This window comes from Ovis aries, chromosome 8 (genome assembly GCF_016772045.2).
Source record: "Ovis aries strain OAR_USU_Benz2616 breed Rambouillet chromosome 8, ARS-UI_Ramb_v3.0, whole genome shotgun sequence".
Classification (NCBI taxonomy): Eukaryota; Metazoa; Chordata; class Mammalia; order Artiodactyla; family Bovidae; genus Ovis; species Ovis aries.
Genome location: NC_056061.1, coordinates 28,938,954 through 29,178,559, shown reverse-complemented (window position 1 = coordinate 29,178,559; position 239,606 = coordinate 28,938,954). Strand labels below are relative to the sequence as shown.

The following is a 239,606-nucleotide window of genomic DNA, read 5'->3' as shown; positions in this document are numbered from 1 at the left end:
GCCAGCCTATCCACCGTCTCGCTGTGAACCACTGAAAATGCCTTTCCAGATAACTTTGAATTAACGCCTCAAGTGATGATTTTTGACATCAATATGATATTTTGCCGTGCATGCGTCTGGCTTGGTAAATTGAAGGTGGTAGAGTGGTCAAAAAACTGTTTCATAAGATCATACCGTAAGGTCAACCCGTTTGGGGAGACTGATCCGTCCTCTAAAACAAGACAACATAATATGGGCTGAAACTTGCCTTAAATTTCTGATGGTCGAGTGATCTGCAGCTTTTCCCCTTCACTTCCCACACAGTTGCAGTAAATTTTAAAAAAAGGGGGGGGGGTAAACATATTGCTGCAGCATTTGAAATGGAATTCAGATAACCTTTATCAGAAACGAAAAACGACGAAACAAGTAGATCATAGTTAATCACCGACAAATGCAAACTTTGAGCATTGAGGTAAAAGGACAGATGTCTATCCCTGCCTCGGGAGTTCTCTCTCTTCAGGGTCTCGTAACCTTTTCTGCGTTTCTTTATATGTTGAGTTTCAGAAAACCCATTCACTAAATGATTTGTCCCTTAAACTGAAAAATTACCTGGATCTTTAGCAACGCTCAGAAAAGTTGTTATAAAAAATTGCTTAAGCACGATGTCAATCCTTTTCAGGAAAACTCAACATTCATTCATTAAGCAAGTATTTATTGAAGACCTGCTAGGTGTTTTCAACTCTAGATATTAGAGGTAAAAGGGTGAGGAAGACATTAAAATTCCCTGATCTCATCAGGTTGTTTTATATTAATATATGGTCTATCTTGGGTAGACAAATAATAAACCAATAAATAATACATCTACCAATATGATTAATGCTATAAAGAAGATAATACTGGGTAATGTGAATGAAAGTGACCCAACAAGCTCAATAAGTTGGTCAGAGAAGTTCTTTGAGTGTATCTCTCTAAGAGTGAGAGTAATATCAGAGTAAGTATGCCCAGACAGGACTCCCAGAATAAGGGCATACTTACTCTGTTGCAAGAGACCAAAGGGAAACTTGACGGGTATAATTTCAGCAGTGAGCTCAAGAATGTATTTAATGATTCTTTGAATTGAACTATGTGAGACCTGAGAGACCAAGAACCACTCTATTGTGTTGTCATCCATGACACTTGAACAAAGCAATTATGGAATATTTGCTTAGAAAGCTTCCGTCTCATTGGAGGCCATGGCAGAATACCTTTGGGCAGCAGCAACAATTGGCTGCAGTGAAGTAGCATCTACAGAAAATAGCACCACAGTCACACAGCTAAAGAGCTTCCCAGGATAAACATCTGGAAGAAAAATCATCTTTATTTTTCAAGGCGATACGATTGCATTCCTAGAAAAACCTATGAAGAGTAGGCTAGTAGAATTAGCAAGAGAATTTAGTGACTGAATGAAGGTATCAAACTTAATTTATTGTCTTCCTCTGACTAAGCAATGTCTAGTTAGACTGGAGATGGAAAAAATATCATATTCGTAACAGAGACCAAAGTAAAAAAGAAAACAAGAATGGAAGGCACAGGAGCTATAGGAAACAAAATTATGAAATTTTAATAAAAGATATAAGCCAAAACCTAAATAAAAAAGACTCCATGTTCTTGGATAGGAGGACTTAATATAAAACAAATCACCTAATCTACTATTAATAATGCAAATAGAATCAGAATCCCACTGCAGTTGGTTTTACCCTCCTCTTTGTCTTGGGTGCATAGGGTAGTTCAGTTCAGTCGCTCAGTCGTGTCCGATTCTTTGCGACCCCATGAATCACAGCATGCCAGGCCTTCCTGTCCTATCACCAACTCCCGGAGTTCACTCAGACTCACATCCATCGAGTCCGTGATGCCATCTGGCCATCCCCTTCTCCTCCTGCCCCCAATCCCTCCCAGAATCAGACTCTTTTCCAATGAGTCAACTCTTTGCATGAGGCAGCCAAAGTAGTGCATAGGGTAGTAGTGGACAAGAATTCTCTTTTTTAAGTTCATATGTTGGAGATTAACCAAGAAGACCATGAACATGAAAAGTAAAGTGTGATTTGCTTTACCAAATGTTAAAACTTACTATAAAGCTAACTAAGCAAGAGCATAGGGAATTCCCTGGCGGTCCAGTGGTTAGACTCTTCGTTTTCACTGCAAGGCCCCATTTGGATCCCTGGTGTGGGAACTAAGACCTCACAAGCTTCTCAGCACAGACCGAAAAAAAAAAAAAAGTCACAAGAGTATGGTTTTGGCTGTGTATAAGATAGAGTGCAGTACAGAGGGAGTGTTTCAAATCATTGGTGAAATATTTCTGGCACAATTGAATGTCTAGGGAATAGGAAGACCACATAGCTAATCCCCTGTATTATGTGTGTCCGACTCTTTGTGACCCGTGGATTGTAGCCTGCCAGGTTCCTCTGTCTGTGGGATTTTCCAAGCAAGAATACTGTAGTGGATTGCCATTCCCTTCTTCAGAGGATCTTCCTGACTCAGGAATTGAACCCATGTCTCTTGCATCGTCTGCATTTTCAGGCAGATTCTTTACCACTGAGCCACCTGGGAAGCCCACCCCTGCGTTATACCATATATGAAAAAATTCCAGATAGAACTTATTTATTTATTTATTGTTGATGGTGGGTTCTTCTTTTTGGCCACACCACATGGATTATGGGATCTTACTTCCCCAACCAGGGATTGAACCCAGGGCCTCAGCAATGAAAGCATGGAGTCCTAAACATTAGACCACCAGGGAATTCCAAGATACAATTCAAATATTAATATTTGTGTGTGTGTGTGTTTAGAGAAAATTCAGGAGAAAAATTGTATAACCTTGAGTAAAAAAGTGCTTCCTAAGCAATATGGGAAACAAACTATAAAGAAAAAGTAGTCATTTAAGTGCATAAATTTGTAGTAAAAATTACTTATTAAAAGGCATTATAATAAAAGAATTGAAGGAAATATATTTGTAACAAGTAAGATAGTAAAAGGCTAATATTCCTAATGTGAAAACAACAACTCATAAATTGATAAGAAAAAGAATCCCATAGAAAAATGGACAAAGAACGTGGATAGGTCCTATTTTATACTTTTTCAGATAATGAATTTATCAAATCCGCATAATAACCCTAAAGTGGGTACTATTATTGTCTGCATTTTTAAAATGGGAAAACTGAGGCACAAAGGCAAAATAACTTGAGTACAGAATGGCAAAACTAGCTCCAGTATTTACATATGTAACCACTATTTTTTGCTCTCTCTTAGGAAAAGAAATTCAAATGGACAATACATGAGAAAAATATGCTCAATCTCATTAATCAAAGAAATGTGCATATGTGCTAAGTTGCTTCAGTAATGGCTGACTGTTTGGGACCCCTTGAACTGTAGCCCATCAGGCTCCCCTGACAATGGGATTCTCCAGGCAAGAATGCTGGAGTTGGTTGCCATGCCCTCCTCCAGGGGATCTTTCCGACCCAGGAATCAAATCCTCACCTGAGCAAATATGAAATACTGTTTTCTGTCTAGTATATTGGCAAAAATAAAAAACAACACGGAAATAACAGGGAAACAGGGATTTCCCTGGTGGTCCAGTGGTTAAGACTCTGCGCTCCCAACACAGAGGGCCCTGGTTGGAACCCTGGTAGGGGAACTAGGTCCCACATGCTGCAACTAAGACTTCATAAGCTGAAACTAAGGATCCTGCAGGCCACAACTGAGATCTAGTGCAGCAAAATAAATAACTAAAATAAAAAACAAGAACAGAAACAGTGTTGTGGAGACTATAGGGAAATAGACAATTTGCTCATATTTATCAAAATTAAAGATATTTGGAAAAAAATATTTAGGGTACTTTGATCCCCAAATCCAACTTTTGCTGCAAGAGACTGTAGTACTTAAGAATGTAACCACAAGAATGTTTATTGCAGCTTTATTTGTACTGGCAAAAACTGAAAACAGCCTGAATTAGAAATGCTTGGATTATAGTATATTCAAACTATGGGAAAGTATATAATATTTTATGTAATTTACATGTAATATATAAATTAAATAATAGAGTAAATGAAATAGTTCTACTTTTATTTAAGATGTTAGAATATACCTATTTTTAGCTATTAGAGTTAGAAGAGGAGGGACTTCCCTGGTGGTTGGTCCAGTGGCTGAGACTTTGCACTCTCAATGCATGGGCACTGGGTTTGATCCCTGGTCAGGGATGCTGCAACTAAGACCCAGCACAGCCAGATAAATAAAAATTTTTAAATGAATTAGAGGAGGAATATCCATGATATTTTGGAAAGAGGATCGAAGAATAATATGTGCAGTATGATCTCATTTGGGTAAACAAATAAAAGCCTGTCAGTCTGCATATGAAAGGATATACACCAGACTGTTAACACTGTTAACTCAAGAAAGGATGGTAATTGAAGAGAGGAGTAGGGATGAAAAGACACAAACATAATCTAAGCATGGGCTAGATTACAGAAAACTATAACCAATTTTATGTTTTCCTAATGGTCCATTGGAGAAGACTCTTGAGAGTCCCTTGGACTGCAAGGAGATCCAACCAGTCCATTCTAAAGGAGATCAGTCCTGGGTGTTCTTTGGAAGGAATGATGCTAAAGCTGAAACTCCAGTACTTTGGCCTCCTCATGTGAAGAGCTGACTCATTGGAAAAGACTCTGATGCTGGGAGGGATTAGGGGCAGGAGGGAAAGGGGACAACAGAGGATGAGATGGCTGGATGGCATCACCAACTCTATGGATGTGAGTTTGAGTGAACTCCAGGAGTTGGTGATGGACAGGGAGGTCTGATGGACATGGAGTCACAAAGAGTCTCACACGACTGAGCAACTGAACTAAACTGAATGGTCCATTTTAGACAAGTTATGTCAATTTACCTGTATTACTGTGGGTACCTGGAAAGTTGTGTTCCTTGAGTAGTGTATTAGCTTATCATAGCTAGGTAGTCACTAACATCATCCATTCCTGTTTATTCAGAGATCACTGACCAGTCAGCTGATTGTAATTTCATTTTTGTGAGGACTTTCTTTTCTTAAATTTTTTTGAATTGAAATATAGTTGATTTAAAATGTGTTAGTTTCAGGTGTTCACAAAGTAATTGCATTATATATTATGTATATGTATATATGTGTGTTTATATATATTCTTTTTCAGATTCTTTTCCATTTAGATTATTACAAGATATTAAATATAGTTCCGTTATAAATATCTGTGTCTCTTTTGCTGTCTCACATACAGGGTTATCATTACCATCTTTCTAAATTCCATATATATGTGTTAGTATACTGTATTGGTGTTTTTCTTTCTGGCTTACTTCACTCTGTATAATAGGCTGCAGTTTCATCCACCTCATTAGAACTGATTCAAATGTATTCTTTTTAATGGCTGAGTAATACTCCATTGTGTATATGTACCACAGCTTTCTTATCCATTCATCTGCTGATGGACATCTAGGTTGTTTCCATGTCCTGGCTATTATAAACAGTGCTGCGATGAACACTGGGGTACACGTGTCTCTCTTAATTCTGGTTTCCTCGGTGTGTATGCCCAGCAGTGGTAATGCTGGGTCATAAGGCAGTTCTATTTGCAATTTTTTTAAGGAATCTCCACACTGTTCTCCATAGTGGCTGTACTAGTTTGCATTCCCATCAACAGTGTAAGAGGGTTCCCTTTTCTCCACACCCTCTCCAGCATTTATTGCTTGTAGACTTTTGGATCGCTGCCATTCTGATCAGTGTGAAATGGTACCTCATTGTGGTTTTGATTTGCATTTCTCTGATAATGAGTGATGTTGAGCATCTTTTCATGTGTTTGTTAGCCATCCGTATGTCTTCTTTGGAGAAATGTCTATTTAGTTCTTTGGCCCATTTTTTGATTGGGTCGTTTATTTTTCTGGAATTGAGGGGCATAAGTTGCTTATATATTTTTGAGATTAGTTGTTTGTCAGTTGCTTCATTTGCTATTATTTTCTCCCATTCAGAAGGCTGTCTTTTCACCTTGCGTATAGTTTCCTTTGTTGTGCAGAAGCTTTTAATTTTAATTAGATCCCATTTGTTTATTTTTGCTTTTATTTCCAGTATTCTGGGAGGTGCATCACAGAGGATACTGCTGTGATTTATGTTGGAGAGTGTTTTGCCTATGTTCTCCTCTAGGAGTTTTATAGTTTCTGGTCTTACGTTTAGATCTTTAATCCATTTTGAGTTTATTTTTGTGTATGGTGATTTGGGAGAATGGCATTGAAACATGTATACTATCATGTAAGAAACGAATCGCCAGTCTATCTATACAGGATACTGGATGCTTGGGGCTGGTGCATGGGGATGATCCAGAGAGATGATATGGAGTGGGAGGTGGGAGGGGGGTTCAGGATTGGGAACTCATGTACATCCGTGGCTGATTCATGTCAATGTATGGCAAAATCAATAAAGTATTGTAAAACAAAATAAAGTAAAAATTAAAAAAAAAGAAATTTAGGAATACTTATCAAGGCACCACCAAGATATGCAAATGTTATATAAGCAGAAAAAAAATCAGTTTAGACAGTTGAGGGTAATATATTTTATAAATGAGCATAAGGGTAATTTTCCTACATGTTCTACCTCTGATTAAAAAATAATAATAAATAAATAAATAAATATAGTTCCCTGTGCTACATAGTAAATCCTTGTTGTTTATCTATTTTATATATAGTAGTGTGTATCTGTTAATTTATCCCTCTCTCCCACCCTTTCCCTTTTGTTTTTCTGTATCTGTGAGTGTTTCTGTTTTATAAGTTCACTTGTATCATTTTTTTTAGATTCCACATATAAGTGATATCATGTGGTATTTGTCTTTCTCTGACTTACATATATGATAATCTCTGGGTCCATCCATATTGCTGCAAATGACAATATTTCATGCTTTTATGGTTGAGTAATATTCCATTTTATATACAAATCACATCTTCTTTATCCATCCATCTCTTGTTGGACACTTAGATTGCTTCCATATCTTGACTATCGTAAACAATGCTGCTATGAACATTGGAGTGCATGTATCTTTTAGAGTTTTCAGCTTTTCCTGATAAATACCCAGGAGTGGGATTACTAGATCATATGATAGCTCTGTTTTTAATTTTTTAAAGGACTTCTGTACTATTTTCTATAGTGGCTGCCCCAATTTATATTCTCACTAATAGTATAGAAAATTTCCCTTTTCTCCACACCCTTTCCAGAATTTATTATTTGTAGACTTTTTGATGATGGCCATTCTGACTGTGTGAGGTGATACTTCATTGTAGTTTTGACTTGCATTTCTTTAAGAATCAGCGATGATGAACATCTTCTCATGTGTTCATTGCCCATCTGTATGTCTTCTTTTGAGAAATGTCTATTTAAGTCTTCTGCCGAGTTTTTGATTGGGTTGTTTCCTTTTGATATTGAGTTGCATGAGCTTTTTGTATATATTGGAAATTAAGCGCTTATCCATTGCATTGTTTGCATATATTTTCCCCTATTCCATAGGTTTGTCCTTTTGTTTTATTAATAAATGGCAACCCACTCCAGTATTCTTGCCTGGAGAATCCCATGGACAGAGGAGCTTGGTGGGCTACAGTCCACGGGTTGCAAAGAGCTGGACACGACTGAGCGACTTCAATTTCAATTTTGCTGTGCAAAAGCTTGTAAATTTGATTAGGTCCTATTTGTTTACTTTTATTTCTTTTGTCTTAGGAGCTTGATCTTAGAAAGTATTGCTACAATTTACATCAGAGAATGTTTTGCCTGTGTTCTCTTCTAGGAGCTTTTTGGTGTTACGTCTTATATTTAAGTCTTTAAGTCATTTTGAGTTTATTTTTGTGTACGGTGTGAGGGCATGTTCCGCTACTGCTGCTGCTGCCGCTGCTAAGTCGCTTCAGTCATGTCCGACTCTTTGCGACCCCAGAGACGGCAGCCCACCAGGCTCCTCTGTCCTTGGGATTCTCCAGGCAAGAACACTGGAGTGGGTTGCCATTTCCTTCTACAATGCATGGAAGTGAAAAGTGAAAGTGAAGTCACTGAGTCCTGTCCGACTCTCAGCGACCCCGTGGACTGCAGCCTACCAGGCTCCTTCATCCATAGGATTTGCCAGGCAAGAGTACTGGAGTGGGTTACCATTGCCTTCTCCAGAGGGCATGTTCTAATGTCACTGATTTACATGGGACTGTCCAACTTTCCCAACACCACTTGCTGAAGAAACTGTCTTTTCTCCATTGTATATTTTTGCCTTTCTTGTCAAAGATTAATTGACCAGATGTGTTGGGCTTATTTCTGGACTCTATTATGTTCTGCTCATATTTTTGTCTGTTTTTGTGCCAATACTACTCTGTTTTGATTATTGTAGCTTTGAGATATTGTTTGATGTCTGAGAGGGTTATGCCTCCAGCTTTGTCCTTTTTTTCAGGATTGCTTTGGTAATTCTGGGTCTTTTGTGGTTCCATATACATTTTAGGATTATTTATTATGAGGACTTTCTTGCAGGCAAAAGGAAATTCTGCCTTGTGGGTGCAGCTAGTTTATATTTTCATTTTAAATTTGTAAACTAAGGTTCTGTCTTATCAACCAGCATCTTGTGAGCTTGACTTGCATCACTCCCCCAAGCCTGATTGCCTCTGAGGAAAATTATAAAACCGAGTAGCTGGTTTTATAACCAGAGTATCAGACTCTGAATTTGTGGCAAACCTAATAAAGTCCTGGAAACTTCTCAAGGGCCATCCTGGCCACTCTTTTGTCATTTTTCTAGTTCACACCCTGATCCACCTCCAAACGTCTGCTCCCAGCCTGCTGAGAATTCCTGAAGAAAATCCTAAGCTGACTGGCACCTTTGCAGATTTTTTTTTTTCACCTTTGCAGATTTATGGTTTCTAATCTCAGCTGACCCTTCAACCTGCCTCAGCAATCCCTTATTTTATTTGCTTCTCAGATAAAATATTTTGCAACCCTCTTCCTAAAACTCTCAGCATGTAACCTCACTTCATGCAGCACACGTAAAAGTAAAAGCCACAAATCTCAGTACTTCCTTCCTCCCCACTGAAGACTACTTACAACATGAGTCACCCTCAGAACTTCTGAGAGCATAAGGCATGCCCAGACCACTGCCAGCTTTTGAGAATGTGGGCATTTTCAGATTTAGTATTGAGGGAATTTATAGACACTATGATTTGTTTCTTCATTTTAAATAAAACGTTTACATGATTCAAAAGTCGAAGTGCAGTTAAGAGTATCCATTAAAACACCTGCCTCCAGTTCCTATCTGCAGCCATCTACTTCCCCTTTCTATTGACAGCCACATTATCAGTTTCTTGCTGCGTATCTTTGTGTCGTTCCAGAAATAGCCTATCATGTAAAATGTGTGTTTATATATATATATGTATTATAGAACAGAAATGGCATCATAGAATACACACACTTTTGCACCTTATTTTACTTAACAATATATCTTGGAGCTAGATCCACACTTAATATAGCAGTAAAGTATTTCATTACATGAGGTCCCATAATTTATTCAACTGGTCCCTGAAAGGGAGCAGAATGTGTGACCCCAAAATATGCCACTTCGGCATGTGGATTATCTTGAATGGAGGATAATCAAGATGCAACTGACTTCAGAAAAACTTGTACTTCTTTCCTCACTATCTAAAAGAAAGTAGATGGGGGCTTGGCCCAGAGAGAGCTATTACCAAAGATAGATTTTGTCTGAATGACCTATCTCTATGGCAAGGCAAACATCCCAATTTCCAGACATCTGCTTCTCTTACTGTCCCCTGACCCACTATCCCACTCCCTAGCTCAAGATGGCTCATAAGCTTTAACTGCCCAACTTGCTTCTATGGGACTCTGGTACATACAAAATTAAGTTTCTCTTGTGTTACTCTGTTTTATGTCCACTTGGTTATTATCTACTCTAGAAGCAAGTCCACAAATTTTTAGGTTTCCCAATGCATACAAATATGTTTACACTACACTGTAGTCTGTTTACAATGATATGTCTCTAGAAACAATGTACAAACCTTAATTAAAAAATAATGCTGTGGGAAAGATAGCACTGATAGACTTGCTCCACAATGAGTTGCCGCAAACCTTCAATTTGTAAAAAGTGCTGTATCCACAAAGCACAATAAAGCAAAGCACATTAAAACTTTCAGCCCCACCCCCTGACCCCTGGGAATGTGGCAGACAGGAGAGGGCAAGGAAGAGCCTTGCGCCCCGTCCCCCACACTTTGCCCCTCTTCCATTTGGCTATTCCTGAGCTGTAATCCTGTAAAATAAGCTTAAACATGAAGTACTTTTTCTTTTCTGAGTTCTGTGAGTCAAATTATCAAAACTTAGGGAGAAGAGGGTCATGAGAGTCCTCAAATTCGTAACCAATTAGGCACCTGGTGGCTGGCTCAGATGGCAAGGAATCCGCCCACATTGCGGGAGACCCAGGTTCAGTCCCTGGGTCGGGAAGATCCCCTGGAGAAGGAAATAGCAATCCACTTCACTATTCTTGCCTAGAAAATTCCACAGACAGAGGAGCCTAGTGGGCTATAGTCCATGGATTTGCAAAGAATCAGACATGACTGAGTGACTAACACTTTCACTTTTCAGGCAGAAGGCAGAAGCAAGTAGCTTAGGTACCCCATTTAAGGCTGGTGTCTGCAGTCTTGTGGGTCTAAGTCTTCAACCTGCAGGGTTTGTGTTAACTCTAGGTGGTGTCAGAATTGAATTGTTGCACACCCAGCTGGGGTTGGAGAATCAGAAGCCTTGGAGATGATGTTAAGCCCTTCTAGGAACATATCAGATAGTCGCTATCCTTCCCTTAAAGGTTAAGTTTTCTACTTCCATGATCAGGGAGGGGTTAGTGCAGGTTTGCTCCCTGGACTAAGAGTTAAGGGTCTTGGGGAGGCTAATACTTTAGTTGAACATATCTTCACACTGATCTTTTTGGTATATTTGTTCATGATTTCATTTAAAGGAGAGGCAAGTAACTTTCCTGACAGCTCAGTGGTTAAGACTCTGCACTTCCACTGCAAGAGGCATGGTTTGATCCACAATTGGGGAACTAAGATCACCCATGTGTGCCACGTGACCAAAAAAAAAAAAAAAAAAAGAAAGAAAGAAGAAGTGGCAAGACCTGGAGCAAGCCACTCAGCAAAATAAGCCTAGTAAATGTGACTCACAGAAGGTAGGTTAGTGAGCACCTGTTGATCTCTTGTGTTTTGGGCATACCCTTTGAGGGATATTACTCCCCACCCTGAGACACATATTTCTCCATTTGGTTACTTGTGTGTGTGTGTGATTTAGTGTCTCTTCCGTATTGGTAAACCAGGCAGTACCCAGATGGTTGTATCAACATCAGAACCCCTCTCTCTTGCTGTTTTCAAGTTCTTCTCCACCAATTAAGCCATTTCCCCTTTATCTTGTCTCTACCCTTTGTGTAGCCATAAGAATGTGCCTCTCAGATCTCTAGCCTCAGAAAACATAATTAACCTATGACCTCAGCTGCTGTGTACTGAAATTTCATTACTTCATTTGCTCTGAGCCCACATTTCCCATGGTTGCTGCCAGCCAAATGCCAAGTACACCAACCAATGGTTGAGGACTACTCAGACATCAGGACTATGAGACATTACTGGGTGAGGAGGGGACTCTCCTCTTATAGATGACTTTGGATCCAATGTCTGGAAGAGTCAAAAGCAGCCATGACAATGAGCGATTTCTGTCCCTGGTCAAGTGGTTGACTTCTGAAAAAAATAAAAAGGCACAGGATTCCTTTTGAAATTTAAAGCCTATGATTTCATAGAGGGTGACTGATTTCAACCATGTAAGGTCAGGCAAGGTTAGTGTAAACCTGAATTGGGGTGAAGATACGCAAGTCCTCAGCTGCAGGAACAGTGGGAACCAGGTATTTGTATTCCTTGACTCAAGAAAATGGATTATGAACTTTCTGAGTAAAGAGCCACCAATACTCAGAGCAGTGTTCCTCAGTCATTAATATGCCTACAGCTCACCTAGGGATTGGGTAGAACTACAGATTCTGATATAGGAGTTCTAGGATGAGGCCTGAGATTTTGCATTTCTGGCAAGTTCCAGAAAATGCCATTGCTGCTGGTCTCCAGACCATAGCAGATAGCAAGGATCTAGAGAATCTCAAGAATGCCATATATATTGATTTGATGGTGGGGCAGGGAGAGGGTCATTTCCAGAACCAATAGCATTATGTGGTCTCCTTAGCGGAACAGAAATGTCCCCCTTAGAACTCTTAAATCCTTCTAGCCATTCATGTGACAAATAGTTACTGAGCAAGTGCTGTAAACCAAGTGCTGTGTTAGGTGCTTGCGGGCGGAGAAGAGGGAAGGTGGTGAACAAGATACAGTTTTTACTTCCAGGATAGTTCAGTCTGGTCATAGGGACGTGCCAGTAGAGTGTGATGAGAGCTACATACCCCAGTCTCGAGGGGAGTAGGGAAAGAATTCCAGAAGGAAGCAACACTAAACATGGGACTTGAAGTTGGTGTTTGACACACAAAGCATCTGTGATTTGGGTGTGACTCTGTGTGGGAGGTACATCCCAGAGATAGAGGTAAACACATGCCGAACCCCAGAGGGAAACACTGCTGGGGAACTACAGGTAGTTAGTACTACTGGATGAAAGGGCAAAATGACAAGGACTAAGGCCAGAAGGCATTTCAGTCAATATTTACGGTTCTGGACATTATCTAAAGACATTCTAAAGGAAACTACTGAATGAGAGTGACTTGATTTTTAGTGTAGAAAGATCACTGGCAGAACTAAGATGGCAGCAGTGGGAATGCAGAGACGAGAAAGGACTTGAGAAACAGTTGCTCCTGTATGGATGTGAGAGTTGGACTATAAAGAAAGCTGAGTGCCGAAGAATTGATGCTTTTGAAATGTGGTGTTGGAGAAGACTCTTGAGAGTCCCTTGGACTGCAAGGAGATCCAACCAGTCTATCCTAAAGGAAATCAATCCTGAATATTCTTTGGAAGGACTGTTGCTGAATACTTTGGCCAATACTTTGGCCACCTGATGTGAAGAGCTGACTCATTGGAAAAGACCCTGATGCTGGGAAAGATTGAAAGCAGGAGGAGAAGGGGACAACAGAGGATGAGATGGCTGGATGGCATCACCAACTTAATGGACATGAGTTTGAGTAAACTCGGGGAGTTGATGATGGACAGGGAAGTCTAGCGTGCTGCAGTCCATGAGGTAGAAAAGAGTCAGACATGACTGAGCGACTGAATTGAACTGAACTGAATTGCCCTGCCCCTGTTTCTTTCGTTTGACCTAAAGAAGGTATTGCATTAAGCAATGGAGGACTGTCCAGACTGGATACCTGTGAGATATCTCAGGATGCAAGCAGCACCATAACTCCTATAGGGAGGAGAAAGGCCTGGCAAATCTATGTGAACCGGTGTCAGCATTCCAGTGAAAGGCCTTGCCACCAGAATATACACTCCAGGCATACTAGCTTTGGTTCCTAGTTGTGTTTGCAAAGGAAGTAAGCTCTTCTAACTACATTTAGGAATGCATCTTCATAGGAGGTGTATTCTGCCAGAACCTGTGGATTGGTTTTTCTTTTGTCAAGTTTTTGTTTGTTTCTTTGTTTTATTTATTTTGGTTGAGCTGGGTCTTTGTTGCTGCCCAGGCTTTTCTCTAGTGTGATGAGCGTGGTCTACTCTCTAGTTGTGTGCATGGGCTTCTCATGTCAGCGGCTTCTTTTGTTGTGGAGCACGAGCTCTAGGCCGCATGGGCTTTAGTAGCTGCAGAGCCTGGGCTCAGGAATTGCCCCTCCTGGGCTCTAGAGCACAGGTGCACAGACATGTCAGATCTTCACAGTCCAGGGATCAAACCCATGTCTCCTGCACTGGCAGGTGGATTCGTAACCACTAGGCCCGCAGGGAAGTCTTGTGGATTGGTTTTGATAGAGAGATTGAGCAGTCCTGCTGCAACAAGGCTTGACCCGCTCAGCTGTCTAATGCTCCCAGATCTATACTTACCTCAACCTAGAGTGAGGGCAGGTTACTACAGTGCTTGCCACCCCACCCCCACACACACTCACCCAGGCAACTAGGTGCTATTTCTGTTTGTTGTCCTATTGACTAAATCAAACTCTGACTGTCTAAGTCAGTCTCATCCCACCTATGCTTAAGCAATACCTCTGATATTTACATTCTTTCTGCTGCAAATCACTTGGGCTCATAACAGTGAGTCATCTTTTTTCTCTCCTTTCTCATCTACTCTTCACTCCCCTGCCCCCCACCATATTTTAGTTTGGTTAGACTGCAGAATTCTCCGTACTGCCTTACTTTCTCTAATCTCTTCTATCATTACGCAGAATACTAGCATGATTTACACATCACCATTCAGATATGTTTTTGTATTAGAGATATTTCTCATCTAGAAATTTATATTTTACATAAACGTGTCTGACTTGAAGACAGTACAAATAAGCAAATCATATTCTATTAAGTCAGGGTTTGGTAGAGGACATGAGCAAAATCCTTAGTAGATGAGCAACTCTAGAAAAGTTACTTTGCCTGCCTGTGCCTCTGTTTCTTCACGTATAAAATGGGGACAACAATAGTATCTACCTTACCAGGTGATTATGAGCATTGAGAATTAATATTTGTAAAGCACGAGAATAGAACCAGACATGTGGTAAGCCCTGAAATGCCTAGAACCTGTGAAGGAGATTAGAAATGACCTTATCTAGGAAGAACGAATGTGGTTGGAAGATCATAGGAACAAGACTTGAATCTATGATTAGAAGTGACTGGTGGTGTATGGCTAGGTCTGTGAACAGAAGATATTCAATCAATGTTGTAGCTAAATGAATCAAGTACTCAAAAGCTTGATCCTCTTGACCAGAAAGCTGAGCTTAAATCTACTGACAGAATGTTTCAAAGCCTTGATTTATTTACTGTCATTTTAGATTCAAAACATTAGGTTTTCATAGGCATTTCTGTCTAAGGTAATGTCAGTTAATTAGGTCCCAAGTAAAACATCTGCCATGGGAGATTTACATTACCATAGCCTGGATATGCGAAAGTCAAAAATTTCAAAATATCGTTAGTTCCAGAGTATATTTTTGATAAACCAGTCTGAATACTGCCTTGTGGATAACAAGGTTAAATAAAGGTTCTAATAAGACAAACAACGACAATTTAAATAAATCAGATGTTTTTGTCGAAGATTACTCTGTGATTTTCTCCAATTATTCATGACATTTCACCCATTCATATTGTGATCTGCTTTAATAGTGGAAGGAAAAAAAAACCTTGTCTCCTTGTTTATTCTTTGTTCTCAAGGAGATAAGCTGTTTATAAAGATACGTTATTTGTTATTTAAATCACTTTTACTGAAGTTGTTTATTTCCTTGTTTCAGTTTCTAAAAATATTGCAACAATTGTAATGCTTCTTAGAGATGTCTATTCAATTCAGAGTGATTTGTACTGAAATTCTTTGCTAAATGGGCACAGGTGCTATGTGTATAACACGCTAGAGCGAGTCAAAACTAATAAATGCTAAACAACAACAAAAAAAGACAACAGGACTATACTTGTATTAATTTTCAAAATCTGTGATTAAAAACATTTTAGACCTAACATCTCAGATATTTGTAAATGTCAAACTCTATACTTGCCATTTCATAACTATTTAATAATAGTAATAATATAATAATAACTTAGCACCAAAACTATAAGCAGAAAAATTGTGTAATTTAAGTCCAGAAATCTATTTCTTAGAAAATACCCTTTAATCATTTTTCAGACTTTCAAGATCACTATTATATAAAAGTAATTAAATAAAAAGATAATTTACCTGGTATTAAAGTATCAAATTAAAGCTGAAAAACAGTACCTATAAACAGAATTATATCTTTAAAAAATTGTTGAGTAGCAAACACAGGAAGTCATATCTCTTGTTTCTCTCTTTGCTATGTATAAAATCATTTCCAGGATAAATTTTAGTAATTTAATACTATAAAACTATGTAGTAGTATAGCATGCAATTCTAAAATACATGTCTTGCATATCAATCTATAAACTCAAACTATGGCTTGTCTTGAGTAATCAACAGGATTGATATGTGAAATAAAGCCAAGTGGATTTGATATTTTAAGGGACAGTTGATTATTTCCAAGAACAAACGCTTCAAAATCCAGCTGGGTTGATTTGGACTAAAGAATGAAGCCTGGTATCATGAATTATAGTATGTATTCCTGCTGAGTAAGCCCTGGATATGGCAAACTCAGATCTGTGGATGCACATCACTCCCTTTGAAGTTGATGAGAATTACTTGGCCTAAGTGAGATACACGCTGGGAAAATTGGGCCCTTATAATTGGTGTGTATAGACATTAGTGGTCTCATGATCCTTTCCTCATCTGGTGCCTTAGTTTTCTCTAGTCTTGGTTTTGGCAGAAGACATCCTTCCTGAGTTAGATATGTCCCATGACCGAAAGGTATTCAAGTTTTACCATCTAGAGAGTCTAGCTTGAGAACTTCTCTATTATCAGTAAAGTTTGGATAATTATTTATCCAAGTAATCTTCCCAAGATGTCCATTTGAAAATAAAACACCGGCTGACTCCTTTGAAGTCTAGGTCAAATCATGGCTAATTCTGAGTGTAGTCACCTGGTGTAAGAACTAACACTTATAAACAAATGAGTTCACGTAGCTTTATGATTGCATCTTTGAGTCTTGATGAATAGCTGCAATTTAATTTTAGTTCCTCTGAAAAAACAATCTATATCTATAGAACTGAAAAACATTGGGTCTATTTGATTGCCTGGATATGCATTGCATCAAATTTAACTAACCAGACAACAAAACTAGATTGATTATGACCGTCACTATGTGACAATCAAAATTCTTATAGCACAGTATTCTTTTTGCCTATATATAGGTCTCATTTAAAGACCATTTGAAGAACTATCTAATTAAATAAGTTTTCAGTCTCTTTTACTGTTCAGTTAATTTCAAGAAGGAGTGGTGCCTGTGTTATCTTGGGTAAATTATTCTCTCTTAGGATCATTGAGTCTCAATATGTAAAATTCAGTTCAGTTCAGTCACTCAGTAGTGTCTGACTCTTTGTGACCCCATGGACTGCAGCATGCCAGGTTTCCCTGTCCATCACCAACTCCCAGAGCTTACTCAAACTCATGTCCATATGTAAAATGGCTAGGTTAAAATCAGATCTTTAAGGTACCTTTAAGATTTAGAAGTTACCTGGCTTCCCTGGTGACTCAGATGGTAAAGATTCTGTCTGCAGTGCAGAAGACCCAGGTTCAGTCCCTGAATCAGGAAGATCCCTGGTGGGGGAAATGGCAACCCATTCCAGTACTCTTGCCTGGAGAATTCCATGGACGGGCTATAGGCGACATACAATCCACAGGGTTGCAAAGAGTTGGATATAACTGAGTAACTAACACACACACAAGATTTAAAAATAACTTTTCTCATAAGTTTGGATATCCATACACATGGCATTTTTTTTGTTTTTGTAATGATAAATAATGAATACATATGCAGTATTAAACCTGGAACATTCTTGGAGTTGCCCTGGAAATATTCAATTACTAGTTTTCATGATTCTTTTTTAAAAATTGAAGTATGGTTGAACAAATGTATTAGTTTTTGGTATACAGTAAAATGATTCAGTTACACACATATACATACATATTCTTTTCCATTATGGTTTATTACAGGATATTGAATATAGTTCTCTGTGCTACACAGTAGGACTTGTTTATATAATGTATATATAGTAGTTTGTATCTGCTAATCCTAGTAATTATTTTTTTCTAATTAAAAAAGTATCAGAACATACTTAGGAAATAAAGTTGGGGATAGGGAGTAGGAAGATGAGATCAGTTTTCCATGTTTTTTGGGAAAATAATATATATGGAGATTCTTGAAAACAAATGAGATACTTAAATCACAGGGCTTCATTCGTTCAATATGAGAAGATGGTAAGGTAGGTAGGAACCAGATCTTGATTTTTTAAAGATACAGAATAAATTATATTTCCTTCCATAGACTTTAGGGAGGCATTACAAGTTTAGAATCCATGATGGAATGTAGTCAGATAGGTCATATTTTGGGGTTTTTGTTTATTTTTAAAAAGTTATTATTTGGCTGAGCCAGGTCTTAGTTGCAGCATGTGGGATCTAGTTCTCTGAACAAGGATGGAACCTAGGCCTCTTGTATTGGGAGTGTGGAGTCTTAGCCACTGGAACACCCAGGAAGTCCCTGGGATTGATGTTTTAATAAAATAGTTTACAATGGCTACTTAATTAGTCTTCTATCATAATCAAGTCTCTTGAATACAAAAAATGTAATTTATTTCTAAGTTACCTTATATTTGTACACAATAAAGGTCATTTGCCATGTTTCCATCCACTTGTATAGTCATGTGAAAATTTCCTGTAAATCTTCCTAGAAGTTTGGCGTTAAACTATACGTGAGTGCTTATTTCACTTCCATAATTATTAAACTTGGAATCTTTAATAAGAGGTAATTTCATTGACTGAGAAAAGCAGTAGTTTTCCAAGAGCAAACAAAATAATACTCAGACACTCTCTGAAAGTCTTGAGTGTGATAAACGTGTAAGTCAAGGAAGAAATAATCCAATTTTTTTCAAAAGGTCTTTCACAAAGTGTCACACCAAAAATTAGTGATATTAAATGAAACAAACATGCAGGAATATTTTGTCCTTTCACACGTAATTAAAGATAGAAAAAAATAATTTGACAACATATTTTGGAAGACAATCAAAACAATTTTTCCATAAATGATTTGACAGTCAGTAGAGAAGTCTCTAAAATATTATACCCTGCTACATGCTCTCTTTTCCTGTTTCTTTGGAAGCTTCTATTGTAGAAGATTTTGTTAGAACTCTTCATCATGACTGGCCTCTCTTGGGTGGCCCTGCAGGGCCTGGCTCATGGCTGCATTGAGTTAGTCAAGTCCCTTGACAAGGCTGTAATGGGTGAGGAGATCTATTGTAGACCAACAACCTAACTTTCTGGAACTCTTTCTAGTGTAGTTTGAAACTTGGCTTTCTCCTTCCTGTAATCCATATTTTCTTTCCTGCCTTAACTCACTCTATTCCTTGTTCTTGGAAGGTCTTCATTTCCTGTTGAAAGTAAAGCTTCTAGAAGGCCTTCCTGATTTCCCAGCCAAAGTGTTCTTTCATTGATTCCACAAGTGGTTAAACCTTTTGTCGTTGTCTTTATCCTTCCTACCGGATTGACTGACTCTTCAGGTTAGCAGTTTGTATTCCCAATGTATTTAGCATAGTGACTCAAAACAGTTTTTGATTAATCAAAATAGGGCAAATCACTTAAAATTCTTCTTTAGATACACTGTCCCACGGCCACTCTGTCCACTCATTCATTTTGGGCCCTTGGCTTTCCCATGTTACATACATTTCCCCATGTTCTTTAAAAACATTTGCGTGTACGCCACATCAAAAATAATTTATGGTATTAAAATACAGAAAGCAAAAGTGGTAGGAGCACATTTCAGATACTCTGCTGAAGATGAGTTGGACGTTGGAGGCAAATAAATTGGGGCTACCATTTATGGAAGGTAACATCAATATTTCGTTAGAATATGAGCCTGCACTTTTGGTTTTGGAATCTCGGTCAGGTTCTCTAACCTAAAAGGCTCAGGGATGGCTGTTTGAATACAAGCTGTAATCACGTTCTAACTCCTTGAAAGTGTTTTGGAATCCTCTGCTGCAGCCTCTGGGTGGACAATTGTCCCTCTCACCAGGCTTGAGGAGCCCGCCCCGCCCTCGGTGCCGCCGCACTGCATGCTGGGAGTCGTAGTCCAGATTTGCTGTGTCAGGAAGGATCCAAAGGGCATCGGAGGCCAGCCCGCCCCGTCGCTACTAGAGGTCGAATTCTTCCGCTGCTCATTCTCTCGGGCGGAGCCTTCCGTGAACCCAGCTACGTTTGTCCGTGCTACCGTCTCTCTTCTGGGTTTCAATAAAGTTTTCCTCTTCCTCCCCTGGTACGGAGCTCAAGATGGCGGCCTCATGGTCACCCTTGGTTACCCTGCGCTTAACGCAGAGCCGGCTGAGAGGGAGATGTGTTGGGTGCAGGGCTTGGGCCGCTGCTCTCACCCCTTCGGCCATCGCCCCTGGAAACCCTCTTTGTAAAGGTTAGTGACTGTGTCTGGAGTAAGCCGAGCCCACTGCTATGACCCAGGAAGCCTCGGGGTAGTCAGCCCTCCTCGAGCTCCATATACTGACGCTTTGGTTCACAGTTTTCGAGACGTTTTCTCCGGAGGGATTTCACCTTCTCGTGCTCTCCTGTTATCGTCTGCTCCAGGAGGAGCACTAAGCATTGAGGGAGGTAGCCCAGAGTGACTTTTCATTTTGAGGGTCGGAGGTCGACTCAGGGTTTGTTATCCCCCGAACCCCGGCTGTTACAGTAGAGACTTTGTAAGCCCAGGTGTGGGAGTACCTGGCTTGAAGGTATTCAAGTTGGGGGTTGAGGTCTGGGAACGCTTCCGACCTGCGCAGTCGCAGTCCCAAGGTCTCCAGGCTGGTATCCCGGGACTGTAATGAAAAGCCAAGCCTCTGACACCTGCAGGCTCCGCGAGCTCTCTGGATTCCGGGAATGCAAGTGTACAAGCATTCTCAGATTGAGGGATCGAGTTCTCATGTACTTTTCAAGTTACTAGAGGCTTCAGCGAAGTGTATTTTGTCACCAAGGCTTGCACCATTCATTCATTTGAATTGTTACGTGTTCATGAATGAATGAACCTGTATTTTAAGTAAGCAAGCCCACCAGGAGTGCTAATTTTACTGCTCTGTTAATATACTTCCACTAAATTGCAGGTTACTCAAAGGCGAGGACCAGATGTCAGTTTCCTCAGCACTTAGCACAATGTTTGGCGCCTTATATGTGTGTGTGTGTGTGTGTTTGAGTGATGTTATTCTTATTGCTCCCTCATCCACATAACTTTCTTTAAAAAAAACTTCTCCAGGCCACTCTCCCATAGATCTCAATAATTGTTTGTAATTGTCTAATTTAGCTAAAACTCTTATCAGTCTTTGGTTATTATCAACAATAGAATTGAAATTAATACTGGAACTGTGATTAAGTCCCTTTAGATTTTATTGTAAAGTTTAGCATAATCCACCTCCTATACTGGAAATGGCAACCCACTCCAGGATCTTGCCTGGAGAATCCATCCCATGGATAGAGCAGCCTGGCAGACTACAGCCCATAGGGTGGCACAGAGTAGAACAAGACTGAAGTGGCTTAGCACACTTACTATATAATGGAATATTTTGGTAGCATGAGGTTTCTTCAATCATAATATAAACTTAGAATTTTTTTGTGTGGAATAGACACTAGAAGTAAACAATACAAAATTCAAAGGTACAAAAAGGAATTAGGTAAAATGTTGACTTTCTTCTACCCCTGTCCCACAGCCACTTAGTTTTTCTTCCCAGAAGAAACTACTGATACTTGTTTCTTATGTATTCTTCCAGAGACATTTTGTGTGTGTATATATATCTGTGTGTGTGTGTACATATATATACACACATATATATTTATAAATATCTGTGGTAAAGAAAAATAGAAGTGGTAATGTACTAGACACACTTTTCTGGCCTTATTTTTTTTTCATGTATTAATACTATATCTTGGCAGTCATTCCACATCAATACGTTTAGAACTGCCTCACATTTTAAATGGTTAAAATAGAATTCCATTCTATGCAGGTACCATAATTTATGAAAATTAGGATTTAAGGAACATCGTAATAACATGAGACTGAATGTTTGTTCGAGGTCATACAGTATGCTAAGTGCTTTTACATATTTTACCTTATGTAATTCTCATTATCCTTATTTTGGAGATGAGAAACCCAAGGTTGCAAAAGTTATATGGCTAGTTAAGTGGCAGAACTTGTGGGTTCAAGTAAAGGCTGTATCTGGACTTACATCTGAGCCTAAGGCCAATGCTATTAACCTGAACTCATACTATCTCCTATACTCAAGATTTAGCCAGTTTTGAATGTGGACATTTGATGAAAATGCAGTTAGGGTAGAAGTCAATTTAACTGTAACTAAAATTGCTCCCTCCCCTTCTTTAAGTAAAAGAAGAAATTTAAGTTAAATGTTACTTAGTATTTGGAGTCTTATTTAAGTTTGTTTTCTATCCTTTTCTAGATTTTTTTTTTTGGAGGGGTAGGGTTATTTACTGTTTACATTTATATTTTAAAAATTTATATTTTATATTGGAATATAGCTGATTAACAATATTGTGTTTCAAGTGTAAAGTGATTCAGTTGTACACACATATATATATTCATTCTTTTTCGGATTCTTTTCCCATATAAGTTATTACAGAATTTTGAGTAGAGTTTCCTGTGCTGTTTATGTAAAGTTGTTGTTGTCTCTATTTTGTAGATAAACAGTCTGACCACTCTAGTGGTATTTGAACCCAGGCATTTTTGCTCCAGAAGCACAAACTTAGCAACTATGTTCTACTAGCTCTTTAGCAAGATGATGAACATTAACACCAACATAATCTAGGCTCATCTGAAGTCTTATAGGACTGCACAAAAGAAAGCAGCTTTGCTTGGAAACGGAAGGGCTTTTAAGCAAAAGTGTAGAAGTAAGTTGTTACTGGCCCTTATTGGTGTACCTATAGTCTCTCAAGGGGAGTAGGTAGAGATGAAGCTTGGCAGGTGGCCAGATTCTGGCTAGAAGAGTCTTGTATAGTATGCAGACATGTAGGCTCAGGGTGATTTTGTTGAATATTTCTTGAGAAGTGATCAGGTCCACTTTAGTATAATTGTCCTTGGGGTCACCTGAAAAACAGATCAGGAATGCCTGGATGGGGGAATATTGGAAGCATGGTGATTATCTAGGAGAGTGACTTAGGGCCTGAATTACTGGTAAAAATGGAGAGCAGGGCAGCAAAGGAGGGAGTTCAGAGATACTGTTTTGGTAAAATCGACCCGCTCTGGGGGAGACAAGGAAAGAGCAGAGTTAAGGCCAATTTGGGGTCCTAGTTTGGACAGCTTAATGGCATCATATTCCATCTATCAAAGAAAACTAAACAAACAAAAAGTAAGGCCAGAGATGTTTTAGGAGAGGTTCCATTTTGGATATATTAAGTTTGAGATGTTGGTGATAATTCTAGGTAAATAAATCTAATTAGTTGTGGGAAATATGAGATATGCATCTAAGAAAGGAAATAGGAGGTGCTTAGAGACATGAGAATGGAAGAACTAGCTTGGTAATATTTGTAGAATGAAAAGGAGGAAAGACTAGGAATGACTTCTTAAGGAAAACTTATTTTATGAGCAAAAGAATGTGACTTTGTCAGGGAGCAGTTAGAGAGGTCATAGGAGTAATAAGAGAGAAACCAAGGAGGAGAATGCTTTTAATTTTTCTAGAACTTAAAATCAGCATGTCTGTTTTACTTAAGCTAGCCTTAGCAATTGTTTGTTTCATAGAGGTGAGAGAATATGAGAGTCCCATCTTGTGATTTCTTATTATTATAGTGTCCTGCATCTCAATGTCGTATTTTTAGATCTCTCTGTTAACTGATGATTCATGTTTACCTTTAGCTCACAATCTCTTTTTTAGTACATGCACATTGGAGATCCTGATCAGGTATTATTGTGAGTAGAACTCAACCATTTGAGTTGGTATTATTTATTGGTGGCATAGATTAGTGATTAAGAAAATGGACTTTGGACTTTTATTATCCAATTAGATGAATACCCTGTGTGAAACTTCATGTTTCTTGGATTTCCATTAACATTTATTATTGTATTAGAAAAGAATGTTCATGCTCCTCCTGAGACTGATTAATTCCATGATAATGGTTTCTTTGGGCTCCCTGGTGGCTCGGTGGTGAAGATTCCACCTGCCAGTGCGGGAGATGTGAGTTTGATCCCTGGGTGGGGAAGATCCTCTGGAGAAGGAAATGGCAACCCACTCCAGTATTCTTGCTTGGGAAATCCCATGGACAGAGGAGCCTGGCATGCTGCAGTCCATAGGGTCGCAAAAGAGTTGGATACGACTTAGCAAGTGACTAAACAACAACGGGTTTCTTTCAGTTAATTTTTTTAAAGCATAGTACAACTTACTACATGGCATAGCTAGTGTCTAAATGTAATTCTGGGGTGGAGGATTGGCAGATGAAATAGGATGGATTCAAGAGTGGAACTTTTGAACAGGGCTACCTGGATAGCTCAGTTGGTAAAGAATCCGCCTGCAATGCAGGAGAACCCAGTTTGATTCCTGCGTCGGGAAAACCCACTGGAAAAGGGATAGGCTACCCAACTCCAGTATTCTTGGGCTTCCCTTTGACTCAGCTGGTAAAGAATCTGCCTGCAATGCGGGAGACCTGTGTTTGATCCCTGGGTTGGGAAGATCCCCTGGAGAAAGGAAAGGCTACCCACTCCAGTATTCTGGCCTAGAGAATTCCATGTCCATGGGGTCTCAAAGAGTTGAACACGACTGAGCGACTTTCACTTACTTACTTACTTTAGAGTGGAACCCATTATAAAGGAACTTTAGAAGTCTAGAGACAGATTACTGATCTACCGTAGATTAGCACTGCTTTTTACCTCATGATCTTCATTCTCTTTAAGTGAATGGTGAATGTTTAAATGGATTTAACTATTTTGGACTTGTCTTTTCACAGAAGTGCTGCAGAAATAATAGTTGACAGTGGTCTTGAAATCGATAGCTCAGCTTGGCACCAGTGTGTTAATATGCTCTATAAATTGACAGAAGGTTATGTAGCCTCAGCTTGACTATCTCACGCTGTTTCCCTAGGCCTCTCATAATTTTCTCTGACTAGTGACTAAGATTTGTTCTAATTTCTCTCTTAAGAGCCTTTTGAATATGTCTGTTCTTCCTGCTGTGTTTTGTCTTCCTTGCCTAAAGTTGAGGTCTCATTTCTGTGTGTACCCTGCTGGAGGTAACTCAGACTTTAATCTTTGGAATCTTTTTCATAACCTTCTTTCACTGTCCTGCTTGTCCTTCTTATTTCTTCTCTCCACTCAGCTCATCCTCGAAGATACTTTTCAACATTATCTGTCCATGTTCTTGACTAGGTACACCTGTTTTCAGCAATTTTTAAAGCCTGAACATGTAGATCTTAGTTACTTCAAAGCTCCATAATGCAATTTATATCTTAAATATAACTCCTATAGATTCCATTTAAAAATTCGTTTATATATGTGTGTAAGAAATTTTAAATGAACATAACAAATAGATGTTATTTTTCTTTATTGTTTGAAAGAAAATAGATCCCTTAGATTTCATTATTAAGTAGTGTTTGGAAAGAGTGAATATTAAGGAGTTACTCAGTATGCTAGGCCATGCCTATAATTATTTCAGAATAGCTTTATTCAGATTTTTAGGCAGTATTTTACTGATTTGTTATGAAATTTAAAGTACTGTTTTTTTTCCTTTTGTAAAGTTACACGCATTGACAGATTGAAGATTAACTAGCTTCTAAAGGAAAAGAATGATAACTGGCAAGCATTTAGTTTCAATTTTCATAATTTTTCTATTTAAATCAAAAGCACCCTTTTAAAGCCCCTAAATCAGCCATTTATAAATAAAGTAAATCATCTTGTGATGCATTCCTTGATGATGGCTTATGTTGTTTTTCTAAAGAAAGAGTTTAATTAAGATTTGATTTTCTTCTATTCTGTACTTTGTTTATTCATCACTGAATCAAACATAGGTCTTTTAGTGTCACTGGTAAATCTGACTTTTTGGATCATTGATGACCATTGCAGTTTTCAGAAAGGCAGCTGAATATTTTTCTTTGGGTATGAATAGACCATAATAGAGCATAAGCGGGCTGCATATGACCTTAGTATGGGCATCTGTTATTGTAGGAGAACATTTCTGGTCAGTGGCCACTGTTTATAGTTTGTTAAAATCAATACAAATGTACAAAACACTCATGAATAATTGTGAACACAGTATTTGAATGGATGTTTAATAAATATGCATTAAAAATCTAATTACAGTAATGAAGTTTACAGCTGAAATTTTAATCCAACCCTTTCGAAATATTAAACGTGCTTTTCCTGATTGTGCATTTTTCTCACAGCAGTTGGGTAAACATTTTAAACTGGAAATCTAAATTCCTCATATAGTTTTGATTTCATTTAACTAAGCGTGTGTTCTTTTTGGCAACAATCTTTCTGTTTGTGAAAAAGTAAAGTTCCTTTTATCCCATAACTATTACTTAGAAGAATTCTGATCAGTTCTGTTTTAGGACTAATGACCATATGGGATACCTGATGAATAATAAAATGTAACCTGGGAAGACTAGATTGTGATTTTGGTTTCATCCTCTGGTACTGGATCAGTCATTTAATTTGATATTTCCTTTTTCTCATCTGTCAAATGGGATTAGTCATCCTAACTAACATGCCATCATGAGGCTCAAATAAGTTATTATATGAGAAAGTCCTTTGAAAACCATAAGAATTGTTATATAAGTGTGGGGCTATGCCAGGAGTAATTGAAATAGTAATATTGAAATGATAGAGGTGGTGGATTCCAGTCAGTAAAAAAGAATAGGACAAACTCAACTCTGTATATAATTACTAAAACCTTTTTGATTTGGGGGGAAGACTTATATTAACAATGGCAAAGGACTCAGTCTGATTTCAGTGCTTTGAATTCTAAAAAAATGCAATTTTGATTTTTCTAAGATTATGTGGAGGGCCTCTAGAGATAACCAGGATGGTTGTTGTTATCCTGGATTTAACTACTTTTTCTCTGGATATTCTAAATATATCTAGAGAGTCTTAGAAAATATAAGCTACTGCTTTCATCATGATGTTTCAAAGAAAGCTGTTGAAATTTGATTTATAGTATGCAGGTAAGTCACTTAGGTTAACATATCTTCATTTAGTAAGATACTGCTTATGGATACTGTTTTCAAAGTAACTCCAGTTAATTATTTGCTGTGCAGCAAGATATGACAATAACATTCATAGGATCATAGAATAATAGAGCTGAAGAGGATCTCTGGGTTATGTAGTCAAATGTCAGATGGGAATGTATTTTCTGCCTTTATTGTTTCTTTTTGAGGCATTCTTTTCATTTTTGGGTAGCCCTAATTGCTAGAAAATATTTTAATAGGCTGAGATGTGAGCTTTTCTGTAACTTCTCCTCATTCATCTTGACGCTTTCTCCAGGGATAGCTTATGTAACTCTAGTTCTCATTATTCTTATGGCAGTTTTCTAAGTATATCAAGACTGATGATATATATCTTATTAATTTATATAGTCATTTATTAATTTATCACATTTCCTTGTCCCAGTTCCATTTGACAGCCTTTAAAACATCAAAGACGTATATTTCTCCCATTCATATGTTCATTCATTCTGCAAATATTTCTTGGTGCCACCTGTATGCTAGACACAAAGAGCTGAGATGTTACTCTCTCCTCAGTGTCAACCATCTCGTCTTATCAGTCACATCTTGTGACATTCTTATGAAATCTTATGGTTTCTAGATCTTTGAAGTACTTCTCTTCTTGAGACTGCAGTATTGTTTCTGAATGTCACTCTGAAAACGTGGTCCACATATCAGTATATTCCTTTGGACATTTCTGGCCAGAACAGTACTTTAGGTTACCTTTTCTGTGTCCTGTTGCATTAACTTGGTGGCCAGGTCATATTCATGTCTCACCTTAAGACTGCTTGGGCTATTAAGACAGGTCTCCTTTGTTTATACTTGATGAGTTTTTTTTTTCTATTAAAAGTAAATTATTTTTATTATAAAAATATTACATGTGCATAGTAGAAAATACAGGAAAGATAATTACTGTGAACTTCATTTTTATTTTTTAAGTATACTTATTAAAGTATACGATTCATTAAAGAAAAGTACACAAGTGGTAATTGTAAAGCCTACTGAATTTTTATAAACAGATTTGTGTAAATACAACCCAAATCAAGAATAGAACATTTGTAGTACTCAAAGGCTCACATTGTGTACCCTTAAAGTCATTAGTTTTTTACTCAAAATGGCAGTCAACACCCTGGTTTATGTTACTGTTGATTTATCCTTTCATATGTTGATTTACACTTGTTTTCATTTGTTGGCTATTTAAATAATGCTGCAGTGGACAGAGGAGCCTGACAGGCTACAGTTCATAGTGTCGCAAAGAGTGGGACACGACTTAGTGACTGAGCATGCACGCACACAGTGGACATAGGGGTGCAGTTATTTTTTTGAGATAGTGATTTTGTTTCCTTCAGAGAAATACTCATAGGTGAAATTGTTGGATTCTATTTCTTAATGAATTATGTCAGATTATAGATTGCAAATGTTTTCTCCTTTTCTGTGGGTTGTATCATCACTTCCTTGGTAATATCCTTTAGTATACAAAAGTATTAATTTTGATGAAGTCCAATTTATTTTTTCTTTGGTCGCTTTTGCTTTTGGTCTCATAACTAAGAAATCATTGCCTAATCCAAGGTCATGAAGATTTACAAGGATGTTTTCTTCTAAACATTTTATAATTTTAGCTCTTATGGTTACGTTTTTGATCCATTACTGCAGGGATTTAATTGGGATTCATTAAATCTGAGTTTCACAGATGATTGTCATTGTCCAGACAGGATTGGCTTTAGAAGTTCTACACCTGTTAGGAGAGTAAGTCAGGGATTGGCAACCTTTTTCTGGAAAGGGTCAGGTAATACTTTTGTCCTTGCCTGCCATGGTCTCTGTTGCAGCTATAACTGACCATCCTTATTTTTGAGTTGAACATTTGCGGATGCAGAGGGCCAACTGTATTTATTGTACTGTACCATTTTATATCAGGGAGCATTTGTGGATTTTGGTATATGAAGTGGCTCCTTGAGCCAGTCTCCTGCAGATACTGAGGAACAACTGTACTCAATTCTGGTACTGTGAAATCAGCCAGAGACAATAGACTAATGAGCATAGCCATTTGGCCTGCTGGCCATAGTTTGCAGACCACTGGACTAGGAAGATATTCACCTGTACTTTATTTTTTTGGTTTGAAATTTTTAATGTATTTACATTTTAAAGGCATCTGGAAAGTGTTTTGGTATGTACTATGAGGGGATAATCTACATTAACTTTTCTATTGTGTTCCAGTTGTCTAGCTGTCATTTGTTGAATGATCTCTTGGCTCCCATTGCTTACTTCATTTATTCAACAAATATTTATTGTGTGCCTATCATATGCCAGGCATTGTAGGTGCAAGGTATACAGTAAATTAAACAGACATGATATCTTCTCTTTTGTCTCTCCTGCTGGTAAAGAATCCGCCTGCAGTACAGGAGACCTGGGTTCTATCTCTGGGTTGGGAAAATCCCCTGGAGAAGGGAAGGGCTACTCACTGAACTATTTTGGCCTGGAGAATTCCAAGGACTCTGTAGTCCATTGGGTCGTAAAGAGTCAGATGATCCTGAATGACTTTTACCTTCCTTCTTGTGACTTGTAGTCTAGTTGAGAGAGACAGACATAAAGTAAATAACAAAGAAATAATTTCAAGTTGGGTGATAAAAGAACAGTGATAAGATTTGGTATACCTTCCTTTTTTATTATCTATATTAAGTTATTTCATGAAAACTTGCTTTGGAATATCTATTCTTTTCATTGATCTTTGGATCACAGTGTTTTATAATTATTTTCTCATCTGGTAGATAAGATCCTTCTGATTACTTCACATCTTCATGATTTTCTAAAGATGTTGGATTTTGAATTTGCTGGAACTGTATTTAATCTGTAAATTAATTTGTGAAGAATTGACAGTGTTATGATGTTGTACCTTTCTTTTCCATAACATTGTGTCCAGTTTTCCAAATTTTCATTTATGCCTTTGAAAATTTAGTTCTCGTCACATAGATCTTACAGATTGATTGTTAATATGACTCTTCTTTACTTTAGACTTTCAAATCTTAATTGTAAGCGGGATCCTTTTTTTCACTATTGTATTTGCAACAGGTCATTGCTAATACGTCAGAAGGATAAAGCTGTTAAATTGTTTTCCAGTGTCCTTCTCCGTGCGCTTATCTGGTGGCTCAAACAGTAAAAGAATCCACCTGCAATATGGGAGACCTGGATTCGATCCCTGGGTTGGGAAGGTCCCCTGGAGGAGGGCATGGCAACCCACTCCAGTATTCTTGCCTGGAGAATCCCCACGGACAGAGGAGCCTGGCGGGCCACAGTTCGTGGGCTTGCAGGGAGTCGGCCACAACTGAACAACTACGCACAGCACGGCACAGCATCCTTCTCCTTTGCTTAAGAGGAGGTATAATTAAGCCACCAAGTTCTTTAAAACTCGTAAGTGGCTCCCTGGTATCTTCAGTATTAAATTAAAAAACTATTTGAATTTATCTTTAAATTTACCATTGTAAAGCCCTGTGTCACCTGGTTTCTTTTTATTTTTCTGGTATCTTAATTCTTGCCCTTGTGCCTTTTATAGTTTATCTCAGTACTGAATTTGTTTCATTTTCTTAGATGTTCCATCCTCTCATATTTCAGAGCCTTCTCTCAGCCTGATGCACCTCCTTCTCTTTTTTTCTATTTTCCCCTGGCTAACTCCTGTTTCTCTTTTTGCTCTCAATTGAAACATCATTTCCTGAGTAACCTTACTTAACCTCCTTAACCTAGGTTACTAGCTTTGGCTCTGTGATCTCATAGCATCCTTTTCTTCCCTTTACTTGGTATCACACTTTATTAAAGTCATAGATCTCTCCCAGTGCCCTGCTGGCATTTTGAGTGCAGTTACAGTGTCTGTCTAGATGGTTGTGTTTGAAGTTTTTAGTACAGAGCTTTATACTCTACGGCTATTTTATTTGTTGTTGCTTATTCAGTTCTTCTGCTACATAGGTCTTCAATTGATTCTTTTCAGTATAATTAACTTTTTGAACCTATTTACGTCTTGTGGTACTTTTATCCCGTTTTGTGGCATGTCAGTATAATTTTGAATCACAACTGTGATCCAGCATTGGTCTGTCTCCTAACTTTGTGTCATCTTTGTTTTTGAGAGCTAGGTCTTCATTTAGTGCCAAATATGTTAATATTTGGTTCTCAAAACTCAAAAAGGTGTGCATTAATCTTGTTAGTCAGAATCCTTAAGAGCCAGTTATGTGAAGTATAAGCTGCTGCTAAGTTGCTTCAGTCGTGTCCGACTCTGTGCGACCCCATAGATGGCAGCCCACCAGGCTCCCCCGTCCCTGGGATTCTCCAGGCAAGAGCGCTGGAGTGGGTTCCCATTTCCTCCTCCAATGCGTGAAAGTGAAAAGTGAAAGGGAAGTCGCTCAGTCGTGTCCGACTCTTCGCGACCCCATGGACTGCAGCCTACCAGGCTCTTCTGTCCATGGGATTTTCCAGGCAAGAGTAACTGGAGTAGGGTGCCATCGCCTTCTCCGATGTGAAGTATAAGAGCTTTTGTATCTGTATAGACAGAAATTTCTTTCCTCTAACATTTCAACTCTGGGCTTTGAGTAAAAAAGCTGCTGATTCATACACATAGGAAAAAAACTTATGGTTACCAAGGAGGAATGGAGGGAGCAGGGATAAATCAGTAGTAAACAACAAGGACCAACTATCTGGCACCAGTAACTATATTCAATATCTTATAATAGCCTGTAATGAAACAAAATCTGAAAAAAGCATATATATATATATATATATGTGTGTGTGTGTATGTACCTGAGTCACTTTGTTGTACAGCTGAAACTGACACAGCATTGTAAACCAACTATACTTCAGTGAAAAAAAAAAATCTGCTGCTGCTGCTGGGTTTTGGAAAAGTACCATTTATTAGCAGAGGGAGATTGACGCCATAGTGCAGGCAGGTCAGAGCTCTGGCTGGGCCTGAGTAGGGTGGAAACCCAGGAGTGGGCTGATGGTTGCTCTAGGAGGCTTGAATACTTCAAATTAGAGGGGCTGAGAGAAGTTTGTGTTTTGATTTTCTGTTGCCTGGCTGCGATAAATGGGAGCACAGTCTTCACTTGTCTATACTATAGTATCCTGGTGGTTTGGGGTCGTTTAGCTTGAGCTCCTGTCTTGCACATTCACTTAACATTTTCTAACTTTTTGTGGTGTTTTAGTTCCCTCATTTGTAAGGAATAGCAATGCCCACCTTAGATTTTTTTGGAGAAGTAATATATAGAACATGCTGTCTGTACGCTGGCTACACAGGAGGCACTCGTTAGTGTTTTCTTTACCTTTCAGGATTCTATTTCTCATAAGTTTTCAAATGAATCCAAGCTTTGCAAAGAAAATCTTAAGTTAAAATGAACATAAAGCATATGACTTTTCTGGGTTACATAAGCACCTCTTGTAACCTGTTGATTTTATACAACGTCTTCAATTCTAGTGAAGTAGACACATGCAATGTCTTGAAATAGACTCATCAAACATTTTATTGAATACTTTTGGACATATAGCTGTCTAGGAAGGAATAATGCAAAAAGATAATTTTCTTTACCTTGAAAACCCTTTAAATTTGTATGATCATTTTTTATCTTGCATATCTTCAGTTCTTTAATCACAGGATATTTCTGAGCTGAGAATTCTTCACTAGTATGTTTTTGAGCTGAACCACTTTACTGACAAGTTGTATATAAAATTTCTGCACATTAAATGACATCTCTACTGATTTTGAGAATAAAGTTGGACATGGGTTCTCAAAAATATTTAACACCAAGTGAAACCCTTAAGGGTGAGACAAACCTGTAAAATAACATTTTTGAAAGAAAAATGCTTACTTTCTGTTGAAATAGTCTGGTCCACCATTTTGCTTAAGTCTCTAAAGAATATCTGTAAGATTTTCTTAACTATCTACTTTGTGTAGAATTTGAAATTTCATCCCTATTTAGAGCCCCAAGGAGCACAGAGACCACATATCCCCTTTGCTATTATTACTCTAGCTCTATGGAAACACAGTTAAGCTTTATGACATATATTTTAGTCAAGGTTCTCCAGAGACAACCAATGGGATGTGTGTACGTTTAGAAAGAGATTTATTATAAGAAATCATCAGTCCGTGCAATTATGGAAGTTGACAAGTGCCAAGATCTACATCAGTATGCTGAGGACCTGGAGACCCAGGAGAGTTGGTGGTGTTAATTCCCATCTGAGTCCAAAGGCCTGAAAACCAGGAGTGTCAGTAGTGTCGTTCTAGTCCAAAGACTGGTAGGCTTAAGACCCAGGAAGAACTGACATTTCAGTTTGAGTCTAAAGGCAGGAGAAAATCAGTGTTACAGCTTAAAGGTATCCAGACTCAAGGAGTTCCCTCTTACTCAGGGGAAGATCAGTCTTCTGTTCAGGACTTCAACCAATTGGATGACACCCTCCCACATAATGGAGAGCAGTCTACTCAGTCTACTGCTCAAATGTCAGTCTTGTCAGAAATGCCCTCACAGATGTTTGACCAAATGTATTGGCACTCCATGGCCCAGTCAAGTTGACACATAAAATTAACTATCACACATATATCAAGATTATTGTTGTCCTCAGTGTGTCAGCTGCATTTCCTCTCATGTTCTGAAGGTACTTGCAGCAGTACAGGTATGTTGATTTCACAGATAAAAGTACAGAGGCAGGAAGAAATGAGTTTCTGTCCTAGTCATCTTTTGAAGAGCATCAGGAGACACGCTGGCAGAAGTTGACTTCCCCTTAGGCATCATTGGCTAGGACTGTGATTTTGTGACCAACTTGCTGTGATCCAGAGTCGAAATGGTGGAGTCAGGAGATAAATCTGGAGGGTATGACTCCAGAGCCCATGCCCCTTCCACCATAACATCTTGCCTCCCTGCTGGACCTGTAGGTACAAATGCTGGCTCTGCCACTACCTAGCTATGGGGACATGGACAAGCTACTTACTTAGTCCCTTTGTGCTTCAGTTTCTTTAAGTTAGGGATAATGTTAGTACCTACATCAAAAGGCAGTTGTGAAGATTAAATGATTTGAAGTGTGTAAAGTACTGAGAAAAGTACTTGGCACTTAGTGAGTACTCACTAAAAGGTTGGCAATTTTTGCTGCTTTCGTTATCTATATGATCTTGGTCAGTTCACTTAACCTGCAATGCTAAATGTCTGGTCCAAATCATAGATATCTCTGAACTGTACTGTTGTTAGAGTTTCCTAACTGGTCTCTCTGGCTTTTTTTTTTTTTTTTTAAAAAAAAGGAAAAGAAAAATTCTTCTCCTTGATCTTATCAAATCCATGCTGTTTACCATGGTTTGTAAGACCCTGCATGACCTGGTCCTTCCTCTCCTTTCCAGCTTCACCTTATAACATACTGCGCCTTGTAAACTTTCTCTTCCTTCCCTAAAAATGTGAAGCTTATTTCTGTTTTCACTTTAAGGTTTTGCCAGAGCTCTTTCCTCTTCCTGGGCAGTTCTCCCAGTTCTTCCTTAGGACCACTCCTTCGGATATTAGGTGTCAACTTATGTCACTTCCACAGGAAGGCTTTTCTTAATAATCTATAGGAGTCCTCAATCATTCCCTAGCATAGTGCTTCTCAGACTTCAGTGTGCATATGAACATCTATATATTTTGTTAAAAATGCAAATTTTGATTCAGACCCCTGGGGTGGTACCTAAAATTCTGTACTTTTGTTGAGCTCCCTGGGGAGGTCAGAGGTCCTAGGATATCACTCAGTTTTATTTTTACCAGTATACTGATCATTACATGATCTTTGTTGCTTCTTCATATAATTTTTTGTTTGTCTTCCCCTTGACTGGAGGGAAGTCTCCACAAGGAAAGGTATTTGTTTTTAAGTGTAGTCTCACTGGTGATAGGAATAGTGCCTGAGCTACATAGTTGGTTCTCAAGAAACGTGGATGAATGAATCGATGAACAGATTCATTTATGTGTGTTTTTAGTTATTTGTATAATGGGATTATTGTGTACAGTAAAGCAAGTAATTATGTGAAGTTACTTAACCTAGTCCCTAGTACACTGTAGGTGCTCACAATAAATGTGAGCCGCTCTTAGTAAAATTTTCTTTTAAACTCAAAATTTTGACAATTCTTTTTAAAACAGTGATTCTTAACCAGTTTTTGTTCACTTGTTTGAAATTCTGAAGGAATCTGTAGTATATTTAGAGATCTTACCTCAAAAAAAGTGCACAAACATACACACAGATACTTTTAATTTCAGAAAGCTCTCAGACACCCCCCTGCCCCTGCCCCGGCCCATTCACTGCTAGCCTGTCATGACCCTAAGTCAAGACCTTATTTAGAAGAATACAGAAAAACAACCCATGTATTCATAAAAATTCTTGTTAGGGCTGTTTGCGTCAGTTTGCCTTTTTCTAATTTCTTAGCAGTTGTGCTGTCGAACTGCCTCTTCCTTCTGCGTTGTAAGTTATTTTGTGCCATTAAGAAGAGTATCAGCGCTTGTGCGCTCAGTCGCTCAGTCGTGTCAGACTCTTTGTGACCCCATGGACTCTAGCCTGCCAGGCTCCTCTGTTCATGGGATTTTCTAGGCAAGAATACTAGAATGGGTTGCCATGCTCTCCTCCAGGGGATCTTTCGGACCCAGGGATTGAACCCATGCCTCTTGCTTCTCCTGCATTGGTGGATTTTTTACCATGGAGCCAGCTGGGAAGCCCCAAAAGAGTGTAATTGTGGTTTATACTGTTAATGCAATGAGATTATTTAAGTGGAACATGTTAGCATAGACTTTAAGAGTGCAGAACTTAAAATGTTTTTTGTTCTAAATCTCTGTTTTAAGATGAAATCTTAAATATTGGGAAACTCCCTTCTTTTCCCGCCAGTAGTGCCCCTGCAACAAACAGACGTGATTTGTGTTCTTAAAACTTGCTGGACTTCTATAAGAAGTGTGCCAAGCATTAAACCCACAAAGTGACACAGGGCAAGAAGGGCAAGGATTCTTTGAATGCCCAGGAAAAGTGGTCTTATGACAGGAAGCAGAGAGGCTATGATGGGCAGACTGAGCTGCTTTTCTGGAAAAAAAGCTAAAATTACAAAAAGTGATTGTGCTGAGGCTTGAATTCATTGAGCCTAGAAAGTGCTGCAAATTTAGAGAGTGCTGACTGTTAAGGCCTACAAGCATTTTGAACTGGGAGGATATAAAAGGGCTAAGTGGTCCAGTCCTAAACTTCATCTTTTATTTTTTTTATGAAGACAGTAAAATCTTAAGCTTATGTTCATTAAAAAAAATAGTCGGTGGAGGGGTGAAAGTGAAGTGAAAGTGAAGTCGCTCAGTCATGTCCGACTCTTTGCGACCCCATGGACTGTAGGCTACCAGGCTCCTCCGTCCGTGGGATTCTCCAGGCAAGAGTACTGGAGTGGGTTGGCGTTTCCTTCTGCATGGTGGAGGGGTAGCTGAAGTAATAACAAATAAACCTGTTAAAGTCTGGGGAAACTAATTTTTTTTTCCTTAGGGAGAAAAATAGATGTAATTGTTAGAATACTATCTAGAAAATTATAATAGATTGTTCAGACGTTAAATATCACGATATTGGCTAAATCTTATAGCAGGTGGGCTATGGAGTATAGTAGAATCTTCCTAAAACTTAGTTTAGGAGAGAGTAGTGAAATAAGGTAGAAAATTGAGGTATTAAAACAGTTTAGATTTTTTTTTTTTTCCCTCTAAAATCTCCCATTTATGTTTGTGGATTAGTGTGTGGATCTTCAGAATGGCATTTTCCCACTGTCCATTTGGAGTACAATAAGGCAAATTAATACAAATCAAAATAATATGGCAGCAGCATCACATAATTTGTGTACACTGATGTAGTAACAGATTTAATTTAGTACAGCTTTTGAGAAGTCTTTTGTGTTTCAATTTATACAGCTGCTATCCAGGCCTAAGCTGGCCAATCTTTCAGCCTTGAGCATCTTGCCTGACTGATTCTCTTTCTTTTTAAAAAGACTTTATTATTTTTTTAAGAGCAGTTTTAGGTTCACAGCAAAATTTAGAGAAAGGTACAGAGATTTGCCAAATACCCCCTGCCTCCCCCTCAGCATGTCCCCATTATCACTGTCCCATCCAGAGGGGTACATTTGTTACAGCTGATGAACCTCCATTTGACTCAGCATCATCATCCGAAGTCCATAGTTTACAGTAGGGTTCACTCTTGGTGTGGTACAGTCTACGAATATGGACAAATGTATAATGACATATATTCATCAGTATAGTATATTTTAAGGTATTTCCACTACCCTAAAAATCCTCTGTTTTGCCTATTCACATCTTCTTCCTATCTACTTGCTTCCTTTTTCTACTACTGATCTTTTTATTATCTTCACAGTTTTGCCTTTTCTAGAATGTCATTGTTGTATAATTAGGATATAGGACCTTATAGTATATAGCTTTTTCAAATTGATCTTTCACTTAGTTACGTGCTGTTAGGTTGTTTTTTTTTTTTTTAATGTGTTTTCATGGCTTGATAGACTCATTTCTTTTTAGTGCTGAGTAATATTCCATTTCCAGGGTGTGCCAGTTTATTTATCCATTCTCCTTCTGAAGGACATCTTGGTTGCTTCTAAGTTATGGCAATTATGAATAAAGATGCTATAAATATATGTGTGCAGGTTTTGTGGACGTAAGTTTCCAGCTTCTGTGGGTAAATACTATGGAGCATAATTGTTGGATTGTATGATAAGAGTATAGTTTTGTAACAAACCACCAAATTGTCTTTTAAAGTGGCTGTACCATTTTGCATGCTCATCAAGAAAGAGAGGTCCTGTTGCTCCACATCCTGGCCAGTGTTTGTCAGTGTTCTGGATTTTGGCCATTCTAATAGGCGTGTAGTGGTATCTAATTGTTCTTTAAATTTGCATTTCTGTGATGGCATATGATGTGGAGATCTTTTCATATGCTTCTTTGTCATATGTGTATCTTCTTTGGTGAGGTTTCTGTTAAAGTTTTTAGCCCAGTTTTTAATCAGATTGTTTTCTAGTGAGTTTTTAATCAGATTGTTTTCTAGTGAGTTTTTAGAGTTCTTTGTGTGTTTTGGAAAATAGTCTTTTATCAGATGGGTCTTTGGCAAATATTTTCTACCAGTCTGTGGCTTGTCTTCTTATGAGACCATGACATTGCCTTTTGCAGAATTGAAGTTTTTAATTAAGTCTTTAATTAAGTTTTTAATTAAGCAATGCCAAAGAATGCTCAAACTACTGCACAATTGCACTCATCTCACATGCTAGTAAAGTAATGCTCAAAATTCTCCAAGCCAGGCTTCAGCAATACGTGAACCGTGAACTTCCTGATGTTCAATCTGGATTTAGAAAAGGCAGAGGAACCAGAGATCAAATTGCCAACATCCGCTGAATCATGGAAAAGCAAGAGAGTTCCAGAAAAACATCTATTTCTGCTTTATTGACTATGCCAAAGCCTTTGACTGTGTGGATCACAATAAACTGGAAAATTCCTCAAGAGATGGGAATACAGACCACCTGACCTGCCTCTTGAGAAATCTGTATGCAGGTCAGGAAGCAACAGTTAAAACTGGACATGGAACAACAGACTGGTTCCAAATAGGAAAAGGAGGACATCAAGGCTGTCTATTGTCACCCTGCTTATTTAACTTCAGAGTGCAGTACAAAGACTCTATAGTGTACTGGACTGACAAGAAGAAAATATCTAAGAAGAGGTGGAGAAAATCAGATAAGCAAATATTGACTTAACAAATGAAACCTTTAATCAGTCTCCTGCAGGCAGGCTAGCCATCAGAGGGAAGTCTGAGCAAAAGCTTCATGACCTTGTCATGAGAAATGCTGGACTGGAAGAAACACAAGCTGGAATCAAGATTGCTGGGAGAAATATCGATAACCTCAGATATGCAGATGACACCACCCTTATGGCAGAAAGTGAAGAGGAACTCAAAAGCCTCTTGATGAAAGTGAAAGAGGAGAGTGAAAAAGTTGGCTTAAAGCTCAACATTCAGAAAACGAAGATCATGGCATCCGGTCCCATCACTTCATGGGAAATAGATGGGGAAACAGTGGAAACAGTGTCAGACTTTATTTTTGGGGGCTCCAAAATCACTGCAGATGGTGACTGCAGCCATGAAATTAAAAGATGCTTACTCCCTGGAAGAAAAGTTATGACCAACCTAGATATTATATTCAAAAGCAGAGACATTACTTTGCCGACTAAGGTCCGTCTAGTCAAGGCTATGGTTTTTCCTGTGGTCATGTATGGATGTGAGAGTTGGACTGTGAAGAAGGCTGAGAGCCGAAGCATTGATGCTTTTGAACTGTGGTGTTGGAGAAGACTCTTGAGAGTCCCTTGGATTGCAAGGAGATCCAACCAGTCCATTCTGAAGGAGATCAGCCCTGGGATTTCTGTGGAAGGAATGATGCTAAAGCTGAAACTCCAGTACTTTGGCCACCTCATGAGAAGAGTTGACTCATTGGAAAAGACTCTGATGCTGGGAGGGATTTGGGGCAAGAAGAGAAGGGAACGACAGAGGATGAGATGGCTGGATGGCATCAGTGACTCGATGGACGTGAGTCTGAGTGAACTCTGGGAGTTGGTGATGGACAGGGAGGCCTGGCGTGCTGCGATTCATGGGGTCGCAAAGAGTCGGGACACAACTGAGTGACTGAACTGAACTGAACTAAGTCTAGCTTACCAATGATTTCTCTCATGAATTGTACCTTTGGTATTGTATCTAAAAAGTTAAAACGGTACACAAGATCATCTAGGTTTTGCCTGTATTGCATGATATCTTCTAAGAATTTCATAGTTTGGTTTTTTATATTTAATCCTATGATACATTTAAAAAAAATATTTATTTGGCTGCACCTGGTCTTAGTTGTGGCATATGAACTCTTGATTGAGGCATGTGGTATCTAGTTCCCCGACTAGGGATTGAACCTGGGCCCCCCTGCATTGGGAGTGCAGTCTTAGGCACTGGACTGCCAAGGAAGACCCCCTATGAAGCAATTTGAGTTAATTTTTGTGAAGTGTAAGGTCTGTGTCTAGATTCACTTTTTTGCATGTGGATGTGCTGTTGTCCCAGCATCATTTATTGAAAAGATTATCTTTGCTCCACTGTATTACCTTTACTCCTCTGTCAAAATTAATTGAATATATGTATGTGGCTGCATTTCTGGACTCTCTGTTCTGTTTTATTGATCTGTTTGTCTATTCTTTTGGCAATATGGTGCTATAATGATTATTGTAGCTTTATAGTAGGTCTTGAAGTTGGGTAGTGTCCTCCAATTTTGTTCTCTGTTGGTATTGTGTTGGTTATTTTGGGTCTTTCTTGCTTCTTCATTTAAACTTTAGACTTATTTTGTCAGTATCCACAAAATAACTTGCCAGAATGTTAATTGAGAATCTGTAGATCAAGTTGGGAAGAACTGACATTTTGACAATATTTAGTCTATCCGTGAGCATACAATATTTCTCCATTTTTAAGTTCTTTGATTTTGTTCATCAGTGTTTTGTCATTTTCTGCATATAGATCTTTTACATATTTTGTTAGATTTACACCTTAGTATTTCATTTTTGGGAGTGCTAATGTAAGTAATATTTTTTAAAAAAATTATTAATTCAGCTATGCTGGTCTTAGTTGTGGCACACAAGATCTTTGATCTTACATTGCGGTGTGTAGGAATCTTTAGCTGTGCCATGGGGCATCACTAGTTCCATGACCAGGCATTGAACCTGGGCTCCCTTTATTGGGAGTGGAGAATCAGCCACTGGACCACCAGGGAAGTCCTTAAATGCTATTGTTTTTAATTTTACATTCCACTTTTCACTGCAGGCATATATGAAAGTGATTGTCTTTTGTATATTAACCTTGTCTCTTACAACCTTATTGGAATTGCTAGTTAGTCCTAGGAGTCTTATTTTGTTGTTTCTTTTTTATTTTCTATATAGACAATCATGTCATTTGGGAACAGACATTTTATTTCTTCCTTTTCAATCTGCATACCTTTTATTTCCTCTTCTTGTCTTATGGCATTATTTAATGCTGTGTTGATATGGAGTGAAGAGAGGGGACATCCTTTACTTGTTCTTGATCTTAGTGGGAAACTTCTAGGCTATTACTCTTAAGTATATTTTTAGCTATAGGGTTTTTGTAGATATTCTTTATCAAGATAAGGAAGTTCCCTCTATTCTTAGCTTACTGAGAGTTCTTATCATGAATGGGTGTTAGTTTTTGTCAAATGCTTTTTCTGTGCGTATTGATTCCTTGAACCTCAGAATGAGAACACCATGTGTGTTGGGGATCCCCTTAAGACTACCCTCTGGGGATTTACTAAAAGACTCAGAGGACTCAGCATATAGTTGTACTCAAGGCTACCATTTATTATAGTGAAAGGATACAAAGCACAATCAGCAAAGGGAAAAGGCATGTGGGGGAAAGTTTGGGAAAAAATTAGAAGCATATAAGCATCTTCTTTCAGTGGAGTCAAACAGAACATGCTTAATACCTCCAGCAACTTTGACAACGGGTGTGAAATGGTGGCTATTAGGAAGATTCATTAGAGACTCAAGGCCTAGGGTCGACTGGTGGTTGTGGACGCACCCTCTGCCTGTCCATGCGTGCATGTTTAGTTGCTTCAGTTATGTCTGACTCTGCAGCCCTATGGACTGTAGCCCACCAGGCTCCTCTTTCCATGGGCAAGTATACTGGAGTGGGTTGCCATGGTCTCTGTCAGGGGATCTTCCCTACCCAGGGATTAAACCTGCATCTCTTATACTGCCTGAATTGGCAGGTGGGTTCTTTACTGCTAGTGCCACCTGGGAAGCTCACCCTCTGCCTAGCCTGTGCCAAAATTCCAGACTTGTAGAAGGGAACTAGGTGTTCCGCATAAACCATATTGCTTATATATAATATAAGCATTTAGTCACAGTGAGTCACTCACTATTTCTGGGATTGATGGGAACCCTCTGGGAATTCAAGCTCCCAGTCAAGGTCCCACTTTTGCAAGCAGGCATTTCTAAGCTCTGCAGTCTGAGGCCTGCTGTGTTAACTCTTTTCTGTGCACTGTTCTCACTTAATGTGATCCTGTAAGGCGGGGAAGAGGCCTTAGGGGCTACTTTGGAAATGAAGGGATATGGATGTGAGAATGAGGGAGATGTGAAGAGGATGGGACTTTGTTACCCCTTTCTTCTTTTCTCTTAAGTAAATTTAGGATCCGATGGAAGGTTTTGTATATAAAAAAGGTGCTGCTGTTAAAATTACATTTGAAAATCACTTCTTTAAACAGTGAGATGAATTTTAAGCCAAATATTGGTAAAATCACATTTGGATTTTAGCAGGATCATTTCTGTTGTTGATGGAAGATATTTTTTTAAGAGATTGTGTTCAAGATAAATTTGAGGTTGGAGATGATCAGTGGCAGGGAGACCAAGACAGAGATAATTAAGAGCCTCGGCTGGAATGGTTATATGAAAAAGGAGGAGGGAGTGGATTAGAGAGACTTTAGGATGTAAAATTGTGTAGAGAGCTTCTCTGGTGGCTCAGACGGTAAAGAGTCTGCCTGCAATGTGAGAAACTTGGGTTTGATCCCTGGGTTGGGAAGATCCTCTGGAGAAGGAAATGGCAACCCACTCCAGTGGATTGCCACTGGAAAATCCCATGGACGGAGGAGCCTGGTGGGCTACAGTCCACAGAGTTGCAAAGAGTCAGACACAACTGAGCGACTAACATACACACAGAAAATTGGGTAGCATTGATGATTGATTGGCTGAGGATCTGGTTGCGGTCTGGGGAAGGGGTTTGGGGATGGAGAAGGAAATTAGCATTATCTTAGGTATTTTACTTAGTTGATTACAGGGAGTGGAAAAGAGCATTTTCCCTGGTTGTGAGGGTCTCAAATCGTCCAACACTACTGGGTATCCAGTAGTGGATACCGACACTATCTACCTGAAGGTAGTAGCATCAGCTCCCACATGTTAAAGGGCCAGTCCCATGAAAATGGTGCCACTTCAGAGGCCAGCTGCAACTGTGCTGCCCTGCTTCCCACCCTCCTGCGTGGCTGAATTCAAGTTCAGGGGGTTGATAATTAGCTAAGTTTGATAATTTTCTAGTAATGGTCAGAGAACTCAGAAACACTTTAACTATGTTTATCAGTTTGTATATAAAGGGTAAATGGAAGGCAAATGGAAGGGATGCACGGGGAAAGGGATGGGGCTTCCATGCTCTCTCTGGATACGTCACTTTCCCTTGAGGTGTTCACCATCCTGGCTGCTCTCCAAATCTTATTGTTCTAGAGTGTTTATAGAGTTTAATCTCCAGCCTTCCTTGCCCTCATAGGTTGGTGGATGGGACTGAAAGTTCCAACTTTCTAAACACTTGGTCTTTCTGGGAACCAGCCCTGTCCTGAGACTATTTTCAGGACCTTCCCTGAGTTCATTAGCATATGTGTGATAGAAAGAGGCTCATTATGAATAATAAAAGATGCTCTATCACTTAGGAAATTCCAAGGATTTTATGAGCTCTGTGCCAGGGACTGTGGACAAACTGCAAGTATGTTTCTTATACCACCCTGGTAAACGTCTCAAATCGCTGGAAACCTCTGCGGAACTCTCAACCTGTGCCTTCAGTTTCAGCATGAACCCAAACCTTGTCCTTGGTCCTATGAGGCCTAGGATCCCAGGAGACCCTTAGTTTGGTTCTCTATTGCAGGCTGTAAGCCCCATGTATTAGTTAGGGTACAATTTAGGCCTCTGTAACAAAGAGACCCCAAAATACACTGCTTGAAAAGCAAGATAGACGTTTATTTTACATAAAAATCCAGGCAGGTGGTCCAGAGCTGGTTTGGCAGCTCAGCATTGTTGGGGAACTTTGCTCTGCTTTGCTCAGCATTCTGTGTGCCTCTCCTTGCCAGGTTGGCTCTTCCAGCTGCAGCCATGGCACTTTCTTTCCAGACAGAGGGAGGGGAGGGAAAGAGAGGAGGGGAATTTGCCCTTTCCCTTTAAGTGCTCCGGAGCAGAGCGCACACATTTCAGCTTACATCCCATTAGTCACGTGGCCATCCTAGCTGCCAGAGAGACCAGGGTATGGAATATTTTACTGGGCTGACTTGTACCCAGCTAAAACCCCTGTTTAGAAAGGGAGAACAGTTATTAGGGGATAGCCCTGCCCTATCCTCAACAGTCACAGTATATTTAAGGATTTTTTTTTCCTTTCTTAGAAAAAGAGGAAAATAATGTTGTGACTTAATTTTTTTCCTAAATTAAGTAATTTTCATATTATTGAAACAAAGGAAACATGTTATTCAATGAAACAAGAGAAACTCTGGCAAAATATCCTTGCAAAATCTTTGCCTAAAAATGTGCCAGCTTGAACCTGGCCCAAATAAGGAATGGAGTTATAACTGGACCTTACCACAGATAATCAGTTTTCTGCTTTGAAACACTCTTCTTGTCTCTCATCTCTTTGTGTTCAACCTAAAGGTAATGGAAAAAGAGAAGGAATCTTGTAAGCAGAGAACTGAATTCAACATGGTAACGTCTGAATGCTGTGTTGTTTTGGATAGGGATTAAGAGGCAACAGAAAACCCTTTGCGACTAGTCTCTAAGTCTCTGCCTTGGTATTAAAGAACCAGATTTAGGCCTAATGCAAAGAAAGGCACCACGTCTGCTGTGGCGAAGGATGCAATGAACCTTGGTGGCATTCAATGGAGTGGAGGTAAAGCTGTCACTGTAGAGGGGGTTAGGCTTCTTAGAGGGCTTCCCTGGTGATTCAGACAGTAAAGAATCCACCTGCAATGTGGGAGACCTGGGTTCAATCCCTGTGTTGGGACGATCTCCTGCAGGAGGGCATGGCAACCCACTCCAGTATTCTTGCCTGGAGAATCCCATGGACAGAGGAGCCTACAGTCCCTGGGGTCACAAAGAGCAGAACATGACTGAGTGACTAAACACACGCACAAAGGCTTCCTAGAAGAGGGGTTGTAGTGATAGGTTCTGAGTTTGGGGTTTATTAAATTGAGTCAATCATTTATATATTTATTGTACAAAATGTGTATGTTTTAAAAATAATTATATATTTATTTGGCTGCTCTGAGTCTTAGTTGTAGCATGTGAGATCTAGTTCCCTAACCAGGGATCCAACCAGACCCCCTGCGTTGGGAACACAGAGTGTGAATCACTGGACCACCGGAGAAGTCCTCAAAATGTGTTTTATATTATGGTTTTCATCAAAATGATTTTTACAACAGCTGCTCAAATATGTACAGTTGTAATTGGTTAAAAGTTTTAAGAAAGAGTATCAAGCACTATGAAATACCTTCATTTCAGAAAGTCTTAAATCTTACATATATATATGTATTTGTTTATAGCCTATTCAGTTCAGCCCCCTGAGAGTATGTCTCCAACTGCTGCTACAGAGGCTTATTCAAAAGCTTTAGCTGTTTGCCATGGACCATTGGACCACTATGACTTTCTGATCAAAGCTCGTGAGCTAAAAGATGATGAACATCAAAGAAGAGTCATACAGTGTCTGCAGAAACTGCATGAGGACCTTAAAGGATACAGGATAGAGGAAGAAGGCCTTTTTTCTAAGGTAAGATTTGTGTCATGTTAAAGATGGAATAGTTAAAAGTGTGAGCATTTTAAAACTAGATTAAATGCAGTTGGGTACACTCATGAAAGAGCTTGAAAATTTCCTTCCAGTTCCTTTAAACCAGCTCTGTTGGATCCCCATTTCTGACCTCTTGATGTTCTATAGCTTTCTTTTACCTTCAAGGGGATTCAAATAGCTTCATACTGAGGTAGTAAAAAGAATACCTAAATACCAGTTACAGTGAAAACTTGTATGCAATTCAAAGCTTCCCCCTCGCTCTAGCTCAGGCCTGGCCTGGGATCAGTAGCAGAGAAGAAGGAGTGACTTGTTCTTTTTTCTCTCCCCTTCTCCTCTCTCTGCTAGCTTGGCTTCCCTAGGGTCAGAATGCAGGGGATAGACGATTAGAGTGAAACAGCAGAGTCTTGAGTGGCCAGTTAAGGGCCATTTGTGTGGTAGATGGCTGACGTGCTAGCTCTCTGTGAGGAGCATTGTGTGCGTTCTTCAGGACTCCCATGAGGACCTCCCCGCTGCGTCACTGTGACCAACCTCCTATGATTCTAAGGAGCAAACATCTCACAGCACGACCCTGTGGTGCGGGCATAGCCTTGCCCTTGCACTTAGCCTTCTTCAGTGGGGTCCTTTCAGGACAGCTCTAGCCAGGTCACCTTTGTGGTGTCTACTGAGACCACCCCCAAGTAACACACCTCCTTTCTCCAAACCCTCCTGCGTGGGCAGCTTCAGTCAGTCTCCTGCCCTTGGACTTCTGCAGATTTAAGAAGCAAACACCAATGTCTGTTCTGTGTGCCCCTGCGCTCCTGGGGACACATACATGTCAGGTTCTTCTGTGAACTCTTTCACACCCTACTTGGGTAGCTGTCTGCAGATTTTCTCAACATAAGTGAGCATCCAGCTGGGGAGAGGATGCCCATTTTGCCTTAATTCTAATCTGTTTGGATGTTTCTCTTGGGGACCCCTTGCACTTGACATGAGGTTGGTTCATCCAGGGAAAATGCCACAGAATTGTTTACCCAGCTAACAATTTTCTACCTTGATTACTTTGGTTGTGAGGCTGTTTTCTGACGACCCCCCTCTTTTTAAGGAATTCCTGCATATATACAGCTAGTGCCTCTCTGCAGTGTATAGGGAGACCTGTTTCTCTTGTCCTCAGCTTTGAGTTTTAGCTGAAATTCTGAAACAACAGGAGAAACTCTCATTCCTTGTCCTGCTATAGAAGCTCTGTTATCAGTGGTGTGATCCTTGAATTATGAGGGATATTATGGTTCAACCCAAGAAACTAGTTTTCCTTTAATCGACTGACCAAACTACTTACCCCCCCTTAACACAAATATCCTTTTATTATCAGGTCTTTATAAGAAAGGTACTGTATAACAATATAACAATAACAATATAACTATAACAATAGTACTTTATTTGTAAGTTCTGCTGGAAGTAATTTTACTTTTTAAAAAGCACTTGAGAATGTAACAAAATGGTTTTATTTTTATGTAAGGAGAAACACTGCATTGTATTAACATGTTTTGGTTAAAAACAATAAAGTATTATTTAGGCTTGAGAAAGAAATGGAGATGTAGAACAAGATTATAAAAGAAAATAGCAACAAAGGGCATCTCCATCACTCAGCCAGGCCTCATAGAGCCTGCACCAGCTTTTGGCACCATCGTCAGGTGGTGCAGTGGTAAAAAATCCACCTGCCAATGCCGAAGATGCAAGGGACATGGGTTCAGTCCCTGGGTTGGGAAGATTCCCTGGAGGAGGAAATGGCAACCCACTCCAATTTTCTTTCCTGGAGAATTCCTTGGATAGAGGAGCCTGGCAGGCAACAGTCCACGGGGTTGCAAAGAGTCAGACATGACTGAGCACCTGAGCACAGTGGCTCTGAAAGCTCTGATGACTTGTAGGAAGCGGTCCCTGTTGATTCTCCAGTGCCTTGCCATTCATAAAGAGTGATCTGTTTACTCTTTGCTCCTTTTCCCCCTTCTCTTTCCCACTCTGTTCATCCTACCAGCTTTTCATTTCTTTTCCTGTATCTGTGGTTTAAATTCCCGAGGAAGAATCTGAGAGGCCACCCAAATCTTTCATCCCTGTTTGGGCAGAAGTTTCACACCAGTTTCCCAGGGGCTGCTAGTCAACACAAAGCCTGGCTCTCTGTATAAGGTGCTACCCAGTGCTCCCGTGAGCAGGGCAGTTTCCCTCAGAAGTGCACTGTGAGGCTGGGCGCCAGGGTGTGTTGGCTAGTCCAGCACAATGGTTATGGGAAATAATGTTGAATTATCCCTTTTGATGGCCAACGTTTTCTCTTTCTCTTGTGTTCTCGAAAGTTTATGGGTGAATCAAGAAGTAGGAAGTTTGGAAAACATAGATTGCTTAAGTACTGCATATTTAATTATAGTTTGCATTACAGGAGGTCTTCCAAATAAATTAACAACTTTGTTATTTGTCCTAGCCAGGAGACAAGATGTTTTAACTACCAGATTTTTGTTATCTGAAAGTTAAAATTTCTCTCATGACTTTTTATCTTATTCCACCTTTGATATATGAATTGGCTATGCTGAATCTGCCTCTAAATAGACAGCTATTTAGCAGTAAATAAATGCAATACTTTACTATCTAGAGGCCCTTGTTTTATTGTGTAATTCTTATGTAAGGAGAAAATTGGACAAGTCAGGTAGTTTCTAATGTGTCTAGTGAAAGCTTATATTTGTTAATCCCAATGCATATGTGAATGAATATTTAGTAGATTGATCAACATCTTTTTTATTTGTCCTGTCATTTCTTAAGCCCACAAAATATTTAGCATTGCAGAAGACCCAAATAGCAAATTTAGTCTGAATAAAACATGTAAAACTTCAGTTTTGAAGATTATAAAGATGCCACAAGACTATTTCTTCTAAAAATACTGACATGCCAATTATCAGAGAAGTGAAAATGTAAACTGTTAGATTTTCCAGCAATAGAACTTTGTTAGTGGTGTAGAATCCCTTTTTTTGTTTTTTTAATAATGTTGTTTATGTCTGTGCTGGATCTTTGTTGCTGTGTGGGCTGTTCTCTCCTTACTGTGAGATGGGGCTCCTCTCTAGTTGCAGTGTGTGGGCTTCTCCTTGTGGTGGCTTCTCTTGTTGCAGAGCACAGGCTCTAGGGCGTGTGGGCTCCAGTAGTTACGGCACGTGGCCTCAGGGCTCAGTAGTTGCAGTTCCTGGGCTCTAGGACACAGGCTCAAGATTCATGGTGTACGGTCTTAGTTTCTCTGCAGCGTGTGGGATCTTTCTGGACCGGGATCAAACCCGTGTCTCCTGCATTGGCAATCTGATTCTTTACCACTCAGCCACCAGGGAAGCCCAGTATGTAGAATTTTTGATTTTCATAAATAGGGTTTACAGTTTCATGGACATTTGATTCTTCCCCCAGCTTTATTGAGATACTATTGACAGATAACATATCTAAGTTTAAATTGTGCAGTGTGATGATTCATACCTGAGTACATTGCTAAATGATTCGATAATAAAATTAGTTAACCCCTATATCCCCTGACATTGGAGAAGGCAGTGGCACCCCACCCCAGTACTTTTGCCTGGAAAATCCCATGGACGGAGGAGCCTGGTAGGCTGCAGTCCATGGGGTCACTAAGAGTTGGACATGACTGAGCAACTTTACTTTCACTTTTCACTTTCATAAATTGGAGAAGGAAATGGCAACCCACACTGGTGTTCTTGCCTGGAGAGTCCCAGGGACGGGGGATCCTGGTGGGCTGCCATCTGTGGGGTCACACAGAGTCGGACACGACTGAAGTGACTTAGCAGCAGCCACAGCGTATCCCCTGACATAATTACTATTTCTCTTTGTGGTGAAAACATTTAAGATCTACTCTTCTGACAACTTTCAAATATTAATATACTACTATATTATTAATAATAGTCACCATGCTGCACATTAGATCTTATAGTTGGGAGGTTGTACCCTTTGACCAATATTTCACCAATTCCCCTGCCCCACAGCTCTTGATAACCACCATCCTATGAGTTAGGCTCTTGTAAAATTATTCCTGTAAGTGAGAACATACAGGATGGTCTTTGTCTGACTGAATTTCAGTTAGCATATGTGCAGATTTGACTTTGTTTTTGGTACAGATGTTTAAATATTCACTCTGGTAGACTTAAATTGTACTCCTAAGAAACGTTCTGTAAAGGTAAGCCATAATGTTAGAATAAAATGCACATTCTTCGCAAAATGCTGGAGTTATTATCAGTGAGGAGAATTGGTGGCAGACTATTAGGCTGCTTTCACCTACCTATGTCGCAAATGTCTTCTCTAGTAAAAATTTGAAAAAGTTATGAGCAGATGACCATGCTATATGAGCAACAAACTAGGAAGAATGAGCATTTATGAACATTTTACTTTTGTTATCAAATAAAACTTACAGCCAGGTTAATCTGACACGTTTAATGTATGCATAATTGTTATTGTGCTGTGAGGTAATTAGGCATAAATGGTAAGTAGTTCATGTAAATCACTATAATTAGTATTACTTTTACACAGCCAAATCAAGCATTTCTAGAGTCATGGAGGGAAAGAATTAAACAGAGTGTGGAGCTGCTCTGAAAATTTCTGTTTCCATTAATCAGGGGTATATAGGCAGCCAGGTTTTTTCCATCTCTGGGGAGGAGACACCATAGCCAAAGAGACCTGGGAACTGGGAAGGGCAGCAGGGGTCAAAATTCCTTTTCCTTTTCTCCTGCTCACCACAGAATAATTTTGTTTTTCCCTAATGAGAAATTATTATTTCAGACTTCCTTTTACAACCTATTATAGTCTTTGATTTGGATAACTCTTCTCACTATCCTAAGAACAATGCATGTAGCAGGTAGAAATGACCTGCGCTGCCTTGAATTCAGCTGGTGTAAGGTCTTGGTGCTTTCTCTGATCTGGCTCCTTGCACCTGGCAGCCGTGAGCTAGATACCTGGAATGCTGTGCTGTGGACTTTTCTCTCGGGAGATGCAGGAGACCCATTGTCTGGCTCCCTTCAGTTATTTATCCAAGACTAGCAAGTTTGCTGGGTTTTCCTCAGTTCCTCCTTCTCTCCTCTAGCTAAGGAGGTGAGCCCTTACTCTCTCCGTTCCTTTTCTTAAAACTGACGTTTCCTATAGGTGAAGTAGGTTGAGCAGTGTGATTTAGGTAAAGCTTCCCTGTTCTCTGGTAATTTAGCCTTTAGAATATAATAAGCAGCATTGACTTTGGAATAGATATCTATCACTACAGCTTTATTAAAGACCAGAAATATTTTTAAATGTATATTTTTTTGTGTATCGAATTTTTTTGAAAGCCAAAGCAAAAGATTATATCCTAACCCAATGACAGCTTTATCTGTAAGGAAGCAAGTTTGGGAGTCAAACTGCATTGTTTTTTGGGAACTTAACACATGCCAAAGACTCATTTATGTCTGAAATTTGAGAAAGAGAATATAATGGGCCTGCTTCCATCTCCAGAATAATTAACAAATGTATTCAATTACATTTTAAATTTTGTCATGGTTCCAGAGGTAAAATTATGCTGTCAGTGTAGATGAGAATGTCTATTTTTGTTTTTTTCTTCCAGTTTTATTGAGATATATTTGATATATAGCACTGTATAACTGAGGTGTAGACCATACTGATTTGACTTACATGCATGTGTGGGTGCTAAATCACTTCAGTCGTGTCAGACTCTTTGCGGCCCTATGGACTGTAGCCTACCAGGCTCCTCTGTCAGTGGGATCCTCCAGACAAGGATACTGGAATGGGTTGCCATTTCCTCCTCCAGGGGATCTTCCCAACCTAGGAATCAAACCTGCATCTCTGTGTCTCCTGCATTGGCAGGTGGGTTCTTTACTGCTAGCACCACCTGACTTACATGCTTGGTGGAATGATTACCATTGAAGTCCAGTGAACATCCATCATCTCATGTAGATACAAAATAAAACAAAGAAAAAAAATTTTGTGTGTGTGATAATAACTCTCAGGATTCACTCTCCAAACAACTTTCACATATAACATGTATCAGTATTAATTATGTTAATCATGTTGTACATTATATCCCTGTTATTTATCTTATAACTAGAAGTTTGTACTTTGGGACTGCCTTCATCCATTTCTCCCCCACACCCCCTCACTAGATGAGAATATCTTTTATAAATTCCTTAGAGTAAATTGAAAGAAAAGGGGAATACCCTAATGTCTTAAGTAGGAATTTTATTGTCATTGTCAGCCAAAACTGACTACTTTGGTTATGGCAGCAGAATTATGTAGGCCATAAAGAGGCATTAGAGCCATGGGATCTATGCTGAGATTTTGGTCAGGTCTTTAGATCAGGGGCTGGTGAACATTTTCTGTAAAGGACCATGTAGGAAATCTTTCAGGTTTTAGGGGCCGTATGATCTCTGTCACAGCTCTTCAGTTCTGCCATTGTAGTCAGAGTAGCCACAGACAATACATAAATAAATGTATTTTGATAAACATTTATTTATAAAAACAGAGGTCAGACTGGATTTAGCCCACAGGCCATAACTTGCTGACCCCTGCAATAGATGGATGACTGCTTCCTGACTGGATTTGAGGGTGGTGGGAGACCAGTAATAGTATTCAAAGTTCTACCAGAAATGTACTTAGTCTAGGTTTCCAGTCTAATTTTCTGTTACTTTCCTGTATATATATCTGCCTCTAGTCAACAGAAATGTTCACTGATCACTTATTATATAGACATACAGACAAGTGGAACAAAATAGAATACATGGAGACCTGATATACCATTGAATTGGCACTGAAAATCAGTGGAAAAAGATGGTCTAGTCAGTAAACAGCGATGACACAATTGATTATCTTTGTGAAAAGTAAAATTAGATATCTACCTTTCTGAACATAAACATAAATTCCACAGAATCAGTGTCCTAAACTTAAAGGGAAACTTTAAAACTTCTTGAATAAAATATAGAGGATTTATTTTTGTGACCGTGGGGAAGGGAAGACCCACTTACACAAGATGTGAAAGCTTAAATTATAAAGGTAAGATGGATACATTTGACCCTACTAAAATTTAAAACTTACAGTCAACAAAAAGCACTCTAGAAAGGTTAAAAGGCAGACCACAGACTGGGAGAAAATATTTGCATCAAAAATAATTGACTTAGGGAGGTGGGAGCGAGGTTCCAAAGAAAGCTGACATATGTATACCTATGGCTTATTTGTGTTGACGTATGGCAAGAAACCAACACAATATTGTAAAGCAATTATCCTCCAATTAAAAATAAAAAAATTGACTGTAGATTGCTATCTAGAATATATAAAGAACTCCTACCAAAAAGAGAAAAAAAAAATCAAGCTGGTAGAAAAATGGTCAAAGAAGAGTCTGTTTTGGGGGGATAAGTAGTAGATGCCACAAAAAGATAAGTAAATCAAAACATATTTTTAAAATGAAATGTTCACTCTGAGGAAGAAGGGCACAAAACGGGGGGCATCAACTGTATCTAATTTTTTTTAAATTTTGGAATAAATATGTCAAAACATAAAGATTTGATAAAGCTGAAAGCTAAGTAACCAGGTGGTCAATATTTTCTCCAGTTTAGACTATTTATAATATTCCATAAGTGTACCTTTAAGTGTAATTGTGAGATATTTCAACAGGTTAGTTGATTTTTAAAAATAATTTTAAGGAAATTATAACTTTCCCTAATAATATAATACTAACTCAGCATTTGCTTCTTATAAATAGACTGAGGAAGGGGTATTATGAGCTCAGAAAATACTCAGCAAAGCATAGGAAATATCTTACTAAAAGGTTTTTGGCTGAGTGAAAACCTCTATTTGGAAATGAGAGAACTATAAAGAAAAAGCACTTCTAACCCATGCTATCATCTCCAGTAGAGATGTGCAGATATTAGGACCTGAACACTGAATGTACATTTCAGGCCAAAGTGCCACAGCCATGTGTAGCTTTCTCAGAAGCTTTCTCATAGTCCCTTCATGGCAATGAAAAGCACCACAGAGCTACCTTCAGTTATCTTTGCCCTGACGAACCACAAAAACTCCCCGTAAGTATTTCTCCCCAAATCACACTGCTACTTGGTCAGGGGTGGCTTGTCAGCAGAGCAGATACAGGTAGCGTTGCCTTTTCTTCCAGTTCCCTCCCATTCAGTTTCCTCTCATTATCCATGCTGTATCAATAATGATATTTATAACAGAATGTGAAGTCAAGTGGGCCTTAGAAAGCATCACTATGAACAAAGCTAGTGGAGGTGATGGAATTCCAGTAGAGCTATTTCAAATCCTGAAAGATGATGCTGTGAAAGTGCTGCACTCAATATGCCAGCAAATTTGGAAAACTCAGCAGTGGCCACAGGACTGGAAAAGGTCAGTTTTCATTCCAATCCCAAAGAAAGGCAATGCCAAAGAATGCTCAAACTACCGCACAATTGCACTCATCTCACATGCTAGTAAAGTAATGCTCAAAATTCTGCAAGCCAGGCTTCAGCAATACGTGAACTGTGAACTTGCTGATGTTCAAGCTGGTTTTAAAAAATGCAGAGGAACCAGAGATCAAATTGCCAACATCCGCTGGATCATGGAAAAAGCAAGAGAGTTCCAGAAAAACATCTATTTCTGCTTTATTGACTATGCCAAAGCCTTTGACTGTGTGGATCACAATAAACTGTGGAAAATTCTCAAAGAGATGGGAATACCAGACCACCTGACCTGCCTCTTGAGAAATCTGTATGTAGGTCAGGAAGCAACAGTTAGAACTGGACATGGAATACCAGACTGGCTCCAGATAGGAAAAGGTGTATGTCAAGGCTGTATATTGTCACCCTGCTTATTTAACTTACATGCAGAGTACATCATGAGAAATGCTGGACTGGAAGAAACACAAGCTGGAGTCAAGATTGCTGGGAGAAATATCGATAACCTCAGATATGCAGATGATACCACCCTTATGGCAGAAAGTGAAGAGGAACTAAAAAGCCTCTTGATGAAAGTGAAAGAGGAGAGTGAAAAAGTTGGCTTAAAGCTCAACATTCAGAAAACGAAGATCATGGCATCCAGTCCCATCACTTCATGGGAAATAGATGGGGAAACAGTGGAAACAGTGTCAGAATTAATTTTGGGGGCTCCAAAAATCACTGCAGATAGTGACTGCAGCCATGAAATTAAAAGATGCTTACTCCTTGGAATAAAAGTTATGACCAACCTACTAGATAGCATATTCAAAAGGAGAGACTTGACTTTGCCGACTAAGATCCATCTAGTCAAGGCTATGGTTTTTCCTGTGGTCATGTATGGATGTGAGAGTTGGACTGTGAAGAAGGCTGAGCACCGAAGAATTGATGCTTTTGAACTGTGGTGTTGGAGAAGACTCTTGAGAGTCCCTTGGATTGCAAGGAGATCCAACCAGTCCATTCTGAAGGAGATCAGCCCTGGGATTTCTTTGGAGGGAATGATGCTGAAGCTGAAACTCCAGTACTTTGGCCACCTCATGCGAAGAGTTGACTCATTGGAAAAGACTCTGATTTGGGGAGGGAGTGGGGGCAGGAGGAGAAGGGGATGACAGAGGATGAGATGGCTGGATGGCATCACGGACTCGATGGACGTGAGTCTGAGTGAACTCCGGGAGTTGGCGATGGACAGGGAGGCCTGGCGTGCTGCAATTCATGGGGTCGCAAAGAGTCGGACAGGACTGAGCGACTGAACTGAACTGAACCTGGTTGGGCCATTCTCCTGCTTAAGGCTTCCCAGTGCCCTCCAGATAAAGTACAAACTCATTAGCGTGTTCTACATAGTTCTTGAGAGCCTGCCTGGTCCCTGCCTCTTACCAGCCTCATCTGTCTTTGTTATCAGCTGTCCCCAGCTGTGACAAGCTACTTAAAGATTGTTAGACCAGAGAGGGACCTCCTCTTGCCTCTGAGTCTTTGTTGAGGCTGCCTGTCTCCCATCTCCCATGGCCTCCCTGGCGACCACACGTTCCTTTAGTACATGCCATGTCATGCTTTCTGGATTGCCTAGATCTGCAGAACTTAGTTCACTGCCTGATACAAAGTAGGTGCTCCATGTTCAATTCATGTCTCTGGAATAAATGAAAAAAAAAAAAAAGGAAGATTTGAATGAATAACAAAGCAATCACTGAAGATTCACAAAATACTTCTCTGCTGACTCTGAAGTCGGTTGCTCATGAGCCTATCCTTATGTCTGTGTCAGAGTATCAGTGTTTTTGTGAGTTTTACATTCACTTGCTTCTCTGTGGACATGTTTGTGTTCTCGTTTCCTCCATAGTGCAAGTTCTTTGAAAATCCAGGAGAAGCCTGGATGGCTATTTGAATCCCTCAAATTCAGAACCTCAACTGGGTTCAGACTGGAATATTTTCCACATCTTTCTTTTGATAAACTCCAGGTCAGTTTGAAAATTATACTTATGTCCTAGATGTCCCTCTGAACAAGTGGTGGGCTTGGAGTAGGTCACACCTAAGCTAGTCCAGAATTTGAATTCAGTTAGGAGTGAGTAAACTGGAAGGATTTGCTGAAGAAATTAGCTCATTTGTCTGACATGTATAGACACTTAGAAATGCTTGTTACTTGAATGCATGCAGCATTAAAAAGTCATTTGCATCTTGCAATTCTGTTGTAATCAGAAATTGAGCCATTTCTTAGGCTAGTTGTTTTAGAGATTTAAACTCACCCCCCCCACCCTCCTCCCGCTAGTTGTTTAGCTACTTAAAGGCTTAATTATACTAGTAAACTGAACAAATTGGTGTACTTTAGGTTACAAGGGTTCTTTTGCAAATCAGCTGAAGGCATTTAAAAAAAGATTTTCATTTAAAGAGAATTTATGGGTGCTAACATATAGTTCAGTTTTTTAGTTTTTAATGGTCTTCTTAGAAACCTGAAGTGATCTACTTTTATCAAACAGTGGTTTATGTTGAGAATGATATAATGCTTCTTTTTAAAAGATGTAATTATCTTCAGCATTCCAGCTGGAATCATTGTTTCTGATTCTGTCATTTTGGGAGATAATAATGGAATGGTGAGGGGTGTGTGGAGAAGCAGGAAAAGTAATATTCCTGCATTTTAAACAAATTGAAAACTCTTTATTTTAAAGCACCACCATTATTATCTTAATTGTCCTAATGGAAATTATGCTTGACTAGCAAGTGGACAGTAACCCAGAAAGGTGGAGGACATGCTATTTTAATTTACAGCTTTGATGAGAATCACCTTGAATTATTTTTAATGCTTGAATTTTAATATTATAAGGGACAAAGGATAAAGTTAGAATGATTAAATAAAAATATTTGGAATGATGGATGACAAATGTTTACTTTGCAGAAGTTAAAGGAATAGTTTTGAAAGCAATTGTCTAAAGTGCAAATATGTAGATGCTTTTGGAATAATTTAAGACTTAGTTCAAAAGTAAAAGTAATACAGTAATTAATCACTTTTACAAATTTTGTGTTTTGTTTTACCCAACTTTTTATTTTGAAAAATTTCAACAGTACCCTTAAAACCACTTAAAATGATCAATATTTTGCTGCATTAGGATTTTTTGCTCTCAGTATTTTCTCTTTAATCATCTGAAAATAAGTTGTAATATTGAAACACTTGACCTCCTTATGTATCTCCTAACAAGGACCTTTCCCTGCATAACTAGATTACTATTGTCACACCAAGAAACTTATTTTTTATTGGAATATAATTGCTTTATAATATTGTGTTAGTTTCTGCTGTATGAGGAGGTGAATAGGCTATATGTATACATACCTTCTCTCCCACTTGGGCCTCCCTTCCCCTCTACCTCCGTTCCCACCCATCTAGGTTCTCACAGAGCACAGAGCTGAACTGCCTATGCTATACAGCAGATTCTCACTCGCTGTCTATTTTATACATGGTAGTGTATATGTTAATCTTAATCTCCCAGTTCATCCCAGCCTCCCTTCCCCTACCTGTGTTCCACATGTCTGTTCGCTACATCTGTGTCTCTATTCCTGCCCTGGAAATAGTTTCACCTATACCATTTTTCTAGATTCCACATACATGCATTAATATACAACATTTATTTTTCTCTTTTTGACTTACTTCACTCTATATGACAGACTCTAGGTCCATCCACATCTCTACAAACAATCCAGTTTCATTCCTTTTTATGGCTGAGTAATTTTCCGCTGTATGTATGTACCATATCTTCTTTTTTAAGAAAATTAATTAATTTTATCTTTGGCTGGGCTGGCTTTCCCTAGTTGCTGGGAATGGGTCCTACTCTCAAGTGGCAGTGCTTGGGCTTCTCACTGTGGTGGCCTCTCTTGCGGAGCATGGGGTCCTGGGCGCTCAGGCTTCTGTAGTTGCAGCTCATGGGCTTAATTGCTCCCTGGCATGTGGGATCTTCCCAGACTGGGGATGGAACCTGTGTCCTTTGCATTGGCAGGCAGATTCTTAACCACTGGGCCACCAAGGAAGTCCCTGTACCATATCCTCTTTAGCCGTTTATCTGTTGCTAGACAGTTGACATTTAGGTTGTTTCCATGTCCTGGCTATTGTAAATAGTGCCGCAGTGAACATTGAGGTACGTGTGTCATTTTGAATTATGCCTGGATTTTCTCAGGGTATAGGCCCAGTAGTGGGATTGCTGGGTCATATGGTAGTTCTGTTTTTAGTTTTGTAAGGAACCTCCATACTATTCTCCACAGTGGCTATATCAATTTACATTCCTACCAACAATGCAAGAGAGTCCCCTTTCCTCAACACCCTCTCCAGTATTTATTGTTTGTAGACTTTTTGATGATGGCTATTCTGACGGGCAGTTAGAATGTGGTACCTCATTGTAGTTTTTTTTTAATACATATATTTGGTTGTGCCGGGTCCTAGTTGCCGCCCTCAGGATCTTTGATCCATCTTCCTTGTGGCATGCGGGATCTTTAGCTGCAACATGTAGGATCTAGTTCTTTGACCAGCAATTGAACCTAGGCCCTCTGCAGTGGGAGGGGAGGCTTAGCCACTGGACCACCAAGGAAGTCCCTCTCATTGTAGTTTTGATTTGAATTTCTCTAATAATGAGCAGTGTTGAGCATGTTTTCATGTATCTGTTGGCCATCTGTATATTTTCTTTGGAGAAATGTCTGTTTATATCTTCCACTATTTTTGATTAGATTGTTTTTTGTATTTTTTTTTTTTGACATTGAGCTCCATGAGTTATTTGTGTATTTTGGAGATTAATCCCTTCTTGCTTCATTTGCAAGTATTTTTTCTTAATGTTGATGTAGTGATATATAAAATAGGGTCACTCAATTTAGCAAATAAAAATAAAGTCCAGATAAACTTGAATTTCAGATAAATAATGGTTTTTTAGTGTATGTATGTCCCATGCAACATTATATGATGTCAGTGTGAAACTCAAATTTAACTGGGCATCCAGTATTTTATCTCATAAAGTAATTAATATGGGCTAAATATGAAACCCATATTTAAATTTCTTCAGTTGTCCCCCAAATGTTCTTTTAAATATGTGTGTGTATGTGAATCCAGTAATCATGTTTTATATTTGACTTTATCTAATAAAATTTTGATAGAATAATTATCAGGTATTTACTTTAAAAATATAAACTCATGTTCAAAAGATTCTTTGTATGAAAGTGGGCTTTCCATGTATATGAAATTAAAACCATAAATTTTTACTTAATTTAGTGGTTTGGAGTGTCATCACCAACATGTATAACAACTAGGACCCCAAACACTTGTGACATTAGCACATTTCCTTGTTGGACGACTGGCAATGCAGTCATATTGTTTAAAAAAATTTTAATAATGTTTATGACAGCTGCTTTTCTTGTTGTCCTCCCTTTTGGTTTAGTATTATTGTATTCTATCACTTATTATAGTAAGTCTCCTAAACTTGAGATGTTCCCTTGAGTCATCACCTGTGAGTTTAGTTGTTTTTTAGGTTCCACACATGAGTTCATATGTTTGTCTTTCTCTGTCTGATTTACTTCTCTTAGCATCATGCCTTCAGTGTCCATCGGTGGTGTCACAAATGTCAGAATTCCTTTCTTTTTTAATGGTTGAATAATTTCCATTATGTGTGTGTGTGTAACACTTCGGTTGTTTCCATTTTTTGGCTATTGTAAATAATGCTGCAATGAACAGGGAGTTGTAGCTCTCTCTTTGAGCTAGTGTTTTCATTTGGATAAGTATCCAGAAGTGGAATTGCTAAATCGTATGGTAGTGCTATTTTTAATTTTTTGAGGAACCTACCTACTGTTTTCCACCGTACCGTGGCTGTACCCGTGTACATTCTAGCAGTGCATGAGGTTCCCCTTCTCTGCATCCTCAGCAGCACTTGTTTCAAGCAGGGGCTCCTCTGGTTGCAGTGGGAGGGCTTCTCACTGCGGTGGCTTCTCTTATTATGGAGCACGATCTCTAAGCACATGGGCTTCAGGAGCTGTGGCTCCCGGGCTCTAGAGCACAGGCTCAGTAGTTGTCATGCATGGACTTAGTTGCTCCGAGGCACGTGGAATCTTCCCAGACAAGGGATCAAATCCATGTCTCCTATGTTGGCAGGTGGATTCTTTACCACTGAGCCACCAGGGAAGCCCTGGAGACCTGCTTTATCTTGCCCTCCTGATTATTTTGACTTAGTGTTCAGCTTGGCTTATATCAGAGTAGCAAACTAGCATCACATCTATGCAGCGTACTGCCCAGAAGACAAGAGCTCTTTCACCTAGAGATGAATAACAGAACTCTCCTTGGTTGAACTTAGTCATAAACTTAGCCCTGAAACCCTCATCTGGTTGTGTAGGGTAGAGCAGGGAGTAGGACCGTTCTCATCTAAAGGACGTGACGGCTGCACAGTTGTATAAGATTGTTGAGAAGAGTCTGAAAGCCCTGAGGAGTACCCCTCCATTTTGTCAACAAATCTATTTCACTGGTTAGTTTACTGTGCCTCTGAACAATTCTCTAGAGCCTTCTTAGCTCCCTTCGAGCTAAACTACGCTTCCCCCATCACTTTCAACAGATGTCTACGTCTTTATAAAGAGAAAACAGAAGGCATTGTGTTGGCCCTCCTTCAGCCTCCTATATGAAGTTGCAATCCCAGAAGTCTGGGTGAATGTGAAGGAATGTGAAAGAAAGTCAGTATCTAGTATGAGTTTTTTCTGTTTTTAGCTATCCTTCCATATTTATTTTTAATTTTATTCCATTAGGTAGGAGTACAGTGATTCTTTGAAATATATTGAGATTTCTTCTATTGCTTAGAATATGAACAGTATTTGAAAATGTGCTCCCTGTTCTTAAATGTATTCTTGATTTGTTTGGTAGAGTTTATATAGATTTGAAATAGCTTAAGTGTACATTAATGTTCAGATCTTTGAGAGGGGTGTGTCAAAGGGTGTGATGTTTCTTCTTTTGTGATCCATAGGTTTGGATAGAGGTGGGTATCAGTACATGAAGTTTGCAGTCTTCAGTGTGAGTGAGTGGGCCTTGTGATTAGACATGCAGAGGTGGGCAGTGGATGGGAACTCCCCTGTGCTGTGCCCTGAATCCAATAGATAAGGAAGCAGCAGGGTGTACGCTTGATGTGGCTTCAGTTCAATTCAGTTCAGTCACTCAGTCGTGTCCAACTCTTTGCGACCCCATGAATTGCAGCACGCCAGGCCTCCCTGTCCATCACCAACTCCCGGAGTTCACTCAGACTCATGTCCATCGAGTCAGTGATGCCATCCAGCCATCTCATCCTCTGTCGTCCCCTTCTCCTCCTGCCCCCAATCCGTCCCAGCATCAGAGTCTTTTCCAATGAATCAACTCTTCTAATGAGGTGGCCAAAGTACTGGAGTTTCAGCTTTAGCACCATTCCTTCCAGAGAAATCCCAGGGCTGATCTCCTTCAGAATGGACTGGTTGGATCTCCTTGCAGTCCAAGGGATTCTGATGTGGCTTACTTATCCAGAGTCATATAGCTAGTAAGTAGCAGAATCACAATTTGTACCAAGATCTTTTCAGTTCAGCTCTCCTACTCTTTCCTTGTGGAGGTAGGTGATAGTTTTCCACTATCTTCCAACATCATCCTTATGCTTACTATCTGCAGAGTCTATAATACAGTATCACTGTATCCCTATCAAAAACCCATTAGAGAAGGTGTCATGATCCTACTTCACAAATTCCCTAAGATATAGTTAATATGACAAATTTTACAGCTGGTCACTTGAGAAACTTACGTTCAGATTTCCAAGTTTTTGTCTAGTGTGAAGTGTGTATATTTTAGAGATTGGGCGTGTATCAGAGTTCTGGTAGGAAACTGTTCACAGCAGTTTCAAATAAAGACTGAATCAAGAAATGACTTAAGAGAGTCATGGGCAGGGCAGTCCTAACAGGAAACCAGGGCATGGAGGAGTGAAGGAGTAGCCTGCAGAGAGCTGGAGCTGTGGCATGAGGACCTCATGGCTCTGGAGGGAAGCCTCTCTGCCAGAGACAGCCTGGAAGCAGGGAGGCAGAGGGAGAGAATGACCAGGCTTTCTCTCCACCCCCTCCCTCCTGTCTCCTACAAGCAGTGCCTCCCAGAGGCTGAACCCAGCTAGCAGCCAGCTAGCAGCCAGCCAGCAAGGTTTCCCCCCTGGGTAGAGAGCAGGTCATCGGAGGCTTGTTGGGGGATGGGAGCATGTGGCGCATCCCAGCACCCAGCACCTAGGACCTAGGCCAGGGTGGCATGCTCTGAGACATAAGAACACGTTACAGGAAATTAAAACATTGAGAAAGGGAATTTAATGGACCTGAAAAATAGGGTAAATTGTGAGAAAATGTAAATTAGAAGCATATAAATGATGTGGGTTCCTGTGTAGTTATTTTGAAGAAACTGTGAACCTAACTCTCCCTGAATTCACTATGATGAATAAAGAACTTAGAAACTTCTTTAGGACCCATTTTACAGCCTTGTAAATAGTTTTACTGTTCTCCATTCAATCCTCTGACTTTCCCATTAAAATATAGATTTTTAATCCTTTGAAATAATTTCAGTAATTTTTGGAAGACTGAAATTTTATTAGGAGAAAATCAGCCTGCCTTTCCAAGTAAAAATACTTGGTGCATATAATACAGTTTAGATGGGTGATATCTAACATTTATCATTAGGAGAGTATCCATTGTGTTTATCAACTTCTTTGGAGTAAAATCTTTCTTTGGAGTAAAATCTGCATCTTAAATAGTATTTATGCTATACTAGATATCTGTGATTTCACATGTTTGAGAATCTTTTCCTTTGGTACTCTATAACCATCTGGTAGGTACCTCTTTATCATCTTCTAAATGTTGCCTTAAATATAATATAAATTATATATGTAATATATAATGTACTATGATGGTGGTGGTGGTGGTGGTTTAGTTGCTAAGTCGTGTCTGACTCTTGCAACCCCATGGACTATAGCCTGCCAGGCTACTCTGTTCATGGGATTCTCCAGGCAAGAATACTAGAGTGGGTTGCCATTTCCTTCTCCAATAATGCAGTATAATATTTGCCAAACTGCTTTTTCAAAAATACATTAAGTTTGGGTAAAACAGAAGAGAGGCCCAAGTGAGATATATATGTGTATATATATATACACACACATATATTTGTATTAACACATATATGCATATATATGTGGGGTTTTTTAGCAGCATTGAATTCTTGCCATGTCATCCTCCCCCCCTCCCCATCTTTGTTAAATTTTTGCCTTGAATTTCACTGATTAAGCACATGTTGATTATATTCTGACTAGACCCTGGACAATTTCTGCAAATTATGTTCAGTCCAGTTCAGTTCAGTTGCTCAGTCCTGTCCAACTCTTTGCGATGCCATGGACTGCAGCATGCCAGGCTTCGCTGTTCATCACTAACTCCCGAAGCTTGCTCAAACTCAGCGTCCATCAAGTCGTTGATGCCATCCAACCATTTTATCCTCTGACATCCCCTTCTTCTCCTGCCTTCGATCTTTCCCAGCATCAGGGTCTTTTCCAATAAGTCAGTTCTTTGCATCAGGTGGCCAGAGTATTAGAGTTTCAGCTTCAGCATCAGTCCTTCCAATGACTATTCAGGACTGATTTCCTTTAAGATTGACTGGTTTGATCTTGCAGTCCAAGGGACTCTCAAGAGAGTCTTCTCCAACACTACAGTTCAAAAGCATCAACTATTTGGTGCTCAGCTTTCTTTATAGTCCAACTCTCACATCCATACATGACTATTAGAGAAACCATAGCTTGGACTAGATGGACCTTTGTTGGCAAAGTAATGTCTCTGCTTTTTAATATGCTGTCTAGGTTGGTCATAGGTTTTCTTCCAAGGAGCAAGCGTCTTTTAATTTCATGGCTGCAGTCACCATCTGCAGTGATTTTGGAGCCCAAAAAACTAAAGTCTCTCACTGTTTCCATTGTTTTCCCATCTATTTGCCATGAACTGATGGGACCTGATGCCGTGATCTTCGTTTTCTAAATGTTGAGTTTTAAACCAACTTTTTCACTCTCCTCTTTCACTTTCATCAAGAGGCTTTTTAGTTCTTTACTTTCTACCATAAGGGTGGTGTCATCTGCGTATCTGAGGTTATTGATATTTCTCCCAGCAATCTTGATTCCAGCTTGTGCTTCTTCCAGCCCAGCGTTTCTCATGATGTACTCTGCATATAAGTTAAATAAGCAGGGTGACAGTATACAACCTTGACGTACTCCTTTTCCTATTTGGAATCAATCTGTTGTTCCATGTCCAGTTCTAACTGTTGCTTCCTGACCTGCATACAGATTTCTCAAGAGGCAGGTCAGGTGGTCTGTACTCCCATCTCTTTCAGAATTTTCCACAGTTTGTTGTGATCCACACAGTCAAAGGCTTTAACATAGTTAATAAAGCAGAAGCAGATGTTTCTCTGGAACTCTTGCCTTTTCAATGATCCAGCGGATGTTGGCACCTTGATCTCTGGTTCCTCTGCCTTTTCTAAATCCAGCTTGAACATCTGAAATTTCACAGTTCATGTACTGTTGAAGCCTGGCTTGGGGAATTTTGAGCATTACTTTGCTAGCGTGTGAGTTGAGTGCAATTGTGTGGTAGTTTGAACATTCTTTGGGATTGCCTTTCTTTGGAATGAAAACTGACCTTTTCCAGTTTTATGGCCACTGCTGAGTTTTCCAAATTTGCTGGCATTCTGAATGCAGCACTTTAACAGCGTCATCTTTTAGGATTTGAAATAGCTTAAGTGAAATTCCATCACTTCGACTAGTTTTGTTTGTAGTGATGCTTCCTAAGGCCCACTTGACTTCACATTCCAGGATGTCTGGCTCCAGGTGAGTGATCACACCATCGTGGTTATCTGGATCATGAAGATCTTTTTTTGTATTGTTCTTCTGTATATTCTTGCCACCTCTTAATATCTTCTACTTCTGTTAGGTCCATACCATTTCTGTCCATTATTATGCCCATCTTTGCATGAAATGTTCCCTTGGTGTCACTGATTTTCTTGAAGAGATCTCTAGTCTTTCCCATTCTGTTGTTTCCCTCTATTTCTTTGCATTGGTCACTGAGGAAGGCTTTCTTCTCCATCTTATTCTTTGAAACTCTATATTCAAATGGGTATATCTTTCCTTTTGTCCTTTGCTTTTAGCTTCTCTTCTTTTCTCAGCTATTTATAAGGCCTCCTCAGACAACCATTTTGCCTTTTTGCATTTCTTTTTTTGGGGATGGTCTTAATCTGCCTTCTGTACAGTGTCATGAAGCTCCATCCATAGTTCTTCAGGCACTCTGTCTGTCAGATCTAATCCCTTGAATCTGTTTGAATCACAGCAAAATATGTTGTGAGGAAGTAATCAATCTCTGTGATATTGCCAGTTACTTTATGCAAAAGTTGCTTTCAAAAGATTTCTAATATATAAAATGTACTTAGAGATTATTAGGTTGTATATAAGTTTTCTAATTTGAAGCTGTTTTAAAATTATTGAGGATCATATTGGCTTTTTTCTGGAAAGTTGAAAATAGAATAACCAGTGTATAAGAATGGTTCATGTAAGATATTAAAACAAGGCAAATTAAGGAGTTTTGGCAGGAGTAGTTTCTTCTTTCTGTTGAGATTTAAGAATAGATGGAGAGTTAATGTGCAGAAGAACACAGGGAAGGCATCCAGTTGGCAGAATCAAAGCAAAGCAGATTCTTTTGCCTAAACTGTGGTGAAGGGGCTGATGAAGTCAGGGCCTGGATTTATAGAGAAAGCTAAGAGACAAGAGAGCAAGAGAGGTTTCTGAGGCATACCGGAGTGAATCCACATATTAAAAAACAAAAGCGTTATAAAAGATCCTGAAATCTAGCTTTTGCAAATGTTCTCTGTCAAATTATCTACTGCTGTGGTTGATGCTAAATGGCATAACCTTTGCTTCCTTCTGCTTTTGTTGTTGTTTAGTCATTAAGTCATGTCCGACTCTTTGACACCGAATGGACTGTAGCCCACCAGCCTCCTTTGTCCGGGGGATTTCCCAGGCAAGAATACTGGAATGGGTTGCCATTTCCTTCCCTAGGGGATCTTCCAGGTATCAAACCTGCGTCTTCTGTTTTGGCAGGTGGTTTCTTTAGTACTGAGCCACCTGGGAAGCCCCCTGTCTGCTTTTATCCTCTCTGTACTCTCTTGGATCTGGTGCATCTCGGTTTTTACATAGGTGTCTAGGGAACTGTCATAGCGTTTGAAGGTTACTCTTCTAAGTGGAACAAAATTTAGAATGGTAATTTGTGTTGATAATAATGTTAGGCAAAGAGAAGTTCCATTTTGTATCTTTTTGAGGCCTTCATCCTCCTGTTTTGGTCGGTACTTGATTGCTTTCTTGTCCCGCTTGTGCCGCTGTGGTTCTAGAGCGACTCTGTATCTTATCAGGGTGTTCTTCACAGGGTCCCCTCTGTTTCATGGAGCCTAGGTGTTCATCCCATGGATGGAGGAGCCTGGTGGGCTGCGGTCCATGGGGTAGCTGAGAGTTGGACACAACTGAGTGACTTCACTTTCACTTTTTACTTTCATGCACTGGAAAAGGAAATGGCAACCCACTCCAGTGTTCTTGCCTGGAGAATCCCAGGGACGGGGGAGCCTGGTGGGCTTCTGTCTGTGGGGCACAGAGTTGGACACAACTGAAGCGACGTAGCAGCAGCAGCAGCAGCAGCAGCAGGTGTTCATATTTCTGTTGGGGAGGATTTTTTAAGACCTTGTAAATATGGAATGTCAATTTCCATTTTCACGCTTGATGGTTAGATTGGAAATCATTGTCTCTCAAATTTTATTCAAGTTTTATCAGTTTTTTATGACTTGTCTCTACCACCTCCCTCCTCCACTGCCTCTCCTTGGGTGTTTGTAAGAGTTTCTTTATTTTACTTGTGTCAGAAATTTCAGGATTATGACTTGGTGAGCGAGAGTAAGCTGAGTTGCTTCAGTCATGTCCAACTCTTTGTGACCTCATGGACTATAGCCCACCAGGCTCCTCTGTCCATGGGATTCTCCAGGCAAGAAAACTGGAGTGGGTTGCCAGGCCCACCTCCAGGGGATCTTCCCAACCCAGGGACTGAACTGGTGTCTCTTATGTCTCCTGCATTGGCAGGCAGGATCTTTGCCACCAGCGCCACCTGGGAAGCTCTTGTGACTTGGCATGGGTTCTCTCGTTGTGTTGGACGCTTACTCTGTCCTCCTCATCTTGAAATTTCATCCTTCAGATCTGAGAAAAATCTTAGATAATTTCCTTTTCTCTTTTTTATCTTTTCCCTTTCTGGAATTCCTTTTGGTTAGCTCTTGGACCTCCTGAATTAATCCCATAATTTTCTTATATTTTCCATCTCTTATTGTTACCATTTGTTTTATTTCTGGTACTGTATGTTAAATTTCAAAGTACTCTCTTTTGTTCTTAACATTTCTTTTAGGTGAGGGGTAAAAAATATTCCTTTTAAAAATCGCATTTTGTTCTTGCTTTACAGTTTCGGTAACTTATTTTCTTCAGCATCTTAATTATACTGGTTACAGTTTTATTTTGAAGTTCCCCTTTGCAGTTTGTGTAATCTCTGTTTCCTCTGTGTATTTACTGTGGTCTCCAACCTTCGTAATGAGAGTTTTTTTTCCTTCCAATTTCTATTGATTCTGAGCTGTCAAATCATTTTAGTGTCATTTCGGATACTAATGAGCTGATTGAAGGCTGCATCTTAAGAACTTTGTTGACTAGCATACTTTACTGTAAGGTGATCTGATAGGGATCCTGTTCTTTCTTTGGGAGAAACCAACACAGAAGTGCCTTTTTTTCTGGAAACCATTTAGTTTCTCCGTAAAAAGTCTTCCAATCTCTTGCTTGCTGGGAATGAACTAGACGTCGTTGTTTGGGAAGCCCATTTGCAAACGAATGGGACGATTACCTGGTTTGTAAATGGTGAAGGAGGTATAAACTTAAGTTGTGTGACTTCAGAGCTTTGCTCTGAGCTACTGATTCTTGCCTTCTATGTGAAAATCTAAGTGGGGCATCATAGCCTTTTATATCAAGTTTTTTGTACTTACTGTGTGCAGTAGCCTGTTTCACTCCTATATATAGCTTGGTTAGGAACACAATGTGTATGATGATATTCATGTATTTCCATATTGGAGATTTATAATTTTTTCTTAATTTGCAGCTTTTTTCAAGGAGCAAACCTCCAAGGGGCCTGTATGTTTATGGAGATGTGGGTAAGTGTGTAAAAATAAGTTTTAAGTGGTCTAAACAAAAAGTTTCCTAGCTTTCACTCAGAGATAACTTCCATTTCTATCTTTCAACCCACCACCAGCAGGAATAGGATGAGGTGAGGTAAAATAGGGAAGAGGACAGGATTGTAGATTTCTTAGTTTTTACTTTTATTTCTCATGGGCTGTGACTGCAGTTGAAGGCATGATTAGTTAGCATGTTAGGGTGCAAACATTATTTAATGCATAAAGTGAATCGATCTCAGTGACAGAAATCATCTCTAGATAGGTTATTTGATAAATCAGAATCTCATTGCTCAGTGCTGTTTGACTCAGCTTAATAACTTAAAACAATAAGTTGCTCGTTTTTACTTTTAATTCCCACTAATACTTCTACTCATAATCTGAACTCTTGCCCCTAATTTAGTTATCTTCAGTCTATTGAAGAGTGCACATTCTAAACAAAAAAGTGGTAACATTTCCTTCTTGCGCTTCCAGTCATTGGGCATGAAGACTCATTTTCTTGGAAACATTGTGAACTGTCAGTTTCTGTAATATGTGGGCGTGCTCAGTCATGTTCGATTCTTTGCAGCCCTGTGAACTGTAGCCCGACAGGCTTTTCTGTCCATGGAATTTTCCAGGCAGGAATACTGGAGTGGGTTGCTATTTCCTACTCCAGGAGATCTTCCTGACCCAGGGATTGAACCCACATCTCTTGCATCTCCTGCACTGGCGGGCAAATGCGCCACCTGGTAAGCCTTTCTGTAATAAATTTTCCTAATCAGTTGTCTTGCTTCTTCCTTGACTTAATTATTGATGAAGTTGTCTGTTTTCTAGTTTCGATTTTCCTTCAACCAAATCCTTTTGTTCTAGCCCTAAACCTTTCCCTAGTTATCCACCTTCACTGACGTCATGAAGGTGGCTCTTCTGTCATCTGGCCTTATGGCTTGCCAATCACTTCTTTATTTGGCATACTCAAAATATTTGATGTAATGAGATCAGTTTTCAGTTCAGTTCAGTCGCTCAATCGTGTCTGACTCTTGGCTACCCCATGGACTGCATCAGTTTTAGTCCTTGACTGATCAACAAGCTTCAGACTTCCCTGTAGCCATAACAAATTTTCACTGTGAGGAAGTGGTGGCGGAGGTTTATTATCTTAGTAAGAATTTTAGGATAATAGGTGTTGAATTGGAGAAGGAAATGGCAACCCACTCCAGTGTTCTTGCCTGGAGAATCCCAGGGATGGGGGGAGCCTGGTGGGCTGCCGTCTACGGGGTCGCACAGAGTTGGACACGACTGAAGCGACTTAGCAGCAGCAGCAGCAGAAGTTGAATAAGTAGTTACACTGCCTTAAAGGTCAAACTGTTCTTTTCTCAGTCCTCTCTCTTACTCTGATGTTTATTAATGCCTCTAAATGCCTGTTTTACATTTATAGATTTCAGTTCAGTTTAGTTCAGTTGCTCAGTCGTGTCTGACTCTTTGCGACCCCATGAATTGCAGCACGCCAGGCCTCCCTGTCCATCACCAACTCCCAGAGTTCACTCAGAGTCGCGTCCATCAAGTCAGTGATGCCATCCAGCCATCTCATTCTCGGTCGTCCCCTTCTCCTCCTGCCCCCAATCCCTCCCAGCATCAAAGTCTTCTCTCCAATGAGTCAACTCTTCACATGAGGTAGCCAAAGTACTGGAGTTTCAGCTTTAGTATCATTCCTTCCAAAGAAATCTGAGAGTTGATCTCCTTCAGAATGGACTGGTTGGATCTCTTTGCAATCCAAGAGACTCTCAAGAGTCTTCTCTAATACTGCAGTTCAAAAGCATCAATTCTTCGACGCTCAGCCTTCTTCACAGTCCAACTCTCACATCCATACATGACCACAGGAAAACCATAGCCTTGACTAGACGGACCTTAGTCGGCAAAGTAATGTCTCTGCTTTTGAGTATGCTATCTAGGTTGGTCATAACTTTTCTTCCAAGGAGTAAGTGTCTTTTAATTTCATGGCTGCAGTCACCATCTGCAGTGATTTTGGAGCCCCCCAAAATAAAGTCTGACACTGTTTCCACTGTTTCCCCATCTATTTTCCATGGAGTGATGGGACCGGATGCCATGATCTTCGTTTTCTGAATGTTGAGCTTTAAGCCAACTTTTTCACTCTCCTCTTTCACTTTCATGAAGAGGCTTTTAGTTCCTCTTCACTTTCTGCCATAAGGGTGGTGTCATCTGCATATCTGAGGTTATTGATATTTCTCCCAGGAATCTTGATTCCAGCTTGTGTTTCTTCCAGTCCTAGCAAATCTAATGAATGATTATTGTTCAGTTTTTAAAAAGGGAATGATAGAGATTCTTGAAGTTCTTTTATCTTTCTTCCTAAATTATTAAAAACATTTTTATTGTTGGTTAGCTGCTTTACAATGTCGTGTTAGTTTCTGCTCTATAGGAGAGTGAGTCAGCTATACATACATATATATCCCCTCTTTGTAACTGCAGAGCATTGAGTAGAGTTGCCTGTGCTGTGCAGTAGGTTCTCCTTAGTTTTCTGTTTTATACATAATAGTGTATATATGTCAGGCCCAATCTCCCAATTCATCCCATCCACCCTTTCCCCTCTTGGTGTCTATATGTTTGTTCTCTATGTCTTTGTCTCTATATCTGCTTTGCAGATGGATTCATTTGAGCCATTTTTCTAGATTCCACATATACGTGTAAATATATGATGTTTGTTTTTCTCTTTTAAGTTCTTGAAACTTGTACATTTTAAAAATGCGAAAGAAACTCAAACTATTCTTTTTCTTTGTTCATCAGCTAATTGGTATTTCTGAGACCACTGTATGCTTACTTAGCATCTAATTTATATCAGGTACTTGATCAGGTTTATGTGTCTGCACCTTTGGCTCTCGCTAGGAGATTTCATTCTGTAGTCATCTCTCATTTTTTTGCCTCTTTGGAGAACATTTACTTCCTATACCTTTACTTTCATGTTCAGTCATTGCTAAAATCAGAATCTTTGTTTCCCCTGTTTCTTTAACCACTTAACCATAAATGAAGATGGTTAGTAAAGCACAACAGTTTCCACTTCTGCAAAAGGACTTAAAAAAAAAGCACAAATATGGAGGTTGTTGGATTTAAGTTTTGAAAATACAACCATATTCTAACACATTGAAGGGAGGTACAATAAACATAATTCATCTGAATGTTTGAAAGAATTAGAAGAGATGTGATAACATGGTATATTCACATAGGCTGGATGTGTGGTAATCTTTGGCTATGCACATCTTCATAAAGTAGAGAGGGGAAGAGAAAGGAATTCTGAAACAGGAAGTGAGGTGAACATTTTGGTGGCTTTACTCTTTAGTTTAGAATTCTTACAAAATAGATAATAAAAGATAGGTCAAATTTTCATTTTTGTGGGGCTTGCTGGCTGGGAGAGTAGCCTTGGAATGTCTTCACAAGCTCTTATTCTTTGTTCTTTTTCTTTTTTAGACTTGGGAAACAAGTATTTGATTTTAAAGAGACTTGATGGAAAAGATGTCTGTTTTATAGCAATCCCTTTTCCTCTCCTTATTCCTGCCCTTGGCTTGGGCTCTGTTATACCCACTTCACTCTGCTCTTACCTTCATAGGCGTGTTGAGATAATTGATCAGATAGGCTAGGGAACCCCAGGAACATTGATATCATCATGGTTCGATCTTGAGATGTTTCATTAACAAAAAGCTTACTATATCTCATGCAAAAACCAAAAGCTGCAGTAGTAGTATTTTGTGGCTTCATTCTTATCCTACAGCTGGCTTTCTTACAGCAAGGTTTCAGCTCTAGCCTAACAGAATGTGTGATGACATGGTCAATGATTTCTGTCATATATTAGAAGATAATAAAGTCCCCTTTTTGCGGTCTCCTGGTTTAACCTCACTTGTTTCACACTGGTAATTTTACCAGTAGAAAGGTAGACTGGTTGTAAGGTTAGGAGTTGGAAAGTAAAATTCTGCTGAGTGGGAGGCAATGATGGAAGATACCACTTCCAGCTCCTTCTGTGGGGGAGTGGGGGGAGGAGGGTGTCAGCTGTGAAAAGGGTACCACTAGAGGAGGCTCTTGAGTAATCATTTTTGGCTTCCCAGTTATGGGTTTTAAAGTTAGAACTTCCTAGAGTTTACATAGCTTCCCAGGTGGCACTAGTGGTAAAGAGCCCTCCTGCTATTGCAGGAGATATGAGATGCAGCTTTGATCCCTGGGTTGGAATGATCCCCTGGAGAAGGGCATGGCAACCTTCTCCAGTATTCCTGCCTGGAGAGTTCCATGGACAGAGGAGCCTGGTGGGCTACAGTCCATAGGGTTGCAAAGTCGGGCATGATTGATGCGACTTATCACGCACAAGAGTTTTAGGTTTTATAAATGACTCCCCTAGTAAGATTGTCTTATCTTGAGAAAGTTACAGGGTTTTATTTAGGATTCTGTAGATGCCAAAGCAAAATTGTGAGGTAAGGGAAATTTAGTGTTGGTTTCTTCCCTACTTTTCCCCAACATTCTTCCAGTTACTTGACAAATAAGCACTTGCCTTGTGCCAGGTCGTCTGTTGTTTCTGGAAATGTAATGATGAATGAAAGCAGACACAGCCTTTGCTCACTCAAGGTTCACAAGCAGTGGCAATGGCTTTTTTGGACGTGGCTCCCAGTTAGTAGTTTACTTTACATCCTGAGGTAGTATATCCTTGGATGTGCACACACCACACACATATAAACTTCTTTATCCTGTAGGATTTCCTATAACCTGGACATTGCTGTTGCACACTGAAGTGTGATGTGAGTCTTCCAATTTTGTCATTTTCAAGATTATTTTGGCTATTCTGTCACCTTTGTGTTTCCATGTTCATTTTAAAATTAGTTTGTTCATTAAAAAAAATCCTGATCCTGAGATTTTGACTGGAAGTATGTTAAAGACATGTTTAAGATCAATGTCTGCAGAGAATTGATAACTTAAAATATTGAGCATTTTAATATATCACCATGGTATATTTATTAATTTTAAAATATTTTCTTTAATTTGTCTCAGTGGTATTCTTTAGTTCGTAGTACAGAGGTCTGCCATGTGTTTCAGTAAATTTATTCCAGTGTCCAGTGTATATTATGTTTTCTAATGCTATTGCAGGTGGCTTCCCTGGTGGCTTAGAGGTTAAAGCATGTACCTGGAATGCAGGAGACCCGGGTTCAATCCCTGTGTCGGGAAGATCTCCTGGAGAAGGAAAATGGCAACCCACTCCAGTACTCTTGCCTGGAGAATCCCATGGAGAGAGGAGCCTGGTAGGCTACGGTCCATGGGGTCGCAAAGAGTCAGATACAACTGAGCGACTTCACTGTCACTTTCACTTTCTTTTTCTTTTTTTTTTTTTTTTACTTTCAAAACTGTATTGGTTTTGCCATACATTGACATGAATCCACCACAGGTGTACATGATGTATACTATCATGTAAGAAACAAATTGCTAGTCTAGGTTTGATATAGGATACAGGATGCTTGGGGCTGGTGCACTGGGATGACCCAGAGAGATGATATGGGGAGGGTGGTGGGAGGGGCGTTCAGGGTTGGTAACACACTTTCACTTTCAATGCTATTGCAAATGGTTATTGTTGGTCCGACTTTTTGTAACCCCATGGACTACAGTACGCCAGGCTTCCCTGTCCTTCACCATCTTCCAGAGCGTGATCAAACTCATGTCCATTGAGTTGGTGATGCCACCATCCCACCATCTCATCCTCTGTCATCCCCTTCTCCTCCTGTCTTCAATCTTTTCCAGCATCAGAGTCTTTTCTAATGAGTCATGTCTTTGCATCAGATGGCCAAAGTATTAGAGCTTCAGCTTCAGCATCAGTCCTTCCAATGAATATTCAGGATTGATTTCATTTGGGATTGACTTGTTTGATCTCCTTACAGTCCAAGGGACTCTCAAGAATCTTCTCCAACACCGCAGTTCCAAAGCATCAATTCTTCAGTGCTCAGACTTCTTTGTGGTCTGACTCTCACATCTATGCATGACTGTTGGAAAAACCATAGCTTTGACTAGATGGACCTTTGTTGGCAAAGTAATGTTGCTGCTTTTTAATATGCTGTCTAGGTTTATCATAGCTTTCCTTCCAAGGAACAAGCATCTTTTAATTTCATGGCTGTAGTCACCATCCACAGTGATTTTGAAGCCTAAGAAAATAAAATCTGTCACTGTTTCCACTTTATCCCCCCTCATTTGCCATGAAGTGATGGGACTGGATGCCATGATCTTTGTTTTTTGAATGTTGAGTTTTAAGCCAGCTTTTTCACTCTCCTCTTTCACCTTCATCAGAAGGCTTTTTAGTTCTTCTTCACTTTCTGCCATAAGGGTGGTGTCATCTGCATATCTGAGGTGATTGATATTTCTCCAGCAATCTTGATTCCAGCTTGTGCTTCATCCAGCCCGGCATTTCATGTGATGTACTCTGCATAGAAGTTAAATAAGCAGGGTGACTATATACAGCCTTGACGTATTCCTTTCCCTATTTGGAACCAGTCTGTTGTTCCATGTCTGGTTCTAACTGTTGCTTTTTGACCTGCATACAGGTTTCTCAGGAGGCAGGTAAGGTAGTTTGGTATTCCCATCTCTTGAATTTTCCAGTTTGTTGTGATCCACACAGTCAAAAGCTTTAGCAAATGGTATTGTATGTTAACATTTAAATTTCCAGTTGATCACTGCTAATATGTAGAATCAATTGATTTTTTGATGACTTTGCTAAACTGAGTTATTAACTCTAGTGGTTATTTGGTAGCTTCAAAATTTTTTTGTGTATGCCATCATGTCTGTAAATAAAAGCAATTTACTTTTTTCCTTTACAATGTCTATGCCTTCTGTTCAGTAGTTCTTTTTCTTGCCTCATTTCATTAGTTAGGATGCTGTACAGTGTTGAATAGAAGTCATGAGAGTGGGTGTCCTTGTGTCAAATTTTAGGGAGAAATGTTCAGTCTCTTCTAGTAAGTATGATGTTGACTATAGGGTGTGTGTGTGTGTGTGTGTGTGTGTGTCTGTGTGTATGTTAATGTATTAGTTTTTTGTTGTTGTTGTGGCAGCATATATATATAATATAAAATTTACTATTTTAACCTTTTTAACTGTATGGTTCAAAGGCATTTTAAGTACATTGAAATTGTTGTGCAGACATCACCTCTATTTGTCTCCAAACATTTTCATCTTCCCAAACTGAAACTCTGTACCTATTGAACAATAATACCCCACTCTATAACCCATCCCTCCCAGTCCCTGGCAATCAACATTCTACTTCTGTCTCTAGGAAACTGACTACTTTCAGTTCAGTTGCTCAGTTGTGTCTGACTCCCTGTGGCCCCCATGGACTGCAGTATGCCAGGCCTCCCTGTCCATCACCATCTCCTGGAGCTTGTTCAAACCCATGTCTGTCGAGTCTGATGCCATCCAACTATCTCATCTTCTGTCATCCCCATGTCCTCCTGCGTTCAATCTTCCCAGCATCAGGGTCTTTTCCAGTAAGTCAGTTCTTTGCATCAGGTGGCCAAAGATTTGGAGTTTCAGCTTCAGCATCAGTTCTTCCAGTCAATATTTAGGACTGATTTCCTTTAGGATGGATGGATCTCCTTGTAGTCCAAGGGAGTCTCAAGAGTCTTCTCCAACACTTCAGTTCAAAAGCATCAATTCTTTGGCGCTCAGCCTTCTTTATGCTCCAATTCTCATATCCATATATGACTGCTGAAAAACCATAGCTTTGACTATATGGACCTTTGTTGGCAAAGTAATGTCCTCTGCCTTTTAATATGCTGTCTAGGTTGGTCATAGCTTCTCTTCTAAGGAGCAAGAGTCTTTAATTTCATGGCTGCAGTCACCATCTGCAGTGATCTTGGATCACTCACTGCTACTTTAGGCACCTTATATAAGTGGGATCGTATAATGCTTACTTATCCTTTTGTTCCCGAGTCATTTCATCTAGCATAGTGTCTTCAGGATTCATCCATGTTGTAGTGTGTGTCAGAATTTCATGCTTTTTTTTGAGGCTAAATAATATTCTATCATATTGTTTATATACCAATTTTCTTTCTTCATTCATCTACTGATGGATGTTTGGGTTGTTCCCATCTTTTGACTAGTGAATAATGCTGCTGTAAACATTGATGTACAAATATTGTTTGAATCCCAACTTTCAGTAGTTTTGTATATATCCAGAAGTGGAATTGCTAGATCACCTGATCATTCTATGTTTAATTTTTTGAGGAACTGCCATACTGTTTTCCATAGCAACAGCACCATTTTACATTCCCACTAGTAATGGACAAGTTTTCCCATTTTTCCACATCCTTATCAACCTGTTTTTGTTTGTTGTTTTCATAATATCTATCATAATGGATATGAAGTACTGTCTCATTGTAGTTTTAATTTACATTTTTAAAATGTTTTTGAGTATCTTTTCACTGTAGGTTTTTTGGTATTTGCCCTCTATGAGGTCAAGGAAGTTGCTGCTTTTTCTAGTTTGCTAAGAGTTTTTAGTGTGAATGTGTGTTGAATATCATATGATATTTGTCTTTCTGTTGTCTGACTTCATTCAGTGTGATAATCTCTAAGGCCCCCCCAACTTGCTGCAAAAGGCATTATTTTGTTCTTTTTCATTGTTGAATAACATTCCATTGTATATATGTTTCACATCTTCTTTATCTATTGATGGACATTTAGGTTGCTTCCTTGTCCTGGCTATTGTAAATAGTGCTGCAGTGAACATTGGGGAGCTTATATCTTTTTGAATTATTGTTTTCTTTGGGTATATGCCCAGTAGTGGGATTGTTGGGTCATATGGTAATTCTGTTTTTAGTTTCTTAAGGAACCTCCATACTGTTCTCCATAGTGGCTCTACTACTTTACATTCCCACCAACAGTATAGGAGGATTCCAGGATTATCTAATTTTTTTTTAATTGGCAAGTTTCAAACTTACAGCAATTAGTTTAGTTTCCATTCATCATCTCAGTTTGATATAAATATATATGGATATGAGAGTTGGACTATAAAGAAAGCTGAGCGCTGAAGAATTGATGCTTTTGAACTGTGGTGTTAGAGAAGACTCTTGAGAGTCCCTTGGACTACAAGGAGATCCAACCAGTCCATTCCAAAGGAGATCAGTCCTGAGTGTTCATTGGAACGACTGATGTTAAAGCTGAAACTCCAATACTTTGGCCACCTGATGTGAAGAGCTGACTCATTGGAAAAGACCCTGATGCTGGGAAAGATTGAAGGTAGGAGGAGAAGGGGATGACAGAGGATGAGATGGTTGGATGGCATGACCGACTCAGTGGACATGAGTTTGGGTAAACTCTGGGAGTTGGTGACGGACAGGGAGGCCTGAGGTGCTGCAGTCCATGGGGTCGCAAAATGTTGGACATGACTGAGCGACGGAACTGAACTAAACTGAATAGTATAGGAGGGTTCCAGGATTCGGAGAAGGCAATGGCACCCCACTCCAGTATTCTTGCCTGGAAAATCCCATGGACGGTGGAGCCTGGTGGGCTGCAGTCCATGGGGTCGCACAGAGTCGGACACGACTGAGCGACTTCACTTTCACTTTTCACTTTCATGCATTGGAGAAGGAAATGGCAACCCACTCCAGTGTTCTTACCTGGAGAATCCCAAGGACGAGGGAGCCTGGTAGCCTGCCGTCTATGGGGTCACACAGAGTTGGACATGAATGAAGTGACTTAGCAGTAGCAGTTCCAGGATTATCTAATTTTTATACGTTGAATTTTATTGTGACAGGTAGTTAAATAAGTTACTTGCATGCCAGCTTGATTTATTTGAAGTATTTTTTTTAATTGAAAACTTCATTGAGATAATTATAGATTCAGATGGAGTTATAAGAAGTAATGCAGAGAGATCTGTGTGCACTTTTCTCATTTCCCCGCTAAAGCAACATTTTGCAAAAATGTAGTATAAATATCAAAACCAGGATATTGACATTGATTCAATTCACTGATCCTATTCAGATTTCTCCAGTTTTAATTATATAGTCATCCCTAGGTATCCACAGGGTATTGGTTCCAGTAGTCCTCAAGGATCTAAGAATTTGGTAATATTCATGTCCCTTATATAAAATGGCATAGTGCAAGGAATGCACTTGGCCCTCTGTTTCTGGGAGTTCCACATCAGCTGTGCTGTACTCACTTAGGTGTGTATATTTATTTCTATACAGTTTATCACCTATGTAGGTTCATATATCCACTGCCTTAGTCAAGGTACTGAACAATTGTATTACCACAAGAATTCCTTGTATTGCCCATCATTTTATAACTATACCTATTCACCCTCCATTTCTACATCCTGGCAACCACTAATTTGTCCTCCATTTCTAAAATTCTGTCATTTCAAGAATGTTATATAGATAAGAAAGCTTGTAACTTTTTAAGATTGGCTTTCTGTTTTTCACTCACATAATTCAGTGGACCATCATTCAAGTCGTATGTATCACTGTCTCTGGAAATGGCTCGCCTCACAGCTTTCTTTGCCTTGCGTCATGAGGTATCACTTTACATGTGAACAGCTGTTATTCAGTGAAGGACTAAAGAGTGCCCATGTGTTGGTTTCTGGGGCTCTTTCATTGTAGAACTGCCTCCTCTCTGGCACTTTGCCTCACAAATTTCACCTGCATTTCTGGACTCCCGCAGTCCTGATCTCTTAGCCCAACTCAGTTAGACCTGGGTATTTTACTTGGATTTCCTCTTTCTGTGCAGCAATCTGAAAAGTGCCTGCAAGCTAAAATCTGGAGTGACATAGGACTCATCTTCTTAATCCAGTTGTCTGCTGATGGGCAATTGGGTTGCTTCCACATTTTGGCTGCTGTAAATAGTGCTGCTGTGAACACTGAGATGCATGCATCTTTTAAAGTCGGTGTTTTCATTCTTTCCAGATACATGCCCCAGAGTAGAATTGCTGGATCATATGGTAGTTCTATTTTTAGCTTTTAAAGCTATCTCCATACTGTTTTCCATAGCTATTGCACCAATTTACATTCCCACCAACAGTGTACAAGGGATGGAAGAAGCCATGAGGATGAGAGACAGGCCCAGCATTCCCTGGCCTGCCTGCTGGGGAATGCTGGGTGTGAAGTGAACTTGATCACTTTCAGTGTCCCCAAAGCTCTGGGCTTTCTGTGAGGGAATAGGCTTCCGGTGCATGCCTTGTTAAATGCTCAGGCTGTTGATTCTTCGATTACTAATGTGATCATAGTGCTTGAAAGTTTCAGAGTGTGTGTATTTATTTAACTTTAAAATTATTAAAGTTGGATAATTTAATTATAAAGGTTAACTGTATTTGAATTTAACTGTATCTGTATCTGAATTTCTTTCAAAAGCCTATATTCTCAGCTTTTTAAAAAAGCATTATAATTGTCAATTATCCAGCTCTAATCTACAGCTATTATTTATTTGCAGTTTTTATGTTAGATGCTAGTCTATATTTTCTTATTTTTTACTGGTGAATTTTCCATAGTGCCTAAGACGGTTCCACGGGCTTCCCTCGTGGCTCAGATGGTAAAGAATCTGCCTAGGATGCGGGAAACCCAGGTTTGATCCTTGGATCTGGAACTTACCCTGGAAAAGGGAATGGCTACCCACTCCAATATTCTTGCCTGGAGAATTCCATGGTCAGAGGAGCCTCGTGGGCTACAGTCCACAGGGTCAAAAAAAGTCAGACATGATTGAGTGACTGACACTTTTTTTCATGCTAAGGGCCATTACTTCTTTTATTTATTATTATTTTAAATAATAAAATAATTATTTTACTTATACTGGTGCCTTTCAGAAGAGAAACTGATAAATAATCTGTAAATCTTGCCAGTTATGAACATAGTTCTCTGGAGAAAATAGTCCCCAGAGTGCTAACTAGATGTTGTATTTCCTAAAAACAGGATTTTAACAGATAAGAATAATATCAACATTTTATTTTTAGGTAGTGTAACATAAGAAATAAACACTCCTTAAAAAAAAAAAAAGGAACATACTGTTAAGCTTTCCAGTAGCAGAGTGTGGGCTCATTATCCCAAAGCTAATGAACAATCGATAGAGCAATCAGTACATACTGTTTAATAGTATTTTTTTTTTTTTAAGGTACAGGGAAAACAATGGTGATGGACATGTTTTATGCTTACGTGGAAATGAAGAGGAAAAAACGTGTTCATTTTCATGGTTTCATGCTAGATGTTCACCAAAGTAAGTTGATGATGTGAAAGAAGTGATTTTTAAGTGGCCAAGCACTGCAAAGTAATTTCCCTCATTTTAAAGTTCCTAATCTAAAAAATTAGATTTTTGCTAAAAGTAAGATTTTATTTAGTTTCATTTATTTTGTGCTATATTGAAATAATTAGTAATGTGTCCAGAGTTGGTCCTAGAGACAAATTCATTCCTTCCAAATCAGAGAACAGAGGTTACTCTGTGAAGGCCAGACATTTCCTCTGTCTACTAAGGATCAATAAAAAATGTTGAAGCCTCATCTGTCTCACCAGGGTATTCTTGACTAGGCCCTTTCCTCCATGTCACCTTAGCGTGCAGGCATTCAGTTTGTTCTTGCATGTACGGTTTATTGCTTTGTCAGTAGTCTTACGTTATTTCGTCTTTGCATTATTTGTTAACAGCCGTACTGTAACCTCCTCAGGGCAGGAATATTGTACTTTTCTTCAAATACTTTCAGCATTTAGTAACGTATAGTGAATGAAGTGGGACTGGCTGGAAGTCAGGGAACATCCTGATTAGACGTGCCAGACATAGAGGGCAGAGTGACCTCCTGTGCCTGCATCCCTGAAGTCCTCAGGGCTAAGATCCATCTGTTGATCCATCAGCCACCATCTAATGATCTGTTCTGTCACTTTGTCATCTCCAAAGTGGCTGAAGAGTGGAGATGGAATGATCACAGAGTGTCCTTACAACCATGGGAATGTAGTAATATGCGAACAACTTATTTTGAGGTAGAGAAACTGCAACCAGCCTCAGTAATCATATTTGCTTATATGTGAAATTTAAACTTCATTTGTATATTCACACTGTTTCATCTAGAGGTTTAAAAAGTGTGTACTTAGTTGTCTAAAATGTACTTTTAGTACAATATTTGATTTGTGTTTAATTTCATCCATTTAAGGAATACACCGCCTTAAACAGAGTTTGCCAAAGAGGAAACCAGGATTCATGGCTAAATCATATGATCCAATAGCTCCTATAGCTGAAGAAATTAGTGAAGAAGCATGTCTCTTATGTTTTGATGAATTTCAGGTAAGGTAGAGGTGTTTCATAGATGTAGAATGGTATACTGAGTTAAGTGTGAGTATTTAAATTCTGTTCCTGATTTTATCCATTTTTATAAATTAATACTTCATCTCTTATGACTTTAATTTTATTATCTAGTCCTTGAGTCAGCACAGCATGACTTGCACGGGGCAAATTGACCCATCTACTTTTGTATGGCCAGTGAGAAAAGAAATATTTTTATATTTTTTTAAAAAAAGGAAAAGAGGGCTTTCCTGGTGGCTCACTGGTAAAGAATCCACCTGCCAGTGCAGGAGAGGCAAGTTCTGTCCCTGGCCTGGGGAGATCCCACATGCTGTGAAGCAACTAAGCCCACAGCTATTGAGCCTGTGCTGTGAGCCTGGAAACCTCGACTATCAGCTACTGAAGCCCACGCACCTAGAGCCTGTGCCCCTCAACAAGAGAAGCCACCGCAATGAGAAGTTTGCACGCTGTTACGAAGCATAGCCCCTGTTCACCAGAAATAGAGAAAGGCCTGCACAGCAGAAAAGACCCAGAACAGCCAAAAATAAATAAATAAATAAATGGAATTATTAAAAAAAAAAAAAAAAAAGCATCAGACAGCCTATATGCTGGCAAAGCCTAAAATGTTTACTCTTCTTCCTTTTGTAGGAAGCTTGCCTACCCTATATTCTAATCAATGGATTCACATTTCCCCTACATCATGATGTAGGGGAAATAATATTGTGATTACAAAATAATATCTTTAAAGATATTTGAAATTTTTTTTAAAGTGTTATATAAAAAATAAGGGATTCACACATCTCATTTAAGCCTCATCACTTATCTGTGATGAAGGAAGGGAATGGCTGAGTTGAAATTTTAAAGTTTGTTCTGGTTTTAGGATTTAAAATTGTGCATTTAAATTGGTACTATGTTATTCCCTGGTCTTTATTTCTTATGAGAGCAGTTATCATATCAAGGCAAATAACGTCTTACGCTTGTTCTGTGTCCTCTGTATCCTTCTGTATCCCAGTGTTAGAATAGTAGTGGTAGTAAAAATAACAGCAACAACAATAATAATGAGACAAGATACTCTAGGTTGAGAATTGTTTTCTCTTATTTGACTGTTCTTTTTGGTAGTTCTGAAATGTTTCTTCTGAGATGCTTACCATAAGTGCAATTGATTATTGGAATGAAAATAGAAAAATCCATGCGTACTGAATATAAGCTTAAAATAAATCTGTGAGTACTGAATATAAGCTTAAAAATAGGGCATCCCACCCAAAACTTTTGAAAAAATATTTCTGGACCCAAGTGCAGAAACTCCTGCGTCTGATTGCGTGAAATAAAGGCCCAGAGAACTTTCAAGAGTAGGAGACTAACATTAGTTATATGCCTACCCGTGGCTCAACTGGTAAAGATTCTGCCTGCAATGCCGGAGACCTGAGTTCAATCCTTAGGTTGGGAAGATCCCCTGGAGAAGGGAACCCGCGCCATTATTTTGGCTTGGAGAATTCCATGAACTATATAGTCCATGGGGGTCTCAAAGAGTCAGACACGACTGAGCGACTTTCACTTTTCACTTTACCTCAAGGCAGGCCCTGGGTGACTCATTCATCTCATCTAAGCCTCACCATGTATTTGTAATGAAGTGAGGAAATTGCCCTGGTTGAATTTTAAAGTTTCTTCCAGTTTTAAGATTCTCTGAAATTATGCATTTAAATTGGTAGTGCATTATTTCCTGTTCTTCTGTGCGAGTTAGTGGGTAGACCTATGACCAGGATGCCTTTATCCCAAATGAGGCAAGTCGGTCTCCTCTGGCAACTCAATACACACAGCTCACATTGGTCTCAGTTTATGATAGAGGAGAAAGGAGAATTTTTTTTTAACCAGGAATGGTGTTACACTGAGCCATTTGGGGAGGAGGAATTTTTACCTCTTTCTCCCTTCAGTTGTATTCAGACAGCCTGGCATTCACATTCACCCTTTGTATTGTAGAACTACAAAGGTCTTGGGAAGAAAGGCTTATGGAAAGAGATGTTCCTCAGCTGCTCTGAAGAGGTACGCTGAGTACACGAGTGTACTACAGAAAGAGAAGGGCCTTATTTAGTTCTAAAAATAGCACCGAGTTAACAGTTATGTGGCCTTCAACAACAAGTCAGTGATGAATCACTGAAGGCCATCTCTCTTGGTTTCTCATAATAAGTTTTAACCAAAATATCTCTAAACAAAATTGAATTGACAGAGTTAAGTTTTTTTTCCCCCTCAGAAACAGAAGTTTCATTGAAACAGGGAAACCAGTGATGTGAACAAAGCACTACTTTTGTATGTTACTTGTGTTGTGTCAGCTTTTTAAAACAAAATAAACTTTTAGGTACATGACTCTCAGTACCTTTTTTTTGCCACAGTTATCAGGTATTCAGCACATTAAATTTTTGATTAAAGGTATTGAAATTAAAAATTTTAAAGTATAGTATTACCCAAACTTTGTTAAGTAATTCATGGCTTACAAAGTGTCCTTACTTCACTTAATTCTATTAAATAGTTATTCTGCATGATGGAAATAACGAATAGAATTGGCAGGACCATTGACAGGACTGTTCAGGAAAATTAGGAGAAGATAAAAATCTAGTTGTGCAAAGATCCTGAGAAGATTTATGCCAAGCAGGGCCAACTTACGCACTGGGCACAACAGGTGCGGTGCTGAGGGTCCATGATACTTTAAGGGGCCCATGAAAAGAATTTCTTTTATAATTTGGAGAAGAAATGAATATATCAAATGAATATATAGTGAATCCAGCCTGTATCTGTCTGTATCTGTACTATATTTGTTTATACCAACACAGTTATAAAATACAATTTATATGTATATAGATGTATATTTATATATATTCTTAAATAAATTTATATTTTAATTGAGGAAAAGTCTTCTAAAGGTTAAAGGGCCTATGAAAATCATATTGCCATCCTCATAGTGAGGTCCTAAAAGAAACCTGTCTAATTGCTGGGTATTCTCTGTTGAGTTCAAATTTTATAAGATTGATACATGATTGTGAAGAAGGAAACAAAAGCAACTATCTATTGGGATGAATCAAGTATTGTAAATGAAATGTAAGGCAACAGAAAAGATTTTTCAAATTATGTATTAAGGGAGATCAAAAGGGAGACAGACCCCTTGCTTATAAAATGTCGCTTGCTAACAAAGAGAAAGTGAATGTGACGGAGCTGTCTGTCATCTCCTACTTTATCCAGAGTCGGTTCATTCATTCATTTACTCATTCATCCCAGTTGTCTTAAAGAGCCTTATTCCTTTCTATAGGACCGTATCTGTCCCACAGTCACATGGATCATGTCAGGACATCTGATCTATGAGTAGCTAGTCTACAAGCTTGGCAACACCCGTGGACTTGTGTAATGTGGCCTAGTGATTAAGCCAGTCATACACTTTTTCTTGTGTATTTGAACTAAAAGGTACAGAGGGAAGTTCCCACTTAGTAATGAGCCAAGAACAAAGAGATTTAGGAAGTAGCTGAATCACATTAGTGGAAGGAGTACCAGGGTCCTCCCTAGACAGCTGCTGAGCTCTCCAGAGCAACCTGTAATTTCAGGCCTGTTTCCAGCACCAGTTCCCAGGAGGTTCTTTCAGTGCTATTTTATCTTGGGATCTCAAGTATAAACAAACCTTTTCCTTTAGGTGAATCTCCTGTTTCTTGCCAAGAGTTTTGATGAGAAAGGAACTATTCAATTTATGTCCTGCTTTTATCTTCTGTATTGAAAAAAATTTTCCTGTGATCTAGAACAGATAGAGTGAATAGAAGTAAAGTAATATGAGGAAATGTCATCTTCCTTAATATCTGTTATCTCTAATGGGAGGAGGTTTACCCTGATGAACCAAAGCCCAAGAAAAGCAGGGAGAAGAGTTATATATTAGGATGCTTTTGGCTGCAGGTAACAGAAAACCCAACTTAAAAGGGCTTAAACTCTAAGGCAGAATGTATTATAAGATGGGATTATAAGGCAGGAGAAAGGAATGGCAACCGACTCCGGAATTCTTGCCTGGGAAATTCCACGGACAGAGGAGTCTGGCAGGCTACTCAGTCAGACATGACTGAGTGACTAAGACTTTCACTTTTCAAGATGGTGTCATCCCCCTTGCTCAGCCCCGCTCCCCACCCCTCGCCCCTGCTTCCTCTCTAACCTTATCACCCTTACTTTCAGACTCACTGAATGCTGCCTACTTTTTCCAATCTTGTTTTCTTCATAGATACTGAACCATAGGTAATGGCAATTTCTATACCAAATGCTTGTTTCTCACCAGAGTTCTAAAAAAAATATGCACAGAGACTACAGAACGAGACTGAAAAACAACTTGATTGCTTTTATTTGCTCCCGTATTTCAGGGTAGCATGCTAGTATGGTAGCATTTACCCTCTTCCCTTGAGCAACGTTGGCCTGAATGTCCTAGAATGAAAAATGTTAATAGTCTTGCTCTTTTGTTTTCCCTGCAGTACCAAACTTGAACCTTGGAGCTTACCACTGCAAGCAAGAAAAGGCTAGTATTTGCATATACCTTTTGGAGAAAAGCCAGGGAAAGTGAGAATATAAGGGCAAGAATGAGGGCAGAGCTGATCACTGAGCAGAGCCTAGATTTCCTAGTTTTAGTATCCTGTGGACTATCTTCCACTGGTCTTAGAAAAGCTCCTTCTAGCACATCAAAACTGGGTTAACTGCCAGTTCAGGTCTCTACTTGTCCTCCTTTTCTAAAAATCAAGAAGGTAAAATGATACCTTCGAGTATTGCTGCACCAGCACTCTGACCCCAGCGTCTGTACAGTTTAGAACAAACAAGCTAAGTCTTTGCAGTTTCTGCATGGAATGGCCTCCCCTACATGTCCATCATGATACTCTCTTACTTCTTCAGATCTTTGCTTAATTATAACCCTTAACAAGGCTGATACCCTGTTTAAAAATACAGTTGACTCCCACACTTCTAAAGCCCCTATCCTTTTTTTTCCCGTAACATATATTACCTCTGACATATATCTACTTATTTATTGTTTACTACTTATTATACATGTTTCTCTACAGGAATGTAAACTCGAAGGTTGTTTTGCTGATTAATGTATCTCAAATGTCTAGAACAGTGCTTGAGTATAAATGAATGAACAAGTAATAATGAGTGAGCAAATGAATGAATAAATCTTAGTATCAGTTAATAACTATTGAAGTTATTGAAGTAGTCCCCAACTAAGCCCGCTTCCTTCATATATAACAACCTGCATTTTTTCCTGTCTGAATTATCTTAGCATTTTTGTCTAATAGGTGAAAAATGGGATCTCATTGTTTTAATTATATTCTTTTAAGTAATAATATGATTTGTCTTTTCTGTATATATTTGCTTACTGTTAAATCCATCTTTTGTGAACTGTTGGATTCAGTGACCATTTATTTTTTGAGGTGCTTTTATTCTATTAGTATATGCTGTAATAAATTTATCTATTGTTTACTGAGTGTTTTCTGTGTGCCTGTGTTCCTAACTACTGTACTATGCTATGTATCATTCCATCTACAGCTAAAATTCTAAACAGTTATATATAAATCATATTGTCTTATCCTAACATACATGATATACAGAGATAACAGTCATAATGAACATTTCTTGAGGATTTACTATATCAAAATGATTTTACAAGGTAGTTGTTGTTACTGCCTTTATTGGATTGATGAGAGAATTAAGGATCAGAGAAGTTGAGTTACTTTTCCAAGGTTACAGAGCTGGTAGCTCAGTTTGAATCCATCATCAGTGCTCTTATTCACTAGTAATAAAGGCCGTGTTGTATGTTCTTTTTGCTATATGTCTTCTATTATGTGTTTAAATATATAGACCTAGAACTAGATGGGTTTTTAGAAAATCTTCTAATGATAGAGTGTAGAAATTATCCTTAAGCCTAGTAAGCCTAGTACATACATTGCTGATTTGCTAGCGCAGTTTTTAGGCACTTTAATCTCTATGACAGTGTGTCTGCAATCACCACTTCACTTTTAAAATTGAATCCTATTACTGGTCTTAATTTTTAACTAGTTATTATTGACCATTAGATGGTGTTAATTAATATAATATTTACTTTATAGGGGGATGAACAGGAACAATTGTTGCTTAAAAACAATAATATATTGTTTCTTTTCTCTTAAATTTAGGGCTTTTTTAAGATTATGTTTTGGTAGCATTCAGATTACATTTGCAGGTCAGTTTTACCAAGCGTAGTATTTCAGTTTTACCTGTGTTATCAAATACACTGTTCTTGTTTGAGAGATTTGTCTAGATAGAATATTTTTATGTGTTTTAATTACTAGTTACTGAAATAAAAGAATAGGTTTTCCTTAAAGTTTTCTTTAGGGTCTTCATATATTCTCTTAAATATTAATATTTATTATTAAGCCATTTATGATTTTGAAGATATCAGAATCTGAAGGAGACTGAATTTTTAAAAAAATGTTTTCTCATGTTTCTTTTAGGGACACTGGATAGATATTTTACTAATATGGTACAAAAAAAAGAATTCTGATGAGCAGAATATCATGCAAAATTCTCCTCTATAAGCTATCAATATCATTTAAAAAATAGTTTTGACCGTTTTTATAAAACAGGAAAGCTATTAAAACCTGCTAATAAAAAATAGTTGCTTATTTTTGTGCTAATACTAATTACTAATAATGCATGCTTCTGTTTGTCACTCATTACATGGCCTTGTACCAATCAGTAGATGACTGAGACTCAAGTACTTACACATGTAAATTAACCATTAGATTTTTTTTTTCCTTTTTTTTACTTAAGTGAGTCATGATGGAAAGCAACTCTAGGTCATAAAAAAATCTTTTCTCTTTAATGCTAATGAAATGTCTCCACTCTGTATTAGCAGACTACCCTTAGTGGTAATCTGTAGCCTTCTCTTTTGTTCCTGGTGGTAATGAAATGCTGGGTGATGAAAAAGCTCCCTCTTCAAGAATGTGTGGCCAATTGTCTTCTGTTCACTTATACTGTAAAATTACTGTTCCCCAGCAAAGCTGAACAAGTGCAAGGACAAGATCAAAAGAGTATGCATTGGCACCCGGCTACACCAAGTGACTCCTGCTTTATTAATTAGCCATAGCTTCTCCAAGTTAATTTACTCTGCTCGAGCAAAAACATTCTGTAATACAAAAACAACAAATTATAATTCAACCACCAGTCCTTATTGCTTGCTTTTTCAACTTTCAGTTTAAACCTTTGCACAGTGTTATAAGCTAAATGTCCCTTCACTTATCTGAACCTTAGGGCACAAAAGCTATTTTAATTTTTTTCAAGAAAATCAGTGAGATCGTCAAATAATCACTTTTATTCTCTAAAATTGGGTGATTTTAATTAATAACCATTCTTTTTAAAAGTCAGTGTATTGGGAATCCAACTTAAAAGTGCAGTTGCTTCTAAAATTTGCAAGCTTGTTCTGTCCTCTCATCAGAAATGCCACTGGTGTTTAAGCATTTGAAAAGGGCCTTCTCTGTGAGTGTTTTGGCGGAAGCAAAATTTGACAGTGATCCTAAGCTCCAAATTAAATAATATCAGTACCACTTTCCTTTTCATTTTAATCACCACTTTGTGAGTTCTTTAGGTCTTTTTAAATTTTTTTAGTTAATGGTTTAAAGTTAAAGCCTAAGACAGCAAAAAAAAAAAAAAAAAAAGATTTGCACATTCCCATATCCTGGTTTGATTTGGTTTTGTTCAGGTGGGAAGGAAATAATTAAACTTTTGAGTGAGATATAAGCTAAAAGAGAGAAGTGATTTAGACTTCTGTCACTTCTGTTGTTAGTTAGTTGTGTTATAACCATTTAGTTGGTCACTTTTAGTATTTTGATCTAATTTGAAAGAATGTCACTAGTTTCTGTGTACTTTAGCATGATTTAAAAATAACAATGTGATATATATTGTGTGATATATTTTTGTGAATATAAAATAAGTTTTATTGAGATTACCTAAAATGTGCTGTTAAAGGAAGATCAAAACATTTTTACGCTGAGAGTATCCAAAACTATGTTATTATATTCATAGGGTAAGGTGCAATAATTAATATCAACCTTCACTATATATTTATTTGTGAAGTCAACTTCCTTCCCTCCCTAATTTCTATATTTCTTTGTGATTTTAAAAAGCTTTAAAAAAATTATCATTAAGATTGCTTGTTAATTGTGGATTAAAAAAATAATCTTAGAAAATATCAGTGGTCATATTATCTCTATAACTTAGATAAAGTAGTTTTATCTGCATTGTTTATTTCTGTTTTAGTCAGAAGCTATTTTTTTTTTTTCAGCACCGTGTTAACCATCCTTATAAGGTTGGTTTTTTTGTTTTTGGTTTTTTTTTTGTAGAAGGAATATTTGTGTTTGCGAAGGTTAGCAGAGGCTGGCTGTGCTGGAAATGACTGCAGTGCCTTTTGATTATTCATGGACAGTAATAGAAGGCACTTAAAAAGAACAATGAAATTGCTTATTTTTGTGATGGGCCATCTGTTGAATTGTTTTGTGCAACAATTGCACAATAGTATCTATGTCATATCATTCTATTTTCAACAGCAGCTGATTTTGTCTCACAGGCTACTTGTCCTTATTTCTAAAGTCCCATGACCATTTAAAGTCACCTTTTCAGGGACCTTTGCCAGAAAGGTGTTAGAAATCCCAAACAGCCCGTGTTTGTTTTTTTTTTTTTCTTTTTTTTTTCTCTCTCCTCTTTATTCGGGGAGAGAGGCTGTAATGGGAGTAGGAGGGGGAGTAGGAAAGAGGAGTTGGTTATGTTCGTTCTAATTAGTTAGATTTCCTAAATGTTTAGGACAATTATCTGTGCTTTCCACCTGTAGTTCTATGAAAGAAGTTAACATAGAATCATTTGTTAATTTGCGTAGAAATGATAGGCTTGCAAAAAAGAAGAGTCAAGTTTAACCGACTACAGTCTTTCATGCTTTTAATTATCTACTCTTTTCTTCATGATAATTAGAATTTTTCTCTTGGAATTCACTTCCATATTAAAAAAAAAAACGATGAGCCATTAGCAAATTTGTTAGAGCAGAAGTGAAATTAAAATAAAACAAGTGTGTTGCTGTCCATAGGTCACTGACATTGCTGATGCCATGATTCTGAAACAGCTTTTTGAAAATCTGTTCAAAAACGGGGTCGTCGTTGTGGCAACATCCAACAGGCCACCGGAAGGTAAAAACAAACATTGTGCTAGTCTTATCCAATTAGGTGGAAATGAATAAGCTTTTAAAAATTCATAATTTTGTACTCATTTTATTATGTTAATAAATCTGATGACTTTGTTTTATCCTAAGTTTTATAACTAACTTAATTTGAAAAATCAGTTGATATTTGTATTTGAAAATGTTTTAGCAAGCTAAATCCTGATGATCTCCTGTGTTTGACGCACTTGCAGTTTTGCTCTGAGTATTAGATAATGCATATTGAAAATACTGGCCTTTCTAACTGCTTTATATGGGTCATAAAAGAAACTCAGTGAAATGAAAGGAAAAATTCCTAATTGAATCTTGGGAAAAGACAAAGCTTGCCTGCGTAAGTGGTTTCTGATACTTCATTTATCATTTCTGAAAAAGCACTTGTGGCTTATTTGGACATTGTTTAAGAATTAAAATATAAGAATATATAGATAAAAATAGCAAGTTAAAATCTTGTATCTTTCAGCCCATCATGTGGTCAATTGAAGGTTGAATACTACCAAAAAATGGTATTTTATATATTATTAATGTTGACTGTGTGGATCACAATAAACTGTGGAAAATTCTGAAAGAGATGGGAATACAGACCACCTGACCTGCCTCTTGAGAAACTTATATGCAGGTCAGGAAGCAACAGTTAGAACTGGACATGGAAGAACAGACTGGTTCCAAATAGGAAAAGGAGTACATCAAGACTCCTGGGGAAGACTCTTGAGAGTCCCTTGGACTGCAAGCAGATCCAACCAGTTCATTCTAAAGGAGATCAGTTCTGGGATTTCTTTGGAAGGACTGATTATAAAGCTGAAACTCTAATACTTTGGCCACTTGATGCGAAGAGTTGACTCATTGGAAAAGACTGATGCTGGGAGGGATTGGGGGCAGGAGGAGAAGGGGATGACAGAGGATGACATGGCTGGATGGCATCACCGACCTGACGGACATGAGTTTGGGTGAATTCCGGGAGCTGGTGATGGACAGGGAGGCCTGGCGTGCTGCGATTCATGAGGTTGCAGAGTCAGACATGACTGAGTGACTGAAATGAACTGAATGTTGACATCTGACTGGAATGCTATTATACCAGATATCTGCATGGTTAAGTCCTTTCCTCTTTCAGGTCTTTGCTCAAAGGTTATTTTGCAATGACACCTAGACTCACTTCCCATTTGAATCTACAAACCATCCCATTTCCCCTGGCACCGCTTCTTCTTACCTGCTCTGTTTTTTTATGTAGCATTTATGGATCTACCATGTACTTTATTTATTTATTTATTTTACTGTATTTATAGTTTATTATCTGTGCTCTTCCAGGATGCAAAACCTTTAAGAGGGCAACAACTTTTACCTCTTCTTTTCACATATATATATATTTTAAGCATCTGAAACAATGCCTTGCACATAATTGGATCTCAGTAAATAGTCTTAGAACGAATATTGAGTAAATGTGTATTTTTAAAGGTTCTCTCTGCAGTATTGAGAATAGATTGTGGGAGTGAGGTTTCAAGGTTGGAAGTAGGGAGACCGTTTATAAGAGACTGTTATAATCCTGAGGGCAGATGATGGAGCAGTGAAGGTGGTGAGAGTAGTCAGGTTTTGTAGGCAGTCAAAAGGATTTAATGATGGAATGAATATGGGTTATTTAAAAAAAGATCAAGAATAGCTCAAAGATTATGACCTGAGCAATTGGAAGGATAACTTGGCTATTTATTGTAATGGGAAAGACTATAGGAAAAGCTAATTTGGGAAGGGAGGTGGAAGTGGGGTTCTGGGGTTTCTATGGTTACGAGGCAGATGCATATAAATTTGAATTTCAAGGAAAGGTTCGGACTGGAGATAAAAATTTGGGAGTCATCCATCCTAAAGGAAGCTGGTAAGAGCAGCCAGTGAGTAGGAGAGCCAAGAGTATGATGAACAAGGAAAAGGGAAGTGGTACAAAAAAGATGGATGATCACCTTTGTTAAATGCTCCTAGGAGGTGAAAAATGAGGTTGAGAGTTGATCATTGGAATTGGTGACATGGAGCTTATCACTGAACCTGAAAAGAGCAATGTAGTGGTGTGAGTTTTTTGTTCGTTTTTTTTTTTTTAATTGTCATGTCACATTAATGACTTATAGTGAATTTGTAATCTACTAATATGCTCAGATATTACTGTGTGAGCTGCTGTCAAACTAGGTCTCTCTCTATTTTTGTAGTTGATCTCTTTTTTCTTCCTATTTCAGCTTATTAATTTGTCTATGTTTTTCCATATAATTGATTTATGTTGATATTTTTTGAAGTATGATTCTAACATTACTTTTAGCTACCCGTACTAGCTATGACATTTATAAGCTTCAGCTGTTCATTAATTAAAATGTATAAATAGGGTTAGGCCAAGTTTAGACTCCTCTCGTATACCATTAGATGACTTATTTTAGGGAAACATTAATTAGTTCATCAATACCTTAAGATCTAGTTATTCAGACAATTATAGTTATATATAATCTGTTATACTGTAGAGAATTATGAATGATTTTTCAGATGCATTTATTAAAATCCTTATATTGTTCTGTTTCTCATTCTTGTGATTTGCTAGTGGTAACAGCCCTATGAGACAAGGCAATGAGTTTTTTCATATTAGAACATCAGTGGGGACAGAAGGCTCGACTCTACTCCTGCAACTTGTTGACTTAATAGTATCTTCAGTATTACCTTTAGGCATTCAGGATAAGCTATGTTCATAAAGAGCAAGGTGCTTGAACAAGCTTGGAATGACTCCCCAAGCAACGACTGCTGAGAAAAAAATTGCTGGCGGCTGCTCAAGTTACTGCAGTGTGTAAACTGAGGAAGACCAACCACAGGAGAGGTTAGGAACATTCTGGAGCTCATAGCTTTGGGTAGGAGTTACAGGCACACCAAGGTAGCATGTAGAAATCTGAGATGGAGCTGTCTCTATGGAGGAGACTTAAGGTCCAAGATGTGGGATTCCAAAAATCGGGCATTAGCCGCAAATTTAAAGAAAGCCTTTTCTAAATATGAACCTAGATGGGATGCTTAGCATACACCAGGTTTTTTAACCATGGCAGACATAAGTAACTTACTATTTTAATATAAAGAAGATGGTATATATGTTTTATATATATATATATGCCATCTCCTGCATATAAGTTTGAATGTCAGGAAAAGGTAAATGTGTAGGACAAAGAATAGGTCAGTGGTTGCCGGAGGGCTGGAGTGATATGGTGTTTAACTACAAAAGGACAGCACCAGAGAATTTGAGGGGGAGTTTGGAACTGTTTTGTATCTCAATTGTACTGGTGGTTACATGTGTTAAACCTCATAGAATTGGACAACAAAAAAGTTAGTTTTCCTGTTTATAGATTAAAAAGAAATTGCATGGATAGTAAGTGACGGAACAGAGGCTAGAATGTAGGTTTTGTGACTCTTTTGACACATTGCCCTCTATCTTTCCTTCTTGTTGGTCATCACTGATCTTTGTCTACCCCATCCCAGATATAGTATGTCCTCTTTTCCAGCCATCAGAATGCATTCTTTAGTTTACTGCTTTTAATCTAGCCCCTGGATACTTATTATTATTTTCAAAATAGCTTCTGCTTATTCTCAGAGTGTTATGTGAGGTGGGAGAAGAACCTTCTTGGCAGAGGGCTGAGGCAGAGTGCAATGATTGGAGAGAGAATGACCTGTTTGAGGAACTGAAAGATAGCCAATGTGGCTGGAATACACTGATGAAGGGGAAGTAGTATACAGGGAGGTACAGGATGAATCTGGAGAAGTGAGAGCTAGGACCTTATAAAGCAGTAATAAAGATTTTTGGATTTTATTATAAGAAAAATGGGAAGCCACTATAGTGTTTTAAGTCGGGACTGGTAAGATTGGATTTGGAATACCACTCTGGTTATAGTATGGAGAATGGGTTATAGGATAGGGTACAGTAATATGGTGGATTCAGGGAGACACTCTAGTAGGTTATTGCTATATATACTGGACAAGAAATGGTAATAACTTGGCATAAGGCAGTGATTGCATCTTGGGGGCTATTTGGCAAACCAGGTGCTATTTGGCAATGTTGGAGACGTCTTTGGTTGTCACCACCAGGCAGTAAAGAGGAGTTGGTGCTGCTACTGGCATCTCATAGTAGAAGTCAGAAATTCTGCCAAAACATCCTGTGGTGAACAGAGATACCCGCCCCACCAAAACTGAGAACTATCAAGCCTAAAATATCAAGATATGAGGTTGAGAAAACTTGATATAGGATACAGAGAGGATAGATTTGAAAATAGTTAAGAAAATGGGTATCACCTGGTTATAGGTTGGATATTGAGGAAAAGGAAAGGACAATTTCTAAATTTCTGGCTCGTACAACTGGGTAGGTGCTAGTGCCTTTATAAAGACAGAATAATCTGGAGGCTAGAAGTCCAGAAGATACTGCCTAGTGGAGAAGAACACTGTATTTTTTTCCCCCTCTGTTATCTTTAGCTGCTATGCTTAACTTTCTTCCACATCATTCATCTTATCCCCTCCATTTCTCGTTGGAATGCATCAATTTCCTGGACAAGAAAAAGAGTTGTTGTTGGTAGAAATTACAGTTATACCTTTATTGTCAATTTGTAGATAAATGGTATTCATTTTAATAGAAAATGATTAGAAACCTTTAGTTTTAATAGAAAATAATTGTTAGCCAGTAAAAGCAAGGCCAGAATATAGGAACTTGGAAGAGAAAATAGCTCTGGAGGTAGTAGTCTGGGAAAGTCCAGTACAAGTAAAGAAAGGGAAGCAATGCTTGAAGGGTGAAGGGAACAAGGTACCAAAGAGTGACTGCCTGTGTGTCACTGTTTTTTCTAGTCCTCACTTCTAAGTCCTACCTTGCTCAGGTCCACGGCCTCATTGTCTATACCGCATAGTCAAAATCTCAAACCAGTGTCTGCTCATGATTACTACTTTGGCTTTTAGCTTCCTGATTGTTTACTGGTCTGCAGGGATTTTTCTACTTTCTTGTAAGCTCAAAATATGTTTAATGTATTTTAAACATTTGCAACACAACATTTGGAGTGCTATTTTACATTTTCTAGGGTAATCTGGTTAAGATTCTCGAACTTGAAGCAGAGAGGATCCACAGGAATAGGAAATTGCTGGGAAATTTTTAGATAAAATATATCTAGGTTAGTTTATATTCAATTCTTACTTTTATAAACTCAAGTAAATTATTTATTTAGCATTTTTGTCATTTAGGTAAATACAAATGTACAAATACACATATATTTACATTTTGAAGATGATACTGTCAGATCATTAGAAGAGCCAGAAACAAAAATTAAAATATCATATATATGCTACTCACTTTCTAACAAAATTTTGTTAATTTCATGATATTCTAGTAGGAAAAAGCAATACTATAGATTAAGTGCATGGAGGCTCTAAGAACAAATTAATAGTAGATTGGTAGATTAAGTTAATTAAATTGAAATTAATAATTAAACTTAAGAACTTGTTCAATCAAACATACGAATACATTTTTGTAGAGAAAAAGAATATGCAAGTTGAAATGGCTATGCTTTTTGACAGTAAAACAAAAAGTGCTAAAAGAAGAAAATCCCTTGTTGACTGAGGAATGCATTGTGGACTTCTAGTTTCTTATTTATTTATTTATTTTTGCTGCTGCTGAGTCTTCATTGCTGAACATGGGCTTTCTCTAGTTGTAGTGAGCTGGGGCTACTGCTGTTCGTTGCAGTGCAAGGGCATCTCATTGTGGTGGCTTCCCCTGTGGAGCACAGGTGCCAGGTGTGTGGGCTTCCGCAGTTGTGGCACACAGGCCCAGTAGTTGTGACTTGCGGGCCCCAGAGCACAGGCTCAGTAGTTGTGGACAAAGGGCTTAGTTGTTCCGCTGCATGTGGAGTCTCCTTGGACCAGGGATCGAACTTGTGTCCTCTGTACTGGCAGGCGAGTTCTTATCCACAGGACCACCAGGGAAGTCTCTTGGACTTTTTAGTTTTTAATTCACTATTTATTATAATGAAAATACTATAGATAGCCTTGTAATGTCCAAGAATAATCCTGGGTTATTTAGATTATCAGGCAACAACACTGTGATTCTTACTCAAGCCAATCTGTTTGTAGTAAATAAAAGATATCACTGGGAAGTTGGTACATGAACACACACACACATGCTCATGTAATTTATCATATTAATACTTCTAGGGGGCCTTCCCTGGTCGCTCAGATGGTAAAGATTCTGCCTTCAATGTGGGACACCTGGGTTCGATCCCTGGGTGGGAAAGATCCCCTGGAGGAGGTGATGGTAACCCACTCCAGTATTCTTGTCTGGAGAATCCCCATGGACAGAGGAGCCTGGGAGGCTACAGTCCATGGGGTTGCAAAGAGTCAGACACGACTGAGCAACTAAGCACACACACACACACACACACACACAATACTTCTAGGGAGAAAAAAATCCATTGACGTTCTCCATAAAAGCATGAAAGGGCACTTGACAAAATTCAACATCTTGATATAATCACAGCATGACATATAAATAGATGGAGAGTTTCTTAATATGATACCAAATATACGTATATCAGTTCAAAAGACAGAAGTGGGCTTACTGGAAACATTGTGGTATATCTGTTACAAGAATGAACAAGAGAGGGATGTCAGTTATCACTTTTTAACATTGATTACAGTACAGACTGAAATATTATAAGAACAACTAGGTGGATAGGGAAAGAGGAATCACCATATATCTTATTACAGGAGTTCTTGAAGATTAGTCATACCACTCCTTTTCAAGGTTATGTAAATAGAAAATACTTTAATATGGGAACAATAAGTAGGAAAGAGAAGTAAGCAAGCATTAGAAGATTGTTTTGTATTCTTTAAAAATAAGGGAAAGATAGACTCTGTAATCAGAGAATGCAATGGCAACCCACTCCAGTACTCTTGCCTGGAAAATCCCATGGACGGAGGAGACTGGTAGGCTGCAGTCCATGGGATCACGAAGAGTCGGACACTTACTGTGCGACTTCACTTTCACTTTTCACTTTCCTGCATTGGAGAAGGAAATGGCAACCCACTCCAGTGTTCTTGCCTGGAGAATCCCAGGGACAGCAGAGCCTGGTGGGCTGCCATCTATGGGATCACACAGAGTCGGACACGACTGAAGCGACTTGGCAGCAGCAGCAGCAGATTCTGTAATATAGAAGATCTAAGCTGAGAGAAGACCAACAAATGTGTTGAAACCTCTTTTACTAAGAATTCAGATGAAATTGGAAAAAGCTACATGCGATAAAGGGGTTTCAATTAAATCAGTTAAAATCAGTATTAGAAACACTGAAGTGTAGAATTGAAACTATAGAAAATGAAATCAGTGATGAAGGAAAACCACTTATGAAGCTCTGGCAGTGTACAGAAAGAGAATAAAGAATGAAAAGATTTTTTAAAAAAGTCAATAAGTCCTCTGGAAGAAAGAGGTCTTAAAATGTGAACTTATTAAAAAGAAGTGTTGGAAATAAGAAAATTGATCATAACAGTGAATTGAGTTTAAGTGAATATTTGTAGTTTCTGCTTGCTTATTTATTTGTAAATTTTGTTCCCCTTGGAGAGAGAGTTTATAGATCCTAAGTGATAGTGTCAATATTTGTGGCACTGCTAACTAGGAAAAAAATAATATATATATTGTCAAGTATATTAGAATTTAAGATACCCCTTCTACTTTTCAAATTGCTAGAAAAGACAAGGATAAAAGTAAAAATATTTCTTAAAGCAAAAGCTGGAAAGCAGAAGAAACAGCAGAAAAAAAGAATAAAAAGCATGGAACACAATCAGGCATGTCAGTGACAGGAAATATAAATGGGTTACGTTCTCTATTGAAAATTAAAACTTCTTCTGGTGTGGCTGAATAAGCTCCTAACCAAAAGATGTTCTTGCAGACAGCCATAATACATTCTGAACAAAATATGTAACACAACTATCTGAAGGTCCCAGAAAGATTATAGAAGGGAGACAAAACTTGGAAGAGAACCAAAATGAAGAGAATTTTCTTTTAATTTTTTTCTTTCTTTTTAAAAAATGGTTATCAGCTTTAGGGCAGATAAAGTTAGTGATGCATGTGATGACTAAAATTCTGATAGAAAACCCACACTGTTTCTGGCTAGAATAATCAGATTACAGCATTTAGGGCAAGCATTCAGTTCAGTTCAGTTCAGTCACTCAGTCGTGTCTGACTCTTTGCGACCCCATGAATTGCAGCACGCCAGGCCTCCCTGTCCGTCACCAACTCCCGGAGTTCACTCAGACTCATGTCCATTGAGTCCGTGATGCCATCCAGCCATCTCATCCTCTGTCGTCCCCTTTTCCTCCTGCTCCCCAATCCCTCCCAGCATCAGAGTCTTTTCCAATGAGTCAACTCTTCGCGTGAGGTGGCCAAAGTACTGGAGTTTCAGCTTTAGCATCATTCCCTCCAAAGAAATCCCAGGGCTGATCTCCTTCAGAATGGACTGGTTGGATCTCCTTGCAGTCCAAGGGACTCTCAAGAGTCTTCTCTAACACCACAGTTCAAAAGCATCAATGCTTCAGCACTTAGCCTTCTTCACAGTCCAACTCTCACATCCATACATGACCACAGGAAAAACCATAGCCTTGACTAGATGGACCTTAGTTGGCAAAGTAATGTCTCTGCTTTTCAATATGCTATCTAGGTTGGTCATAACTTTTCTTCCAAGGAGTAAGCGTCTTTTAATTTCATGGCTGCAGTCAAGGCTGTATATTGTCACCCTGCTTATTTAACTTATATGCAGAGGACATCATGAGAAATGCTGGGCTGGATGAAGAAACAAGCTGAAATCAAGATTACCGGGAGAAATATCAATAACCTCAGATATGCAGATGACACCACCCTTATGGCAGAAAGTGAAGAGGAACTAAAAAGCCTCTTGATGAAAGTGAAAGAGGAGAGTGAAAAAGTTGGCTTAAAGCTCAACATTCAGAGAACGAAGATCATGGCATCTGGTCCCATCACTTCATAGGAAATAGATGGGGAAACAGTGGAAACAGTGTCAGGGCAAGCATAGCTGCTGGAAAATGAAAAATGAATCCCAGGGAGAACTAGACTGAGATAGCCCCAGGTTATCAAGTTCTGCGTATAAATTCTCTGACTGGCCTCTGAACCATACAGTTGCAGAGCAAACTAGAAGCTTCCTAAGGATAGGATACTGAACTTAGATTTGAGTTTATAGTTTTAGTCCAACCAAGGTAATTTCCTGCTAAGACAAAAATATCAACGGTCTTCAGAAACAGAATCCAGAAGGTCCAGAATATCACCCAGAAGTGAAGAATGAGGAGATATTACCCATTCTCAAGAGAAAAAACCATCAGCAGATAACAACTCCAATATGCAGATATTGGAATTAGCAAACAAGGACTAAAGCAAGGACTATAACTATAATTTAGGGGGAAATGATGTAAAGAAAATATGTTTGTAATGAATGAAAGGATAAGAAATGTCAGCAGAGAAATACAAACCATAAAAAAGTACCAAATTTAAAATTTAAAACTAAAAGAACACAGTATTTTAAATAAAAATTCACTTCAAGAGTTTAATATCAGAATGGGGATAACAAAGAGCCAGAGAGAACTTAAAATTAGCCAATGTGAATAGAAAATGACAGAAGTAAAGAAACAGAGACTTAAGAATTTGTAGAGCTATAGCAAGCTTTCTAATATATTTCTAATTAGAATCGCAGAAGGCAAAGAGAGATAGTGGGTTGAAAACCTTTTGAAGAGATAATGATCGAAAATTTCCCCAACTTGGGTGAAGATGTAAATTTACAGATTCAAGAAAACCTCAGTGAAATCCAAGCAGAATAAATACAAGAAAGCACTGCTTAGACACATTGTAATCGAATTTTTAAAAGCCTAAGGTAAAGAGGAAATCTAGAAAGCAGCAGAGAAAAATGACTTTAAATACAGGGAACAATGATTAGCTCTTGATGACTTCCATTAGAAACTGTGGAGGCCGGAGACAGTGGAATGACATCTTTAAAATGCTGGGGAAGAAGTTATCAACCAAGAATTTTATATCAAATAAAAATTTCCTTCAAGAATAAAGACAAAATAAAGATATTCTGATAGCAAAGAAAGCTAAACAAATTTATTAGCATCAGATATGCAATACAAGCTATTCTAAAAGAAGTTCTAAAGGTAGAAAGGAAATGATAACAGACATTTGGATCCTCAAGAAGAAAAGAAGAGCATCAGAAGTGGTAAATATTGGAGTAAATATAAGTAACTACTTTTTATTTTTAATTTATTAAAAATAGAAATGACTGTTTTGTAAGATATTATAACATCATCTTGTGGGGTTTATAATGTATGTAGATATGATGCAGATAACAGATAGTACAAGTGGGGTGTTTAGATGGACTTATATGGATGCAAGGTTTCTACATTTTTTTGTGTGAAGTGGTATGATATTAATTCTAAGTGTGAAAAGTTAAGGATACTGGTAAGCTTGGAAATATTGCAGGTTTGATCCTCAGTTCAGTTCAGTTGCTCAGTCATGTCCAGCTCTTTGCATCTCCATGGACTGCAGCACACCAGGCCTCCCTGTCCATCACCAACTCCTGGAGTTCACTCAGACTCATGTCCATTGAGTTGGTGATGCATCCAACTATCTCATCCTCTGTTGTCCCCTTCTCCTCCTGCCTTCGATCTTTCCCAGCATCAGGGTCTTTTCCAGTGAGTCAATTCTTTGCATCAGGTGGCCAAAGTATTGGAGTTTCAGCATCAGTCCTTCCAATGAATATTCAGGACTGACTTCCTTTAGGATGGACTAGTTGGATCTCCTTGCAGTCCAAGGGACTCTCGAGAGTCTTCTCCAACACTACAATTCAAAAGCATCAATTCTTCAGTGCTCAGCTTTCTTTATAGTCCAACTGTCACATCCATACATGACTACTGGAAAAGCCATAGCCTTGACTAGATGGACCTTTGTTGGCAAAGTAATGTCTCTGCTTTTTAATATGCTGTCTAGGTTGGTCATAGTTTTTCGTCCAAGGAGTAAGCATCTTTTAATTTTATGGCTGCAGTCACCATCTGCAGTGATTTTGGAGCCCCCCCCCAAAGTGTCTGTCACTGTCATTGTTTCCCCATCTATTTGCCATGAAGTGATGGGACCAGATGCCATGATCTTCGTTTTCTGAATATTGCGCTTAAAGCCAACTTTTTCACTCTCCTCTTTCACTTTCATCAAGAGGCTTTTGAGTTCTTCTTCACTTTCTGCCATAAGGGTGGTGTCATCTGCATATCTGAGGTTATCGATATTTCTCCCAGCAATCTTGATTCCAGCTTGTGCTTCATCCGGCCCAGCATTTCTCATGATGTCCTCTGCATATAAGTTAAATAAGCAGGTGACAATATACAGCCTTGACGTACTCCTTTCCTGATCTGGAACCAGTCTGTTGTTCAATGTCTAGTTCTAACTGTTGCTTCTTGACCTGCATATAGATTTCTCAGGAGGCAGGTCAGGTGGTCTGGTATTCCATCTCTTGAAGAATTTTCCACAGTTTGTTGTGATCCACTCAGTCAAAGGCTTTGGCATAGTCAATAAAACAGAAATAGATGTTTTCCTGGAACTCTCTTGCTTTTTCGATGATCCAGCAGATGTTGGCAGTTTGATCTCTGGTTCCTCTGCCTTTTCTAAATCCAACTTGAACATCTGGAATTTCATGGTTTGGTTCTAGACCACTGCAATAAAGCGAGTACTGCAATAAAGTAAATCACATGATTTTTTTGACTTCCTAGTGCATCTGAAGATTTTTTTATACTACTGTAGTCTATAAAATGTGTAATAGCATTATGTCTAAAAAACAACATATACACCTTAATTAAAAAATATTTTATTGCCAAGAAATGCATATCATTATCTGAGCCTTTAGTGAGTTGATATCTTTTTATAATAGTAATGTAACCAAACCCAGATTTGATTGCTTGCTGCTCATAAGCCAATAATTTGAGAAGCAAGTGTCAGTAGAAAAGAATGGTGCTTTAATCATAGAAGGCAGCAATCTGGGCATAAGGTAGACTTATGTCCAGAAACCAACTCCAAAGATTCTGCTTAGCCATTACAGTTTTTAAAGGGAAAAATGGGGTCGAGGGAAGAATCTCAGTGAATCATTGAAGTAGGATGGTAGGTTCTGCATCATTCTCCATTGAGTGCAGACTGGCTGACTCTTCAGATATTATCTTGCCTTCATGATCTGCTAAAGAGGGATTGCTAAAGAGGCTGTTGGGGATAGAGAGTTAGTAATTTTGTAACTGCTTGGTTCTTCATTCTTTCTTTTTATCCAGGAAAATAATCAACAGATTTGACAAGGCATGGTACAGCATTCAAGAGAGCTTAAATCAGGAGTTAGTTTCAATTGCTTAGTAACTTCATTCCTATAATTAGACTCTTTTAATTATAGAGGGGAACAGAAATGGACAAGCAGGAAAGGGGCAAAAGAGCTGCTTTCAGTAACATAAAAGCTCACTAACTGTAGATCACCATAACAAATATAATAAGGGAAAAGTTTGAAATATTGTGAAAATTACCAAAATACGAGAGACATGAAGTGGACAAATGCTGTTGGAAATATGGTGCTGATAGACTTGCTCAACACAGGATTGCCTCAAACTTTCAATTTGGAAAAAATGCAGTATCTGCAAAGCTCAGTACAGCAAAGCAGTATAAAATGAGGTTTATATATTGTTATCCCTAGAACAACAAGAAAAATAAAATAAAGGCCAGCTGACAAAAAGGAATTTTAAAATATATTCAAATAATTTTTAAAAAGGCAAGAAAAGAACAGATGAAGAAAAAGCAGAAGAGACAAAAAGAAAACAATAATTTAATCATAGCCCTAAATATTAAATGCTAAATGATCTTGAGAAAGAAGAATGGAGCTGGAGGAATCAACCTTCCTGACTTCAAACTATATTACAAAGCTTCAGTCATTAAGACAATATGATACTGGCGCAAAAACAGAAATATAGACCAATGGAAAAGGTAGAAAGCTTGGAGATAAATCCATGCACCTGTGGGTACTTTATCTTTGACAAAGGAGGCAAAAATACACAATAGAGAAAAGACAGTCTCTCAATAAGCGGTGCTGAGAAAATTGGTCATGTACGTGTAAAAGAATGAAATTAGAACACTTCCTAACGCTGTACATAAAAGTAAAGTCAAAACGGATTAAAGACCTAAATGTAAGGCCAGAAACTATAAAACTCTTAGAAGAAAGCATAGGCAGAACACTGACATAAATCACAGCAAGATCCTTTATGACCCACATCCTAGAGTAATGGAAATTAAAAAAAAATAAACAAACAGGGTCTAATTAAACTTAAGAGATTTTGCACAATGAAGGAAAGTAAGCAAGGTAAAAAGACAGTCCTCAGAATGGGAAAAAATAATAGCAAATGAAACAACTGATAAAGGGTTGATCTCCAAAATATACAAGCATCTCATGCAGCTCAATAACAGAAAAACAACACAATCAAAAAATAGGTGGGAGACCTAAACAGACGTTTCTCCAAAGAAGACATACAGATAGCTAATAAACACATGAAAAGATGCTCAACATTGCTCATTATCAGAGAGATACAAATCAAAGCTATAATGAGGTATCATCTCATACCGGTCAGAATGGCCATTATCAAAAAATCTACAAAGAATAAGTGCTGGAGAGGGTGTGGAGGAAAGGGACTGGCTTGTATTGTTAGTGGGAATGCAAATTGAAAGTGCCAGTATGGAGATTCCCAAAAAAACTAGGAATAAAACTACTGTATGACCCAGCAGTCCTACTGCTGAGCATATACCGTGAGAAAACCATAATTGAAAAAGACACAAGTACCCCAAGGTTGATTGCAGCACTGTTAACGATAGCTAGGACATGGACTCAGTCTAGATGTCCACTGACAGATGAATGAATGAAGAAGTTGTGGTGCATGTACACAGTAGAATATTACTTAGCTGTAAAAAGGAATGCATTTGAGTCAGTTCAAATCAGGTGGATGAACCCACAGCCTATCATACAGAGTGAAGTAAGTCAGAAAGAAAGACAAATATTGTATATTAATGTATAGATATAGAATCTAGAAAGATAGTACTGATAATCCTACTTGCAGGGCAGTAAAGGAAATGCAGACATAAAGAACAGATTTTTGAACACAGTAGGGAAGGAGAGGGTGAGATGATTTGAGAGAGTAGCATTGAAACATATACATTATCATTTGTAAAATAGATAGCTAGTGGGAATTTGCCATATGTCACAGGAGACCCAAAGCCAGTGCTTTGTGACAACCTCAGTTCAGTTCAGTCGCTCAGTTGTGTCCAACTCTGTGACCCCATGGACTGCAGCATGCGAGGCTTCCTTGTCCATCACCAACTCCTGGAGCTTAGTCAAACTCATGTCCATTGATTCAGTGATGCCATCCAACCATCTCATCCTCTGTCGTCCCCTTCTCCTCCTGCCTTCTATCTTCCCCAGCATCAGGGTCTTTTCAAATGAGTCAGTTCTTTGCATCAGGTGGCCAAAGTACTGGAGTTTCAGCTTTAGCATCATTCCTTTCAATGAATGTTTAGGACTGATTTCCTTCAGAATGGACTGGTTGGATCTCCTTGCAGTCCAAGGGACTCTCAAGAGTCTTCTCCAACGCCACAGTTCAAAAGCATCAATTCTTCAGTGCTTAGCCTTCTTTATGGTCCAACTTTCACATCCATACACAACTACTGGGCTTCTCAGGTGGTACTAGTGGTAAAGAACCCACCTGCCAACGCATGAGACATAAGAGATGTGGGTTTGATTCCACGTCTGAGACGCAGGTTCAATCCCTGGGTCAGGAAGATCCTCTGGAGGAGGGCACGGCAACACACTCCACTATTCTTGCCTTGAGAATCCCATGGCCAGAGGAGCCTGGTGGGCTACAGTCCATAGGGTCAGACAGAGTCTGAAGAGACCTAGCACTCACACACAATTCAGACTTCAAAGACAACCTTTAGGGCCAAAGTGAAAGCTGTTGGCTGAGCCTCAGCCTGTCACAGTTAATAATGAAATAGATAGTTGTAAAAGTTAACCAAAGAGTCGAGGTCTCTGCCACTAGTTTTTGCCTGCCTGCTTTGGGGTTGTCTTTGTGTACAGGGATTCCCCAAAGTACCTAAGGTTTTTTTTCTCATTGAAGACTCCAGTCATGATATTTCCATTCATTGATTCTGTGTGTAAAATGAAACTCTGGTGTGAAAAACTACTTCATTGATGTTTGACCTACTGAAAGTAAATATATAAGTGTATGGATGGTAGTATTTTTGTAATCAAGGTTTTATGTAACATTTTGTTGTTTCTCTTTTGTTGTTGTTGTTGTTTTTTTAAAGGATCCTGTGGAGCTTTTTCCTTGGACCCCTGTTATCACTATTATAGAAAATTGCAGCATTTAAAATGTCATAGGATATCTAAAATGGGGCTGGCAGTTATTATTTGAATAAAAAGATGGATTCAGTTTATAGGACTATTCACAGAATTGATGGATAAGATTTCATCTTCCTGACTTCTCTAAAGTAGTTTTCATTCAAAATATTAGCCAAGGATACATGTGGTAAATTATCATCAACAACAATAAATGTGTAGATGACCCTAAATTTTTTTCAGATTTTTAAATCTGTGTTGCTAAACACATTATTGACACTAACAGTGAGAAGGAATGAGCACGTAACAACATAGATAAATTTTAGAAAGCTTAGAATGGGTTAAAACAGCAGCAGCAGCAGTATACAAAGGAATAGATACTCTATAATTTCTTTTTTATGGAGTTTTATATAAGGTTTTTTGGAGAAGGAAATGGCAACCCACTCCAGTACTCTTGCCTGGAGAATCCCATGGAGGGAGGAGCCTGGTAGGGTACAGTCCATGGGGTTGCAAAGAGTTGGACACGACTGAGCGACTTCACTCACTTTTTATATAAGGTTTTAGAAATGGCAACCCATTCCAGTACTCTTGCCTGGAAAATTCCATGGACTGAAAGGCTCCTCAGAGCCTGGTAGGCTACAGTCCATGGGGTCACAAAGAGTCGGACATGACTGAGCAACTTCACTTTACTTTTACTTTGAAGACTTTAGTATATAAAATCAAGTGATATTAGATATATCACCGTCAAGTGATATTAGACTGTTTCAGGTATAGTATAAGAACTTACCATAGTATATACCCATTTTTCTTCTTCCAACCTTTGTGCCATTGTTTCCATACACTTTACTTCCATGTTATAAATCCCACAATATATTGCTATCATTTTAGCTTTAAATTATTGTCTTTTAAAAAGATTTAGATAATAATTTTTAAAAGGCTCATATTTGTCCAGAGTTGCCATTTCTGGTGCTCTTTACTCCTTTATGTGTTCGAGGGTTCCATCCAATATTATTTGTCCCTGAGGACTTCTTTAAATGATTCCTTATAGTTTTGGTGTTTTGGGAATGAATGCTTTCAGTCTTTGTATGTCACAAAAAGTCCCTACTTAAGAAGATATTTTTATACAGGGTAGAATCATATGTTGACGGTTTTGTTTCTTTTCTTTTGACCTTTAAAAATGTTGCTCCACTGTGTTCTGGCTTGTGTTGTTTCAAGTGAGAAGTTACTATCATTCTAATCCTTCTGTATGTAATGCATCTCTTTTTTCTCTCTGTGCTTCCTTTGGCTATTTTCTATTGCTATGATCTAAAGCTCACTAATATTTTCTTCTACAGTATCTAATCTGCTGTTATTCCCATCCAGCATATTTTTTGTCTCACATATTATAGTTTCCATCTTGAAAAATTCTTCTTTGGTTTAAAAAAAATATTTTCCATGTCTTTATTTGATATGCTTGCTCTTCCAGCTGCTTGAACACATAGAATATAGCAAAACTGTTTTAATGCTCTTTTCTTCTAAATTTATTATCTGTGTCATTCCTTGGTCTGTTTCTGTTGACTGATTTTTTTTCTTTTTGTTCTGGGCCATATTTTCCAGTTTTCCTGCATGCCCGGTATTTTTTTTTTTATTATTAGATGTCAAACAATATGAATTTTACTTGATTGGATATTGGATATTTTTATATCCCTATATACATTCTTGAGCTCTATTCTCTTTCTTACAAACAATTTGATTCTTTTAGCTATTGCTTTTAAATTTTGTATGGCAGGACTAGAGCATATTTTGTCTAGGACTAATTTTTCTTGCTATTGAGATAAATCCCTTCTCAATATTCTGCTCCGTACCCTGTAAATTTAGAAGTTTTCTAGTCTGTCTGGTAGAGACAGGCACTATTCCTAGCCATGTGTGAGCGTCAGGGATGGTTTCCTTGAGTACTTTTGAATGATTCTTCTCTTGGCTTTAGGTAGCTTCCTCACACATATATGCTGATCAGTACTCACCTGGGGACTCAGCTGGGACCCTCAGCAGGTCTTAAGCACTTTTTCACTGAGCAGCTCTCTTTTCTCTGGTACACTGACTGCCCTGTGAACTCTAGCTACTTTTTCTTCCCTAGAGTCTCACCCATCTCCTCAGTTGGGGAATCTGAGCCAGGCTTTGCTTGGGTTCCCCTTCCTTGTACATAAATGCTTAAGTTTCCTATTTTCCAGGCACAAAGTGCATAAGTTTCCTATTCTCAGAGAGAACTGTCCCTTTTTTTCTGGTGTCCGGTGTTTATACAAAGCTGTGCTGACCAGGACTAGCATTATGGAATGGCACTGTTGAAGTCTGCCCGCAATAGTGTATTCAAGGAAAGTTTGTTAGAAAATGTAGATTTGGGCAGTAGATTGTATAGAAAAGAAAGTCATGTCATGAGCTGGGCTCACTCTTCTGCCTGGGATACCCTTCCTTTCTCTCTGCTTGGTGGCCCCCTGATTATTTTTCCAAGGTACTCTAGTCCCGTTGTTACCTGCAAAGCTGCCTTTGAACCCAGATGAGATGAATAGTTCTCATTCTTTATGTTATGTTTATACCTTGTATCCTTTTATACCTTGTATCATGGTTATGTCTGTCAGCTGCAACAAGTCCAACAGGTCACACTGTGGTTCTGAAAAATCTAGCAGTTTTAACCTCATTAAAGATCTTCCTCTGAAATTTCAAGATATACCAGTTACTAGCTGGAAATCACGGAGAAGGCAATGGCAACCCTCTCCAGTACTCTTGCCTGGAAAATCCCATGGACAGAGGAGCCTGGTAGGATGCAGTCTATGGGGTCACTAAGAGTCAGGGACGACTGAGCGACTTCACTTTCGCTTTTCACTTTCATGCATTGGAGGAGGAAATGGCAACCCACTCCAGTGTTCTTGCCTGCAGAACCCCAGGGACAGGGGAGCCTGGTGGGCTGCTGTCTATGGGGTTGCACAGAGTCGGACACGACTGAAGTGACTTAGCAGCAGCAGCAGCTGGAAATCAGCAAATTATTTTAAAAAATCTGAGTGTCAGTTTCTTTGTCTGTAAAATGGAGGTAGAAATATTTGCTGTGTAGGATTATTAAGATTATCGTTTGTGTGAAATGTCTAGCAAATTGCCTGACTCCTGCTAGGTATTCTGTAGATGCTAGTTCCTTCTTTTATTTATTTTTTGTCCTCAGCAGTCATTTCAGTGCAAATAATAGGAATACATGAATGTATGTTGAATTGATTATAAAATTGTAATATGCCATCAGATGGACATATTTAATTCACTATAATATCTGCACATATGGTATAATATTATTTGAACTCCAGTTAGACTTTTTAAAAGAAGCCGAGTAGCTCTTCCTGCTTACATGGCCTAAAGATGCCATTTTGTTTTAATCTACACTAAAACAGGCATCTCCTGGAAGGGTAAACCAGATTGGTTCCATAGAGTCATATAAGTATTTTATGTTAATTTTTAGGAAAACTCCTTTTAATTACCTATCATAAGTTTTTCTTACTCAAAACCCCTATTTCTTATATATATAGATGTTATTCATCCTGGTCGTTTTGACACTGGATTTTAAGGAAAAGATCTACATGTCTGTGGGCATCTCCAAAGTATTTATGTAGATCCTTGTAATTACTTTAAAAGTCCTCTTTGCATGTATTTCATCTGTAAGTATTATTACAGTTATTCACTGTGGAGAATGTAGAGGTCCTTATACCATTCTCAAAAAATGAATGTCCCATGATTCCAGTACTCTGTCTTGTAAGACCAAGTGCTCATTTAGCTCTGGTTAGTGATCATTTAAAAATTGTAGGCAAGAACTTCTGTTGAATTTTAAAATGCTCTTTAGTAAATAATGACAAATGTTGATTTAAATGTATTATAAAATCTTTATGTCTAAGAAAAATAATATTAAACAACTAAATATTTAAAATTCTGGTAGCTAAATAACATTTCAAGAGATGTATCTATTGTATTGATAATTAGCATAATATTTGAATTGCAAAAAACTCTTCAGTTTAACAAGTACAGTCCTTTTTCACTTAAGTGTCCTATAAAAACCTAAAGGTTTTCAAGCCAAATGAATTCTGTTTAGAATTTTGTTTAGAAAATACTTCCCAGATCATGAAGTTTGAATTATATATCCTTTTAAAGGCTGATTTTTTTAAAGTTAAACCTTTAAACTTTAATCTCAAGATTTAAAGGCATTATTATTGTACTTTAATTTAGCTCAGTGGAAATCTTTTAATCAAGAATATTACAAGTGGGCCTTTACATTTCTCATTGCCATTAACCTCCTGAATGGTGCATCCCTATTAAACTACATCTTGCATGAATGCATGCTAAGTTGCTTCAGTTGTGTCCGGACACTTTGTGACCCCAGGACTGTGGACTGTGGCCTGCCAGGGTCCTCTGTCCATGGAATTCTCCAGGCAAGAATACTGGAGTGGGTTGCCTTGCCCTCCTCCAGAAACTACATCTTAGGGTGTACCCTATATGTCCATTCAAAAAGATTTCGTGAGTAAGACCAAAAGCCAAAAAGTACTTAACATAGATAAACTTTCATTAGTGTAATATTTTGATTTTAATTCTGTAACATTTCATTTTTTTAATATTCACTAGTGTTGTATATGTTTTTTCCCTAATAAATTTTTGAAGAGCTTATTAAGTCATAACTGACATACAATAAATGGCATGTTTTTAAAGGATACAATTATAATACAATATTACAATAATAATATAATAATTGAGGACTTTCCTGGTGGCTCAGACGGTAAAGCGTCTGTCTACAATGTGGGAGACCTGGGTTTGAGCCTTGAGTTGGGAAGATCCTCTGGAGAAGGAAATGGTAATCCACTCCAGTACTCTTGCCTGGAAAATCCCGTGGACGGAGGAGCCTGGTAGGCTACAGTCTCTGGGGTCGCAAAGAGTTGGACACTGCTGAGCGACTTCACTTTCACTTTCAATACAATAATAGTGACATAGGTATACATTTGTGAAATCACCACCATAATCAATATAGTTAACATTTCCATCACATCCCCAATGTTCCTCCTTCCTTTTTTCATCTCTCCCTGCCATCGCTGTCCCAATCTGTCCCTTCTCGAGAAAACTGATTTGCTTTGTATTGCTATAGATGAGTCAGCTTTCTGTAGAGTTTTTATACATGGGATCACACATTCTGGTACTCTTTTTTTACTTCCTTTACTCGGTATACTTATTTTAAGATCCATCTATTTTTTGGTATGCATAAATGGTTTGTCTTTTTTATTGCTGAGTACTGTTTCACTATGCAAACGTGCCACAATTTGTCCATTCACCTAGTGATGGCCATCTGGATTCCTTCCAGTTTTTGGCTGTTTCAGATAAAGCTACAGTTTCTAGCTGTTATGATAGAGCTGCTGTAAACATTGTGTGTGTTTAAAAATTATTTCATTTTTGATTTTTACTACTTACTGGCAATCATGACCGTTGACTCTTTATCATATAGCAATATTTTTATGCACATTCCCTAGCAATTTTATAATTAGGGAAGACTATGAAAACATTTTATTTTAAACCCATTTCCTACATTTTACCCATTTTACTCATTTGAGGTATTGATTATAGGAAAAAAAGATCTCATTTTGAATTTTGAGATCCTCACAGTCTGGCTAGCATTATCTTACTTTTTGTAATATCACTATATAAAAATTTTAAATGTAGCTGAATTTAAAGCCTATAGTCCTTAATTAACCAAAGAGCTTATGCAAATACTTTCTTCGCTATAATGATGTTATGATGAATATTTTTCTAAAGAGAATAAACGTTTTCTAATGACCATATTTTATTTCCAGGAATAAGTGCTGCAGTTGAAATCTTAGTTATCAGATTTTCTTTAAACAAGAAAATATAGAAAGGAGCCCATAATGCAATACTTAAAAAGGAAAATTGAGACATTAACTTGTAATTTTTATCATTTGGAAGACTTTACTGTTATTTTTATACTTTTTTATTTTTTAAATCTTATTACTTTATAGAGTTGACTTTTAAAAGGAGTGCTTTATTTAGTTTGGCTGTGCCATGCAGCTTGTGGGATCTTAGTTCCCCTACCAGGGATTGAACTTGGGCCCTCGGCAGTGAGAGCATAGAGTCTTAACCACTGGACTGCCAGGGAATTTTGTAAAAGGAATGTTTAATATGCAATAAAATTTCAACCTTCTGAAAAAATATTCCAAGTCTTCATTTTTAACAAAAACTATGCTAAGCTTAAAATTTGTTTCCTCATTCCTACTTACTGGCCCTTAATAGTGTGTGTTTATGTGTGTGTATGTGTGTATGAGCATATACCGTGGCACATATATAAAGCACCATTCTAAGATAGCAAAAACTACCTGTTGATGATATAGAACTTTGTTAAATTTAGAGTCTATTAAGAATGGAGTTTTAATCTTTAGGTAGTTCCTTTTTTCCTTCGATTTTGGCTGTGCTGGGTCTTTATTGTAGTGCACAGGCTTTTCTGTGGTTGCAGCACGTGGGCTCAGAGCTATGGTATGCAGGTTCTCTAGTTGTGGCACGCAGGCTCAGTTGCCCTGTGGTATGTGGAATCTTAGTTCCCTGACCAGGGATTGAACCTGCATACCCGCATTGGAAGGCAGATTCTTAACCATTGTACCACTAAGGAAGTCGTTAGGTAGTTTCTTTTAAAGCAGAGTGTCCCTGATGTTATTTACTTTCATGGCGAATATATAACTTTGACACAAATACATACACAGTTCCATCTATTGGTGTGTGTTCTTAAAAGGCACTGTATTACACAGTTTTCTGTACTGAGACCTTTTACTATGGGTGAGGTAAGGGGGATATAATTTGTTTCCTGATAGAATCTAGGTGTTCAAATACTAATAATTTTAAATAGATCATCTTTTTACATTGAGTTATTGATGTAGGATAATTTGTGATATCATCCAGATTTTTTGCTTGCATTTTATTATAGTTTAAAGCTAATTTGGTCGAAGATCTTTTGATGTTCTTTCTATGATTGTTAATTTTTTATTTTATTATTAAGAACATAATAAATTTTGTATAGTACCAGAATAGAGACGAATTTTGGTTATGTTTATTCTCCTTCACTTCTTTATCTTTTTCATCAGTAGAAAGCTTTATTTGCTAGGCTAAAATATAACCTAACATTATGATTTAGGCCAAGTGAAAAGCTAATACTAATTTTTTCTTTCAGATCTCTATAAAAATGGACTCCAAAGAGCTAATTTTGTCCCATTCATAGCTGTCCTGAAGGTAAGAAAAATCACTTACTTGTCTTTAGTAACTAATATCATATTGATTGGTAATCAAGGACTTTTACGGGATCACTATAGTCTTGTATTCAAGTAGAATTTATTTTGATATTTATAGTAATAATTAAAGATACTAAAGAAGAAAGAAATCTTTTTTATATAGTATTCATCAATTTGTATGCAGGAAAAATTGCAAAATATGGTATAAATTATTGTCTAGCTGAAACATTTGATAGTTTGCATTTTATGAATTTTAATTTGAGGTTTGCTCATATGTATTATAGTGGAATGTTTGAACTTATACATTGGTTTCTGAAAAAATATTTAATGTTTCTTGTTTCCTTCTGGTTAATGGCCATTAACATGTTTTCCCAGCTATTAAAGTTGCTATTTTAGAGTAGCATTATTACAAAAATATTCTAATATATTTAAATGTGATTGCCATCAAGTTATCATGAAATTATGTCAAGTTGAGGCACATAGTTTAAATATTTGTGTGTATCATCACTGCAAAGAGTTTAAAATAGTCTTCATTACAATATGATTAAGAATAAAGTAGCCACCTTTTTCACTGTTAATTTAAATAATGTTTAATGTAATTATTTAATAATCATTCTACCAATATTTATTGGGAACCTACTATGTGCAAAGTACTACATTAGGTATAATGGATAATATAATCATTAAGTAAGTTGTGTTTCTTGCAAGTCATTTATAATCTAGTTGGGTATATACTATGTACCCAAATACCTCTAACACAAAGCAGAATGTGATAAGTATCAGAAAGAAGCACATATGCCCAAATATAATTCCTGTAATTCTCAGGCACATTTTTCACTGTCCATAAAAGCATATCCAAAGAAAGGATAGAACTGTATTTTTTTTTAAGGACATAAAACTCAAAAATTCTTACCAAGAAGGAGGAGTAAAAACATTTATCTTCAAATATTTTGAAGATGTAGTCAGACAATCTTTTTGAAATATGCTTCAATGGGAGCTATTGTTAGTGCAATTGTTAGTGCCAAACTTTATTCCCTGTGCTATCCAAACATCTGTTTCCTTGACCAGTTTTAGGCTCCCAGAGGATTTTATTTTTTCTGAGATACTTATAGATGTAGGAAAAAGTACTTTTTGAAGATTTATGCTGTTAATAATTTTTCCCCTTTATATTCTTATTTTATATTTGAGGAGAAGGTAGATTTGCAGTATTTTCTCCACCTAGAAATCTAAAGTAATGTGGTGTATGTAGATACCAAAACATAAACAGGGAAGCTAAGAAAAATAGATGCTAAAAATAGTTTCTTCATGAAGCATAAAACACACAAAGTATAAAGAGAAGACTCACAGAATGTAACAAATTAAAAGGTTCTCAGACATCTTTGTAGCTGTACATTTTTTAAAACCCCAAACCTTAGTTTTTGTGATATTTTAACATATCATTGCTAATAGGCAACAAAAATTGGCCAGGTTGAATTTAATTCCTTCCTACCCTTAATTTTTTTTTTCTTTTTGTTATTTGGAAACTCAGAGCCATATTTTTCCATAGATACAAAAATATAAATGGCATAACTGTAAAAACAAAGAAAAAAGAAAGCAATGATGGGAATGTCTTTCTCTCCCATGTTTAGAAGATTTGTTAAGTAAATTATAGTATAGTCACATGAGGGGATATAGTATAGTTATTTAGAATGACATTTTCAAAAATAGTGTGATAATGTAGAATAATGCTCAAGGATAATATGAGTGGAAAAATACAATGTAAGTATATCTATTAGTCTTCTTGGAAATAATATACATACATAGAAAATACTGAAAATAAATATCCCGAAATGTAAACAGAACTTTTTTTCTGAATGATAAGATTGTAGATGATTAAAATTATCTGTTTTAGACCTTTCAAAGATTTCTGGAATGATATTTAATTATTTTTATAATAAAAACTTTTTAGTATATTTTTACCCACCCTTCCTAGAAAATCAGCAGACCTGAATAAGACTACCCATATTCAAAACTGAGAAATATAGCAGAAGGTAAAATGAACTGAACATGGGTTCCATGCAGAGACTATTAAAAAAATGAAATGGCAGCAATAAGACGGAAGTATCAGGAATAGATGGGGAGAGGTAGGCATGAACTAAACAAGTAAAAAAACATGAAAACTTGCTTTAGAAGAATTATCCCAGGAAATGGGAGATTTTTTTCAGTTAAAACTTTGCTATATTTTAAAAGAAACTAAAGTTATGGTACCAATGAAATAAGAAACCAGAGATGAAAAACTGTAAGATTAGATGAAAAATAAGCTGGCAGAGCTAAGAAAAGACTGAAGGCAGACCCATTAAAAAGTGAAAAGCATCTTACTAAAAGTAAGTCAATGAATCAACACTACTGAAAATAAAACCAGTGATAAAGAGATCGGACTTATGAAAAGAAATCACACAAAATGAAGCCAAAATAGTCAGAAATTAAAAACTATTACAGAGAAGGTGTTAGTATGGAAACTTAGACAACGGATCAAATATTCACATAATTTGTATTTCTAAAAAAGAAAACATAAAGATAAAATAGAATAATGTGCTGTTCTGGTGTAAAACTAAAAGGATAGAGAATCCTACAATAATATAGAAGAAGAACCAATGGGAAAAAAAATCAAGCTGGACTGAGACTTTTTCACCTAAAGTTGGTTCTGGAATAGTGTAGAATAGTTTGCACTAAATTGAAAAAGAATAGATGTGCCCTCTTGTCAACTGCACTGTTATGAAAATCCAAGCCCAAAATGTGTATTTTTGGATATATGGTAATTCAAAAATTGCAATTCTCATGAAGCTTCCTGAACAAACTAAGATTTTTCCTTACCAGTAAAAAATAATAACTTATTAATGGAGATATTATGGTAAGAATATATTGGTGGTGGTCACTGAATTTGATTAATTAGTGTCTTGGGTATTGTCTACAATCAGACAATAAAGTTGTTTTTTTTTCATTTCATGTGTGAACTTCTGTAATTAAGTTAACTACAGAATGCAGAGTATAAAAAAGAGACCTCAGCCCACACTAGCAGTTTGAGTAGAGGACATGGCACATGTCAGGAGTATTTCCAAAGAGCAGGTTATGAAAAATTAGTTACCAGACAAAGCACAAAAGGGCATTCAACATAGAGGAAAAAGCATATGGGAAAAGCATGAAAATTACATAGATTAAAAATGTTGTGCTTAATACTTAGCTCATTGAATTTTCATAGAATAGTAACTACTGTTCTTCTGTTTACTTGACGTTTGGGATTTTATTTAAAACTCAGATTTCCTTTGCCCAAAATAAAAGCAGAGTATGTTTTGTATTGTATGTAAGTATATTAAAAAAAACATTTTGGCAGTTAACATTTCCTTATTTATATAAAAGAATGGTTAATATTATGATTATTGTGCCTCCTTGAAACTTCATGTCACTTAATATTTGATTTTGATGATTTATTCTTGAAGAATCTTTGTCGTGATTTTAATAAAACCTAGGCAATTCTTTTTAAGTACGTGAACATATAGTTGTGAAAGCATTTTTCGGTATCTACATAGCACCAATTTATAAAATTAAATACATCTGTCTCAGTCTCTGCACTGCAGTATTTTAGAGTAGACTGATAATCTATACCAGGGGTTAATAAACTACAGACAGTGGTCAAATCTCGCTGTGCCTGTTTTGGTAAATAAAGTTTTATTGAAAAGCTTAATGCGCATTTCTTTATATGTTATCTATTTCTATTTTCCAACTGTGGTTGCAGAGTTGTGTAATTGTGGCAGAGAAGTATGGTCTTTAAAGCCTGAAATGTTTACTCTCTGGCTCTTTAAAGAATTTTTTACCCCTAATCTATGCAATATACAAAGGACAGAGAGACAAACAACTGTTAAAAATAACACTAAATAGCACTTGTTTTCTATAAACTTGTTTTATATGGTGGAAAACGTGTGTCAGCATAGATTCATTAGTAGGTCTTGGAGAAGGTGACATTTTGAGAACTTGCTGGATAAACAGTTGACTGAAGGGAGAATGCTTGATGAACTAAAGGCAAGAGAGTGGTCCAGCTTTAGCCTCAAATAATTTGGTAACCTGAGAAATATCAGCTTTGTTAGAATGTCTTCTGTTGTATACATTTAAAAAGAATAATGTCTTACTTTAAACATAATCTCACTGCATTGCATGCATTATTTGAAACTACTGAGGTTAAAAGAAAACAGGGACCAATTGATATTTTGGTCCTAAGAAAGTTTCTTGCGTTAATTTCATCTAGACTATTATTGGCCTCCTTGATAAATGGATTGCCTGGCAAACACTGCTCTTCCCATTTGGTCAAATCTTGCACTCTATCATATTTTGGAGGATGTTTTCTGTTTGGGTTAAAAAAAATCTCTCTGTTCACTCCATCACTTACACCCACATCAACCATTTTGTTTGATTCATTCTGTACTGAGTCCTGAAAAAGATAAATGCTATCATAGTTTTTAGAGTTAAAAAAAATCTCCATGTGAATTTCATTAACTTTCTTTTTATGATTTGCTTATTTCATTTAACAGTATGGACAAATCTAAAATAATTCCCTTTGGGAGATATTCTTATGGAATATAAAAATGTAGTGTTTTTGCCACAGGGTGACAGATTCTATTGTCAATAATATAGCACTTTAACTCTCATTGATAGTAACATTTTAGAAAACTATTTCTTAAGTTTTTTATTTCTGTTTAAAATTAAGTGAGTTAGATGATTAATAGATTATTGAAATGATAACTGTAAGTTGATCAAAAATAACCAGCAAGGTATCCAACAGTATAATTTTCTCTTTGATGAGTGTCAGATGAAGAAATTAGAAAAAAACAAGATACTAACATTAACACTTATAAATGTGAATTTTCCCTTTCCTGATGAAGAGTTGCCCCTTTGGAAAACATCATAATCTGCTTTAGTTTAACATTTGTTGAGTTGAAATATGCAGTACATAAAAATACTTTGTAATCTAAGGTAGTAATAGTTTTGTTATTATTACGATTTTTATAATATTTGTTTAATGTTCAAGCAACGACTTCATTTCTTCTACTTGGTTGTTAATGTTTCTAAGCGGTTTTGCATTCTTTATTTGAAACTTAAAATAAATTTAGCTATGTACAAGCATTTGTGGTTTTGTTTCCTGAGGAATTTTTTCTGAGGGATTTTATACCTACTGTGAACTCTTTGAGGCTATTACCATGGTGTGATCTCTAGTTATAAACTAGCAAAATTGTGTATAACCCTTATATAAAGTGCTTCAGTGTTCAGCCTTTGTTCAGCCACCTGCATTAGGATTTGTAGACTTGCTAAGTGTATGTTTGCATTTTTTTCCTGCCACAATTTTCATTTCATTGGTGAAATTGATTTGTCAGTTTGTTCATTACCACTTTCAATACTGGAGCTTTCACAGGGCTAAATAATCAGAATCAGCCTTTGAGGTCAGTGTCAGCCCCACTGACCTCTACTGTGTTGTCACCTGAGTCAGCCTAGCAAGGATTAACCCTTTGTTAGTGTGATAATGTCTTTACTTATGAGTTGGCTTTTTAATGCTTAATATGGAAAGAAACAAAAAACAACAAAAGTAGTAAACTGAACTCCAAAAGTGAAAAGAATTTTGGCTTTCCCTTACAAATCAATGAAGTATTCATTTGAATTTTAGTATTTAATATTTTAAGATATAAAACTTACTATTTGACTTGTAAAATATTCCTATAATTACCAAGTTTGAGGCAAATAAAGTATGTAAATTACCTGAGATATTTTTATAAACCTATTTTATATATATTTGAGGAAAAGTATTTTTTAAAAATTGGCTTCAGTATAAGCACTAAGCTTTACATGTAGTAGTGTTTTGTGCTGTGTCCATGAAATTAATAAGTATCTAGAATAAAAATTGTTGTTATAGGACTTAAAATGTAATTCTTGTCCATCTTCATACCAGAATGTATACCTTCTATTAGTCTGAGCCTACCTATGTAAACGTAACTTGGGGTGTATGCCTTTTAAAATATTATTTCCCATAAATGTCTTATATAAAATGAGAATAATGATTTCCCATGAAATATTTAAATATATATTTGTATCTGTATAATTATGTATAAAATATATATAACTACATATTTATATCAAGCTGGAATATAGCAAGCTATTGCTTATATGTAAAACACGTACTGTTTAGGTCTTGAATTCTCTTCTCAGAATAATAAATAGTTATTTTTGGTTAAATTACAAGAAATCAATTCTTTGATGACGAAAATGGTTTAAGGGAAGTGTGTCTTAAATATGAATTAGTTGTTTCTTTGACTCATGAGACAAATTAGTTTAATTACATGTGGCAATTTTCTTGGCTAGTGATGTAATGTGAAATAAAATTCTCCCTTTCCCCTCCCTGAAAACTCAAGCCAATTAATAGAACTTTTAAGCTCTTTGTCATAGGCCACCATGGAGGTCTGCAGAGAAGAACTTTAATCCAATAAACATTTCATTTAGATCATGAAAAGAAAGCCTGAGGAGAAGCTCCTGTAAGAGAGGGTGTTACTATGATTCCAACCATGAAGAGATGTGAGGAATTTGCCAAATTAACCAAGAGGTCCTCATATTTAACGCATAAATGTGTCAAAACTAACAGAATAATTATTTAATTTGCTTGAACTCTATATTGAGAAAACTCTAAAAAGCCATGACTGTTTTCTTCAAAGCCTTCACTGTTGGGCTGGATGGACAGGGCAAAGGGAGGTTGTGAGAAATCCAGATAGCAAATAACACTGGCCAGAGCTGGTCAGAAAAGGGAATAGATAATTAGACGTAATTAGCGTGTATGAATTGTTGTCTCTCTGCCCTTAGCTTGAATAAATTTTGAAGAAAAAACCCTAGTGGTGAAAATCCTTTGATGTAGGAAGAGTCATTGTGGCTTGGCAGCATAAAGGCAGTGTTTTATACTGCTTACATAATGGTGGTGATACAGAAAGAGTGAATGGATTCGCACTCCCCTGTCTGCTTTATAGCAAGGACTTTTGGATTCTCTTGAAACAAAATGCATCCCAAGTTTTCAGTTGTTAGTAATGAGGTAGCGGCAGACCTCATCAGTGCTCAGAGGAAGCCATCTTTAGCTTTTGTTCAAATCTTAATCTCATTTTTTTTTCCTTTCTGGGAAATCTGTTTTCTTGAATCAAAACTTTTCTTCTCTTCTTTGCTTATGGCTCCAATAAGAGAGAGGAATAATGATCAAGAAAACGTAATAAAAGAGTCAAACAAAAATTATTACATTAAAGACTTATTTTTTTGTTTTTAATTCCATGTATAAAAGATGCTTATTATATTACTTTTCCCCTCATATTGGTAACATTCTAGCGAGGCTGCTTTATAATATGAGAAAACATATTAGTGATTTTAGATTGACTTTCAAAAGAACTTACTTTTCAAATTGAAATTACACAAAGTAAAATGATACCTATGTTTCTTTTTCCCTGTAGTTAAGCTTTTAAATGGAAATCAGTTTGGTTTAAAAATGTCACTCAGTAGATTTACCATAAACTTTACTTAACTTGAGGTACTTACTGGAAAGCCAGGTTTGGGAATCTGGTTCTGTATGGATACTCTGTATCTACTGCTGGAAACACAAGAAATATCCTTGAGAAAGCATTGCATTTATTTTCAAATTTTCTAAGACCTGAGACAGTACATCATCTAAAATGTAGTAACAATTTATTCAGGTAGTTGACCTATATTACGTTGACTATCTAAAATATTTTAAAAAATTAGTCCTCAGCAAAAAGAGAGATTAGCTATTTCAGAACTCTAGTGTAAATTATGTATTTGGTGGGGGTGGCTAAAACACTTTGCATATTATCTGCAATATCAGAGTAGTATCTCTAAGTTTATATTTCTGATTAATTTTTACCCTGTTCCATCAGCTCTTTTGGAATTGTATTTTTTTAAAATTTGCCCTTCAGATACTTCAGTGCTCAGATTTCCTTCCAATTAATATCCTTCTTTTAACATATTTTATTTAAAAGATTTTCTGCAGTAGTTGTCAGTGATCCATTTCTTAATATGTAATCTATGAATCTATTTTTATAAGTACTGCTTTGCTTTAGTGTATTTTTGTTCTGACATTTTGATTCTGGATAGACTTCTTTCAAGCCACAATGCTCTGAGATGCTTTGGCTACTTAACCCATTTTGCATATTGTGCCATTTGTAGAATAAAGTAGCCTTTTATACTTGAAGTTGATTTGAACTCTGAAAGGCAACACCTGAACATCTCACAAAACTAGATAATTATGGCTGATTGTGTTTTTCAGGTATAGGTCACAGGAAATTCATTTGGGGTAAAGTATGTACAAAGCTAAGAAATATGCAGATTTTCTGTTGTAGGATTGTGTAAAAATTATTTACAGTTAATACTTGCATAAAGGTTAGAAAGGTTGATGAAGTGATATTTAGTTTTGCTTTACTATTCACTGCATGTCAGAATGTAATTATGACTGATTCATGAAACTGTCTTAGAAACGAACCATCTTTATTAAAATGCTGATCAAGATAAGAGCTGACAGTAATAAAGAATAGAACATTTTAGTCTTGTTGCTTTTGAATGATTGCTAATTACCCCAGAGGTCATGTGTAGTGCTTGGTAGGATTCATTGACATTATTTCTTTTAAGTCTGCTGTTTCAACAACATCTGAGCATGAAGACGCAAACTGTGTGCATATTGAACAATAGTTTGGCCAAGTTTTTAAGCCTTCAAGATATCCAAGAAATCTTTTTCTGCTATAGTAAGTTTAGCTTCTTTCTCAAAATTACAGTATTTCAGGGGTGCTTGGTCCAAAATACTTTATATATTTATTTACTACTGATTGTAGTAACTGATCTATACCTCCCATTTTTAAGTTGGTGTTAACTAGTATATGTAGGTTATTGAGACAATGAATATACAGACAAACACATAAAATTAATAAGAACAAAATGTAGATTGGCACTGAAATTAGACTTAATAGAAAAGACTTCTTAATGTGTAATTAGAATGTACCCTTAATATCTGTGGTTAGTGTTCAATTTGTTTTTGTGGTTATTAAATGTAAATTTTGTAATTTGTTTCTAAAGACATGTGGAAGTCCTTTTAGTGTATTCCTCAGCCAATAGTGAATGAATAATAATTCCTGGGTTTCATAGATTATAAAGATATAGCTCATCAACTGAATAAACTCTGGCATAATGTCTAAAATAACTTAAATTATTAAAACTCTTAAAACTGAAAGTAGAAGAAACCATGTAGTCATGTCACATATTTACATGGTTTCCATGATATAACAGAAAAAACAATGGATTGAGAAGGCTGTCTATTGTGAACCTGACTCTGTCACTGACTGGGCAAGTTTCAGGTCCTAAGCTAGCTAGTCTACAGAAGTGTGATTCCCCAAGAAGCTCAAATATTACACCTTTGTAAGATAAAATAGAAGATAACAATATTTAGATTTTGACATGCACTTAATAGTGTGTAGTCTCTGGAGTTGCAGTGAGGAATATTGTCCTGAGATGAATCCTGCCATCAAGGAAATCAGTCAAATTCTAGTCAAGGAATAATTATAGGGAAAATAGCATGCTACAGTACAAAATGAGTGAAGAATGATTAACTGTATGTTGGGAGATTATAATGTTAACAGTTATATAAAACAACAGTGTATGAAAATAAAGCCACAAATTCTAAATAAGTTTTCTACCTTCTATACTGCTGGTAATTATGGGGGATGAGTGAATGAAATGGAAATTTATGTCAATTTTGAATGGACTCCTTTTAAGTGTCTACAAATTTCAGAAGGTCAGTGAAACTGAAGCTTTGTTTTGCCTTTAAAAATTTTTTAAAAACTTGTTTTGCTTTCTTTGTGTTTTGTTTTTTGTTTTGTGTGTTTGGCCTTTTAATTTCTCTATTTGGATGTATCACTACCATCATTATTAGTTTAATAATCACGCTTATGATATTATCTTGCTCTAATTGGAATGCAGTAGAGGCTTTCTTGAGAAAACTGCACAAGGTTTAGAAGGGAGAAGGTGAAAGCAGAGGAGGAAAGCTAAAAATAGTTTCAGTATATGTGGGAAGTTACTTGGCATGGAACTAAATAAGGTATGAGTAGGGAGAAGGCAATGGCAACCCACTCCAGTACTCTTGTCTGGAAACTCCCATGGATGGAGGAGCCTGGTGGGCTGCAGTCCATGGGGTCGCTGAGGGTCGGACACGACTGAGCAACTTCACTTTCACTTTTCACTTTCATGCATTGGAGAAGGAAATGGCAACCCACTCCAGTGTTCTACCTGGAGAATCCCAGGGACAGGGGAGCCTGATAGATTGCCATCTCTGGGGTCGCACAGAGTCCGACACGACTGAAGCGACTTGGCGGCAGCAGCAGTGAGAGATGACAAATACAGAACAGAAAATGTACAGAAACTCTTTTTGAGAGAGGAGAAAGGGAGTAGGAAAGAAATTGTGCTCTTAAATTTTAACTGGAGGTTAAGGAGGGCCTATTTAACTTTGGAATATCCTCATTGTGTGTGGAAGGCAGACTGCAAACGCAGGGATATACATGTTAGACATTTTGTAATTTGGGGTTGGTTGTAAATAGGATGATAATTCACACTGTTTAACAACTGGTACAGCACTGACAGACCAATCAGAACAGGCGCTGGCCTATGAACAGTCAGTCCTGTCCTACTGGTATGAGCTAGTGAGTACCCGCCTTGCCTGTAAATAAAAGCATGTATATGTGTGTGTACATACAGGGTGTCAGTTTGAAGGAGAAACATTTATCTTACCACCTTGTGGTGCAGTGGAAGTAACTGACTCATGCCTAAGATCACCCAGCTACTGGCAGAGCCAAGTCTAGGTTTCTTGCTTTTTATTGAGAGTTCTTTCTTCCAAACCATGTTGCACTGTGTGTGTGTGTGTGTGTGTGTGTGTATGTATTAACATTATATATTCATTATATTTATATATTATAATCTTACTGTCATTGGGTAGAATTAATTATATTCTCAGTTGCTTTTATCAATAAGGTACTTTTTATCCTTTATAAAAGTGTAACTTACCTTACTAATCTACCTTTGGTTATATGCAATGATAAATTAAATATAGTGATATCTAAATATTGTTTTAGCTAATAGCTTAAAATTTACTCTTCAGATCTTTTATCAGTGATAAGAATAAGCTGAAAGATTGCATTTGTCTTCTTTCCCTTCCTCTTTTCATCTTCAAATAAAAGTGCTAATGAACAGTGAAGTGACAAAAAGTTGAGCAAATACAATGAAGAGCGAGCAGAACCAGAGTTTAGAATATTTGTAAATGCTGCCCTGGTTACTAAAAGTCTTAATAGTGAACTCTCTGAAAATAGAAATATATTATTGAGGTTTCATTTTTCTTATTATTCTGGAAGTTGTGATTATAGTGTGAATGAATTATATGCATTATGGACTTTGCATATTTATAGTGCAGTTATATATTTTGAGATAGAAAAGTTATTTACCTCTGATTATTTGTTTAGGAGAAGGAAAAATATTGTGGATAAATTTATTCAATTTGAAAAAATAGAGTTTGCAAAACTGCATATATAGTGGGAAGTTCCTGTTCACCTGGGAATGTATTACACAGTTCCTTTTTGTGGGAGAAAATGAAAGCTTATAGGAGCTGCAGTTTGTATTTGGTAGCAAGCATTGCTTGTGGCTCAGCTGGTAAAGAGAATCTGCCTGGAATGCAGGAGACCTGGGTTTGATCCCTGGATTGGGAAGATCCCCTGGAGAAGGGAAAGGCTATCCACTCCAGTATTCTGGCCTAGAGAATTCCATGCACTGCATAGTCCATGGGGTCGCAAAGAGTCAGACATGACTGAACGACTTTCACTTCGCATGCTTATAAAAAGGATTCCCAAGTACACCCGTGGCGGATTCATGTTGATGTATGGCAAAACCAATACAGTATTGTAAAGTAAAATAAAGTGGAAAAAAAAAAAAAAAAAGGATTCTCAAGAGGTATAGGCATCGACTTTTTCTAGTCTGTTGTATGTCATTCTTATGATTTTCTTTTTAACTTCTAGAATGAGAACTCTGGTTTTCTTGGATAAAGTAAATAGTGGGAGAACAATGGAATATTAATTAAAATTCTGTTTGTTATGACAAAGCTGGAAATGTATAATAGCTATGATTTCAGTAAGATAGCTATCAGCTTTTTCCAGGCACCACTATTTGGGCACAATACATGGAATTCTGTAAGATCTTTCCTTTTATACAATTTCATGAAAGATAAGTGAATGTGTTAAGTTAAAAAGTCCAAACATCAGTTTAGTGTGTGTGTGTGTGTGTGTGTGTGTGTGTGTATATATGTCCTACATATTGAAATCTCCCCCTTCACTACTCTCTCCCCATTTTCTCCCACCTTCCACTCTGACCTCATTACTACTTTCCTCCTCAGGAGTAACCACTCTTAAAAATGGAATGTGGAGAATTGACATCAGCACCAAGGCTAAATAAGAGACCTTGTGTTCATGTTACCCCCTCCACCGCCAATAATTTGGCATCCATCCACAGACAAAAGTAACTTTGTGAGATTCAGCACCATACACCAAGGGACCTGGGAGGACAGTGCCCACCCATCTGTCAGGAAACACATATATAGACCTCTATCTTTGCTGTGGACCCTACAGTGGCCGTGAACCAGCTCCAGCCATGCTGACCATGTTCTGGGAGCCCCTGGACACACTATCTTAAACAATCACCCAAGAACAAGGGAGAGCTTTTATGGATGCCCAGATTGTTAGTGGAGAAGTCCCAGCACACTGTTGGAGCAAAAACAAAAAAGACTTTGGATTCATTGGAGAGGGTAAGAGAAATACTTTGACTTTTTATCCACATCACTCTCCCGCAGGCGGCACAGCGTGGGGCCAGGAGAAATGATCTTGGATGTGAGCTGTGTGCCTGGAGCATGGGAAGAGGCTGAGAGAGCAGCAGATAGGATTCTAGGAAGGAAGATTCTACTAACTACTTCATGGACGCTTTTAAGAAGCTTGTCTGTCAGCTATGGGGGGCACCTTGCCCACACATTCCCCTCACATGGCCCTAGTCACCCTCAGGGTTTTATGTGCCTCCTCTTATCCCACCCCCCAACTCTGAGACAGGTGCCCTGTGAGTGCCCCTAATGTTGCTAGTGAGAGAGAGCTTTGGCAGATGTTTTGTGAGCATGTTCAGAAAATCAGCCTGAAAATGTGGGCCAGGGAAAGACCACAAATTTGAGCTTTAGTCTTATCTTTGGAAAAACAGAAGGGAGGCTGTCAGCACTAGGCTTGGTGTGTTACAGGATCCAGAGAGGGCATACAAGCTTAAGAGTTCTTCCACAAGAGGGAGCAAGAATCATCAAGTAGTGAGTGAAGTGAAAGTTGCTCAGTCTTTTCTGACTCTTTGCAACCTCATGGACTATATACAGTCTATGGGATTCTCCAGGCCAGAATACTAGAGTGGGTACCCTTTCCCTTCTACAGTGAATCTTCCCAACCCAGGGATTGAACCCAGGTCTCCTGCATTGCGGGTGGATTCCTCACCAGCTGAGCCACAGGGAAGTCCAAGAATACTGGCGTGTGTAGCCTATCCCTTCGCCAGCAGATCTTCCTGACCCAGGAATCAAATCAGGGTCTCCTGTGTTGCAGGCGGATTCTTTACCAACTGGCTATCAGGGAAGCCCTGTAGCCCTAGAAGATCTGAGAAAGATCTTAGAAGATCTGAGAAAGCCTCGACATCTCTACTAGGGCTGATGGAAGATATTTCTGTCCTTAAAGCAATTAGTAAACACTAGAGGAGATGACTGGAGAAGGCAATGGCACCCCACTCCAGTACTCTTGCCTGGAAAATCCCATGGATGGAGGAGCCTGGTAGGCTGCAGTCCATGGGGTCGCTAAGAGTCGGACACGACTGAGCAATTTCATTTTCACTTTTCATTTTCATGCATTGGAGGAGGAAATGCTGACCCACTCCAGTGTTCTTGCCTGGAGAATCCCAGGGATGGGGGAGCCTGGTGGGCTGGGGCCACACAGAGTCGGACAGGACTGAAGCGACGCAGCAGCAGTAGAGGAAATGACTGCTTCACTGGAGAAGGGATAGGTTACCCACTCCAGTATTCTTGGGTGGCCCTTGTGGCTCAACTGGTAAAGAATCTTCCTGCAATGCTGGAGACCTGGGTTCGATCCCTGGGTTGGGAAGATCCCTTGGAGAAGGTAAAGGGTACCCACTCCAGTATTTTGGCCTAGAGAATTCTATGGACTATATAGTCCGTGGGGTCACAAAGAGTCAGACACGACTGAGCATCAGTGAGGCTGAGGAGACAACTGCTACTTAAAATGTGAAGACAGCGCAAAACATCAGGGAACATAAAAAGTTAAGGAAGTGTGACACCAAAGGATCACAGAAATCATCCAATAACTGATCCCAGAGATATGGAGGTATGAGATTTACCCCGTAAAGAATTTAAAATAGTTGTTTTAAGGAAATTCAGTAGCTATAAGAAAACACACACAAAGATAATTCAACAAAATCAAGAAAAAAATGCATAAAGTGAAAAGTTTAACAGAGAGATAAAAGTCATAGAAAAGAATCAAGCAGAAATTGTGAAACTGAAGAATACAATGAATGAAATGAAAAAACATGCAGTAGAGAACATTCAGTATTACACTGATCAAGGAGAAGAATCAGTGAGATTGAAGACAGGAACTTTAAAATTATTCAGTTGGAGGAGAATAAAGAAAAGAAAGACTACATAATCTGTGAGATACCTTCAAAAGAATCTGTGAATTATTGGGGTTCCAGAAGAAGAAGAGAGAGAAAGGGAGTAGAAAGTTTATTTAAAGAAATAATGACTAAGAACTTCCCAATTCTGGGGAGAGATTTATATATCCAGATTCATGAAGCTTCTAGGTCATCAAACAATCTCAACTTAGAGAATCCTCCCCAAGACACCTTATAATAAAACAGTCAAAAGTCAGAGAGGATCTTAAAAGCTGCAAAAGAAAAGAAACTTGTGTCTTATTAGGGGAACCTCTGTAAGGCATTAGCAGATTTTTCAGCAGAAACCTTCCAGGCCAGGAGAGAGTGGGATGTGTTTTATTTCAAAGTGCTGAAATTAAAACAAAACTGGCCAACAAGAGTTATCCTTTTGAAATATAGTATAGATAGCAGCTTTCCCTGGCAACCAGAAGCTGAGGTAGTACCTTACTGCTAGAACTGCCTGACAAGAAATGCTCTTCAAACAAGAGCATTCTTCAAACTGGAATGAAAGGACGATAGTTAGTAACATGAACGTATGAAAAAAACAACACACTGGTAGAGAGAAGCACATAGTGAAATTCAGGATACTCTAAATACTGTAAGGCGGTATGGTAGCCATTTAGCTCTAGTATAAAGGTTAAATGGATAGAGTATTAAAAATAACTACAGTAACAATAATTTGTTGATGGACATGCAATATAAAATAGGTGAATTGGGACATCAAAAACAAAAAAGATGGGTAGTAGAAGGGTAGAGCTTTTGCATGTGATTGAAGTTGAGTTGTAAAATGTAAATAGACTGCTGTATGCATAATATGTTTTATGTAAGCCTCGTGGTAACCACAAAACAAAAACCTAGAGTAGGTTCACAGACAATAAAGAGAAGGGAGTTATAGCATACCACTAAGGAAAATCATCTATTTGCAAAGGAAGGCAGCTAGAGGGGAAGGAGGGGGAAAGGGCACTATAAAACTTAACAAGATGGCAGTAATAAGTCCTCTTCTATCAATAATTACTCTAAATGTAAATAGATTAACTCTCCAGTCAAAAGGTATAGGGTAGCTGGATGGATTGAAAAAAAAAAAAAAAGACCAAACTATATGCTGCTTACATGAGACTCACTTGAGCTTTAAGGACACACAGGCTCAAGGTGAAGGGATTGAAAAAGATATTCAGTACAAGTGGAAACCAAGTGTAGGGATAGCTATACGTATATCAAAATAGACTCTAAATAAAAAAGCTTCAATAAGAGGCGAAGAAAATCATTATAATGATAAAAGGATCAATTCATCCCAAGATATAACAATCATAAATACATATGCATGCAGTATTGGAGCAACTAAGTATATTAAGCAGATACTAACAGATCTGAAGGGAAAACTAGGCCAGTAGTACGCTGTTAATAGGATACTCTAAAAATGGGCAGAAGAACTGAATAGACTTTTTTCCAAAGAAGATATGCAAATGGCCAACAAGTATCTGAAAAGATGCTCAAAATCAATAATCACATCAGGGCAATGGAAATCAAAATGACAGTGCTGTATCACCTCTCATCCATTAAAACAGCTGCTCTCAAAAGGATAAGAGATAGATGTTGAGAATGTGGAGAAAAGGGAGTCCTCATGTACTGCCAGTGGGGCTGTGAATTGTTGTAGCCACTATGGAAAACAATATGGAAGTTGTTCAGAAGATTAAGAATAGAGCTGGCATATTATCCAGCAGTCCCACTTCTGGATATTTATTCAGAGGAGATGAAATCATTTTCTCGAGAGATCCCTGCATCCCCATGTTCCTTGCAGCATTATTCATAGTAGTGAAAATGTAGAAGCAACCTAAGTTTCCATCAGTGGGTGAATAGATAAAAATGCTGTCTCTCTCTGTCTCTCTCTCTCTCTCTCTCTCTCTCTCTCTCTCTCTCTCTCTCTCTCACACACACACACACACACACACACACAGGAATATTTTTCAGCCATGAGAAAGAAGGAAATCCTGCCATTTGTGATGAAATAGATGAACCTTGAGGACATTATGCTAAGTGAAATAAATCAGAGAAGAGAAAGACAGATACTAGATGATATCACTTATGTGTGGAATCTTGAAAAATCTGAACTGATGGAAACAGAATAGATGGTGTTTTCCAGGGATTTGAAGATGAGGGAAATGAGGAAATGTTGGTTAAAAGGTACAAACTTTTCAGTTATGAGATTATTAATGTACAGTATAGTGATTATGGTTAAAGATATTGTATTATATACTGGAAAGTTGCTAAGAGAGTAAGTATATTCTTACCACAAAAAGAAACGATAATTATGTAGTGTGATGGAGGTGTTAACCAATGCTATTGTGGTAATTTTTGCAATATACCAAGTATATCAGTTATACAACTTAAACTGATATGTCAATTATATGTTATATGTCAATTATATCACTTTAAGCTGGAAAAAGTTTAGTGTATCTTTTCAAGCATTTATGCATATATATCTCTATATATTACATAAATATACAATTTTGTTTTGTTGTAAATCAGTGGGGTTACAATAGTTACATCTTAATCTGACTTGTGCTTTTATCCATTGTAAATATCCTGGAGATCTTTTGATCCCAAATATGACTCCATCTTATTCTTTTAAATGGTTCCTTTGTAGTTCACATTATGGCTGTACTATCATTTTTATAACTAATCTGCTATTTTTGTATACTTAGGTTTATTTTAGTTATTTGCTTTTCGGATAGTGCTTAAAAAACCTGTTTACAAATGTTTAATCACATGAGTCAGTGTTTCTGTAGGTTAGACTCCTATAAATGGAACTTCTGGATCAAAGGTTCTATGCAATTAAAGCTTTGTTAGATTTTGTCAAATTACTCTTTACTTGTGTATTAGCTAACCCTGAAAATTAGATGGTGAAATTGAATTTACAAGTGGTAACATGCCATATTTTTATGAAGCCACATTAACCCTTGTGCAACACAGTAGATTATAAATAAATGACAAGAAATCATGCACAGTTGCTGACTTATAGGTTTGAAACAAATCTGTTTCTATTATCTCAGTTATTGTAGGGAAACTTCCAGGTTCTTATGTATAATATAATATAGCTGAACAGAATCTCTAAAAATCTGCCCTGTGTCATTTTTGTGTGAAGTTAGGTTGGATGTAGATAAGTAGATCTGTTCATTGTAACGTAGCTGCTTCTCCAGATAAACATCAAGACTAGAGGTCTTACTCAGTTAGCATATGAACAGCAAAAGTAGGACTTGTCCCCAGCAGGCTAACAGAGTACCGCAACTTCCCAGTAAGCCTACATGAATATTCAGTTGCTTTGTATATCCAAGCAAGAGCCCTGATTGCTTGAACATACCCCAAGGTGTCAATATGGCAAAGTAGTTAAGAACATGAACACTGCAACCAAAATGCTTGGGTTGAATCCTACCCCTTTTATGCTCTTTGACACTGGGCAAGTTTCATAACTTCTCTGTGCTTTATTTCTTTATTCCTCTGTAAAATAAGAAGAAGAATGCCTACTTTTTAGAGTGGTAGGCACTAATAAGAATATTATTAATGATTAAATACAGAGAGTTTAGAATGGATCCTGGCACTTTGTTCTTTGATAATGTTGATGATATAAGCCCACTTATTTACATCTCAAATTCTTTTACTGAGTTTATGGCAGTTTTATTGAGATATTTAAAAAATATGAACAGAATCTTCATGTATAGTTTATAGAAGAGAATCATCATTAAAGTTTAGTTTGTACTTTCCTTTTTCTTCCCATAATAGAGAGGAGATCATCATCAACATTGGACTCCAGTCCAACTTTGTAGGGCCTGTGAGTACATGCAGCAAGTTAAGCAGGCAATCCCTACTCTTGGAGTTTACCTTCCAAGACAGACAGCATTGGTATAGATGATCAAGTAAAGGTCATAAAAACAGTGGACTATGAATTGGCCAGACACTTTAAACATAGAAGATGTCCTATATAATGGAAATTTACTGTATTACAACCCATTAAGGTATAGAATTTAGTAGAGGGTACATATATCTCACACAGTTTTGCACTAAATACTTATAGGAAGTCATAATAGAATCATACAGTGTGGACCTCCAGAAGAGTGATTAGGAAATTTATACTAGGCAGAGGTAATTACTGTGGGACAGAGATGGAGGAGTTGGGGAGCAAAAATTAATCCTGTAAATTGTATAAAGTGAAAGAAAACTGATCCTGTGGCTACTGCTTAATAATCAGGTCTTCCCAGTGTGACATGCTGGGAAGACCTGATATGGTGGGTAAGACCTGATATGGATTTGGGGGCAAGAATAACCTGAGCAAATCATGGCTCAGCTATCTGCAGACTCTGTGACCTCTCTGGACCTCTTTAAAAATTTCTGAGGAAAACTGTTTTCCCTTCCAGCTGGAGCTGCAGAAAAGGTAAGATTTGTAGCTCAGCTTAGAAACAGGTGTATTCAGGGGTGCTTTTTCATTTCAGCCCTGACATTTTTTTAAATTTCATAATTTTTTTTCCTTTTTTACTCTTAAAAAATGCTTTCCTGTGTACTTATTAATGGAATAAGAATATTAGTGATTGTATTGATTAAGGCTACCGTAACAAAATACCACAGCCTGGATGGCTCAAACCACAGAAATGTATTTTCTCACAGTTCTGGAGGTTAGAAGTCCAGGATCAAGGTATTGATGGGGATGATTTCCTCTGCTTTTTGTCTCCTTGACTTGAAGATGGCTGTCTTCTTTCTCTGTCTTCTCATGGTCCTTCCTTTGTGCATACACATGTCTGTATCCTAATTTCCTCCTCTTATAAGGACACCAGTCATACTGAATTGGGACCCACCATAAACACTTCAGTTTTTTCCCACTTGTCACAACAAACACTTCACTTTAATGCAGTCGCCTTTCAAAGACTGTCATCTCTTGCATAGTCACATTCTGAGCATTCAAGATTAGGACTTTAACATATGAATTTGCAGGGGACACAGTTTAACCCATGACAATGATTTAAGAAAGAATAACCTCCCTCATAAATTTCCTTAACTGTAAAATGGGCGTATAAAAATGATTACCTTGTTCTATGTATGATTTTGGTAAGGATTATAATGAGATAAATTCAAGTCAGTTTCCTGGCACAACTGAGTCATATAATAGGTACTTTACAGGTGTTAAATGTCTTCCTTTCCTGCTTTTTGACAGGGGAAAGAAATTTTGAAATTGCTGGATAAAAAGGAGAGATACAGATCTTACTTGCTGAAGTAATAGGGTGTGGGTGTGTTTTTTTTTAACTTTTTATTTTATTTTGGGGCATAGCTGATTAACAATGTTGTGATAGTTTCAGGTTAACAGCAAAGGGACTCAGCCATGCATATACTGTATACATTCTCTTCCAAACTCCCGTTCTGTTTAGGCTGCCACATAACATTGAGCAGCGTTCCATGTGCCGTACAGTAGGTCCTTACTGGTTATCAGTTTTACATATAGCAGTGTGTACATGTCCATCCCAAATTCCCTAACTATTCCTTCCCCCTGGCAGCCATAAGTTTATTTTCTAAGTCCTTGAATCTCTTTGTTTTGTATATAAATTTATTTGTTCATTTTTTAATATTCTGTATATAAGTGATATCATATGATATTGGGCTTTCTCTGTCTGACTTCCTTCACTCAGTATGACAATCTCTGGGTCCATCCATGTTACTGCAAATAGCATTATTTCATTCTTTTCAATGGTAAGTAATATTGCACCATATATATACCAGTGTCTCCTACATTGCAGGTGGATTCTTTACCCACTGAGCCATCCATCAGGGAAGCCCCAGTATATGTATCACATCTTCTTTATCCATTCTTCTGTCAATGGACGTTTAGGTTGCTTCCATGTTGGTTATTGCAAACAGTGCTGCAGTGAGCATTAGGGTGCACATAACCTTTCAGATCATGTTTTTCTCCAGACATACGCCCAGGAGTAGGATTGCAGGGTCATATGGTAGCTCTACTTTTAGTTTTTTTTAAGGAACCTCTATACTGTTCTTCAGAGTGGGTGTACCAGCTTATATTCCCACCAACAGAGTAGGAGGGTTCCCTTCTTTCCAGGGTGTGGATGTTTTAAGTGTCAGAGAAACTGGGATAGCCAGGGTAGGAGGAGTGGGGCAGTGGATAAAAAAGTTTTTATTTACTTTGGAGCATGAAATGATCAAGAGCAAAGGAGCTGAGGTGACCTGAGATAGGCTCTGGGGCTGGGGTCTACTCCAGAACTCAAAAAGCCCAGAGAAGATCTTAGCCCTGAACTGAGAGAACTTCAGCAATAACATTAAGAATTGTAGACTGAAAGGGACCATGATTCAATTCCTTATTTTATGGAGGAGAAAGCTGACATCCAGAGATATTAAGTGACAGGCTAAAAATCACAGAGCTAAGCAATTGATGGAAGACTAAATCTGAAAAATTATGCCTGTGATTGGAAGGAGAAGGATATAATAACTTGAGGAAAACATCTGAATTCTATCAGACTGTCAGAGCTAAAGCTATATCTTATTCATTATTGTATTTCCAGTAACCAAGGGTATGCCCAGCATTTAGTATTCAATGATAATTGTTAAGTTGATTCAAAATAAATACTGAATTTGCAGGGAACTTGTTAAACTATAGGTACATGTACATTTTAGTAAGTAAAACAATGCGGTATATTTATGAAATATATGGACCATCTATCGTCTATAGAATAATCCTAAAAATCATACACAAAAAATTACTTCAATAAGTGAGTTTCTAAAACTACTGAATCTAAGGACACTATTCAAAAACGGATAGTATTTCTTTATACCAATAGTAAATACATAAATTCCCATATACTACTATTGGGAGTGTAGGTTGCACAATCATCTTGGAAAACTGGCAGTGTCCTCTAAAGCTGAGTATACTCTTACCCAAACAATAGAAGGGGAAAAACTAGAGATCTCTTCAAGAAAATTAGAGATGCCAAGGGAACATTTCATGCAAAGATAAAGGACAGAAATGGTATGGACCTAACAGAAGCAGAAGATATTAAGAAGAGGTGGCAAGAATACACAGAAGAACTATACAAAAAAGATCTTCATGACCCAGATAACCACCATGGTGTAATCACTTACCTAGAGCCAGACATCCGGGAATGCGAAGTCAAAGGGGGCCTTATGAAGCATCACTACGAACAAAGCTAGTGGAAGTGATAGAATTCCACTTGAGCTATTTCAAATCCTAAAAGAGGATGCTGTGAAAGTGCCGCATCCACCATGGCAACAAATTTGGAGAAAACAGCAGTAGCCACAGGACTGGAAAAGGTCAGTTTTCATTCCAATCCCAAAGAAAGGCAGCCAAAGAATGTTCAAACTACCACACAGTTGCACTCATTTCACACACTAGCAAAGTAATGGTTAAAATTCTCGCAGCCAGGCTTCAACAGTACATGAACTGTGAACTTCCAAATGTTCAAGCTAGTTTTAGAAAAGGCAGAGGAACCAGAGATCAAATTGCCAACATCCATTGGATCATCGAAAAAGCAAAAGAATTCCAGAAAAACATCTACTTCTGCTTTATCAACTACACCAAAGCCTTGGACTGTGTGGATCACAAAAAACTGGAAAATTCTTCAAGAGATGAGAATACCAGATCACCTGACCTGCCTCCTGAGAAATCTGTGTGGAGGTCAGGAAGCAACAGTTAAAACTAGACATGAAACAATGGACTGGTTCCAAGTTGGGAAAGGAGTACGTCAAGGCTGTATATTGTCACCCTGCTTATTTAACTTCTATGCAGAGTACATCATGTGAAATGCCAGGCTGAATGAAGCGCAAACTGGAATAAAGATTGCCAGGAGGAATATCAATAACCTCAGATATGCAGATGACACCACCCTTATGGCAGAAAGCGAAGAAGAACTAAAGAGCCTCTTGAAAGTGAAAGTGGAGAGTGAAAAAGTTGGCTTAAAGCTCAACGTTCAGAAAACTAAGATCATGGCATCTGGTCCCATCACTTCATGGGAAATAGATGGGGAGACAGTGGAAACAGTGTCAGACTTTATTTTTTTGGGCTCCAAAATCACTGCAGATGATGACTGCAGCCATGAAATTGAAAGATGCTTGCTTCTTGGAAGAAAAGCTATGACCCACCTAGACAGCATATTAAAAAGCAGAGACATTACTTTGCCAGCAAAGGTCCATCTAGTCAAAGCTATGGTTTTTCCAGTAGTCATGTATGGATGTGAGAGTTGGACCATAAAGAAAGGTGAGTGCCGAAGAATTGATGCTTTTGAACTGTGGTGTTGGAGAAGACTCTTGAGAGTCCCTTGGACTGCAAGGAGATCCAACCAGTCCATCCTAAAGGAAATCAGTCCTGAGTGTTCATTGGAAGGACTTGATACTGAAGCTGAAACTCCAATACTTTGGCTACCTGATGCGAAGAACTCATATGACAAGACCCTGATGCTGGGAAAGATTGAAGGCAGGAGGAGAAGGGGACGACAGAGGATAAGATAGTTGGATGGCATTACCAACTTGATGAACATGAGTTTGAGTAAGCTCTGGGAGTTGGTGATGGACAGGGAGGCCTGGCATGCTGCAGTCCATGGTGTTGCAAAGAGTCAGACACAGCTGAGTGACTGAACTGAATTGAACTGATGATCAAGTAGTTAACTCTTTGAGTAGTATATATCCAGCAAGAGCATGTATGCATATGTACTAAAAATCACGTGCAGAAATGTTTGTGGCTGCATTATTTGAAAGAGCTGGTAACTAGAAACAGCCCAAATGTCCATCAACAGTAGAATGAATCAATAAATCATGGCATATTCACATTGTGGGTATGATACAACAATCAATAAACTACAACTACACGAAATGTATAGAGGAATAAATCTTATAAACTGTAAAATAGCCCAGTCACAAAAGAATGCATATTGAATACTGTATAATTTCACTTTTATATAAAGCTCCAGAAACAGGCAAAATTCTATGATGCTAGAATCAGGATACTGGTTACATTTGGAAAGGTGAAAAAGGATCCTAGGGGGTCCTCAGAAGTGCTAGTAATGTTCTGATTCTTGATTGAGCTGGATGCTTATTTTTAGATTTTTATATATTTGTTATACTTAAATTACTAAAGTCTTAAAAGTGTATAGAAGTTTTTGTGTTGAATTTTTATATATCATTGCTTAAGCTTTGAAATGGTAGCACATAAGTATTTTAAATGAGATTGAGGCAGCTATCTTAGAATGTATAGCTGCTTCAGGATATATATTTAGATGTATAGCTGCCTAAAAACATAAATAAAATTTGAAAAGACATCCCCACCCAGTCTCCCACCCTTTTTTTGTACTCTTACTTGTCATTTATTTATGGAATTGTATTTTTAGTAAACAGAATAGTAGGGTATGCAGTATAGCTTTCCAGTATTTAAATATAATAGTTATTTCTCTCATAGAACTTTTAAGGTATCAAAAAGGATTAAGCTTAGAAGTGTGTATAATATGATCCCAATTTCTCTTTCTGTCTATCATCATCTCTATGTGTAAAGGAAAAACTTGAAGGATATAAGCTGTACACATACTTTTTTTCTGAGAAGGTGATAAACTTTCTATTTTTATGTGTTTGATATTTGAGGTTTTTGAAATAAGCATGGGTCACTTTTTAGTTTGAAAAATGTAAACTTTTTAAGAATTAAGCAAAAAGATAGATCGTAGTTATTACAGTATTTTATATTGTAGAACTAGAAAAAGTCTCAACCTTTTTTCCTTTTATGCTTTCTTATTAAAACTGTGTAAAACTTATCAGTTGAATACTATCAAAAAAAATGCCAATACTTTTCATCTTTAAATCCCCAATTAATGTAATCATTTAGATAAGCATAAAACTTTGATTTATGTGATTGGTTTTTTTTTTCCTGTTTTCCAAATTTTCTAGTACTTTTATAATAAAAGAGCATTTAACAAACAGAAATCTTTATTATTTCAATTTTTGCTTACAAGGTTAATATATTGTACCTTGAAAGGATTTTTCTCCACAATATTTATTATTCTTTTGTTCCAACTGGGAAGAAAAGCCAGACTGGAAGCTGTAAGAAGTTATTTTTGTGAGATGCTATTTTTCTAACGGTATTATCCAGAATTGCTAAAAATACACACAATAGATCTTGAAGAAAATGCAAACTCTGGAATACGATCCTTTTAGTTGTATATTTTTCTTTCCAGAGTCAAGGCCTTTGACTCATGAGTATGCTCCCAAGGTGTTAACCTCCTCCCTCCTTTTCCTCCTTGAATTCCCTAATTGCATTTTTAGCTTGCATAATTGTATTTGTCCTCTGTATACATAAATATACAAACCATCTTAAAATAAATTCAGTTTGATGGCTGATTAGTTTTATGCATTTGAATTGGTTGGTGATAAGAGGTCACAGGTCTTGTAAATATCCTTGGGAATTACGAGATTGCTTAGAGATCATACCCTTTTGACTAGATTCATCCTCAACTTGGAAATAGCTTAGTTTTCACTCCCCTCCACTCTCCTAAAAAGTGGTATGAGGAATGTAACTTAAGTGAATGAAATCAGAAATTTAGAGGTTTATTTTTCTTTAAAAATATAAACTGAGTGTTAGTATTTTTCAGACAATTAAGAGCTAACATCTAAGGGCTTTGGTTACAGTTCTCATGCTGCTGATTAGGTATTCCTTGGTGGTGATTAGTGAATGTACAAATGCAATCATTTGGTAGGGCTTAATCACTCATATGAGAGAGAAGTTAGTCACCTAGAAGGAAAAACTGAAACTTGTATAACTTTCATTAGCCTTATTTTTTTAATAGCAAAAAAAACCCCCCAATATTTGACTAAATTAGGAATATTGAGTAATATAAGATGAATTGTTGTTTAAAAGAAATAGAGAACCTGAGGGGATACACTTATATGAAGATACTGGTCCACTATGTAGTATATTGTCTGTAGTACAGGTAGATTAGGAATAGTTGACCTTTATCAAACCAGGACAGATTTCCCTCATAGAGACAGAGAAAGAAGTGTACCTGAGCAAGTGCATCTCCTTCTTTCTTTGTACTGGGGAGTTGAAACCCAAAATTATAACAGGTTTATTACATTACTCAGATTGAGAAGAAGAGAAATGTATGGCTATACCTTGTTTTTTTTTTTACAGGTCATCAGAGGCAAGGGGAGAGTGAAATGCATGTATTTGGGCAATGCTGTATTTCTTTCTGGTGAGATGGGTTAAGGGCATGAGTCTTCAGGGTGGTTTAGAACCACTTGGAATGATGAGCTAGGGAATGTATGGGTGGCTGCTTAGGCCAGGCATTGCACGGTGCTTGTCACTGTTAGGTTCAGAGGTGATTCTTCAAACGTGTAGTTCAAAAGCTTAGCTTTGTAGGCTCTCTATAGGCCTGGCCTTTTATTGGGGATTATTCTAACCTGATTCAGTTCAGTTGAGTTCAGTTGCTCAGTTGTGTCTGACTCTTTGTGACCCCATGGACTGCAGCATGCCAGGCTTCCCTGTCCATCACCAACTCCCGGAGCTTGCTCAAATTCATGTCCATCCAGTTGGTGATACCATCCAACCATCTCATCCTCTATTGTCCCCTGCTCCTCTTGCCTTCAATCTTTCCCAGCATCAGGGTCTTTTCCAATGAGCCATTTCTTCGAATCAGGTGGCCAGAGTATTGGAGCTTCAGCTTCAGCATCTGTCCTTCCAACGAATATTCAGGGTTGATTTCCTTTAGGATTGACTGGATGGATCTCCTTGCAGTCCAAGGGACTCTCAAGAGTCTTCTCCAACACCACAGTTCAAAAGCATCAATTCTTCGGCACTCACCTTTCTTTATGGTCCAACTCTCACATCCATACATGACTATTGGAAAAACCATAGCTTTGACTAGATGGACTTTTGTTGGCAAAGTAATATCTTTGCTTTTTAATATGCTGTCTAGGTTAGTCATAGCTTTTCTTCCAAGGAGCAAGGATCTTTTAATTTCATGGCTGCAGTCACCATCTGCAGTGATTTTGGAACCCAAGAAAATAAAGTCTGTAGTTGTTTCCATTGTTTCCTCATCTATTAGCCATGAACTGATAGGACCAGATGCCATGATTTTATTTTTTGAATGTTGCATTTTAAGCCAACTTTTTCTCTTTACTCTTTCATCTTCATCAAGGGGCTCTTCAGTTCCTCTTTGCTTTCTGCCACAAGGGTGGTGTCATCTGCATATCTGAGGTTATTGATATTTCTCCCAGCAATCTTGATTCCAGCTTGTGCTTCATTCAGCCCAGTGTTTCTCATGATGTACTCTGCATAGAAGTTAAATAAGCAGGGTGACAATATACAGCCTTGACGTACTCCTTTCCCTATTTGGAACCAGTCAGTTGTTCCATGTCTGGTTCTTAACTGTTGCTTCTTGTCCTGCATACAGATTTCTCAGGAGGCAGGACAGGTGATCTGGTATTCCCATCTCTTCAAGAATTTTCCACAGTTTTTTTGTGATCCACACAGTCAAAGGCTTTGGTGTAGTGAAAAAAGCAGAAGTAGATGTTTTTCTGGAACTCTCTTGCTTTTTCTATGACTCAACAGATGTTGGCAATTTGATCTCTGGTTCCTCTGCCTTTTGTAAATCCAGCTTGAACATCTGGAAGTTCTTGGTTCACATACTGTTGCAACCTGGCTTGGATAATTTTGAGCATTACTTTGCTAGTGTGTGAAGAGTGCAATTGTGTGGTAGTTTGAACATTCTTTGGCATTGCCCTTCTTTGGGATTAGAATGAAAACTGACCTTTTCCAGTCCTGTGGCTACTGCTGAGTTTTCCAAATTTGCTGGCATGTTGGGTGCAGCACTTTCACAGCATCCTCTTTTAGGATTTGAAATAGCTCAACTGGAATTCCATCACCTCCACTAGCTTTGTTCGTAGTGATGCTTCATAAGGCCCCCTTTGACTTCGCATTCCAGGATATCTGGCTCTAGGTGAGTGATCGATCACACCATGGTGGTTATCTGGGTCATGAAGATCTTTTTTGTATAGTTCTTCTGTGTATTCTTGCTCCCTCTTCTTAATATCTTCTGCTTCTGTTAGGTCCATACTGTTTCTGTCCTTTTTTGAGCCCTTCTTCGCATGAAATGTTCCCTTGGCATCTCTAATTTTCTTGAAACGATCTCCAGTCTTCCCCATTCTATTGTTTTCCTCTATTTCTTTGTATTGATCACTTAGGAAAGCTTTCTTTTCTCTCCTTGCTTTTCAAAGGAACTATACATTCAGATGGGTGTATCTTTCCTTTTCTCCTTTTCGTTTTGCTTCTCTTCTTTTCTCAGCTATTTGTAAGTCCTCCTCAGACAACCATTTTTTTGCATTTCTTTTTGTTGGGGATGGTCTTAATCACTGCCTCCTGTACGATGTCATGCACCTCTAACCATAGTTCTTCAGGCACTCTATCTATCGGATCTAATCCTTTGAATCTGTTTGTCACTTCCACTGTATAATCGTTAGGGATTTGATTTAGGTCATACCTGAATGGTTTCTTCATTTGAATTATGAATTTTGCAATAAAGAGTTCATGATTTGAGCCATGGTTAGCTCCAGGTCTTGTTTTTGCTGATTGTATAAAGCTTCTCCATCTTTCTCTGCAAAGAATATCATCAATCTGATTTCAGTATTGACCCTTCTGGTGATGTCCATGTGTAGAGTTGTCTCTTGTGTTGTTGGAAGAGAGTGTTTATGACCAGTGTGTTCTCTTGGCAAAACTCTGTTAGCCTTGGCCCTGCTTCATTTTGTACTCCAAGGCCAAATTTGCCTGTTACTCATTGACTCCCTACTTTTGCATTCCAGTCCCCTATGATGAAAAGGACATCTTTTTTTGGTGTTAGTTGTAGAAGGTCTTGCATGGAACCATTCAACTTCAGCTTCTTCAGCATTAGTGGTTGGGGCATAGACTTGGATTACTGTGATATTGAATGGTTTACCCTGGAAATGAACAAAGATAAGATCATTCTGTCATTTTTCAGATTGCACCCAAGTACTGCATTTCGGACTTTTTTGTTGACTATGAGGGCTACTCCATTTCTTCTAAGGGATTGTTGCCCACAGAAGTAGGTATAATGGTCATCTGAATTAAGTCTGCCCATTACAGTCCATTTTAGTTCACTGATTCTTAAAATGTTGATGTTCACTCTTGCCATCTCCTGTTTGACCATTTCCAGTTTACCTTGATTCAAGGTAAATTGAATCAAGGTAAACTTGATTCACAATTGCTATATGTAAAAATCAAAATGCCATAGCTTTTCGACCCATCCAGGCCAGATTTCAGGGCCTTCTCTCTGAGGGTGACCAGCTATCCCAGTGGGCCCATGACTTTTGTGGTGTTAGCACTGAAAATGTTGCTTCAAGAAAAAAAAACCCTCAATCTTGGGGAAACTTCTCAGTCTCAGATGGATGGTTGATCAGCCTAACTTACTTCCTGGAGCCCCTTAGCCGCTATCCCGTGGGAGGAGGGGAAATGCATTTTCACTGCCACCATGTACAGCCTACCCCCTGTAGTGCAGATGATGAGCAGTGGGTGCAGAGCAGTACGTTCTAGGATGTTTCAGGGAGCAGGAATGTTGCTGCCTCCCAAGTGTGCCCAGATGGTGCTCTTCTGACTTACCTATTGCTGCATAATAAATGACTGCAAAATTTAAGGCTTAAAATAATATTTTATCATCCTCCTGATTTCTGTGTTTCTTGGATTTGAGAAAAGCTCAGCTGACAATTCTGGCTCCCTCACTACATTAGCAGCTATAATTGGAACAGCTAGGGACTGGTCAGACAGCTCTTGTCTTCATGTCATCTTAAGGCCTCTCTGTACAGGCTAAACTTCAAGCTCTCCTAGTTGCCTCCAGGCAGGTGGCGCTTAACCTGACAGTTTAGGGTGCCAGAGCAAGTGTTCCGGCCAACAAGTAGGAAGCCGCCTCAGATGTCACATCAGGTATTATTGCACAGCATCATTTTCACCATAGCCACAGGATTCAGGTGAGGTGCATAGACTTCTTGATGATTAGAAGGTCTGTTGGGATGGAGATATTACTGCAGCCATCTTTGGAAAATATAATCTAGCAAAATTACCTTAGTCGTTAGAAGATCTGTTGGGATGGAGACATTATTGCACCTATCTTTGGAAAATATAATCTGCCACAGTTACCTTAGCTTCCAAATGCAGTTTTACATTAGTAAAAGTAGTGAAGTTGTCAAAATATTATTTTTCCTCCTCAATTTTTGTAATGCAATTTTTATTTTGAATGAAAACAAAAAGGTCAGACTGTAAATGTTTCTTGAATTATTCTGAAAACCCTTTACCACGTTCTACTAGAATGAGTAAATATATATATGTGTGTGTGTGTGTGTGTATTGCATGTATGTATGTGTGTGAATCTCTCACTCTTTATATATATATATTCCAGAAAGAGTCAACTGACCTGTATAGGTGTAGCAAAAGTTCATTTGCTTCCATAGTAAGAATTTTAGGGTGTGTATGTGATGTATGGCAGTTTCCATACACACATGCACCCCAGAGGCTAGAAAGTAGGGGCTTAGGATCACTTCAGGTTGAAGAAGGGGTCCACAGCAGGCTAGAACTCTGAGGACATGGGTGGCTGGAGAGGGAGCTAAGGAACAAGGGCAGTGACTGTCATTTAGAAGTGAAGGGTAGGTATATGTGTAACATCCCTTTGGTATCATCATTCAGTTTGAAATGTGGCTACTAATGTTGTGATGCAGCTTTCTTAGACTGTCTGACTCCCATTGTGATCCTTAAGATCTGTGAGTCATTCTTTCTGATAGCCTCCAGCTTCTCACTTCAGAGTAATGGAAATTGGAATTTTAAAAAATCCAATGCAGTTATTTGGGGGAATTTGCTGCCAGTGCAGTTTTAGCAAAGTTTCAGGAAAGCATGCTACAAATCTGAATTTTATTAAACTGACAGTTTTTGGTTTGATATGTGTTTTATATTGCAACATTTACAATTCTTACATGAGTTCTATTGTTTTATTCTAAACATTATTTTATTGAGGAAAATTTCAAAAATTAAAAAAAAATGGGATAGCAGAAAGATTATAATTCTAAGCAACCATTTGTTTAAGGAGATATTTTATGTATTTGAATTGTAGGAATACTGTAATACGGTCCAGCTAGATTCTGGGATAGATTATCGGAAAAGGGAACTTCCTGCTGCAGGAAAACTCTACTACCTGTAAGTATTTTTTTTAATTTTAATGTTCTTAAGTTTAATACCTAATAATTTATCAGGAAAAGATGAGAAAAATAAGCAGGGTAATTATTAGAACGTGAAAAGCTAATTCTGAAGCCTGTGATTTTTCAAATACAAAATGTTGTAATGTTAACTTCTTTAAACTGTGTTTTTTGCCATCCACATTTGCATGATTTATAATGTGTGATTGGAGGAAACCCTAATTAGTTTTTTAGGGAGGAGTGATGACAGATGGTTAGAAAGTAATGAGTATCCTCTTATAAGAAACTCTAGTATTAAGAGAATATCTTTATTGTGCTAAAGTAATTAATTATTTGTGGACATCTTCTGACAAATGTGTCATTTCTGTTCCCTGAAAATTGTGTTTTATTTTGTCAGACAATCTGTTTGTATTTATCACTGTTGATTGACTTCCATACATAACTATGTAAAATATATATACACAGTACAACTGGATATATTTTGTCTTCTAGAAGCTCATTCTCCCAAGTAGGAGCAATTTATAATAATAGATGTAGTCAGCTTGTATAGTTAATGCTGAAAACAAATATAGTTTGTTTTGAAATGTCACTTGTGAGAACCTGAAAAGGAAAAAATTGCTTTACCAATGCAAAGAGTGTTTAGCATATGCTGCTGATGTTGGACACATAGTGGGTTCTCAGTAAATAGATCTGTCTTAAGGGCTAATTGTGATTTAACTCAAAGGCATGTTTCTGCTAATTTAAATTTTGATGACAACGTGGATATGAGAGGTTCAGAAAAGTTCTTGTCTATGCCACCTTGTAAGCAGAAGTACTTTACTGTTTTTGAAGCAGAAATTAGCTAGAAAAATCACATAATTAAAATTGCATACTTTACAGTGTACCAAGGGGACTATTTCAGTTTATTATTCAGATTCTGATGATTATTATAGGAGGTTCTTCATCTGCCCTTAAGTACTTTGTCTTTAAAGTACTTTATAATTTTGAAAAATTCTTAGAGCACTTTTTTTCTGCTTTAACTAGGACTTTTTCCTCTCCATTTCTTTTATCTTTGGGCTTTCCTGTCTTGTATTTTTCTGACCTTCACAAGATTTCCCTGAAGCTTTGCTACCTATTTCTCGATATGCCAGATGTATGGTACTTAGAAATTAATTTATTACTATTCCTTTTATTTTTTCAACAAATCCTTGTTCCCTGTTTTCCCACAAAATATATTCTTATGCCAAATAATTAAAACATTTTCCTAAAAGGAAATCCCTTCACTAAAGATGGTTGTCTAAGTCATGAAATTTGTTTCTTGGTCCTTGAGAGGTCTCAGTGGAATTTACAGGAGGTGGAAAGTCTGCTTTTGCTTCAGCAGAGCCTCTTTTTCTCTGAGCTACCCTGTGTTGTCTCTTCCTCTTCCTGATGAAAGTAATGTAATTCTAACACATCGGAATTCAGGTTTGTACTTTAAACATGTACTGGAAGAAGTCAGAATCTAACAACATCCAAGAGTCCAGAAAACGAGAATGTACAAAGGCTACCGTGAAACTCTGGAATAGCTTCCTTAAAAACATATAAATTCTTTAATCCTCAAAGAAAGTAGATTTATTTATGAATTTAACATCAAAAGAGCTTTACTGCAGTCTGATAATCAAGAATAGACAGCCTGGGGGCACACCTCAGAGGGAAGGCAGATATGTGTACCAGAGAAGAATTAGGAATTAAAGTCATCTCAGAAGTGGGAGAATAAAGATACCCAGATGGGATGATAGGGTTTTCATTTATATTGTTGCACAGGAGCCTTTGGGTAGAACTTCTTTCATGAGAGAGTGAAAGAAAAGTTCCTGGGATCATGTTAACGTTTCTGATTTAATTAGGTTTCATTTTATCTTGTTCCTGCAGGAAAATTTATTAATTTCCCCTCTATGATAGATTTTAATATGTGATGTTATTTATTGCCCTTTTATGACAGGAAACACCACTGCTGAGGGGTCCATAGGATGCTGCCCCTGACCATTTTGCTGTTAGTTCTGTGAAGGGTTTTGTTTTCCTGAAGAGAGGGATCAGATCACGTTAGACACACCCTCCTTCTCTGTCTCTTTTCCTCAGGATCTGAGTAGTACAGATTCTTTTTTTCTGACTAAATCTGTTGAAGAAAGTTCCTGTTCAAACACTGTATCTCTACCATGCTCACATGCAAACACCCTGCCCCCAGCATGGAAGCCATGGCCTCAGTGGAATATTTTAAACTGAACTAAAAAGGGTAGAGGCAGGTGTTGGGATTTGATTTTGGATTTGATTTTGCCCTACTTACGAAGTAATAGACACAAGAAACCTGTGTCAGAGACAAAGGATTTTATTACTCTAGGCACAGATAGCATGTTGAGTCAGTTCCCTTCTCGCTTCCTAGTCCCATTAGGGAGGAGAAGAGGAGTTTTGCTGAGGGCCCAGATGGATGCCTGCACATGCAGTGAGTTGTGTTACAGGAGAGGGACTCTGAGTATTGGGAATGAACCACTTTATAGCCAGAAGTAAGCAAGACTACTTTTTGTTTCAAGGGAGATATTGCCTCATCCCTCAAAGCTTCTTGCTACAAACACACCTTAAGAGATGGTTAAGGCCTTGCATTCTTGGCATACTAAGCAAGCTGTGTGGGTGAGTGGGAGACTCAGGACTGTCTGTCCTCACAGGGGATGTTTACCAGACTTTTAACCTGTATTTATTAAGGAAATAAAATTTCCCTTTATTTCCCTTGGTTCCTATCTGCCAAAGTCATCTACCACTTCAACAAAATTACTTCTGACTACTATTCAGTTACTTAACCTCTGAATTGTTTCAAGATCATTTCAGCTCCGTATATATGGAAACTATGATCATACTGAAATGATGAACATTTTATGTTACAACTCACGTACCAATGCAGAAGACGTAAGAGACGTGAGTTTGATCCCTGGGTTGGGAAGATCCCCTGGAGGAGGACATGGTAACCGACTCCAATATTCCTGCCTGGAGAATTCCATGGACAGAGGAGCCTAGTGGGCTGTGGTCCACAGGGCCACAAAGAGAAACGACTGAAGCAACTTAGCACAGCACAGTATATGTGTTACAACTTTTCAGGCACAGACCAAATACTCACATATTTTTACCTGATTAATATAGTACATGTATTCATCCATCTTTTGAACAGTTTTAAGGAGTTTATTCTTAAATACTTTTACCAATGGAAACTTCATGTCCCAAGTGCTCTTAATTTTCCACTTGGGAAACATCTATTCCAAATAGGAAATTACTTCTAAGAATATATCTTTGAGCATCATTAAAAAAAAAAAAGTTTGCTGCTAAAAATGCACAGCTTCAAGGTTAGAGCTCTGGTTTAGAAGAAAGGTCTGTGAAAACAAAGACTGGAACTCATCCATGTTAAAACTTCAGTTCAGTTCAGTTCAGTTCAGTTCAGTTCAGTTGCTCAGTCGTGTCTGACTCTTTGCGACCCCATGAATTGCAGCACGCCAGGCCTCCCTGTCCATCACCAGCTCCCTGAGTTCACTCAAACTGATGTCCATTGAGTCAGTGATGCCATCCAGCCATCTCATCCTTTGTCGTCCCCTTCTCCTCCTGCCCCCAATCCCTCCCAGCATCAGAGTCTTTTCCAATGAGTCAACTCTTCACATGAGGGGGCCAAAGTACTGGAGTTTCAGCTTTAGCATCATTCCTTCCACAGAAATCCCAGGGCTGATCTCCTTCAGAATGGACTGGTTGGATCTCCTTGCAGTCCAAGGGACTCTCAAGAGTCTTCTCCAACACCACAGTTCAAAAGCATCAATTCTTCGGCACTTAGCCTTCTTCACAGTCCAACTCTCTTATCCATACATGACCACAGGAAAAACCATAGCCTTGACTAGACGGACTTACTCCCTTGCAATTAAAAACTTCTTGTGTTTGCCTCTGATATTCCCTGCACGTGTTCCCCTGCCCCTAGCCGGGACAACCATCGATGAAAATTTAAAGCATTTTCTTAGCTTGAGTGTCACATCTTTTCATCCCTAAAACTTCGACAGAGATCTGTCCTCTGCCTGAAAGGTTGCCACCTTCTGGATCAGCAGAATCTCTGGGGCATCTTGGGGCCTTCTCCCCATCCCCCATTATTGCCATTATAGGTGTTTCTGTCACAGACGTTGAAATCTGCAGTTTCAGTCTTAGTTTTTCTCACCAGATATCAACCCAGTCATTTCCTGTTTCATTTCCCACTCAAGAACCTCTGAAATATCTGCAAACAGTAGCAACTTGAAAATTGCTAAGTTAGCTCCCTCCTGTTTAGACTGCGATTTGTTTCATTTCCATGAACTAGACTGCCCAAGGTCCCTGCATTGGGCTCTGTGTGTAACTTCACTGAAACACTTGATCTCTGGTCACCTACAACAAAGTTTTTATAGTTTGATGCTAAACCATGGGCCTGCTGTACTTTCTCTAAAATCTCTCAAGAATCTTTTAGAGTCTTTAACATTCAAGTTAGTCTTACTTCTGACGCTAGTGCCTAGTGTCACAGTGGAGCGGTATTGGTATTGAAGAGAAGATGCCACACATTTAAAGAATATAAAATTTGTTTAGCACCAAAGGTATAGAAACATATCTATATGGAGACAGGCAAAACAAAAGACAACATAGCATATTCTCATTGAAAGTTTGTTTTTCCAGCCCGTGAAGCTGACAGTATAGCCCCCCTGATCAGGATGAGGATCCCAGCAGGTTATGTTTATCATTCTTGGTTGAGTGGTTTAGAGAGACTCTGGCTATGTGCCTGCCTGTTCACCAGGAATTGTGTTTTGTTTAGTCACTCAGTCATGTCCGACTCTATGTGACACCATGAACTGTAGCCTGCCAGGCTCCTCTATCCATGGGATTCTCCAGACAAGAATACTAGAGTGGGTTTCCATGCCCTCCTCCAGGGGATCTTCCCAACCCAGGGATCGAACCCAGGTCTCCTGCATTGCAGGTGGATTCTTTACCATCTGAGCCACCAGGGAAGCCCATTCTCCAGGTACAATGACCAGATATAAATCCTAGGACATGCTTGAATGTTCACTGTCAATCAGTGTGAATCAAAGTTCAGTTTCTCATCCTTAGTTGAGACTAGACTCGGCCTTCCTGAAGTCTGTTCCTCAGAGGGCAGAGGACAGAATTTCTGCCTCTGGCAGTTAGAGAAACTGTCTAGTTTGATGAGGTTTAGGCTGTTGATCTGATCATTTCTTAAGTCTGGGGAAGGGATGAAGACTGTTGGGGACATTTCTGATGTTTACAGATTAAATTTTATTGTTAGCTTTATGACAAAGAACATATAGGTTTATCTACTTAAGTCATCAACATAGTCATAAACTAAAGTCTGTGTTAGTCCCTTAGTCTGACCCCATGGACTGTACAGCCCGCCAGGCTCTTCTGTCTATGGGATTTTCCAGGCAAGGATACTGGAGTGGGTTGCCGTTTCCTTCTCCAATAAGCTAAAGTATTAACAGATAAAATTCAGTGTATGGGATGTGTACATCCAATACAGTGTATGGGATGTGCTTTAAAGTAATCCAGGGTGGACGAATTGAGAGGAGGTATAGATGAAACAAGAGAGGCCGTGTACTGAGTGTTCCATCATGATTGTTACATCAGGTTTATTACTGTTGTCTTTATGTGTATATATCTGTGAAAATTTCCACAATAAAAAGTTTTTTTTAAAAAAGGTTCAAATTTTCTCTATTTTTTCTGATTAAGCTAGTGAGAGTTTTGTTAATCCATTCATCTTCTCAGAGAAATAGCTTTTGTTTTATTGTCTCTATTGCTTAATGTTTTATTGATTTCTTTTCGTTTTGTCAATAATTTCCTTTGCTGTGCGAAAGTTTTTAAGTCTAATTAGGTCCTATTTGTTTGTTTTTACTTCTATTTCCTTTGCTCTAGGAGCTTGATCTAAAAAAATATTGCCATGATTTATGTCAGCATGCTTGGGTTATGTTTTCTTATAGGAGTTTTATGGTTTCTGGTCTTACATTTAGGTCTTTAATCCATTTTGAGTTTATCTTTATACATGATGTGAGAAACTGCTCTAATTTCATTCTTATACATACTTTGCCTATTTTTAAATTGGATCATTTGTCTTTTTATTATTGAATTTTAAGTGTCTTTATTCTAGATACAAGTCACTTGCCAGATATATGATTTGCAAATATTCTCACATTCTGGTTTTTTTTTTCTAATTTTCTTGACGGTGTCTTTGAAGTACAAAATTTTAAAATTTTAATTAAGATCAATGTATTTTTTCTTTTGTTGCTTATGCTTTTGGTGTGTCACATTTGAGAAACTGTTATCTAATCCAGGGTCACAATAATTTTTACCTGTATTTTCTTCTAAGAGTTTTACAGTTTTAGCTCTTATATTTGTGTGTTTGGTTAATTTCAAGTTATTTTTATATGTGGTGCGAACAAGTTATTTTTATACTTTTTATATATTTTTATATGTGGTCTATCTTCTTTCTGTTGCATGGAGATACTCAGTTGCCCTAGTACTGTTGGTTGAAAAGAGTATTCTTGTCCTAGTGAATTGTATCGACCTCCTTTTTGAATATTGACTGATTGTAAACATACAGGGTTATTTCTGGTCCCTCATTTATATTCCATTGATCTATTTGTCTAACTTTTTGTCGATACCACACTATCTTGATTGCCATAACTTTCTTCTAAGTTTTGAAATTAGGAAATGTGAGTCCAACTTTGTTTTGTTGTGTTTTAGAGATTGTTTCGGCTATTCTGAGGCCTTTGAATTTCCATATGAATTTTAGGATCAGCTTGTCAAATTCTGCAGAGAAGCCGTCTGTAACTTTGATTGGAATTGTGTTGAATTTGTAAGTCACAATGGGGATATAACATTAAGTCTTCTGCTCCATGAACCTGTAATGTTTTATTCGTTTCCTAGGGCTGCCATACGAAGTACCCCTAACTGAATATCTTAGAAAGTAGGAATGTATCCTCTCGTTCTAGAGCTTAGAAGTCTGAAATCAAAGTGTTGGCAGTTTGGTTCTTTCTGGGCAGTATGAAGGAAAATCTATTCCATGCCTCTGGTGGAGTTCTTGATTTGTAGGTGCATCGCTCTAGTCTCTGCCTCTAGCTTCATATGATATTTCCCCTATGTGTGTGTGTTTTCAAATTTCCTCTTTATGTAAGGACACCAGTTACCACATTAGAGACCACCCTAATCCAGTATGACTGCATCTAAACTTAATTACATTTGCAAAGAGCCTAAATAAGATCACATTCACAGATACTGGGGGCATGCATTGGAGAAGGAAATGGCAACCTACTCCCGTGTTCTTGCCTGGAGAATCCCAGGGACAGCAAATCCTGGTGGGCTGCCATCTATGGGGTCGCACAGAGTCGGACACGACTGAAGCGACTTAGCAGCAGCAGCAGCAGCAGCAGTGCTTTAACATCTTTTTGAAGGGCACAGTTCAACTTGTAACAGCTATCTTTCCATTAATTTTGGTCTTCTTTAGAAGTGGAAGTGTTAGTTGCTCAGTTGTATCTAACTCTTTGTGATCCCATGGACTGGGGCCCACCAGGCTCCTCTTGTCCGTGCAGTTTTCCAGTACTGAAAGAGTACTGGAGTGGGTAGCCATTCCCTTCTCCAGAGGATCTTCCCAACCTAGGGACTGAACCCAGGTCTCCTGCATTGAAGGCATATTCTTTACCATCTGAGCTACCAGGGAAGCCCCTTCTTTAATTCCTTTCAATAATGTTTTATGTTTTCAGTGAATAAAATTTGCAAATACTTCTATTAAATTTATTCAAAAACATTTTATTCTTTTTGAAACTGGCATAAATGGGATTGTTTTCCTAATTTCATTTTTGGTTTCTTCACTGCTATGGTTTAGGAATGTAATTGATTTTTGCATACTGTTCTTATAGCCTGAAGCCTTGCTAAACTCATTTATTTGTTCTAATATTTTCCAGTAGACTCCTTAGAATTTTCTAAATACAAGATAATGTCACCTGGAAATAGAGAGACAGTTTACTTTTCCCTTTCCAATCTGAATGCCTTTTTATTTATTTTTCTTGATTAAATTTCCTGTCTAGAACCTTCAGTGAAATGTTGAATAGAAGTGGTTCAGTTCAGTTCAGTCGCTCAGTCGTGTCCGACTCTTTGCGACCCCATGAATCTTAGCACGCCAGGTCTCCCTGTCCATCACCAACTCCCGGAGTTCACTCAGATTCACGTCCATCAAGTCAGTGATGCCATCCAGCCATCTCATCCTCTGTCATCCCCTTCTCCTCCTGCCCCCAATCCCTCCCAGCATCAAAGTCTCTTCCAATGAGTCAACTCTTCACATAGAAGTGGTATATTCTATCATAAAGAGTGGACACCCTTGTCTTATTCCTGAGCTTGAAGGAAAGACTTCAGTATTTCACCATTAATTATGCCATTAGCTCTGGGTTTTTCACAGATGTCCTTTATTAGATTAAGGACATTCCCTTCTGTTCCTAATTTTTGAGTGTTTTGTCATTAAGCAGAGTTGGATTCTGTCAAATACATTTTCTGTTTCTATTGATATGATCATGTGGTTTTTGTCCATTATCCCACTGATGGGGTATATTTCATTAATTGATTTTTGGATTTTAAATCAACCTTGCATTTCTGGGATAAATCTCACTTGCTTATGTTGTATGTTCTGTGCTTAGTCATGTCTGACTCTTTGCAACTTCACGGACTATAGCCCACCAGGCTCCTCTGTCCGTGGGATTCTCCAGGCAAGAATACTGGAGTGGGTGGCCATGCCCTTCTCCAGGGGATCTTCCCAACAGAGGGATCGAACCCAGGTCTCCCACACTGTAGGTGGATTCTTTACCATCTGAGCTACCAGTGAAGCCCCAGTTATGGTGTGTAATCCTTTATATATATTGCTGGATTTAGTTTGCTAGTATTTTGTTGAGAATTTTTGTGTTTATATTCATGAGATGTATCGGTCAGTAGTTTTCTGTTTTGGTGATGTCTTTGACTGTAGATTGAGGTTCATGACATTATACAGGAGACAGGAGTCAAGACCATCCCAAAGAAAAAGAAATGCAAAAAAAGCAAAATGACTGTCTGAGGAGGACTTACAAATAGCTGTGAAAAGAAGGGAAGTGAAAAGCAAAGGAGAAAAGGAAAGATATACCCATTTGAATGCAGAGTTCCAAAGAATAGCAAGGAGAAATAAGAAAGCCTTCCACAGCAATCATTGCAAAGAAATAGAGGAAAACAATAGAATGGGAAAGACTAGCGATCTCTTCAAGAAAATTGGAGATACCAAGGGAACATTTCATACAAAATGGGCACAATAAAGGACAGAAATGGTAGGGACCTAACAGAAGCAGAAGATATTAAGAAGAGGTGGCAAGAACACACAGAAGAGACACAGATTATCTTCGTGACCAAGATAATCACCATCGTGTGGTCACTTACCTAGAGCCAGACATCCTGGAATGTGAAGTCAAGTGGGCCTTAGGAAGTATCACTATGAACAAAGCTAGTGGAGGTGATGGAATTCCAGTTGAGCTATTTCAAATGCTGAAAGATGATGCTGTGAAAGGGCTGCACTCAATATGCCAGCAAATTTGGAAAACTCAGCAGTGGCCACAGGACTGGAAAAGGTCAATTTTCATTCCAATCCCAAAGAAAGGCAATGCCAAAGAATGCTCAAAGTACCGCACAATTGCACTCATCTCACATGCTAGTAAAGTGATGTTTAAAATTCTGCAAGCCAGACTTCAGCAATACGTGAACCGTGAACTTCCAGATGTTCAAGCTGGTTTTAGAAAAGGCAGAGGAACCAGAGATCAAATTGTGAGCATCCTCTGGATCATGGAAAAAGCAAGAGAGTTCCAGAAAAACATCTATTTCTGCTTTATTGACTATGCCAAAGCCTTTGACTATGTGGATCACAATAAACTGTGGAAAATTCAAGAGATGGGAATACCAGACCACCTGACCTGCCTCTGGAGGTCAGAAAGCAACAGTTAGAACTGGACATGGAACAACAGACTGGTTCCAAATAGGAAAAGGAGTACGTCAAGTCTGTATATTGTCACTCTGCTTATTTGACTTATATGCAGAGTACATCATGAGAAATGCTGGGCTGGATGAAGCACAAGCTGGAGTCAAGATTGCCGGGAGAAATATCAATAACCTCAGATATGCAGATGATACCACCCTATGGCAGAAAGTGAAGAAGAACTAAAGAGCCTCTTGATGAAAGTGAACGAGGAGAGTGAAAAAGTTGGCTTAAAGCTCAGCATTCAGAAAACTAAGATCATGGCATCCAGTCCCATCACTTCATGGCAAATAGATGGGGAAACAGTGGAAACAGTGACTGACTTGATTTTTCTGGGCTCCAAAATCACTACAGATGGTGATTGCAGCCCTGAAATTAAAAGATGCTTACTCCTTGGAAGGAAAATTATGACCAACCTAGACAGCATATTAAAAAGCAGACATTACTTTGTCAACAAAGGTCCATCTAGTCAAGGCTATGGTTTTTCCAGTGGTCATGTATGGTTGTGAGAGTTGGACTATAAAAAAAGCTGAGCGCCAAAGAATTGATGCTTTTGAACTGTGGTGTTGGAGAAGACTCTTGAGAGTCCCTTGGACTGCAAGGAGATCCAACCAGTCCATCCTAAAGGAGATCAGTCCTGGGTGTTCATTGGAAGGACTGATGCGAAAGCTGAAACTCCAGTGCTTTGGCCACCTGATATGAATAGCTGACTTATTTGAAAAGACCGTGATACTGGGAAAGATTGAAGGCAGGAGGAGAAGGGGACGACAGAGGATGAGATGGTTGGATGCATCACTGACTCAATGGACATGGGTTCAGGTGGACTCCAGTAGTTGGTGATGGACAGGAAGGCCTGGCTTGCTGCAGTCCATGGGGTCACAAAGAGTCGGACACAACTGAGCGATTGAACTTAACTGATGTCTTTTCCTGATTTTGCTGTCAAGGTAATACTGGCCTCAGAGAATGAGTTTTGAAGAATTCCCTCTTTTTCTATTTAGATTTTATCTTTTTTCTTAAGTTTGCTTAAGTGATATGTGTCTTTCTAGGAATTTTCCCATTTATCGAAGTTACCTATTTTTTTTTTTTGGTATAGTTGTTAATATTATTCCCTTATAGGTCTTTTTTATTTCTATAAGGTTGGTAGTAATCTTGTCTCTTTCATCCCTGATTTTAGTAATTTTAGTTTTCACTCTTTTCTTTAGCTAAAAGGTTGTCCATTTTATTCACTTTTGCAAAGAATTAACTTTTGGTTTTACTATTTGCTCTATTATTTTTATATTCTTTACTTCATTAATTTCCACTCTAATCTTTATTATTTCTACTTGTTTTAGACTAATTTTCTAAGAGTCTTATGGTAGAAAGTTAGATTATTAGTTTGAGATTTTTCTTCTTTTTTATGTAGGCATTTATAGCTATAAATTTACCCATAAGCACTACTTCTGCTGCATCTCATAAGTTTGGTATATTATGTCTTAATTTTCTTTGTTTCAAAGTATTTTCTAATTTTCCTTTTCATTTCTTTTTTTGACCCATTGGTTACTTAGGAGTGTGCTGTTTTATTCCCACACATTTGTGAATTTTCCAAATACGCCTTTGTTACCAATTTCTAATTTCACTCTACTGTGACTAGAGAATACTCTGCATAATTTCAATTCCTTTTAATTGAAAATTTGTTTTATGGCATAGGATATGATCTTTCTTTGAGAATGTTTCATGTGCATTTGAGAAAAATGTATATTTGTTGGTTATTGAGTGGAGTGTTTATATGTTAGTCTAATTTGTGTATAGTGTATTCAAGTCTTATTATTTCTTGTTGATCTTCCCCCTAGTTGTTCTATCCACTATTGAAAGTTGGATATTGAAGTCCCCCAACTATCACTGTTGCATTATCTGTTTCTCCTTTCAGTTATGTCAGTTTTTGCTTCATGAATTCTGAGGGCTTTGTTTCTAGGCACATACATATTTATAATTGTTATATCATCCTGATGGATTGATAGTTTTATCATTATAAAATGTTCCTTTTAGTTTCTAATCACATTTTTGTTGTTTTAAAGTCTGTTTTGTCTGATATTAATAGTGGTTGCTTTTTTCATGATATATCTTTTTTTCATTCTTTTATTTTCAACCTATTTGTATTTTTGAATGTAAACCATATCTTCTGTAGATAGCATATAGTTATAACTCACTTTTTTATCCAGTCCACCAATCTCTGCCCTTTGATTAAATTGTTTAATTCATTCACAAATTATGTTATTACTGACATAATTGGATTTACATCAGCTTTTACTTTTCATTGTCTGTATGTTTCATGACTTTTTGTTTCAATGTTCTTCCTTTACTTATTTCTCCTACACTAAGTACATGTTTTTACTGTAACATTTTCATCCTTTTAATGATGTTTCCATTGTATTTTAGGTCATTTTTTAGTGGAGAACTTTTATCTCTATGAAACATATAAAATATAATGTTTCATCCAAACTGAAATGTCTCAAATTCAAAATGAAGTATTGTATGTTGCTATATGTTTTGATAATTAAAATGTCAGTAATGGTAATGAATCTTTACTCTCAGGCCACCTGTAGGGAAAAGATAATTGATTCTCAAAAGTAGCTTACACAGTATTATCTTTGTCATAAGAACTCCTATTGATATTTTATCTATGAGTAACTCTATGTGATATTGCAAGCTTACAACTGTATCAGTTCAGTCGCTCAGTCATGTCCAACTCTTTGAGACCCCATGGACTGCAGCACTCCAGGCCTCCCTGTCCATCACCAACTCCCGGAGTCTACCCAAACTCATGTCCATTGAGTCGGGGATGCCATCCAACCATCTCATCCTCTGTCGTCCCTTTCTCCTCCTGCCCTCAATCTTTACAACTGTATACTAGTAAAATATAACAGTAACCATTTTTTACTTTATGTACTATAGTCAGATAGGCCATTTATTATGTCTTTCAAAAATCACAAAATTGTCTTATTTGGCATAATTTATATGTACGTTAAAATTTATTAATTAATTTTATATTCACTTAAGGACTCCTGAATTAAGATGTCAAGGATTTGAAATTTGAATATTTGAAACGTTTGAAACAGGAGCAATAGAAGTCTATCTTCTATGTATTTCAGTATGAGTTTCCATTAGCTCAGCATACCTTTTATCATCTATCCATTTATTGAACTGTAATTTAATAGCATATCACAGTGTTTGTTTTTCAGCACGCTAGACAGGACCAGAATGGAGCTGGCTCACCATTTCCAGCTAAACATATTGACAAAAATGTTCAGTTGTATGACTGTACTCATCTAGTAAAGTATGCTGCTGCTAAGTCACTTCAGTCGTGTCCGACTCTGTGCGACCCCATAGACGGTAGCCCACCAGGCTCTCCCGTCCCTGGGATTCTCCAGGCAAGAACACTGGATTGGGTTGCCATTTCCTTCTCCAATGCATGAAAGTGAAAAGTGAAAGTGAAGTTGCTCAGTCATGTCCGACTCTTCACGACTCCATGGACTGCAGCCTACCAGGCTTCTCCGCCCATGGGATTTCCCAGGCAGGAGTACTGGAGTGGGGTGCCATTGCCTTCTCCGCTAGTAAAGTATAAATAGGCTATATATACAATATGTACATGCATAGATAATATATATACTTACACATATAAAAGTACAGAGGAAAGTTGCTAACTTTCCTTAGAATTCTTATCTTGTTATTTCATCTTCAAATATATTTATAAGTAAAAATCTTCAACATAGGTCAAGCTGATCTGGCAAAAGTCCTATGTCTTTAGTTAATTTTACTGTATACCTTTTCTTTTAACCTACTAAAATTCCCTGGCCTCTTTTTCTGAGGTGGATGTGATATCTTCTTCACTTAAACAGGAGTTAGAGATTCTTATTCTCCAGCTTCCTTTTTGTTTTTATTGTTGTTGTTTAAAATGTTCAATTATTTTAGCCTTTCTGAAATTTTAAGAAAAATAATTATTTTTGGATCTGCCAAGTTGCAATTTTACATGTTACACCATTGATTTATTTGTGGGCATTGTTAATATATAGATTTAGTAGAAATTTTATATGGAGAGTGGGACTGAGAAGGAGGGTTGAAGGTCTGGAATTTGAGAGTTAAAGGCACTAGATCCTGCTTGCTTGCATTATACATAGGTCAAGATTAATGGAACCAGTTAAGTTACTCTCCAGGTGATTGAGAAGGGTGGGAAATTTAGAGACTGAAATGGATCTCTGCAGAATCAATTAAGTCTTTGAGTGATTGAGAGGAAGATAAATACTAGGACAAAAATCCATCCTAACAACTGATTCTGTTATGTAAAACAAACCTACAGGATTTGAAATGCAACCAAGTCTGTTTTATATTAAGGAGAGTATAAACCAACTTAATCTTAGACCTGCCTCCAGCCCCAGATTATGTTTGGTGTGAGCACAAAGAGCTGTACAGCGTGAATGGACAAGGAATCAGTAGAGTGAGAAGGCTGACTGCCAGGGAAGTTTGGCACAAGAACTTTAAGAGGAAGGGGAAATTTCTCCCTCGTTGAATCAACTTTGGCTCTCTGGAATAGAGAACATGAAGAGAGAGGGACCAAGGAAAGCCAATTCTATTCTACTTGTTGATACCTTAACAAGCTGTTGATTTTTAAAGGGGGATAAAGGGGCAAAGTGTGGGTAGCATTCTGTTCCTCTGAGTCAATCCTAATGAAGTAGGAGGTTCTTAAAGAAATTAATTTCCATTTAAATTCATGTGTGACCCTCTTCTAGAAACCTCCCCTTGTTTTGGAATTTTTGTTGAGAATTTCAAACAATTCAGCAACAATAAGGTCTCTTTTGACATACTGTCTTTCTTGAGTGTAAGTTTTATATTGAATGCCTGATTTTAGACATATAAATTTTCTCAAAATTGAGGTTACTGATTACTTTCCTGTTTACTAATTTATTATGGAAAAATTAATCATGATTCTCATACTTTTGAAGGAGTCAGGCTTTTAATCCAGGATTCCTATAGTTGTTGATGCCGAATTTCCTGGCAATGAAATAGTGGTCGATTCCAGGGCTTTTCTGACTTAAAGACACAGTAGTTCTACTTGACAGAAAACTCAACTGCAGTTTCTGAGTCTAGCATAAAAGTGACAGAAGCAATGAAATGGGTTGATTTTACCCAGAGCATTTAGAACAGAGGAAAAAGATTCTGTGCCCTGCTTGGGTCCCTCATACTTTGACCCCTGCCAAGAAAAAACAGTGGAAAAGAGTGACTCTGCTTCTTCTTCAAACATGACTTAATTCTCTGACCATAGTCACCTTTTGAGTATCTGTGAGCAGATTTTCTATTTTGCATCTCATCTGCTCTATTGAGGCATCCCACTGATGGGGCAGTTATCCAGAATTAGAAGTCCCTTAAATTCTTTATCCCTACTCACTTGTAGGAGCTTATGTTTCTGTCTTCCCTTATGAGAGAAAAGGGAATATGATTCAGAGCATCTGAGCTTAATTCCTGTATTTTCTCCTGCTCGTTTTGATGCTGCTCAAGTCACTCTTCCTTAAGATATGCCTCTGTGGTTAAAATTGAACTACACAAAGCTGAGCAGAACACGTTCTTCCATCCATGTGACATGATATTCTTATAGCCCCAGAAGAAAATTCTGAATTTAGCTCCCCTTTTACACTGAAAAAATTTATGTTTAATTTAGTGGCATCTTTACGCTGTTGCTTTTCCATGCAACTGCTTTTGACTACCAGGCTTCATCCCTCCTCAGTTTTACTGGTTAGGTTGGAATACTTTTAAGTATGTTTGTAATTTGAGAGTAATTTTAATCACTATTTGTATTTTATAGTCTATATCCTTGTGTGGTTTTTGTACATTTGTTTTCTGAATATACCTGTTGACAACCTTGCATTGTATGTTCTAAACACTAGTTTTGTTTTTGTTTTTTTTGAAGTAGCTGACCCTTAACCTTTTTGGGAGCTTCACAGACATGATTGTATTTCTGAGAATAGATTTTTAGTGTAAGATAATGCTGCTGTCTTTTAAAATAGTTTCACTGGAAAACTAACAAGAGGGTCCTGGCGTTGCAGAATCACTGCTGTTACTCTGGTTTTTCTCCATTACAAGTGTATTTACCCCACCCCCCCTTTTGGAAGTTAAAGACATTTTCTCTGGCTGAAATTTTTATAATAAAGTTACATTCTTGAAATTTACTACTTAAAAAAAGTCAAGTGGTCTTAGGTGTTTTAAGAATAGATTTTAAAATTTTCATAACATTTTATCAAGAAAATGCCTCTGTTTTATTGCAATGATTAAATCACATTTGTATTTTTATTTCATTTCTAAAAATAATTTGAGGCAACTTAGACTAAAATTACTTATCATATGTCTACCATAATCACTAAAATGGAATATAAGAAGAATACCAAGTATTGGCAAGAATGTGGAACAAGTAGAACTTTTTGTGCACTGTAAGTGTGGGAATAAATCGCTTCAACTCCTTTGGAAAGCTGCAGTATCTGCAGTAGATACTGGTAGCATCTACTAAGGTGAACGAAGATTTAGCCTATGAATAGCAATTTTACTCCAGCAAACATGTATAAGAAGTTTACCAAAAGGCTCATACTAGAATGTTCACAGTAGTACTTATTCATAGTAGCTCCAAAATATAAATTACACAAGTGCTCATTGTTAGGGACTGAATTGTGTTCCTCCAAAATTCATAGTTGGAGTCCTAACCCAAATGGGACTGTATCTGGGGGTAGGGCCTTTAAGGAGGTAATTAACTGCATGAGGTCACATGGGTGGAACCCTCACCTCCTAGGACTGGTGTCTCTGTAAGAAGAGGAAGAGACACCAGAGGAAAGGCCATGTGAGGACATAGCAATGAGATAGCCATGTGCAAGCCAAGATGAACTTCAAAAGAAATGAAACCTGACCACAATGTGATCTTAAGACTTCCATCCTCCAGAACTGTGATAAAATATATTTCTGTTGATTAAGCCACCAGTCTGTGGTATTCTTTTGTGGCAGCCCTAGCAGACTAATACACTAATCAACAGTAGAGTAATAAATTATGGTGTTTTAATGCGATGGAATATCACCATACAGAAAAAAAAAACTACTGCATATATCGATAAGGATGAACCCCACATAATATTGAGTAAACAAAACCAGACACTTGCTATTAAAGGAAATGGGTTTATATGAAGCAATATGTATCCTAATACCCAAGTTGAAAATGATTCAGGACACACTGTCATTGATTTGATCAATATTGGTACAAAATGAAAGACATTTTCCTATATCTGGAATATTTATTAACCTGAAAAGGTCAGGACTATCAGATATGGTAATTAATACTATGTGTTTTTAAAAGCCTTTAAAAATAATAAATATAAAAACTTTAAAAAATGATGACTTCCACATATTAAATTTATGATGTATTTAAATTTAAAAATAATTTTGTTTAGCATTTATTTTGTGTTCATATTTCCTTCTAATGTTTTTTACTATCATAAGTCTTTATCAGGTAAAGATCACTTTCATACTATTGAAATACATAATTGTCAATATACATATTGTCATAGTATATTGACTTATACTAGTGATACGCCATGAATTTATTCTTATTATGAAGTTTTTCACATTGAAAACTGCTGAAACTTTTAGTATAACCCTATAATAGAAAAATGATTCATTGTTTGTTATTATGGACACTCATTATTTGAGGACACATGAAGTATTGTGATAAATGCAGATTTACTTAGAATTTCAGAAATTTTCCAGATTGATATCTTTTGGGTATTTAGAAACACTTTTTCTGAAATTCCCCCTGATTTTCCAGCTCTGTGATTACCTGCTACTCTCCTCTGGTTCTTCATGCTTTAAGGACTGTAGGTTTTCTATTGGGATTTTAGTTGCCCTGAGCAGTACTGAGTTTATTGTCTTTAGTCTGAAAGCTATAAAAATGAGTAGCATGCCATTTCCCCCTTCTCCCAAGGGTAGGCTTCTTCTAGAATCTACCCGCTTCTGTTCACTTTCCAGCGCCTTCAGGTTCCCTGCTCTCATACCTTTTGCGCAGTGTTTACAGCCGTCGTCACTGGGAGAGCCAGTTAGGGCAAAGCTTCACCCTCCAAGCAGTGTGACTCTTCTCTCTGTTCTGAGAGAGCACACCTTCCACTACCTTCCTGAGAAGACTGAATGGGAAATACATATTTTTGAGGGCTCATCTGTCCAAAAATGTCCTTATTTGATTTGATTAATAATTTGGGCATGAATAATTAGACAATAATTTGACATAATAATTTGAATATTCCCTTCAAAACTTGTAGGCACTATGCCATTATCTTCACATTTCCATTATTGCCGTTGTGAAGTTTGATATGCAAGTTTCTTGATCTTTTATGTTTGACCTGTTTTTCCCTTTGAAATTCTTTAGGATAGTTTTTCTTTATTCCTACTTTCCTGAAACTTAATGATAATGTGCCTTAGAATGTTTTTTACCCCCCTTCTTTGTGCTTGGTATTCACTGGATTCTTTCAATTTAGAAAATCATGTCCTTTAGTTCTAGAAAATTTAATTTTCTTTTTTCTTTGATAATTTGATTCTTCATTCCCCCTACCACCCCAGACTTTAGAATGACTCCCAGTTAGATATTGAACCTTCTGGATTTATCATCTAATTTTTTAATTTTCTATTAAAATTAAATTAAATTTCTATTATTTTCCATCTTTTTTCTATTTCTGCTATATTTTCTGAAAGAATACTTCAACATTTTCCCTTAAATTTCTCTTTTTTTAGCTTTTTATTTTGTATTGGGATATAGCCAATTAACAAACAATGTTCTGATAGTTTCAGGTGACCATTTCCCTAAATTTCTTCTTTAGCATTCATTATTCAGAGCTCTTTCTTAGGCCCTAATTGTCCTTTTGGTTTATAGCATTTATGCAATGCAATGTGCCTATATAAAAGGCATATTAGAGTATAACTTTCTCCTTTTGGTCTCTGTATTTTTTTCTTCCCTTCCTCCAAGATCCTTTTCTCCATTTCTTTATGTGATCTTTATCTTTTATCCTAGAGGATTTCCTTAAATGCCTAGAAATGCTTTTGTTGTCCATTCACCTTAAGAATGAAGGTGATTAGAAGTTTGTGTACATAGATGGGGTTTTATTGAATGGTGGACTTAACTGGAGGGTAATAAGGTAGCAGGTCAGGTTTTCCATTGAAGAACCCCCAAATGTCAGTATCAGCAGGTCTTTATTTTTTGGCTATTCATTTTCCTCCAGAAAGTTGTCTCCAGTCTTTCTGTCTACTTTTTGGGATGGAAGCTTCCTGGGCTGGTAGGGTTCTGGATGCTGAAGAGGTAAGGACTGTTGGTTTCGTTGTTTACTTTGAATTAGTGACTTTCAACCTTTCCAGTGTTAAAACTGTCCCAGACAGTAAATTTTCCAGTTTCAGCTGGAGTGGAGGTATTATAGGAGTCTGGCTGTCCAGGTGAAAAGAGGGAATCTAAGGAGCTGCCTTGGTGTTATTTTCAGACAATGCTCTTGTTTCCAGCCTGACCCTCACCTGTATCTTTGAGTGTATCTAGTACTGCCAAACCTTTGGTGGTGGTGGTAGTGGCCAGGGGGTAGAGTAGGGGAGGCTGTTGTGAGAAATGAATTGCTTCATCTCAGCTCACCTCCTGCCTTCTGATTTCTTAGTCTACTAAGGTCCTGCACGTCGAAAGCAAAGCCAGTCTTTCCTTCTTCCAGTCTGCTCTTATATTTCCTCAGGATATTCTTAGAATCACTTTCCCTCATCACTTGTTTTGAGGGGAGTAAATCACCCTCTTCTCTCCTAAAGGAAAGGGAGGGAAAAGGCTCATACCACAAATACGAGACACAAAAGCCCGCGATTCCTGATCTTCTTTCCCTTCCTTCTAAAGACACTATGGGGTGGGGAATAGAGGGGATGGTAGAGGTGCATGACGTTTACTGTAGGGCTGGTTATTCTCATGATTTACCCACAGGGGCAAGAGCCTGAAGCCGGTTATTGGTGGCTTATTGGTGGTTCTTTCTAGCAATTTGGCGGTACTTAGCACTTCTACCCATCAACTTTGAGCCTTAATTACAATTCTAGGACAAGAGGGGAAAATTGCATATAATGACCTATTGTATAAGTGGATCCAAATGTACTTCAAATTCCCCATTGTTGGACATTTAGGTTCTTTGCACTTTAAAAAGAATTTATTTATTTATTTTTGGTTGGGCTAGGTCTCCCTTACTGTGTGTGGGCTTTCTTTAGTTGTGATGAGTGGAGGCTGCTATTTGTCGCGGTGCTCAGGCTTCTCACTCTGATGGCTTCTCTTGTCGTGGAGCACAGACTCTGGGCTCACGGGCCTCAGTAAGTGCAGCATGTGGGTTCAGTGGTTCCGGCTCCTGGGCTCTAGAGCGCTGGCTCAGAAGTTGTGTTGCATGGGCTTCGTTGCTCCCTGGCAGGTGGGATCTTTCTGGACCAAGGATCCAGCTCGTGTCCCCCGTGTTGGTAGGTGGACTATTAGCCACTATACCACCGGGGAAGCCCTGTTCTATACTTTTTTTTGATGCTAGCAGTGTCACAGTGAACATCCTTACAGTCATTAACCATTATTATTTACACATGAGATTCCTATGAGTGGAATAGTGGGGTGATACGATATGCATGTTTCTAATGCTTTTATTACATATTATCTGGTTGTCTTGAACTCTTGTACCAATTTTACATTCTATGGTACATGAGAAGGTTCTTTTTCCCCTTACCTATGCTTGTTCCAGTTATTTTATCTTTTTCCTTATCTTTGCCAGTTTGGATAAAAGAATGATCTCTCATGATTTTATATTGCATTTTTATCACTAGTAAGAATGAACCACTTTACATATGTATTTTGCCCACTGAGCTATTTTTTTAATGCCATTTGCCTGTTCAGGTCTTTTGACAGTTTTCCTATTGGAGTATTCAATTTTTTATATGTTAGAGCTTTTAATATATTGAAAATATTAAATATATGCCATAAATGTTGCCACTGTGTTTCCCAGTTTAATGTGCCTATATATTTTATTTATAATACTTTTCATTACTTAAAAAATTTTAAATTTTATGTATTCGGATCTTAGATAAAATGACCTATTTCTCTGAGTTTCGTTTTTCTCTTTAATAAAAATGTGATAATAATACATACTACATGGCAAGTGGGGATGGTATAGGTAAACTTATTGCTGCATAATAGCTGTTCAACAAATGATAGCTTTTTTTATTCCATGTGTGACACACTGAAAATGTTCAGAATCATCCTAATTTACTAGAATTACAAACCATACTCAAGATGTTTAAACCAGAAATATATGAACATGAATGTTAAGTAAAACTTTTAGGCTGGTAGAGACAGGTAAACTTTAATTTTTCTTGTTACTTGTCTAATTTTTATTCTTAAAGAAATTGATGATCTCTGACTGGTGCATCCTCTTAAGTAAGGAAATCTGAAGTTTGAATGGAACGTGAGACTAGTGTTTTCTTGTAAGTTATTGTTAAGGAATTATGAATATATTCATTTCTGATAATGATTTCTTTCATTGCATGTTTATTTTATATCAGTATAGATACATCTGATAAAACCAAAATTACACACTAGCTCATCCTGCTGTTAAACAATACGAAGATAAGGTTTCTTATCATCCAGAAAGTCAATAGAACTTACTCCCCAAGGTCAAGTGCAAGTTGGCCTTAAGTGGATAATAGTATGTTCAGTTGTGAGCTTACATAAACTGCTTTTATGAATGTTATTTTTAGACTATAACAATAAAACGTTTTATTTTAGGTAGGTGTTATAACTTCTGAGCAATCGTTTATGATAATATAATGGATTTCTTATACAATGCTATTATAATAAAAATAATTTTATCATTTCACATATAATTTCACTATAAATGAAATCACTTATAGTATATTTCACAGATGTGGCCTAACTAAAGTCTAGTGAGCCATATTTTAATATTATAGTATATTTGAGCACAGAATAAAAAAAAAATCACCACTGAGGAAGTTTATAAGAAATTGTTTACCAGATGTGCTTTTAGAAACATAACTGTCTTCTATTTTGGTTATTTTTCCAAATTCATTTTTCCCTCTTTTTTGGGTAACATGCCTAACATAAGGACAGGGTAACTTACTGAAAGCCAGCAGATGTCCAGGGTTGTCAACACTGCTCTCTTCTTTATATATCCTTTTAAAAATATCCCCCTTCTCTGTCAGTTGTGTGTGTATACACCACTGTTGCAAAGTGGAGGTGATTCCAAATGAATCCCTGTGAATGATGTTGGCAAAGCCATCTAAACATACATGTGCTTGGTGTGGGCACTGACATTTATGTTGGTTTATAGGATTTCTGTGTACCTTCAAAATTATTTATTCTCTCTATAATCACTCTTTCTATAGTGTCATTTTATTACCTTAATACAGCTCTATTCAATTATCATACAAGGCTTTATATAAGTCAAATAGCATTCCCCTGCAAAGCTAACCATTTTAAATGATATTTTAAAGATCCTTGAGGTAGAGTGGTTACTATTTGAAATGTGACAGTTCCAAACTCTTCATAGTGACTGTGTGCTTTGTTGCATTTTAAAGACATTTACTATAGAACATTTGAAGAATTAGGTGCTTGTGTATTAAATGCCTGCCACCTGACAATTATCTCAAGGAAGAAATTATTTTGGTTTAGTTTAAGCTTAATGTAAAGAAAAAATAATTTATGAGTTTTCAATAAGACTTTAAGATGGATTCCAGAACTGAGTTTAATTGCTTCCACACCTAGATAAGAGTGATTTGTGTGTCAAAATTAAGCATATTGGCAGGTCATCCTGTGTAAGTTTGTACACAGAGTTGAAGTAAACTTATATTTTCACTTGAAGTTTTTTTAATAGCATTTATTTCTTCTGCCAGTTATTTTAGTTCATTGACTTAATTTATCAACCCTTCTTTAAAAAAAAAGTGAGAGGAAAAAAGGCCATAGTATTATCACATTTGTATATGTGGGTTTCCTAAACCATATGGTGATTTCTAATTAGAATACAAAGGATTCTTTGAGGAGACTAACTTCATAGTATCTGCAATGGTGGGCATCACAGAAGAAGAGAGTCTTCTTGGATTTCCAACAAGGACATTTTTGAGAGAAACTGTGTGGTCTGTAATTGTCTTTGTATTCGAAGTCTGATAAAGTTATTGATGTGCAGATCAAGTTGGTATTTTGAAGCTGGTAATTTAATTCTGGATGTTTGATCCTCTCAGTCAGTGGTTTGACTTGATTTTTTTAAAATGCAGCTTCAATATTTAATTTCACGTGTACCCTCTCAGTAGAGATTTCAAAGGATACTTTGCTGGATCCTTGACTGCCTTGTCTATTTGTTCTTGTTTTGCATGCAAGAGAGCCAGAAGCCTTTCTTCTCATTGTGTACACATCGTATTAATGGATTTACTCTGCCTGTATCGTCTCATTACTGGAAACAGCCAGAAGCACAGAAGTCTTTCAGTGTATGCAAATAAGGCAGAATCATCTACCTGAGAGTTAATATTCTCTGCTTTTAAGTGTATTCTAAATCTAATGTTTGTATTTAGAGCATAACATCCTGTTCTTTTTTTTATAGGCAAAAAGCTAAGCAGGCTCAGGCAGCTGTTTGATGTTGGCTTCAAGTGTTATTAATTTCATATTCTATTATTCTTTTCACTGTAGCACAAGTGAAGCTGATGTGGAGGCTGTCATGGATAAGTTGTTTGATGAGCTGGCTCAGAAACAAAATGATTGTACGTAAGTTAATTTCTCTTGAAAGAGAATACATTTAGAACACAATGCCCAATCTCCACTGACCAATTAATAAGTTCCATTGCTGTATATGGGTTGATGCCACGCTCAAGTGGCAGTCATTGTATCAGCATTTTGTCTAATTTATGTGTTGAATCATGTGCTATTATTCATCAAGCTATGCATTTCCTATCTGTAAGAGATGAATTTTATAGTAATTATCCAGACAAGATTGAGTCTTTGTTCATGTTCCCATAGTAACTAGACCAAGGATTCTAAAAGTGCAAGGCAGAGAGCTGCGGCTGAATAAAGCTTGTGGAACCGTTGCCGACTGCACATTTGAAGAGCTGTGTGAGAGAGTGAGTATCCAGACACGTTCAGACTCAGTGGCCTTTTCACATGTTAAAATACTTCATATTTTCCTCTGTGCCTGTTTCAAATTTTAAAATACAATTTACTGAGTCAGAACTGGTTTATTAGTCTCATTAAGAGAAATACTCATCTGTATATGCCCATGTGCTTTTTATAGATATTGGCAAAAAATTTACACTTAGAAGGGCTCTAACACAAAATTAGAAATACAGAGAGAGCTGTCAACTATTGCTGGAAGCAAAACTAAAACGGGCTTTCGGGATATTGTGTAAAAGTCAAATGTAAGAAAATTTCGTTTTAAAAAAGATATGAAGTTAGTATGTGGAGAAAGGAAGATGACGTAATACTACCATGATCCAGGATATATGATGTAAAAGAGTTTCCATTCCTTGTTCTCATGTATCCTCTGTTATTGTTATAATATCTGACCTATTTGGGTCAGGTTAAGGAAAGTGAATTTTTTTAACTGTGACATCTATATTGTATAATAGTATTTCCAACAGAGAAAAAAATATATACACACATTTTCATATAAATAAGAGAGACATTGATTACAAATTAATTATAGATATGAATTCTTTCTTTTGAAAGCTCTGGGAATTCTCAGGACTCAATGAGTATTCAGTTGATTATAAATCTTAAGAAAAACAAAGTCAATGAAATATAACTTTAAGCATAATACCTCGTTGGCATGTGTAATGTATCATTCCAACTGGTCTCTCTGATTTATCTTGACTTTTAAGTAACTAAAAAGGAATTATTTTTCAGGGAGAAGAGAAAATATTTTTTATACCTGCTAGCCATTTTATGGCTACTTTTCTTAAAAACTAGTAACTTCATTACTTCTAAATTTGTAATTTTCAACCCAGAGAGAAGAATCCAATCTAACAGATGATATCACAGTAATAAAGCACTTCAAGACCTATAATGATTAGGATGAATTAGAATCCTTGGACAGGTTGATAATGTCAGTGTCAGTTATGAAAGTCATTCTGGGTGAAATGGACCGTTCATACTTCTATTGGGTCAATCTCATCATGGTCCTAATAACCTAATATCTTTAGGCATAATTTTATTAGGGTTTTCATTTAAGTTTTACTTACTTTGCCCAAGAAATAAACTTGGGAAAAATCTTATATATCTGAGAAGCTTACCCTACTTCCATAGAAGAGGACCTAGTGAGGAAAGGGAAGGACAGATCAATTGTGTCTTGGGGTAGTAGGGCAAAGGTAGGTCTCTTAGAGCAACCACTGAGTTTTAATCTCTTTTTTTCCTGTGTGCTCATTATTTCAGGATACTTAGTACCAGGAAAAAGTCACTAATCAGGGACTAAGATCTTCATAGTCTACTGTACGGGGGTCGTGAAGAAGACGAGTGATTGGAACATTACCTTGAAAAATTGAGATAACACATAAAAATAATTATTTTTATCTTATTTGACAAAATATGGATTATAATAGGAACTAAGAACTAAATTCCTAAAATAATGAACAAATTACTATTTATTTTTTGGCATACCTTTTTTGACAAAATAGTATATCCCGTTTCATAATTTGGTTGTTTGAGTACATGGAAAGCCCTGTTTTGGAGAAGGCAGTGGCACCCCACTCCAGTACTCTTTCCTGGAGAATCCATGGATGGAGGAGCCTGGTAGGCTGCAGTCTATGGAGTCGGACACGACTGAGCAACTTCACTTTCACTTTTCACTTTCATGCATTGGAGAAGGAAATGGCAACCCACTCCAGTGTTCTTGCCTGGAGAATCCCAGGGACGGGGGAGCCTGGTGGGCTGCCGTCTATGGGGTCGCACAGAGTCGGACACGACTGAAGTGACTTAGCACAAAGCCCTGTTTAATTCATGAATATTTCAGTTACTTTCTTTTAAAGTTCATATGGTGTCATTGTCCTTGTTGAGTTTTTTCTTTCTTCAAGTTGGCTAGATCTTCATTTGTCAGTGACTGCTTGAATACGTTTACTTTATATCCATATTGTAATTGTGGGATACTTACTACCTCAGACTGGATGACTGACATTGAATATTGACATGATAGGTTGGATTAAGCTAGTATTAAGCTGTGATGCAAGTTTGAGGAAGGATTATATATTTTTTAATTGAAATATAACTGACCTACTAATGTGTTAGTTTCTGGTGTACAACATAGTGATTTCAATACTTTTATACATTGCAAGATGACCACCACAGTAAATCTAGTTAACACCTATTACCTTATATAGTTAAAAATTTTTTTTCTTGTGATGAGAATTTTTAAGATCTACTAGCAACTTTGAAATATGTAATATAATATTATTAATTATAATTCTCATGCTATACATTATATCCCTATGACTTATTTATTTTATAACTGAAAGTTTGTACCTTTTGACCTCTTTCACCCATTTCTTCCACTCCCCAAGCCCCATCCCTTGCAGCCACCAATCTGCTATCTGTAGGTATAAGCTTGTTTTCTTGTTTTGTTTCTGTATTTTTAGATTCCGCATGTAAGTGAGATCATGCAGTGTGTGTCTTTCTCTCTCTGACTTACTTCGCTTAGCATAATGCCCTCAAGGTCATTCCATGTTGTTGCAAATGGCAAGATTTCATTCTTTTTTATGGCCAAATAATATTTCAGTATATAGGTATACCACATTTGCTTTCATTCATTGACTGGCACTTAGGTTGTTTCCATGTCTAGACTATTGTAAATAATGCTGCAGTGATTATATGGTACATATTATAATTTCAAGTTACTGTCTTTATTTTCTTCAGATAAATACTGAGAAGTAGAATTGCTGGATCATATGGTAGTTCTATTTTTAATTTCTCAAGGACCCTCCATAATGTTTTTCATAGTATCCGCACTAATTTACATCCCCAGCAATAGTGTTCAAGGGCTCCTTTTTCTCTACATCCTCACCAACACTTATTTCTAGTCTTTTTTTTTTTTTTTTTCACTTTACAATACTGTATTGGTTTTGCCATACATTGACATGAATCTGCCACGGGTGTACATGAGTTCCCAGTCCTGAACACCCCTCCCACCACCCTCCCCATATCATCTCTCTGGGTCATCCCAGTGCACCAGCCCCAAGCATCCTGTATCCTGTATCAAACCTAGACTGGCGATTCGTTTCTTACTTGATAGTATACATGTTTCAGTGCCATTCTCCCAAATCATCCCACCCTCTTCCTCTCCCACAGAATCCAAAAGTCTGTTGTATACATCTGTGTCTCTTTTGCTGTCTCACATACAGGGTTATCATTACCATCTTTCTAAATTCCATATATATGTGTTAGTATACTGTATTGGTGTTTTTCTTTCTGGCTTACTTCACTCTGTATAATAGGCTCCAGTTTCATCCACCTCATTAGAACTGACTCAAATTTATTCTTTTTAATGGCTGAGTAATACTCCATTGTGTATATGTACCACAGCTTTCTTATCCATTCGTCTGCTGATGGACATATAGGTTGTTTCCATGTCCTGGCTATTATAAACAGTGCTGCAATGAACATTGGGGTACACGTGTCTCTTTTAATTCTGGTTTCTTCGGTGTGTATGCCCAGCAGTGGGATTGCTGGGTCATAAGGCAGTTCTGTTTGCAGTTTTTAAGGAATCTCCACACTGTTCTCCATAGTGGCTGTACTAGTTTGCATTCCCATCAACAGTGTAAGAGGGTTCCCTTTTCTCCACATCCTCTCCAGCATTTATTGCTTGTAGACTTTTGGATTGCAGCCATTCTGACTGGTGTGAAATGGTACCTCATTGTGGTCTTGTCTTTTTTATGCTAGCCATTCCAACTGATATAAGGTGATATCTCACTGTGGATTTGAATTGTATTTCCCTGAGAATTAGTGACATTATACATCTCATGTATCTGATGGCCATCTATATTTTCTGTGGAAAAATATCTGTTTAGATCATCTGCCCATTTTAAAATTGGATTTTTTTTTTTTTTTTTGCTATTGGATGAGTTCTTCTTATATTTTGGATGTTAACCCCTTATCAGATGTGTGATTTGCAGATTTTCTTCCATTCAATAGGTTGCCTTTTCATTTTGCTGATGGTTTCCTTTACCATGCAGAAGTTTTTTAGTCTGATGTATTCCCACTTTATTTTTGATTTTGTTGCTTTTGGTTTCGGTGCTAGATTTAAACAACATCACCAAGGCTTAGGTTAAGGAGCTTACTGCCCATGTTTTCTTCTAAGAGTTTTATGGTTTCAGGTGTTATCTTCAATTTTTTGGGTTAATTTTTGTGTATGGGGTAAGATAGTGAACAGGTTTCATTCTTTTGCACGTGGCTGTCCACTTTTCACACCGTTTATTGAAGAGACTGTCCTTTCCCTATTGTATGTTCTTGGCTGCTTTGTCATTAATTAATTGACCATATGCATGGATTTATTTCTGGGTTCTCTGTTGTGTTCCATTAATCTATGTACCTAGTTTCATACAAATATTATGCTTTTTTGGTTACTATAGCGTTGCAATATAGTTTGAAATTGGGGAGCATGATGCCTATAGCCTAGAGAAATTCTTAAGATTTCTTTGGGTATTCAGGCTCTTCTTTGGTTCCACATAATTTTTTTTAAAATTTTATTTTTACTTTATTTTACTTTACAATACTGTATTGATTTTGCCATACATTGACATGAATCTGCCACGGGTGTATACGAGCTCCCAATCCTGAATCCCCCTCCCACCTCCCACCCCATATCATCTCTCTGGATCATCCCAGTGCACCAGCCCCAAGCGTCCTGTATCCTATATCGAACATAGACTGGCGCTCCGTTTCTACATGATAGTATACGTTTCGATGCCATTCTCCCAAATCATCCCACCCTCTCCCTCGCCCTCAGAGTCCAAAAGTCTGCTCTACACATCTGTGTCTCTTTGGCTGTCTCGCATACAGGGTTATCATTACCATCTTTCTAAATTCCATATGTATGTGTTAGTATACTGTATTGGTGTTTTTCTTTCTGGCTTACTTCACTCTGTATAATTGGCTCCCATTTCATCCATCTCAGTAGAACTGATTCAAATTTATTCTTTTTAATGGCTGAGTAATACTCCGTTGTGTATTTGTACAACAGCTTTCTTATCCATTCATCTGCTGGTGGACATCTAGGTCGTTTCCATGTCCTGGCTATTATAAACAGTGCTGCAGTGAACATTGGGGTACACATGTATCTTTCAGTTCTGGTTTCCTCGGTGTGTATGCCCAGCAGTGGGATTGCTGGGTCATAAGGCAGTTCTGTTTGCAGTTTTTTAAGGAATCTCCACACTGTTCTCCATAGTGGCTGTACTAGTTTGCATTCCCACCAACAGTGTAAGAGGGTTCCCTTTTCTCCACACCCTCTCCAGCATTTATTGCTTGTAGACTTTTGGATCGCAGCCATTCTGACTGGTGTGAAACACATAAATTTTTTGATTGTTCTATTTTTATGAAAAATACCATTGGAGTTTTGGTAGGGAGTGCATTGGATCTATAGCTTGCTTTGGGTAGTGTGGACATTTTAACAATATTAATTCTTCAGATCCATAAGCATGGACTTATTTAATAAGTTTCACTTATTTATATCTTCTTTAATTTCTTTCATTAATCTCTTGTAGTTTTCAGCAAATAGGTCTTTCCTCTTCTTAGTTAAATTTATTCTCAAGTATTTTATTCTTTTTGATGCAATTATAAATCAGATTGTTTTCTTAATTTCTCTTTCTGATAGTTTGTTATTAATATAGAAACATAACAAATTTTTGTATATGATTTTGTGTCCCGTGACTTTGCTGAATTCTTTTTATTAGTTCTAACAATTTCCTGGCGGAGTCTTCAGAGTGTTCAATATGTGGTGTGTCATTCACAAACAGTGACAGTTTTATTTCTTCGCTTTTAATTTGGATGCCTTTTACTTCTTTTTCTTGCTTAATTGCTCTGGCTGGAACTTGCAATACTATGTTGAATGAAAGTTCTGAGAGTGGGCATCTTTGTCTTGTCCTTGATCTGAGAGGAAAAACTTTTAACTTTTTGCCATAGAGTCTGATGTTAGCTATGGGCTTATTATATATGACCTTTACTATACTGAGGAACATTACCTCTGTATCCACTTTGTTGAAAATTTTTATCATTAATGGATGTTGAATTTTATCCAAATGCTTTTACTGCATCTCTTGAGATCATTAAATGATTTATATCCTTCATTTTGTTAATTTAGTGTGTCCAAATTGACTACTTTGTACATGTTGAGCCATCCTTGCATAACTGGAATAAATCCCAATCCCATTTTAATATTGTGTGATCCTTTTAATGTACTGACGAACTTGGTTTACTAGTATTTTGTTCAAGATTTTTGCATCTGTGTTCATCAGGGATATGCATGCCCAGTTGTGTCTGATTCTTTGTGACTGCACGGACCGTAGCCCACCAGCTTTCTCTGTCCGTGTGATTATCCTGGCCAGAATACTGGAATGGGTTGGCATTTCCTCCTCTATGGGATCTTCCCAACCCAGGGATCGAACCTGTGTCTCCTGCATTGCAGGCAGATTCTGTACCACCCAGTCACCTGGGAAGCCATCAGGGGTATTGGCCTGTAATTTTCTATTCTTATGACATCCTTGTCTGGTTTTGGCATCAGGATAATGCCAGCCTTGTTAAATGAATTTGGAAGTGTTACCTCTTCTATTGTTTAGAAAAGTTTGGGAAGTATTGGTATTACTACATCTTTGAATGCTTCATAGAATTCACCAGTGAAACTGTCTGGTTTTTTATTTTAGGAGGTTTTTGATTTTTGGTTCAATTTCACTGCTAAATTTGCTATATTTTTTCATGATTCAGTCTTGGTACATTGTATGCTTCTAGGAATTTATCCATTTCTTCTAGATTGTCAAATTTGTTGATGTATAATTGTTTATAAGAGTCTCTTTTTAATTTAATTTTTAAATGGAAGTATAGTTGATTTACAATGTTGTGCCAATCTCTGCTATATAGCGAAGTGACTCAAACACATATAGACATTTATTTTAAAAAATATTCTTTTCTATTATGATTTATCACAGGATATTGAATGTAGTTCCCTATGCTATGTAGTTTACATCTGCTAATCCTACACTCTCAGTCCTCCCCATCCTTCTCCCCCTCCCCCTTGGAAACCGCAAGTCTGTTCTCTGTGTCTGTGAGTCATTTGTGGCTATGTTTATTTGTGCCATATTTTAGATTCCACATATAAGTAATACCATATGGTATTTGTCTTTCTCTTTCTGATTGACTTCACTTAGTGTGATAATCTCTGATTGTATCCATATTACTGCGTATTATATCCATATTGTCATTATTTTCCTGTTTTTTATGGTTGAATGGTATTTCATTATATATAGGGACCACATCTTCTTTATCCATTCATCAGCCAGAAATTTAGGTTGTCTCCATGTTTTGGTTATTGTAAATAATACTGCTGTGTACACATAATAGTCTCTTTGATCCCTTGTATTTCTGTGGTATCAATTGTAATGCCTCCTCTTTAATTTCTGATTTTATTTAAGTCCTCTGTTTTTCTCTTGGTGAATCTAGCTAAAGGTTTGTGAATTTTATGTTTTCAAAGAACCAGTTCCTAATTTTATTGATCTTTTCTATCATCTTTGTAGGCTCTATTTTATTTATTTCCACGCTGATCTTTGTTATCTCATGAAGGGCTACATTTTAAAGTTTGTTTGTTTGTTAGTATTTTCTTGGTATGATGATTTTGCATTTCTTTGCAACCCTTAAAAACTATGTCAGTTCAGATATTGAACACTTTGCAGGAAGAGGACTCCTGTACCTCTCCCAGCTCCAAGCACAGTTCCTCAGATCTGAAATCCTGCAAGTTAACATCTGGTCTTTTGGTCTGTGGGATTCCCATTCTCTGCAAATCTACTGTTCAACACTATCCTGCCCAGAGAAAAAGTCTCAATTAGGAGACCCTATAGTACCTTCATAGTAATAATAGCAAACATTACCATGTACAGGCATCATTCTAAGTACTTTATATATATTAATTAATTTAATACTTACAATAGGTAGGTACTACTATCCCAATTTATAGGTGGAGAAATTGAGGCACCAAGATATTAAGTTACTTTCCTAAGATCACATAGCTAGTCAGTGGCAGAGCCCAAGACTTGAACTCCTTGGTAGCCTAGGAGTCAGATTCTGTGCTCTTAATCACTACAGTATATCTGAAATACTGTCCTGGCAAAATTCTACATCAAATCTTTAATATAATTCTGGTTCTGCCATGAAATACAATCAGGTACTTTGTGAATTGTCACATTTGAGCTAAACCTTAAGCCTTATGTAAAGCATGAAACTGGCTGGGGAGCAGATAACCTCCAGTCTGAGAGACCTGCCTCTCTGTTAGAACCTTGGTGCAGAACTCTCCGACTCACATACCTTGTCATGTCCACTGGGAATGGGCTCAGCTACTGACCTCTCCATCCCCTAAAGGCAAGCTAGGGCCTGTGCCTTCAGGATAGGGACCTCATGCCTTAGGCAGCCTTGTTCCTTTTCTCCTTAGTAAAAAAAATATCATTTTTTTCCTCCCAATCATGATATGAAAAAGGTTGGGAAGCCCTGCCTTGGAGAACTGCGGGAAGGTAAAGGAGAATATGTTTGAATGATCTTTGTTCCCTATCACTCCCTCCACGTTAGAGCTGTGGAAAGGAAAGTGGCGCAGATTCATTTCTCCAGACATAACATGAACTTTAGGGTTTTCTTTCCTTTCCTTGACATAGTTACTTGGCTTAATCACAGGGTAATGGAGAAGTCAGAAATATCATTAGTGCAGTCAGTGGTTTTTGAAGTTTGGTTCTTAGAAGTCCAGGGGCCAGAGACACTATCAAAGGTCCTAGAGGTCAAAACTCTCTCTAATAATACCAGGATACTGTTCGCCTTTTCCATTGTGGTAACATTTGCAATAATAGAGCAAAAGCACTGGTGGATAAAACTGCTGGTGCTTTAGCATGAATCAAGGCAATGGCACCAATCAGTTATATTCTTCATTGCCCATGTACTTACAGTTCCACTCTAAAATGTCCTTGAAGAAGCAGTAAAAATGATTAATATTGCTCAATCTCAACTGTTGAGAACATGGTCATGAGGGAAGGATATCTAAAGTTCTTCTGTATTCCAAATATGAGGGTTGTCTTTAGTAAAAGCATTTGTGCAGTTGTTTGATTTGTTAGCTAAACTACCTCCTTTTTTCATGGAACACCATTTTCACTTGGAAGGATAAGTGATAGACAGACTATGGTTATTCAGGTTTGGCAGACATTTTCTCACAGTGTTTAACAGACATTTTCTTGAAAATGAATAAAGAAAAAGTTCACTTCTTTCATTTTAAGAAAGCAACTACCAGTATTTGTTGCCAATGATAAAATTTGAGCAAACGAGTGAAAAGTAGAATTTTGGAAAACTTGTTGCTGCCACCATGAACTTGGTATCTCTTCCCAGTTCTTAAATATTTTTTTTCCTGATGAGATTGATAGTGATATTAACAAAGATCTGGTATTGTATAATTAAATACATTTAGAAGATATCCATAACTCTTTGAATGAATATTTTCTAATAACCAATGTATACTCTTATGATGAAGGTCCATTTAAAATGCAAGAAAGATTAATGGATTTTAATATAACAGAATTTTAAAAATATGCTAATATTGTTTTATATTCTGCATTACAACTGTCATTTTAAAAATTACTTCTTGTCAAATTTTAAAAAAATTTTGGATAGACTTATTTTTTAGAACAGTTTTAAACTTACAGAAAAATTGAGAAGGTAGTCTAGAGAGTTTCCATATACTCCCAAATCCAGCTTGCCCTGTAATTAACATCATACATTACTATGGTATATTCGTTGTCATTAATGAGCCAATATTGATACTATTTTAAATTTATTCATTTATTATTTAGATACATCAAGTCTCAGTTGCATGGTGCACAGTCTTGGTAGTTATGTAGCTTGGGCTTAGTTGCCCTGTGGCATGTGGGATCTTAGTTTCCTGACCAGGAATCACCGGTTATTAACCATTGGACCAGGGAAGTCCCTATATTGATATTGTTAACTAAAGTCCATATATTATTCAGATTTCCTTAGTTTCTACCCAGTATTCAATTTCTGTTCCAGGATCCCATCCAGGGCACCACATTACCTTTAGTCATCATGCCTCCTTAGATTCCTCTTGGTTGTAACAGTTTCTCAGACTTTCCTTGCTTTTGATGACCCTGACAATTTTGAGGCATACTGGTCAGTTATTTTGTAGAATGTCCGTCAATTGAGATTTGTCTGGTGTTTTCTCCTATCTTGACTGGAAATGTGGACTTCAGGAGGAAGCCCACAGAGGTCAAGTGTTATTTTCGTCAAGTCATATCAAAGGTACATATTATTAACATGACTTGTCACTGTTGATGTTAACCTTGATCACACTTGTCTGATGTAGTGTTTGTTGGGCTTCTCCACAATAAAGTTACCCTTTTCCTCCTTTTTCCTTAGTGAGCTCTTTGGAAGGAAGTTCTTATTGAGTTTTCATATAGCAGCAAAGAAGAAAATCCACATTTATCTAATAAGGCTGTTAAAAGACTTTTCCCTTTTCCACTACATATTTGTGTGAGGCTAGATTTTCTTCAACCAACCTATGGTTGGTTCAACTAAAGCAACATGTCACAGTATTTTGACTATAGAAGCAGGTATGAGAATTCCACTATCTTCTATCATGCCAGGCATTAAAAAGATGTGCAAAAAGTATAAAACAATTTTATAAAAATATTCCTCTTACAAAATTATTTTCATTTTAGAAAATATAATTATTTTCACAAAAGTTTTATTTTTGTTATTTTTATAGGTTGAATATAAGTTTTATCATTGCTATTTTAAATAAATTAATAAATATTTTAGAATTTTCTCAGTTTTCATTGCTAATACAGTGAATATTGGGAGATAAAACCTGCAGAAACAAAAGCTCGTGGGTTCTTCAATAATTTTTAAGAGTGTTAGGGAGTCCTGAAACCATAAAGTTTGGGAACTACTTTCTTTAGAGTTAAATTTCTGTGAACCTAAAATGAAAGTGCCCTCTATTCAAAGAAAGCAAACCAAAACTGAATTCTAAAGCCTTAATGAGTGAACTGACTATACCTAAATTTTCCTTATTGAGAAATGTAATTTTTACACCTGCAGAAAATTGTTTCCTCAACTGATAACTGTGCTCACAAGTAACTGTTTGCAAGAGTAGTTTGTTATTTGTGTCTTAAAAATAATGACAGGTGGCCAGGTGTGTTTGCAAAAAGTCTGAGCAGAAAAATATATCCGTTGATGCATATGCATGGGTGTATATTTTGTTCACTGTCAACTTTTTGTTCATTAGCTTTCCTCTGTGGTTCTTAGTATTCAAGGAATGGAGATCCATCAGATATGTGTTTTGCTTTTCAACTGTCTATTAGTCTTGATTATGTCATATTAATTTGTATATTGTTAGACTTATCAAATTGTATCAAACAGAATCTCTTGGGGAGTGTTGCTAAAAGAGATTTACCTTCTCGTTCTTTGTTCTCTCTCTATTTCATTTGTTGTATTCCAAATGAAACCACTGAATAGGGACTACTTCTGGTTTGTGTACCTGGTACACTCTCAGTAAATACTAAAGGATGAACAGCTTTTATCTCCACTGTTTGGCCGAGAGTCAAGGCTGATGGTGTTTGGATGCCAGTGGTGGTGATTAGCATCAGGAAATAAGGGCATTAATCACCAGAGCTGAGGCAGCCCAAGAATCTCCTTGGCTATTTACCTTCCTGGCAGCAAAACCATTCTGGTAACATGGCTGATCCATGTGTGTCTGTTCCCCAGATATTCTGACCTCTGCCTGAATAAGGCAGTCTACCACCCTGGCTAAAGCATAGGAACAGGTAGGGCAGAAATGAGATTCCAAAGAGCTGAGTAAAGAATGGGAGGAAATTATTGTAGGGAGGAAGGTAAATCCAATGTCAAAAATGAGTCTTAGGTCTTTCTGTCCTTTATGTTTCCCTGACCTCATTCCCAGTCGACCTTTTAGGTAAGAAGTCATAGTCTTGGTGTTGAAAGTCACCTTGAAAGCCATCTTATCTAACCACCATTTATCCAATCCTGAATTCTCCCTACAAACTCTTGCTTGCCTTGCTGTGCCAGTTTGAGGGGTGCAATTAAATGTATGAGAAGGAATTTAGGACATATGCACTAAGATGGTAAGCTTCAACATACATATCTGGACCCAACTGTTTCAAATTGGCCCGCCGGATTATGAGGAAAGTTTTTGGAAAAAAAACCTCATAATTAACCCATACCATAATTTGATTTAAAAAGTTAAGGTATATGCTAGTAACTTTTAACCTGAATCTACATAATTATCCTGAAAATTTTAAAATGAAAGAATAAGAATTTGCTGTAAGGTTGGAAGTTAGACTGAAAGATCAGTTTTACTAATTGTTGATGATAATTAGTCTTTTCTAGGGGAATAACTATATATTGAGTAAAAAGTTATGTTTTGTGTGTGTGTGTTTACTATTTTAAAGGAAAAAAGACTTTTAAGAGAAATTGCCCATTTAAAAGGGACTAGATTAGAAATTAGAAAACTGTGGCCACTTAGAATAATTGTGGTCATTTTCATGATACAAATGGAGATAAAAATAATCTGAAGAACTGGAGTAAAACTGGGTGGAGAGAGCACCTTCCTAGTTTCTTCACATGGGAAGTTTTCACGCAGACACATTGTGAGACTAAGTAGTCTTGCTCAGCTTCTGTTCCTAGATTGGAGTAAGAACATCTTAGCTGATGCAGCGAGTATGACAACAAAAAAAAATTTTTTTTTTAATTTTAAAATCTTTAATTCTTACATGCGTTCCCAAACATGACCCCCCCTTCCACCTCCCTCCCCACAACATCTCTCTGGGTCATCCCCATGCACCAGCCCCAAGCATGCTGCACCTTACGTCAGACATGGACTGGCGATTCAGTTCTTACATGATAGTATACATGTTAGAATTCCCATTCTCCCAAATCATCCCACCCTCTCCCTCTCCCTCTGAGTCCAAAAGTCCGTTATACACATCTGTGTCTTTATTCCTGTCTTGCATACAGGGTCGTCATTGCCATCTTCCTAAATTCCATATATATGTGTTAGTATACTGTATTGGTGTTTTTCTTTCTGGCTTACTTCACTCTGTATAATCGCAGCACTGTTTATAATAGCCAGGACATGGAAACAACCTAGATGTCCATCAGCAGATGAATGGATAAGAAAGCTGTGGTACATATACACAATGGAGTATTACTCAGCCGTTAAAAAGAATTCATTTGAATCAGTTCTGATGAGATGGATGAAACTGGAGACAACAAAAAATTTAAGCTCTTCAGGCCATGGACTTCTCAGACATAGGTGCTTGAAGCCTCTCTTAGGGAGGAAATTTGCTTTCATTTTCTTGAACTATATTTATGTCATTGCTAACTTAAATAATTTAAAATGTACTCAGTCCCTATAACTGGAGAGAAGTTGCTTCAGGATTCCCAGAGGGTCTCAAGGGAAGAGGAAGTGTGCTAAGAACTGTACACCTTCAACATGTCCTGTTTTCTCCTTTTAGAAATAAAATTATTTTGAGGCTCAGATAGAGTAGTAGATGCAACTCCTCATATTCCTCTCAAAATCACTTCTACTGTAGGAAAGCCAAACTAGTATTTAATACTTGCTTTGGTCTTTGGAAGGAGTGTGTCTATTGTTCCAAAAATGCTTAAGAAATGTGAATTAAAAATTTAAATTAAAGAGGTTATTAACTTTGTAAAATGAAAATTTAAAGTACATGGTCTCACTTGGCTTTTAATAATACATGTATCATAACCTTAAATAATAGTCAGGAATAGTTCCCTAAACAGAAGACCTGTATAATGAAATGATGGGTAAAGGGTTAGGAAAATCTAGGCCAATCAGTTGGTGGCTCAGACAGTAAAGTGTCTGCCTACAATGCAGGAGACCCGGGTTCAATCCCTGGGTTGAGAAGATCTCCTGGAGAAGGGAATGGCAACCTACTCCAGTATTCTTGCCCCCGCCCCAAAAGGGGCTCAAAGAAATATTTCGGAGAAGGAAATGGCAACCCACTCCAGTGATCTTGCCTGGAGAATCCCAGGGACGGGGGAGTCTGGTGGGCTGCTGTCTATGGGGTCGCACAGAGTTGGACATGACTGAAGCGACTTAGCAGCAGTAGCAGCAGGCCAATCAATTAACATGACTATAAAACACTTTAAAAGTACTTGTTTGATTTTTTAAAAGAGCTCTAATACTGGTGGTTTTCCTAATGCTAGCTTCCAATTGGCTTGATTTTTTTTTAACAAAAAATTGTTTAACCAAAGTATTCCTTTGATTTGTAATTTTAAAGTTTTTCTGTTTCTCATTGTAAGGTATATGATTTGATATATTTCATAGTATCTTCCCCTAGATGGGATCAGCTAACTCAAAATTAGTAATTACTTCCTACATTGCTAATTAAAATATTCAGTAAGGTACATCTCACTGCTGCTGCTGCTAAGTCACTTCAGTTGTGTCCGACTCTGTGTGACCCCATAGACGGCAGCCGACCAGGCTCCCCCGTCCCTGGGATTCTCCAGGCAAGAGTACTGGAGTGGGTTGCCATTTCCTTCTCCAATGCATGAAAGTGAAAAGTGAAAATGAAGTCGCTCAGTCGTGTCCAACTCTCTGCGACCCCATGGACTGCAGCCCACCAGGCTCCTCCATCCATGGTATTTTCCAGGCAAGAGTACTGGAGTGGGGTGCCATTGCCTTCTCCACTAGACCTATTATTACTTTGAGATGTAAATATTTTATAGAAAGAAGTAGGAGAATTATTAGAATATACTGTTTTGTTTCTTAAAATAACTTTTGAAGATACTGTTGAGTCAGGGAAAAGATTTTGAGAAAAAAGCTAGAAGTGAGGGGTAGTATTACGAAATTATGAGATTTCCACGTATTTTAGGGTATCAACTAGAAAAAGAGAACAATGTGAGCTGTGAGTTCAGTTTTATTTGGGGAGTTCCTGAGGACTATAGCCTGGAGACAACCTCTCAGATAACTCTGAGGGACTCCTCCGAAGAGGTAAGGGCTAGGTCAGTATATATGTAATTTTGGCTAAGAAGATACATGCAGTTAAGCATATACCAAGGTTGCTGTTAGTCTTGAGGAACAGATGCCTCTGTTAATGGTTTTCATGCTTTTCTAAGTATGAGAAGATGCAAGAAATTCGGTTCATAAAATTTTTCCCCGAAAGTATCTATCTGAAGGCTTGTTCTGCCGGTTTTCCCAGAGCACAGAGGGCTTCCTTCCTGATCTCCACCCTGAACTCCTTTCAGAGCATGTTAAAGGTCAGCAACTACCATGGCTACTGGCTTCATTCTTATAGAACCAGAACAACATTATTTGTTGTCAAGGATCAAGTACTATTTAACTCTATTATTAATCAAAAAGCATATGTTTTATAAGATTTCCCTCCCAAGTTTCCTACAGTGATTCAGTGGTCAGCAACTATTTCTTAAGTGCCTCCATATCAATGTGCCACAGTGTTATGAGGAATATAAAAGGAGTGGAAGGAGTTTCTTTCAAAGAGTTTACAATTTAATAAGGGAAATAACATGAATCAAATACCAGACAATGCAGTAGAGTGGAAAGAGGTCTAGCTGAATCAAAAAATATGAATTCCAGTTGTTACTCAGATACTATGTAGCTGAGTGGCCTTAGGTCACTTAATCTCTCTGGGTGCAATACTGTGCCTCATCATAAAATGCATGATGTGATTAGCTAATTTCCTTCACTCTTGTCAGCTATAACACTCTATTTTAAAGAGCTGTGCTCTTTAAATACATATTATGAGTACATCAGGAGGTCAGGATGATAAGAATTAGGAAGGCTCTCAGGAGACATGAGATTTAAGGAGAAAAGTGATCTTGACCTTGAAAGACAAGTAGAATTCAGAAGAGCAGACTGAAGGTGATCTGAAGGCAAGCAACAATGTTACCGGAGGAAGAGAAGATACTTGCCTAATGAGAGCAGAGTGCCATGTTGGAGAGAAAAGGGAAGTAAAAATGAAAATCCCAGACAGATTGGCCGTAATATCAGGCAGAGGAGCATAGACTTCTTACCCTGATTCACAGAGAGTCACCTGCAGAGGTTTTGAGCAGAACATGGTACATAAAACAATGTTTTAGGAAAACTAATGGGGCAGTAAACTCTAGAAAAGGTTATAACTTTCACCAGCATGTTCTAGTAGATAGGCAACTAACATCTCCTCTTGAGAATGTTATCCTTTCAGGAAGGAAGCTTGCTAAATAAATAAGCCAACATGCTAGTTATTGGAGTAATCTTCAAATAAAGCAGGGTAGCAGAGAGAGTCCCACCCATTTTATATTAATATTTATAGCCCTTTCCCCCAGTCATTCAATAGATATTCACTGAGTACAGTAGTCCCCCTGTATCTGTGGGGGATATGTTCCAATCCTGAAACATATTGGATACTTGCAATTAAGAGTGGGTGGATGCCTGAAACCATGAATACTATATATACAATTGTTTTTCCTTCACATACATATCTATGATAAAGTTTAATTTATATAAATTAGGCATAGTAAGACAATAACAACAGTAACTAATAATAAAATAGGTTAATTATCCACCAGGTTGCAAAAGAGTCAGACGCAACTTAGTGACTAAACAATAACAACTATGATAAAATTTTTAAGAATATGGTCTCTCTCTCAAAGTATCTTATTGTACAACTGTAATGCTTTTTCCATCTTAACTAGGCACTTGTCATGCGCTATGGCTGTTACTTTTACAGTTTAAGATACAGCAGCAAAGTTAGCATGAAATTCTTTTTCCTTCACAATTTTGCAAGGAGATGATTCACTCTTACCATAGATTTTAGCAACCTCAGCATAAAATTTTTTTTCATTCCTTATTCAGTCGGGAACTTTTACCTTTTCATTTAAAGGAAGCTCCTTACAGTTTCGATTTGGTATATCTGAATTACCAACATCACTACTTTTGCACTTTGGGGCCATTATTAAGTAAAATAAGGGTTACTTCAACATAAGCACTGGGATATCCAGAGAATTGATCTGATACTTGAGATGGCTACTAAGTGACTACTGGGCCGAATACCCTTGACCAAGATGTGATTCACATTCTGAACTGGATAGTGCAAGATTTCATCACACCACACAGAACAATATGCAGTTTAAAGACTTATGAATTGTTTATTTCTGGAATTTTCCATTTAATGTTTTCAGACCAGGGTTCACCACAGTTAATTGAAATTGTGGAAAGTGAAACCTGCTGTACTTAATGGAAAGCTGGCATAGTTCTAGGTGCGGTAGGCAGATGAATAAAAGTCAGTCACCACTTAGTTTAGAGGAGAAAATATGAGTAGAATATAGCGTGTGAGGCAGATTATAATTAGTACCATAGGGTCTGTACAACCAGACTTGTGTCGGTAGTCAGAGAGGGACTGAGCATCGAAGGCTGCAGGGCTGGAGACACTGCTGGCGCAAGAAAGGATTGGGAGGGCGGGAGGGGTGGCTGTTTGGTTGGTCCAGAGGATGGGGGATCATGAGGGCAACTTTTGTGATCTTTTCCTCCTCTGAGGTTTTATGCTTCTATGAAAAACACAGAGGTAGAAAATTTCAGAGTATATTTAGAGATTTCAAGACCCAGGAGGGTCCGCCTTCCACTAATAATAGAGTATCTCCTGTCTGACCAACCGACCTGTAGATCACAACTGTCACTCTGGACAAAATCTAAAAAATAATTATCTGAAAGGCATTATTGAGCAACCAAAAGCAGGGAAAAAGTGGAGCACTATCCACACATGGAGAAAATATTGACTCTGATGAATTCTTATTTTTATAATTTTTTTTTTTTTTGCTTGAGAGCAGATCACAGTTGACTTTTTATGGGCTATCTAAAAATAGATGGAAACCTGCAGTATTCCTAACTTGAGGAATCAGAGGGAGAGCGACCATAGCAGCTGCAGAATAAGAGGAGAAATGGAAATGAGAGAAAGAGTCCAACATTCTTCATATAAACTCTGCCCAAGTCTTGGGTTAAACTATGTATGTGCAACTAAGGCTAAAAATAAATTGAACAGAGATTTTTAGTCACTGCCCATTGCAGAGGAGATAGAGTCTGGGGTCTGAGACTACCCAGATTAATTATCTGCTATGATAGCTACAACAACAAAATCAATATACTTTGTTGGAATATAAAAGAATCTCAAGTCTCTACAACATATCATCCACAATATTCAGAATATAATAAAAAATTACTAGATGTGTCTAGACATAGGTAAATCTGACCCATTTTAAAAGAGAAAAAGGTAATCGACAGAAACTGAAGCTGAAATGACACAGATGATAGAATTATAGGCAAAGATTTTGAAGTAGCTTTTATATTTATACTCAGGAAAATAAAAGAGCTATATACTGGTATTGAATGAACAAAAAGGAAATCATAACAGAGAAATTGAAACTATAAAAAAAGAACCAAATGAAAATTCTAAGACTTCTGGAAATTAGAAATTCTAGACTGAAAAATTTTAAGTTCACCATATGTACTTAACACTAGATTGCAAATGATAAGAGAGTTCAGTTCAGTTCAGTTCAGTTGCTCAGTTGTGTCTGACTCTTTGCGACCCCATGAATCGCAGCACGCCAGGCCTCCCTGTCCATCACCAACTCCCGGAGTTCACCCAGACTCGCATCCATCAAGTCAGTGATGCCATCCAGCCATCTCATCCTCTGTCGTCCCCTTCTCCTCCTGCCCCCAATCCCTCCCAGCATCAGAGTCTTTTCCAATGAGTCAACTCTTCGCATGAGGTGGCCAAAGTACTGGAGTTTCAGCTTTAGCATCATTCCTTCCAGAGAAATCCCAGGGTTGATCTCCTTCAGAATGGACTGGTTGGATCTCCTTGGAGTCCAAGGGACTCTCAAGAGTCTTCTCCAACACCACAGTTCAAAAGTATCAATGCTTCAGTGCTTAGCCTTCTTCACAGTCCAACTCTCACATCCATACATGACTACTGGAAAAACCATAGCCTTGACTAGACGGACCTTAGTTGGCAAAGTAATGTCTCTGCTTTTGAATATGCTATCTAGGTTGCTCATAACTTTTCTTCCAAGGAGTAAGCGTCTTTTAATTTCATGGCTGCAGTCACCATCTGCAGTGATTTTGGAGCCCCAAAAAATAAAGTCTGACACTGTTTCCACTGTTTCCCCATCTATTTCCCATGAAGTGATGGGACCGGATGCCATGATCTTCGTTTTCTGAATGTTGAGCTTTAAGCCAGCTTTTTCACTCTCCTCTTTTACCTTCATCAAGAGGCTTTTGAGTTCCTCTTCACTTTCTGCCATAAGGGTGGTGTCATCTGCATATCTGAGGTTATTGATATTTCTCCCAGCAATCTTGATTCCAGCTTGTGTCTCTTCCAACCCAGCGTTTCTCATGATGTACCCTGCATAGAAGTTAAATAAGCAGGGTGACAACATACAGCCTTGACGTACTCCTTTTCCTATTTGGAACCAGTCTGTTGTTCCATATCCAGTTCTAACTGTTGCTTCCTGACCTACATACAGATTTCTCAAGAGGCAGGTCAGGTAATCTGGTATTCCCATCTCTTCAAGAATTTTCCACAGTTGATTGTGATCCACACAGTCAAAGGCTTTGGCATAGTCAATAAAGCAGAAATAGATGTTTTTCTGGAACTCTCTTGCTTTTTCCATGGTCCAGCAGATGTTGGCAATTTGATCTCTGGTTCCTCTGCCTTTTCTAAAACCAGCTTGAACATCAGGAAGTTCATGGTTCACGTATTGCTGAAGCCTGGCTTGGAGAATTTTGAGCATTACTTTACTAGCGTGTGAGATGAGTGCAATTGTGCAGTAGTTTGAGCATTCTTTGGCATTGTCTTTCTTTGGGATTGGAATGAAAACTGACCTTTTCCAGTTCTGTGGCCACTGCTGAGTTTTCCAAATTTGTTGGCATATTGTGTGCAGCACTTTCACAGCATCATCTTTCAGCATTTGAAATAGCTCAACTGGAATTCCATCACCTCCACTAGCTTTGTTTGTAGTGATGCTTTCTAAGGCCCATTTGACTTCACATTCCAGGATGTCTGGCTCTAGATGAGTGATCACACCATTGTGATTATCTGGGTCGTGAAGATCTTTTTTGTACAGTTCTTCTGTGTATTCTTGCCGTCTCTTCTTAATATCTTCTGCTTCTGTAGGTACACTTAAAGATAGATCAATAGAAATTTTCTAAACTATTTATGTATCATTTTTGGCTGTGCTGGGTCTTTGCTGCTGTGCTTGCGCTTTCTTTAGTTGCGAGGAGCAGGGGCTTCTCTCGTTGCAGTGCACGGGCTTCCCATTGAGGTGGCGTCTCCTGTAGAGCACAGGCTCCACACAGGCTCTAGGGAGTGAGCTTCAGGAACGTGGGATTGTTTACCCCTCAGCATATGAAATCTTCAGGGACCAGGGACTGAACTCATGTCCTCTGAATTGGCAGGTGGATTCTTAACCACTGGACCATGAGGGAGGTCTGGAGATGAAGAGAAATTATGCCATCTGAAAAACAGAAAAAGATTTTTTAAAACAAAGCCTCATAACTTAAACTATGTCAAAAGGTTTAACTCATATGTCATTGGAATCCCAGAAGGAAAAAGGCGAGAGAGTAGGGCAGAAAAAATTTGTAAAGAAAAAATGGCTGAAACTTAGTAAAAGATGTAACTTTACAGATTCTTGAAGCTCAAAAAACTTTGAGATAGCAGATAGAAAGAAAATCACTCCTAAGCATATCATGGTCAGACTGCTGAAAATCAAAGATAAAGAAAATTTCAAAGCAGCTAGCGGAACGAGGATATAATTAAGGACCAACTTCTCATGGAAAGCGATGGAAACCTGAAAACTATACAACAACATCTTTAAAGTGCTGAAAGGAAAAAACTGATGATTCGGAATTTTCTATCTACATATTTAAGAGTCTTGGCTGGAACTTCTGTGTGGGAGAGTGATGTGCACTCAGGCAGGATAGAAGGTTGAAGTCAGTGTAAAGGGGCTTGCATTATCAGGTAGTAGAGTTTGGATGAGAACCTTCTTCAGCATAAAGCAAACTCGTCAGTATTTTTTTTTTTTTTAGCAGATCTGTATGGGATAATCTGGCAAAGAAATACAGGATTGGCTCTGCTGCTACCATATGTGGAGCCTTGTATGCAGTAGATAAAGCTGCCCTTGAGGATGGACATGGACCTAAGTGAGCAGTAATGCCATTATGTGGAAAAAAGCATGCCCTTTCCTTTTGATGGATGATGCTTCCCCTCATCAAGGTGCATGGCTTAGCAAACCGAGCGTGGACTGGATTTCAGCTCCTGGTTGCCCCATCACCCAGAGACAGAAACCAAATTTTCACAGTAGATTGAAAGAACAGATGAATATGAGAGAGATCTGTGGGACTGGATATAGAAGGATCTTAGGTCCAAGGCGAGTCACTGAGAGCTCTGACATTTTCAGTTTGGATGACCAGAGGAACAGCAAGACCCTTAACAGAAATACCAGAGGTAAGAGAAGGGCTGTCACAAATGATTGGAAGTCTAGTACGGAAGTTATAGACCTGGAAGATATTTGTAGGGGTGTGTTAATTTGGAGCCTCAGGGGGTCAATGAAATCACCTGAACTGACATAGAAAATGGAAGCGACATAGGGGTGGAGTTGGAAAATACATTATCACGAGAGTCAGTTGAAGGAACCAGAGAAAGGTGCTAGCGTAGATGAATCAAAGGTTCAGTAGCAACAGTAGTATTTCCCACTCTTTTAAAGAATTTTTAAACATGGAAGTAACTTACTAGATGGTAGCATCTTGGGATTTGGATATTGCTTTGTAGAAGGTCTTAATAGACTATAACAAGCACCTCATCTTAATCTAATTTTACAGCTTTCAGCTTTACGTAGAAACTCTGTAAACAGCAAATTATTATACACATTTACGTGAATATATAAAAATTATCTTGCATACATTTTGGTGTTATCAGCTTCTTCCCTGAACTTTCTACATTTCTCTGTCGTGTCCTAATACAAATCCAAATTTTCAAATATTCACTTCATTCTGGACTGCTGCAGCCTCCACAGTACATTTTCTAATCTCCTTTACTGCTTTATTAAGGCCAGTGATGGTTTGCTTTCGTCAAGCTTCTTCCTTCATCAAATTCCATTTAATTCCACGTTTATGAAATAGATTTCTACTTTCCTACACCGGACAATTTCCTTTACCATTGAAAAACCCACCTTCTCTAAGAATACCGCTCTCTACATTTAGTACTATGTAACTGATGGGTGTTCAGTGCATGCTTGTTAACTAACGAAACTGAGAGGCACTGCTGTTTATTATTTAGAGCTTCCCTGGTAGCTCAGATGGTTTACCATCTGAATCCAGACCTGGGTCCGATCCCTGGGTTGGGAAGATCCCCTAGAGAAGGAAATGGCTATCCGCTTCAGTATTCTTGCCTGCGAAACCCCATGGACAGAGGATCCTGGTGGGCTACAGTCCACGGGGTCTAAAAAGAGTCAGACATGACTGAGCGACAGAGCACAAGCGCACACTGTTTATTATCTGAAGTTCTTGCTGACATTTTATTTCCCTGTTTCTCTTTTATTTCCTTTTTAAAAGCAAAATAAGTAACAAAATAAGCTTTAAAAAGAAATAGAAAAAGAGTTAATTTCGGTGTATATTTATTTCTATCTTACTTGATTCCAAGAAGTATTTTGTGTGTATGTGTACATATATGTATACACAAACCCCCACTTACACACACAAATAGAATTAAATAGACTTAAAAAAATTAGAGCAAAGAGAAAATAGAGAATAGCAAAGTTGAAAGACAGGAAAAGTTAGTATCTATCAGTTCATGTCAGAAACTTCTACGAAGTTCTTAAAATGGAATGATTAAATCAACACTCACTCTCCCTTCAGCCAAAGAGGGGAAAGGATATTTAGTAAGTTAGAAGACAGAAGCAAGTTAGTCCTTCAGAAGAAGTGAAGGTGGGGCTTACCTGGTAGCTCAGCTGGTAAAGAATCCACCTGCAATGCAGGAGACCCTGGTTTGAGTCCTGGGTCTGGAAGATCCCCTGGAGAAGGGATAGGCTGCCCAGAGAAGAGATAGGCTACCCGTGCCAGTATTCTTGGACTTCCCTGGTGGCTCAGGGAATATCCTTAGAATCCGCCTGGAATGTGGGAGACCTGGGTTTGATCCCTGGGTTGGGAAGATCCCCTGGAGGAGGGCATAGCAATCCACTCCAGTATTCTTGCCTGGAGAATCCCCATGGACAGAGGAGCCTGGAGGGCTACAGTTCATGGTGTCGCAGAGAGTCACTGAGCGACAAAGCACAGCATAGCACGTGGACCTTTCATAGAGGAACATCTGAAAGATGCCAATGGACGTTTTCCCAGCAACATTCCTGCTACTAGTATAGGTTTGTATTGCGCAGATTCTTATATATAAGCTGGGGGCATAATGACAAATTACAATGCAGTGAAACTAGTGCTGTAGAGATTGAAAAAAAGTACTTTCAACTAAGCTTTTCTCTTTATTATTTGATTTGACCTAGAGAAATAGTTTTCAATGTTAAGTGGATAGGTTAACTTTCAAGCCTTTCACGAATGTTGTATCTTTTTTAAAAACTTGGGGAGTAGATAATTCAAAGTTGTCTTTTTGACAGGAAGATGGAATGAAGAATTCTATTGGTTTTAATCAGTTTCAAGGAGTTGGCCCTTTGTGTAACCAGCAGTACAAGGGGCATATAACCTTGTTCTGTTTCACATTTTAATATCCTCAGAATGTAAAGTTAGCATTTTTTGCTGAATATTTCCATGATTTGAAAAGCAGAAGAGTACAAGGAAGAATAACTCTTTGATATCTACATTTCTTGCTTTGTTTAGGCTTTTCTAATATTCACCTCTAAGAGGATTCAGTTTTTCCCAGTGAATACTCACAAAGCAAAATAAAGCCTCTTCATTTGTTAGACTTTTTAACACTTTCGGAAGCCATCATTCTCAAATTTAAGCACTTTCTTTGCTATTCTAAAGTTCTTTACAAAGTTACTTTTTAGTGTCCTAAATATTACTTTTCATTAGCACTGATTGACCTTTCATTTCCTATTCACATGTGGAACCAGTAGCAAAGGGCATAGAACCTCATATTGCATCATATGGGAGTAATCTTTCACATTCTTCTGGATAGGTCTCAAAGCCAAAGAAATTTATAACACAGACTTTCCTCCCACCAGATGTAGCAAATACTGCCCTCTACTGAGGGATGCTCAGGATGGCTCAATTACATTAACTAGTCTGTCAGCTCCTGTTTTCAATGATTTTGGTAGTATTGTTACTAATCACTTCATTATTATCGTATACATTCTTACAAAGTCATTATATCAAAAATAGAAAAAGATAGAAACATGTATCAGTCTTGGCCACATGTTTATTACCTTCTGTAGTCTATACAATCAGATATCATAATGTCTGAGGCATTAGCAATAATGTTTAATTTTCCATTGTTTTGAACTAGCTAAGGAAATGCCTTCTGCAGTGGGAAATTAGAACAGGTTTTTTTTTAGCATTATTTTAACAAATGACTTTGAAATAATTCTAGCAACCATTGGGCTGATTTTCTTCCCCCTGCCAATATGTTTTTCTGTGTCTGCTGGGTTGTTAATACCTAGGTTAAGCATTTCAAAGGACTAGCTGCTTGTGCGGTTAAAATTTCCTCATTGTTTATCATCTTAAAAGATTAATTATACATGGTTACTTAAAAATAAAGAACCGTGTTAAACTAAATACTGTCTAACCAAAAGCTCCTTAAAGAAACTAACTAGTGAAATATTCACACACACATACATTTGTATACGACGTGTTTTTGGAAAGTGTTTTGCTGCCTGTGTTCTGGACATGGAGAATATGAGCTTTCTTATTAGACTAATATAATGCATTGTTCAGCTCACTTGTTCCCATATTTCTAGAATCTGACTAGAACTGGCTTAAAGATAAACAAGCTTTGGTAGTCATTATAAACAAAGCCTAGTAATTCAAAATATTGCCATGGCTTCTTGTAAAATCTAAAACATAGATTTAGATTTTACAAGAAAAATCTAAAAACCTCTCATTACCTTCATTCAGAAACTTTAGATACCCTGAAAACTAGCTAGAGAGTCTAGCCAGGTTGAATAATCTTATGGTGAGGGTAGATTCTAGGAGATAATTAGCCAGCCAAGGTCTGTGAAGGAGGCTTTGAAGACTCATCTACCTCAGACTTAAAAACCAAAGAAGCAGTCCTGTTTTGTATAGACTCTAGACTGCTCTCTATCATGCATAGTTAAACTGAAAACTTTAGAATGAAGTACCTGGGCAGGACATTCTAATCCTAGAAATATTTAGGGTCTTTCTGAATGGAAGGTTCTAAACTACACTAACTCATTCATGATGTTAATTTTGTTGGCATGGTCAAATCCATGTCTCATTCCTAAAAGGGTAACTCTTGATGCTTCTCAAATTTTAGATGTCTAATAAACAATTGGACATCTTAGTCAGATGCCAACTAATTGCTTAAAGATTATAGTCTCTATTTACTCAATTCCAGGTGGTTGGTATAATTAATCCATTCCAATAATTCTTACCATCTTATGGAGATTCCTTTGCAGTTTTAATGTATTACCTTGGAGTGGTATTAATTCTTACACTCAGTGGTGCTTATTAACAATAATGATGATGCTAATGATAATGATTTCCTACTTCTTAATGTTCTTCTAATGTTGTATTTTTAACTTATCTCCATAATTTTCATTTTGGTTTTCTATGCTGCAGGCAATAAGTCAAATGTTTTTAATGCCAATTTTGTTGAGGTTTTCTACTCTCCAATTGAACTTAGAAGAATTCCTAGAAATAAACCCAGGATAGTGCTTTTCACATTGGAGGCACTCAGATATGACATGGTTTGTTTTGAGAAGTTTTCAGGTCCAGAATCTCCAGAATTAGATATCTCGAGGATTTGGAGCCCTATTAGATATGCAGAGCTAGATTCGTCAAAGTGGGGAGAGGGTGCAGTCTTGTCCCTGGTGTGCCATGTTGACTTTTGTTGTTGTTGAGTCATTGTTTTTACAAACCCTGTTAAAAATATGACACTCCCTCCAAAAGAATACTATATTAACCATCATTATTTGGCCGTAGAGGTGATAGTATGTGTGTGTGCTCAGTTGCATCCGACTCTGCAACCCGCTGGACTGCAGCCTGCCAGTCTCCTCTGTCCATGGGATTCTCCAGGCAAGAATACTGGAGTGGGGTGCCATGTCCTTTGCCAGAGGATCTTTCCAACCGAGGGGTCAAACTCATGTCTTCTGCATCACAGGTGTATTCTTCACCACTGAGCCACCCAGGAGGCCCCAGAGGGGTTGGAGAGTTTAACAAAGATCAGGCAGATCTAGGCAGGACTAACCTCCTGCTGTCAAGGCTGCATAAATCAAGTCGTGAGACTTAGCTTCAGCGCAAAAAGAACACCTTCTGAAGGAGAATGTGTGCAAGTTGGCAGTATTTTCTGGAATGGTGAGATATTTCCTGGCTGGATGTTATGGTCTTCATATTAATAAGATTTCTCATATTAAGGTGCCATATCACCAACCTTGAGAAATTATTTGTACACATTTCAGTGCTGTTTTTCTAGTCATCATCTTTATTAGTTTGGTGCACATAGTTGTTTTAACATCAATTCTTTTGATATTTTTTTTGTTTGTTTTGAAAAGGACACAGTCATCCAAATACCATTCAAGCATTTTTTTTCCCCTGTTAAAAGGCACTTCTCTTTTTAAGATTTGAGATATTGTCATTTCTGTGTAAACAAAGCAAGGTGCCACACATATTTGTTTAATGAGGAGCTATCAGGGCATCACTACAAGGAATTTATAAAGAGGAGCCTATACAGATAAAGAGTAACCCTTAGGACAGTATTATCTAGACAGCGCTTGAAATAATAATTGTCCTACTTGAGCTGAAATAATGGTGGTGGAACAAGCATTAACCAGGCAGAGAAAAAAGAAACTCAAGCTGACAGCTCATTCCTGTTGCTGAAGTGGATCAGCCGCGCATTGCAGGGCAGACAGCAGCCCAGTGGTAACACTCATGCCTTTCACGTTGGTGTGGCATTGAGAAAATCCTCACTCCACTCCTGGTACCTGGGTCAAACCAAAGCAGACAGCTGTTCCATTTCTCATACAGGAGAAAGAGAATGGCAGGCAAGCTCTTTTATTCCTAAAAGTTTGTCAGAAAAGCTATGCTACATACAATCCAGCTGTATGTTCTTGGTAATTAAGGAAAACAAATGCTCTTTGCAAACTCATTATATATTTTAAGTTCTTTAAGTTTTCATCAGGTTTCCACAGAAACAAAGAGTTTGAAACAATAGTCGAGAATGCATAAACCATCAAATAAGTGGATTTTAATTGTTCTTGTTTAGAAAATTATTCAGATAACCAGTCACATCAAAGACTATTAAACTTTTTAATTGCTCAGGTAGAAAGATGGAGACTGTCATCATTATCTATCATAAGAAGAATCTTCATTCGGTAATGCTACTTGAATTTTGAGCTAAAATAACATCCTTAAGGATGCTACTAACTAGAGTGCCATTTAGTACTCAAAAATAATCACATGCCTTACTTATTCACAGGACACAATGCATGAATTTATAATACTAATTATGATTTCAAACAGTGTTTTATGCTGTGGTTTACTTATATAGGCAGATCAGTTAATGCAGAACAGAGCTATAAATATTTGCACCTACCATAGGTATCATGTGCATGCAATTTAGTGCTAGGTTAGTGAAGTCAGAAGAGTGGAGAAGTGTGTCTTCTCTGTATTTTGTAAAGCCCTTGTAGGGCTTAGTATGATGCCTTGTATTTCTTAAACATTCAGTCAATATAAATTTTTTCCATTTTATTTATTTCTTGTTGGCTGTGCTGGGTCTTTGTGGCTGTGTGGGCTTTTCTCTAGTTGCAGTCAATGGGGTCTGCTCTCTAGTGGGGGTGTTCAGGCTTCTCATTGTGGTGGCTTCTCTTGTTGTGGAGCACAGGCTCAATAGATGGTGCACGGGTTTAGTTGCTCCGTGGCATGTGGGATTCTCTTGCATTGGGAATCAAACCTGTGTCTTCTGCATTGGCAGGCAGCTTCTTCACCACTGAGCCCCCAGGGACACTTTCCGCAAATATAATTGATTTTGAAGAATTGGTGACAGTGTATTCATTTATTCAGCGGTCTTGGATTGTGCAAGATTCTGTTCCCTGGTCTTGCAAGGTTCTAGGGACCCTGAGGTGAATACAGTACAGTTGACCTTTGAACCATACAGAAATAGGGCCGCCAGCCCTCTACACAGTTGAAGATCCATGTGAAAGTTATAGTTGGCCCTCTGTAAACTTGGTTCCTCCACACCTGAGGTTCTGCACCCTTGGAGTCAACCAACCATGGATCATGTAGCACTTCAGTATTTACTACCAAAAAAAAAAAAAATCTGTGTTTAAGTGGACCCACATGGCTCAAACTGTATTTTTCACAAATCAACACTACTAACAGTTTTGAGACTCCAGTCTCATACACTGGAGTAAGTTAGAGTTGCAACTGCAGATTTAAATAGATTTGTGAGTCCTCAAGCTCTTTAATATGTGCATTTATGTTGAATATTTTATACGTAGAGAAGATGAGTGAGGTGAAGTGAAAGTTGCTTAGTTGTGTCAGACTCTTTGTGACTCCATGCACTATACAGTCCATGGAATTCTCCAGGCCTGAATACTGGAGTGGGTAGCCTTTCCCTTCTCCTGGGGAATCCTCCCAACCCAGGTCTTCCACATTGCAAGTGGATTCTTTATCAGCTGAGCTACCAGGGAAGCCCAAGAATACTGGAGTGGGTAGCCTATCCCTTCTCCAGCAGATCTTCCCAACCCAGGAATTGAACTGGGGTCTCCTGCATTGCAGGTGGATTCTTTACCAACTGAGCTATCAGGGAAGCCCAGGGAAGATGAAGGGGGCTAAATAGCTGAAAAACAAAAACAAAGAGTGTACTTTGTTTGGAATTAGTAAAGATCTCAAAAAAGCAGAGACAGTACTTTGCCAACAAAGGTCCGTCTAGTCAAGGCTATGGTTTTCCAGTAGTCATGTATAGATGTGAGAGTTGGACTTTAAAGAAAGCTGAGCACCGAAGAATTGATGCTTTTGAACTGTGGTGTTGGAGAAGACTCTTGAGAATTCCTTGGACTGCAAGGAGATCCAACCAGTCCATCCTAAAGGAGATCAGTCCTGGGTGTTCATTGGAAGGACTGATGTTGAAGCTGAAACTCCAGTACTTTGGCCACCTCATTCAAAGAGCTGACTCATTGGAAAGATTGAGGGCAGGAGGAAAAGGGGACAACAGAGGATGAGATGGTTGGATGACATCACCAACTCAATGGACATGGGTTTGAGTAGACTCCGGGAGTTGGTGATGGACAGGTAGGCCTGGCGTGCTGCAGTTCACGGGGTTGCAGAGTCGGACACGACTGAGCGACTGAACTGAACTGAACAAACATTGTTTTGCTATACCAATTCTGTTTTTATGCTTTTTTGGCTATAATATATTCTCAGACCCTTTAAAAAATACAGAAAAAACTAAAAAATATAGTAAATTAAAATAAAACCCTCTAAGTCTATCATTTATACCATTTAGAGATAGCAACTATTAGTGTTTTTTACATATTTATGTAGCCTTTGTCCTACTTATATATTTTGAATACAATTATAATTTTACATTGTCCTGTTTCCACTTAGCTTTTTATCATAAGTGAGTTTCTACATCATAAAATATTTTTCGTAAGCACCATTATTTATTGGCAACATATTATTCCATTATATTAATGTGCCCTATTGAGCCATTCCTCTTGTTTGTTAGGCTGTAAAGTTGATTTTTGATTCTCATAGTCATAAATAATCCTTGTGTATAGCCTTTTGTTGAATTTTTGGTTATTTCCTGTAGATTGATTTCTAGAAGCAGAATGACAGGGTCAAGTTTATGACTTCTTTAAGGCTCTTAATACAATCCAATGTTTTTTTTTCTGACTGATTTAATCACCCAGCAGCAATGGATATCTCATTATATGCCTTCCAGCATTGAGTAGCATAATTTATTTTTTTAAATAACTGTATTTATTTTTGGTTGCCCTGGGTCTTCATTGCTACATGCAGCTTTATCTAGTTGTGGCAATCTGGAACTACTCTTTGCTGTGGTGCCAGGGCTTCTCATTGTGGTGACTTCTCCTGTTGCAGAGCACAGGCTCTAGGCACACGGGCTTTAGTAGTTGTGGTGTGCAGGCCCAGTAGTTGTGGCACATGGGCTTAGTTGCTCCACGGGATGTGAAATCTTCGCAGAGCAGGGACTGAAACCATGTCCCCAGGATTGGTAGGTGGATTCTTATCCACTGTACCACCAGGGGAGTCCCAGTGTAATTTATTTTTCTTTGGAAAATTGCTGTATGGAAAATGATACATCATTCTTATTTTGTCTTTCTATGGTTACCATTGAGCTTGACTATATATTTTTTTATTAAATTTATTTATTTTAATTGGAAGCTAATTACTTTACAATATTGTATTGGTTTTGCCATACATCAACATGAATCCGCCACAGGTGTACACATGTTCCCCATCCTGAACCGCCCCCCTCCTCCCTCCTCTCTGGGTCATCCCAGTGCACCAGCCCCAAGCATCCAGTATCCTGCATCGAACCTGGACTGGCAGTTCATTTCTTATATGATATTATACATGTTTCAATGCCATTCTCCCAAATCATCCTACCCTCGCCCTCTCCCTCTGTGTCTCTTTTGCTGTCTGGCATACAGGGTTATCATTACCATGTTTCTAAATTCCATATATATGCATTAGTATACTGTATTGATGTTTTTCTTTCTGGCTTACTTCACTCTGTATAATAGGCTCCAGTTTCATCTACCTCATTAGAACTGATTCAAATTTATTCTTTTTAATGGCTGAGTAATACTCCATTGTGTATATGTACCACAGCTTTCTTAGGGAACCCTCTTACACTGTTGGTGGGAATGCAAACTAGTACAGCCACTATGGAGAACAGTGTGGAGATTCCTTAAAAAACTGCAAATAGAACTGCCTTATGACCCAGCAATCCCACTGCTGGGCATACACACCGAGGAAACCAGAATTGAAAGAGACACGTGTACCCCAATGTTCATTGCAGCACTGCTTATAATAGCCAGGACATGGAAGCAACCTAGATGTCCATCAGCAGACGAATGGATAAGAAAGCTGTGGTACATATACACAATGGAGTATTACTTAGCCATTGACTATATTTTTCGCTTATTAGCTCTTTATGCTTCTTGTATATTTTTGTTCCATGAACTATCTATCCAAATTGTTCCTTTTTCTAATGGAATGCTCGTGCAATTTTAGTTCTATTGCAATGAGTTCTTGTCCCCCTCCCAATCCCATCTTCATGTCAATTTGTTTTCTCTCTATGGCTTTCTATTTTCATTCAATTGGGTCTTTGTCATCTTGTGATCTGTATAAGGATGCCACATAATTTTATGGCTTTTTTTCTGGTTCTTATATGCAGTAAATCATAAGTTTTCTTTTTAGAAATAAGTTTTATACTGTACCATAAAAATTCAAAAATTGATTACAAAAATAAATGAGCATAAAATAAATTGCACTCTGTGCTAACATATATTTATCACTTAGGTAAAATCTATCTTTCACTGTAAAAGCTAAGTCATATTTTTTCTACATGTGCTGTACTTGCTAATGACTTCTAAAACATGGGCTTTACTTAGTAAATCTCTCTGTAGCAAGTGTAGCATTTCAGTAGATTGCCCTCTAAATTCAGTGAGCTAAAGCATTTATTGTCACTCTCTAGTCAGCTAGCAAGTTGGGAGGTGAGGTGGGAAGTTATTTTGACCAATTGTGCATTCACTTATGTATCGACACTCAGCCTTGCTGTTCTTGCTTGCTCATCTCTTTGGGGGCCTGGCTGGCTATAGGCAAATGGCTCTCCTCTGTCCATTCCTCCTCTAGCAGGCCAGCTGAGGCACTGCAACAGGGTGAGTGGAAGCATTTAAAGCCTCTTGAGACCTAAGTTCATAACTGGAAATTTGTCACTTTTGCCTTGTTCTATTGGCTGTGATAAATTACAAGCCCATCCAGATTGAAGAGTTGTGCAGATAGATTCCATGTCTTCAACTAGAACTAGAAAGTCACAATATAAAAGGTGTGGACAAGGAGGCAAGAATAACTGGAGTCATAACTGTAATCAGACTACCCCACATAGGCATTCTTCATTTCTCCAAAAACATTCTAAATGAAATTTAAATTATCATAATTGTTTAGAGACTTTTTTAGTTAATGCAGTTGAATGCCCCAGACACCTTTAAATGATGAATGCTGGTAAAAAAAGAGGGGGCGAGTGGGCCTGTGGCAACTTCATTACCAGTTTACCAGTCCTAGTGATCAAGATGTCACACATCAAAAATGATATTATTTGGTGATCTTATGGCACACTAGGCTATATAAGATGGTTTGGCAGCATCTATATGTGGTTTGGTGAAAACATTTATTATACTTCTGTATGTTATGTAATTGTGAGGGGAAAAATAAATTCATAAAGGTATTTTAAGTATATCAAATACTGAATTTGAACAAAACTTTCAGATAAAACCTTTTCACATTTGTAATGAGAAGAGTTACCTCCATGACCATAACTTTTAAAGAAGTGTGATTTTGGCTGTTGAGTCTTGATTACTCTCTAGTTGCAGTACGCAGGCTTCTCACTGAGGTGCTCTCTCTTGTTGCGGAGCACAGGCTCTAGGGCGCATGGGCTTCAGTAGGTGCGGCGTGTAGGTTCAGTGGTTGTGGCATGCTGGCTTAGTTGCCCCATGGCATGTGGAGTCTTCCTGGATCAGGGATGGAACCCATGGCTCCTGCATTGGCAGGTGGATTCTTAACCATTGGACCACCAGGGAAGTCCCATGAATGTAACTTTTTAAGAATCAGATTTGATGTTGGAAATGGCTAAATGAAGTTCCTGATTTAAAAAATTTTAGTGATAATCTGAAGAAAATCTGAAGAGAAATTTTTGATAGTAAACATTTTATGTGAATAAGAATCCTTGTTCACACAGGAAGTGTTGGGAAGTCTTCCACTTCCAATAATGGTGGGCTCTTTGTCAGTGATTTGCACCAACCTTGTAGTTAGAGCAATGAAGGGAAGGAAGCTGGATGAATCAAGTATCAGATTAGGCTAATTGCAGAAACAGATAACCCCCAGTCTCAGAGGCTTAACACATAAGCACGTGTTTCTTGTTCCTCTCACCGTTTAGTGTAAGATGGCCAGGAAACTGCTCCAGGTGGTCCCTCATAGATCCAGGCTTCATCCCTGTTGTGTGTCCACCCTTCTTTAAGTCCTCCGCGGCCTCTCTCTTCAGCCAGTGTATGAGTAAAGAAAGTGAGGCGTCTGTGTGGGAGTGTTTATGGGCCAGATCTAGAAGTGATTCATATCACTTTCTGTTACGTTCCACAGATTGCGCAGCCCCACCTAAATGCAAGAGAGGCTGGGAAATGTAATCTAGCTGTGCACTCAGGAAAATGAAGAAAACATAGATATTGGTGAGCACTAGTAATCTTTTAAAAGCTCTGAGCTTGCTTCTGGCAGCCTCACTGGGTTATTGAGACAAAGGGCAGAGACTCGGGCCAGCCAAGGACGGGGACCTACTAAGCTGCTCCCCACTGTGGTTGGAGCCCTGAAGGATTGTACTCTAGGAATAAGTGAGCTTAAACTAAATCAGACCTGCGTGGACTGCAGTCAAACTCTATGTGAACCGAGTAGCTCAGAATACTTCAGGTCTTGAATTGGAAATTTTTCCTTTGAGTGTTTTATTAAAGATATAATCCAGTACACAGAGATAACCAAACATATGGGGAGACAAGACAGTAAAGTTAAAACATAAGATATTGGACTTATGAGTTCATATTTTCAACAACTAAGCTTACATATTCAAGGAGATTTAAAAAGAAAGCTAGGCTTGGAAGTTTAGTGTAGGTATCTAGAAATTATAAAAAGAAAGAGATCAGCTTTGAAAAAGAACCAGTATAATTTCCAGAACTGTAAAGTATGTGACCAAAATTAAGAACTTCGTGGATAGAGATTAAGAGCAGATAAAACACAGCTCATGAGAAACAGAGTAAATTATCCAAAGTGAATCATGAAGAAGTGTAAAGAAAGGAAAATACAAAAGAAAGGATAAAAGAAATGGAGACGATGTAGTGTAACTTGGGTTCATTTAGAATAGCAGGAGGAGGAGGAGAGAGAGAAGAGGTAATACACATCTGCAGAGGGACTGAATCTGGTCTGACAATTATGGGAGAAAGAAACACTGACAACATGGTAATCAAAACTGCTCGAGTTAAGGTAAGCTGTCAATGGGAGCGTATCAACCTGCCTGGGACTTGCATTTTGACGTTGCTTGGCCTTTGATTATGGGGACTCTGGTACTTGGCCGTGAGGGCTAACCGTGACCTATTTGGAGATGGTGCCATTTGCACCATCCCCTCCCACCCCTCTTGTCTCCCTGGTGTAAAGAATCATTAGCCAAATGTTAACTGTACAACTGAAGTCAGATTTTATCCCAAATATCAAATCCATCTTCCTTTTGTCAAACTTTAAAGAACATATGCATTCAGCTTATGATTTATTTTTTTTAATGTCCCTAAAAAAATCCTGCATCTATAGATTAAGAAAATTTAGAAAGAATAAATAAAAAGAAAAATTAGAGATAAAAAGAGAAATGTTCATGACAAAACTAATATAATGATCTCACACAGATGAAGCATAAATGATAAGATGCCCACTATAAAAATGATCTCCAAAAAAGCATTATTGTTTTGCTATTCAAAAAATCCAAGAAGTATAACAAACAAAATTAATCTTTCATTCCACTATCCAAGGATGACCAGTGTTTACAAATGATCTATATCTTTCCTAGAATGTTCCTAAATGTATATGCTATGGTATACAACAAAGGCTTACCTTGGGAGTGAGGAATTTGGGCCAACTAAGAAAAGGTGGGGTTTTTTGGTAGGTGTTTCAATTTCTTTGGTGACTAAATGGGTATAAAAGAAGGAATAAGCCTGCTCCCCAGGCTATGTTGTATTTTATTCATATATTCACTCAGTGCATTAAACAAATATTAAGCACTTCCTATGTGACATGTACTGGATTAGAGGCTGTGCATTTTGTGGGCCTGGGGCTTTCCCCCGCATGAATGCTCATGGTATTACCTTCACAAGACATGAGGGAGGGAGAGGGCCTGAGACAGATGCTGTGTCTGTCATCTAGGGATACTTCATGGAGGGCTGAGGTGCCAAGGAGGGCAGATATTTTGGTGGACCAAAGACAGTGGGAGGGAGAGGGGGTGGCTGTTGCTCGTAAGTGCAAAAACAGAGGCAGACTGGATTATCGAACTGTTCACTTGCCTGGCTTCGTGAGCTGAGGAAAGGTTATTTGGTAGTTAATAAAAGAATAGTGCTTAGTCACTCAGTTGTGTCCAGCTCCTTGTGACCCCATGAACTGTAGCCCACCAGGCTCCTCTGTCCATGGGAATTCTCCAGGCAAGAATACTGGAGTGGGTTTCCATGCCCTCCTCTAGGGGATCTTCCCAACCCAGGGATAGAACCCAGGTGTCCCGCATTGCAGGTTGAGCTTCCCTGGTGGCTCAGAGGGTAAAGCGTCTTCTTGCAATGTGGGAGACCTGGGTTCAGTCCCTGGGTCAGGAAGATCCCCTGGAGAAGGAAATGGCAACCCACTCCAGTACTCTTGCCTGGAAGATCCCACGGACAGAGAAGCCTGGTAGGCTACAGTCCATGGAGTCGCAAAGAGTCAGACGCAACTGAGTGACCTCACTCACTCCCGCATTGCAGGTCGATTCTTTACTGTCTGAGCCACCAGGGAAGCTAATAAAAGAATAAGTACTATTAGGTGTCTGTTGTATGCCAACAGCATACAGTGCATAAATCATTTTACTTACTGCTCATATGGGGGCTTCCCAGGTGGCGCTAGTGGTAAAGAATCTGCCTGCCAATGCAGAGGAGACTCCAGTTTGATCCTTGGGTCAGGAAGATCCCCAGGAGGAAGAAATGGCAACCCACTCCAGTATTCTTGCCGGGACAATTCCATGGAGAGTGGAGCCTGGCGGGCTACAGTCCATGGGGTCATAAGGAGTCAGACATGATCGAATGTCTGAGTGTAATACTTCTCATGTGAACTCTGCAAATTAATATTTAACTAACATTTATTGATCAGCCACTATTGTTATAAGATTTCATATACAATCAATACATCAAATCCTTGGGACAAATCTATGAGACAGGTTATGATCCCCCTTTTACAGATGAGGAAAGAGACATTGATGAAGACTTGTTCAAGGTCACATACTAGACCCGACAGACCATAATTCCAAAGTTTCTATGGTATTTTCATTCATAGCTACTTAACTTAAGTAATGAAAAATAATGTTTCTCATTAATAAGAAACCCCTGTTGTTAAGTCACTTCAGTCGTGTCCGATTCTGTGCGACCCCATAGATGGCAGCTCACCAGGCTCCGCCATCCCTGGGATTCTCCAGGCAAGAGTACTGGAGCGGGTTGCCATTTCCTTCTCCAATGCATGAAAGTGAAAAGTGAAAGTGAAGTCGCTCAGTCGTGTCCAACTAGTAGCGACCCCATGGACTACAGCCTACCAAGCTCCTCCATCCATGAGATTTTCCAGGCAAGAGTACTGGAGTGGCTTGCCATTGCCTTCTCCGAAGAAACCCCTATCTCTCCCCAAATTCAATGCTAGGGATCTTTGTTGAGTGTCATTTCTTAGACACTTCAGTATTGAAGCTGGAATAAGAAAACACACTCTTTTAAATAGCTATTAAAAAAAAAAAGAGAAACCTTTATATTTTAAATTAATTTTAACCTTTCTGGAGCTGATTTATTTGGGGAAAAGACATCCTTCTTTGATTAATACATATCATTCTTTTTCATGATTTTAAAGGAAAAGGTGATATTACTTTCTCGATAGCCTAAATTGAAAATTCTTTTGCAACTAATAAGCTCTCCTTTATTTAAAGACTATTTGTGACTGTGGTTAAATAATATGTAACATAAAATATACCATTTTAATCATTTTTTAAAAGTATACAGATCAGTGGCATTAATTATACTCATGTTGTGCAAACATCACAACACTCCATCTCTAGAACCTTTGCATCATACTAAACTAAAATTCTGTATCCATTAAACAATAACTACCTGCCCCTCAATGACCATTGTTCTTAAACGAGATAGATAACTGTGTTAAGCTTAGTTTTCTTTATATGAATGAGCACATAATTATCTTAGGGATATGAAGGAAAGGTATATTTGCCAGCCTAATGGCAAATGCAGAGCCTACTGACAAAGGTATATAATTTGTAAAAATAGCTGAGTGGGCAGAATTCTGATTTTCAGCTGCCCTAGGCACTTCAGTGCACTTCTGATAATGATTTTCCTTGGGCATGTAGTTATACTGATAGAAATCATATCCATGCATAAAGAGTGAGCTTAATTATATATAACTGCATACCTAAAATGAGGCTTTACAGTTTTTTTTTACATATACTTTCTGATTTACAAAAGATGAGACACTAAATTCTGACTGATCCCCAAGAAGTAGTGTGTGCCACCCTCAGAACGTGAGTGTCTTTTTGTAGAGTTCTCCTTTTTCTGGGAGGACACTGTATCTTGCCTTCCCCCTCACCCCTTCGGGAATTGTTTTTATTATATGGAATTTCACAGTCTCATCTGATTCTCTGCTGTGACTGTGAGGACAGGAAAATGCACAAAGGCTGATTTTGGGTTTGGGATGTAATCAGGGGTAGTGAGCAAGGCAAAAGTGAGTTGAGTGGTAATGTCTGTTCCAGGTGCTGTGTTAAATGTTTTACATGTATTGTTTTGTTTAATACTCACAACCCTGTGAGATAGGAATCAATTCCCATTTTACAGATGGGAAAACTAAGGAACAGGAAGATGAGGTTACTTGCCAAAGACACATCACTAATAAATGACAGACTGAGGATTCAGACTCAGGCTGTGCAGGGCTCTTGTTCCGAGCTGCTCTGTTAACACACCCTCCTGGCCCACATCAGCCTTGACAGCAGCGTCATACCACACACACCTGCGAGCCCTTGTGTGGCTGAGGTGAGTGGGGAGTCTCAGCTAAGATCAGACAGTGGGTCTAGAGACAGAGGCTCTCCAGCCAGCGCAGGGAAACGGGGAAACACAAGGTCATCTCTGGCCCCACTTGTTACCTGGTTGGTGTAGGAGAGGGGAGAAGGGGCATCTCTAAGCAGGTTTCAAGGCATCAGCTCTTCCTTGTGCCCACTCTCTGGTGGTGTGCCCCTGGGCTCGTAGTTGTTGCACATCCTTCTTAGAGCTGCTTTTCTTGAGGGAACCACCTCCCCAAGGCCCCCCTCTCCAGTTTATTCTTACCACCCCACACCTACAGGAAAAGTTTTCTGAGTATAGTTGATTTCAGCTAGTTGTTAGGAGAGCGGCAGGTGTAAAGGGTGGACTCTAAGGTGAGGATGACTCTCCCCCTCCTTGCAATTCCTTGATTCTCCCAGGAACATAGTTGTATCTACATTTCTAAAGCAGAAGTTTTAATGCAAACGACCACCCCAATGAGGGAGACATTCTTTTTTTTAATTATTTATTTAGTTAGTTTGTTTGTTTTTGGCTATACTTGGTCTTTATTGCTGCGACTGCTTTTCTCTAGTTGTGGCGAGTGGGGCGACCGTCTAGTTGCTGTGCGCGGGCTTCCCATTGCGATGGCTTCTCCTGTTGTGGAGCACAGGCTGTAGGGCACAGGCTCCATAGTTGTGGCACATGGGCTTAGTTGCTCCACGGTACGTGCGATCTTCTCGGATCAGGGATTAAGCCTGTGTCTCCTGCATTGGCAGGCAGATTCTTTACCACTGAGCCACCAGGGAAGTCCAAGGGAGACACTCTTAAACAGGGAGGAGTACTGATAAATTCTGCCAGAAGCTGAGGCTTAGCGATCTGGGTCCCTGGGATCAGTTGTTGGGATCTGAGAGCTTCCAGAAGGACCTGAGACGGGCTCCTGGACTTTGAGTCTCTGCATTCTCTCACGGCCAGAAACTTCCTCCTGACCCTGCTCATGGCTCCTGTTCACAGGGTACAGCCATTCACACCCGACTTAAAATGAGAAGTGACTCTCCTGGGAGTGTTTCTGACCCCAGAGAATGTGTGGATTGCTTTCATAACTGTCATGAATTACCTTCATGTTTCAGGAACGGGCACGTTACACCTGCAGGCAGCACCTTTGTGATGATTCTGTGGACCCCGAGGGTTGCATCCTCCTTGTGTGGGGAGGTAACAGGTGCACCAAGCTATGCTCGAGGGCTTGCTCTACTTTTGTATGAAAACCCTCTGGTATTGCCTACAGAGGTTAGCAGTGTTTACTACATTGTATTTCAGTAATTGTACATCAAATTAAACAAAAAAATATTGTCTGATGCTTTTTATACTGGAGCATAGTCTTTATTTCAAAGTGGTGACATAATACTCAGCTGCTGTGATAAAGACAGCTGCGTTTACCAGTAGTGACAGTTTGCAGTTGAGTCATAGGAAGGACTTATTTGAACTTGTTTAAAGTCATGTCAAATAAGTAAAACGAGTGAGACCAGACTTAGGATGTGGGCCTCCAGGACACCAGCTGAGGTGGCTAGAATCATTCTCTCACGTCCCACCATGTGCTTGTCTTCTCTCTTCCCTTCTGTTTATATCCCTATTAAGTAGGGTGTTCATGCACTGGAGAAGGAAACGGCAACCCACTCCACGGTTCTTGCCTGGAGAATCCCAGGGACGGCGGAGCCTGGTGCACTGCCGTCTATGGGGTCGCATAGAGTCGGACACAACTGAAGCGACTTAACAGCAGCAGCACACTGTCCTCAGCCTGCTCTGAAAACACCACTGTGTTTGGTCAGGTTACCTCAAAGCTACGCCTAGATCACACCGTGACGAGAAAAAGATATATTTTCAACCAGAATTGACTTATTTCCATTTTCTGTTCTCTATTTCATTTTAATTATAGCCACTTGGAGCCAGTGACTATTTGGAACTGTCAAGGAATTTTGATACAGTATTTTTACGAAACATTCCACAATTTACCCTGGCAAAGAGGACCCAAGCTAGGAGATTCATAACTCTCATCGATAACTTTTATGATTTCAAGGTAAGGCTGTGGTATATTTTCTCAGAACTAAATATTCTGGACCGTGGAGCAAGATTGTTGCTGGAATCCTGGTCTACCACTTGCTTTACTTCTCTATGCCTCAGTCACATACAAATCGAAGATACTACTCTGAAGTAGTATTTACTTCAGAGAATTATTGTGAGGACAGAACAAGCTAATCCAGGTAAATCTTTTAAAGCAGCACTTGGTACACGCTGATGCTGCACAAGCACTATTGGTGGCGGCGGTAACAGTAATCATATTGTATTAAAAATCCCATCATAAGACGCTCTGCTATCTTCCCAGTCCCATCATTCACCTGAGCATATCATGTGCTCTGTCTGTGAGTATGCACAGCACGATGCCTTACCTAGGTAGAGTGCTCAGTAAACATTTGTCACGTGAATCAATTATTGGACTGATGAAATAATGAATGAACAAAATGAATGAATGAATGACTAAAGGGCCATTCTCAGTATTAGTTTTCTCTCCCTCTGACTTGGAAACCCCAGTAACTATCATTGTCCCTAAACAAGCAAGAAAAACCCAGTTATCTTATTACCAGCATGAGTCGCCGAGCCTTTGTCCATTCATCAGAGGCATTATTGCTAGTGGTTAAGAAGTGGACCCTGGGACCAAGCTGAATACCTTGAAGACTAACTTAGCTTGAATTGCCTTCTTTAGAAAAAGGGGATAATAATGGTATTTACCTCATAAGATTGTTGTGAGAATGCAATGAGCAGGTAAAATACTTAGAACATTGTGCGGCATACGGTAAGCTTCCAATGAAGGTGAGCCACCAGCATCACTGACTCAATGGACATTAATTTGAGCAAACTCCAGGAGATAGTAAAGGACAGGAGAGCCTGACGTGCTGCAGTCCATGGGGTCGGAAAGAGCTGGGCATGACTGAACAGCAACAACAATGAGCCACTAATAATAATATATACCTGTAAATATACTTACAGAGAAGGTAAAGTACCACTTCAAGTTAAGAGTGAAATATTGTTCTACCGTTAGATACAGGTTTCCCTCCTTATTCCTTGTACTGAAGTAGAGCAGTGATTGACTAAAATTGAAGGGACCTTGAAGGGAGGAGAAGGTACCAGAATCTGCTGGGAGGCAGAGGTGAGATTTTTAATGTTTCCTTTATTCATTCATTCAGCAATCTTCACACCAAGCACAGTGCTAATTCAGTGACAGGCAAAGCCAGGCATGTTGCCTGCCTTCATGGAGCTGATAGTCTAGTGTTGAAGAGACACTGATTAAATGTGTGCAGAACTGAGTGTAAATGTTCTGAGGACTGAGTGTGGGGGACTTGGTGCCGTGAGAGTCCAGGAGGACAGTAGGCTGATCTTTGTGTGGGAACTGGGAGCAGGCCAAGGAAGTCCTTCTGAGGACCAGCTGCACCAGAATCATCTGAGCTCCTTAAGATCCAGATTCCCGAACTCACCCTACCCCACGCCAGCAGATAAAGACCAGGGAGGGGCCCTGGAGCCTGCTGGTTCACCAGCTCCTCAGGTGCTGCTCATAAACACTGAGCTGTGATGGCTGGGCTCCACGTGCAGAGTGGGGAGTTGGCAGCACAGGCCCTGTGATGGGCCTGAGCATGAAAGGCAACCTGCCTTCGTGAGTGCCATCAGAATATGCTGCCTGCTCTCAAGGGGCCCTGTGAGCAGGAAGCTGAGAACACCAGGGCTGGGGATCGAAGTGGTTACTTGTCTCCTTCTGGATTACTCATCAAGAGACTCTGCTCTGAAATAATCATGTGGGGTCTGGAATACATTGCCCAGAGGTAGCACTCTGTTTTCAGAGGGCAGCGCTTCAAGAAGAAAGTGGCAGGGGTGCATTGGTAGGTGGTTCTTAGAGTGGCAGATTGATAAACTCTTATTTTTGAAAGCTTATGATCCCTACCCCTCAGTCCTACCCCCTGATCCAACCTCCCCACACTGTTTAACTTCTTCATTAGACAAAAAGATTTTTCAGGCAATATGATGGAACATCAGAACTACTCTCCTAACATTTGCTTTAACTAAAGCACACATTTAAAGTTTATACTCTTCTTAAAAAATAGCTGAAATTCTTATTTCAGAAATTGGAAGCATTAAACAGACATTGTTTTAGAATGCATTTATAGAAATCTGTGAAATAAGGACATTTCCATCTAAGTAATGAAAAAAGTGTCATTTGTGGTTAAAATAATTTATAAGAGGAGGTAGAAGGTCATTTATATATGGAAAGACTAGTTAAACATCAATACATTGTTTTAAAATATTGATAGCGCATGTTTGCTCAGTCATGTCTGACTCTTTGCAGCCTCATGGACTGTAGCCCACCAGGCTCCTATGTCCATGGATATCAGCATATTTACTTAAATAATGATTTTAAAAGGTTGGCTGTGAATCCTGAAAACAAATTCAGATCTCCTGAAACATCAGGAAGAGTATGTTTTAATCTAGCGTACATAAAATTTATTAAGTTGTGAAAGCAGTTTCTGGTGTGTGATTACACATGAACATTCACTCAAACACTTATGTTATCAAGAAATATTCATGCCAAGCTTAGTGTTTTTCAAGGATGTCCGGCTGGATGCTGATAGAAAGGCAGAGTCTGGTAACTCAGGGTGTAATCAGAGGAGCAGTGCACTGGACTTAGCTGTCACATGTGCAGCAAAGGGGTAACGGTGCATCGGGGGAGCATCTCTGATGCGCATAGAGATGGGCTTCACACAGTCAGGTGAAAATGTCAACCTCAGAGGTAATGGAAAAGCCACTGGACTTAGAACTGGAAGAGATCAGGACTGGTGTCACGAGCTGAGACTCTCCAGGCCTGGAGCTGCCCCCTAAAACCTTTGTTCCCTACTTCAGAAGGCGGTGTAAGCTGTGTGGAAGTATTTGTAAAGTACTGTGCAGTTTAAAAATAGCACTTTAAAGAGACTATTAGAAAAAGTATGAAAATGGTCAAAAGGTTTTCCTAAAAAAAAGTATTTTGTTTCAAAAATACATTTGGAATTTTTGAATCCCAGGCTATCTGAATATAGGTTATGTGGTGTGTCTATTTACATTTTAGAGATATTCCAGAAATAGAAAAAAAGGTTTCCCAAATATTGAAATCTATTTTAAAGAAATGCTGTATTCACTTATTTATGCAAGGTTTTTTTTTTTTCCATTAATGAAGAAGATACAGTGTAGATGGGTCCTGCCAGTTTTGAAATTTTGACAAATACATTTTGTTTATGCTCTTTTTGTGGACTTTAAAACATGGAGATTAATAAAAATTTTAGTAGCTTTAGGGTAACTTTTGGATATTTAGGTAAAATCTCTAATTAGAAAAACAGATTAATGAAACAGGAAAAAAGTGATAGATTGAAGCTTTTAAAATATTTTTTTTCCAAAATAAAGATAGAACTTGAAGAAAATGTGTAGAAGGAGAAATGAAGTTAAGACTGTTAGTTAGATTCAAAGAGAGGAGTTCAAGGCATTGTTCTTTATAAATACACATTCTGTAAGCTCGTAAAAGTATATTTCACCAAGTACCAATTTTGCTACATATATTTAGAACCATTTAAAAGCAAAAATCTTAAGTTCCCTGTTATAACAGATTTTTATTTTATGGGAAATTTGTTTTTGCCTTCAACTTGTTAAAGATAAGGAGTAACACCATTTGCTCTTTTTCTCTGTTTCAGGTGCGCATAATTTGCTCTGCATCAGCTCCTATATCAAGCTTATTTTTGTATGATCATCATGACAGTGAGTTGGAGCAAAGCAGAATACTGATGGATGATTTGGGGCTGAGCCAGGTAGGTGATATTAACATAATCTCTTTTTATTATAAAACAACTTAATTGTTTTGGTTTGATGCATGGCTACGTTTTAAAGAAGGAATGCAGTATGTATTTAACCACTGATTCGCCGCTTTCTTCTAAAGCCAGTATAGCAGACATATCCTCAACATCAGCAAATACAGAGAATTATAGCCTTAGAGTGGTGGAAGGAATCTTTGTGATAAAAGTGAAGTCCAGGGAGGTGGACTAAGGGGCTTGCAGTTACACCACTGACCAGTGGCAGGCCAGAGCTGGCCACCAGGCACCCACGTCTGGTTCTGGACTCCCTCAGCCCCGCCACGCTGCCTTTTCTGGATATCCTCCTTCATGTCTGCTGGATCTGTAGAGCACATGACACAGTATCCAATCATGTGGACTGGCTGTTCTAGCACTTTGTGCCTGACAAGGCCCTTTGCTTAAAAAGAAATCCACGATTCATCTCCTAACCCCATTCTGTAGACATTTGTGGAGCACCTGTGGGTGCCAGGCTCTGAGGACACTCTGTCGGAAACCAGCTGATGCTGGCCCAGTTCTCCTGGAGCTTGGGGGTCTGGTGATTCACTCCAGGCCAAACAGAAGTGGCTTTGCATTTCCTTTTTCTTTATGAATATTACATGGTATATTTCTCAACTGTAGACAACTGAAATATTAGTAAAAAATTTAAAACTATTAACACTCACCCCCCCCTAAATGAGGGGAGCCCCATTCTTTCAACCCCAGTAGTAAAAGACCCTTTGGAATGAGGAAACCATTCCTTATTGACCTGAGTTGAAATTATGCATTCTTAGGAGTTTGGGAAAATGAGGCCAATAATTATTTAATAGTGAACTTTCAAAATATGATTTTTAAATCTACATGTAGAAATACATAACTGCTTGTGATCCCATTTCTCTGAGAGCAATACATCCAAATAATGTCTTTTGACAATTTGGAAGAATATTCTTAAGGGGCTACTTCATCTCAGTTTCTGAAGTTCTTTAAATCATTGGCTTTTGAATTTTTCTTCTGATCAGAGTTCAGATGTAGGGCAAAGTATGCTCAGCACTCAGGGTCAATAAGACATGAAGAAATCCTGGCATGTGGCTGTAGGGTCATGCAGTTTTACAGTAGGTCAGTAATTTGGACTTAGGAGTGCAGAACTTTTCTCTGAGAGTATAATAGCAAACTCCTAAGGAAAGAGGCAAGATTCAATGTTCACTCACAGGCTATAGCCTGTGTTGAAATCACCAGTCCCAGGTTATTTGCTAGCCTCACGAGGGCTCCCCAGCTGAACCCTACCTACATGGGAGGATCAAGTGTCCCAGCAGCTCAAGACCAAAAACAGCTCTGGCCTTCCCAAAGCTTGCTCCCAGACACAATCTCCAGGTCCACAGAAGGCCTCTCAGTCACCCAAGTTGGAAAAAGAGATTAGCCCTCAGGCCTCCCCTTGGGAACGTGGCCCTGACTGTGAAGCTTCAAGGGAGAGTCTCAGCCGCATATTGATATACCAGACTACTGGGTTTTGTTGTTGCTTATTTCTTTTTTAAAAAATTATGTATTTATTTTTATTTATTTGGCTGTGCTGGGTCTTAGTTTCAGCATAACAGATCTAGTTCCCTGACTGGGGATAGAACCCGGGCCCCCTGCAATGGGATCTTGGAGTCTTAGCTAGTGGGCCACCAGGGAGGTCCTGACTTCTTTCTGGCATGCACTTTTTTAGAAAGAATTCCTTTTCTGTCTAGAATGTCCTTCCTTTAGATTTTGTAGAGAACTTTCATCTGAGCAAAAGTTGTCTTATTTGGATATTAGAGTGTTGTTTCAGCTTTAATTATTCATCTAATGTTTTCTTCCTGGTAGTTTGTTCTGCTTATTGATTACTGGTTTAAATTAGTTGATTCTCTAGTCTAATTTATATTAGCTGACTCTCTAATTATTGGGTAAAATTAGTTGATTCTCTAGTCTAATTTAATGAAAAAAATTTGTAGACTATTTTATAATATAGGCTCAAAAAGTATTTTTTAAACTTGTACTTAGTTCTTTAAATTTTTAGTTGCAGAGCTTTTAATTGGTGCTGGATTGTTGTTTTATTTTTTTTTTTGATAATTAGGACTCAGCGGAAGGACTAGCCATGTTTACTGGAGAAGAGGAAATCTTTGCATTTCAGCGCACAATTTCCCGACTCACAGAAATGCAGACTGAACAGTACTGGAATGAAGGAGACAGAAGCAAGAAGTAACCGTCCCTTTTGCGTGAATAAAACTCTGGGCAAATGATTACTGCAGGGAGAACTCTTTATTATGGGACTGGAAGGAATCATTTTCTCATCATTAATTATGCACTTTGTCCTCTGGACCATTTTTATCTAAAATTGCTGTCAAAGATATAGTGGTTTAGTAAGTTAAAGCCATTTTTAGGTTTACTTTTTGCCTGTTTATTTGGCCTTATTTCTACACCACACAATTAAAATCAGCACTCTTATCAAGCTGAATGTAGGACCAGGCATTTTGGTTTCATATTAAGCTACCTGAATGAACCTTGAATACATACACACTCTGTAAACGCAGGGTATCTGGACATCTGTGACCTTTTGGCTACCTGGTAGCTGCATGATAGAAACACATCTTTATGAGAGTGGAGGAAAAAACCTTACATTTCAGTTCAAAACAAAAAGAGATATCTGATGGACTGATCTCTGTGATTGTTGGGGGCTGTAAATTACTTTAAATCTCCCGTCTTTAGGCTTCCTTACAGCAGAGAGTATGTTTTTTACCCTGAGTTCAAGCTTTGCAGGCAGGACCTGATCTCCAGTGGATACACAACTGACTGAAAAAAATGAAGGATTATGAAACCATAGAATAAGAAACGGGTGTCAAATTTCAACCGACAGGCAGATTCCCCCAACTCTGACAGCCCGGAAGACAAATACCAGGAATGGGGACCGGTGAGAGAGTGTCAGGAGGGGTGGCGTCCTGGACCACACTAAGCAGCAGAATGGACTCTGCTCACTTGAGGCCATAAGACCCCGTGGACCGCAGCTCCTTCCCGCTGCTCACGTGTGTTTGCTCTGCTCGCAGATGTCACTCCCACCCTTGCCTCTGCTTCTGCAGTGCGACGGGCTTAACAGTAAATGGGAAAGAATGGTCGCTTGACGAATCTGCTTAAATGAAATCTGATTTGCCCTCCATGGAAGTCATTCCTTGACTCATTCGAATATAGCCTGACTTTGCTAACTGTCACTCACAGAAGGAACCTTGGTTGAGGTTGTTACAAGAGTCTGAATCCTTATTCAAGAAAAAAAAAGAGAAAAAGAATTGAAATCCACAAATCTTGTGAAAATTAAATATTTTGGGAGAGTAGGCACAGGTGAGTCAGTTTGAATAAATGATTACGATTATCAACATAAGTAAACTCTTGAAACTATGTCATTTTTAAGTTAATAATCTACCCATACTAGTCTATTTTGTACCTTAACCTAAGTCAATCAGATGGATAGGTAGGGTACCCAAGAATAGTGAAACATTTAAATCAAAACTTCTGAAAATTAAATGCGATTTGAAAATATTTTTATTGAAGTGAAACAGTGAGTTCAAAAAGATGTTAAACAGGTTACAAGGGAGAAAGGACAGGAAATAACCACTGTGCCAGATTTATTGCTAGAAATTTCTAAATCTTGCATAAAAATATAATCCTCAAGAGACAATGTAACCATCCCTGTTTATAGACAAGAAAACTGAGGCTCAGAAAAGCAGCTTGACTGGAGATTCATACATACTATGTTTTTTACCATACCACCTCTATAAAAGCAAGATCATTTTTCAGAGTAATTCTTTTTTGTTTAATAAATTTACAACAGAACCATTACTTTGTACTCAGTAAGTATAAAATGTTTAATTTTAGTCTTTTAATCTAAGCTTTTTGTTTTCACAGTTGTTTTTTTTTTTTTTTTTGGCCAGATATGTTATCCTTTAATAAAAAGACAGTGTGAATGCTAGACAGACTGACTGGTGGACAGTCTGCTTGATAGAAAGAGGAGCTGTCTTTGAGTGTGTGGGTATATGTGAATAGTCCCCCACTCAAGTTCTGTTGTACAAGTTCATCTGAGGTCAGGTATTTGAAACGAGAATTTGATTTTTCCATAGAAACAATAATGTGATGTTAGTTAGGGCCCTAGCTAAATGTACAGAAGCTTATGGAGTTCTCAGTGCAAATGCCTTATAATTTTGGTACTAAAGAACTTAAACTCCTTTTAAAATACAGTTGCTGCAAGGTAAAACTATAGTTCAGGTTCCACCTGAGTGCCCAGATCATGTCTGCACTTGGTGGGACAGGCCTTGGTGGAAGGGGCTTGCTGAGAGTGGGGTCTGTGGGGATGGGATGAGGAGACAGTGTAAGGGTCTGTTGTATCAGCCTAAGTACCAGAAGGAAGGAGGAGGGATTATCAGGAGGTAGCTGGAAATGGTACAATGTTATTCCATCTCCTCTCCACAAATTGTTTCATAAAAGAGCCTACAAGAAAAAGAAGCAAAAGCCTTCAAGAAAACCTGTTACCTTGAAACAATATGGTAGTTCTACTAAAAAGGAAATTAATGCCAAAATGAGAGGAAAATGACTCTAGATCGGAAAGCAACATTTCAATATATGTGTTGCTTCTTCCAAGCCCCGCCCCAGTTGCCATCTCAGCATTCCAGTCTCTCCCTGGGATCATGTGAAATTTCTCAGAGCAGATGCTCTGTCTCTCTTTTTGAACTGCTTTTAATTTGTGCTTGAAGATGACATTTGAACTGACTGTTGCTGTGTTACACTCCCGTTCACGTAAGAGGTGACCAAGGGTCATGCTGAGGGTTTTTATTGTTGGGAAAATGCCTCCAAAATGACCACTAATTTCCAAATTTAGAAGAAATCAAGTAGAGAAAAAGAAAAATATTTTAAAAAGAGAGAAACATCTGATTACTGCATTATTCTTGTGTTTCTTTAGACCATGGATAGGCTTATCTGTTAACATCAGTAATAATGACATGGTAGACTTAAAGAATTTTTAACCTATTTCTGATGTTTACAAGGCTCCAAAGACTAGTACTGTTCTAATCAAATTTATATATTTTCAGTGGGATTTCAAGTTTTAGTCATAAAGCATTATTTTATGCCCTCTGAATATATTTCCTATACATTTAGGTGTGCAAATAACATAATTTAAAAATTACTTGGAACTTGGAAAATTAAAATTTTATTTGTAAAATATGTAAATGGACATATTCATATCCATTTATTTATTTAGCATTATTTAAGAAACACATTGTGCTTACTGTGTGCCAGGCATGGTTCTAAGTGCTTTATATATAAACTATTTTGATCCTTATAACAATTCTGTGAGATAGGTACTGTTATACCACTTGTAGACAGTGAAGCTGAGGTAGAGAAAATGGGTCCAACAGCATACTGAATTGCTAAGATGTACATTGGAGTCAGTAAAGTGATCAAAACACTGACTTAATAAACTTTCATGTAACTGCTTCTGTCCTGAAAACATTCTTCTTACTCCAAGTAGCTTGAGCCTACAGTTGCAGCCCCTTCATCTGGGATCAAAACACCCTGAGGAATTGGGGTCCTGGGTCCTGACATTTGGTCCTGATAGATTATGAAATTCTGGTAGTAAATCTGTGATCTTGTATATAACCGTCCTCAGATCCACTAGCCTTGTAAGACATCACTGGCTGGTAAAAAATTATTTTCTTTGGAGATGAGTCTGTTAAATTCTTCTTTAAGGCAGATTCTTCTTTCTCATTGGCACAGCAGTTCATTTTCCTGGAACAGAAAGTTTAAAGTAATCCAGCCTGTCTTCTTCTCGAGCCTCTGCTGCCTCTACCTTACTCTGCACTAGAAGCTTCACATCCGTCACCCCAGCTCCTCGCTGAACCCAATCAAACGTATCATCTGCTGACCTGTGTGCCGTGTGTGACAGTGTGAAACTCCAGAAGGACATCTGTCCGTCCGTCTTCCAAGCCTGCTCAGGAAGGCTGCAGAGGTTGTCTGAGAAGCTTCCTCTCTCAGGGCTGTATCCATTGAGAGCTGGTGTCTCTGATGCACCTCTCTCTTTATCCAAGTAGGTGGGAAGGGCCCTGAACCTGGTTCTGTCAGCTTTTGCTTCGTAACCTTGAACTAGTGCTTTGAGCCTTGGTTTTCTTATCTATAGATGACAACGATAATAGCCATTTCATAAACTATCCTCATATTCTGAGGATAGTTGGTAAAAAGCACTTTGCAAATGGTAAAAGATTAAAGGAATATTAGTTGTTATTGATTGTAATGATTTTGATCAGAAAGCAACAATAAATGCCTACTCTGCTTTGTAACACAAGATGACCTGTCCTAACCTGGTATGGTCTCTAGCAGAAGGGAAAGGTGCACATTTCACGGCTGGACAACTTGGGCACAGAGTTCTGGCTTAATGAGATGCTGTGAAGATTGTTAATTTCAAACTAATTCTTTCAGGATTAATAAAGAAAATGAATTGTTTGTTGAACATCAGAGATTTCCCAGAAAGAGAGCACCATCTTGTGGTCAGTGAGAAGAAATGACAGCAAAAAAGTCCCAAGAATCACACAGAGTTGGAGAGTTGAGGTTCTTAAAGTTGCTGTTTCCAGGCCTACCTCCCACACCGGAGAGTCAGATGCAGTTGGTGAGATGTGGGGATCTGGTCAGTACTTGGTAACGCTCCCCATGGGATGCTAATGTGAAGCCAGGGTTGACGAACCCTGACCACACAGCCAGTATCCACACGGAGGTGGGCCTCTGTGGGTCTCCTGACTGCACCAGGGCACTTCCCAGGGAGACTAGGCTGCTGCTGTGACCCTCGGGGGACCTGGGGCTTGGGACCAATGGCACACCAAGGCCTGCCTGCTGCCTCCCCGAGCCTGTTCCTCTTCTTCCTTCCTCTGCTTTTCCTCCTTCCCCCGCCTCTCCTGCCTTCTCCACTCCCACTAGTAACAGACTGGCTAACCCAGCATTGCTTCCCACTTTGCAGAGCACTCGCTTCTATTCTCTCGTTCCGTCTGCAGCAGTTCTCTGAAAGTGTGATTATCCCTACCTCCTATGAGGAAACGGAGGCCCAAGGTAACACAGCCAGGAGATATGTTTTCTAGTCCCAAATCCTGTGCTAATGGCCTTGTCTGCCCGCATTTACTGAGCCATTGTGGACCTTGAGGGTTAGGACAGGAAGGATGTGGGTGTGGGGGCACTGAAGAGGGTTGCTCCTCACAGCGTCATTTGGATGGCAGAGACCTGGGACATGGTGATTAGCAAACCTGTGAAGTGTCCATTGGCATAGTCACTATGTAAAGGAGGTGTTATCATTACCAGTCTTTTTGTCTGATGAGAAAACTGAGTGTCAAAGAGATGGATTAACTGGAGGCTGCCTGGAGTCTGTCACTAGAGGAATGAATCGCTAATGAAAGTGGACTCTGCCCACAAGGAAATCCTCTGCAGCATCAGAAGCAATGAACTGTCTCTACGTATGGACAACAGTCACACACCACTGAGGGAGTAGATTCAACACCATTAATACAAGTTTGGAAAGTGAATGTGAAAGTTGCTCAGTCGTGTCCCACTCTTTGTGACCCCATGGATTATACAGTCCATGGAATTCTCCAGGCCAGAATACTGAAGTGGGCAGCTGTTCCCTTCTACAGGGGATCTTCCCAACCCAGGGATCAAACCCAGGTCTCCCGCATTGCAGGAGAATTATCAGCTGAGCCACAAGGGAAGCCCCAAGTTTGGAAACCCACATACAAAAATAACACTAAATATTTTTCTAAGGCACAAAATCTAAATATATTTATGGCACTAGATTAAAGGAAAACAACATACACTAGAGTGGATGCTTATGGGAGGAAAGAAATGAGGTTGAATATGGTAGATAAGAGGAAAAATAAAAAGGCTGCCTCCCCTGGGCAAATGATGTCATTGTGTCTTAAACTGAGGTGTATGATCAACACAATTTGTTGCACCAGAGGTCCCTCAAAAGACAGAAGAATGGAATATATTTTGGACAGAGTCGTCAGAATTTCTCCAGCACACCTCCAGAGAGGCGCAAAGACAACAGACATTTTGGGGCTTGGTGGTGAGGGTTTATAGAAAGTCTGCAAGAGTGGGACAAATGGGATCTAATTAAAGTTAAAATCATTTGCACAGCAAAGGAAACCAGTCCACAAATGAAAAGACAACCTACAGACTGAGAGGAGATATTTCTAAATGACGCGCCTGACAAGGACTTAATTTCCAAAATGTACAAACAGCTCATATAGCTGTATTAAAACAAACAACCCAGTCAAAAAAGGGCAGAAGCCCTAATTAGATATTTCTCTAAAGAAGACACACAGATGGCCAACAGACATAAAATCAAGCAGTGCTAGGACATATGCATATCCTGACTCATAAGGAATCCGGACACTCCACGCATCCAGAGGAAGGATCCAGAGGGGCTGAGAGAAGGGCCAGGGAGCTAGAACAGAGCACTGGAGGAGCCAGGAGTGTGCTTGAGACCTGGTGTTGCTAAACCTCCCATAACTTAACACTACTCTTTGGGCTTCATCTATGAAGCTTTTTCTGTGAGGCTCTCTTGCTTATAATTTGATTAAATAGTGTACAGATATAAGTGGCCGATAAACACATGAAAAGATGTTCGATAATTCCTTGCTGCTGCTAAGTCGCTTCAGCCGTGTCCGACTCTGTGCGACCCCATAGATGGCAGCCCACCAGGCTCCCCCGTCCCTGGGATTCTCCAGGCAAGAACACTGGAGTGGGTTGCCATTTCCTTCTCCAATGCGTGCATTGGAAGAGTGAAAAGTGAAAGGGAAGTCGCTCAGTCGTGCTGACTCGTAGCGACCCCATGGACTGCAGCCCACCAGGCTCCTCCATCCGTGGGATTTTCCAGGCAAGAGTACTGGAGTGGAGTGCCATTGCCTTCTCCCAGTAATTCCTTAGGGAGTTGCAAATCAAAACCACAGTGATCTACTATTTCATAACACTAGGATGGCTAGAATCAGAGAGAGAGAGATAAAACAAAGGTTGGCAAGGAGGTGGAGAAACTGGAACCCTCAGAGACTGCTGGTGAAAATGTAAAATGGTGCAGCTTTGGAAAATAGCTTGGCAGTTCACAACATGTTAAACATTTTAAGTTACTATACAGGGACTTTCCTGGTGGTTCAGTGGTTAAGACTCCAAGATCCCAAAGCAGGGGCCTAAGTTTGATCTGTGGTCAGGGAATTGCGCTCATTTGACATGCTAGCAAGGTAATGCTCAAAATCCTTCAAGCTAGGCTTCAACAGTATGTGAACCGAGAACTTCCAGATGTACAAGCTGAATTTAGAAAAGGCAGTGGAACTGGAGATCAAATTGCCAACATTTGTTAGATCACAGAGAAAGCAAGAGAATTCCAGAAAAACATCTGCTTCATTGACTATGCTAAAGCCTTTGACTATGTGGATCACAACAAACTGTCGAAAATTCTTAAATAGATGGGAATACTGGACCACCTTACCTGCCTCCTAAGAAATCTGTATGCAAGTCAAGAAGCAACAGTTAGAACTGGACATGGAACAACGGACTGGTTCAAAATTGGGAAAGTCTCACATCAAGTCTGTGTACTGTTACCCTGCCTATTTAATTTATATGCAGAGCACATCATGTGAAATGCTGGACTGGGTGATTCACAAGCTGGAATCAAGCTTGCCAGCAGAAATATCAACAACCTCAGACATGCAGAAGAAACTACCCTTATGGCAGAAAACAAAGACGAACTAAAAAGCCTCTTGATGAAGGTGAAAGAGGAGAGTGAAAAAGCTGGTTTAAAACTTAGAACTCAAAAAACTAAGGTCATGGCATCTGGTCCCATCACTTCATGACAAATAGATGGGGAAAAAGAGGAAACAGATTTTATTTTCTTGGGCTCCAAAATCACTGTGGACAGTGACTGCAGCCATGAAATTAAAAGACGCTTGCTCCTTGGAAGAAAAGCTATGACAAACCTAGACAGTGTATTAAAAAGTAGAGATGTCACTTTGCTGATAAAGGTCCATTATAGCCAAAGTTATGATTTTTCCAGTAATCATGTGCAGATGTGAGAGTTGGACAGTAAAGAAGGCAGAGTGCTGGAGAATTGATGCTTTTGAATTAATGCTGGAGAAGACTCTTGGAGTCCCTTGGACAGCAAGGAGATCAAACCAGTCAATTCTAAAGGAAATCAACTTTGAATATTCATTGGAAGGACTGATGCTGAAGCTGAAGCTCCAAAACTTTGGCCACCTGATGCAAAGAGCTGACTCATTGGGAAAGACCCTAATGCTGGGAAAGATTGAAGGCAGGAGGAGAAGGGGATGACAGAGGATGAGATGGTTCGATGGCATCACCGACTCAATGGACATGAGTTTGAACAAACTCTGGGAAATAATGAAGGACAGGGAAGCCTGGCCTGCTGCAGTCCATGGGCTCACAAAGAGTTGGATACAATTTAGTGACTGGACAACAACAACAGGGAACTGAGATCCTGTTTGCTACAACTAAGACCCAGCACAGCCAAAATAAATAAATATTATTATAAAAATACTATTTATTATTAAATAATATTTAAAGTAAAAAAAGTTACTGTATAATTCAGCAGTTCCACTCCTAGGTATAATATATACCCAACTGAAATGAAAATATATGTCCCCACAAAAATTGTACATGAATGTTCATAGACAGCATTATCCATGTTAGCCCCAAAGTGAAACAACCCAAATATCCTCCAGCTGATAAACTGATACACATAATGTGGTATATCCGCACAATGGGTTATTATTCAGCATTTAAAACATGAAGTATCACTACATGCTACAACATGGACAAACCTGGAACAAATTGTGCTAAATGAAAAGCCAGCCACAAAGGCCAACATCCTGTATGATTCCATATATGTGAAATGTCCAGAGTAAGCAAATCCCTAGAGACACAAAGTAGGGCCTAGAGGTGGTGGCAGGAATGTGGAATAATTGCTGATGGGTACCGTTTTTTTTTTTTTTCTAGGGATGATTTCAGGGGGTCTGAAATGAGAGTGTGGTCATGATTGCACAGTTCTGAGAATATACTAAAAACTACCTAACTGTACACTTGGCATGGTAGAATTTTAGGGTATGTGAATTCTATCCCAATAAAGCTGTGAAACATCGTGTACAGATATTCACTAATCATTCATTCATTCATCATTTACTTGCTGTCTCCTCTGCCAGGAGCTAGGCACACCAAAGTGAACGAGGCAAACGTTCACCACAATGAGCTGCTGCTCTTCTGGGACAATACACGGGCGTAGTGTAGGGAGTGCCCAAAGGGCAGCTTGCCCAGGTGTCCTGGGAACATTGACAGCACTTAAGTCAGCCAGGAGGTTAGTAAAAGGCAGAGGAAAGGACAGAGCCATGTTGTGTGCTGGGGGAGAGGCTGCAGGGTGACAAGACCCACCCCTCCCATCCAGGAGATAAACTGAGTGTGGAAACACAGCTCTGATACATGGGGCAGAGTGTGATAGCTACCATGAGAAATACTGAGTACTTTGGAAATTCAAAGAGGGAGATACAGTGACTTGAATGTTACTCTTCTGAATGATCAGAGAGAACTGGGATGTAACTTCATTCTCCCAGACTCAATGGTTCATCTTTAGAACCCCAAATTCAGGGTGCATAGTGTGAAAGCTGCTGACGTCATTGAAACATGCCCCTTGTTTTGCACTAATAATCTATCATACTTTTACAAAATTCTGTAGCATGCAGAATATTAAATTCAATTGCTAAAGAAGTATCAATTGATTTCTGTGGATTAAAATACAGTCTGTAGAATTAAAAGCAATTGCTTATACCTTTGAGGTACTGACATACTCAGATTTAGCAGCACAAAGATAATCCTCAAAATATGAAGAGCTAACATTGTTTGGGGCAAAACAGACATCCAGTGTGTGGGTGAGCTACATCCTCAGGGTGGGACCTCTACACCCTAATGGTGGGGCCTCTGTGATGTAACCCACCCTGGAAGGAGGAAGAAAAGGGGTGGACATCAGTTCCCTCTGGAGGCTGAGCGGGGGCCTGAAGAACCTACCTATGAACTTGGAGGCTGCCGCCACCCCTGCACTCCCACCCCGGACTCTGGCTGGGGTAGCCCACTTCTCACCCTCAGGTGTCCTCCCTCCTGCAGACCTCGCCCCGTGTGTGTGTGTTCTTCTGCAGCAGCAAGAGGCAGGCCCCCAACTCTGGCCCCAGCACAGACCTCCTGCTGTGGTGTGGGACAGCCAGTTGGCACTGTGATGCTGTGAAAAAAGTGGCTTCATTTCTCTAAGCTGAGTTGTGGGGTCCACAGAGAACATAGGATGAATGCTCAGGAAACTCCTCTCACTGTAACCGAAAGTCTGCCAAAGTTCTGCACACACACCCTTGAGGCCGCTGCATGGATTCTTGAGGGGCCCACGGAGGCTACGTTAAGAACCTGACAGTCAAGGTCACTCCACGTATGTGTGCAGCAGCATCTTCCAGGAAGGGAAGGGCTCAGAGTGCTGGCTTGCTCTCTGGAAGGTGACAGGGTCAGGGCCAGGGTGCTCCCCTTGCAGGAGCAGCTGCTGGTAACACTGAGGCTGCAGAGGAGACGGGAGCCCTGCGCTGACCTCCTCCTTTAAGCCAAAGGCCCTCGGCCCCCCACGAGGCCCCTGAGGTATCCTGCAGGTTCAGAGAGAGTGTGGCCTAGGGTCAGCATTATAATCAGCAAATTGTAAGGAAGATCTCAGGCTTCCCTGGTGGCTCAGATGGTAAAGAATCTGCCTGCAATGCAGGAGACCTGGGTTCGATCCCTGTGTTGGAATGATCCCCTGGAGAAGGGAACGGCTACCCACTCCAGTATTCTGGCCTGGAGAATTCCATGGACCAAATAGTCCTTGGGGTCACAAAGAGTCAGACACAGCTGAGTGACTTTCACTCCCTCACTCACTCATTCAAATAAGATCTTACAGTTCTTCAATACTGTTTCCCTTACAGGAACGACCTTTCAAGCAGTAGAGTGAACCACTGATACTGTTTTCTAGATAATGGTATAGGATGATTTCTATACTGTGTGTTCCCCAAACCTACTGAACCAGAGGAATCACCTGGGAAGCTTCATACAGATTATTGGACCACACCCCAAACTTAATGAATCTGAATCTTCAGCGGAGGGGCCTGGGAATCTGTACTTCAAAGAAGTGCTCTCAGAGAAACTGTGGTTAACTGAAATTGAGAAAGACTCCATACGTTTAATGTTCCTAAAGAAATTTGCCAAGAAATCAAATACTCAGAATTTACACACCCCAAATATTTTTTAATGTATTTATTAGTTTTACCACATTTTTCTGTAACCCAAGGCATCTTTAAGAGGTACATAAAACACAGAAATTAATTTGAATAGGAGTTTAAAGTTGCCTGGTAGCCTCATACATCTGATTTCCTTGGACCAATTACCACTCTCATATTCTTCTGTCTGTCTGTCTCCCTCCCCCTCTCTTTTTTCCCCCATAAGTGGATTTAGGGTAATCTTAAGTTGGACCATTTCATCAAAACGACCTTATAGCAAGTATTTTAAGAGGACCTGGGTAAGGTCGCTCACTCAACATGTGTGCTTGGTGATCGCAGCAGCCCTGACCCGTGCATTTGTTGGTGGGAGGAGCGGGAGGGGGACACCTGTTAACAAATCGCCATAATAATAAACAAGGAGACATCAGGGTGTTTAGTGCTGAGACAAAAAGGAAGGGTGATGTGGTGGAAAGTGCCCGAGCGCCCCTCAGTTAGGAGCTCAGAGAAGCCCTCTGAGCAGGGATCTGAGTGCATCTGAGTACATCCCCGAATGACACGGGACCAGCCGTGTAACCCTCCAGGGAGGGCATTCTGGACAGAGGGAAGCTACTGCAAGGACCCTAAGGTTAGGGACCACACTACTGATGTGGGAGGAAGAGGAAGAACATCTGTGAGTCCACAGCTCATGACCGTCTTCCCATGAGACAAACAGTTTTATTAAAGCCTAGTGTATCTGGAGTACTATTACAACGTCCCAGCCCACCACCTGTGGAATTTTTTAGTTTGTCCTTGAGAGTGATCTGGTGAGCTCTCCATCCTCCACCTATACTTTCTCCCTACAGGCCCTCCTCATTGACGAAGGACTTCCCTCGTGGCTCAAACGATGAAGAATCTGCCTGCAGTGCGGGAGGCCTGGGTTTGATCCCTGGGTCAGGAAGATCCGCTGGTGAAGGGAATGGCAACCCACTCTACTGTTCTTGCCTGGAGAATTCCATGGACAGAAGAGCCTCGTGGGGTACAGTCCATGGGATCTCAAAGAGTCAGACACAAACGAGCGACTTTCACTTTCCTAAAGGCCACTTCATCCTCTTCTCTCTCCTTTCTCCTTGTTTCAATGGTACAAAAACCTATACCACTGAACAAAATGCCACCTACCCCAGGAAGCCTTTCACAATCCTTCTAGGGAGAATGAACAAGAACACAGGGTCTTTTACTCCTTTCTCCTACACCTTTCTAGCATTTCTTCAGCAGCTCCTACTTCATTCTGCCCTGGGTTGTATGCCATCCCATGTTTATACATCCCTCAGGCCAGTACCGGAGAAGGCAATGGCACCCCACTCCAGTACTCTTGCCTGGAAAATCCCATGAACAGAGGAGCCTGGTAGGATGCAGTCCGTGGGGTCACTAAGTCGGACACGACTGAGCAACTTCACTTTCACTTTTCACTTTCATGCATTGGAGAAGGAAATGGCAACCCACTCCAGTGTTCTTGCCTGGAGAATTCCAGGGATGGCGGAGCCTGGTGGGCTGCCGTCTCTGGGGTTGCACAGAGTTGGACACAACTGAAGCGACTTAGCAGCAGCAGTAGCAGCAGCAGGCCAGTACATGAGGAAGGCTCAAGAACAGGCCCTGGGACTTATTCCTCTCTGAGCCCTACCCCACATCTGGGTCTGCATGGGCATCAGCACATCCCAGAGCTTCCAGCTGGCAGAATGCCGGCATCCATTCATCCAGCATCATGGAGTAGCCGACCCTGTGCCGGGTTCCTGGGAGGGACAGGAAGGTCCAGGCCAGCCCCTGTTCCTAAGAAGCTCAGAAATCCATGGCAGCAAGACTAGCATCCTCGAAGTCCTACCAGAGGGCAGTGGTCTCCAAACTGGGGAGAGTACACACTACCAGGGCACATGACAGGCCCTGAGATGCAGGAAAAAAGTACAGGAAGTTCTGTTTTGTTGGAAAGCATATTTAAAATTTATAAATAAGCCAAAAACTTAGAAATGAAAAGTGTTTTACTCTTTTTCACAACCAGGCTTTCCCTTAGCACCTCTCGAGGCCTGCTGGCAGGCACCCAGAGCCACGTGACTTGTCCTCAGGGCGAGGTGGCAGCCACAGTGCTGAGACTTGACAGGCTTGTCCATCCGCCAGCAGTGAATCACCTTGTGCTACAGTTCAGTGTTCCAGGCTGTCAGTGACATGGTTACTTTTATAAAGACAGCTTTCAGTAGCAGGATCTTCACAGAGTTTTGTAAATGAAATGGTGGAGGATTGATGTGGCCACAAAAAACTTTGGTTCCACATAGAGGCTTTTGGATTGCTCATGACAAAGTGCTTAAAAGAATTTTGGGACTTAAAGATGAGTTATACATTTTTCCTTGACAAAGAAAAAAACTTAATTGTTCTAAATTTGCCAACCATTCCTGTGATAAGTAGTTTAGTAGTTTTCTGCTAATGAGTATTTTTCGAATCAGTACCTTGAAGGAATGAGTGATGTTTTAAAAATCAGAGTGAGAAAGAAGCAGCTTTACAACAGCTGTAACTGCTGCTATAAAGAGAACATTTTGAACATGTCTGTGAATATTGCATCAAGATGTGATTTGTGGCCAAAAATGATGTCACTTATAAAAATTCCCACATCTGCACACTTACAAAACATGAAATTTCATGAGCTTCCAAATTAAGGGTTCATTTTTTTTTAACCTTTTGTCAACTTTGTGTAAATGGTGCATGGAACTGAAAAAACTAGTATCAGGAATTAGGAGGTGCAGCCATTAATTTAATTTGTCTAACTTGAATCGACATTTGAGTATTTTGTTTTGCTATAACAGCCATTAAAACCAAGTGTAGATGTAAACTTAAGATTAGGCCTTTGAATCATGAAGTATTAAGCTGGAATTTTTAAAAAGAGCATAAGGTATTTCCAATCACAGACTTGATGGCAAAAAGCTTTTCGAACCCTGTTAATAGATAAAACATAAAACCATAATTTTTCTTTTATTTCAGCTTTCGAAAACACGTTTGCTCTATGATGAACAATATACTGCTACGTTAGCAGAAGCTGTATTGGTAGCAAAATATGTATCATGTTTATTGATTGAGGTAGATGATGGAAAACACTGGAGACCACCCATTAGCGTGCACACTTGTATGGGCCACGTCCCCAGCATCTGTTTCTTTTCTTCCGTCAAAATTCAGGGTCCCGTTTTCTGTGACCATGCCCCATGTCATTTTGCGGCAGCCAGGCGTGCTGTACGAGACTGATCACAGCCCAGCTCCAGGAGTGGTCCCTGTTTGGTTTACACCAATCAGAGGAGCCCATTCCCCTTGGGCATTGTGACTGACTTAGGGATGAGGCTGCCTGGTCCTCACAGAGAGGAGAAATATTCACCAAGGGCTTCTGACCAGGAAGCTTCCTGGATTTGCTGTGCGCTACCAGAAGAGATGTCCCGTCTTTCTCTGGGCCTGTAGCCTGAAGATGTGAGGGCTGACCTGGCTCTGCTGCAGTGGGTTCTTCAGCCCGGGGATGATGGCGACATTCGGAGGAGGTCAGAATGGAAAGAATCACACAGACATGGACCCAGAACCCTGAGGCAACTTGAGCCTCTGGATTAATCCATGCCTGAAGTTTCCCTTGCTTTCGGGTTTTTTTTTTTTTGTTTTTTTCCGGTTATAGGAGCCAAGAAATTCCTTTTATTTTATTGGTACTTGATGAGCACTGAAGAAATGATGCTTTTGAACTGTGGTGTTGGAAAAGACTCTTGAGAGTCCCTTGGACTGCAAGGACATCCAACCAGTCCATCCTAAAGGAAATCCATCCTGAATATTCACTGGAAGGACTGATGTTGAAGCTGAAACTCCAATACTTTGGCCACCTGATGCGAATAACTGACTCATTGGGAAAGACCCTGACCCTGGGAAAGACTGAAGGCAGGAGGAGAAGGGGACAACAGAGGAGAGCAGAAGGGGACATGGTTGGATGGCATCACCGACTCAATGGACACAAGTTTCAGTAAACTCTGGGAGTTGGCGATGGATAGGGAGGCCTGCTGTGCTGCAGTCCATGGGGTCACAAAGAGTCGGACACGACTGAGCGACTGAACTGAACTGAACTGAACTGAACTGAAAATCGTAAAGTCCCAATCAGAGAGTAATAAATTTAGCTGAACTATGCAGTAGAAACATAAATGTTCTGGAATACCACTGATGGGCCAGCTGGTTAAATTAGGACTTGTTTGTAGAGTCTGTCCTGAAGCCTAGCTAATTTTGCGCTTCAGAACAAAGTTGAGTTGATGGGATGAGTTGGAGCACCTTATCCACCCAATTTCAGCAAGAGATCAACTTGCTAAAAGTTGGCATCTCATGTTTTCTGCCTCCCTTTGGTAACTTTACCATGTTCTCAGACAATCAGTTTCTTCTCACTTGTTTCATTCTAAGGGGTAGATGAATTAAGGGTCCAGTGGATTCTCCCTTCCAGGGTGTGGATTGCAAGGGACAGAGAGAACCGGAGGATTGGACTTTGCATGTATACTCAGCTCTTGGCCACTAGATGGCGGGAGAAGACCAGTAAACAGAGCAAAGCCCTGCGTCTTCCTGGCTATGCAGAAGGCGGCCCTTGCTCCACATGAGGGAAACCGTCACCTGCCAGCGCCTGGCCAGCTCCCCATTTTGGGTAAGTTACTAAGGAGAGAAATCATTTTCTCTTTTCTCTAGAATCCCCTGTAAAACAATAAGAGGTGCTGGCCCAAACAAGTGAATTCTATGAACCTTAATAGTGAAGGCAACCACCAGGGATGGGTAGGCGTTTCCGCTGCTTCCTCTCACTCTCTGCCTCTCTTTCTCCATCTGCAAAGTGGGGGTCCTGGTTCTGGCCTACCTTGCCGTGACAGAGCAGGTAAGAGAACTGCCCTGAGTGCCACAGGTGAAAGGTGTTTTGCTGGGAAGACTGGCGTCAGGGCACCAGTCCAGCCTGACGTCCAGCCCTCTCGGAGCCTTCTGGGAACAGTGAAGTGCCCTGTGATTCAGGTGACTGTGGTCCCTAGGATGGTCCCTAAACCCTGACCTCATTCTCTACTTAAGGAAGATAGTGACAAGCCCTCGCCAGAAAGAGGTGTTTCTTGACAAGTGCCAGAGGCAGTGGAGAAGGATGTTTCCTTTGTTGGGGGCACTCTGGGGTGGATGGATTTGGAGGCAGGGGCTGTGGCTGAGACCTCAGTCTTGTTCAGACCCCACCAGATTGTCTGAACCTCAACTCCCCCCACCTGAAGGTCATGCCTGTCTCATAAACCTTCACAGACTTGGCCAAAGTGAAAAAAACAAACAAACATTAATTCCAGTCTGAATAGATTTTGTACATAACCATGTGTGGCAGTTAGAAATGGGTGCTTCCTGGTCCTTCATTTTCAATTTCTCCCTTTTCTCAGGGTATCTTCTTGCCCTCTCAGGGAAACGTGTTCCTCTCTGGGCTTAGAGGAACCTCGTGGCGTTCGAGGTGCGAGCGGAGGGAGCCCCCTCCGGTCCGTTTCTGGTCAGCCAGCTTGGGCTTCTTTCTGCGTCATCCTATCTCATACACATCACTGGTATTTCTTAGCATCTTAGGCTGTAAGGGAAGCAACATAACTGGGGTCACTTTGTGTGTTCATTTTAATCAAGAGATTCTTCTTGAGACTTTACCGAAGTTCTTTCTGTTCCCATCCTGACCCTCCAAATATCTTACACATCGTGGCTGGGAGGTGAAAATTAAAACAAACTGGAGACTTCACAGTTACTAGGATGAAGGCAATGGCACCCCACTCCAGTACTCTTGCCTGGAAAATCCCGTGGATGGAGGAGCCTGGTAGGCTGCAGTCCATGGGACTGTGAAGAGTCGGACACGACTGAGCGACTTCATTTTCACTTTTCACTTTCATGCATTGGAGAAGGAAATGGCAACCCACTTCAGTTTTCTTGCCTGGAGAATCCCAGGGACGGGGGAGCCTGGTGGGCTGCCGTCTCTGGGGATGCACAGAGTCGGACATGACTGAAGGAACTTAGCAGCAGCAGCAGGATGAAGGCCCTACAGGAGGAGGCAGGGAGCTAAGGCCTTGCCGAGTAGCATCTCTCAAGGCATCAATTTTTCTCCAAGTGCAGCCACGGAGTAGCCTCTGGCTGGCTTCGCAGGAACCTAGAAATCTTGGCCTAAGAATAAACCCTTTTTGAGTTGGAGTGTTTCCTGGATTGGGCATTGGGAGAAAGTCTGGTGGTCCAAATGAAAGGAACTTGAGAAATAGAATTCAAGTGGAGACATGTCATTAATACAAAATGACCTTGGAACAAGGAGGCATTGGTGGGGTCATATGCTGGGACGGTGGAGAAGGCTGCAGCGGACTGCTGGGTCAGCTGCTAGGCCCTTGGGCCTAGCCTGAGGGGCCCTGCACTGTGACCGAGTGAACTCAGGGGAACCCTGCCACTGGCCATTTTGCAGGGATCCAGGGGACCTGATAGCCAGCAGCAGCAAGAGCAGGGAACCCACAGCAGGGAGGTCAGTGAGGATCCACAGCCACCCCTGCAGAGAGACTGATGTCAATCAGCATCACACGGATGCTTCCAGCAAGGATGGCAGTGGCGAGCGTGTCAGGAGCATTGGGATGGCATTAGCTCAGGACATGAAGAGGACCTGGGTTCACATCGAATTCATGAAGGCAAAACAGGGGCATGAATAGTGACTGGGACCCTCACCATCAAGCCCCAGTTTCACCTCCCAAGATTGTTCTGAAAAACAGTCCGTTCAGGAGAAAAATGCTCTAAGCTCAAATCTCATGCCCAAGGTGACTGATTCACTTTTCAGCAACTATCGATAACTTTTAAAAGATATACAAGATTAGAATGAAGGTGGTCATGGTGACTATAAAACCCAGGATGGATGCTAAGGGCTTTATGGTATAGCTCATCTCTTTTTAAAAAGGGCTGTTTCCCCCAAAGCTGAATCTTTCCTATGACAACAGCTGTAAATTAGCCAAGGCAGAAATGGAAGACATTGAGCCCATTGCCCACAAACGCAGAACCCCGCTGTTGATGAGAAAATGCTGGCATCCCAAAAGAATAGGAAGCCAGGGGTCCAGGAAAGGGGATACTCAGTAGCCAGGCAGGTAAAAATATCCATTGATATCTTTGCCCAGCCTTTTTGTATATGAGGCCCCCTTTGAATGTGAAAAGGATTGTGAGAGGCCTCGATTGATTAACTGAGAAAAATTCACAGTGACAAGTATTTACAATGACACTTAAATACCATTCAAGAAATAGTAATGCATGGAACGTGTGAGAGACTGTTTTTCAACCTCAGGCAATGTTTGGAGGATATTAGCAGAGACACAGTAACAGTTCCTGTAAACCCAGGAGGTAAAAGACTGAGATATATCCCTACCCTTAAGAAATCTATTATTTAGTTTTTAAAATTGGGCCTACACAGGCTTTGACCTGGCTTTAGCACAGCACTGACAGGCTGAGAACTTTGGGACAAGGCAGGCAATTACGTGGACCCTCCACCCGGAAAGTCCCGTTGCTGAATAACTGGGGACTCTGAGGGGAGAGCAGGGCTTCCCAGGGGGTGAAGACATAACAAACGTGGGTTCGATCCCTGGGTTTGGAAGATCTCTTGGAGGAGGGCACGGCAACCCACTCCAGTAATTCTTGCCTGGAGAATCCCATGCACAGAGGAACCTGGCAGGCTACAGTCCATGGGGTCGTAAAGAGTCAGACACGACTGAAGTGACTTAGCATGTATGCACAGGAGGGGAAGGGAGATGATAGGAGGTGGAAAGGGGCAGAAGGGAGGTGGAAAGGGGCAGAAGGGAAGTGAGGGGGAGGGGAGGGGTAGTGGGCCTGACACACAGCAGCTGCTATGCTGAGCCTCCAGGGGAGCCAAAAGAGTAAGATGGGACTGCCCATTTCTCGATGGTTCCCTACCTGAAGACCTAATTGGCATTGCCTGGTGTAGAGCTGAGACAGTTCTTTCTGTCTGCCTCACAGAAAATGGGGATTTCCTTCAGAACCTCTCCAAGGCCCAGCAGGCTTGAGAAACGGGAACCTTGTAGACAGAAGCTTAGCCTGAAGGCAGTCTGGCTCTATTACAGGCTCATTCCAGTGCTTTAGAAAAGAGTTCATCCTTCTTGCCCTAAATGGGAAGGAAATCCAGGAAAGAGTGGATGTATACACATGACTGATTCACTTTGCTGTACAGCAAGAACTAATACAACATTGTAAAGCAACTACAGTTAAAACAAAACACAGGGATCATTGGGCAAGACAGACTGACTTCTCGAAGAGCTTGGACAACACACTGCCCCATAGTTCTGAAAAGTCATCACAGTGATACTTAATGTTTTTTAAAAAGTTCACCTTTCTACCCAGAGATTAGTCCTCCTTCCCTGGATACTTTAGAGCTAAGTGGTTAAAGAAAAAATAAATCAGTAGTCTGATCTGATGCTCCCAGACCAGCGAGTGGTTAGACTTTGATGAGCTGGGGTGGGGAGATTGAGATTGGCAAGTCTGCCCCTCCCTTCCCCCTTTCCCTTATCCCCTCTCCCCCCGCAGGTCCAGAAGTCCATAGGTCTCTTTTTCCAGGGGCCAGGGGTTGTCATGTGAGTGCAGGAAGGCACCCTGACTCAGCATGAGAGAACACGGTTGAGCAAACAAAAATTTTGTATTTTACAGTTGAGTTAGGGACGTGGTGGCAAGCAGAAGATGTAATTGGGACATAGTCATAATAAACCAAGGGTCCCCAGGAAGTTGGCAGGCTCCAGAGCTGGACCCAGGTAGAGAAAATTAGACCTTCCTAAAAAGCATCTCTAAAACACACCAACACAAGCAGATAGAAACCAGGTTGCTTTACAGTAATGCCAATTCAGCAGAAATAAGGATCCTCCAGGGCAGATTATCTATGGTTAGGAGCCAGATAAGTCTGGTAACTGTATTATAATATTTTTCTCTTCTCCTTTGCACTCAGGAGCACTTGGCATCCTTCATCAAGGCTATAATTACATTTGGTACCTGCAAAAGGCTTTGATAAAAGTAACGTAATTTTGTATATCTCTGATCATTTGCTGATTCAGTAAGAGGTCAGAGTCTGCTACCAATGGCAGCTCTATGAGCAGAGACTGTAGTTTAAATATCGACTACTTTTGTGCACAGTGATGTCAGAGGTATGGGAAGATTCCAGCGATCAGTCCTGCCTTCCTTTCTCCTGTCTTTCCTCTCTCCTTCCTTCCTCCATTTGTCGAGTGCCTCCCATGTGCGAGAGAGACAAAGACGAGCTAGACATAGTCCCTGGCCTCACAGTCAACTGGGGAAACAGCAAAAGTGGCCCTTGCTTAAAAAAAAAAAGCTAAATCCAATGGTTAGAAGTTGGTAAACCATGAAGATATAACAAAAACCAACTAACAGGAAACAAGGCGAAACAAAACAGTCCCTTGGCATTTTACCTGAGTATCAGTGATATGGGCCAAAGCTTTGTTTGTGAAAGGGTACACACTGAAGGTGTTGGCTAAGTGCTTGTTGGAGAAATTAACACTGTCACAGATGCTAGTGCTAGAAAGTGCCTCTGAGATTCTCTCGTTAGTCCTTTCATTTTACAGAAGAGGAAATTGAGACTTGGGAAGATCAGAAGGCCTTGGTCTTCACAGTAAACCAAACCTACTGGGTTCAAGTCCCAGCTCTGTCAGGGTCTCAGCTTGGAAACTCCAGGCTGTGGCTTCAGTTTGCTCATTTCTGAAATGGAAAGAACATTATCTCCTTTATAGGACTATGGTGATTAATGATGATTAAATATATATAGAAACTCTCAGTTCAGGCATTGCTTTTTTGCAGTTGCTCAGTAAGTCTTAACTAAATCTAAATTGTTTAAATCCATCATCACTAAAAGAAAATAAAAACATTAAACAATCCAATGATTCCAAATGCTGGTGAGAATGTGGATGAAGGACCATGTCCATACAGTGTGGTTGAGAGTGTAAATTGTACAACTACTTTGGACAACTGTCTCGTATTCAATGAAGCGGACAATGCACATGGCTTTGACCTGGAAGCTTTTCTATTAAGTACTTGCTAAGCTCATGCACACGTGCCAAGGAATGCTCAGTACAACAATGTTTGCAGTTACCTGAACTGGAAGCAACCCAATTACCCATCAGCATCAGTCAGTTCAGTTCAGTCCCTCAGTCGTGTCCGACTCTCTGTGACCCCATGAATCACAGCACACCAGGCCTCCCTGTCCATCACCAACTCCCGGAGTTCACTCAGACTCACGTCCATCGAGTCCGTAATGCCATCCAGCCATCTCATCCTCAGTCGTCCCCTTATCCTCCTGCCCCCTATCCCTCCCAGCATCAGAGTCTTTTCCAATGAGTCAACTCTTCACATGAGGTGGCCAAAGTACTGGAGTTTCTGCTTTAGCATCATTCCTTCCAGAGAAATCCCAGGGCTGATCTCCTTCAGAATGGACTGGTTGGATCTCCTTGCAGTCCAAGGGACTCTCAAGAGTCTTCTCCAACACCACAGCTCAAAAGCTTCAATTCTTCGGTGCTCAGCCTTCTTCACAGTCCAACTCTCACACCCATACATGACCACTGGAAAACCATAGCCTTGACTAGATGGACCTTAGTCGGCAAAGTAATGTCTCTGCTTTTGAATATACTATCTAGGTTGGTCATAACTTTTCTTCCAAGGAGTAAGCATCTTTTAATTTCATGGCTGCAATCACCATCTGCAGTGATTTTGGAGCCCCAAAAAATAAAGTCTGACACTGCTTCCACTGTTTCCCCATCTATTTCCCATGAAATGATGGGACTGGATGCCATGATCTTCGTTTTCTGAATGTTGAGCTTTAAGCCAACTTTTTCACTCTCCACTTTCATCAAGAGGCTTTTTAGCTCTTCACTTTCTGCCATTAGGGTGGTGTCATCTGCATATCTGAGGTTATTGATATGACTCCCAGCAATCTTGATTCCAGCTTGTGTTTCTTTCAGCCAAGCGTTTCTCATGATGTACTCTGCATATAAGTTAAATAGTCAATAAAGCAGAAATAGATGTTTTTCTGGAACTCTCTTGCTTTTTCGATGATCCAGCGGATGTTGGCAATTTGATCTCTGGTTCCTCTGCCTTTTCTAAAACCAGCTTGAACATCTGGAAGTTCATGGTTCACGTATTGCTGAAGCCTGGCTTGGAGAATTTTGAGCATTACTTTAATAGCATGTGAGATGAGTTCAATTGTGCAGTAGTTTGAGCATTCTTTGGCATTACCTTTCTTTGGGATTGGAATGAAAACTGACCTTTTCCAGTCCTGTGGCCACTGCTGAGTTTTCCAAATTTGCTGGCATATTGAGTCCAGCATTTTCACAGCATCATCTTTCAGGATTTGAAATAGCTCAACTGGAATTCCATCACCTCCACTACCTTTGTTCATAGTGATGCTTTCTAAGGCCCACTTGACTTCATATTCCAGGATGTCTGGCTCTAAGTGAGTGATCACACCATCATGATTATCTGGGTCGTGAAGATCTTTTTTGTGCAGTTCTGTGTATTCCTGCCACCTCTTCTTAATATCTTCTGCTTCTGTTAGGTCCATACCATTTCTGTCCTTTATCGAGCCCGTCTTTGCATGACATGTTCCCTTGGTATCTCTAATTTTCTTGAAGAGATGTCTAGTCTTTCCCCTTCTGTTGTTTTCCTCTATTTCTTTGCATTGATTGCTGAGGAAGGCTTTCTTATCTCTTCTTGCTATTCTTTGGAACTCTGCATTCGGATGCTTATATCTTTCCTTTTCTCCTTTGCTTTTCATCAGCATAACAATAGATAAATGTAGATATCTCTATATACAGGTTATGCCTTCCCAGGTGGTGCTGGTGGTAAAGAATCTGCTTGCCAGTGCAGGAGACACAAGAAATGTGGGTGCGATCCCTGGGTTGGGAAGATTCCCTGGAGAAGGGCATGGCAACCCACTCCTGTATTTTTGCCTGGAGAATCCCATGGACAGAGGAGTCTGGTGGGCTACAGTCCACAGGTTCACCAAGAGTCAGACGTGACTAAAGTGACTCAGCATGCACACACATATACAGGTTATAGACAGATAACTCTTCATATAACAGAGTACCATGTGGCCACGAAAATGAGTTAAGTACAGCAGCACACAGCACCATGGGTGAACTTTACAAACATAATATTAAGAAGGAGAAGCAAGACAGAAAAGAATATATGTGGTGTGATTCCATTCATTGAAGGTCAGTTCAGTTCAGTTCAGTCACTCAGTATTATCCGACCCTGTGACCCCATGAACCACAGCATGCCAGGCTTCCCTGTCCATCACCAACTCCCAGAGCTTGCTCAAACTCATGTCTATTGAGTCAGTGATGCCATCCAACTATCTCATCCTCTGTCATTCCCTTCTCCTGCCTTCAACCTTTTCCAGCATCAGGGTCTTTTCCAGTGAATCAGTTCTTCCCATCAGGTGGCCAAATTATTGGAGTTTCAGCTTCAGCATCAGTCCTTCCAATGAATATTCAGGACTGATTTTCTTTAGGATTGACTGGTTTGATTTCCTTGCAATCTAAGGGACTCTCAAGAGTCTTCTCCAACACCACAGCTCAAAAGCATCAATTCTTTGGTGCTCAGCCTTCTTTATGGTCCAACTCTCAAACCCATACATGGCTACTGGAAAAACCATAGCTTTGACTATATAGACCTTTATCAGCAAAGTGATGTCTCTGCTTTTTAATAGACTGTTTAGGTTTGTCATAGCTTTTCTTCCAAGGAGCAAGCGTCTTTTAATTTCACAGCTGCAGTCACCATCTGCAGTGATTTTGGAGCCCTCCCCCAAAATAAAATCTGTCACTGTTTCCACTGTTTCCCCATCTATTTGTCATGAAGTGATGGGACCATATGCCATGATCTTAGTTTTCTGAATGCTAAGTTTTAAACCAGCTTTTTCACTCTCCTCTTTCACCTTCATCAAGAGGCTTTTAGTCCCTCTTCACTTTCTGCCGCTAGGGTGGTATCACCTGCATGTCTAACGTTGTTGATATTTCTGCTGGCAGTCTTGATTCCAGCTTGTGAGTCATCCAGCCCCGCATTTCACATGATATATTCTGCATATAAATTAAATAAGCAGGGTAACAGTATACAGCCTTAATGTACTCCTTTCCCATTTTGGAACCAGTCCATTGTTCCACGTCTGGTTCTAGCTGTTGCTTCTTGACCTGCATACAGATTTCTCAGGAGGCAGGTAAGGTGGTCTGGTATTCTCATCTCTTTAAGGCAGG

The 239,606-nt window shown here is 38.8% G+C and overlaps 1 protein-coding gene across 3 annotated transcripts; it reads left to right on the top strand.

Annotated features, from left to right (window-relative positions):
• The first annotated feature begins 20,056 nt into the window (after nt 1–20,056).
• AFG1L (AFG1 like ATPase) lies at nt 20,057–218,513 on the top strand. 3 transcript variants are annotated; one of them, XR_009601520.1, is made up of 14 exons: nt 20,057–20,204; nt 45,327–45,550; nt 68,203–68,254; nt 68,890–69,000; nt 80,372–80,473; nt 81,396–81,526; nt 90,639–90,738; nt 113,409–113,467; nt 144,444–144,526; nt 168,303–168,373; nt 168,630–168,730; nt 209,047–209,187; nt 210,208–210,315; nt 212,873–212,984. XR_009601520.1 is itself a non-coding variant. In XM_060419217.1 (14 exons), exons 1-14 carry the CDS (start codon nt 20,069–20,071, stop codon nt 215,223–215,225), a joined length of 1,554 nt encoding a protein of 517 aa, XP_060275200.1. In that variant the 5' UTR covers nt 20,057–20,068; the 3' UTR covers nt 215,226–218,513. The 3 variants fall into 3 exon arrangements, 2 of the variants coding, with proteins under 2 accessions (XP_060275200.1, XP_014952847.3); XM_060419217.1 differs by lacking the exon at nt 210,208–210,315 and adding an exon at nt 215,097–218,513 and having other exon boundaries at nt 212,873–212,986; XM_015097361.4 differs by lacking the exons at nt 68,890–69,000; nt 210,208–210,315 and adding an exon at nt 215,097–218,513 and having other exon boundaries at nt 212,873–212,986.
• Nucleotides 218,514–239,606: the final 21,093 nt, after the last annotated feature.

What these genes read in the sequence shown, in the direction of transcription:
- AFG1L (XM_060419217.1), top strand. Translation starts at nt 20,069, where the DNA reads ATGGCGGCCTCATGGTCACCCTTGGTTACCCTGCGCTTAACGCAGAGC. An exon ending in TGGAAACCCTCTTTGTAAAG is followed by an intron (nt 20,205 to 45,326) that starts GTTAGTGACTGT and finishes ATTTGTTTATAG; the next exon opens with CCTATTCAGTTCAGCCCCCT. An exon ending in CATTCATAGCTGTCCTGAAG is followed by an intron (nt 113,468 to 144,443) that starts GTAAGAAAAATC and finishes TTTGAATTGTAG; the next exon opens with GAATACTGTAATACGGTCCA.